Source organism: Anas acuta, unplaced genomic scaffold (assembly GCF_963932015.1).
Source record: "Anas acuta unplaced genomic scaffold, bAnaAcu1.1 SCAFFOLD_67, whole genome shotgun sequence".
NCBI lineage: Eukaryota > Metazoa > Chordata > Aves > Anseriformes > Anatidae > Anas > Anas acuta.
The window spans coordinates 211689-500046 of NW_027076252.1; the positions used below are offsets into that span (position 1 = coordinate 211689).

Here is a 288358-nt window from a genome sequence, read left to right on the forward strand (position 1 = left end):
GGTAGTCAACTGAAAACTCGAGCCCCAGAAAGTGCGTTACATGCCCCATTCGCCCATCCAGAAGTGCCCCTGAGGAAGGCTTTGGGTACAACTGGACTCCCCAGGCGAGCCTTTATGCACCCCCACATGCAACTGGACCATCCTTATTCGCTCTTTCACAGCAAGCCTACATATACCTCTAGCCAGCATTGGAGATGACTGAAAAAACGGGCCAAAGGAAATGCCATACAAGACACTTTCGACCATCCAAAAGTGCCCCCAGAGGAAGGCTTTGGGTACAACTGAACTCCCCAGGGGAGCCTTTACGCAGTCCCACATGAAACTGGACCCTCCGTATTCGCTCTTTCACAGCAACCCTAAATATAGCCCTAGCCCGCCTGGCAGGCGACTGAAAAATAGGGCCAAAGAAAACGCGTTACAAGCACCATTTGCCCATCCAAAAGTGCCCCCAAAAGAATGCTTTGGGTACAACTGTACTCTCCAGAGGAGCCTTTATGCAGCCTCACATGCAACTGGACCCTCTGGGTTCGCTGTTTCCGAGCAACACTAAATATAGCCCTAACCGGCATGGCAGAAGACTGAGAACTCGGGCCCCAGAAAACGCATTCCGAGTCCCTTTTGCCCATCTAAAACTGCCCCCATAGGAAGGCTTTGAGTACAAGTGAACTTCCCAGGGGAGCCTTTACGCAGACCCACATACAACTGGACCATCCGTGTTCGCTGTTTCCGAGCAACCCTAAATATAACCCTAGCCAGCATGGCAGAAGACTGAAAACTCGGGCCACAGAAAAAGCGTTTCAAGCCCCATTAGCCCGTCCAGAAGTGCCCCCAGAGGAAGGCTTTCGGTACAAGTGAACTCCCCAGGGGAGCCTTACTGCAGCCCCACATGCAACTGGACCCTCCGTATTTGCTCTTTCACAGCAACCCTAAATATATCCCTGGCTCGCCTGGCATTCGACTGAAAACTCATGCCTCAGATAATGTGTTACATGCCCCATTCGCCGATCCAGAAGTGCCCCAAAGGAAGGCTTTGGGTACAGCTGAACTCCCCACGGGAGCGTTTATGCAGCCCCACATGCAACTGGACCCTCCTTATTCGCTCTTTAACAGCAAGCCTAAATATAGCCCTAGCCGGCATCGGAGAAGACTGAAAAATCGGACCAAAGAAAACGCCTTACAAGACCCTTTCGCTTATCCAAAAGTGCCTCCAAAGGAAGACTTTGGGTACAGCTGAACTCCCCAGGGGAGCCTTTATGCAGCCCCACATGCAACTGGGCCCTCCGGGTTCACTCTTTCCGAGCAACACTAAACATAGCCCTAGCCGGCATGGGAGACGACTGCAAACTCGGGCCCCAGAAAACACTTTCCTAGCCCCTTCGCCCATCCAAAAGTGCCCCCAAAAGAAGTCTTTGAGTACAAGTGAACTCCCCAGGGGAACCTTCACGCAGCCCCACATGCAACTGGACCCTCCGGGTTAGCTATTTACGAGCAACCCTAAATATAACACTAGCCAGCATGGCAGAGGACTGAAAAATCGGGCAACAGAAAAAGCGTTTCAAGCCCCATTCGCCCATCCAGAAGTGCACCCAAAGAAAGACTTTGGGTACAACTGAACTCCCTAGGGGAGGCTTTATGCAGCCCCACGTGCAACTGGACCCTCCGGGTTCGCTCTTTTACTGCAACCCTAAATAAAACCCTAGCCCGCATGGAAGACGACTGAAAATTCGGGCCCCAGAAAACGCGTTCCGAGCCCCTTTTGCCCATCCAAAGGTGCCCCCAGAGGTAGGCTATGGGTACAACTGAACTCCCCAGGGGAGCCTTTATGCAGCCCCACATGCAACTGGATCCTCCGCCATCACTCTTTCACCGCAAGCCTAAATATAGCCCTCTGCGCAATGGGAATAGACTGAAAAAGCGGGCCTCAGAAAACGCATTGCGATTCCCATTTCGCCCATCCAAAAGTGCCCCCAAAGGAAGGCTTTGGGTACATCTGAACTCCCCAGTGGAGCCTTTATGCAGCCCCACATGCAACTGGACCTTCTGGGTTCGCTGTTTCCGAGCAACACTAAATATAGCCCTAGCCGGCATTGGAGACAACTGAAAAAGCTTCCCCCGTAATACTCAGTCCGATCCCCTTTCGCCTACCAAAAAGTGCCCCCAGAGGAAGGCTTTTAGTAGAAGTGAACTCCCCAGGGGAGCCATTATACAGTCCCACATGCAACTGGACCCTCTGGGTTCGCTTTTTCACAGAAAGCCTAAATATAGCCCTAGCAGGCATCGGAGATGACTGAAAAATCGGGCCAAAGAAAACGCCTTACAAGACCCGTTCGCCAATCCAAAAGTGCCCCCAAAGGAAGGCTTTGGGTACAAGTGAACTCCCCAGGGGAACCTTCACGCAGACCTACATGCAACTGGACCCTCCGTGTTAGCTGTTTACAAGCAACCCTAAATATAACATAACCCAGCATGGCAGAAGTCTGAAAGCTCTGGCCACAGAAAAGGCGTTTCAAGCCGCATTCGCATATCCAGAAGTGCCCCCAAAGGAAGGCTTTAGGTACAACTGAACTCCCCAGGGCAGCCTTTATGCAGCCCCACATGCAACTGGACCCTCCGTATTCGCTCTTTCACAGCAACCCTAAATATAACCCTGGCCCGCATGGCAGACAACTGAAAACACGGGCCCCAGAAAATGCGTTCCGAGCCCCTTTCGCCCATCCAAAAGTGCCCCCAGAGGAAGGCTTTGGGTACAAGTGAACTCCCCAGGGGAGACTTTATGCAGCCCCACATGCAATTGGACCCTCCGCGATCACTCTTTCACCGCAAGCCTAAATATAGCCCTCGGCGCAATGGGAGAAGACTGAAAAAGCCTAGCCTCAGAAAACGCAATGCGATTCCCCTTGGACCATCCAAAAGTGCCCCCAAAGGAAGGCTTTGGGTACAAGTGAACTCCCCAGGGGAGCCTTTATGCAGCCCCACATGCAACTGGACCCTCTGGGTTCGCTGTTTCCGAGCAACACTAAGTATACCGCTAGCCGGCATTGGAGACGACTGAAAATGCGTGCCCTAGAAAACGCCTTAAGAGACAATTTCGCCCATCCAAAAGTGACCCCAAAGGAAGGCTTTGGGTACAAGTGAACTCCCCAGGGGAGCCTTTATGCAGCCCCACATGCAACTGGACCCTCCGGGTTCACTCTTTCCAAGAAAACCTAAATATAACCCTAACCAGCATGGCAGAAGACTGAAAACTTGGACCCCAGAAAATGCCTTACAAGACGCTTTAGCCCATCCAAAAGTGCCCCCAGAGGAAGGCTTTGGGTACAAGTGAACTCCCCAGGGGAGCCTTTATGCAGCCCCACATGCAACTGGACCCTCCTTATTCGCTCTTTCACAGCAAGCCTATATATACCCCTAGCGGGCATTGGAGATGACTGAAAAATCGGGCCAAAGAAAACGCCTTACAAGCCCCATTCGCCTATTCAGAAGTGCTCCCAAAGGAAGACTTTGGGTACAAGTGAACTCCCCAGGAGAGCCTTTACGCAGCCCCACATGCAACTGGACCCTCCTTATTAGCTCTTTCACAGCAAGGCTATATATAGCCCTAGCTGTCATCAGAGATGACTGAAAAATCGGGCCGAAGATAAAGCCTTACAAGACCCTTTCGCCCATCCAAAAGTGCCCCCAAAGGAAGGATTTGAGTACAACTGAACTTCCCAGGGGAGCCTTTATGCAGCCCCACATGCAACTGGACCTTCCGTATTCACTGTTTTCGAGCAACCATAAATATAACCCTGGACAGCATGGCAGAAGACTGAAAACTCGGACCCCAGAAAATGCCTTACAAGACCCTTTCGCCCATCCAAAAGTGCCCCCAAAGGAAGGCTTTGGGTACAACTGAACTCCCCTGGGGATCCTTTATGCAGCCCCTCATGCAACTGGACCCTCCGGGCTCACTCTTTCCGAGAAACACTAAACATAGCCCTCGCCGGAATGGGAGACGACTGAAAACTCGAGCCCCAGAAAACTCATTCCAAGCCCCATTCGCCCATCCAAAGGTGCCCCCAGAGGAAAGCTTTTAGTACAAGTGAACTCCCCAGGGGAGACTTTATGCAGCCCCACATGCAACTGGACCCTCCGTTTTCACTCTTTCACCGCAAGCGTAAATATAGCCCTTGGCGCATTCGGAGAAGACAGAAAAAGCGGGCCTCAGAAAACGCATTGCGATTCCCCTTGGACCATCCGAAAGTGCCCCCAGAGAAAGTCTTTGGGTACATCTGAACTACCAAGGGGAGCCTTTATGCAGCCCCACATGCAACTGGACCCTCCGGGTTCGCTCTTTCCAAGCAACACTAAATATATCCCTAGCCGGCATTGGAGATCACTGAAAAATCGGGCCAAAAAATAATGCCTTACAAGACCTTTCGCCCATCCAAAAGTGCCCCCAAAGGAAAGCTTTGAGTACAAGTGAACTCCCCAGGGGAGCCTTTATACAGCCCCACATGCAACTGGACCCTCCGTATTCACTGTTTCCGAGAAACCCTAAATATAACTCTAGCCCGCATGGCAGAAGACTGAAAAGTCGGACCCCAGAAAATGCCTTACAAGACCCTTTCGCCCATCCAAAAGTGCCCCCAGAGGAAGGCTTTGGGTACAAGTGAACTCCGCAGGGGAGCCTTTACGCAGACCCACATGCAACTGGACCCTCCGTTTTTGCTGTTTAGGAGCAACCCTAAATATAACACTATCCAGCATGGCAGAAGACTGAAAGCTCTGGCCACAGAAAAAGCATTTCAAGCGCCATTCGCCCATCCAGAAGTGCACCCAAAGGAAGACTTTGGGTACAATTGAACTCCTCAGTGGAGCCTTAATACAGCCCGATATGCAACTGGACCCTCTGTATTCGCTCTTTCACAGCAAGACTAAATATAGCCCTAGCCGCAAACGGAAAAGACTGAAAAAGCGGGCCTCAGAAAACGCATTGCGATTCCCTTGGACCATCCAAAAGTGCCCCCAAAATAAGGCTTTGGGTACAAGAGAACTCCCCAGGGGAGCCTTTATGCAGCCCCACATGCAACTGGACCCTCCGTATTCGCTTTTTCCGAACAACCATAAATATAACCCTAGCCAGCATGGCAGAAGACTGAGAACTCGGACACCAGAAAATTCCTTACAAGACCCTTTCGCCCATCCAAAAGTGCCCCCAAAGGAAGGCTTTGAGTACAAGTGAACTCCCCAGGGGAGCCTTTATGCAGCCCCACATGCAGCTGGACCCTCCGGGTTCACTCTTTCTACGCAAGCCTATATATAGCCCTCGGCGCAATGGGAGGAGACTGAAAAAGTGGGCCTCAGAATATGCATTGCGATTCCCCTTCCACCATCCAAAAGTGCCAACAAAGGAAGGTTTAGTTAAAAGTGAACTCCCCAAGGGAGCCTTTATGCAGCCCCACATGCAACTGGACCCTCCGGGTTCGCTGTTTCCGAGCAACACTAAACAAAACCCAAGCCGGCATGGGATACGACTGAAAACTCGGGCCCCAGAAAACTCATTCCAAGCCCCATTCGCCCATCCAAAAGTGCCCCCAGAGGAAAGCTTTGGGTACAAGTGAACTCCCCAGGGGAGACTTTATGCAGCCCCACATGCAACTGGACCCTCCGTTTTCACTCTTTCACCGCAAGCGTAAATATATCCCTCGGCGCAATGGGAGAAGACTGAAAAAGCGGGCCTCAGAAAACGCATTGCGATTCCCCTTGGACCATCCGAAAGTGCCCCCAGAGAAAGTCTTTGGGTACATCTGAACTCCCCAGGGGAGCCTTTATGCAGCCCCACATGCAACTGGACCCTCCTTATTCGCTCTTTCACAGCAACACTAAATATATCCCTAGCCGGCATTGGAGATGACTGAAAAATCGGGCCAAAGAAAATGCCTTACAAGACCCTTTCGCCCATCCAAAAGTGCCCCCAAAGGAAAGCTTTGAGTACAAGTGAACTCCCCAGGGGAGCCTTTATACAGCCCCACATGCAACTGGACCCTCCGTATTCACTGTTTCCGAGAAACCCTAAATATAACCCTAGCCCGCATGGCAGAAGACTGAAAAGTCGGACCCCAGAAAATGCCTTACAAGACCCTTTCGCCCATCCAAAAGTGCCCCCAGAGGAAGGCTTTGAGTACAAGTGAACTCCCCAGGGGAGCCTTTATGCAGCCCCACATGCAACTGGACACCACTTATTCGCTGTTTCACAGCAAGCCTAAATATATCCCTAGCCGCCATTGGAGATGACTGAAAAATCGGGCCAAAGGAAACGCCTTACAAGACCCTTTCGTCCATCCAAAAGTACGCCCAGAGGAAGGCTTCGGGGATAAGTGAACTTCCCAGGGGAGCCTTTATACAGCCCCACATGTAACTGAACCCTCCGTATTCGCTCTTTCACAGCAACTCTAAATATACCCCTGGCCCGCCTGGCAGACGACTGAAAATTCAGGCCCAAGAAAACGCGTTACAAGCACCATTTGCCCATCCAAAAGTGCCCCCAAAGGAAGGCTTTGGGTACAAGTGAACTCCCCAGGGGAGCCTTTATGCAGCCCCACATGCAACTGGACCCTCCGTGTTCACTCTTTCACCGCAAGACTAAATATAGGCCTCGGCGCAATGGGAGCAGACTGAAAAATTGGGCCTCAGAAAACGCATTGCGATTCCCCTTGGACCACCCAAAACTGCCCCCAAAGAAAGGCTTTGAGTACAAGTGAACTCCCCAGGGGAGCCTTTATGCAGCCCCACATGCAACTGGACCCTCCGGGTTCGCTCTTTCCGAGCAACACTAAACACAGCCCTAGCCGGCATGGGAGACGACTGCAAACTCGGGCCCCAGAAAACGCGTTACAAGCCCCATTCGCCCATCCAAAAGTGCCCCCAAAATAAGGCTTTGGGTACAACTGAACTCCCCAGGGGAGCCTTTATGCAGCCCCACATGCAACTGGACCTTCCTTATTCGCTCTTTCACAGCAAGCCTAAATATAACCCTAGCAGTCAGCGGAGATGACTGAAAAATCGGGCCAAAGAAAACACCTTACAAGACCTTTTTGCACATCCAAAAGTGCCCCCAAAGGAAGCCTTTGGGTACAACTGAACACCCCAGGGGAGCCTTTATGCAGCCCCACATGCAACTGGACCTTCTGCGTTCACTCTTTCACCGCAAGACTAAATATATCCCTTGGCGCAGTGGGAGAAGCCTGAAAAAGTGGGCCTCAGAATACACATTGTGATTCCCCTTGGACGATCCAAAAGTACCCCCAAAGGAATGTTTAGTTACAGGTGAACTCCCCAGGGGAGCCTTTATGCAGCCCCACATGCAACTGGACCCACATTATTCGCTCTTTCACAGCAAGCCTAAATACAGCCCTAGCCGTCATCGGAGTTGACTGAAAAATCGGGCCAAAAAAAACGCCTTACAAGACCCTTTCGCCCATCCAAAAGTGCCCCCAGACGAACTCTTTGAGTACAAGTGAACTCCCCAGGGGAGCCTTTCTGCAGCCCCACATGCAACTGGACCTTCCGTATTCACTGTTTTCGAGCAACCATAAATATAACCCTTGCCAGCATGGCAGAAGTCTGAAATGTCGGACCCCAGAAAATGCCTTACAAGACCCTTTCGCCCATCCAAAAGTGCCCCCAGAGGAAGGCTTTGAGTACAAGTGAACTCCCCAGGGGAGCCTTTATGCAGCCCCACATGCAACTGGACACCACTTATTTGCTCTTTCACAGCAAGCCTAAATATAGCCCTAGCCGGCATCGGAGATGACTGAAAAATCGGGCCAAAGAAAATGCCTTACAAGACCCTTTCGCCCATCCAAAAGTGCCCCCAGAGGAAGGCTTTGAGTACAAATGAACTCCCCAGGGAAGCCTTTATGCAGCCCCACATGCAACTGGACCCTCCGTATTCACTGTTTCCGAGAAACCATAAATATAACCCTGGCCTGCCTGGCAGTCGACTGAAAATTCGGGCCCCAGAAAATGCGTTACAAGCCCCATTCGCCCATCCAAAAGTGCCCCCAAAGGAAGGCTTTGGGTACAAGTGATCTCCCCAGGGGAACCTTTACGCAGCCCCACATGCAACTGGACCCTCCGTGTTTGCTGTTTACGAGAAACCCTAAATATAAGACTAGCCAGCATGGCAGAAGACAGAAAGTTCTGGCCATAGAAAAAGCATTTCAAGCCCCATTAGCCCATCCAGAAGTGCACCCAAAGGAAGACTTTGGGTACAACTGAACTCCCCAGGGGAGCCTTTATGCAGGCCCATATGCAATTGGACCCTCCTTATTCACTCTTTCACCGTAAGCCTAAATATAGCCCTCGGCGCAATGTGAGAAGACTGAAGAAGCCTGGCCTCAGAAAACGCATTGCGATTCCCCTTGGACGATCCAAAAGTGCCCCCATAGGAAGGCTTTGTGTACATCTGTACTCCCCAGGGGAGCCTTTATGCAGCCCCACATGCAACTGGACCCTCGGGGTTCACTCTTTCACCGCAAGCCTAAATATAGCCCTAGCAGCCATCGGAGATGACTGAAAAATCGGGCCAAAGAAACGCCTTACAAGACCCTTTCGTCCATCCAAAAGTACCCCCAGCGGAAGGCTTTGGGTACAAGTGAACTTCCCAGGGGAGCCTTTATGCAGCCCCACATGTAACTGAACCCTCCGTATTCGCTCTTTCACAGCAACTCTAAATATACCCCTGGCCCGCCTGGCAGACGACTGAAAATTCGGGCCCCAGAAAACGCGTTACAAGCACCATTTGCCCATCCAAAATTGCCCCCAAATGAAGGCTTTGGGTACAACTGAACTCCCCAGGGGAGCCTTTATGCAGCCCCACATGCAACTGGACCCTCCTTATTCGCTCTTTCACAGCAAGCTTAAATAGATCCCTAGCCCGCATCGGAGATGACTGAAAAATCGGGCCAAAGAAAACACCTTACAAGACCCTTTCGCCCATCCAAAAGTGCACCCAGACGAACTCTTTGAGTACAAGTGAACTCCCCAGGGGAGCCTTTATGCAGCCCCACATGCAACTGGACCCTCCGGGTACACTCTTTCCGAGCAATACTAAACATAGCCCTAGCCGGCATGGGAGACGACTGTAAACTCGGGCCCCAGAAAAAGCGTTACAAGCCCCATTCGCCCATCCAAAAGTGCCCCCAAAATAAGGCTTTGGGTACAACTGAACTCCCCAGGGGAGCCTTTACGCAGCCCCACATGCAACTGGACCCTCCGTGTTAGCTTTTTACGAGCAACCCTAAATATAACACAAGCCAGCATGGCAGAAGACTGAAGAAGCCTGGCCTCAGAAAACGCATTGCGATTCCCCTTGGACGATCCAAAAGTGCCCCCATAGGAAGGCTTTGTGTACATCTGTACTCCCCAGGGGAGCCTTTATGCAGCCCCACATGCAACTGGACCCTCCGGGTTTGCTCTTTCCGAGCAACACTAAATATATCCCTAGCCAGCATTGGAGACGACTGAAAAGTCGGGCCCCAGAAAACTCATTCAAAGCCACTTTCGCCCATCCAAAAGTGACCCCAAAGGAAGGCTTTGAGTACAAATGAACTCTCCAGGGGAGCCTTTACGCAGCCCCACATGCAACTGGACGATCCGGGTTCGCTGTTTCCGAGCAACACTAAATATAGCCCTAGCTGGCATTGGAGACGACTGAAAACTCGGGCCCCAGAAAACACATTCCGAGCCCCATTCGCCCATCCAAAAGTGCCCCCGGAAGAAGGCTTTGAGTACAAGTGAACTCCCCAGGGGAGCCTTTATGCAGCCCCACATGCAACTGGACCCTCCTTATTCGCTCTTTCACAGCAAGCCTAAATATAGCCCTAGCTGTCATCGGAGATGACTGAAAAATCGGGCCGAAGAAAAAGCCTTACAAGATCCTTTCGCCCATCCAAAAGTGCCCCCAAAGGAAGGGTTTGAGTACAACTGAACTCCCCAGGGGAGCCTTTATGCAGCCCCACATGCAACTGGACCTTCCGTATTCACTGTTTTCGAGCAACCATAAATATAACCCTGGACAGCATGGCAGAAGACTGAAAACTCGGACCCCAGAAAATGCCTTACAAGACCCTTTCGCCCATCCAAAAGTGCCCCCAAAGGAAGGCTTTGGGTACAACTGAACTCCCCTGGGGATCCTTTATGCAGCCCCACATGCAACTGGACCCTCCGGGTTCACTCTTTCCGAGAAACACTAAACATAGCCCTCGCCGGAATGGGAGACGACTGAAAACTCGAGCCCCAGAAAACTCATTCCAAGCCCCATTCGCCCATCCAAAAGTGACCCCAAAGGAAGGCTTTAAGTACAAGTGAACTCCCCAGGGGAGCCTTTACGCAGCCCCACATGCAACTGGACCCTCCTTATTCGCTTTTTCCGAACAACCATAAATATAACCCTAGCCAGTATGGCAGAAGACTGAGAACTCGGACACCCGAAAATGCCTTACAAGACCCTTTCGCCCATCCAAAAGTGCCCCCAAAGGAAGGCTTTGAGTACAAGTGAACTCCCCAGGGGAGCCTTTATGCAGCCCCACATGCAGCTGGACCCTCCGGGTTCACTCTTTCTACGCAAGCCTATATATAGCCCTCGGCACAATGGGAGGAGACTGAAAAAGTGGGCCTCAGAATACGCATTGCGATTCCCCTTCGACCATCCAAAAGTGCCAACAAAGGAAGGTTTAGTTAAAAGTGAACTCCCCAGGGGAGCCTTTACGCAGCCCCACATGCAACTGGACCCTCCGGGTTCGCTGTTTCCGAGCAACACTAAACAAAACCCAAGCCGGCATGGGATACGACTGAAAACTCGGGCCCCAGAAAACTCATTCCAAGCCCCATTCGCCCATCCAAAAGTGCCCCCAGAGGAAAGCTTTTAGTACAAGTGAACTCCCCAGGGGAGCCTTTATGCAGCCCCACATGCAACTGGACCCTCCGTTTTCACTCTTTCACCGCAAGCCTAAATATATCCCTTGGCGCAATGGGAGAAGACTGAAAAAGCGGGCCTCAGAAAACGCATTGCGATTCCCCTTGGACCATCCGAAAGTGCCCCCAGAGAAAGTCTTTGGGTACATCTGAACTCCCAAGGGGAGCCTTTATGCAGCCCCACATGCAACTGGACCCTCCGGGTTCGCTCTTTCCAAGCAACACTAAATATATCCCTAGCCGGCATTGGAGATCACTGAAAAATCGGGCCAAAGAAAATGCCTTACAAGACCATTTCGCCCATCCAAAAGTGCCCCCAAAGGAAAGCTTTGAGTACAAGTGAACTCCCCAGGGGAGCCTTTATGCAGCCCCACATGCAACTGGACCTTCCGTATTCACTGTTTTCGAGCAACCATAAATATAACCCTGGACAGCATGGCAGAAGACTGAAAACTCGGACCCCAGAAAATGCCTTACAAGACCCTTTCGCCCATCCAAAAGTGCCCCCAGAGGAAGGCTCTGAGTACAAGTGAACTCCCCAGGAAAGCCTTTCCGCAGCCCCACATGCAACTGGACCCTCCTTATTCGCTCTTTCACAGCAAGCCTAAATATTGCCCTAGCCGGCATCGGAGATGACTGAAAAATCGGGCCAAAGAAAACGCCTTACAAGACCCTTTCGCCCATCCAAAAGTGACCCCAAATGAAGGCTTCGGGGATAAGTGAACTCCCCAGGGGAGGCTTTTCGCAGCACCACATGCAACTGGACCCTCCGTATTCGCTCTTTCACAGCAACCCTAAATATAACCCTGGCCTGCCTGGTAGTCGACTGAAAATTCGGGCCCCAGAAAACGCGTTACAAGCCCCATTCGCCCATCCAAAAGTGCCCCCAAAGGAAGGCTTTGGGTACAAGTGATCTTCCCAGGGGAGCCTTTACGCAGCCCCACATGCAACTGGACTCTCCGTGTTTGCTGTTTACGAGCAACCCTAAATATAGCACTAGCCAGCATGGCAGAAGACAGAAAGCTCTGGCCATAGAAAAAGCATTTCAAGCCCCATTCGCCCATCCAGAAGTGCACCCAAAGGAAGACTTTGGGTACAACTGAACTCCCCAGGGGAGCCTTTATGCAGCCCCATATGCAATTGGACCCTCCTTATTCACTCTTTCACCGTAAGCCTAAATATAGCCCTCGGCGCAATGTGAGAAGACTGAAGAAGCCTGGCCTCAGAAAACGCATTGCGATTCCCCTTGGACGATCCAAAAGTGCCCCCATAGGAAGGCTTTGTGTACATCTGTACTCCCCAGGGGAGCCTTTATGGAGCCCCACATGCAACTGGACCCTCCGGGTTTGCTCTTTCCGAGCAACACTAAATATAGCCCTAGCCGGCATTGGAGACGACTGAAAAGTCGGGCCCCAGAAAACTCATTCCAAGCCACTTTCGCCCATCCAAAAGTGACCCCAAAGGAAGGCTTTGAGTACAAATGAACTCTCCAGGGGAGCCTTTACGCAGCCCCACATGCAACTGGACGATCCGGGTTCGCTGTTTCCGAGCAACACTAAATATAGCCCTAGCTGGCATTGGAGACGACTGAAAACTCGGGCCCCAGAAAACACATTCCGAGCCCCATTCGCCCATCCAAAAGTGCCCCCGGAAGAAGGCTTTGAGTACAAGTGAACTCCCCAGGGGAGCCTTTATGCAGCCCCACATGCAACTGGACCCTCCTTATTCGCTCTTTCACAGCAAGCCTAAATATAGCCCTAGCTGTCATCGGAGATGACTGAAAAATCGGGCCGAAGAAAAAGCCTTACAAGATCCTTTCGCCCATCCAAAAGTGCCCCCAAAGGAAGGGTTTGAGTACAACTGAACTCCCCAGGGGAGCCTTTATGCAGCCCCACATGCAACTGGACCTTCCGTATTCACTGTTTTCGAGCAACCATAAATATAACCCTGGACAGCATGGCAGAAGACTGAAAACTCGGACCCCAGAAAATGCCTTACAAGACCCTTTCGCCCATCCAAAAGTGCCCCCAAAGGAAGGCTTTGGGTACAACTGAACTCCCCTGGGGATCCTTTATGCAGCCCCACATGCAACTGGACCCTCCGGGTTCACTCTTTCCGAGAAACACTAAACATAGCCCTCGCCGGAATGGGAGACGACTGAAAACTCGAGCCCCAGAAAACTCATTCCAAGCCCCATTCGCCCATCCAAAAGTGACCCCAAAGGAAGGCTTTAAGTACAAGTGAACTCCCCAGGGGAGCCTTTACGCAGCCCCACATGCAACTGGACCCTCCTTATTCGCTTTTTCCGAACAACCATAAATATAACCCTAGCCAGCATGGCAGAAGACTGAGAACTCGGACACCCGAAAATGCCTTACAAGACCCTTTCGCCCATCCAAAAGTGCCCCCAAAGGAAGGCTTTGAGTACAAGTGAACTCCCCAGGGGAGCCTTTATGCAGCCCCACATGCAGCTGGACCCTCCGGGTTCACTCTTTCTACGCAAGCCTATATATAGCCCTCGGCACAATGGGAGGAGACTGAAAAAGTGGGCCTCAGAATACGCATTGCGATTCCCCTTCGACCATCCAAAAGTGCCAACAAAGGAAGGTTTAGTTAAAAGTGAACTCCCCAGGGGAGCCTTTACGCAGCCCCACATGCAACTGGACCCTCCGGGTTCGCTGTTTCCGAGCAACACTAAACAAAACCCAAGCCGGCATGGGATACGACTGAAAACTCGGGCCCCAGAAAACTCATTCCAAGCCCCATTCGCCCATCCAAAAGTGCCCCCAGAGGAAAGCTTTTAGTACAAGTGAACTCCCCAGGGGAGCCTTTATGCAGCCCCACATGCAACTGGACCCTCCGTTTTCACTCTTTCACCGCAAGCCTAAATATATCCCTTGGCGCAATGGGAGAAGACTGAAAAAGCGGGCCTCAGAAAACGCATTGCGATTCCCCTTGGACCATCCGAAAGTGCCTCCAGAGAAAGTCTTTGGGTACATCTGAACTCCCAAGGGGAGCCTTTATGCAGCCCCACATGCAACTGGACCCTCCGGGTTCGCTCTTTCCAAGCAACACTAAATATATCCCTAGCCGGCATTGGAGATCACTGAAAAATCGGGCCAAAGAAAATGCCTTACAAGACCATTTCGCCCATCCAAAAGTGCCCCCAAAGGAAAGCTTTGAGTACAAGTGAACTCCTCAGGGGAGCCTTTATGCAGCCCCACATGCAACTGGACCCTCCTTATTCACTGTTTCCGAGAAACCCTAAATATAACTCTAGCCAGCATGGCAGAAGACTGAAAACTCGGACCCCAGAAAATGCCTTACAAGACCCTTTCGCCCATCCAAAAGTGCCCCCAGAGGAAGGCTCTGAGTACAAGTGAACTCCCCAGGAAAGCCTTTCCGCAGCCCCACATGCAACTGGACCCTCCTTATTCGCTCTTTCACAGCAAGCCTAAATATTGCCCTAGCCGGCATCGGAGATGACTGAAAAATCGGGCCAAAGAAAACGTCTTACAAGACCCTTTCGCCCATCCAAAAGTGACCCCAAATGAAGGCTTCGGGGATAAGTGAACTCCCCAGGGGAGGCTTTCCGCAGCACCACATGCAACTGGACCCTCCGTATTCGCTCTTTCACAGCAACCCTAAATATAACCCTGGCCTGCCTGGCAGACGACTGAAAATTCGGGCCCCAGAAAATGCGTTACAAGCCCCATTCACCCATCCAAAAGTGCCCCCAAAGGAAGGCTTTGGGTACAAGTGATCTCCCCAGGGGAGCCTTTACGCAGCCCCACATGCAACTGGACTCTCCGTGTTTGCTGTTTACGAGCAACCCTAAATATAGCACTAGCCAGCATGGCAGAAGACAGAAAGCTCTGGCCATAGAAAAAGCATTTCAAGCCCCATTCGCCCATCCAGAAGTGCACCCAAAGGAAGACTTTGGGTACAACTGAACTCCCCAGGGGAGCCTTTATGCAGCCCCATATGCAATTGGACCCTCCTTATTCACTCTTTCACCGTAAGCCTAAATATAGCCCTCGGCGCAATGTGAGAAGACTGAAGAAGCCTGGCCTCAGAAAACGCATTGCGATTCCCCTTGGACGATCCAAAAGTACCCCCATAGGAAGGCTTTGTGTACATCTGTACTCCCCAGGGGAGCCTTTATGCAGCCCCACATGCAACTGGACCCTCCGGGTTTGCTCTTTCCGAGCAACACTAAATATATCCCTAGCCGGCATTGGAGACGACTGAAAAGTCGGGCCCCAGAAAACTCATTCCAAGCCACTTTCGCCCATCCAAAAGTGACCCCAAAGGAAGGCTTTGAGTACAAATGAACTCTCCAGGGGAGCCTTTACGCAGCCCCACATGCAACTGGACGATCCGGGTTCGCTGTTTCCGAGCAACACTAAATATAGCCCTAGCTGGCATTGGAGACGACTGAAAACTCGGGCCCCAGAAAACACATTCCGAGCCCCATTCGCCCATCCAAAAGTGCCCCCGGAAGAAGGCTTTGAGAACAAGTGAACTCCCCAGGGGAGCCTTTATGCAGCCCCACATGCAACTGGACCCTCCTTATTCGCTCTTTCACAGCAAGCCTAAATATAGCCCTAGCTGTCATCGGAGATGACTGAAAAATCGGGCCGAAGAAAAAGCCTTACAAGATCCTTTCGCCCATCCAAAAGTGCCCCCAAAGGAAGGGTTTGAGTACAACTGAACTCCCCAGGGGAGCCTTTATGCAGCCCCACATGCAACTGGACCTTCCGTATTCACTGTTTTCGAGCAACCATAAATATAACCCTGGACAGCATGGCAGAAGACTGAAAACTCGGACCCCAGAAAATGCCTTACAAGACCCTTTCGCCCATCCAAAAGTGCCCCCAAAGGAAGGCTTTGGGTACAACTGAACTCCCCTGGGGATCCTTTATGCAGCCCCACATGCAACTGGACCCTCCGGGTTCACTCTTTCCGAGAAACACTAAACATAGCCCTCGCCGGAATGGGAGACGACTGAAAACTCGAGCCCCAGAAAACTCATTCCAAGCCCCATTCGCCCATCCAAAAGTGACCCCAAAGGAAGGCTTTAAGTACAAGTGAACTCCCCAGGGGAGCCTTTACGCAGCCCCACATGCAACTGGACCCTCCTTATTCGCTTTTTCCGAACAACCATAAATATAACCCTAGCCAGCATGGCAGAAGACTGAGAACTCGGACACCCGAAAATGCCTTACAAGACCCTTTCGCCCATCCAAAAGTGCCCCCAAAGGAAGGCTTTGAGTACAAGTGAACTCCCCAGGGGAGCCTTTATGCAGCCCCACATGCAGCTGGACCCTCCGGGTTCACTCTTTCTACGCAAGCCTATATATAGCCCTCGGCGCAATGGGAGGAGACTGAAAAAGTGGGCCTCAGAATATGCATTGCGATTCCCCTTCGACCATCCAAAAGTACCAACAAAGGAAGGTTTAGTTAAAAGTGAACTCCCCAGGGGAGCCTTTACGCAGCCCCACATGCAACTGGACCCTCCGGGTTCGCTGTTTCCGAGCAACACTAAACAAAACCCAAGCCAGCATGGGATACGACTGAAAACTCGGGCCCCAGAAAACTCATTCCAAGCCCCATTCGCCCATCCAAAAGTGCCCCCAGAGGAAAGCTTTTAGTACAAGTGAACTCCCCAGGGGAGCCTTTATGCAGCCCCACATGCAACTGGACCCTCCGTTTTCACTCTTTCACCGCAAGCCTAAATATATCCCTTGGCGCAATGGGAGAAGACTGAAAAAGCGGGCCTCAGAAAACGCATTGCGATTCCCCTTGGACCATCCGAAAGTGCCCCCAGAGAAAGTCTTTGGGTACATCTGAACTCCCAAGGGGAGCCTTTATGCAGCCCCACATGCAACTGGACCCTCCGGGTTCGCTCTTTCCAAGCAACACTAAATATATCCCTAGCCGGCATTGGAGATCACTGAAAAATCGGGCCAAAGAAAATGCCTTACAAGACCATTTCGCCCATCCAAAAGTGCCCCCAAAGGAAAGCTTTGAGTGCAAGTGAACTCCCCAGGGGAGCCTTTATGCAGCCCCACATGCAACTGGACCCTCCTTATTCACTGTTTCCGAGAAACCCTAAATATAACCCTAGCCCGCATGGCAGAAGACTGAAAAGTCGGACCCCAGAAAATGCATTACAAGACCCTTTCGCCCATCCAAAAGTGCCCCCAGAGGAAGGCTCTGAGTACAAGTAAACTCCCCAGGAAAGCCTTTCCGCAGCCCCACATGCAACTGGACCCTCCTTATTCGCTCTTTCACAGCAAGCCTAAATATTGCCCTAGCCGGCATCGGAGATGACTGAAAAATCGGGCCAAAGAAAACGCCTTACAAGACCCTTTCGCCCATCCAAAAGTGACCCCAAATGAAGGCTTCGGGGATAAGTGAACTCCCCAGGGGAGGCTTTCCGCAGCACCACATGCAACTGGACCCTCCGTATTCGCTCTTTCACAGCAACCCTAAATATTGCCCTAGCCGGCATCGGAGATGACTGAAAAATCGGGCCAAAGAAAACGCCTTACAAGACCCTTTCGCCCATCCAAAAGTGACCCCAAAGGAAGGCTTTGGGTACAAGTGAACTCCCCAGGGGAGCCTTTACGCAGCCCCACATGCAACTGGACTCTCCGTGTTTGCTGTTTACGAGCAACCCTAAATATAGCACTAGCCAGCATGGCAGAAGACAGAAAGCTCTGGCCATAGAAAAAGCATTTCAAGCCCCATTCGCCCATCCAGAAGTGCACCCAAAGGAAGACTTTGGGTACAAGTGAACTCCCCAGGGGAGCCTTTATGCAGCCCCATATGCAATTGGACCCTCCTTATTCACTCTTTCACCGTAAGCCTAAATATAGCCCTCGGCGCAATGTGAGAAGACTGAAGAAGCCTGGCCTCAGAAAACGCATTGCGATTCCCCTTGGACGATCCAAAAGTGCCCCCATAGGAAGGCTTTGTGTACATCTGTACTCCCCAGGGGAGCCTTTATGCAGCCCCACATGCAACTGGACCCTCCTTATTCGCTCTTTCAGAGCAAGCCTAAATATATCCCTAGCCGCCATCGGAGATGACTGAAAAATCGGGCCAAAGGAAACGCCTTACAAGACCCTTTCGTCCATCCAAAAGTACCCCCAGAGGAAGGCTTTGGGTACAAGTGAACTTCCCAGGGGAGCCTTTATGCAGCCCCACATGTAACTGAACCCTCCGTATTCGCTCTTTCACAGCAACTCTAAATATACCCCTGGCCCGCCTGGCAGACGACTGAAAATTCGGGCCCCAGAAAACGTGTTACAAGCACCATTCGCCCATCCAAAAGTGCCCCCACATGAAGGCTTTGGGTACAAGTGAACTCCCCAGGGGAGCCTTTATGCAGCCCCACATGCAACTGGACCCTCCTTATTCGCTCTTTCACAGCAAGCTTAAATAGATCCCTAGCCGGCATCGGAGATGACTGAAAAATCGGGCCAAAGAAAACACCTTACAAGACCCTTTCGCCCATCGAAAAGTGCACCAAGACCAACTCTTTGAGTACAAGTGAACTCCCCAGGGGAGCCTTTATGCAGCCCCACATGCAACTGGACCCTCCTTATTCGCTCTTTCACAGCAAGACTAAATATAGGCCTCGGCGCAATGGGAGCAGACTGAAAAAGAGGGCCTAAGAAAACGCATTGCGATTCCCCTTGGACCACCCAAAACTGCCCCCAAAGAAAGGCTTTGAGTACAAGTGAACTCCCCAGGGGAGCCTTTATGCAGCCCCATATGCAACTGGACCCTCCGGGTTCGCTCTTTCCGAGCAACACTTAACATAGCCCTAGCCGGCATGGGAGACGACTGCAAACTCGGGCCCCAGAAAACGCTTTACAAGCCCCATTCGCCCATCCAAAAGTGCAGCCAAAGGAAGACTTTGGGTACAACTGAACTCCCCAGGGGAGCCTTTATGCAGCCCCACATGCAACTGGACCTTCCTTATTCGCTCTTTCACAGCAAGCCTAAATATAACCCTAGCCGGCATCGGAGATCACTGAAAAATCGTGCCAAAGAAAACACATTACAAGACCTTTTCGCCCATCCAAAAGTGCCCCCAAAGGAAGCCTTTGGGTACAACTGAACACCCCAGGGGAGCCTTTATGCAGCCCCACATGCAACTGGACCCTCCGGGTTTGCTGTTTACGAGCAACCCTAAATATAACACTAGCCAGCATGGCAGAAGACTGAAAGCTCTGGCCACAGAAAAAGCATTTCAAGCCCCATTCGCCCATCCAGAAGTGCCCCCAAAGGAAGCCTTTGGGTAAAACTGAACACCCCAGGGGAGCCTTTATGCAGCCCCACATGCAACTGGACCCTCCGTGTTAGCTGTTTACGACCAACCCTAAATATAACACAAGCCAGCATGGCAGAAGTCTGAAATGTCGGACCCCAGAAAATGCCTTACAAGACCCTTTCGCCCATCCAAAAGTGCCCCCAAAGGAAGGCTTTGAGTACAAGTGAACTCCCCAGGGGAGCCTTTATGCAGTCCCACATGCAACTGGACACCCCTTATTCGCTCTTTCACAGCAAGCCTAAATATAGCCCTAGCCGGCATCGGAGATGACTGAAAAATCGGGCCAAAGAAAACGCCTTACAAGACCCTTTCGCCCATTCAAAAGTGCCCCCAAAGGAAGGCTTTGGGTACAACTGAACTCCCCAGGGGAGCCTTTATACAGCCCCACATGCAACTGGACCCTCCGTATTCGCTCTTTCACAGCAACCCTAAATATAACCCTGGCCCGCCTGGTAGTCGACTGAAAATTCGGGCCCCAGAAAATGCGTAACAACCCCCGTCGCCCATCCAAAAGTGCCCCCACATGAAGGCTTTGGGTACAAGTGAACTCCCCAGGGGAGCCTTTATGCAGCCCCACATGCAACTGGACCCTCCTTATTCGCTCTTTCACAGCAAGCTTAAATAGATCCCTAGCCGGCATCGGAGATGACTGAAAAATTGGGCCAAAGAAAACACCTTACAAGACCCTTTCGCCCATCCAAAAGTGCACCAAGACGAACTCTTTGAGTACAAGTGAACTCCCCAGGGGAGCCTTTATGCAGCCCCACATGCAACTGGACCCTCCGTGTTCACTCTTTCACCGCAAGACTAAATATAGGCCTCGGCTCAATGGGAGCAGACTGAAAAAGAGGGCCTCAGAAAACGCATTGCGATTCCCCTTGGACCACCCAAAACTGCCCCCAAAGAAAGGCTTTGAGTACAAGTGAACTCCCCAGGGGAGCCTTTATGCAGCCCCATATGCAACTGGACCCTCCGGGTTCGCTCTTTCCGAGCAACACTTAACATAGCCCTAGCCGGCATGGGAGACGACTGCAAACACGGGCCCCAGAAAACGCTTTACAAGCCCCATTCGCCCATCCAAAAGTGCAGCCAAAGGAAGACTTTGGGTACAAATGAACTCCCCAGGGGGGCCTTTATGCAGCCCCACATGCAACTGGACCTTCCTTATTCGCTCTTTCACAGCAAGCCTAAATATAACCCTAGCCGGCATCGGAGATCACTGAAAAATCGTGCCAAAGGAAACACATTACAAGACCTTTTCGCCCATCCAAAAGTGCCCCCAAAGGAAGCCTTTGGGTACAACTGAACACCCCAGGGGAGCCTTTATGCAGCCCCACATGCAACTGGACCCTCCGGGTTTGCTGTTTACGAGCAACCCTAAATATAACACTAGCCAGCATGGCAGAAGACTGAAAGCTCTGGCCACAGAAAAAGCATTTCAAGCCCCATTCGCCCATCCAGAAGTGCCCCCAAAGGAAGCCTTTGGGTAAAACTGAACACCCCAGGGGAGCCTTTATGCAGCCCCACATGCAACTGGACCCTCCGTGTTAGCTGTTTACGACCAACCCTAAATATAACACTAGCCAGCATGGCCGAAGACTGAAAGCTCTGGCCACAGAAAAAGCATTTCAAGCCCCATTCGCCCATCCAGAAGTGCCCCCAAAGGAAGGCTTTGGGTACAAGTGAACTCCCCAGGGGAGCCTTTACGCAGCCCCACATGCAACTGGACCCTCCGTGTTTGCTGTTTACGAGCAACCCTAAATATAACACTAGCCAGCATGGCAGAAGACTGAAAGCTCTGGCCACAGAAAAAGCATTCCAAGCCCCATTCGCCCATCCAGAAGTGCACCCAAAGGAAGACTTTGGGTACAACTGAACTCCTCAGTGGAGCCTTTATACAGCCCGATATGCTACTGGACCCTCCGTATTCGCTTTTCCACAGCAAGACTAAATATAGCCCTAGCCGCAAACGGAAAAGACTGAAAAAGCGGGCCTCAGAAAACGCATTGCGATTCCCTTGGACCATCCAAAAGTGCCCCCAAAATAAGGCTTTGGGTACAAGAGAACTCCCCAGGGGAGCCTTTATGCAGCCCCACATGCAACTGGACCCTCCGTATTCGCTTTTTCCGAACAACCATAAATATAACCCTAGCCAGCATGGCAGAAGACTGAGAACTCGGACACCAGAAAATGCCTTACAAGACCCTTTCGCCCATCCAAAAGTGCCCCCAAAGGAAGGCTTTGAGTACAAGTGAACTCCCCAGGGGAGCCTTTATGCAGCCCCACATGCAGCTGGACCCTCCGGGTTCACTCTTTCTACGCAAGCCTATATATAGCCCTCGGCGCAATGGGAGGAGACTGAAAAAGTGGGCCTCAGAATATGCATTGCGATTCCCCTTCGACCATCCAAAAGTACCAACAAAGGAAGGTTTAGTTAAAAGTGAACTCCCCAGGGGAGCCTTTACGCAGCCCCACATGCAACTGGACCCTCCGGGTTCGCTGTTTCCGAGCAACACTAAACAAAACCCAAGCCGGCATGGGATACGACTGAAAACTCGGGCCCCAGAAAACTCATTCCAAGCCCCATTCGCCCATCCAAAAGTCCCCCCAGAGGAAAGCTTTTAGTAGAAGAGAACTCCCCAGGGGAGCCTTTATGCAGCCCCACATGCAACTGGACCCTCCGTTTTCACTCTTTCACCGCAAGCGTAAATATATCCCTTGGCGCAATGGGAGAAGACTGAAAAAGCGGGCCTCAGAAAACGCATTGCGATTCCCCTTGGACCATCCGAAAGTGCCCCCAGAGAAAGTCTTTGGGTACATCTGAACTCCCCAGGGGAGGCTTTATGCAGCCCCACATGCAACTGGACCCTCCGGGTTCGCTCTTTCCAAGCAACACTAAATATATCCCTACCCGGCATTGGAGATCACTGAAAAATCGGGCTAAAGAAAATGCCTTACAAGACCATTTCGCCCATCCAAAAGTGCCCCCAAAGGAAAGCTTTGAGTACAAGTGAACTCCCCAGGGGAGCCTTTATGCAGCCCCACATGCAACTGGACGCTCCATATTCACTGTTTCCGAGAAACCATAAATATAACCCTAGCCAGCATGGCAGAAGTCTGAAATGTCAGACCCCAGAAAATGCCTTACAAGACCCTTTCGCCCATTCAAAAGTGCCCCCAAAGGAAGGCTTTGGGTACAACTGAACTCCCCAGGGGAGCCTTTCCGCAGCCCCACATGCAACTGGACCCTCCGTATTCGCTCTTTCACAGCAACCCTAAATATAACCCTGGCCCGCCTGGTAGTCGACTGAAAATTCGGGCCCCAGAAAATGCATTACAACCCCTGTCGCCCATCCAAAAGTGCCCCCAAAGGAAGGCTTTGGGTACAAGTGAACTCCCCAGGGGAGCCTTTACGCAGCCCCACATGCAACTGGACCCTCCGTGTTTGCTGTTTACGAGCAACCCTAAATATAACACTAGCCAGCATGGCAGAAGACTGAAAGCTCTGGCCACAGAAAAAGCGTTTCAAGCCCCATTCGCCCATCCAGAAGTGCCCCCAAAGGAAGGCTTTGGGTACAACTGAACACCCCAGGGGAGCCTTTATGCAGCCCCACATGCAACTGGACCCTCCGGGTTCGCTGTTTCCGAGCAACACTAAATATAGCCCTAGCTGGCATTGGAGACTACTGAAAACTCGGGCCCCAGAAAACTCATTCCGAGCCCCTTTCGCCCATCCAAAAGTGCCCCCGGAAGAAGGCTTTGAGTACAAGTGAACTCCCCAGGGGAGCCTTTATGCAGCCCCACATGCAACTGGACCCTCCGTATTCGCTCTTTCACAGCAAGCCTAAATATAGCCCTAGCAGCCATCGGAGATGACTGAAAAATCGGGCCAAAGAAACGCCTTACAAGACCCTTTCGTCCATCCAAAAGTACCCCCAGCGGAAGGCTTTGGGTACAAGTGAACTTCCCAGGGGAGCCTTTATGCAGCCCCACATGTAACTGAACCCTCCGTATTCGCTCTTTCACAGCAACTCTAAATATACCCCTGGCCCGCCTGGCAGACGACTGAAAATTCGGGCCCCAGAAAACGCGTTACAAGCACCATTTGCCCATCCAAAAGTGCCCCCAAATGAAGGCTTTGGGTACAACTGAACTCCCCAGGGGAGCCTTTATGCAGCCCCACATGCAACTGGACCCTCCTTATTCGCTCTTTCACAGCAAGCTTAAATAGATCCCTAGCCCGCATCGGAGATGACTGAAAAATCGGGCCAAAGAAAACACCTTACAAGACCCTTTCGCCCATCCAAAAGTGCACCCAGACGAACTCTTTGAGTACAAGTGAACTCCCCAGGGGAGCCTTTATGCAGCCCCACATGCAACTGGACCCTCCGGGTTCGCTCTTTCCGAGCAATACTAAACATAGCCCTAGCCGGCATGGGAGACGACTGTAAACTCGGGCCCCAGAAAAAGCGTTACAAGCCCCTTTCGCCCATCCAAAAGTGCCCCCAAAATAAGGCTTTGGGTACAACTGAACTCCCCAGGGGAGCCTTTACGCAGCCCCACATGCAACTGGACCCTCCGTGTTAGCTTTTTACGAGCAACCCTAAATATAACACAAGCCAGCATGGCAGAAGACTGAAAGCTCTGGCCACAGAAAAAGCGTTTCAAGCCCCATTCGCCCATCCAGAAGTGCCCCCAAAGGAAGGCTTTGGGTACAACTGAACACCCCAGGGGAGCCTTTATGCAGCCCCACATGCAACTGGACCCTCCTTATTCGCTCTTTCAGAGCAAGCCTAAATATATCCCTAGCCGCCATCGGAGATGACTGAAAAATCGGGCCAAAGGAAACGCCTTACAAGACCCTTTCGTCCATCCAAAAGTACCCCCAGAGGAAGGCTTTGGGTACAAGTGAACTTCCCAGGGGAGCCTTTATGCAGCCCCACATGTAACTGAACCCTCCGTATTCGCTCTTTCACAGCAACTCTAAATATACCCCTGGCCCGCCTGGCAGACGACTGAAAATTCGGGCCCCAGAAAACGTGTTACAAGCACCATTCGCCCATCCAAAAGTGCCCCCACATGAAGGCTTTGGGTACAAGTGAACTCCCCAGGGGAGCCTTTATGCAGCCCCACATGCAACTGGACCCTCCTTATTCGCTCTTTCACAGCAAGCTTAAATAGATCCCTAGCCGGCATCGGAGATGACTGAAAAATCGGGCCAAAGAAAACACCTTACAAGACCCTTTCGCCCATCGAAAAGTGCACCAAGACGAACTCTTTGAGTACAAGTGAACTCCCCAGGGGAGCCTTTATGCAGCCCCACATGCAACTGGACCCTCCGTGTTCACTCTTTCACCGCAAGACTAAATATAGGCCTCGGCGCAATGGGAGCAGACTGAAAAAGAGGGCCTCAGAAAACGCATTGCGATTCCCCTTGGACCACCAAAACTGCCCCCAAAGAAAGGCTTTGAGTACAAGTGAACTCCCCAGGGGAGCCTTTATGCAGCCCCATATGCAACTGGACCCTCCGGGTTTGCTGTTTACGAGCAACCCTAAATATAACACTAGCCAGCATGGCAGAAGACTGAAAGCTCTGGCCACAGAAAAAGCATTTCAAGCCCCATTCGCCCATCCAGAAGTGCCCCCAAAGGAAGCCTTTGGGTACAACTGAACACCCCAGGGGAGCCTTTATGCAGCCCCACATGCAACTGGACCCTCCGTGTTAGCTGTTTACGACCAACCCTAAATATAACACAAGCCAGCATGGCAGAAGTCTGAAATGTCGGACCCCAGAAAATGCCTTACAAGACCCTTTCGCCCATCCAAAAGTGCCCCCAAAGGAAGGCTTTGAGTACAAGTGAACTCCCCAGGGGAGCCTTTATGCAGTCCCACATGCAACTGGACACCCCTTATTCGCTCTTTCACAGCAAGCCTAAATATAGCCCTAGCCGGCATCGGAGATGACTGAAAAATCGGGCCAAAGAAAACGCCTTACAAGACCCTTTCGCCCATTCAAAAGTGCCCCCAAAGGAAGGCTTTGGGTACAACTGAACTCCCCAGGGGAGCCTTTATACAGCCCCACATGCAACTGGACCCTCCGTATTCGCTCTTTCACAGCAACCCTAAATATAACCCTGGCCCGCCTGGTAGTCGACTGAAAATTCGGGCCCCAGAAAATGCGTTACAACCCCCGTCGCCCATCCAAAATTGCCCCCACATGAAGGCTTTGGGTACAAGTGAACTCCCCAGGGGAGCCTTTATGCAGCCCCACATGCAACTGGACCCTCCGTATTCGCTCTTTCACAGCAAGCTTAAATAGATCCCTAGCCGGCATCGGAGATGACTGAAAAATTGGGCCAAAGAAAACACCTTACAAGACCCTTTCGCCCATCCAAAAGTGCACCAAGACGAACTCTTTGAGTACAAGTGAACTCCCCAGGGGAGCCTTTATGCAGCCCCACATGCAACTGGACCCTCCGTGTTCACTCTTTCACCGCAAGACTAAATATAGGCCTCGGCGCAATGGGAGCAGACTGAAAAAGAGGGCCTCAGAAAACGCATTGCGATTCCCCTTGGACCACCAAAACTGCCCCCAAAGAAAGGCTTTGAGTACAAGTGAACTCCCCAGGGGAGCCTTTATGCAGCCCCATATGCAACTGGACCCTCCGGGTTCGCTCTTTCCGAGCAACACTTAACATAGCCCTAGCCGGCATGGGAGACGACTGCAAACTCGGGCCCCAGAAAACGCATTCCGATCCCCATTCGCCCATCCAAAAGTGCAGCCAAAGGAAGACTTTGGGTACAACTGAACTCCCCAGGGGAGCCTTTATGCAGCCCCACATGCAACTGGACCTTCCTTATTCGCTCTTTCACAGCAAGCCTAAATATAACCCTAGCCGGCATCGGAGATCACTGAAAAATCGTGCCAAAGAAAACACATTACAAGACCTTTTCGCCCATCCAAAAGTGCCCCCAAAGGAAGCCTTTGGGTACAACTGAACACCCCAGGGGAGCCTTTATGCAGCCCCACATGCAACTGGACCCTCCGGGTTTGCTGTTTACGACCAACCCTAAATATAACACTAGCCAGCATGGCAGAAGACTGAAAGCTCTGGCCACAGAAAAAGCATTTCAAGCCCCATTCGCCCATCCAGAAGTGCCCCCAAAGGAAGCCTTTGGGTACAACTGAACACCCCAGGGGAGCCTTTATGCAGCCCCACATGCAACTGGACCCTCCGTGTTAGCTGTTTACGACCAACCCTAAATATAACACAAGCCAGCATGGCAGAAGTCTGAAATGTCGGACCCCAGAAAATGCCTTACAAGACCCTTTCGCCCATCCAAAAGTGCCCCCAAAGGAAGGCTTTGAGTACAAGTGAACTCCCCAGGGGAGCCTTTATGCAGTCCCACATGCAACTGGACACCCCTTATTCGCTCTTTCACAGCAAGCCTAAATATAGCCCTAGCCGGCATCGGAGATGACTGAAAAATCGGGCCAAAGAAAACGCCTTACAAGACCCTTTCGCCCATTCAAAAGTGCCCCCAAAGGAAGGCTTTGGGTACAACTGAACTCCCCAGGGGAGCCTTTATACAGCCCCACATGCAACTGGACCCTCCGTATTCGCTCTTTCACAGCAACCCTAAATATAACCCTGGCCCGCCTGGTAGTCGACTGAAAATTCGGGCCCCAGAAAATGCGTAACAACCCCCGTCGCCCATCCAAAAGTGCCCCCACATGAAGGCTTTGGGTACAAGTGAACTCCCCAGGGGAGCCTTTATGCAGCCCCACATGCAACTGGACCCTCCTTATTCGCTCTTTCACAGCAAGCTTAAATAGATCCCTAGCCGGCATCGGAGATGACTGAAAAATTGGGCCAAAGAAAACACCTTACAAGACCCTTTCGCCCATCCAAAAGTGCACCAAGACGAACTCTTTGAGTACAAGTGAACTCCCCAGGGGAGCCTTTATGCAGCCCCACATGCAACTGGACCCTCCGTTTTCACTCTTTCACCGCAAGACTAAATATAGGCCTCGGCGCAATGGGAGCAGACTGAAAAAGAGGGCCTCAGAAAACGCATTGCGATTCCCCTTGGACCACCCAAAACTGCCCCCAAAGAAAGGCTTTGAGTACAAGTGAACTCCCCAGGGGAGCCTTTATGCAGCCCCATATGCAACTGGACCCTCCGGGTTCGCTCTTTCCGAGCAACACTTAACATAGCCCTAGCCGGCATGGGAGACGACTGCAAACACGGGCCCAAGAAAACGCTTTACAAGCCCCATTCGCCCATCCAAAAGTGCAGCCAAAGGAAGACTTTGGGTACAAATGAACTCCCCAGGGGGGCCTTTATGCAGCCCCACATGCAACTGGACCTTCCTTATTCGCTCTTTCACAGCAAGCCTAAATATAACCCTAGCCGGCATCGGAGATCACTGAAAAATCGTGCCAAAGGAAACACATTACAAGACCTTTTCGCCCATCCAAAAGTGCCCCCAAAGGAAGCCTTTGGGTACAACTGAACACCCCAGGGGAGCCTTTATGCAGCCCCACATGCAACTGGACCCTCCGGGTTTGCTGTTTACGAGCAACCCTAAATATAACACTAGCCAGCATGGCAGAAGACTGAAAGCTCTGGCCACAGAAAAAGCATTTCAAGCCCCATTCGCCCATCCAGAAGTGCCCCCAAAGGAAGCCTTTGGGTACAACTGAACACCCCAGGGGAGCCTTTATGCAGCCCCACATGCAACTGGACCCTCCGTGTTAGCTGTTTACGACCAACCCTAAATATAACACTAGCCAGCATGGCAGAAGACTGAAAGCTCTGGCCACAGAAAAAGCATTTCAAGCCCCATTCGCCCATCCAGAAGTGCCCCCAAAGGAAGGCTTTGGGTACAAGTGAACTCCCCAGGGGAGCCTTTACGCAGCCCCACATGCAACTGGACCCTCCGTGTTTGCTGTTTACGAGCAACCCTAAATATAACACTAGCCAGCATGGCAGAAGACTGAAAGCTCTGGCCACAGAAAAAGCATTCCAAGCCCCATTCGCCCATCCAGAAGTGCACCCAAAGGAAGACTTTGGGTACAACTGAACTCCTCAGTGGAGCCTTTATACAGCCCGATATGCTACTGGACCCTCCGTATTCGCTTTTCCACAGCAAGACTAAATATAGCCCTAGCCGCAAACGGAAAAGACTGAAAAAGCGGGCCTCAGAAAACGCATTGCGATTCCCTTGGACCATCCAAAAGTGCCCCCAAAATAAGGCTTTGGGTACAAGAGAACTCCCCAGGGGAGCCTTTATGCAGCCCCACATGCAACTGGACCCTCCGTATTCGCTTTTTCCGAACAACCATAAATATAACCCTAGCCAGCATGGCAGAAGACTGAGAACTCGGACACCAGAAAATTCCTTACAAGACCCTTTCGCCCATCCAAAAGTGCCCCCAAAGGAAGGCTTTGAGTACAAGTGAACTCCCCAGGGGAGCCTTTATGCAGCCCCACATGCAGCTGGACCCTCCGGGTTCACTCTTTCTACGCAAGCCTATATATAGCCCTCGGCGCAATGGGAGGAGACTGAAAAAGTGGGCCTCAGAATATGCATTGCGATTCCCCTTCGACCATCCAAAAGTACCAACAAAGGAAGGTTTAGTTAAAAGTGAACTCCCCAGGGGAGCCTTTACGCAGCCCCACATGCAACTGGACCCTCCGGGTTCGCTGTTTCCGAGCAACACTAAACAAAACCCAAGCCGGCATGGGATACGACTGAAAACTCGGGCCCCAGAAAACTCATTCCAAGCCCCATTCGCCCATCCAAAAGTCCCCCCAGAGGAAAGCTTTTAGTACAAGTGAACTCCCCAGGGGAGCCTTTATGCAGCCCCACATGCAACTGGACCCTCCGTTTTCACTCTTTCACCGCAAGCGTAAATATATCCCTTGGCGCAATGGGAGAAGACTGAAAAAGCGGGCCTCAGAAAACGCATTGCGATTCCCCTTGGACCATCCGAAAGTGCCCCCAGAGAAAGTCTTTGGGTACATCTGAACTCCCCAGGGGAGGCTTTATGCAGCCCCACATGCAACTGGACCCTCCGGGTTCGCTCTTTCCAAGCAACACTAAATATATCCCTACCCGGCATTGGAGATCACTGAAAAATTGGGCTAAAGAAAATGCCTTACAAGACCATTTCGCCCATCCAAAAGTGCCCCCAAAGGAAAGCTTTGAGTACAAGTGAACTCCCCAGGGGAGCCTTTATGCAGCCCCACATGCAACTGGACGCTCCATATTCACTGTTTCCGAGAAACCATAAATATAACCCTAGCCAGCATGGCAGAAGTCTGAAATGTCAGACCCCAGAAAATGCCTTACAAGACCCTTTCGCCCATTCAAAAGTGCCCCCAAAGGAAGGCTTTGGGTACAACTGAACTCCCCAGGGGAGCCTTTCCGCAGCCCCACATGCAACTGGACCCTCCGTATTCGCTCTTTCACAGCAACCCTAAATATAACCCTGGCCCGCCTGGTAGTCGACTGAAAATTCGGGCCCCAGAAAATGCATTACAACCCCTGTCGCCCATCCAAAAGTGCCCCCAAAGGAAGGCTTTGGGTACAAGTGAACTCCCCAGGGGAGCCTTTACGCAGCCCCACATGCAACTGGACCCTCCGTGTTTGCTGTTTACGAGCAACCCTAAATATAACACTAGCCAGCATGGCAGAAGTCTGAAAGCTCTGGCCACAAAAAAAGTATTTCAAGCCCCATTAGCCCATCCAGAAGTGCCCCCAAAGGAAGACTTTGGGTACAACTAAACTCCTCAGTGGAGCCTTTATACAGCCCGATATGCAACTGGACCCTCCGTATTCGCTTTTTCACAGCAAGACTAAATATAGCCCTAGCCGCAAACGGAAAAGACTGAAAAAGCGGGCCTCAGAAAACGCATTGCGATTCCCTTGGACCATCCAAAAGTGCCCCCAAAATAAGGCTTTGGGTACAAGTGAACTCCCCAGGGGAGCCTTTATGCAGCCCCACATGCAACTGGACCCTCCGGGTTTGCTCTTTCCGAGCAACACTATATATAGCCCTAGCCATCATAGGAGACGACTGAAAACTCAGGCCCCAGAAAACTCATTCCAAGCCACTTTCGCCCATCCAAAAGTGACCCCAAAGGAAGGCTTTGAGTACAAATGAACTCTCCAGGGGAGCCTTTATGCAGCCCCACATGCAACTGGACCCTCCGGGTTCGCTGTTTCCGAGCAACACTAAATATAGCCCTAGCTGGCATTGGAGACTACTGAAAACTCGGGCCCCAGAAAACTCATTCCGAGCCCCTTTCGCCCATCCAAAAGTGCCCCCGGAAGAAGGCTTTGAGTACAAGTGAACTCCCCAGGGGAGCCTTTATGCAGCCCCACATGCAACTGGACCCTCCGTATTCGCTCTTTCACAGCAAGCCTAAATATAGCCCTAGCAGCCATCGGAGATGACTGAAAAATCGGGCCAAAGAAACGCCTTACAAGACCCTTTCGTCCATCCAAAAGTACCCCCAGCGGAAGGCTTTGGGTACAAGTGAACTTCCCAGGGGAGCCTTTATGCAGCCCCACATGTAACTGAACCCTCCGTATTCGCTCTTTCACAGCAACTCTAAATATACCCCTGGCCCGCCTGGCAGACGACTGAAAATTCGGGCCCCAGAAAACGCGTTACAAGCACCATTTGCCCATCCAAAAGTGCCCCCAAATGAAGGCTTTGGGTACAACTGAACTCCCCAGGGGAGCCTTTATGCAGCCCCACATGCAACTGGACCCTCCTTATTCGCTCTTTCACAGCAAGCTTAAATAGATCCCTAGCCCGCATCGGAGATGACTGAAAAATCGGGCCAAAGAAAACACCTTACAAGACCCTTTCGCCCATCCAAAAGTGCACCCAGACGAACTCTTTGAGTACAAGTGAACTCCCCAGGGGAGCCTTTATGCAGCCCCACATGCAACTGGACCCTCCGGGTTCGCTCTTTCCGAGCAATACTAAACATAGCCCTAGCCGGCATGGGAGACGACTGTAAACTCGGGCCCCAGAAAAAGCGTTACAAGCCCCATTCGCCCATCCAAAAGTGCCCCCAAAATAAGGCTTTGGGTACAACTGAACTCCCCAGGGGAGCCTTTACGCAGCCCCACATGCAACTGGACCCTCCGTGTTAGCTTTTTACGAGCAACCCTAAATATAACACAAGCCAGCATGGCAGAAGACTGAAAGCTCTGGCCACAGAAAAAGCGTTTCAAGCCCCATTCGCCCATCCAGAAGTGCCCCCAAAGGAAGGCTTTGGGTACAACTGAACACCCCAGGGGAGCCTTTATGCAGCCCCACATGCAACTGGACCCTCTGTATTCGCTTTTTCCGAACAACCATAAATATATCCCTAGCCAGCATGGCAGAAGACTGAAAAGTCGGACCCCAGAAAATGCCTTACAAGACCCTTTCGCCCATCCAAAAGTGCCCCCAAAGGAAAGCTTTGAGTACAAGTGAACTCCCCAGGGGAGCCTTTATACAGCCCCACATGCAACTGGACCCTCCGTATTCACTGTTTCCGAGAAACCCTAAATATAACCCTAGCCCGCATGGCAGAAGACTGAAAAGTCGGACCCCAGAAAATGCCTTACAAGACCCTTTCGTCCATCCAAAAGTGCCCCCAGAGGAAGGCTTTGAGTAAAAATGAACTCCCCAGGGAAGCCTTTATGCAGCCCCACATGCAACTGGACCCTCCGTATTCACTGTTTCCGAGAAACCATAAATATAACCCTAGCCAGCATGGCAGAAGTCTGAAATGTCGGACCCCAGAAAATGCCTTACAAAACCCTTTCGCCCATCCAAAAGTGGCCCCAAAGGAAAGCTCTGAGTACAATTGAACTCCCCAGGGGAGCCTTTATGCAGCCCCACATGCAACTGGACCCACCGTATTCACTGTTTCCGAGAAACCATAAATATAACCCTAGCCAGCATGGCAGAAGTCTGAAATGTCGGACCCCAGAAAATGCCTTACAAGACCCTTTCGCCCATCCAAAAGTGCCCCCAGAGGAAGGCTTTGTGTACATCTGTACTCCCCAGGGGAGCCTTTATGCAGCCCCACATGCAACTGGACCCTCCTTATTCGCTCTTTCACAGCAAGCCTAAATATAGCCCTAGCCGCCATCGGAGATGACTGAAAAATCGGGCCAAAGAAACGCCTTACAAGACCCTTTCGTCCATCCAAAAGTACCCCTAGCGGAAGGCTTTGGGTACAAGTGAACTTCCCAGGGGAGCCTTTATGCAGCCCCACATGTAACTAAACCCTCCGTATTCGCTCTTTCACAGCAACTCTAAATATACCCCTGGCCCGCCTGGCAGACGACTGAAAATTCGGGCCCCAGAAAACGCGTTACAAGCACCATTTGCCCATCCAAAAGTGCCCCCAAATGAAGGCTTTGGGTACAACTGAACTTCCCAGGGGAGCCTTTATGCAGCCCCACATGCAACTGGACACCCCTTATTCGCTCTTTCACAGCAAGCTTAAATAGATCCCTAGCCCGCATCGGAGATGACTGAAAAATTGGGCCAAAGAAAACACCTTACAAGACCCTTTCGCCCATCCAAAAGTGCACCCAGACGAACTCTTTGAGTACAAGTGAACTCCCCAGGGGAGCCTTTATGCAGCCCCACATGCAACTGGACCCTCCGTGTTCACTCTTTCACCGCAAGACTAAATATAGGCCTCGGCGCAATGGGAGCAGACTGAAAAAGTGGGCCTCAGAAATCGCATTGCGATTCCCCTTGGACCATTCTAAACTGCCCCCAAAGAAATGCTTTGAGTACAAGTGAACTCCCCAGGGGAGCCTTTATGCAGCCCCACATGCAACTGGACCCACCGTATTCACTGTTTCCGAGAAACCATAAATATAACCCTAGCCAGCATGGCAGAAGTCTGAAATGTCGGACCCCAGAATATGCCTTACAAGACCCTTTCGCCCATCCAAAAGTGCCCCCAGAGGAAGGTTTAGTTAAAAGTGAACTCCCCAGGGGAGCCTTTATGCAGCCCCACATGCAACTGGACACTCCTTATTCGCTCTTTCACAGCAAGCCTAAATATTGCCCTAGCCGGCATCGGAGATGACTGAAAAATCGGGCCAAAGAAAACGCCTTACAAGACCCTTTCGCCCATTCAAAAGTGCCCCCAGAGGAAGGCTTTGGGTACAACTGAACTCCCCAGGGGAGCCTTTCCACAGCCCCACATGCAACTGGACCCTCCGTATTCGCTCTTTCACAGCAACCCTAAATATAACCCTGGCCCGCATGGTAGTCGATTGAAAATTCGGGCCCCAGAAAATGCGTAACAACCCCCGTCGCCCATCCAAAAGTGCCTCCAAAGGAAGGCTTTGGGTACAAGTGAACTCCCCAGGGGAGCCTTTATGCAGCCCCACATGCAACTGGACCCTCCGGGTTCGCTCTTTCCGAGCAATACTAAACATAGCCCTAGCCGGCATGGGAGACGACTGTAAACTCGGGCCCCAGAAAAAGCGTTACAAGCCCCATTCGCCCATCCAAAAGTGCCCCCAAAATAAGGCTTTGGGTACAACTGAACTCCCCAGGGGAGCCTTTACGCAGCCCCACATGCAACTGGACCCTCCGTGTTAGCTTTTTACGAGCAACCCTAAATATAACACAAGCCAGCATGGCAGAAGACTGAAAGCTCTGGCCACAGAAAAAGCGTTTCAAGCCCCATTCGCCCATCCAGAAGTGCCCCCAAAGGAAGGCTTTGGGTACAACTGAACACCCCAGGGGAGCCTTTATGCAGCCCCACATGCAACTGGACCCTCTGTATTCGCTTTTTCCGAACAACCATAAATATATCCCTAGCCAGCATGGCAGAAGACTGAAAAGTCGGACCCCAGAAAATGCCTTACAAGACCCTTTCGCCCATCCAAAAGTGCCCCCAAAGGAAAGCTTTGAGTACAAGTGAACTCCCCAGGGGAGCCTTTATACAGCCCCACATGCAACTGGACCCTCCGTATTCACTGTTTCCGAGAAACCCTAAATATAACCCTAGCCCGCATGGCAGAAGACTGAAAAGTCGGACCCCAGAAAATGCCTTACAAGACCCTTTCGTCCATCCAAAAGTGCCCCCAGAGGAAAGCTTTTAGTACAAGTGAACTCCCCAGGGGAGCCTTTATGCAGCCCCACATGCAACTGGACCCTCCGTTTTCACTCTTTCACCGCAAGCCTAAATATATCCCTTGGCGCAATGGGAGAAGACTGAAAAAGCGGGCCTCAGAAAACGCATTGCGATTCCCCTTGGACCATCCGAAAGTGCCCCCAGAGAAAGTCTTTGGGTACATCTGAACTCCCAAGGGGAGCCTTTATGCAGCCCCACATGCAACTGGACCCTCCGGGTTCGCTCTTTCCAAGCAACACTAAATATATCCCTAGTCGGCATTGGAGATCACTGAAAAATCGGGCCAAAGAAAATGCCTTACAAGACCATTTCGCCCATCCAAAAGTGCCCCCAAAGGAAAGCTTTGAGTGCAAGTGAACTCCCCAGGGGAGCCTTTATGCAGCCCCACATGCAACTGGACCCTCCTTATTCACTGTTTCCGAGAAACCCTAAATATAACCCTAGCCCGCATGGCAGAAGACTGAAAAGTCGGACCCCAGAAAATGCATTACAAGACCCTTTCGCCCATCCAAAAGTGCCCCCAGAGGAAGGCTCTGAGTACAAGTGAACTCCCCAGGAAAGCCTTTCCGCAGCCCCACATGCAACTGGACCCTCCTTATTCGCTCTTTCACAGCAAGCCTAAATATTGCCCTAGCCGGCATCGGAGATGACTGAAAAATCGGGCCAAAGAAAACGCCTTACAAGACCCTTTCGCCCATCCAAAAGTGACCCCAAATGAAGGCTTCGGGGATAAGTGAACTCCCCAGGGGAGGCTTTCCGCAGCACCACATGCAACTGGACCCTCCGTATTCGCTCTTTCACAGCAACCCTAAATATTGCCCTAGCCGGCATCGGAGATGACTGAAAAATCGGGCCAAAGAAAACGCCTTACAAGACCCTTTCGCCCATCCAAAAGTGCCTCCAAAGGAAGGCTTTGGGTACAAGTGAACTCCCCAGGGGAGCCTTTACGCAGCCCCACATGCAACTGGACTCTCCGTGTTTGCTGTTTACGAGCAACCCTAAATATAGCACTAGCCAGCATGGCAGAAGACAGAAAGCTCTGGCCATAGAAAAAGCATTTCAAGCCCCATTCGCCCATCCAGAAGTGCACCCAAAGGAAGACTTTGGGTACAAGTGAACTCCCCAGGGGAGCCTTTATGCAGCCCCATATGCAATTGGACCCTCCTTATTCACTCTTTCACCGTAAGCCTAAATATAGCCCTCGGCGCAATGTGAGAAGACTGAAGAAGCCTGGCCTCAGAAAACGCAATGCGATTCCCCTTGGACGATCCAAAAGTACCCCCATAGGAAGGCTTTGTGTACATCTGTACTCCCCAGGGGAGCCTTTATGCAGCCCCACATGCAACTGGACCCTCCTTATTCGCTCTTTCAGAGCAAGCCTAAATATATCCCTAGCCGCCATCGGAGATGACTGAAAAATCGGGCCACAGGAAACGCCTTACAAGACCCTTTCGTCCATCCAAAAGTACCCCCAGAGGAAGGCTTTGGGTACAAGTGAACTTCCCAGGGGAGCCTTTATGCAGCCCCACATGTAACTGAACCCTCCGTATTCGCTCTTTCACAGCAACTCTAAATATACCCCTGGCCCGCCTGGCAGACGACTGAAAATTCGGGCCCCAGAAAACGCGTTACAAGCACCATTCGCCCATCCAAAAGTGCCCCCACATGAAGGCTTTGGGTACAAGTGAACTCCCCAGGGGAGCCTTTATGCAGCCCCACATGCAACTGGACCCTCCGGGTTCGCTCTTTCACAGCAAGCTTAAATAGATCCCTAGCCGGCATCGGAGATGACTGAAAAATCGGGCCAAAGAAAACACCTTACAAGACCCTTTCGCCCATCCAAAAGTGCACCAAGACGAACTCTTTGAGTACAAGTGAACTCCCCAGGGGAGCCTTTATGCAGCCCCACATGCAACTGGACCCTCCGTGTTCACTCTTTCACCGCAAGACTAAATATAGGCCTCGGCGCAATGGGAGCAGACTGAAAAAGAGGGCCTAAGAAAACGCATTGCGATTCCCCTTGGACCACCCAAAACTGCCCCCAAAGAAAGGCTTTGAGTACAAGTGAACTCCCCAGGGGAGCCTTTATGCAGCCCCATATGCAACTGGACCCTCCGGGTTCGCTCTTTCCGAGCAACACTTAACATAGCCCTAGCCGGCATGGGAGACGACTGCAAACTCGGGCCCCAGAAAACGCTTTACAAGCCCCATTCGCCCATCCAAAAGTGCAGCCAAAGGAAGACTTTGGGTACAACTGAACTCCCCAGGGGAGCCTTTATGCAGCCCCACATGCAACTGGACATTCCTTATTCGCTCTTTCACAGCAAGCCTAAATATAACCCTAGCCGGCATCGGAGATCACTGAAAAATCGTGCCAAAGAAAACACATTACAAGACCTTTTCGCCCATCCAAAAGTGCCCCCAAAGGAAGCCTTTGGGTACAACTGAACACCCCAGGGGAGCCTTTATGCAGCCCCACATGCAACTGGACCCTCCGGGTTTGCTGTTTACGAGCAACCCTAAATATAACACTAGCCAGCATGGCCGAAGACTGAAAGCTCTGGCCACAGAAAAAGCATTTCAAGCCCCATTCGCCCATCCAGAAGTGCCCCCAAAGGAAGCCTTTGGGTAAAACTGAACACCCCAGGGGAGCCTTTATGCAGCCCCACATGCAACTGGACCCTCCGTGTTAGCTGTTTACGACCAACCCTAAATATAACACAAGCCAGCATGGCAGAAGTCTGAAATGTCGGACCCCAGAAAATGCATTACAAGACCCTTTCGCCCATCCAAAAGTGCCCCCAAAGGAAGGCTTTGAGTACAAGTGAACTCCCCAGGGGAGCCTTTATGCAGTCCCACATGCAACTGGACACCCCTTATTCGCTCTTTCACAGCAAGCCTAAATATAGCCCTAGCCGGCATCGGAGATGACTGAAAAATCGGGCCAAAGAAAACGCCTTACAAGACCCTTTCGCCCATTCAAAAGTGCCCCCAAAGGAAGGCTTTGGGTACAACTGAACTCCCCAGGGGAGCCTTTATACAGCCCCACATGCAACTGGACCCTCCGTATTCGCTCTTTCACAGCAACCCTAAATATAACCCTGGCCCGCCTGGTAGTCGACTGAAAATTCGGGCCCCAGAAAATGCGTTACAACCTCCGTCGCCCATCCAAAAGTGCCCCCACATGAAGGCTTTGGGTACAAGTGAACTCCCCAGGGGAGCCTTTATGCAGCCCCACATGCAACTGGACCCTCCTTATTCGCTCTTTCACAGCAAGCTTAAATAGATCCCTAGCCGGCATCGGAGATGACTGAAAAATTGGGCCAAAGAAAACACCTTACAAGACCCTTTCGCCCATCCAAAAGTGCACCAAGACGAACTCTTTGAGTACAAGTGAACTCCCCAGGGGAGCCTTTATGCAGCCCCACATGCAACTGGACCCTCCGTGTTCACTCTTTCACCGCAAGACTAAATATAGGCCTCGGCGCAATGGGAGCAGACTGAAAAAGAGGGCCTCAGAAAACGCATTGCGATTCCCCTTGGACCACCCAAAACTGCCCCCAAAGAAAGGCTTTGAGTACAAGTGAACTCCCCAGGGGAGCCTTTATGCAGCCCCACATGCAACTGGACCCTCCGGGTTCGCTCTTTCCGAGCAACACTTAACATAGCCCTAGCCGGCATGGGAGACGACTGCAAACACGGGCCCCAGAAAACGCTTTACAAGCCCCATTCGCCCATCCAAAAGTGCAGCCAAAGGAAGACTTTGGGTACAAATGAACTCCCCAGGGGGGCCTTTATGCAGCCCCACATGCAACTGGACCTTCCTTATTCGCTCTTTCACAGCAAGCCTAAATATAACCCTAGCCGGCATCGGAAATCACTGAAAAATCGTGCCAAAGGAAACACATTACAAGACCTTTTCGCCCATCCAAAAGTGCCCCCAAAGGAAGCCTTTGGGTACAACTGAACACCCCAGGGGAGCCTTTATGCAGCCCCACATGCAACTGGACCCTCCGGGTTTGCTGTTTACGAGCAACCCTAAATATAACACTAGCCAGCATGGCAGAAGACTGAAAGCTCTGGCCACAGAAAAAGCATTTCAAGCCCCATTCGCCCATCCAGAAGTGCCCTCAAAGGAAGCCTTTGGGTACAACTGAACACCCCAGGGGAGCCTTTATGCAGCCCCACATGCAACTGGACCCTCCGTGTTAGCTGTTTACGACCAACCCTAAATATAACACTAGCCAGCATGGCAGAAGACTGAAAGCTCTGGCCACAGAAAAAGCATTTCAAGCCCCATTCGCCCATCCAGAAGTGCCCCCAAAGGAAGGCTTTGGGTACAAGTGAACTCCCCAGGGGAGCCTTTACGCAGCCCCACATGCAACTGGACCCTCCGTGTTTGCTGTTTACGAGCAACCCTAAATATAACACTAGCCAGCATGGCAGAAGACTGAAAGCTCTGGCCACAGAAAAAGCATTCCAAGCCCCATTCGCCCATCCAGAAGTGCACCCAAAGGAAGACTTTGGGTACAACTGAACTCCTCAGTGGAGCCTTTATACAGCCCGATATGCTACTGGACCCTCCGTATTCGCTTTTCCACAGCAAGACTAAATATAGCCCTAGCCGCAAACGGAAAAGACTGAAAAAGCGGGCCTCAGAAAACGCATTGCGATTCCCTTGTACCATCCAAAAGTGCCCCCAAAATAAGACTTTGGGTACAAGAGAACTCTCCAGGGGAGCCTTTATGCAGCCCCACATGCAACTGGACCCTCCGTATTCGCTTTTTCCGAACAACCATAAATATAACCCTAGCCAGCATGGCAGAAGACTGAGAACTCGGACACCAGAAAATGCCTTACAAGACCCTTTCGCCCATCCAAAAGTGCCCCCAAAGGAAGGCTTTGAGTACAAGTGAACTCCCCAGGGGAGCCTTTATGCAGCCCCACATGCAGCTGGACCCTCCGGGTTCACTCTTTCTACGCAAGCCTATATATAGCCCTCGGCGCAATGGGAGGAGACTGAAAAAGTGGGCCTCAGAATATGCATTGCGATTCCCCTTCGACCATCCAAAAGTACCAACAAAGGAAGGTTTAGTTAAAAGTGAACTCCCCAGGGGAGCCTTTACGCAGCCCCACATGCAACTGGACCCTCCGGGTTCGCTGTTTCCGAGCAACACTAAACAAAACCCAAGCCGGCATGGGATACGACTGAAAACTCGGGCCCCAGAAAACTCATTCCAAGCCCCATTCGCCCATCCAAAAGTCCCCCCAGAGGAAAGCTTTTAGTACAAGTGAACTCCCCAGGGGAGCCTTTATGCAGCCCCACATGCAACTGGACCCTCCGTTTTCACTCTTTCACCGCAAGCCTAAATATATCCCTTGGCGCAATGGGAGAAGACTGAAAAAGCGGGCCTCAGAAAACGCATTGCGATTCCCCTTGGACCATCCGAAAGTGCCCCCAGAGAAAGTCTTTGGGTACATCTGAACTCCCAAGGGGAGCCTTTATGCAGCCCCACATGCAACTGGACCCTACGGGTTCGCTCTTTCCAAGCAACACTAAATATATCCCTACCCGGCATTGGAGATCACTGAAAAATCGGGCTAAAGAAAATGCCTTACAAGACCATTTCGCCCATCCAAAAGTGCCCCCAAAGGAAAGCTTTGAGTACAAGTGAACTCCCCAGGGGAGCCTTTATGCAGCCCCATATGCAACTGGACCCTCCGGGTTCGCTCTTTCCGAGCAACACTTAACATAGCCCTAGCCGGCATGGGAGACGACTGCAAACTCGGGCCCCAGAAAACGCATTCCGATCCCCATTCGCCCATCCAAAAGTGCAGCCAAAGGAAGACTTTGGGTACAACTGAACTCCCCAGGGGAGCCTTTATGCAGCCCCACATGCAACTGGACCTTCCTTATTCGCTCTTTCACAGCAAGCCTAAATATAACCCTAGCCGGCATCGGAGATCACTGAAAAATCGTGCCAAAGAAAACACATTACAAGACCTTTTCGCCCATCCAAAAGTGCCCCCAGAGGAAGGCTTTGGGTACAACTGAACTCCCCAGGGGAGGCTTTATGCAGCCCCACATGCAACTGGACCCTCTGTGTTTGCTGTTTACGAGCAACCCTAAATATAACACTAGCCAGCATGGCAGAAGACTGAAAGCTCTGGCCACAGAAAAAGCATTTCAAGCCCCATTCGCCCATCCAGAAGTGCCCCCAAAGGAAGCCTTTGGGTAAAACTGAACACCCCAGGGGAGCCTTTATGCAGCCCCACATGCAACTGGACCCTCCGTGTTAGCTGTTTACGACCAACCCTAAATATAACACAAGCCAGCATGGCAGAAGTCTGAAATGTCGGACCCCAGAAAATGCATTACAAGACCCTTTCGCCCATCCAAAAGTGCCCCCAAAGGAAGGCTTTGAGTACAAGTGAACTCCCCAGGGGAGCCTTTATGCAGTCCCACATGCAACTGGACACCCCTTATTCGCTCTTTCACAGCAAGCCTAAATATAGCCCTAGCCGGCATCGGAGATGACTGAAAAATCGGGCCAAAGAAAACGCCTTACAAGACCCTTTCGCCCATTCAAAAGTGCCCCCAAAGGAAGGCTTTGGGTACAACTGAACTCCCCAGGGGAGCCTTTATACAGCCCCACATGCAACTGGACCCTCCGTATTCGCTCTTTCACAGCAACCCTAAATATAACCCTGGCCCGCCTGGTAGTCGACTGAAAATTCGGGCCCCAGAAAATGCGTTACAACCTCCGTCGCCCATCCAAAAGTGCCCCCACATGAAGGCTTTGGGTACAAGTGAACTCCCCAGGGGAGCCTTTATGCAGCCCCACATGCAACTGGACCCTCCTTATTCGCTCTTTCACAGCAAGCTTAAATAGATCCCTAGCCGGCATCGGAGATGACTGAAAAATTGGGCCAAAGAAAACACCTTACAAGACCCTTTCGCCCATCCAAAAGTGCACCAAGACGAACTCTTTGAGTACAAGTGAACTCCCCAGGGGAGCCTTTATGCAGCCCCACATGCAACTGGACCCTCCGTGTTCACTCTTTCACCGCAAGACTAAATATAGGCCTCGGCGCAATGGGAGCAGACTGAAAAAGAGGGCCTCAGAAAACGCATTGCGATTCCCCTTGGACCACCCAAAACTGCCCCCAAAGAAAGGCTTTGAGTACAAGTGAACTCCCCAGGGGAGCCTTTATGCAGCCCCACATGCAACTGGACCCTCCGGGTTCGCTCTTTCCGAGCAACACTTAACATAGCCCTAGCCGGCATGGGAGACGACTGCAAACACGGGCCCCAGAAAACGCTTTACAAGCCCCATTCGCCCATCCAAAAGTGCAGCCAAAGGAAGACTTTGGGTACAAATGAACTCCCCAGGGGGGCCTTTATGCAGCCCCACATGCAACTGGACCTTCCTTATTCGCTCTTTCACAGCAAGCCTAAATATAACCCTAGCCGGCATCGGAAATCACTGAAAAATCGTGCCAAAGGAAACACATTACAAGACCTTTTCGCCCATCCAAAAGTGCCCCCAAAGGAAGCCTTTGGGTACAACTGAACACCCCAGGGGAGCCTTTATGCAGCCCCACATGCAACTGGACCCTCTGTGTTTGCTGTTTACGAGCAACCCTAAATATAACACTAGCCAGCATGGCAGAAGACTGAAAGCTCTGGCCACAGAAAAAGCATTTCAAGCCCCATTCGCCCATCCAGAAGTGCCCCCAAAGGAAGCCTTTGGGTACAACTGAACACCCCAGGGGAGCCTTTATGCAGCCCCACATGCAACTGGACCCTCCGTGTTAGCTGTTTACGACCAACCCTAAATATAACACAAGCCAGCATGGCAGAAGTCTGAAATGTCGGACCCCAGAAAATGCATTACAAGACCCTTTCGCCCATCCAAAAGTGCCCCCAAAGGAAGGCTTTGAGTACAAGTGAACTCCCCAGGGGAGCCTTTATGCAGTCCCACATGCAACTGGACACCCCTTATTCGCTCTTTCACAGCAAGCCTAAATATAGCCCTAGCCGGCATCGGAGATGACTGAAAAATCGGGCCAAAGAAAACGCCTTACAAGACCCTTTCGCCCATTCAAAAGTGCCCCCAAAGGAAGGCTTTGGGTACAACTGAACTCCCCAGGGGAGCCTTTATACAGCCCCACATGCAACTGGACCCTCCGTATTCGCTCTTTCACAGCAACCCTAAATATAACCCTGGCCCGCCTGGTAGTCGACTGAAAATTCGGGCCCCAGAAAATGCGTTACAACCTCCGTCGCCCATCCAAAAGTGCCCCCACATGAAGGCTTTGGGTACAAGTGAACTCCCCAGGGGAGCCTTTATGCAGCCCCACATGCAACTGGACCCTCCTTATTCGCTCTTTCACAGCAAGCTTAAATAGATCCCTAGCCGGCATCGGAGATGACTGAAAAATTGGGCCAAAGAAAACACCTTACAAGACCCTTTCGCCCATCCAAAAGTGCACCAAGACGAACTCTTTGAGTACAAGTGAACTCCCCAGGGGAGCCTTTATGCAGCCCCACATGCAACTGGACCCTCCGTGTTCACTCTTTCACCGCAAGACTAAATATAGGCCTCGGCGCAATGGGAGCAGACTGAAAAAGAGGGCCTCAGAAAACGCATTGCGATTCCCCTTGGACCACCCAAAACTGCCCCCAAAGAAAGGCTTTGAGTACAAGTGAACTCCCCAGGGGAGCCTTTATGCAGCCCCACATGCAACTGGACCCTCCGGGTTCGCTCTTTCCGAGCAACACTTAACATAGCCCTAGCCGGCATGGGAGACGACTGCAAACACGGGCCCCAGAAAACGCTTTACAAGCCCCATTCGCCCATCCAAAAGTGCAGCCAAAGGAAGACTTTGGGTACAAATGAACTCCCCAGGGGGGCCTTTATGCAGCCCCACATGCAACTGGACCTTCCTTATTCGCTCTTTCACAGCAAGCCTAAATATAACCCTAGCCGGCATCGGAAATCACTGAAAAATCGTGCCAAAGGAAACACATTACAAGACCTTTTCGCCCATCCAAAAGTGCCCCCAAAGGAAGCCTTTGGGTACAACTGAACACCCCAGGGGAGCCTTTATGCAGCCCCACATGCAACTGGACCCTCCGGGTTTGCTGTTTACGAGCAACCCTAAATATAACACTAGCCAGCATGGCAGAAGACTGAAAGCTCTGGCCACAGAAAAAGCATTTCAAGCCCCATTCGCCCATCCAGAAGTGCCCTCAAAGGAAGCCTTTGGGTACAACTGAACACCCCAGGGGAGCCTTTATGCAGCCCCACATGCAACTGGACCCTCCGTGTTAGCTGTTTACGACCAACCCTAAATATAACACTAGCCAGCATGGCAGAAGACTGAAAGCTCTGGCCACAGAAAAAGCATTTCAAGCCCCATTCGCCCATCCAGAAGTGCCCCCAAAGGAAGGCTTTGGGTACAAGTGAACTCCCCAGGGGAGCCTTTACGCAGCCCCACATGCAACTGGACCCTCCGTGTTTGCTGTTTACGAGCAACCCTAAATATAACACTAGCCAGCATGGCAGAAGACTGAAAGCTCTGGCCACAGAAAAAGCATTCCAAGCCCCATTCGCCCATCCAGAAGTGCACCCAAAGGAAGACTTTGGGTACAACTGAACTCCTCAGTGGAGCCTTTATACAGCCCGATATGCTACTGGACCCTCCGTATTCGCTTTTCCACAGCAAGACTAAATATAGCCCTAGCCGCAAACGGAAAAGACTGAAAAAGCGGGCCTCAGAAAACGCATTGCGATTCCCTTGTACCATCCAAAAGTGCCCCCAAAATAAGACTTTGGGTACAAGAGAACTCTCCAGGGGAGCCTTTATGCAGCCCCACATGCAACTGGACCCTCCGTATTCGCTTTTTCCGAACAACCATAAATATAACCCTAGCCAGCATGGCAGAAGACTGAGAACTCGGACACCAGAAAATGCCTTACAAGACCCTTTCGCCCATCCAAAAGTGCCCCCAAAGGAAGGCTTTGAGTACAAGTGAACTCCCCAGGGGAGCCTTTATGCAGCCCCACATGCAGCTGGACCCTCCGGGTTCACTCTTTCTACGCAAGCCTATATATAGCCCTCGGCGCAATGGGAGGAGACTGAAAAAGTGGGCCTCAGAATATGCATTGCGATTCCCCTTCGACCATCCAAAAGTACCAACAAAGGAAGGTTTAGTTAAAAGTGAACTCCCCAGGGGAGCCTTTACGCAGCCCCACATGCAACTGGACCCTCCGGGTTCGCTGTTTCCGAGCAACACTAAACAAAACCCAAGCCGGCATGGGATACGACTGAAAACTCGGGCCCCAGAAAACTCATTCCAAGCCCCATTCGCCCATCCAAAAGTCCCCCCAGAGGAAAGCTTTTAGTACAAGTGAACTCCCCAGGGGAGCCTTTATGCAGCCCCACATGCAACTGGACCCTCCGTTTTCACTCTTTCACCGCAAGCCTAAATATATCCCTTGGCGCAATGGGAGAAGACTGAAAAAGCGGGCCTCAGAAAACGCATTGCGATTCCCCTTGGACCATCCGAAAGTGCCCCCAGAGAAAGTCTTTGGGTACATCTGAACTCCCAAGGGGAGCCTTTATGCAGCCCCACATGCAACTGGACCCTACGGGTTCGCTCTTTCCAAGCAACACTAAATATATCCCTACCCGGCATTGGAGATCACTGAAAAATCGGGCTAAAGAAAATGCCTTACAAGACCATTTCGCCCATCCAAAAGTGCCCCCAAAGGAAAGCTTTGAGTACAAGTGAACTCCCCAGGGGAGCCTTTATGCAGCCCCACATGCAACTGGACGCTCCATATTCACTGTTTCCGAGAAACCATAAATATAACCCTAGCCAGCATGGCAGAAGTCTGAAATGTCAGACCCCAGAAAATGCCTTACAAGACCCTTTCGCCCATTCAAAAGTGCCCCCAAAGGAAGGCTTTGGGTACAACTGAACTCCCCAGGGGAGCCTTTCCGCAGCCCCACATGCAACTGGACCCTCCGTATTCGCTCTTTCACAGCAACCCTAAATATAACCCTGGCCCGCCTGCTGGTCGACTGAAAATTCGGGCCCCAGAAAATGCGTTACAACCCCTGTCGCCCATCCAAAAGTGCCCCCAAAGGAAGGCTTTGGGTACAAGTGAACTCCCCAGGGGAGCCTTTACGCAGCCCCACATGCAACTGGACCCTCCGTGTTTGCTGTTTACGAGCAACCCTAAATATAACACTAGCCAGCATGGCAGAAGACTGAAAGCTCTGGCCACAAAAAAAGTATTTCAAGCCCCATTAGCTCATCCAGAAGTGCCCCCAAAGGAAGACTTTGGGTACAACTAAACTCCTCAGTGGAGCCTTTATACAGCCCGATATGCAACTGGACCCTCCGTATTCGCTTTTTCACAGCAAGACTAAATATAGCCCTAGCCGCAAACGGAAAAGACTGAAAAAGCGGGCCTCAGAAAACGCATTGCGATTCCCTTGGACCATCCAAAAGTGCCCCCAAAATAAGGCTTTGGGTACAAGTGAACTCCCCAGGGGAGCCTTTACGCAGCCCCACATCCAACTGGACCCTCCGTATTCGCTCTTTCACAGCAACCCTAAATATAACCCTGGCCCGCATGGCAGACGACTGAAAAATCGGGCCCCAAAAAACGTGCTACAAGCCCCATTCGACCATCCAAAAGTGCCCCCAAAGGAAGGCTTTGGGTACAACTGAACTCCCCAGGGGAGCCTTTATGCAGCCCCACATGCAACTGGACCCTCCGGGTTCACTCTTTCACCGCAAGCCTAAATATAGCCCTAGCACGCCTGGCAGTCGACTGAAAGCTCGGGCCACAGAAAATGCGTTAAAAGCCTAATTCGCCCATCCAAAAGTGCCCCCAGAGGAAGGCTTTGGGTACAACTGAACTCCCCAGGGGAGCCTTTATGCAGCCCCACATGCAACTGGACCCTCCGGGTTCACTCTTTCACCGCAAGCCTAAATATAGCCCTAGCACGCCTGGCAGTCGACTGAAAGCTCGGGCCACAGAAAATGTGTTACGAGCCCCATTCGCCCATCCAAAAGTGCCCCCAAAGGAAGGCGTTGGGTACATCTGAACTCCCCAGGGGAGCCTTTACACAGCCCCACATGCAACTGGACCCTCCGTGTTCGCTTTTTACAGCAACCCTAAATATAACCCTAGCCAGCATCGCAGAAGACTGAAAACTCGGGCCACAGAAAAAGCGTTTCAAGCCCCTTTCGCCCATCGAGAAGTGCCCCCAAAGGAAGGCTTTGGGTACAAGTGAACTCCCCAGGGGAGCCTTTACGCAGCCCCACATCCAACTGGACCCTCCGTATTCGCTCTTTCACAGCAACCCTAAATATAACCCTGGCCCGCATGGCAGACGACTGAAAAATCGGGCCCCAAAAAACGTGCTACAAGCCCCATTCGACCATCCAAAAGTGCCCCCAAAGGAAGGCTTTGGGTACAGCTGAACTCCCCAGGGGAGCCTTTATGCAGGCCCACATGCAACTGGACCCTCCGGGTTCACTCTTTCACAGCAACCCTAAATATAGCCCTCGGCGCAATGGGAGAAGACTGAAAAAGCGGGCCTAAGAAAACGCATTGCGATTCCCCTTGGACCATCCAAAAGTGCCCCCTAAGGAAGGCTTTGGGTACAACTGAACTCCCCAGGGGAGCCTTAACGCAGCCCCACATGCAACTGGACCCTCCGGGTTCACTCTTTCACCGCAAGCCTAAATATAGCCCTAGCACACCTGGCAGTCGACTGAAAGCTCGGGCCACAGAAAATGTGTTACGAGCCCCATTCGCCCATCCAAAAGTGCCCCCAAAGGAAGGCGTTGGGTACATCTGAACTCCCCAGGGGAGCCTTTACACAGCCCCACATGCAACTGGACCCTCCGTGTTCGCTCTTTACAGCAACCCTAAATATAACCCTAGCCAGCATGGCAGAAAACTGAAAACTCGGGCCACAGAAAAAGCGTTTCAAGCCCCTTTTGCCCATCCAGAAGTGCCCCCAAAGGAAGGCTTTGGGTACAAGTGAACTCCCCAGGGGAGCCTTTATGCAGCCCCACATGCAACTGGATCCTCAGTATTCGCTCTTTCACAGCAACCCTAAATATAACCCTGGCCAGCATGGCAGACGACTGAAAAATCGGGCCCCACAAAACGTGCTACAAGCCCCATTCGACCATCCAAAAGTGCCCCCAAAGGAAGGCTTTGGGTACAACTGAACTCCCCAGGGGAGCCTTTATGCAGGCCCATACGCAACTGGACCCCCCGTGTTCGCTGTTTACAAGCAACCCTAAATATAACACTAGCCAGCATGGCAGAAAACTGAAAACTCGGGCCACAGAAAAAGCGTTTCAAGCCCCATTCATCCATCCAGAAGTGCCCCCAAAGGAAGGCTTTGGGTACAACTGAACTCCCCAGGGTAGCCTTTATGCAGCCCCACATGCAACTGGACCCTCCGGGTTCACTCTTTCACAGCAACCCTAAATATAGCCCTGGCCCGCCTGGCAGTCGACTGAAAACTCGGGCCCCAGAAAATGCGTTAAAAGCCTAATTCGCCCATCCAAAAGTGCCCCCAGAGGAAGGCTTTGGGTACAACTGAACTCCCCAGGGGAGCCTTTAGGCAGCCCCACATGCAACTGGACCCTCCTTGTTCACTGTTTACGAGCAACCCTAAATATACCCCTAGCCACTATGGCAGAAGACTGAAAACTCGGGCTCCAGAAAATGCGTTTCAAGCCCCATTCACCCATCCAAAAGTGCCCCCAAAGGAAGGCTTTGGGTACAACTGAACTCCCCAGGGGAGCCTTAACGCAACCCCACATGCAACTGGACCCTCCGTATTTGCACTTTCACAGCAACCCTAAATATAGCCCTGGCCTGCCTGGCAGTCGACTGAAAACTCGGGCCCCAGAAAATGCGTTAAAAGCCTAATTCGCCCATCCAAAAGTGCCCCCAGAGGAAGGCTTTGGGTACAAGTGAACTCCCCAGGGGAGCCTTTATGCAGCCCCACATGCAACTGGACCCTCCGGGTTCACTCTTTCACCGCAAGCCTAAATATAGCCCTAGCACGCCTGGCAGTCGACTGAAAGCTCGGGCCACAGAAAATGTGTTACGAGCCCCATTCGCCCATCCAAAAGTGCCCCCAAAGGAAGGCGTTGGGTACATCTGAACTCCCCAGGGGAGCCTTTACACAGCCCCACATGCAACTGGACCCTCCGTGTTCGCTTTTTACAGCAACCCTAAATATAACCCTAGCCAGCATCGCAGAAGACTGAAAACTCGGGCCACAGAAAAAGCGTTTCAAGCCCCTTTGGCCCATCGAGAAGTGCCCCCAAAGGAAGGCTTTGGGTACAAGTGAACTCCCCAGGGGAGCCTTTATGCAGCCCCACATGTAACTGAACCCTCCGTATTCGCTCTTTCACAGCAACCCTAAATATAACCCTGGCCCGCATGGCAGACGACTGAAAAATCGGGCCCCAGAAAACGTGCTACAAGCCCCATTCGACCATCCAAAAGTGCCCCCAAAGGAAGGCTTTGGGTACAGCTGAACTCCCCAGGGGAGCCTTTATGCAGGCCCACATGCAACTGGACCCTCCGGGTTCACTCTTTCACAGCAACCCTAAATATAGCCCTCGGCGCAATGGGAGAAGACTGAAAAAGCGGGCCTAAGAAAACGCATTGCGATTCCCCTTGGACCATCCAATAGTGCCCCCTAAGGAAGGCTTTGGGTACAACTGAACTCCCCAGGGGAGCCTTAACGCAGCCCCACATGCAACTGGACCCTCCGTATTTGCTCTTACACAGCAACCCTAAATATAGCCCTAGCACGCCTAGCAGTCGACTGAAAGCTCGGGCCACAGAAAATGTGTTACGAGCCCCATTCGCCCATCCAAAAGTGCCCCCATAGGAAGGCTTTGGGTACATCTGAACTCCCCAGGGGAGCCTTTACACAGCCCCACATGCAACTGGACCCTCCGTGTTCGCTCTTAACAGCAACCCAAAATATAACACTAGCCAGCATCGCAGAAGACTGAAAACTCGGGACACAGAAAAAGCGTTTCAAGCCCATTTCGCCCATCGAGAAGTGCCCCCAAAGGAAGGCTTTGCGTACAAGTGAACTCCCCAGGGGAGACTTTATGCAGCCCCACATTCAACTGGACCCTCCGTATTCGCTCTTTTACAGCAACCCTAAATATAACCCTGGCCCCCATGGCAGACGACTGAAAAATCGGGCCCCAGAAAACGTGCTACAAGCCCCATTCGCCCATCCAAAAGTGCCCCCAACGGAAGGCTTTGGGTACAACTGAACTCCCCAGGGGAGCCTGTATGCAGGCCCATACGCAACTGGACCCCCCGTGTTCGCTGTTTACAAGCAACCCTAAATATAACCCTAGCCAGCATGGCAGAAAACTGAAAACTCGGGCCACAGAAAAACTGTTAAAAGCCTAATTCGCCCATCTAAAAGTGCCCCCAGAGGAAGGCTTTGGGTAACACTGAACTCCCCAGGGGAGCCTTTATGCAGCCCCACATGCAACTGGACCCTCCGTGTTGACTCTTTCACAGCAAGCCTAAATATAGCCCTAGCCGGCGTGGAAGAAGACTGAAAAACCAAGCCCGAGAAAACGCGTTGCGAGCCCCTTTCGCCCATCCAAAAGTGCCCCCAGAGGAAGGCTTTGAGTACAAGTGAACTCCCCAGGGGAGCCTTTATGCAGCCCCACATGCAGCTGGACCTTCCTTATTCGCTCTTTCACAGCAAGCCTATATATAGCCATAGCGGGCATTGGAGATGACTGAAAAATCGGGCCAAAGAAAACACCTTACAAGACCCTTTCGCTCATCCAAAAGTGCCCCCAGACGAACTCTTTGAGTACAAGTGAACTCCCCAGGGGAGCCTTTCTGCAGCCCCACATGCAACTGGACCTTCCGTATTCACTGTTTCCGAGAAACCCTAAATATAACCCTAGCCCGCATGGCAGAAGACTGAAAAGTCGGACCCCAGAAAATGCCTTACAAGACCCTTTCGCCCATCCAAAAGTGCTCCCAGAGGAAGGCTTTGAGTACAAATGAACTCCCCAGGGGAGCCTTTATGCAGCCCCACATGCAACTGGACGCTCCATATTCACTGTTTCCGAGAAACCATAAATATAACCCTAGCCAGCATGGCAGAAGTCTGAAATGTCAGACCCCAGAAAATGCCTTACAAGACCCTTTCGCCCATTCAAAAGTGCCCCCAAAGGAAGGCTTTGGGTACAACTGAACTCCCCAGGGGAGCCTTTCCGCAGCCCCACATGCAACTGGACCCTCCGGGTTTGCTCTTTCCGAGCAACACTATATATAGCCCTAGCCGTCATAGGAGACGACTGAAAACTCAGGCCCCAGAAAACTCATTCCAAGCCACTTTCGCCCATCCAAAAGTGACCCCAAAGGAAGGCTTTGAGTACAAATGAACTCTCCAGGGGAGCCTTTACGCAGCCCCACATGCAACTGGACCCTCCGGGTTCGCTGTTTCCGAGCAACACTAAATATAGCCCTAGCTGGCATTGGAGACTACTGAAAACTCGGGCCCCAGAAAACTCATTCCGAGCCCCTTTCGCCCATCCAAAAGTGCCCCCGGAAGAAGGCTTTGAGTACAAGTGAACTCCCCAGGGGAGCCTTTATGCAGCCCCACATGCAACTGGACCCTCCGTATTCGCTCTTTCACAGCAACCCTAAATATAACCCTGGCCTGCCTGGCTGTCGACTGAAAATTCGGGCCCCAGAAAATGCGTTACAAGCCCCATTCGCCCATCCAAAAGTGCCCCCAAAGGAAGGCTTTGGGTACAAGTGATCTGCCCAGGGGAGCCTTTACGCAGCCCCACATGCAACTGGACCCTCCGTGTTTGCTGTTTACGAGCAACCCTAAATATAACACTAGCCAGCATGGCAGAAGACAGAAAGCTCTGGCCACAGAAAAAGCATTTCAAGCCCCATTCGCCCATCCAGAAGTGCACCCAAAGGAAGACTTTGGGTACAACTGAACTCCCCAGGGGAGCCTTTATGCAGCCCCATATGCAATTGGACCCTCCTTATTCACTCTTTCACCGTAAGCATAAATATAACACTCGGCGCAATGTGAGAAGACTGAAGAAGCCTGGCCTCAGAAAACGCATTGCGATTCCCCTTGGACCATCCAAAAGTGCCCCCATAGGAAGGCTTTTTGTACATCTGTACTCCCCAGGGGAGCCTTTATGGAGCCCCACATGCAACTGGACCCTCCGGGTTTGCTCTTTCCGAGCAACACTAAATATAGCCCTAGCCGGCATTGGAGACGACTGAAAAGTCGGGCCCCAGAAAACGCATTCCGAACCCCATTCGCCCATCCAAAAGTGCCCCCGGAAGAAGGCTTTGAGTACAAGTGAACTCCCCAGGGGAGCCTTTATGCAGCCCCACATGCAACTGGACCCTCCTTATTCACTCTTTCACAGCAAGCCTAAATATATCCCTAGCCGCCATCAGAGATGACTGAAAAATCAGGCCAAAGGAAACGCCTTACAAGACCCTTTCGTCCATCCAAAAGTACCCCCAGAGGAAGGCTTTGGGTACAAGTGAACTTCCCAGGGGAGCCTTTATACAGCCCCACATGTAACTGAACCCTCCGTATTCGCCCTTTCACAGCAACTCTAAATATAGCCCTGGCCCGCCTGGCAGACGACTGAAAATTCGGGCCCCAGAAAATGCGTTACAACCCCTGTCGCCCATCCAAAAGTGCCCCCAAAGGAAGGCTTTGGGTACAAGTGAACTCCCCCGGGGAGCCTTTATGCAGCCCCACATGCAACTGGACCCTCCGGGTTCACTCTTTCACCGCAAGCCTAAATATAGCCCTAGTACGCCTGGCAGTCGACTGAAAGCTCGGGCCACAGAAAATGCGTTTCAAGCCGCATTCACCCATCCAGAAGTGCCCCCAAAGGAAGGCTTTGGGTACAACTGAACTCCCCAGGGGAGCCTTTATGCAGCCCCACATGCAACTGGACCCTCCGCGTTCACTCTTTCACCGCAAGCCTAAATATAACCCTCGGCGCAATGGGAGAAGACTGAAAAAGCGGGCCTAAGAAAACGCATTGCGATTCCCCTTGGACCATCCAAAAGTGCCCCCAAAGGAAGGCTTTGGGTACAACTGAACTCCCCAGGGGAGCCTTTACGCAGCCCCACATGCAACTGGACCCTCCGTATTCGCTCTTTCATAGCAACCCTAAATATAGCCCTGGCCCGCCTGGCAGTCGACTGAAAACTCGGGCCCCAGAAAATGCGTTAAAAGCCTAATTCGCCCATCCAAAAGTGCCCCCAGAGGAAGGCTTTGGGTACAACTGAACTCCCCAGGGGAGCCTTTATGCAGCCCCACATGCAACTGGACCCTCCGGGTTCACTCTTTCACCGCAAGCCTAAATATAGCCCTAGCACGCCTGGCAGTCGACTGAAAGCTTGGGCCCCAGAAAATGTGTTACGAGCCCTATTCGCCCATCCAAAAGTGCCCCCAAAGGAAGGCTTTGGGTACATCTGAACTCCCCAGGGGAGCCTTTACACAGCCCCACATGCAACTGGACCCTCCGTGTTCGCTCTTTACAGCAACCCTAAATATAACCCTTGCCAGCATCGCAGAAGACTGAAAACACGGGCCACAGAAAAAGCGTTTCAAGCCCATTTCGCCCATCGAGAAGTGCCCCCAAAGGAAGGCTTTGCGTACAAGTGAACTCCCCAGGGGAGCCTTTATGCAGGCCCACATGCAACTGGACCCTCCGGGTTCACTCTTTCACCGCAAGCCTAAATATATCCCTCGGCGCAATGGGAGAAGACTGAAAAAGCGGGCCTAAGAAAACGCATTGCGATTCCCCTTGGACCATCCAAAAGTGCCCCCAAAGGAAGGCTTTGGGTACAACTGAACTCCCCAGGGGAGCCTTAACGCAGCCCCACATGCAACTGGACCCTCCGGGTTCACTCTTTCACCGCAAGCCTAAATATAGCCCTAGCACGCCTGGCAGTCGACTGAAAGCTCGGGCCACAGAAAATGTGTTACGAGCCCCATTCGCCCATCCAAAAGTGCCCCCAAAGGAAGGCTTTGGGTACATCTGAACTCCCCAGGGGAGCCTTTACACAGCCCCACATGCAACTGGACCCTCCGTGTTCGCTCTTTACAGCAACCCTAAATATAACACTAGCCAGCATGGCAGAAAACTGAAACCTCGGGCCACAGAAAACGTGCTACAAGCCCCATTCGACCATCCAAAAGTGCCCCCAAAGGAAGGCTTTGGGTACAACTGAACTCCCCAGAGGAGCCTTTACGCAGCCCCACATGCAACTGGACCCTCCTTGTTCACTGTTTACGAGGAACCCTAAATATACCCCTAGCCACCATGGCAGAAGACTGAAAACTCGGGCTCCAGAAAATGCGTTTCAAGCCCCATTCGCCCATCCAGAAGTGCCCCCAAAGGAAGGCTTTGGGTACAAGTGAACTCCCCAGGGGAGACTTTATGCAGGCCCATACGCAACTGGACCCCCCGTGTTCGCTGTTTACAAGCAACCCTAAATATAACACTAGCCAGCATGGCAGAAAACTGAAAACTCGGGCCACAGAAAACGTGCTACAAGCACCATTCGCCCATCCAAAAGTGCCCCCAAAGGAAGGCTTTGGGTACAAGTGAACTCCCCAGGGGAGCCTTTACGCAGCCCCACATGCAACTGGACCCTCCTTGTTCACTGTTTACGAGCAACCCTAAATATACCCCTAGCCACCATGGCAGAAGACTGAAAACTCGGGCTCCAGAAAATGCGTTTCAAGCCCCATTCACCCATCCAGAAGTGCCCCCAAAGGAAGGCTTTGGGTACAACTGAACTCCCCAGGGGAGCCTTTATGCAGCCCCACATGCAACTGAACCCTCCGGGTTCACTCTTTCACCGCAAGACTAAATATAGCCCTAGCACGCCTGGCAGTCGACTGAAAACTCGGGCCCCAGAAAATGCGTTAAAAGCCTAATTCGCCCATCCAAAAGTGCCCCCAGAGAAAGGCTTTGGGTACAAGTGAACTCCCCAGGGGAGCCTTTATGCAGCCCCACATGCAACTGGACCCTCCTTGTTCACTGTTTACGAGCCACCCTAAATATACCCCTAGCCACCATGGCAGAAGACTGAAAACTCGGGCTCCAGAAAATGCGTTTCAAGCCCCATTCACCCATCCAGAAGTGCCCACAAAGGAAGGCTTTGGGTACAAGTGAACTCCCCAGGGGAGCCTTTATGCAGCCCCACATGCAACTGGACCCTCCGGGTTCACTCTTTCACCGCAAGCCTAAATATAGCCCTCGGCGCAATGGGAGAAGACTGATAAAGCGGGCCTAAGAAAACTTATTGCGATTCCCCTTGGACCATCCAAAAGTGCCCCCAAAGGAAGGCTTTGGGTACAACTGAACTCCCCAGGGGAGCCTTAACGCAGCCCCACATGCAACTGGACCCTCCATATTCGCTCTTTCACAGCAACCGTAAATATAGCCCTAGCACGCCTGGCAGTCGACTGAAAGCTCGGGCCACAGAAAATGTGTTACGAGCCCCATTCGCCCATACAAAAGTGCCCCCAAAGGAAGGCTTTGGGTACAAGTGAACTCCCCAGGGGAGCCTTTACACAGCCCCACATGCAACTGGATCCTCCGTGTTCGCTCTTTACAGCAACCCTAAATATAACCCTCGCCAGCATGGCAGAAAACTGAAAACTCGGGCCACAGAAAACGTGCTACAAGCCCCATTCGACCATCCAGAAGTGCCCCCAAAGGAAGGCTTTGGGTACAAGTGAACTCCCCAGGGGAGCCTTTATGCAGCCCCACATGCAACTGGACCCCCTGTGTTCGCTGTTTACAAGCAACCCTAAATATAACAATAGCCAGCATGGCAGTCGACTGTAAACTCGGGCCCCAGAAAAACTGTTAAAAGCCTAATTCGCCCATCCAAAAGTGCCCCCAAAGGAAGGTTTTGGGTACAACTGAACTCCCCAGGGGAGCCTTTATGCAGCCCCACATGCAACTGGACCCTCCTTGTTCACTGTTTACGAGCAACCCTAAATATACCCCTAGCCACCATGGCAGAAGACTGAAAACTCGGGCTCCAGAAAATGCGTTTTAAGCCCCATTTACCCATTCAGAAGTGCCCCCAAAGGAAGGCTTTGGGTACAACTGAACTCCCCAGGGGAGCCTTTATGCAGCCCCACATGCAACTGGACCCTCCGGGTTCACTCTTTCACCGCAAGCCTAAATATAGCCCTAGCACGCCTGGCAGTCGACTTAAAACTCGGGCTACAGAAAATGTGTTACGAGCCCCATTCACCCATCCAAAAGTGCCCCCAAAGGAAGGCTTTGGGTACATCTGAACTCCCCAGGGGAGCCTTTACACAGCCCCACATGCAACTGGACCCTCCGTGTTCGCTCTTTACAGCAACCCTAAATATAACCCTAGCCAGCATGGCAGAAGACTGAAAATTCGGGCCACAGAAAACGTGCTACAAGCCCCATTCGACCATCCAAAAGTGCCCCCAAAGGAAGGCTTTGGGTACAAGTGAACTCCCCAGGGGAGCCTTTATGCAGGCCCATACGCAACTGGACCCCCCATGTTCGCTGTTTACAAGCAACCCTAAATATAACAATAGCCAGCATGGCAGTCGACTGAAAACTCGGGCCCCAGAAAAACTGTGAAAAGCCTAATTCGCCCATCCAAAAGTGCCCCCAGAGGAAGGCTTTGGGTACAACTGAACTCCCCAGGGGAGCCTTTACGCAGCCCCACATGCAACTGGACCCTCCTTGTTCACTGTTTACGAGCAACCCTAAAAATACCCCTAGCCACCATGGCAGAAGACTGAAAACTCGGGCTCCAGAAAATGCGTTTTAAGCCCCATTCGCCCATCCAAAAGTGCCCCCAAAGGAAGGCTTTGGGTACAACTGAACTCCCCAGGGGAGCCTTTATGCAGCCCCACATGCAACTGGACCCTCCGGGTTCACTCTTTCACCGCAAGCCTAAATATAGCCCTAGAACGCCTGGCAGTCGACTGAAAACTCGGGCTACAGGAAATGTGTTACGAGCCCCATTCACCCATCCAAAAGTGCCCCCAAAGGAAGGCTTTGGGTACATCTGAACTCCCCAGGGGAGCCTTTACACAGCCCCACATGCAACTGGACCCTCCGTGTTCGCTCTTTACAGCAACCCTAAATATAACCCTAGCCAGCATGGCAGAAGACTGAAAACTCGGGCCACAGAAAACGTGCTACAAGCCCCATTCGACCATCCAAAAGTGCCCCCAAAGGAAGGCTTTGGGTACAAGTGAACTCCCCAGGAAAGCCTTTATGCAGCCCCACATGCAACTGGACCCCCTGTGTTCGCTGTTTACAAGCAACCCTAAATATAACAATAGCCAGCATGGCAGTCGACTGTAAACTCGGGCCCCAGAAAAACTGTTAAAAGCCTAATTCGCCCATCCAAAAGTGCCCCCAGAGGAAGGTTTTGGGTACAACTGAACTCCCCAGGGGAGCCTTTATGCAGCCCCACATGCAACTGGACCCTCCTTGTTCACTGTTTACGTGCAACCCTAAATATACCCCTAGCCACCATGGCAGAAGACTGAAAACTCGGGCCCCAGAAAAACTGTTAAAAGCCTAATTCGCCCATCCAAAAGTGCCCCCAGAGGAAGGCTTTGGGTACAAGTGAACTCCCCCGGGGAGCCTTTATGCAGCCCCACATGCAACTGGACCCTCCGGGTTCACTCTTTCACCGCAAGCCTAAATATAGCCCTCGGCGCAATGGGAGAAGACTGAAAAAGCGGGCCTCAGAAAACGCATTGCGATTCCCCTTGGACCATTCAAAAGTGCCCCCAAAGGAAGGCTTTGGGTACAACTGAACTCCCCAGGGGAGCCTTAACGCAGCTCCACATGCAACTGGACCCTCCGTATTCGCTCTTTCACAGCAACCCTAAATATAGCCCTGGCCCGCCTGGCAGTCGACTGAAAACTCGGGCCCCAGAAAATGCGTTAAAAGCCTAATTCGCCCATCCAAAAGTGCCCCCAGAGGAAGGCTTTGGGTACAACTGAACTCCCCAGGGGAGCCTTAACGCAGCCCCACATGCAACTGGACCCTCCTTGTTCACTGTTTACGAGCAACCCTAAATATACCCCTAGCCACCATGGCAGAAGACTGAAAACTCGGGCCACAGAAAAAGCGTTTCAAGCCCCTTTCGCCCATCCAGCCGCCCCCAAAGGACGGCTTTGGGTGCAACTGAACTCCCCAGGGGAGCCTTAACGCAGCCCCACATGCAACAGGACCCTCCTTGTTCACTGTTTACGAGCAACCCTAAATATCCCCCTAGCCACCATGGCAGAAGACTGAAAACTCGGGCTCCAGAAAATGCGTTTCAAGCCCCATTCACCCATCCAGAAGTGCCCCCAAAGGAAGGCTTTGGGTACAATTGAACTCCCCAGGGGAACCTTTACGCAGCCCCACATGCAACTGGACCCTCCGTGTTCGCTCTTTCACAGCAACCCTAAATATAACCCTTGCCAGCATGGCAGAAGACTGAAAGCTCGGGCTCCAGAAAATGCGTTTCAAGCCCCATTCACCCATCCAGAAGTGCCCCCAAAGGAAGGCTTTGGGTACAACTGAACTCCCCAGGGGAGCCTTTACGCAGCCCCACATGCAACTGGAACCTCCGTGTTCGCTCTTTACAGCAACCTTAAATATAACCCTAGCCAGCATGGCAGAAGACTGAAAACTCGGGCCACAGAAAAAGCGTTTCAAGCCCCTTTCGCCCATCCAGAAGTGCCCCTAAAAAACGGCTTTGGGTACAACTGAACTCCCCAGGGGAGCCTTAATGCAGGCCCACATGCAACTGGACCCTCCGTATTCGCTCTTTCACAGCAACCCTAAATATAACCCTGGCCCGCATGGCAGACGACTGAAAAATCGGGCCCCAGAAAACGTGCTACAAGCCCCATTCGACAATCCAAAAGTGCCCCCAAAGGAAGGCTTTGGGTACAAGTGAACTCCCCAGGGGAGCCTTTAGGCAGCACCACATGCAACTGGACCCTCCGGGTTCACTCTTTCACAGCAACCCTAACTATAGCCCTAGCCTCAAAGGGAGAAGACTGAAAAAGCGGGCCTCAGAAAAAGCAATGCGATTCTACTTGGTCCATCCAAAAGTGCCCCCAGAGGAGGACTTTGAGTACAAGTGAACTCCCCAGGGGAGCCTTTATGCAGCCCCACATGCAACTGGACACTCCTTATTCACTCTTTAACAGCAAGCCTAAATATAGCCCTAGCCGGCTTAGGAGATGACTGAAAAATCGGGCCAAAGAAAACGCCTTACAAGACCCTTTTGCCTATCTAAAAGTGCCCTCAAAAGAAGACTTTGGGTACAACTGAACTCCCCAGGGGAGCCTTTATGCAGCCCCACATGCAACTGGACCCTCCGTATTCGCTCTTTCACAGAAACCCTAAATATAGCCCTGGCCCGCCTGGAAGTCGACTGAAAACTTGGGCTCCAGAAAATGCGTTATGTGCCCCAGTCGCCCATCCAAAAGTGCCCCCAAAGGAAGGCTTTGGGTACAAGTGAACTCCCCAGGGGAGCCTTTACGCAGCCCCACATGCAACTGGACCCTCCGGGTTCGCTCTTTCACAGCAAGACTAAGGATAGCCCTAGCCGCAAAGGGAGAAGACTGAAAAAGCGGGCTTCAAAAAACCCATTGCAATTCCCCTTGGACCATCCAAAAGTGCCCCCAAAGGAAGGCTTTGGGTACATCTGAGCTCCCCAGGGGAGCCCTTATGCAGCCCCACATGCAACTGGACCCTCCGGGTTCGCTGTTTCCGAACAACACTAAATGTATCCCTGGCCCGCATGGCAGACGACGGAAAAATAGGTCCCCAAAATACGAGTTACAAGCCCCATTCCCCCATCCAAAAGTGCCCCCAGAAGAAGGCTTTGGGTACAAGTGAACTCCCCAGGGGAGCCTTTATGCAGCCCCACATGCAACTGGACCCTCCTTATTCGCTCTTTCACAGCAACCCTAAATATAGCCCTAGCCTGCATCGGAGATGACTGAAAAATCGGGCCAAATAAAACGCCTTACAAGACACTTTCGCCCATCCAGAAGTGCCCCCAAAGGAAGGCTTTGGGTACAAGTGAACTCTCCAGGGGAGCATTTATGCAGCCCCACATGCAACTGGACCCTCCTTACTCGCTCTTTCACAGTAACCCTAAATATAGCCCTGGCCCGCCTGGAAGTCGAGTGAAAACTCGGGCCCAAGAAAAGCGTTACAAGCCTCTTTCGCCCATCCAGAAGTGCTCCCAAAGGAAGGCTTTGGTACAAGTGAACTCCCCAGGGGAGCCTTTATGCAGCCCCACATGCAACTGGACCCTCCGGGTTCACTCTTTCACCGCAAGCCTAAATATATCCCTCGGCGCAATGGGAGAAGACTGAAAAAGCGGGCCTAAGAAAACGTATTGCGATTCCCCTTGGACCATCCAAAAGTGCCCCCAGAGGAAGGCTTTGGGTACAAGTGAACTCCCCCGGGGAGCCTTTATGCAGCCCCACATGCAACTGGACCCTCCGGGTTCACTCTTTCACCGCAAGCCTAAATATAGCCCTCGGCGCAATGGGAGAAGACTGAAAAAGCGGGCCTCAGAAAACGCATTGCGATTCCCCTTGGACCATTCAAAAGTGCCCCCAAAGGAAGGCTTTGGGTACAACTGAACTCCCCAGGGGAGCCTTAACGCAGCTCCACATGCAAATGGACCCTCCGTATTCGCTCTTTCACAGCAACCCTAAATATAGCCCTGGCCCGCCTGGCAGTCGACTGAAAACTCGGGCCCCAGAAAATGCGTTAAAAGCCTAATTCGCCCATCCAAAAGTGCCCCCAGAGGAAGGCTTTGGGTACAACTGAACTCCCCAGGGGAGCCTTAACGCAGCCCCACATGCAACTGGACCCTCCTTGTTCACTGTTTACGAGCAACCCTAAATATACCCCTAGCCACCATGGCAGAAGACTGAAAACTCGGGCCACAGAAAAAGCGTTTCAAGCCCCTTTCGCCCATCCAGCCGCCCCCAAAGGACGGCTTTGGGTGCAACTGAACTCCCCAGGGGAGCCTTAACGCAGCCCCACATGCAACAGGACCCTCCTTGTTCACTGTTTACGAGCAACCCTAAATATCCCCCTAGCCACCATGGCAGAAGACTGAAAACTCGGGCTCCAGAAAATGCGTTTCAAGCCCCATTCACCCATCCAGAAGTGCCCCCAAAGGAAGGCTTTGGGTACAATTGAACTCCCCAGGGGAACCTTTACGCAGCCCCACATGCAACTGGACCCTCCGTGTTCGCTCTTTCACAGCAACCCTAAATATAACCCTTGCCAGCATGGCAGAAGACTGAAAGCTCGGGCTCCAGAAAATGCGTTTCAAGCCCCATTCACCCATCCAGAAGTGCCCCCAAAGGAAGGCTTTGGGTACAACTGAACTCCCCAGGGGAGCCTTTACGCAGCCCCACATGCAACTGGAACCTCCGTGTTCGCTCTTTACAGCAACCTTAAATATAACCCTAGCCAGCATGGCAGAAGACTGAAAACTCGGGCCACAGAAAAAGCGTTTCAAGCCCCTTTCGCCCATCCAGAAGTGCCCCTAAAAAACGGCTTTGGGTACAACTGAACTCCCCAGGGGAGCCTTAATGCAGGCCCACATGCAACTGGACCCTCCGTATTCGCTCTTTCACAGCAACCCTAAATATAACCCTGGCCCGCATGGCAGACGACTGAAAAATCGGGCCCCAGAAAACGTGCTACAAGCCCCATTCGACAATCCAAAAGTGCCCCCAAAGGAAGGCTTTGGGTACAAGTGAACTCCCCAGGGGAGCCTTTAGGCAGCACCACATGCAACTGGACCCTCCGGGTTCACTCTTTCACAGCAACCCTAACTATAGCCCTAGCCTCAAAGGGAGAAGACTGAAAAAGCGGGCCTCAGAAAAAGCAATGCGATTCTACTTGGTCCATCCAAAAGTGCCCCCAGAGGAGGACTTTGAGTACAAGTGAACTCCCCAGGGGAGCCTTTATGCAGCCCCACATGCAACTGGACACTCCTTATTCACTCTTTAACAGCAAGCCTAAATATAGCCCTAGCCGGCTTAGGAGATGACTGAAAAATCGGGCCAAAGAAAACGCCTTACAAGACCCTTTTGCCTATCTAAAAGTGCCCTCAAAAGAAGACTTTGGGTACAACTGAACTCCCCAGGGGAGCCTTTATGCAGCCCCACATGCAACTGGACCCTCCGTATTCGCTCTTTCACAGAAACCCTAAATATAGCCCTGGCCCGCCTGGAAGTCGACTGAAAACTTGGGCTCCAGAAAATGCGTTATGTGCCCCAGTCGCCCATCCAAAAGTGCCCCCAAAGGAAGGCTTTGGGTACAAGTGAACTCCCCAGGGGAGCCTTTACGCAGCCCCACATGCAACTGGACCCTCCGGGTTCGCTCTTTCACAGCAAGACTAAGGATAGCCCTAGCCGCAAAGGGAGAAGACTGAAAAAGCGGGCTTCAAAAAACCCATTGCAATTCCCCTTGGACCATCCAAAAGTGCCCCCAAAGGAAGGCTTTGGGTACATCTGAGCTCCCCAGGGGAGCCCTTATGCAGCCCCACATGCAACTGGACCCTCCGGGTTCGCTGTTTCCGAACAACACTAAATGTATCCCTGGCCCGCATGGCAGACGACGGAAAAATAGGTCCCCAAAATACGAGTTACAAGCCCCATTCCCCCATCCAAAAGTGCCCCCAGAAGAAGGCTTTGGGTACAAGTGAACTCCCCAGGGGAGCCTTTATGCAGCCCCACATGCAACTGGACCCTCCTTATTCGCTCTTTCACAGCAACCCTAAATATAGCCCTAGCCTGCATCGGAGATGACTGAAAAATCGGGCCAAATAAAACGCCTTACAAGACACTTTCGCCCATCCAGAAGTGCCCCCAAAGGAAGGCTTTGGGTACAAGTGAACTCTCCAGGGGAGCATTTATGCAGCCCCACATGCAACTGGACCCTCCTTACTCGCTCTTTCACAGTAACCCTAAATATAGCCCTGGCCCGCCTGGAAGTCGAGTGAAAACTCGGGCCCAAGAAAAGCGTTACAAGCCTCTTTCGCCCATCCAGAAGTGCTCCCAAAGGAAGGCTTTGGTACAAGTGAACTCCCCAGGGGAGCCTTTATGCAGCCCCACATGCAACTGGACCCTCCGGGTTCACTCTTTCACCGCAAGCCTAAATATATCCCTCGGCGCAATGGGAGAAGACTGAAAAAGCGGGCCTAAGAAAACGTATTGCGATTCCCCTTGGACCATCCAAAAGTGCCCCCAGAGGAAGGCTTTGGGTACAAGTGAACTCCCCCGGGGAGCCTTTATGCAGCCCCACATGCAACTGGACCCTCCGGGTTCACTCTTTCACCGCAAGCCTAAATATAGCCCTCGGCGCAATGGGAGAAGACTGAAAAAGCGGGCCTCAGAAAACGCATTGCGATTCCCCTTGGACCATTCAAAAGTGCCCCCAAAGGAAGGCTTTGGGTACAACTGAACTCCCCAGGGGAGCCTTAACGCAGCTCCACATGCAACTGGACCCTCCGTATTCGCTCTTTCACAGCAACCCTAAATATAGCCCTGGCCCGCCTGGCAGTCGACTGAAAACTCGGGCCCCAGAAAATGCGTTAAAAGCCTAATTCGCCCATCCAAAAGTGCCCCCAGAGGAAGGCTTTGGGTACAAGTGAACTCCCCCGGGGAGCCTTTATGCAGCCCCACATGCAACTGGACCCTCCTTGTTCGCTGTTTACAAGCAACCCTAAATATAACACTAGCCAGCATGGCAGAAAACTGAAAACTCGGCCACAGAAAAAGCGTTTCAAGCCCCATTCACCCATCCAGAAGTGCCCCCAAAGGAAGGCTTTGGGTACAACTGAACTCCCCAGGGGAGCCTTTATGCAGCCCCACATGCAACTGGACCCTCCGGGTTCACTCTTTCACCGCAAGCCTAAATATAGCCCTAGCACGCCTCGCAGTCGACTGAAAACTCGGGCCACAGAAAATGTGCTACAAGCCCCATTCGACCATCCAAAAGTGCCCCCAAAGGAAGGCTTTGGGTACAACTGAACTCCCCAGGGGAGCCTTTACGCAGCCCCACATGCAACTGGACCCTCCGGGTTCACTCTTTCATAGCAACCCTAAATATAGCCCTGGCCCGCCTGGCAGTCGACTGAAAACTCGGGCCCCAGAAAATGCGTTAAAAGCCTAATTCGCCCATCCAAAAGTGCCCCCAGAGGAAGGCTTTGCGTACAAGTGAACTCCCCAGGGGAGCCTTTACGCAGCCCCACATGCAACTGGACCCTCCTTGTTCACTGTTTACGAGCAACCCTAAATATACCCCTAGCAACCATGGCAGAAGACTGAAAACTCGGGCTCCAGAAAATGCGTTTCACGCCCCATTCACCCATCCAGAAGTGCCCCCAAAGGAAGGCTTTGGGTACAACTGAACTCCCCAGGGAAGCCTTTATGCAGCCCCACATGCAACTGGACCCTCCGGGTTCACTCTTTCACCGCAAGCCTAAATATAGCCCTCGGCGCATTGGGAGAAGACTGATAAAGCGGGCCTAAGAAAACGTATTGCGATTCCCCTTGGACCATCCAAAAGTGCCCCCAAAGGAAGGCTTTGGGTACAACTGAACTCCCCAGGGGAGCCTTAACGCAGCCCCACATGCAACTGGACCCTCCATATTCGCTCTTTCACAGCAACCGTAAATATAGCCCTAGCACGCCTGGCAGTCGACTGAAAGCTCGGGCCACAGAAAATGTGTTACGAGCCCCATTCGCCCATCCAAAAGTGACCCAAAGGAAGGCTTTGGGTACATGTGAACTCCCCAGGGGAGCCTTTACGCAGCCCCACATGCAACTGGACGCTCCTTGTTCACTGTTTACGAGCAACCCTAAATATACCCCTAGCCACCATGGCAGAAGACTGAAAACTCGGGCTCCAGAAAATGCGTTTCAAGCCCCATTCACCCATCCAAAAGTGCCCCCAAAGGAAGGCTTTGGGTACAACTGAACTCCCCAGGGGAGCCTTTATGCAGCCCCACATGCAACTGGACCCTCCGTATTCGCTCTTTCACAGCAACCCTAAATATATCCCTGGCCCACCTGGCAGTCGACTGAAAACTCGGGCCCCAGAAAAAATGTTAAAAGCCTAATTCGCCCATCCAAAAGTGCCCCCAGAGGAAGGCTTTGGGTACAAGTGAACTCCCCAGGGGAGCCTTTATGCAGCCCCACATGCAACTGGACCCTCCTTGTTCACTGTTTACGAGCCACCCTAAATATACCCCTAGCCACCATGGCAGAAGACTGAAAACTCGGGCTCCAGAAAATGCGTTTCAAGCCCCATTCACCCATCCAGAAGTGCCCCTAAAGGAAGGCTTTGGGTACAACTGAACTCCCCAGGGGAGCCTTTATGCAGCCCCACATGCAACTGGACCCTCCGGGTTCACTCTTTCACCGCAAGCCTAAATATAGCCCTCGGCGCAATGGGAGAAAACTGATAAAGCGGGCCTAAGAAAACTTATTGCGATTCCCCTTGGACCATCCAAAAGTGCCCCCAGAGGAAGGCTTTGGGTACAACTGAACTCCCCAGGGGAGCCTTAACGCAGCCCCACATGCAACTGGACCCTCCATATTCGCTCTTTCACAGCAACCGTAAATATAGCCCTAGCACGCCTGGCAGTCGACTGAAAGCTCGGGCCACAGAAAATGTGTTACGAGCCCCATTCGCCCATCCAAAAGTGCCCCCAAAGGAAGGCTTTGGGTACATCTGAACTCCCCAGGGGAGCCTTTACACAGCCACACATGCAACTGGATCCTCCGTGTTCGCTCTTTACAGCAACCCTAAATATAACCCTAGCCAGCATGGCAGAAAACTGAAAACTCGGGCCATAGAAAACGTGCTACAAGCCCCATTCGCCCATCCAAAAGTGCCCCCAAAGGAAGGCTTTGGGAACCACTGAACTCCCCAGGGGAGCCTTTACGCAGCCCCACATGCAACTGGACCCTCCTTGTTCACTGTTTACGAGCAACCCTAAATATACCCCTAGCCACCATGGCAGAAGACTGAAAACTCGGGCTCCAGAAAATGCGTTTCAAGCCCCATTCACCCATCCAGAAGTGCCCCCAAAGGAAGACTTTCGGTACAAGTGAACTCCCCAGGGGAGACTTTATCCAGGCCCATACCCAACTGGACCCCCCGTGTTCGCTGTTTACAAGCAACCCTAAATATAACACTAGCCAGCATGGCAGAAAACTGAAAACTCGGGCCACAGAAAATCGTTTCAAGCCCCATTCACCCATCCAGAAGTGCCCCCAAAGAAAGGCTTTGGGTACAACTGAACTCCCCAGGGGAGCCTTTATGCAGCCCCACATGCAACTGGACCCTCCGGGTTCACTCTTTCACAGCAACCCTAAATATAGCCCTGGCCCGCCTGGCAGTCGACTGAAAACTCGGGCCCCAGAAAATGCGTTAAAAGCCTAATTCGCCCATCCAAAAGTGCCCCCAGAGGAAGGCTTTGGGTACAACTGAACTCCCCAGGGGAGCCTTTACACAGCCCCACATGCAAATGGACCCTCCGTAATTGCTCTTTCACAGCAACCCTAAATATAACCCTGGCCCGCCTGGCAGTCGACTGAAAACTCGGGCCCCAGAAAATGCGTTAAAAGCCTAATTCGCCCATCCAAAAGTGCCCCCAGAGGAAGGCTTTGGGTACAACTGAAGTCCCCAGGGGAGCCTTAACGCAGCCCCACATGCAACTGGACCCTCCTTGTTCACTGTTTACGAGCAACCCTAAATATACCCCTAGCCACCATGGCAGAAGACTGAAAACTCGGGCTCCAGAAAAAGCGTTTCAAGCCCCATTCACCCATCCAGAAGTGCCCCCAAAGGAAGGCTTTGGGTACAACTGAACTCCCCAGGGGAGCCTTTATGCAGCCCCACATGCAACTGGACCCTCCGGGTTCACTCTTTCACCGCAAGCCTAAATATAGCCCTAGCACGCCTGGCAGTCGACTGAAAGCTCGGTCCACAGAAAATGTGTTACGAGCCCCATTCGCCCATCCAAAAGTGCCCCCAAAGGAAGGCTTTGGGTACAAGTGAACTCCCCAGGGGAGCCTTTACGCAGCCCCACATGCAACTGGACCCTCCGTATTCGCTCTTTCGCAACAACCCTAAATATATCCCTGGCCCGCCTGGCAGTCGACTGAAAACTCGGGCCCCAGAAAAACTGTTAAAAGCCTAATTCGCCCATCCAAAAGTGCCCCCAGAGGAAGGCTTTGGGTACAACTGAACTCCCCAGGGGAGCCTTTACGCAGCCCCACATGCAACTGGACCCTCCTTGTTCACTGTTTACGAGCAACCCTAAATATACCCCTAGCCACCATGGCAGAAGACTGAAAACTCGGGCTCCAGAAAATGCGTTTCAAGCCCCATTCACCCATCCAGAAGTGCCCCCAAAGGAAGGCTTTGGGTACAACTGAACTCCCCAGGGGAGCCTTTATGCAGCCCCACATGCAACTGGACCCTCCGGGTTCACTCTTTCACCGCAAGCCTAAATATAGCCCTAGCACGCCTGGCAGTCGACTGAAAGCTCGGGCTACAGAAAATGTGTTACGAGCCCCATTCGCCCATCCAAAAGTGCCCCCAAAGGAAGGCTTTGGGTACATCTGAACTCCCCAGGGGAGCCTTTACGCAGCCCCACATGCAACTGGACCCTCCGTGTTTGCTGTTTAGGAGCAACCCTAAATATAACCCTAGCCAGCATGGCAGAAGACTGAAAACTCGGGCCACAGAAAAAGTGCTACAAGCCCCATTCGACCATCCAAAAGTGCCCCCAAAGGAAGGCTTTGGGTACAACTGAACTCCCCAGGGGAGCCTTTATGCAGGCCCATACGCAACTGGACCTCCCGTGTTCGCTGTTTACAAGCAACCCTAAATATAACCCTAGCCAGCATGGCAGAAGACTGAAATCTCGGGCCACAGAAAACGTGCTACAAGCCCCATTCACCCATCCAAAAGTGCCCCCAAAGGAAGGCTTTGGGTACAACTGAACTCCCCAGGGGAGCCTTTATGCAGCCCCACATGCAACTGGACCCTCCGTATTCGCTCTTTCACAGCAACCCTAAATATAGCCCTGGCCCGCCTGGCAGTCGACTGAAAACTCGGGCCCCAGAAAATGCATTAAAAGCCTAATTCGCCCATTCAAAAGTGCCCCCAGAGGAAGGCTTTGGGTACAACTGAACTCCCCAGGGGAGCCTTAAGGCAGCCCCACATGCAACTGGACCCTCCATATTCGCTCTTTCACAGCAACCGTAAATATAGCCCTAGCACGCCTGGCAGTCGACTGAAAGCTCGGGCCACAGAAAATGTGTTACGAGCCCCATTTGCCCATCCAAAAGTGCCCCCAAAGGAAGGCTTTGGGTACAAGTGAACTCCCCAGGGGAGCCTTTACGCAGCCCCACATGCAACTGGACCCTCCTTGTTCACTGTTTACGAGCAACCCTAAATATACCCCTAGCCACCATGGCAGAAGACTGAAAACTCGGGCTCCAGAAAATGCGTTTCAAGCCCCATTCACCCATCCAGAAGTGCCCCCAAAGGAAGGCTTTGGGTACAACTGAACTCCCCAGGGGAGCCTTTATGCAGCCCCACATGCAACTGGACCCTCCGGGTTCACTCTTTCACCGCAAGCCTAAATATAGCCCTAGCACGCCTGGCAGTCGACTGAAAGCTCGGGCTACAGAAAATGTGTTACGAGCCCCATTCGCCCATCCAAAAGTGCCCCCAAAGGAAGGCTTTGGGTACATCTGAACTCCCCAGGGGAGCCTTTACGCAGCCCCACATGCAACTGGACCCTCCGTGTTTGCTGTTTAGGAGCAACCCTAAATATAACCCTAGCCAGCATGGCAGAAGACTGAAAACTCGGGCCACAGAAAAAGTGCTACAAGCCCCATTCGACCATCCAAAAGTGCCCCCAAAGGAAGGCTTTGGGTACAACTGAACTCCCCAGGGGAGCCTTTATGCAGGCCCATACGCAACTGGACCCTCCTTGTTCACTGTTTACGAGCAACCCTAAATATATCGCTAGCCACCATGGCAGAAGACTGAAAACTCGGGCTCCAGAAAATGCGTTTCAAGCCCCATTCACCCATCCAGAAGTGCCCCCAAAGGAAGGCTTTGGGTACAAGTGAACTCCCCAGGGGAGCCTTTATGCAGCCCCACATGCAACTGGACCCTCCGTATTCGCTCTTTCGCAGCAACCCTAAATATAGCCCTGACCCGCCTGGCAGTCGACTGAAAACTCGGGCCCCAGAAAAACTGTTAAAAGCCTAACTCGCCCATCCAGAAGTGCCCCCAGAGGAAGGCTTTGGGTACAACTGAACTCCCCAGGGGAGCCTTTACGCAGCCCCACATGCAACTGGACCCTCCTTGTTCACTGTTTACGAGCAACCCTAAATATACCCCTAGCCACCATGGCAGAAGACTGAAAACTCGGGCTCCAGAAAATGCGTTTTAAGCCCCATTTACCCATTAGAAGTGCCCCCAAAGGAAGGCTTTGGGTACAACTGAACTCCCCAGGGGAGCCTTTATGCAGCCCCACATGCAACTGGACCCTCCGGGTTCACTCTTTCACCGCAAGCCTAAATATAGCCCTAGCACGCCTGGCAGTCGACTGAAAACTCGGGCTACAGGAAATGTGTTACGAGCCCCATTCACCCATCCAAAAGTGCCCCCAAAGGAAGGCTTTGGGTACATCTGAACTCCCCAGGGGAGCCTTTACACAGCCCCACATGCAACTGGACCCTCCGTGTTCGCTCTTTACAGCAACCCTAAATATAACCCTAGCCAGCATGGCAGAAGACTGAAAACTCGGGCCACAGAAAACGTGCTACAAGCCCCATTCGACCATCCAAAAGTGCCCCCAAAGGAAGGCTTTGGGTACAAGTGAACTCCCCAGGGGAGCCTTTATGCAGGCCCATACGCAACTGGACCCCCTGTGTTCGCTGTTTACAAGCAACCCTAAATATAACAATAGCCAGCATGGCAGTCGACTGAAAACTCGGGCCCCAGAAAAACTGTTAAAAGCCTAATTCGCCCATCCAAAAGTGCCCCCAGAGGAAGGTTTTGGGTACAACTGAACTCCCCAGGGGAGCCTTTACGCAGCCCCACATGCAACTGGACCCTCCTTGTTCACTGTTTACGAGCAACCCTAAATATACCCCTAGCCACCATGGCAGAATACTGAAAACTCGGGCTCCAGAAAATGCGTTTTAAGCCCCATTTACCCATTCAGAAGTGCCCCCAAAGGAAGGCTTTGGGTACAACTGAACTCCCCAGGGGAGCCTTTATGCAGCCCCACATGCAACTGGACCCTCTGGGTTCACTCTTTCACCGCAAGCCTAAATATATCCCTCGGCGCAATGGGAGAAGACTGAAATGCGGGCCTAAGAAAACGCATTGCGATTCCCCTTGGACCATCCAAAAGTGCCCCCAAAGGAAGGCTTTGGGTATAACAGAACTCCCCAGGGGAGCCTTTATGCAGCCCCACATGCAACTGGACCCTCCGGGTTCACTCTTTCACCGCAAGCCTAAATATATCCCTCGGCGCAATGGGAGAAGACTGAAATGCGGGCCTAAGAAAACGCATTGCGATTCCCCTTGGACCATCCAAAAGTGCCCCCAAAGGAAGGCTTTGGGTACATCTGAACTCCCCAGGGGAGCCTTTACACAGCCCCACATGCAACTGGACCCTCCGTGTTCGCTCTTTACAGCAACCCTAAATATAACCCTAGCCAGCATGGCAGAAGACTGAAAACTAGGGCCACAGAAAACGTGCTACAAGCCCCATTCGACCATCCAAAAGTGCCCCCAGAGGAAGGCTTTGGGTACAAGTGAACTCCCCAGGGGAGCCTTTATGCAGGCCCATACGCAACTGGACCCCCCGTGTTCGCTGTTTACAAGCAACCCTAAATATAACAATAGCCAGCATGGCAGTCGACTGAAAACTCGGGCCCCAGAAAAACTGTTAAAAGCCTAATTCGCCCATCCAAAAGTGCCCCCAGAGGAAGGCTTTGGGTACAAGTGAACTCCCCAGGGGAGCCTTTATGCAGCCCCACATGCAACTGGACCCTCCGGGTTCACTCTTTCACAGCAACCCTAAATATAGCCCTGGCCCGCCTGGCAGTCAACTGAAAACTCGGGCCCCAGAAAATGCGTTAAAAGCCTAATTCGCCCATCCAAAAGTGCCCCCAGAGGAAGGCTTTGGGTACAACTGAACTCCCCAGGGGAGCCTTAACGCAGCCCCACATGCAACTGGACCCTCCGTATTCGCTCTTTCACAGCAACCCTAAATATAGCCCTGGCCCGCCTGGCAGTCGACTGAAAACTCGGGCCCCAAAAAATGCGTTAAAAGCCTAATTCGCCCATCCAAAAGTGCCCCCAGAGGAAGGCTTTGGGTACAACTGAACTCCCCAGGGGAGCCTTAACGCAGCCCCACATGCAACTGGACCCTCCTTGTTCACTGTTTACGAGCAACCCTAAATATACCCCTAGCCACCATGGCAGAAGACTGAAAACTCGGGCCACAGAAAAAGGGTTTCAAGCCCCTTTCGCCCACCCAGCCGCCCCCAAAGGACGGCTTTGGGTGCAACTGAACTCCCCAGGGGAGCCTTAATGCAGGCCCACATGCAACTGGACCCTCTGTGTTCGCTCTTTCACAGCAACCCTAAATATAACCCTGGCCCGCATGGCAGACGACTGAAAAATCGGGCCCCAGAAAACGTGCTACAAGCCCCATTCGCCCATCCAAAAGTGCCCCCAAAGGAAGGCTTTGGGTACAAGTGAACTCCCCAGGGGAGCCTTTACGCAGCCCCACATGCAACTGGACCCTCCGTGTTCGCTCTTTCACAGCAAGACTAAAGATAGCCCTAGCCGCAAAGGGAGAAGACTGAAAAAGCGGGCTTCAAAAAACCCATTGCAATTCCCCTTGGACCATCCAAAAGTGCCCCCAAAGGAAGGCTTTGGGTACAAGTGAACTCCCCAGGGGAGCCTTTCTGCAGCCCCACATGCAACTGGACCCTCCGTATTCGCTCTTTCACAGCAAGCCTAAATATAGCCCTAGCCTGCATCGGAGATGACTGAAAAATCGGGCCAAATAAAACGCCTTACAAGACACTTTCGCCCATCCAGAAGTGCCCCCAAAGGAAGGCTTTGGGTACAACTGAACTCCCCAGGGGAGCCTTTATGCAGCCCCACATGCAACTGGACCCTCCTTATTCGCTCTTTCACAGTAACCCTAAATATAGCCCTGGCCCGCCTGGAAGTCGAGTGAAAACTCGGGCCCAAGAAAAGCGTTACAAGCCTCTTTCGCCCATCCAGAAGTGCTCCCAAAGGAAGGCTTTGGGTACAAGTGAACTCCCCAGGGGAGCCTTTATGCAGCCCCACATGCAACTGGACCCTCCGGGTTCACTCTTTCACCGCAAGCCTAAATATATCCCTCGGCGCAAAGGGAGAAGACTGAAAAGCGGGCCTCAGAAAATGCATTGCGATTCCCCTTGGACCGTCCAAAAGTGCCCCCAAAGGAAGGCTTTGGGTACAAGTGAACTCCCCAGGGGAGCCTTTATGCAGCCCCTACATGGAACTGGACCTTCCGGGTTCTCTGTTTCCGAGTAACACTAAATATATCCCTAGCCGGCATTGGAGACGACTGAAAACTCGGGCCCCAGAAAACGCATTCCGAGCCCCTTTCGCCCATCCAAAAGTGCCCCCAGAGGAAGACTTTGAGTACCAGTGAACTCCCCAGGGGAGCCTTAATGCAGACCCACATGCAACTGGACCCTCCTTTTTCCCTCTTTCACAGCAAGCCTAAATATAGCCCTAGCCGGCATCGGAGATGACTGAAAAATCGGGCCAAATAAAGGGCCTTGCAAGAACCTTTCGCCCATCCAAAAGTGCCCCCAAAGGAAGGCTTTGGGTACAACTGAACTCCCCAGGGGAGCCTTTACGCAGCCCCACATGCAAGTGGAACTTCTGCGTTCTCTCCTTCTACGCAAGCCGATATATAGCCCTAGCGGCAAAGGGAGAAGACTGAAAAAGCGGGCCTCAGAAAACGCATTGCGAGTCTCTTTCGCCCATCCAGAAGTGCCCCCAAAGGAAGGCTTTGGGTACAAGTGAACTCCCCAGGGGAGCCTTTGCAACTGGACCCTCCGTATTCGCTGTTTCCGAGCAACTATATATATAACCCTAGCCAGCATGGTAGAAGACTGAAAAATCGGGCCAAAGAAAACGCCTTACAAGACCCTTTCGCCTATCTAAAAGTGCCCTCAAAGGAAGACTTTGGGTACAACTGAACTCCCCAGGGGAGCCTTTATGCAGCCCCACATGCAACTGGACCCTCCGTATTCGCTCTTTCACATCAACCCTAAATATAGCCCTAGCCTGCCTGGAAGTCGACTGAAAACTTGGGCCCCAGAAAACGCATTCCGAGCCCCTTTCGCCCATCCAGAAGTGTCCCCAGAGGAAGGCTTTGAGTACAAGTGAACTCCTTACGTGAGCTTTTATGCAGCCCCACATGCAACTGGACCCTCCGCGTTCCCTGTTTACTAGCAACCCTAAATATAACGCTAGCCAGCATGGCAGAAGTCTGAAAACTCGGGCCCCAAAAAATGCGTTTCAAGCCCCATTGGCCCATCCAGAAGTGCCCCCAAAGGAAGACTTTGGGTACAACTGAACTCCCCAGGCGAGTCTTTATGTAGCCCCACATGCAACTGGACCCTCCGTATTCGCTCTCTCACAGCAAGCCTAAATATATCCATGGACTACATGGTAGACGACTAAAAATACGGCCCCAGAAAACGAGTTACAAGCCCGATTCGCACATCCAAATGTGCCCCCAGAGGAAGGCTTTGGGTACAAGTGAACTTCCCAGGGGAGCCTTTATGCAGCCCCACATGTAACTGGACCCTCTTTATTCGCTCTTCCAGAGCAAGCCTAAATACAGTCCTATCCGGCTTCAGAGATGACTGAAAAATCGGGCCAAGGAAAACGCCTTACAAGACCCTTTCGCCCATCCAAAAGTGCCCCCAAAGGAAGGCTTTGGGTACAACTGTACTCCCCAGGGGAGCCTTTACGCAGTCCCACATGCAACTGGACCCTTCGTGTTCGCTATTTACGAGCAACCCTAAATATAACCCTAGCCAGCATGGCAGAAGACTGAAAACTCGGGCCACAGAAAAAGCGTTTCAAGCCCCATTAGCCCATCCAGAAGTGCCCCCAGAGGAAGGATTTGGGTACAACTGAACTCCCCAGGGGAGCCTTTACGCAGACCCACATGCAACTGGACCCACCTTATTCGCTCTTTCACAGCAAGCCTAAATATAGCCCTAGCCAGCATCGGAGATGACTGAAAAATCGGGCCAAAGAAAACGCCTTACAAGGCCCTTTCGCCCATCCAAAAGTGCCCCCAAAGGAAGGCTTTGGGTACAAGTGAACTCCCCAGGGGAGACTTTATGCAGCCCCACATGACACTGGACCATCCGAGTTCACTCTTTCTACGGAAGCCTAAATATAGCCCAGGCCCGCATGGCAGACGACTGAAAACTCGGGCCCCAGAAAACGCGTTACATGCACCATTCACCCATCTAAAAGTGCCCCCAAAGGAAGGCTTTGGGTACAACTGAACTCCCCAGGGGAGCCCTTATGAAGCCCCACATACAAGTGGACCCTCCAGGTTCACTCTTTCACCGCAAGACTAAATATAATCCTCGGCGCAATCGGAGAAGAGTGAAAAAGCAGGCATCAGAAAACGCATTACGTTTCCCCTTGGACCATCCAAAAGTGCCCCCAAAGGAAGGCTTTGGGTACAACTGAACTCCCCAGGGGAGCCTTTATGCAGCCCCACATGTAACTGGACCCTCCTTATTCGCTCTTTCACAGCAAGTTTAAATATAGCCCTAGCCGGCATCGGAAATGACTGAAAAATCGGGCCAAAGAAAACGCCTTACAAGACCCATTCGCCCATCCAAAAGTGCCCCCAGAGGAAGGCTTTGGGTACAAGTGAACTCCCCAGCGGAGACTTTACGCAGCCCCACATGCAACTGGACCCTCCAAGTTCACTCTTTCTACTCAAGCCTAAATATAGCCCTAGCTGCAAAGGGAGAAGACTGAAAACTCGGGCCACAGAAAACGCATTCCGAGCCCCTTTCGCCCATCTAAAAGTGCCCCCAGAGGTAGGCGTTGAGTAGAAGTGAACTCCCCAGGGGAGCCTTGACGCAGCCCCACATGCAACTGGACCCTTCGTGTTCGCTGTTTACGAGCAACCCTAAATATAACCCCAACCAGCATGGCAGAAGACTGAAAACTCGGGCCATAGAAAAAGCGTTTCAAGCCCCATTAGGCCATCCAGAAGTGCCCCCACAGGAAGGCTTTGAGTACAAGTGAACTCCCCAGGGGAGCCTTTATGCAGCCCCACATGCAACTGGACCCTCCGTATTCGCTCTTTCACAGCAACCCTAAATATAACACTGGCCCGCATGGCAGACGACTGAAAACTAAGGCCCCAGAAAACGCGTTCTGAGCCCCTTTCACCCATCCAAAAGTGCCCCCAGAAGAAGGCTTTGGGTACAACTGAACTCCCCAGGGGAGCCTTTACGCAGTCCCACATGCAACTGGACCCTCCGTATTCGCTCTTTCATAGCAACCATAAATATAACTCTGGTCTGCCTGGCAGTCGACTGAAAAATAGGGCCAAAGAAAACGCATTAAGAGAACCTTTCGCCCATCCAAAAGTGCCCCCAAAGGAAGGCTTTGGGTACAACTGAACTCCCCAGGGGAGCCTTTATGTAGCCGCACATGCAACTGGACCCTCCTTATTCGCTCTTTCACCACAAGCTTAAATATATCCCTCGGCGCAATGGGAGAAGTCTGAAAAAGCGGGCCTCAGAAAACGCATTGCGATTCCACTTTGGCCAACGAAAAGTACCCCCAAAGGAAGACTTTGGGTACATCTGAACTCCCCAGGGGAGCCTTTATGCAGCCCCACATGCAACTGTACCCTCCGCGTTCACTCTTTCTAAGCAAGCCTTAACATAGCCCTAGCCGCAAAAGGAGAAGAATGAAAAAGCGGGCCTCAGAAAACGCATTCCGAGCCCCTTTCGCCCATCCAATATTGCCCCCAGAGGAAGGCTTTGAGTACAAGTGAACTCCCCAGGGGAGCCTTTACGCAGACCCACATGCAGCTGGACCATCCGTGTTTGCTGTTTACGAGCAACCCTAAATATAACACTAGCCAGCATGACAGAGGACTGAAAAATCGGGCCACAGAAAAAGCGTTTCAAGCCCCATTAGCCCATCCAGAAGTGCCCCCAAAGGAAGGCTTTGGGTACAAGTGAACTCCCCAGGGGAGCCTTTATGCAGCCCCACATGCAACTGGACCCTCCGTATTCGCTCTTTCACCGCAAGCCTAAATATAGCCCTGGCTCTCCTGGCATTAGACTAAAAACTCGAGCCCCAGAAAAAGCGTTTCAAGCACCATTTGCTGATCCAGAAGTGTCCCCAAAGGAAGGCTTTGGGTACAACTGAACTCCCCAGGGGAGCATTTACGCAGCCCCACATGCAACTGGACCCTCCGTGTTCGCTGTTTACGAGGAACCCTAAATATAACACTAGCCAGCATGGCAGAGGACTGAAAAATCGGGCCACAGAAAAAGCGTTTCAAGGCCCATTCGCCCATCCAGAAGTGCCCCCAAAGGAAGACTTTGGGTACAACTGAACTCCCCAGGGGAGCCTTTATGCAGACCCACATGCAACTGGACCCTCCGTATTCGCTCTTTCACATAAACCTAAATATAACCCTGGCCCGCATGGCAGACGACTGAAAACACGGGCTCAAGAAAACGCGTTCCGAGCCCCTTTCGCCCATCCAAACGTGCCCCCAAAGGAAGGCTTAGGGTACAATTGAACTCCCCAGGGGAGCCTTTATGCAGCCCCACATGCAACTGAACCCTCCGGGTTCACTCTTTCACCGCAAGCCTAAATATAGCCCTAGCACGCCTGGCAGTCGACTGAAAGCTCGGGCCACAGAAAATGTGTTACGAGCCCCATTTGCCCATCCAAAAGTGCCCCCAAAGGAAGGCTTTGGGTACATGTGAACTCCCCAGGGGAGCCTTTACGCAGCCCCACATGCAACTGGACCCTCCTTGTTCACTGTTTACGAGCAACCCGAAATATACCCCTAGCCACCATGGCAGAAGACTGAAAACTCGGGCTCAAGAAAATGCGTTTTAAGCCCCATTTACCCATTAGAAGTGCCCCCAAAGGAAGGCTTTGGGTACAACTGAACTCCCCAGGGGAGCCTTTATGCAGCCCCACATGCAACTGGACCCTCCGGGTTCACTCTTTCACCGGAAGCCTAAATATAGCCCTAGCACGCCTGGCAGTCGACTGAAAACTCGGGCTACAGGAAATGTGTTACGAGCCCCATTCACCCATCCAAAAGTGCCCCCAAAGGAAGGCTTTGGGTACATCTGAACTCCCCAGGGGAGCCTTTATGCAGCCCCACATGCAACTGGACCCTCTGGGTTCACTCTTTCACCGCAAGCCTAAATATATCCCTCGGCGCAATGGGAGAAGACTGAAATGCGGGCCTAAGAAAACGCATTGCGATTCCCCTTGGACCATCCAAAAGTGCCCCCAAAGGAAGGCTTTGGGTACAACAGAACTCCCCAGGGGAGCCTTTATGCAGCCCCACATGCAACTGGACCCTCCGGGTTCACTCTTTCACCGCAAGCCTAAATATATCCCTCGGCGCAATGGGAGAAGACTGAAATGCGGGCCTAAGAAAACGCATTGCGATTCCCCTTGGACCATCCAAAAGTGCCCCCAAAGGAAGGCTTTGGGTACATCTGAACTCCCCAGGGGAGCCATTACACAGCCCCACATGAAACTGGACCCTCCGTGTTCGCTCTTTACAGCAACCCTAAATATAACCCTAGCCAGCATGGCAGAAGACTGAAAACTCGGGCCACAGAAAACGTGCTACAAACCCCATTCGACCATCCAAAAGTGCCCCCAGAGGAAGGCTTTGGGTACAAGTGAACTCCCCCGGGGAGCCTTTATGCAGCCCCACATGCAACTGGACCCTCCGGGTTCACTCTTTCACAGCAACCCTAAATATAGCCCTGGCCCGCCTGGCAGTCAACTGAAAACTCGGGCCCCAGAAAATGCGTTAAAAGCCTAATTCGCCCATCCAAAAGTGCCCCCAAAGGAAGGCTTTGGGTACAAGTGAACTCCCCAGGGGAGCCTTTACGCAGCCCCACATGCAACTGGACCCTCCGGGTTCACTCTTTCACAGCAAGCCTAAATATATCCATAGCCGGCATAGAAGACGACTGAAAAATCTGTCCCCAGAAAAAGTTTTGCGAGCCCCTTTCGCCCATCAATAAATGTGCCCCCAAAGGAAGGCTTTGGGTACAAGTGAACTCCCCAGGGGAGCCTTCACGCAGCCCCACATGCAACTGGACCCTCCGGGTTCGCTCTTTCCGAGGAAGCCTAAATATAGCCCTAGCCGTCATCAGAGACGACTGAAAAATCAGGCCCCAGAAAACACGTTGCTAGCCCCTTTCGCCCATCCAAAAGTGACCCCAAAGGAAGGCTTTGGGTACAAGTGAACTCCCCAGGGGAGCCTTTACGCAGCCCCACATGCAACTGGACCCTCCGGGTTGACTCTTTCACAGCAAGCCTAAATATAGCCCTAGCCGGCGTGGGAGAAGACTGAAAAACCAAGCCCGAGAAAACGCGTTGCGAGCCCCTTTCGCCCATCCAAAAGTGCCCCCAAAGGAAGGCTTTGGGTACAAGTGAACTCCCCAGGGGAGCCTTTACGCAGCCCCACATGCAACTGGACCCTCCAGGTTCACTCTTTCACAGCAAGCCTAAATATATCCATAGCCGGCATCGGAGATGATTTTAATAGCGGGCCAAAGAAAACTCCTTACAAGACCCTTTCGCCCATCTAAAAGTGCCCCCAGAGGAAGGCTTTGGGTACCACTGAACTCCCCAGGGGAGCCTTTACGCAACCCCACATGCAACTGGACCCTCCGTATTTCCTCTTTCACCACAACTCTAAATATAACCCTGGCCCGCATGGCAGACGATTAAAAATTCGGGCCCCAGAAAACGCGTTACGAGCCCCGTTCGCCCATCCAAAAGTGTCCCCAAAGGAAGGCTTTGAGTACAACTGAACTCCCCAGGGGAGCCTTTACGCAGCCCCACATGCAACTGGACCCTCTTTATTCGCTCTTTCACAGCAACCCTAAATAAAGCCCTCGGCGCAATGGGAGAAGACTGAAAAAGCGGGTCTCAGAAAACGCATTGCGATTCTCCTTGGACCATCCAAAAGTGCCCCCAAAGGAAGGCTTTGGGTACAAGTGAACTCCCCAGGGGAGCCTTTATGCAGCCCCACATGCAACTGGACCCTCCGTGTTGACTCTTTCACAGCAAGCCTAAATATAGCCCTAGCCGGCGTGGAAGAAGACTGAAAAACCAAGCCCGAGAAAACGCGTTGCGAGCCCCTTTCGCCCATCCAAAAGTGCCCCCAAAGGAAGGCTTTGGGTACAAGTGATCTCCCCAGGGGAGCATTTACACAGCCCCACATTCAACTGCACCCTCCGGGTTCACTCTTTCACAGCAAGCCTAAATATATCCATAGCCGGCATAGAAGACGACTGAAAAATCTGGGCCCTAGGAAACGCATTCCTAGCCCCTTTCACCCATCCAAAAGTGCCCGCAAAGGAAGGCTTTGGGTACAAGTGAACTCCCCAGGGGAGCCTTCACGCAGCCCCACATGCAACTGGACCGTCCGGGTTCACTCTTTCACAGCAAGCCTAAATATATCCATAGCCAGCATAGAAGACGACTGAAAAATCTGGGCCCCAGGAAACGCATTGCGAGCCCCTTTCGCCCATCCAAAAGTGCCCCCAAAGGAAGGCTTTGGGTACAAGTGAACTCCCCAGGGGAGCCTTTACGCAGCCCCACATGCAACTGGACCCTCCAGGTTCACTCTTTCACAGCAAGCCTATATATATCCATAGCCGGCATAGAAGACGACTGAAAAATCTGTCCCCAGAAAAAGTTTTACGAGCCCCTTTCGCCCATCAATAAATGTGCCCCCAAAGGAAGGCTTTGGGTACAAGTGAACTCCCCAGGGGAGCCTTTACGCAGCCCCACATGCAACTGGACCCTCCGGGTTGACTCTTTCACAGCAAGCCTAAATATAGCCCTAGCCGGCGTGGGAGAAGACTGAAAAACCAAGCCCGAGAAAACGCGTTGCGAGCCCCTTTCGCCCATCCAAAAGTGCCCCCAAAGGAAGGCTTTGGGTACAAGTGAACTCCCCAGGGGAGCCTTTACGCAGCCCCACATGCAACTGGACCCTCCAGGTTCACTCTTTCACAGCAAGCCTAAATATATCCATAGCCGGCATCGGAGATGATTTTAATAGCGGGCCAAAGAAAACTCCTTACAAGACCCTTTCGCCCATCTAAAAGTGCCCCCAGAGGAAGGCTTTGGGTACAACTGAACTCCCCAGGGGAGCCTTTACGCAACCCCACATGCAACTGGACCCTCCGTATTTCCTCTTTCACCACAACTCTAAATATAACCATGGCCCGCATGGCATACGATTAAAAATTCGGGCCCCAGAAAACATGTTACGAGCCCCGTTCGCCCATCCAAAAGTGTCCCCAAAGGAAGGCTTTGAGTACAACTGAACTCCCCAGGGGAGCCTTTACGCAGCCCCACATGCAACTGGACCCTCCTTATTCGCTCTTTCACAGCAACCCTAAATAAAGCCCTCGGCGCAATGGGAGAAGACTGAAAAAGCGGGTCTCAGAAAACGCATTGCAATTCTCCTTGGACCATCCAAAAGTGCCCCCAAAGGAAGGCTTTGGGTACAAGTGAACTCCCCAGGGGAGCCTTTATGCAGCCCCACATGCAACTGGACCCTCCGTGTTGACTCTTTCACAGCAAGCCTAAATATAGCCCTAGCCGGCGTGGAAGAAGACTGAAAAACCAAGCCCGAGAAAACGCGTTGCGAGCCCCTTTCGCCCATCCAAAAGTGCCCCCAGAGGAAGGCTTTGAGTACAAGTGAACTCCCCAGGGGAGCCTTTATTCAGCCCCACATGCAACTGGACCCTCCTTATTCGCTCTTTCACAGCAAGCCTAAATATAGCCCTAGCCGGCATCAGAGATGATTTTAAAAGCGGGCCAAAGAAAACGCCTTACAAGACCCTTTCGTCCATCCAAAAGTGCCCCCAGAGGAAGGCTTTGGGTACAAGTGAACTCCCCAGGGGAGCCTTTACGCAGCCCTACATGCAACTGGACCCTCCGTATTTCCTCTTTCACAGCAACCCTAAATATATCCCTGGCCCGCCTGGCAGTCGACTGAAAACTCGGGCCCCAGAAAACGCGTTACGAGCCCCATTCGCCCATCCAAAAGTGCCCCAAGAGGAAAGCTTTGAGTACAAGTGAACTCCCCAGGGGAGCCTTTATGCAGCCCCACATGCAACTGGACCCTCCGTATTCGCTCTATCACAGTAACCCTAAATATATCCCTGGACCGCATGGCAGACGACTGATAAATCGGGCCCCAGAAAATACGCTACAAGCCTCATTAGCCCATCCAGAAGTGCCCCCAAAGGAAGGCTTTAGGTACAAGTGAACTCCCCAGGGGAGCCTTTATGCAGGCCCACATGCAACTGGACCCTCCGGGTTCACTCTTTCACCGCAAGACTAAATATAACCCTCAGCGCAATACGAGAAGACTGAAAAAGCGGGCCTCAGAAAACGCATTGCGATTCCCCTTGGACCATCCGAAAGTGTCCCCAAAGGAAGGCTTTGGGTACCTCTGAACTCCCCAGGGGAGCGTTTATGAAGCCCCACATGCAACTGGACCCTCCGGGTTCGCTCTTTCCGCGCAACACTAAATATAACCCTAGCTGGCATCGAAGACGACTTAAAATTCGGCCCCAGGAAACGCATTGCGAGCCCCTTTCGCCCATCCAAAAGTGCCCCCAAAGAAAGGCTTTGGGTACAACTGAACTCCCCAGGGGAGCCTTTACGCAGCCCCACATGCAACTGGACCCTCCGGGTTCACTCTTTCACAGCAAGCCTATATATATCCATAGCCGGCATAGAAGACGACTGAAAAATCTGTCCCCAGAAAAAGTTTTGCGAGCCCCTTTCGCCCATCAATAAATGTGCCCCCAAAGGAAGGCTTTGGGTACAAGTGAACTCCCCAGGGGAGCCTTCACGCAGCCCCACATGCAACTGGACCCTCCGGGTTCGCTCTTTCCGAGGAAGCCTAAATATAGCCCTAGCCGTCATCAGAGACGACTGAAAAATCAGGCCCCAGAAAACACGTTGCTAGCCCCTTTCACCCATCCAAAAGTGACCCCAAAGGAAGGCTTTGGGTACAAGTGAACTCCCCAGGGGAGGCTTTATGCAGCCCCACATGCAACTGGACCCTCCTTATTCGCTCTTTCACAGCAGGCCTAAATATAGCCCTAGCCGGCATCGGAGATGATTTTAAAAGCGGGCCAAAGAAAACGCCTTACAAGACCCTTACGTCCATCCAAAAGTGCCCCCAGAGGAAGGCTTTGGGTACAAGTGAACTCCCCAGGGGAGCCTTTACGCAGCCCCACATGCAACTGGACCCTCCGGGTTCACTCTTTCACAGCAAGCCTAAATATATCCATAGCCGGCATAGAAGACGACTGAAAAATCCGGGCCCTAGGAAACGCATTCCTAGCCCCTTTCACCCATCCAAAAGTGCCCGCAAAGGAAGGCTTTGGGTACAAGTGAACTCCCCAGGGGAGCCTTCACGCAGCCCCACATGCAACTGGACCCTCTGGGTTCACTCTTTCATAGCAAGCCTAAATATATCCATAGCCGGCATAGAAGACGACTGAAAAATCTGGGCCCTAGGAAACGCATTGCGAGCCCCTTTCACCCAACCTAAAGTGCCCCCAAAGGAAGGCTTTGGGTACAAGTGAACTCCCCAGGGGAGCCTTTACGCAGCCCCACATGCAACTGGACCCTCTGGGTTCCCTGTTTCCGAGCAACCCTAAATATAACCCTAGATGGCATCGAAGACTACTTAAAATTCGGCCACAGGAAACGCATTGCGAGCCCCTTTCGCCCATCCAAAAGTGCCCCCAAAGAAAGGCTTTGGGTACAAGTGAACTCCCCAGGGGAGCCTTCACGCAGCCCCACATGCAACTGGACCCTCCGGGTTCACTCTTTCACAGCAAGCCTATATATATCCATAGCCGGCATAGAAGACGACTGAAAAATCTGTCCCCAGAAAAAGTTTTGCGAGCGTCTTTCGCCCATCAATAAATGTGCCCCCATTTTATAAATAAATGTGCCCCAATTAATTCGCCCATTAATAAATGTGCCCCAAGCCTAAATATAGCCCTAGCCGGCATCAGAGACGACTGAAAAATCAGGCCCCAGAAAACACGTTGCTAGCCCCTTTCGCCCACCCAAAAGTGCCCCCAAAGGAAGGCTTTGGGTACAAGTGAACTCCCCAGGGGAGCCTTTACGCAGCCCCACATGCAACTGGACCCTCCGGGTTGACTCTTTCACAGGAAGCCTAAATATAGCCCTAGCCGGCGTGGGAGAAGACTGAAAAACCAAGCCCGAGAAAACGCGTTGCGAGCCCCTTTCGCCCATCCAAATATAGCCCTAGCCGGCATCAGAGACGACTGAAAAATCAGGCCCCAGAAAACACGTTGCTAGCCCCTTTCGCCCACCCAAAAGTGCCCCCAAAGGAAGGCTTTGGGTACAAGTGAACTCCCCAGGGGAGCCTTTACGCAGCCCCACATGCAACTGGACCCTCCGGGTTGACTCTTTCACAGCAAGCCTAAATATAGCCCTAGCCGGCGTGGGAGAAGACTGAAAAACCAAGCCCGAGAAAACGCGTTGCGAGCCCCTTTCGCCCATCCAAAAGTGCCCCCAAAGGAAGGCTTTGGGTACAAGTGAACTCCCCAGGGGAGCCTTTACGCAGCCCCACATGCAACTGGACCCTCCAGGTTCACTGTTTCCGAGCAACCCTAAATATAACACTAGCTGGCATCGAAGACGACTTAAAATTCGGCCCCAGGAAACGCGTTGCGATCCCCTTTTGCCAATCCAAAAGTGCCCCCAAAGGAAGGCTTTGGGTACAAGTGAACTCCCCAGGGGAGCCTTTACGCAGCCCCACATGCAACTGGACCCTCCGGGTTCGTTGTTTCCGAGCAACACTAAATATAGCCCTAGCTGGCGTGGGAGAAGACTGAAAATCTGGGCGCCAGGAAACGCATTCCGAGCCCCTTTCGCCCATCCAAAAGTGCTCCCAGAGGAACGCTTTGGGTACAAGTGATCTCCCCAGGGGAGCCTTTACGCAGCCCCACATGCAACGGGACACTCCGGGTTCACTCTTTCATAGCAAGCCTAAATATATCCCTTACCTGCACGTAAGACTGAAAATCCGGGCCCGAGGAAACGCATTCCGAGCCCCTTTCGCCCATCCAAAAGTGCCCCCAAAGGAAGGCTTTGGGTACAAGTGAACTCCCCAGGGGAGCCTTTACGCAGCCCCACATGCAACTGGACCCTCCGGGTTCACTCTTTCACAGCAAGCCTAAATATATCCATAGCCGGCATAGAAGACGTCTGAAAAATCTGTCCCCAGAAAACGTGTTGCGAACCCCTTTCACCCATCCAAAAGTGACCCCAAAGGAAGGCTTTGGGTACAAGTGAACTCCCCAGGGGAGCCTTTACGCAGCCCCACATGCAACTGGACCCTCCGTGTTGACTCTTTCACAGCAAGCCTAAATATAGCCCTAGCCGGCGTGGAAGAAGACTGAAAAACCAAGCCCGAGAAAACGCGTTGCGAGCCCCTTTCGCCCATCCAAAAGTGCCCCCAAAGGAAGGCTTTGGGTACAAGTGAACTCCCCAGGGGAGCCTTTACGCAGCCCCACATGCAACTGGACCCTCCAGATTCACTCTTTCACAGCAAGCCTAAATATATCCATAGCCGGCATAGAAGACGACTGAAAAATCCGGGCCCTAGGAAACGCATTCCTAGCCCCTTTCACCCATCCAAAAGTGCCCCCAAAGGAAGGCTTTGGGTACAAGTGAACTCCCCAGGGGAGCCTTTACGCAGCCCCACATGCAACTGGACCCTCTGGGTTCCCTGTTTCCGAGCAACCCTAAATATAACCCTAGCTGGCATCGAAGACGACTTAAAATTCGGCCCCAGGAAACGCATTGCGAGCCCCTTTCGCCCATCCAAAAGTGCCCCCAAAGGAAGGCTTTGGGTACAAGTGAACTCCCCAGGGGAGCCTTCACGCAGCCCCACATGCAACTGGACCCTCCGGGTTCGCTCTTTCCGAGGAAGCCTAAATAAAGCCCTAGCCGGCATCAGAGACGACTGAAAAATCAGGCCCCAGAAAACACGTTGCTAGCCCCTTTCGCCCATCCAAAAGTGCCCCCAAAGGAAGGCTTTGGGTACAAGTGAACTCCCCAGGGGAGCCTTTACGCAGCCCCACATGCAACTGGACCCTCCGGGTTGACTCTTTCACAGCAAGCCTAAATATAGCCCTAGCCGGCGTGGGAGAAGACTGAAAAACCAAGCCCGAGAAAACGCGTTGCGAGCCCCTTTCGCCCATCCAAAAGTGCCCCCAAAGGAAGGCTTTGGGTACAAGTGAACTCCCCAGGGGAGCCTTTACGCAGCCCCACATGCAACTGGACCCTCCAGGTTCACTCTTTCACAGCAAGCCTAAATATATCCATAGCCGGCATAGAAGACGACTAAATAATCCGGGCCCTAGGAAACGCGTTCCGAGCCCCTTTCACCCATCCAAAAGTGCCCGCAAAGGAAGGCTTTGGGTACAAGTGAACTCCCCAGGGGAGCCTTCACGCAGCCCCACATGCAACTGGACCCTCCGGTTTCACTGTTTCCGAGCAACCCTAAATATAACACTAGCTGGCATCGAAGACGACTTAAAATTCGGCCCCAGGAAACGCGTTGCGATCCCCTTTTGCCAATCCAAAAGTGCCCCCAAAGGAAGGCATTGGGTACAAGTGAACTCCCCAGGGGAGCCTTTACGCAGCCCCACATGCAACTGGACCCTCCGGGTTCGTTGTTTCCGAGCAACCCTAAATATAGCCCTAGCTGGCGTGGGAGAAGACTGAAAATCTGGGCGCCAGGAAACGCATTCCGAGCCCCTTTCGCCCATCCAAAAGTGCTCCCAGAGGAACGCTTTGGGTACAAGTGAACTCCCCAGGAGAGCCTTTACGCAGCCCCACATGCAACTGGACCCTCCGGGTTCGCTGTTTCCGAGCAAGCCTTAATATATCCCTAGCCGGCGTGGGAGAAGAATTAAAAACCTGGCCCCAGGAAAAGCATTCCGAGCCTCTTTTACCCATCCAAAAGTGCTCCCAGAGGAACGCTTTGGGTACAAGTGATCTCCCCAGGGGAGCCTTTACGCAGCCCCACATGCAACGGGACACTCCGGGTTCACTCTTTCATAGGAAGCCTAAATATATCCCTTACCTGCACGTAAGACTGAAAATCCAGGCCCGAGGAAACGCATTCCGAGCCTATTTCACCCATCCAAAAGTGCCCCCAAAGGAAGGCTTTGGGTACAAGTGAACTCCCCAGGGGAGCCTTCACGCAGCCCCACATGCAACTGGACCCTCCGGGTTCACTGTTTCCGAGCAACCCTAAATATAACCCTAGCTGTCATCGAAGACGACTTAAAATTGGGCCCCAGAAAACGCGTTGTGAGCCCCTTTCGCCCATCCAAAAGTGCCCCCAAAGGAAGGCTTTGGGTACAAGTGAACTCCCCAGGGGAGCCTTTACGCAGCCCCACATGCAACTGGACCCTCCGGGTTCACTCTCTCATAGCAAGCCTAAATATATCCCTTACCTGCACTTAAGACTGAAAATTCGGCCCCAGGAAACGCGTTGCGTGCCCCTTTCGCCCATCCAAAAGTGCCCGCAAAGGAAGGCTTTGGGTACAAGTGATCTCCCCAGGGGAGCCTTTACGCAGCCTCACATGCAACTGGACCCTCCGGGTTCGTTGTTTCCGAGCAACCCTAAATATAGCCCTAGCTGGCGTGGGAGAAGACTGAAAATCTGGGCGCCAGGAAATACATTCCGAGCCCCTTTCGCCCATCCAAAATTGCCCGCAAAGGAAGGCTTTGGGTACAAGTAAACTTCCCAGGGGAGCCTTCACGCAGTCCCACATGCAACTGGACCCTCCGTATTTCCTCTTTCACCACAACCCTAAATATAACCCTGGCCCGCATGGCAGACGACTGAAAAAGCGGGCCTCAGAAAACGCATTGCGATTCCCCTTGGACCATCTAAAAGTGCCCCCAAAGGAAGGCTTTGGGTACAAGTGAACTCCCCATGGGAGCCTTTATGCAGCCCCACATGCAACTGGACCCTCCGGGTTCGTTGTTTCCGAGCAAGCCTTAATGTAACACTAGCCGGCATAGAAGACGACTGAAAAATTGGGCCCCAGAAAACGCGTTGCGAGCCCCTTTCGCCCATCCAAAAGTGACCCCAAAGGAAGGCTTTGGGTACAAGTGAACTCCCCAGGGGAGCCTTCACGCAGCCCCACATGCAACTGGACCCTCCGGGTTCGTTGTTTCTCAGAAAGCCTTAATATAACACTAGCCGGCATAGAAGACGTCTGAAAAACTGGGCTCCAGAAAACCCGTTGCGAGCCCCCTTCGCCCGTCCAAAAGTGCTTCCAAAGGAAGGCATTGGGTACAAGTGAACTCCCCAGGGGAGCCTTTACGCAGCCCCACATGCAACTGGACCCTCCAGGTTCACTCTTTCACAGCAAGCCTATATATATCCCTAGCCTGCATCGAAGAAGACTGAAAAATAGGGCCCCAAAAAAAGCGTTGCGAGCCCCTTTCGCCCATCCAAAAGTGCCCCCAAAGGAAGGCTTTGGGTACAAGTGAACTCCCCAGGGGAGCCTCTACGCAGCCCCACATGCAGCTGGACCCTCCGGGTTCACTCACTCAGGGCAACCCGAAACATATCCGTAGGCGACATCAGAGACGACTGAAAAATCGGGCCCTAGGAAACGCGTTGCGAGCCGTTTTCGCCCATCCAAAAGTGCCCGCAAAGGAAGGCTTTGGGTACAAGTGAACTCCCCAGGGGAGCCTTTACACAGCCCCACATGCAACTGGACCCTCCGGGTTCGCTGTTTCCGAGCAAGCCTTAATATATCCCTAGCCGGCGTGGGAGAAGAATTAAAAACCTGTCCCCAGAAAATGCGTTGCGAGCCACTTTTGCCGATCCAAAAGTGCCTGCAAAGGAAGACTTTGGGTACAAGTGATCTCCCCAGGGGAGCCTTTACGCAGCCCCACATGCAACGGGACCCTCCGGGTTCACTCTTTCATAGCAAGCCTAAATATATCCCTTACCTGCACGTAAGACTGAAAATCCGGGCCCGAGGAAACGCATTCCGAGCCCCTTTCGCCCATCCAATAGTGCCCCCAAAGGAAGGCTTTGGGTACAAGTGAACTCCCCAGGGGAGCCTTTACACAGCCCCACATGCAACTGGACCCTCCGGGTTCGCTCTTTCCGAGCAAACCTAAACGTAGCCCTAGCCGGTGTAGGAGAAGACTGAAAAACCGGGCCTGTATGTATGACATCTGCTGTAATAATAATAACAAAAAAGAAATACGTTTAATATGCAACAAATTCAATGTAGATGATCAAGCTGGGGATTGGTCTGTATGTAAATGATACAGAGTCTGTGGTGGGTAGTTTAAAGAAAGTGTTAAAGAAGTCTCTGTTGTTGTGATATCATTGATGCTGTCTGAAGAATGTTCTTGACCAGGAAGTTTCTGAAGTTTTCCACAGGTGTCTGAATTCAAGGATTGCATTGCTTTGCCAGAGAAATGAACTTTAGAAGAAAAGTAAATCCGAGGGAAGTTAGAGCAGAAAGGCTTATACCATGTCAAAAAACTGGGTATCCTGGGATAAATGCTTAGCTCTACAGACAAAATGAGGTTTCCATGCAGGGAAATTGTTTGCCTGAATTTTCTGGAAGAGTTTCCCAATGACTAAGCAAATGAATGGGAAAGGCTCTTGAGAACGCCCTTTGTTCTTCCAGGTCCTATTTCAATACATACTCTGATACGTCCAGAGGGAAATCCGTTTCATCCTCATGTGGTTTACTTTGCTGTGAGTCTGATCAACAGAGACACAGGGCAGCCATGCACAGTAGTCCTCTCCGGTAAGAAAGTGTTCTCCTTCCAACAGGGATGTCAGGGTGAGCTGTGTAGTGAGACAGGGAACAAGATGAAGGCTGGTGATTCCTAGGTCTGAGCGAGCACCATTGTAGGTTACCGACCCGAAGATAAGGGAGTACAAGACTCTATGCAGAGATCACAGAAACAGCAAGAACTGGCTGACTGCGGAAGTCTGTCAAAGACACGAAAGGCTGAGAGGTGGAGAAAGAAAGCTCTTATTAAAATTCAGTCTGTTCCTTGGTAAGTTATGAAGGAAATTAAAAATATATAATAAGTAGGTCAGAATCCTTTTTTATTTTATTTTATTTTATTTTATTTTATTTTATTTTATTTTATTTTATTTTATTTTATTTTATTTTATTTTATTTTAATTTCTATACACAGCTCTGTTTTTTATGTATTTTTACCCTATAGTCAGCTTTCAATTTATCTTATTTTTGGACTGAAAATGTGTAACTATCACAAATTATAAAAAAGAAGTTGAAAAGTAAACTGCAGTTCCTGGCACCAAGATGAGTTACAAGTGCTTAAAAATGTTGAGTAAGAGCTAACCCAACAGACTGGTTTTTGCTACAGCCTTTCTCTGATTAGCCCACCTCTCTGGTAATTTCTCACTCATCTTCAGCCGTGTCTTAACCTTACTTCTTCTGTCCATAAGCAAACCTGATTGTTGAAGTGAATCTTGTCTTTATGTCCTTGGTCTTGCTTTCAAGCCATAGCCACTGGAAAAGAGTGGAGTCTGGGAAGAAGACCCGAAGAGAAACTTTCATAGGAAGAAAATGAACTGGTTTTACTGTCCATCAGTGTCACCATTTTACTGTGCTGGAGAGAGTGAAGCAATGCAACAACAAATCTGTAAAAATATGATCTTGTCCTTGTTCTTTCCCCTTTGAAAGAAAGTTTGTCTTGCAGTCTCCTGTTGGATGTCCTCTTTCATCCCAGGGTGTTAGTTGTCATGCCAGAATTTGCATTCCCATTTCCATCCAGTAGAACAGCCGGACTTGTCGAAGAATGCAGCCAAAGCTGGTTGCAATACCACCACCTCCAATCCCAGCAGTTTCTGTACTTCCTCGCAGGTGTTTGTCTTCCATGGGGGTGACAGCTGAATTGTGTGCAGAAGGATTGACTGAGGCTGGCACACATACAAAGGCAAGTCTCCTCTTGGCTTCCTGTCTTCCTCTGGCCAGATGTTGCCACTGTGGAGCAGAGGCTGCTGGAAACAAATTCTTGTTCAAGCAGTCATTTGCTCAGTTCGGACAACAGGCTTCCAGCACTAAGTCTTGAGCAATCTTCACTGGGAAAGCTATGTGTTTCTGCAGCAAGGCTCTTTTTTCTTTCAGGGGCTTCTGCTCTGAGACGATTTGGAGTAGAGAGAAGCATTTTCTGAAAGACTCTTCTGGGCAGAGGATCTTCATTGTTAGTCTTGTAGTAGCACATGCTCTGAGATTTCCATCAAATTAGGTTTTGGACATAGATGTAGATAAGATTGTCATTGGGTTTCTAGGTCTGTATTTCTTGATGTCAACTAGGTACGGAACAAATCAAAGAGGCACACTGTATTCTTGTGCCTCTTTCCTCCTAATGAATTAATCCTTCCCTTTTTCTACAAGAATGGGTGAAATAAATGTCATGCTTGTGTAAGGTGATCTACAGCTTATCTTCTGGCACAACCGCGATGTTGTCATCTGAAATCCAAGGTTACTCTGCACTGTAACCTAGTCATCAGCTGTCACCCAACTTGCGAGCATTTCTAACCAGTCCTACCTTACCAGTCAGGCGTTTTTGTTAAATGCTCCAGGGAATTCTATACATATTGTACAAGTGTGACTTTTGCTTCAATATGCACATTACAGACCCTTCACTTCAGAATGAGAACTACCAAGAATTCACGAGCTCCTTCCTCTAAGCCCAGAATGCACGTTGATGTGTTTGCGTTCTGCTCTGCAAAATGGCATGGCAACTTTACAACAGCTACAGACTTCTGCGTAGTAGCTTTTTACTTATTGTCAATCCCAGCTAAGATGCTTGCTTTTCCCATGAGTCTTGTTTTCCCCATTATTTTTCCACTTCAAGAAAGACATTTGGTTATCTCTTTTCCTTTATCCATACGTGACACTGCTACCTGTGTTTTTCTCAGATCTATTTCATGGCTGATCTTTGTCTCCACTTCCTCTGTTATAAATCCCTACATCTGTTAGATTTGGACTCCTGTTTTCAAACACCTTGGTAACTTTTTGCTTTTTGAGATGCTTCTACTTTCTTAAAGAAGAAAGACCTGGATGTACAAGTCAAGTATCTCCAAAGAAAGGAAGCATGCAGAATTCATGAGAAAAGCCACAAAGCAAATTGCCAGCTGATTCACAGCATACCTGATCATTTTGTTTTCCAAGATATTAAAAACACCACGGCTGTGCTGGCCAAGAGGAAATGTGGCAATTCCCTTCGGGCTTGGAGTACTTACGACACTCAAGATACTAATGCTTATCTGGTATCTTTTCAATATTGAGTACCTTGTGTTCTTTTGCCCAAGGTGAAGACAGGCAGTTTTGGAACCAACAGACTACACCTGGGTAGCCAGATAGCATACCATATAGGCATCCTTCTTCACTTCTATGAAATTCTGAAGTGGTTCACCTGGGAAATACAACAGCAGCATAGTTGTTAGACAGCCAGTCATGTGAAAGGCTTTGTTCAATTGACTGCTGCTTGTAAGCAATAATTACATCATGACAGAAAGTGACAGAGTGACATAATTTTTTAGTGCATAACTCTGGTCTGTATGTGAATAGCTGGATTAGTATGAATGGGAAAGAACCACATAAGTAAATCTACACAGGAAATAAAGATAGATAGAATCATTTTTGTCTGTTCTTCTAAAAGCTGTCTATTAATTATGAAGCCACAGCACTGCTTCAAATGCTGGAATTGACACTGTTCCTGTAAATTGACACTGTTCCTTTCATTTCATTAGACCAACTATACAGAGTTGTATAGAGAAGACTATTCTTGTGAAGAAGAGTTGTATAGCATAGCCTAAGTACCCTAAATCTAAGCAGGTAAAATCATACCTAGTAAAGAACATGTCTTTCTTTCATGAGGTAACTGTAAGAGCATTACCAAAATTCCGTCCTGACTTGGGGAACAAAAAAACAAAACTGTGCAAAAGAAATCATGAGCCACTGGGATGAGTGCTCTGGCAAGCAGACCCAGATTCTTCAGATTCTTTGCAGCAAATCTACCCAGGCTATCATTTGAACTTCCTATCTACTTCAGTGCAACCAACTTTTGATTTATCCTCGGAGTATTTCTCAAGTTTTTCAGTCCTTCCCCAGACCTCTCCCCTTCACACGGTCCATGAAGCCCACCTTCAGCCAGAGAGGAGGCATGGCCACCCTGAAGAAAGAAAATGAATGGGGACAGTCCCTGCCACCTCATCCTAGTACTACGTACTGGGACCAGGTTGCCATAGGCATCTGTCCCTGGAGTGGAGCAGGGTGGAGCATTAATCAGAAAGGAATTTGTCTCTATTGCCGAGAGCAAGCCACATTCCTCATGGATATCACAAGTCTTCTTTTCATTCCCTGTGGAGCTCTTGAAGCCCTCTGCTCAGGGAACCTCACTGCTGGAGACCCCTGTATGTTCTACAGGGACTCCTGGTACCTCAAGTGACCTGAGGCGTGGATTTCACAGCTCAACTGGAAGCTTGAGCGATGCATAAGCCTTAGGTATTTCAACCTGTTCCTTCCTTAGATCTCTCCTTACCTACGTATGGACAAGATTGTCAGGTGTTGTTTTTGAACCTTCCAGTACCCACTAATCACTGAATTGAAAAAGCCAATCTGCAAGCAAGGACTGGATTTCCAACAAAAAACGGAAAGAAGCACTGGAAAAGCTGTTGTGAACAATAGCCCCCTCTTGTGTGTTAAAGGAGCAGCAGGTCTGTGTCTGCATAGGCCTGAGCTTTGGAGCTTTACGCAAACTTGGTAAACTTGTGAGGAAAGCAACCAGTGCAAGTGGCTTCCCCAAGGGGCGACTGGACAGAAGCGAACGCCTGACAGTGGCTGCCCAAGCTGACGGCTTAGCTCTGGTCTGGATATATCATAAGCTTTGTTGTGCAGGGTAGAAGTGAATTTCCGTCATGAAAAACAGCCCGGTGCTGTATGATATCATGTTTATTTCATAAAGAAGCAAGGAGGGAGGAAAACTTGACTGTTTTCTAAGACTTGCACATCCTCAGCACATTGAGCACGTAGGTCCTAGCACTACACTAGTAAGGGAAGACCTCAATCAGGAGCAGATTATTATTGATTAATTTAAACTGGGGGAGCGGGAATCACACCAGACAAAGACGTCCTTTTCACCAACATAGTTTATTTTGCCTGTCACGGCTCTACACGAAGACAGTAAAAAGGTAACAAATAAGGCAATATTCCCTCCTTCCCCTTCCCTCTCCTCCCCTCCACTTCCTTCCCCGACTCTCTCCTCCCCTATACTCCCGTACATTCCCCCCACACACACTCCCCTACACTCTCCTCACCTACACTCCCCTACACACACCTCCCCTACACACTGCTCCCCTACACTCCTCTACACTCTGCTCCCCTACCCTCTTCTTCACCCAGTTCCCCTACACTCCCCTACACTCTGCTCCCCTACCCTCTTCTTCACTCAGTTCCCCTACACTCTCCTACACTCTGCTCCCCTACCCTCCCCTACATTCTGCTCCCCTACCCTCTTCTTCACTCAGTTCCCCTACACTCCCCTACACACACCTCCCCTACCTTCCCCTTCACTCAGTTCCCCTACATTCCCCTTCCCTACACTCCACTCCACTCTCCTCTCCTACACTCCCCTATACTCTCCTCCCCTACACTCCCCTACACTCTCCTCACCAAACAATCCCCTCCCCTACACTACCCTACACTACCATACACTACCCTACACTCCACTACACTCTGCTCCCCTGCCCTCCCCTGCCCTCCCCTGCCCTTCCCTCCCCTCCCATTCTCGTTTTTACCCTTCCCTCCCCTCCCTCCCGTTCTCTTCATTCCCTCCCCTTCCCTCCCGTCTTCTCCTTTCTTCTTCTCCTCTCTTCTCCTTTCTTTCACAAATTGCAATGGAGAACATGGAGAAGCATCACTTCCAGTCACTTCCGTCGTTCTCGTAGCTTGTGTCACTGCCTGATTCGTGGCAATCCATCAGCAGTATCCAGAAGCGTTCCAGCTGCTGTGCTACTAGGTGAGCAGCAGTCTCCAAGGGGCAATCACGGACTTCTTGCTGTGGCTCGGACACGGCACTTTCAAGTCCACCCTGGCTTGGCCATGTCCTCTTGCTACGTCCCCACCTACATTACAGTTCTGCTTAGAAGCCGAAGCGCGGTGCTGAAGTAGTTCCACTCCTTCCATTTGCAATGATTGAGTTTGTCTAGCCAAGTGGTTTCTGTCCATAGAACACAAGAAAGAGGTTTTGCTTAGAAACAACGCAAGGAGGACTTCTTTTCCACATGGGCAAGGAATAGTCACGCTTTTCTAATGGAGACTCCAGTGGAAGAGAGAATGACAGATCATTCCGAGAGCTTTGAAATATCCCTTGGGGATGCTTAGTGCAGAGGACCAGAGGAAAGCTGTCCAAAGGACACCAGAGAATCACTCTGAATTACTTCCTCACAGACACATGTCCTTACTATGTCTGATATGGCTTCATGTCTGATATGGCTTCAGCTGGTTTCAGGGTTCTTGTTCACCTAAAACCTAAATTCGGAGTTGTAAATGAAGATGGAAAGATTGACAAATGTATAAATCACTGATGGGGAAAAAAAAAAAGAAAAAAAAGTGCTTTGAGAACTTTGGCCATTAGCCCTGGAAAGCATCAAAGTACTGTCCTCTGAAGCAAATGCCTTCTTCTCTTGATACCTAAAGAGGTAAATCAATCCAATGTTGTAACATTAGAAAAGCAAACACTAAACACAAGCAAAGGAGAAGAACACAAGTAAGCAATTGCAATGCCTATGGGGCCATTGCAGGGTTAGGCAAAGAACTATTGTACCATGAAATCTTGGGATAGAAGAAATATTATGTGCATTTTTTACTGTTTCATTTGTTGAGCTAATTTAGAAGTGGATATAAAATTGTTTTCTTTTTTTTTTTTTTTCCTCTTGAGTTCACTCCTTTTTATAGGATTTCATAATAGAATAGATATATACTAAAAAAAAAAAAAAAAAAAAAAAAAAAGATTCCAAGCAGGTAATCATATTCACAATTATTTTTTCAATCCAGAAACAATAGCAAGGATGAGCTGAAAAGTATTTCTATGCCATTAGAGTGTCAAGGTGTGTCCCATACGTTAGTAACAGTCAGAGGATTCATTTTGGAGAACAAAAGATATCTTGAAAGAAGTAAAGACAGAAGTAAATATGTATGCATGTACATCTCTCTCTCTCTACAGAAACCTAAGAAACTCGTACATACGAGAGGTCAGTCTGCAGGTTGCGCAGGCCAAGAAACTGCTCTGGCTTGATGGGAAGAGCCAAGGCAGAAGTTGCTGTCAGAGAAAAGATGCTGTCAAAGCGTGTCACGTCCATGCTAGAGCCTCTCTCCCACCATCTAGCTCTACTGCATCTAGATGCATCTATACTAGAGTGTCGCTACTTAGCCAGCCTGGGGGATCTTAGGAGCCTTCTGAAGACCCAGAGGAGGGGCTCTTTGTCCTTTCTGTTTTAACAGCCAGTGAAAACTCTTACCGTTTGACACAGAGTGGCTGAAAAACACAAAGTGGACTTGCAGTCTTCACAGCTTCGAAGCAAGTGGAGATTGTGGAGGTTGTGGAGTAACCAAGGAAACTGTTGATCTAGAAGCAGCCTACAGATTGTGTTTAGCCAGGGCCTTGTATTGCCCTTCTGGCTGATCTGCCAGCAATTCAAGAAAGTCTCCCTGGCAAGCCAGCCCTGGAGTCACCCAAAACTTGGTGAAACCCATGAGATTAGAAAGGAGACAGTTGCACTCCATAAACTGCAGGTTTCTGTGATTTTTGATTGCTTGCTTGCTTGCTTGTTTTCCAGGCTGAATTGGATTAGCTGGACAAGTTGGCAGCTGCCTACAGACAAATACCTTATCAGGAGTACCCAAGGGTACTGAGAGAACTGGCAGAGGAGCTGGCCAAGCCCCTATCCATCATTTATCAGCAGTCCTGGCTATCAGGGGAGGTCCCAGCTGACTGGCGGCTAGCAAACGTGACGCCCATCTACAAGAAGGGCCGGAGGGCAGACCCAGGGAACTACAGGCCGGTCAGTTTGACCTCAGTACCAGGGAAGCTCATGGAGCAGATCCTCTTGGGAGTCATCATGCGGCACTTGAAGGGCAAGCAGGCGATCAGGCCCAGTCAGCATGGGTTTATGGAAGGCAGGTCCTGCTTGACGAACCTGATCTCCTTCTACGACAAAGTGACGCGCTGGGTGGACGAGGGAAAGGCTGTGGATGTGGTCTACCTTGACTTCAGCAAGGCTTTTGACACCGTCTCCCACAACATTCTCCTCAAGAAACTGGCTGCTCTTGGCTTGGACTGGCGCACGCTTCGTTGGGTTAGAAACTGGCTGGATAGCCGGGCCCAAAGAGTTGTGGTAAATGGAGCCAAGTCCAGTTGGAGGCCAGTCACTAGTGGCGTCCCCCAGGGCTCGGTGCTGGGGCCGGTCCTCTTTAACATCTTCATCAATGATCTGGATGACGGCATTGAGTGCACCCTCAGTAAGTTTCCAGATGACACCAAGCTAGGTGCGTGTGTCGATCTGCTCGAGGGTAGGAAGGTTCTGCAGGAGGATCTGGATAGGCTGCACCGATGGGCTGAGGTCAACTGCATGAAGTTCAACAAGGCCAAGTGCCGGGTCCTGCACCTGGGGCGCAATAACCCCAAGCAGAACTACAGGCTGGGAGAGGAATGGTTGGAGAGCTGCCAGGCAGAGAAGGACCTGGGAGTGATGGTGGACAGTCGGCTGAATATGAGCCAGAAGTGTGCTCAGGTGGCCAAGAAGGCCAACGGCATCCTGGCTTGTATCAGAAACACTGTGACCAGCGGGGCTAGGGAGGTGATCGTCCCCCTGTACTCGGCTCTGGTGAGGCCGCACCTCGAGTACTGTGTTCAGTTTTGGGCCCCTCGCTACAAGAAGGACATCGAGGTGCTTGAGCGGGTCCAAAGAAGGGCGACAAAGCTGGTGAGGGGCCTGGAGAGCAAGTCCTATGAGGAGCGGCTGAAGGAGCTGGGCTTGTTCAGCCTAGAGAAGAGGAGGCTCAGGGGTGACCTTATTGCTCTGTATAAGTACATTAAAGGAGGCTGCAGCGAGGTGGGGGTTGGCCTGTTCTCCCATGTGCCTGGTGACAGGACGAGGGGGAATGGGCTAAAGTTACGCCAGGGGAGTTTTAGGTTAGATGTTAGGAAGAATTTCTTTACTGAAAGGGTTGTTAGGCACTGGAACGGGCTGCCCAGGGAGGTGGTGGAGTCACCATCCCTGGAAGTCTTCAAAAGACGTTTAGATGTAGAACTTAGGGATATGGTTTAGTGGGTACTGTTAGTGTTAGGTTAGAGGTTGGACTCGATGATCTTGAGGTCTCTTCCAACCTAGAGATTCTGTGATTTTGTGAGTCTAAACTACGGGACTGCTCTAACTGAGAACAATGAATTGGACTTGACGTCCTTAGGAAGTCTTTCCAGCTACGCTTTCTACCACTACAGAAATACACCTGATTCTTTCACAAAGCTTACGGGTGCTGACTGCAAATAGTCCTCATCATTCTCCATTGCCTTCCTCATCTCCATTCTCTTTTGGCCTGTGAAGCTTTTCCGAGCAGAGATGAAGATTAGCTCTAATACGCAGTCTGGGATTCTGCAAAGGAAAAGAAGAATCCTCCTGAAAACTCTTTGCAACCTCACCCGCCATCCCCAAAGCAAAGAAGAGCAAAAGAACACCGCTTGATCACAGAAAGCATCAACTCGAGCATAGGTCTCCTGCAAGTATAGCGGGGTTCAACAGCTGCCAAACAAGCTTAAGGAGCACACCCAGAATCAAGTCCATCAAACCGTGTCTTCAAACAGGTGCTTGAAAGAGTTAGGTTTTCTTAGGCGTGAGGAATGAAAAAGAAAGCAAGAACTGACAACTTACCAGCACACAGTTTCCTTCGAGCTTGCTTGGCTTCATTCCGCACCTGAGGCTGGGCTCCCAAGCAGGATTGAGCAGCATTGTGCAGAAATGCCAAAGCCTCCCCAGCTGTGCTGGATCTTCAGCCCCAAGGGCTTTGGCTCTGTTGCCTCCTCAGCAACATGGACAATTGCCCAGGCAAGCCGGTGTCCAGCAGCTCGACTCAGGAAGCGCAGCCCCCCCTTGCCACCGCTTGCCGCTCACACCAGGAGCCCCCGCGGTGGTGGCAGCCATTGCGCGGCGCTTGGTGCAGTGCGGTGCGGGCAGAGGGCTGCGGGCTCCTTCTCCTCGGGGGCGGCTCTGCCATGGGGCGTCCGCCGCGGGGCTGCTGAGGCGGCGGGGGGCTCCATGGGGGAGCGGAGGGCGACGTGCGCTGGGGCTGGGACGGGCCTGGGGCTGGGGCACCGCGCCGCCGCCCCCATGCCAAGCGGCACTCCTGGCATCTGTGCTGCAGAGCCAGCCAGTGTGATGCCTTGGCGTTTGTGACTTCACAGAATCACAGAATGTCTACGTTGGAAGAGACCTCAAGACCATCGAGTGCCAAACAAAGGCAACTCTGCATTTCCTTCTTAAACACCCGGTTTCTTCAGAAAAACAAAACAAAACAAAACAAAAGAAAAACAAAACAAAAAACACAGAACTTCATCCCTCACATGGGATTCCCGAAGTGAGCCTGCAGGGGCTGCCAAAGGCAGCAGCTCCTCAAGCACTGCTCCCACACGGCTCCCTACCACGGGCTCCATCCATCCCCCAGGAGCAAACTTGGTCAAACTAAGCCCCTTTGGAGATATTGTATGGCAGGCCTTACCAAATGCCGGACAAAGGAGAAGATCTAACCCATTTAGGAAACCAATATTTGCAACAACATCTTACAGTTTGGTGCAAGCAACTAGAACAAATCAATGTTTTAGGCACTAGACCTTTTATTTGCCTCCCAAGGGGAAGGATGCACTTTAATCAATATTAGTTGCTGTATGTGTGTAAATGAGGCAGGAGGAATTGAGACTGAGCACGAAAACATTCGGGGAAAGACTACGGTAATAAGGTGATTAGTCTAAGGTGATTAGGTAAGGTAATTCAAGATGACACCTCCTGGGGTTTTCGAGAATTATGCAACAAAATAACCTTTTGGTTACCCAACTTTTCTTGGCTTAAGCAATCATTTAGAGGAATCCTGATCTTCTTTTTAAGAGTAGTAGTCTTGACTTGTGTAGTGGTACAATGTGCATTTTGGTGCTGTATGAAGGACTAGATTATGATACCTGGAAGTGTAACTGAAACAAGCACCAAGTCAAAACTGGTAAGAATTTAATGAAAACTTTTAATCAAGAAGGATTGTAATAAGCCAAAGAATTTGCTTAGGCTCAAGAAAAGGGGGGACTTGAGACAGGGAACAAGATAAAGACTGGTGATTCCTAGGTCTGAGCTAGCACCATTGTATGTTAAGGACCCGAAAGACGAGGAAGTAAAAGACTGTGTCTTTTACTTTCCGCTGGCTCTTTGCTTGTAATACAAGCTTCACCATTCTAACTTGCAATTTAGGCAATCTTAAAACAACTGAACCATGACAGTAAAATATGAAATTCTTCGTATTTTCAAAAGTAGTCTGCAATTTCATTAGCAGAACACACAAAACATAGTCTTTGAATGTGACTTTAATGTACACAGGGATTTTTGTTATTTTTAAAGCTCATCACTTTTTTATTACATTGTATTATGCCCCAAAATATATTCAGAGGAAAGATAACTAAAGGTAATTATACAAAAATACTGAGCGCTTCTTACAAACGTTACAAACATATGGATTTGAAAAAGTTAGAAATTCACAGGGACATTCACCCTTCTACATTTCGCTACAGTTTGGCTGCGATGGATGTTTCCTCACAGCAAAACATGTCCTGGACTACATGCTTCTTTGTGTTATTAGACACAGAATAATCTTCCCCATGCTCATTTACAGTCCAACCTGTGCAATATTCATGTTCACACCACCACAGCATGCTTTTGAGTAATGAACCTCTAGGCTTATTATCCTGCCTGGAGAGCTAAACCTCAATTCACTCTGGTAGCAACAGATGCATATGTGACCAGCATCTACATGTTACAAAGACATGGCACTACCTCAAGTGTGACGAAATAGAACCATCAGTTAAGAGGAAGAATGAGTCACGCTGAGCCTTAAGACGAAACACGGGGCCAAGAAGGCTGCACTGTGCATGTGAAGTGGTGGTGGTGGCAGTGTGAGGTGTAAGACAACCAAGATAATGACAATGATTAAACCATTTTTGCTTCTACACTAGAACTACTTCATTTTAAGTTTGAGTTGTGGTTAGTAGGACCTGGAACAATCAAAAAAACTTTTCATAGTTGTTTGTTGGTCCTTTTTTTTTTTTTTTTTTTTTTTTTTGGTCAAAGCATAGATCACATTGGGAAGCTTATCTTCTTACTACAAATATCTAGGTCTTTTAACCTTAATAAAGAATGATTTTAGTTAACTGGAAGTATGGACCTCCTCATTGACAATCTTCCAAGAAATAATTTCTATGAAATCAAGTGCTGGCAGCAAAATCAAGTTGATTGTTTAAAATACTGGCATCTAAAAGCATAGCATATTACACATTTGTTAATTATAATGCCATTCAGAGTCTTTCAGATCATAAAATACCGTTTTCTCAACCACAACAGTGTGAGACTGTAGCTTCTGAAATTATGCTCGAATCCACAGAAAACCAAACACGAATTTAGAACAGTGTTATACCACTGCCTCTATTACAAACTGATGTTGTCTCTCCTTTGCAAGTGTGGGGAGATGTAGTACCTTCCTGGATAAGAGTTAGTTCAGTAAAAATATGAGTTTTATGTCTATCTGATATACTTCTGTCTGTTTGCTACCCCTCAAATGATCTACTGACAAACACAAAAGCATTTTAAGATCATGTACTTACATTTAGTAGGTGCCATTAGTTGATGGGGTGACTCTCCAAAAAAGCCCTTCAATTTCTTCTTCAGCTCTCTGCTGGTTTTCTCTAGAATAAAAGAAGTCTTTTTCCAGTTGCTGGACTTTTACTTCATACTCTTTCAAGGTTTCTGCAATACCTTCACCATCTTGTTCTAGGGCAAGTAAAACTAGTATGAGAATCAAATCTTCACTTCACTTCTCTGTGCCAAAATCAAGATGCCCAGCTAGAGAATGTCCTGTATTTTGCTGACACTCTGCTTTCAGGGTGTACATTTAAACTAGTATGACAGAGGATCAAAAAGCCCATGCCAACCCCAATTCTCCATTTTAATAGGAGCATTTAGAGGATAAAGATCAATGGGATTGCTATCTTTCACCTTTCCAATGTCAACAAATTGAATATAAAAATGTGACAATTCTGACCGTTTTTTAAAAATGGTCAGCTTTTTTCTTTTATACAAGCACCTTGTGTCTGTTCATCAGCATCCTACACGACATCAGAATTAGTAACAGCCAAAATGTTATCTTTCTACCTCATATCTTCTTTTTTCTTTCATATGAAACACAGTATTTCTCAACAGTGACTAAAGATAATATCTGCTGTACAATTCCCCTTGGAAAACAAACAAGCACCCTTGAAATGATGCAGTATCAACTGTAGTTTTTTCTCATGTTCTCTGTGTTGTAGCGTCAGCTGCCTGTCACACTGCAACTTGATGTGCTCAAGTGCAGATTCCAATTCACGTATTATATTTTCCTGGTCTATGACCTTCATCTCCTGTTCTTCAGTCTGCAGTTGTAATTTACGTTCAGACTCTCGCAGGCCAACAATCTAAGACAATCTAATACACTTCTATCAAACCATTTCAACAAATGCTTTTACAGTTCTGCTTAATAGATGAATGGATGCAAAAGCAATTGTCTGTATAAGCTGTAAGCTTATACTGGAAACAGATTTGCCTGCTGACACAAGTTCACACTTCAGAATTGAGCTCTGTAGATTTTGATCACATGGACTAGTGGATTTTTTAATGCCCTGTGCAGAACTTAAACTGATACAAGAGTTTTTTTCCTGTTTCTGGAAAACTGCCAATTTGTGTACCACAGACAACTTGTTCACAAAATCACCCAAGGTTCACCCATGGGCAAAGAGAGACACCAAGTCCTAATGCATTTCTTTTTTATGTTTCCAGGTGTCATTACGATTCTTCAGTATATGGTGGTAAGCGCTTGTTTGCAGAAAGATTTTATAATGGATTTGGAAAAAATAAATACTATCCTGAGGTTAATAAAGACTGCAGGTGGGAAGAATTTCAATACGACACCACTGTTTAAATATGTTGCTACTTGAGAAGTTAGCAGCATAAAGCAGTGGAAAGGAGCAAGGAAATTTCCAGAGTTGCAACACCTTTTAAGCTAATGACACCAAAACAAGATACAAACAAGTAATAGAAAAGCATCCTTTTTTATGTTGATGTCAAGATGCAAAATATCCAAATTAACAACAGATGTGAGTAACCTAAGCAGGCTTTCAAGGAAAGTGGATTAAATTGACTTTACTTCTTGACACTATTTCATTTAACTATTTAGCGCAATAACAGGTAATAGGCTAAAATATTGATCATTAGCCAAAGCAAACCTTGTTAAAGTATTTGAAGAGGATAGCTCTGAGCTCATCAGCAGACAAGGAAACTAGTTTTCCTATTGCATTATCCTCACTCTGTGAAAGGATCTGTGAAGAGGATCTAAGCAAGTACTGGCGACTCTGAATACTTTCATTCTTGTAATTAATAGCAGCCTCCAGGGCTTCAATTCCTTCTTCCAGCTGCAAAAGGACATGTTCTTCCTACACAGAAACACAGGAGTGAGATTGTAAAAAAAGTACAAAACAAACCTTTGTGTGCATAAGACATTAACTTCATTCTCAAAGGTGAATCTAAATTGAAGAGCAAGACTAACTAGTAGTAGTACAGAGAATGGAATGGGAAAAATAAGAGGAAGAGTACAAATCTAGAACCTGCTTGGAGCAAGCAGGAAATGTCTTGATATCCCTTCCACAGACCAGAGTTCAAACAAATGGTTCATCACCACAAAAGCCTACATTCTATTCTTCCTCCATTTTCCCCTCCCCACAATTTGATGACTTCTATTACTTTTTCAGTTGAACTAGTTTTCTAATTAGCGATTAATGAACCAATCAGATCTGTAAGCAGTTTGGTGACCATTATCTGTGCAGGAAGGTGGCAGAAATTCATGCCCTGAAGTATTGCAGAAGATTCTGTGGAGTGAAGCAAATAGGATTCTTTCTGGCATGCTATCAGCTCAGTAATAGGCCCCGACTGCTGCTTCTCAAGACCTAAAACAAAACTGTGTATTTGACATCAATTTATTCAATCTTCAACTTAATTATACTGATCAATTCAAGTGTGTAACATCCACAATATGGCTTATTTTCATTGTAACTATATGGAGGCCTTCAGGTGAGGTTTGGTCTTTCACAAAAGCCTATGAAAAAAAAAATCAAGGGACATAACTATTAGAGTACTTCACCTTGTTCTATGTCCTGATAGGAAAATAGCTGCCTAAGATAAATTGATGGACATCCTGTTTCATTATTTCTAATTATAGAATTGTTAGGCCAGCGACATTTGTCCGGACTCTAGCTAAAGTAAGTTCCTCTGAAAGTATATGTTGTTCACTGTTATGGTAGTGCCATTATAGCAGTACTTTCATGTCGGCTGTTAACAAAAACACCCAACCTTAGTTCCTTGATTCTCTACTGTCTAATACTGGGAGACATTTTAGGTCATGATTGGAATACTTTATTATACAACATTGCCTAAAACTTTGATGTATCTCAGAGATAGTTACTTACTTCAGCTGACAACACTTTTCAGTTACCCTCTTCCAGTTTCTCATCCACACTATTTCTTCTTCTGAGTAGCTGATCCCTTTCCTTCTGAAGAACCTGAATTTTTTCCAGAATGTCTGTCTTATCTTCAGTAGTGCTGTCCTGAAGCTGCATACCTTTATCACACAATTCCTGGTCCAGCATACTTAAGCGAGTAGACAATTTCATACTATCTTTGTTTAAAGCCTTTAAAAAAAAAAGAAAAAGAGAGATAGAGAAAGAAATAAGAGGAAGAATGAAAGAAACCGTAAGTATAAAACTCCTTCCCCATAAACATGTACATGAGACTGTCGCATCCTAAAGTGGAAGACCTGTCTACTTCTTGTAAAGGGACGCCATTTAGGCTAAGTAGACAGCTACCATAAAATTTACTATTTAATCAAAAGATGAAAGAAAACAAAGAAAAGCAATGTGCAGTTTTCTACATATCTTACATGAGTTAGTCATTACGGTGACAATGACACTTCAATTTCTGTTTCTCAGTAGCCAAAGTAAATAATACAGAATGTTTCTCTGCCATGTTCTCTACTTTGCAGGCACTGAGCAATTTTTTAGATATCGTTATTTAATGTGCTGCAATAACAGAACTTTGGAAGTCAGATTTTGTTTTGTTGTTAGAATTTCGGGGATATCATGTAAATAAAGGTTATTACATTCTATTATTCATGTTTAAAATGTTCATTTGATCAAGCCACACAATAATGTAATGGCAGCTCTAGAGATACAAGTTGCATGGCTTAAACCTCTTCTGTTATCCGGCTGCCCTCCTCCCATAGTCTTTTCAGGCAGCTCTACAATTGTGTTAAATTTCTTTCTTTCTTTCTTTTTTTTATTTCTTAAATCACCTGGCTAGATCTCAGTTTCTTGATTTCTAGGAGGCTCTTCTCTTGCAATAATGCTTCTTTTTTAGCTACAATGGCTTCTCTTTTCTTTAAATCTTCTTCTAGTTCCGCTAACTGTTGGTGCTGTTGCAGAATTCTTTCCATTTCTTCATCCAGCCATTTCTTTTGCTCTTCTAACTTCTACAATTTAAACAGAGATCCAGAGAGCATTAACGAGGACTATTTGGGTCAGAATTTTATGACTATGTTTTTCCTCTTTTAGAGTAACTGATAAAACGTGAGAAATCAACATTTCAATTCTTAACATTAAGTGTTCAACAGAATCCTGATTCAGGATAATACAGAAATAGGACTGACTTAAGGAGAGGCTCAGCAATGTTATATTACTACATCTTATGCAAACAATTTTATCAGATGCTTTTAAGGAAATGTATTATTTTCCTAAAAACAGTTATAGAAATAGATGTCATATATAGAATGACAACAACTAAGTTTGAAAGGTACCACAAGAAATCAGCTAGCCCATCCTCATTGCATGATTCTTGCCCAAGACCAAGATTTGTGGAAAAACACATCGTGATGAGAAACTCTGATGCTGAAAGAAAGAAAAAATGGGAGTTCTGATCCTGCTAGCAGAGTCTATTATAAGTCTCTTCTGAAGCAATGGTTTATCAGTGGGCATATTGCTGGTATGGCTAAGAAGTTGCTTTTATTTCATTTTTTAAATTGATTTTCACCTCTAAAGACTTTGGTTAACTCATGAAACTCTCATGTTCCAATGTCTAGTTCTGAAATCATGCAGGTAGCACTGTTGCACAGGAAACCTACTATTCTAACACTGTCATGAACAACCAAAACCATAGCCATTTGTCATATTTGTCAGATGGGAAAAGAAATAAACAAACAAACCATGCAACATTTATAACAGAGCTCATCAGAATCACCTTCAAACCTACCAGACAACCAAACTCGTTGAATTTCCAGCTATCTGCATTACTACCTTTGACAAGTCATAGAAAAAACAAAGACATTACAGCCCTCTCCTTTCGTTCATTCAAAACCAGTTAAAGAGCTTCTTGACTTGTCTCAGTTTTTGCTACAACAAAAAAATAACAATTTAAAAAAAAAACAGGGGAGGGAGGACGGAATACTCTTCTTCCAAACGCTTTACAAAGATGACACGGGGTGAATAAAGACACCTTTCTTTTCAGTGTCCACACAGATTTGGAATAGATTAGCTACCTCTGATTTCTGTAAAGTCCACACCGAGTTATTTTTCTTCTTTTTAAATGCAGCAATCTCTCTGTCTTTAAGAATCTTCTGTTGCTGTTCCATCTTAAGCTGAAGTTCCTCTAAACAAAAACAAACAAACAAAACTCTTTCTGCCTCAGTCAGTGTGTTTTTCAAACACATTTAATGACAGAATCTACACAATCATGAAATCAGAAATATTGAACTAATTTACATGCAAAATTGCAACTCAGGGCTAGACATCACATAATAACATTCAAAAAAATAGCTGAAGAGAAAGGAAGAATGAAGATTTCTGTGAAAATACTTATACACAATTTCTTCAGTGTCAAGTAAGCAATTACTTAAAAGGACAAAATCTGGTAGTATAGTACATTGCCTTTGGGAAAACAAAGGTCAAACTGGTTGATCTTATTCTTTGTCATAAGGAAACAGAAAGAATCCTACTTTAATTTGTAGCTGGTCCCGCTGAAGCTCTGCTTCTAGTTGCTTCTTTTTTTTCACTCTCCTCACGCAGTCTTTTCTCTAGCAGGGTCTGCTGATGCTTCATCTGAGCCACGTTCTGCTCAAGTTCTATTGCTCGTTTTTCACTTTGGTTAGATAGAGAAGCCAGATTCTTAGTGTCTTGCTTCTTCTTCTGTAAGGCCTGAATGTTCATGGAAAATTTCAGCTTAACAACAGGAAAACTTAAAACTAAAACCCGACTCAGGTTAATTCTCTATTTCACTGAGTTAGGACAGTGAGCAAGACTTGCTACATTTTGCCACAACAATCACACATTATCTCTAAGGTCTCTGAGCCTTCGTAAAATCATCAAAGACAGAACTATCTAACTACTTAGTTGTTAAATAGTAGTGGGTATAACTGTGTGAAGGTTCTCATTGGCTACTTCAATCCAACTAGCTTCAATTGTGTGAAGCTGGTGAGAGTTTCACAATCAGAGTGTACGGATTTCAAAGGTGATGCTGAGACAGGAATTTGCAAATCCTAATGGTCATATTGGAAATACCTGCACTTTCAGCTTAGCTGCATCCATCTTCTTTCGGAACTCTCTTTGCAGCTTGGCTTTCTCAGCTCCTTATTCTCCAGCTCCTGAAGCTGCTTTTGAGTTTCGGCCAGTTCCATTTTGGCCTGCTCGGATTCTTGTTCCGGTTTAGTTATCTTCAAAGAATATTGCCTGCTTACACACTCTGCATCCTTACCTTAAAGACATCATATCCAAATAGTTTTAAAACAGCAAGCTAATAATTTGCAATGTATCACTTAAACCTGTAATTGAATCGTTACTTACTTCATCCTGATTAAACCAAAAATTTCTGAGACATTTTCCAAACCTAAACAAACAGCTCCCTTATAACACTGAAATATAGATGAACAAAGGAATCTTAAATCTGAACTCTTCATAAATCATCTGATGTCACCAAAGAAAGTAACACCTGAGTGCCACATCAAGTGAAAATTTTCTGCCTACTGCAGTCCTTGACAAAACAGCTTGCCTGTATTATTATGTTTTTTGTTGTTTGTTTGTATGTTTGTTTCTTTGTTCCCCAGAAGAATATGCTACATATTTCTCAGCTTTCAACTTGGTAATCAGCAAAAAACTCTCGATTGTGTTTCTACTGATTTGCCCTGTTCGGGCAATCTGATTTGCTCTGTTTGGGATTCCGTGAGTACTGTTACTGGGGGCGCACAATGTTTCTCAATGCCAAAAGACTGCCTCAGGAGAATATGTACACACTAGAAGAGTGTGATTGAAACAGGTAAGCACAGATCTTTAGGGTCATCACAATGATAAGTTTCTGGCAAGCATATATATATCAGGACAGGTGTGTAATGATATAGGCTAACAGGGACACTGACCTTTTCCCTCATCCACTTCTGACTCCTGCTTCTCTACTGCTATGATGGCAATGCAAGCATTCCCAGCACAGTGTCGTATCTTCTCTCCTATCCCAGACACTGGGTGACAAACACATGTCCATGAAGAGATCAGTTGCACTAAGCATACATGAAAAATTACACTATAGGTGGACAAACACAATAAGCTACAAAACACAAAAAAATATTTAACAAACAAATCTGCAGATCACAGCTGAGTAGGACACAATAAAAATTTGCAGCCTTCAATGCACTCATAGCAAGTAATTCATAGAAGTTAGGAAACTGTAAGTTACCAGAAGTATTCCCGCAGAAGAAAATTACCCAAAAACTAAGATATGCAGGTCTTCAGAAGTTTTGTGTCTTTCTTCTTGCTTATTTCTGAATGTCTTCATTTCAATTTTTCAGTCACTTACCTGTTCTTACTAATTCCTTAATAAGTTCTTCTTTCATTTTGATGTTAAGTGCAAGTTCTCCCATTTTTTGCTTGGCCTCAGTGAGTCTCAACTCTGAATTCTTTAACTTCTGCATGTTAAAAACATGACTTTTCTGGAGGCAGTCGATTTCTTCACCTTGAAAGAAAACAAAGCAATGTGGAAACCAAAAAAAAAAGGAATAAAAATGGAATAAAAGGAATACACTCTTTAGCCAAAAGACAGTGATCTGAAATATAGTATGTATAGAATTCTTACAGATGAAGCGAAAGAGCCAAAAGGAGAGAGTATTGCAAAGAGTCTTTTCCCTGCCATCTAAATACGGAAATGACAGCATGCATTAGCATTTAAAGAATGCTAATGAATGCTAATCTGAGAGAGAAAAAACATATTTAATTTAAGCATTTTCAGTGCATCTCTGATGAAATAATAGCATGTTTCCTTTTCTTGAACTAGTACTAGATTTGTAGGTCAAGTGCTTTCTCGCTAGTAAGTAGTACTCAAACATTAAGGTCACTGATGTCAATTTCAGAAAAGGGAAAAGGAAAATAATTAAAAAATAAATTTATGTTGAGCTATAATGAAAAAAGTATTTGTAGCAAATAAAGACATTTTGATGAGAAAAATAATTACATGTGATAAAGACATTATTGCATATTCTAGTACTATATCTAACACAATTTACTCTCATGACTTCCATTTTACCTGTGGCTGTATCAGTCTGTGGCACAGATTTGTCACATAAGCTGGACTTGTCAACTTGACATTTCATGTCACTTTGCTCAAAGGGAAAGCACAGAGAAGCCTGTTTTCGTGTCCATTTTTGGTTTATTGAATGCCTAAGAAAGAATGGAAAACATAATACATTCTAAACACAAAGGGATTTTTTTTTCTTTTAACTTTATATAAAGTACATGATATTAAAGAGAAGAGTGCCAAACTGAGAAAGCTTACATAAGCATTTGCACCTTCTTCTTCCCATGCTTGATCTTGTTGGATGATGTCCCCAAAACAAAGATCATGCAATCTTTATTGCATCAAAAAAACGTGGTTTTTAAACTAGTTTCATAATATGCCTAGTTGGTCCTGCAAATTTATTTTAAGTAGTATCACAAATGGCCTCACATTACAGTAGGATTAGGCAGTAATATTGTATTTGCTATATATTTATCTGTAACAAAAGTTAAAGAAAAAATTACCTAAATGAGAAAAAAAAAATAAATTACTTTTGACTGTCTGTATTTTCTTTCTCTTCATCACTCTGATAGAGAGGTGGCAGTGAAGGACTTCATCTTGATCTTCTATGTAGCTCAGTATCATCTGGCTACGAGCACGGAATCCTGCCATCATCCGAGCCAGGGAAAAAGCAGGGGGACTGGTATACACCTGCCAAAAAGCACCAAAAAAACACTTGGAATAGTTCAGTAATTCTTTATTGATATTCCAATAGTATTTCAGTTTAAAAGTCTTTCACTACCTGACCTTGTATGCAGAATTGCAGGTGTTTAAATAATATTTCTGAGTACCTGTGTACCAGAAGGTTTTGCAAGAGAAGGTTCTGCTTAGAACACTTGTCCCAAGTGCAAAAGAAGGTACTGTTACCAAGTTATTACCCAAAATGTTCAGTTTATCAGTACAGAATAATCATTCATTTTGGTAATGCTTCCTATCTGAACTGTTAAACATTGCACAAAAAGATCACTAAAGACTACAGCTTTATGACTGTGATAAATTCTGTGTTTTAAGTCAATTTGTATGGGGCTTTGAGCAACCTGATCTAGTGAAAGGTGTCTCTGTCCATGGCAGAGTTGGACTAGATGATTTTTAAAGGTCCCTTCAAACTCCAGCCATTCTGGGATTCAAAATGTAAGCCCATAGATTTTGGACAACTGGGACATAGCGTGTGTTGCAAGACATTCAAAAGTACTTTTTCAGTCTTCAATGCTAAAATGCTTCAAAGCTAAACAGCAGCTGACAAGAGGTCACCATAATTTGTCACGCCCAATAGAATTATTGAACAATAACTGTTAAAAAAAATGTAATGCTTAGGTAGACCTTACCTTTCGTGTCTCTGTCCCTGAAGATGGGTAAAGCGAGTGTAGCAGACTCTTTGTGAGTGGGACACTGTATGGTCTTCTTGCAGATGCCGTAACAGCAGGCCCATCTCCACAAGCACTTGAGAAGTCCCAAGTTTTCACAACCATAAACTTCTCTAATTTTTCTTTTAGCTGATCAATAAGGATTTGCTGTTCCACCATTTTTTCATTCTCATATGAAAAAAACAAAAACGGTTGCTGATCATCAGGTTTGCATCATACCTTTCTAAATTCATTATAAAGGTCAGTCTTCTTGTATATCATTCACTAACTCTAAATTCTTCTGCAGTGCACAGGCAAATTCTGCAACAAACTGAAAATTCTCTGGCATGACAGGTAGAATCTTACCTCTCCCCAAACTCCAATCATTTTTTTTGAGACATTTTTGTCTCTAAAGGACCTGTCCTATATAAATTATGTCAGCTAGATTTAGACATCTAGTGAGAAGTAGATGACATATTTATCAGCCCTTGCTTGCCTTATTTGTGTGTTCATGGATAAATAAAACGGTAATTCAAGAAAAATGTTCAAATGAAGCACATGGTCTGAGTTTAAAGAATGAAATGTACATACATGTAGGCTTCCTCTTCCTCTTGGAGTGGTCCAACTTGAAAGATTATTTTTATTAATTAACATTCATAAAATTGTACGTGACCCCAGGATCCCCTGTATCAACCGTTACTTTCTTTTCTACCCAGCCTCAAATTTGTCGGTAATGCTAGTTTGAAGAACTTACTTGCCTTTCCTACAGCAATCTCTGTGCATTGTTCAAAATTACATATCTTCACTGAACTGATTTATCCATAAGGCCAAGACCATACAATTTTCAGTCTTCTCTGTTCCTTTCAGAATACATCAAAAATCTTGCCTACCAACAGGAAATTTGAATAACAGCTAGAGATAGTTAACTAAAGTATGCATTCTCCTACTTTGAATCATATATTTTTTATTTATTCTTTTTTTCTCATCTTCTTAGACTGCAAGTCCTTTCCCCATACATAGACAATGCCCCACAAATTGACATTTTGTTGGAATACAATACATAATATTTCTGTGTCATAGCAAAAAGAATATATATGTCAATACCATACATTTTATGATTGTGGAAGTAGTAATGGGCAACTCCACCTTACAACTTTTTTATTTTTTTAATCCCTATAAGACTCTGTCCCTTATGCCCTTGTACATACAACCCCATAGTGCATAACCTGTTACATAAATACATGGGTACAAACATTTACATGCTACTTTTACAGTTCTTATTCTGTCATGTATCATTGAAATGACACTTTCCTGTGCATACAACTTTAAGCCATTTGACACAAGCATTTGATTTGATTATTATACCGATTTTTCTGTTTTTAAGTAAAAGTGAGAGCTGCGATCTTTTGCCTACAGTACAACTGTTTCTGTTCATAACATCTGCCTCGTATCCTCCATAGGATACAATTATAAGCATAATCGTATATAAGCATCTATGTGTATTAGAAGCATGGATTGTTTTAGTCTAATAAGCTGACAATATGCAGTATGGGTTAAAAAGGGAAAACACACAAAAAAAGCCTATCCAGAAATGACAGAACAGAAAAAAAGTTACAGAGGGAAGGAAAAGATGTGTACCAGTGTACTTACCTTTCATTCATTGACTCTCCCCAAGCCATCAGCAAAGAAGAGGAAAAAGGAGGAAAAGGAGGAAAAGGAGAATAAGGAGGAAAAGGAGAATAAGGAAAAAAAGGAGAAAAAGGAGAAGAGTACTAACTAGCCATGTTTATGCTGTTCCCTTTAAAAAAGGTCAGATCTATCATCCTATAAAGTCAGATCTATCAACTATCCTATATATGGTCTCCTGGATCTTGAAATGCTATTCACTTACTACCCATTACAATTTCATTAGCATATACAAGATCTAGAGAGGGAAGGAGGCAAGCAGTGTTTCCACTGTGTCACTCAGCTTCTTGTAATAGTAAACTCAGAATACTAGGATGAAATTCTGTCTTAAAAAGTCAAAAGTCAACAATACTTTACTCTCACACTGAATAAAGATATAACAAAGCATGTTTCTACACAGCCTTTCAATTAAAGCATTCTGTAGGAACTTGATGGTCTTTTTGAGATTCTAAACAATCTTTTAAAGCCTTTCAAGTCCTAAATCATGAATCGTCCTGAAACAACTTAGCAACAACACAGATCTGGAGGAAGGCAGGAAGCAAAGAGAGGGTGAATGAACCACTTAATATCATACAGGAAGGCTGTGGCACAGTTAGGCTGATACACAAACTTCAGGAATCACAGTACTGTGATTCACCCACTAGATGATCTCAGCTCATTAGGGAATACAGCTCTAATTCAAACAAGGTGCTTGTAAGACTGGTAGGTGTTTACATCCAAAAAAATTCTGAAGGATCTGTCTTGAAATCATGAGTACATTCCTATGGTGGACGGATGGTTTGATATAGATATATGTAATATATGCCAGAGGAAAAATACCTGTAATCTATGTCTTTCTTCAGCCTTCTTTAAAGATTCCAGTTGCTCTTCATTTTCCTGTATTAATGTCTTTATCTGATTCTGCAATATCTTCAATTCATGATCCTTCTGGCTGAATGCTTCTTCATCCATAGCTAGAGCCTGCTAGATAATAAAAGGAAAATTCAGCCAGTGGAAAAGCAGGCATTGTTATTCTTGACGTTGGAAAATTAAATACATACATATATTTATTTGTTGTTCAAAGATGTGAGTGGAACTGCAAAGTTGTGACGTATATATGGCAAATTCTCCCACCATGGAATCACAGAACAGCTGAGGCTGGAAAGGACCTCTGGAGGTCACCTGGTTTAACCCCTGGCTCAAGCAAGGCCACCTTGAGCAGGTTGCCCAGGACCATGTCCAGGTGGCTTTTGCAGGTCTCAGAGGATGACTCCACTTCTTTGGGCAACTTGTTCCAGTGCACAGCCACGGCCACCACACAGTACACAAGTGCTTCCAGATGTTTGCCTAGAAGCTCTTGTGTTCCAGTATATGCCCACTGCCTTTTGTCCTGGCTGCACGTTCACTGCACCTTCCCTTCAGGTATTTGTAAGACATTGCTAAAATCCCCCACTGAGCCTCCTCTTCTCCAAACTGAACAGTCCCATCTCTCTCAGCCTTTCCTCATTGGAGAGGTGCTCCAGTCCCTTAAGCATCTTTGTGGCCCTCTGCTGCACTTTTTCCATTATGTCCCTGAATCTCTTGCATGGGGGAGCCCGGAACTGAACAGAATCAAGCAGAATGCAGTAGAGAAGTTGGAAAGGACCTACAAAGATCATCAAGTCCAACTGGCTAACCACTTCAGGACTAACCTAAAGTTACAGCATGTTATTGCGGGCAGTGCCCAAACGCCTCCTGAATACTGACAGGCATGGGGCACCAAACAGCTCGCTAGGAAGCCGGTGCCAGTGTCTGACCATCCTCACGGTACAGAAATTTTCCCTGATGTCCAGCGTGAACTGGACATCCCCCACAGCTTTGTGCCATTCCCATGCATTCTTCCCTCAGTTACCAGCAGCACAGACCAGCACCTTCCCTCCTCAGCAAGTTGCTGAGAGCCATGAGGTCGCCTCTTGGCCTCCTATTCTTCAGACTGGACAACACAAGTGTTCTCAGTCTCTCCTCATAGGACCTGCCTTCCAGCCCTTCTACCAGCTTTGTTGCCTTCCTCTTCACACTTTCAATTATCTTCACATCCTTTTTTCAACTGGGGTGCCCCTGAGCACACGATACTCAAGGTGAGGCCACATCAATGCTAAATATGGTGGGAGAATCACCTCTTTTGACTGGCTGCCTATGCTGTGTATAACGCACCACAAAATACAGTTTGCAACTGCAACTGGACACACTACTCCAGCTGTGGCCTCACTGAGCGGAAGGATCACATCTGTTGACCTGTTAGTGACACTTTGCCTAGTGCAGCCAACAAAACCACTAGCCTTCTTAGGAGGAAGGGCACATGGCTGACTCATGTTCAACTTGGTGGCCACCAGGACGCCCAGCTCCTTTTCTGCAGGGCTGCTTTCCAGCAGGGTGGCCCCCGGCATGCACTAGTGCCTGCAGTTGTTCCTCTTCAGGTGCAGGACTCTGAACTTGCCCTTGCTGAACTTCATGAGGTTCTTGTCAGCCCACCTTTCTAGGCTGTCAAGGTCCCTGTGGCTATGGCAGCATGGCCCTCTGGGGAATCAGCTGCTCCCTTCAAAAGTGGTTTCCACCAGTCGTTTCTTTACTTCTGTTTCTCATCTATTGATTTTGTTTTGACAAGTTTCTTTCTCCCAAAGGAAATAATGGACCCATAACCAACACTACCTTACAAAGTGGGTATTTAAATCCAATTACTTTCTTCGGTGTGCTGTGAGATTTGGCTGTAAAATCTCAGCATCAATCATAATATTAATACACTTCTCAAACAAAAAAATAAGGATGGCCCTCCTCATTTTTCATCTCAAAGAAGAGCCTAAAGATTAAAGAAATTATAATGTTATTTTTTTTCAGATGTTTTTCTGGGTAAGTGATCCAATAGTGATTGAAGGTTACTTCCAAATGTAGTTGGCCTTCCAGAAAACCTTTAGGAGCCAAATGCAAAGTATAGACACACTATGTCTTACTATTCTAAAGACAGATACTTCTGTACAACTCTATCTTTTCTGTACAACCTATATCTTTCAAGTAAATACAACTCTTAAGAGCTGCTCAAGAGCCTTTATTGCCCTGTTTATTTTAGCATCTCCCTAACCATCTCCTCCGAGCTGTGGATGGCATGCTTACCTGGGTATCTTTCAGTTTAAACCCAGCTCTTACACTGTTTTGAACCTGGGAAGCAGAGCTTTACAATAAGCCAGAGAAAAAAAATGAAGAATAAATAACAGAGCTGTAATTTAGGATGATGAGAACCAAGAAAAGCCAGAATTTGTGTATGCGATTGCGAGGTAACAATCTACAGGCTTACCAGAATTCAGTGTGAAAAATGAAAATAGGTTGATTTTATAAAATTCTAGCTTGTTGGAACTCTATCTCCTCCTCCTACAAGACAGACACATTAGCTTTTCTGATTTGTTCATAGGTACCTAAACAATCAACTTAGAATGAAATACCTGGCAGTTCTTTAGTTCTCTCCTCAGCTGAAGAATTGTGATATGATGGGGCTCTTGCATGGTGCCAGTTCCAGTGTCAATTTGCTGCACGGTGAGAGCTTCCTGCTTTTTAAGCTAACATCATCATTCAAATCAACCAGGAATGGGAAGGCTTCGTCCAAACAGTTTCCGTAGCTGAAGCACTGAACTTGAAGCTGGGTGAGCTGTTCTTCTAGCAAACTGATTCAGGTTCTTTCTTGATTTAAGTCATGTCAACACTGATTACCAACTTGTTGGTTCTGCAAAGCTTCTCAGAGCAATCTGATTTCAAGTTCCATTTCATCAATCCGGTCTTGATCAGGGTTGTAGTTGACAACTGGTTTATTTCTAATGTTTTTGGCTCTGTTTGCATATTTGAGCGAATTTACAGATTCATCAAAGTCTGATGAGGATGGACTTATACATGTTATCATGACAGTCTTGGCGTTCCCTCCTAGGGAGTCTTTCAGAATGCGAGTGATTTTAGCATCCCTGTATGGAATATGTACGCTTTTCCTTTTTGGGTCTCCAAGAGCACTGATGACATTTCCCAAGGCCAACAAACCACTATTGATTTGAATTGATTCTTTGAATCCTTCACTGGTATTTCCAGTCTTTGTCACCCTCTCTGATCCTGCCAAATCCACAAAATGGAACTTTGAAGCAATCATCTGGACTGATTTCCAAGATGAATCCTGTGGATCACTATTTTTTTTGAGACTCTGCAGATTGTTTCTGACAAATACTGATAGTAAAAATGGCATGTGATCAACTAGAGTGTTCGTTCATTTGTGTTGTGCCTGCGTGACGAGCTGCATTGCCACTTTCCAACAGGCTCATCACTTCATCTGCACATTCTACTAGGAATTCCTTAGCACCAACAATCACTTCAAACACCAAAAGAAAATCAGAATAATTACATTAATTTTAAACTTTTCAGTAAAAGTTTACTGCAATTATGAAGAGTCAATCTATAAACACAAATCACAGAAGCATACCAGCCTGCATTATTATAAGGTCGTAGCACATAGCTAAATAAAATAAAACAGTATGTGGAAAGCATGAAGTACAACACATCTGAAACCTGCAGAAATAGAATATATGGGTGTATTTTGTCACACCATTTGAAACAGTATTGTAAACAGAATACACAGAATACACTTAGGTGTTTACACATCGTCTTATGCAATTTGCAACCTAGTGCTATCTAGAAAAAAAGTATGAGCAAACCTAGCTCAAAGCTTACTTTGTCAGTTAAAAAAAAAAAAAAAGACAGAAATTTTGAAAGTTTGTAGTAAAAGTGACTCCCAGCCTATGTTAAGAACATAGTTCTTAGTGGAATGGAAGCAGATATTTACAGCATAAGTAGCTTAACAAATATAACTTTGAAGTGAGAAGCAAAGGCTTAATCTTAAAGCATTCATTCAACTGAATAATCATGCACAATTGTGTTTCTATGCTGAATTTGCAGAAACAGTAACAGTACTACCTTACCACCTGATGCTGCTTCTGGAGGAACATTGATATTGTTCATAGGAATCTCAAATGAAGGCTGCTTCAGATCAGCTAAACTGAATTGATATTTTGAAAACGTGACTTCGTCTAGTATTAGTCATCGGTAAGCTCTCTTTTCAAGAGATGGAAACAATAATTTGTGCACACAACAGAAATCAAATGCACAAAGTTCTAGAGCTGAAATCCTACCTGTATTTCCCTTTTCATCTTCTCAGATATGTAAATCTTTCACAGAGGTCTCCAACTCCAATAAATCTCAAAGTTCTTCCTCGTAAACCTCTATATAAGATACCTTCACTCGGAAATTGATGTTATGGTTTTCAGAAATATGCTGAAATAACTCCTGAATAGCCCGTGGGATTATGCCTTTTTCATCCTCTGAAAATGATGCTAAAATATAAACACAGATGTCACAGATACTTGCAGTCATTCTGTCACACAAATTACAAAGACTAAAACTAAAGAGAAGTCTGCGAGGTTTATCACTCAATATAATAAGGAATAGGAAGAGCTCAGTTTTCCCAAGTTTTCATGTAAAGATTTGCTTTTCTGTTGATCAGAAATGCATGGAAATGATACAGAACTTTACTACTTTCTGCGGGTACGAGACTACAAGAAAATTAAATTAGTAAAAAATCACGCTAGAAGAAAAAAATATTTTGAACTTGCTAATGAATTAATGATAAAACTTCAAATCCTTTATGCAAAAAGAACGAATACATAATTTTCAGGGTTTCAAATTCAGAATCAAGGACCAAGAAAAATCCAGGTAGTCTTCTAATTCCTGCTACTCCACTTCTTCTCTCTTATTCAGCAGAACAGACAAACAAATTGTGACTTCTCGATACGGAAGGGAAGATAACCAGAGCTGGTGATACAGGATTTCAGGGAAAGTCAGAAAGCAAAATTGTATACATGCAGAAGCTGAAGAATTCTTCTGCAAACTAATACAGAAAAATAGTAGTTTCCAGTCTCAGGTGTTTGAGAAACACTGACTTGGAAATACCAAGTAAGTCGAATAGTAGAGTTTCAGATATCTGCCTTTAAAAAAGCAAAATTTGAATTCCACATAAAGTTCAACAAGGCCAATATGCAAGGTTCTGCACTTGTGCTGGAACAGTTCCAAGCACAACTACAGTCTGGACAGAAAACAGATTGAGAGCAGCCTTGAGGAGAAGGACCTGGCGGTGTTGGATGATGAGAATCTCCACCTGAGCCAGCAATGTGTGCTTCCAGCCCAGAAAGCCAACCATATCCTGGGCTGCATCAAAAGCAGCATGGCCAGCAGGGGGAGGGAAGTGATTGTCCCCCTCTGCTCTGCTGTCGTGAGACCCCACCTGGAGCTCTGGGTCCCCCAGCACGAGGACGTGGAAGTATTTGAGAGAGTCCAGGAGGGCCACAGGGATACTTAGAGAGATGGAGCACCTCTCTTACGAAGACAGGCTGAGGGAGTTGGAGTTGTGCAGCCTGGAGAAGAGGCTTTAGGCACAGCAGCCTGCCAGTGCCTAAAGGGGGCCTACAGGAAAGCTGGGGAGGGACTCTGGAGGGACTCTTTGGCAGGTGGTGTAATGATAGGACAAGGAGGAATGGCTTTCCAACTAAAAGAGGGTTGATTTGGATTAGATATTCAGAAGAAATTCTTTACTCAGAGGGTGGCAAGGCACTGGCACAGGTTGCCCAAAGAAGCAGTGGATGCCCCATCCCCGGGGGTGTTCAAGGCCAGGCTGGATGGGGCCCTGGGCAACCTGGTCTAGTGGGTGACATCTTTGCCCGTGGCGGGGGGTTGCAACTGGGTGATCTTTAAGGTCCCTTCCAACCCAAACCCTTCTAGGATTCTATTCCATGAAATTTATCTATGAAATCTCTTTGTCAGACTCTGAAAAAAGTCCAAGAGTGAGTTTGCTTCATACAATTACCTAAAGCAGATACTTTCTAAGTAGGATAAATGTAGCCAAAATTTCTAAAGCACTGTGTTTCAGAAAGTAGTGTAAGTTGCCTGTTAGAATAGAGAATGGGAAAGAGCACTTTAATTTTTTTTATTTTTTTTTTCTCTCATACTTTTGGTATAGCCTAACGGACACAGAATTTGTGTTTAGAACACAACCATCACATAAACTTTGGAATATATATGTCTTTTTTTGCTATACATTTTTTCATTATCTCTTAAAAATTCTCAAGCATCATCTGTTATGTATTAAATACTTAATTTGCAGAACTACATTGTTCACACACACACAAAAAAAGACTTTTTACAACGTACCAATGTGACCACCTCCAATGGTGTAAGTCTTCCCAGAACCTGTCTGTCCGTATGCAAATACTGTAGCATTATATCCCTCAGCCAAAGACACTAGAAGAGGTTTAATGCAAACTGGATAAACTTCTTCTTGGGTTGAGTTTTTGCCAAATACAACATCAAAAGTGAAGACACGGTCTTTCCCAATGATTATTTGTTGTGTATTTGGGACTAATCTCACGCATACTTGGTGGTTATGAAGTACTTCCTTGGAAAGCAGAGGTCTGACCCTTACTGCAACTTTAACCAGGATCTCCTCCATGCCGGCCTCCATCTCTGTGCTCCCCACTCGGTATTCAGGAAGTCATTACGAGATCTGTTACAATTCCTCTGTTCACCTCATTTGCAATTTTCTGCACCTAAGAAAAAATGTTCTCCGAGTTAAATAATAAAGAATTAACTCCCTGCTGAAACAGAATGTTGAAGAGTTTCCCAAAGAATACATAAGCATCATTACACCCTGGAAAGGAACTGTGATAAAAAAGCAGATATGTTAACTGTTAAACCAGTGCAGAAACTAATTTTGCTTCTATTACCTTCTAAGCTAGCAGACTTAACCTTTGGTCTGAAAGTGGTCAGACTTTCTGTTTGGATGTTATACTGCCGCATGAAGCAACAATATTGTAAGATCTTGTTAATGAACTGTTGATAAAGCATAGACTTACAATGAACCTTATTTTCTCACTGCTACAGTACCGATGCATAAGCAACAGAAATTATTCAAACAAAACCTTTTTATCCTGAATTTATACCTATAGACACACACGTGCTTGAAAGCCATCTTCTGCTTACAAGGGCCAAGTATTTAGAATTTCAGAAGCACAGAAAGCTGTCGTGTTGCTTACATGGTGGGTATGATTTTAAATAGTTGTGATTACTACACACCAAGCATTCCTCTGATTTTAATCCGTCTCTTTATGCCCATATGGAACTATTTTTTATTAGTTATATATTTCAGCAACCATGGTTCCTTATACTGCCCCCCATCTATTAATTCTGAAGCACAAGAAGAAGCATCGAATAGGATTTCTTTACAAATGTCTACCAGAAACACTCCAAAGTCTCGATGGGTATCAAATGCTGCCGGATCCCAAACACATCTTCTGCTCTTGCTGATTCTCAGTCAAGGAGGCTTTGCCATGCAAAGGAAAGTTTGCTGAACTTCCTTCTTGCTCAACTCCCACGCAGCCTTTTTGCTCTGTTACCCAACTGGCAGGACTCACCAGCTAAGCACATCAAATTCAGCCTGCATGAAAATGCAACCAGATTGAAACACAAGTCTTCTGTGGTTGCAAAGAGAAGAGTTTTGGCATTTCACTCACACCCATTTGCATTGAGGGCTTGTCCATTCAGAGCTGAGAAACATTGGAAGCTGACAAAAAGCCTTGTTGTACAGAACAGAGCAAAGGGAAACCAAGAAAGAGAAGCAAGAGCCTGAAATCCTGCTCATTTCAGAAAGGGCACGGCAATCACGAGCACATACTGAAAACTTACTGACTCCCCCCCCCCGCCCCCCCCTCCCAAAATGACACCCAAACTAGTCGCGGGAGGGGAGGGGCGGAGGAGGGGAGAGATCCCATTTCCTACTTCCTCAAACAAACACCAAGCAAAATGCCGGCTCAGCGGCGCTGTGGGGCGGCTCCCCCCAGCCCCAGCCCCGGCCCCGTCGCTCCCCGCTCCAAACCTGCTCCGGGCGGCGGGAGGCAGCTTCCGGGCGGGCTGAGGGGCCGGCGGGCCGCGCCTGGGCCGCCCGAGCTGCTGGTGACAGCGCCTCGCTAGGCAACGGCCGCAACCTTCGGCGGCGCCGCCCCGCCGCGCACAGCGGCCCCCCGCGGCAGGAGGGCGCGGGCGGAGCGGGGGTTGAGGGATGGGTGTGAGGGGACACCGGAGGGCAGCGGGGGGCAGCCCCCGGCCCCCAGGGACGCGCACAGCTCGCCCTCGAGTCCTGGGGAGGGTGGAGGGGGCCGTCTGCTTGTGGTCAAAGCAGGGGTGCGAAATGCGGCTTCCATCGCCGCGCTCGTCATGGAGGAGAGCGTCTCCTTACGGCTCCGGTGGAGCTCAGCGGTAAAGGCTGAGTTTTCCCTCAAACACAAGCGGTCTCCAAGTAGGCGAGCCACGCTCACAACTGCTCGCAGCTGCTGGCCCAGCAGCCGCCGGGAGTGCCCAGGCACACGTCCACACAGACACATCTGTAGACACAATGCCGACAGAGCTCAAGGAGCAAAACGCGAATGGATTCTGTCCGATTTGTATATGAAAAACAACAGGTAAGACCAAGTCGGTCCCATTCATGACATGGAACACTGCTTTAGCAATTTGTAAGTGCACAGAGCTTACTCCACCCTAAAGACTTGATAAACAAAGAGACATTTAGAAAGCTAAGCTGTGAAATGACTGAAACAAAAAGGTGTATTTCCAGCTTCAGTTCCCTAAAGCGTGTAAGTACTTCTCAGAAACATAAGACAGGACAATGTAAAGATGTAATCTGCGATTAAGTAGTTCTTCTTTCACAGGGAAAACCAAAACCAATGACTTTTCAGGGACAGCAAAAACTCTTGATGAGACAACAACCTTACTCACTGTTGAAAATACAATCCCTTTACATCATTGACCTCACTCTGCTGCTGTTCTCTCCTTTTTCTTCTTTTCTCTCTTTTCTTCACATTTATAGATCTACACCCTGAAGCTAGAGATTTACCAGCACGTCGGCCACTTCTGCCTTTTCCAGGCTCTGAATCAGTATCACTTTCCAGTTGTAGTAAGGCAAAACGAGATGCAGTGGTAGGGACTGAACTGATTAGAGCAGATTCCATTGCCATTGTCTGAAATTCTAGGGAGCTGGCTTCTTTTAATTATCAGTTTCCTGGGAAAGTAGCACAGAAGGTAGAATGAAAACATTGTTTGATCAAACAAGCAATAATTCATATCATTAAACCACAGAAGTGGTTTTTTTTTGGCTTAGAAAGCATAAGACAGGGCTGGAATTGGGGGAATGAGGGAGAAATCAAAAAGATACAGTATAATTTATTTATATTTTAACCGACTACACTGTATTACCTTAGGTAACTAAAGAAGAATTACATTAAAAAAAAAAAAAAAAAAAAAAAAAAAAAAAAAAAAAACTGTCTACCAAACACATTTTAGGCTAATACATTCGCTCTTGAGAGATTTCGTGGAAAAAAGGTGGCTCTACAAGAAGCTGGTCTTCATGTTCTGGGTGGAAATAGATAGAATAGAATAGAATAGAATAGAATAGAATAGAATAGAATAGAATAGAATAGAATAGAATAGAATAGAATAGAATAGAATAGAATAGAATAGAATAGAATAGAATAGAATAGAATAATTTAGTGCTTAAAAACTATTTCAGATGCCATCCCCAGAGCCTGACAAACACAATTTAAAAATGAAGTAGATAATACACATACGCAAGCTCCAGTTTGGGGTAAGGAGCCTTATCTCTTCTTTTACAAGAAGTTTAATTTTGTTTGCAATGCACTGGAGATTCAGCAAGCAGTTTTCTCCACAGGGAGGTGAACCCAGCATTTCAGCTGGTACCGTCCACAAACATCAAGTTCACCTGTTCTTACAGCAAGACACAGAGGATACGTTGGGAGGAGACAGAACTAAGTAACACTTATGCCTTCTGTTGTTGCCTGTAGCTAAAAGCAACATGTACATCCCTGGGGCACCATTCTAAAGATCAAATCATTTACCTAGCATTAAAGCTAGATCCTGGGTATATCTATGTTTGTCCAACTGCAGTTTTTCCATGCAGAGTTTGGTCAATTAGCAGAGTATTGAAAGTGATGATATCCATCTCTGATTACAAATTTCATAGAAAACAGACATCTAGATATGCTGACATATTATGACAGAGGTGTAGTGAGATGATACATACTTCTTGAAATTACTGTTCAAAAGGGATCTTTAGAGTTTGAAACAAGTTCTTGAGTTATCTGCTTAGATAACCTACAAATCTGTTCCTTATTAAGTACTATTACAAAAGAACATGAGACTCTGCAGAAGTTTCCACAGGCTCTCTTTACCACTTAACTCCAGAATTTCTCCAGTCCAAAATTGTATAGGTGCTCCATATATACTCAGGTATGTCAACATGCAACAATAGCATGGCAGAGACCATTCCCCAAAATAATGATTTAAAAGGAATATGTCATTTCACTTATCAGAGATGAAAGAACCATGCTCTACTCTTAAGTTTACAGGAGACAAAAAGGTTACAGAAAAGAGCATTCTCATCACACAAAGTTACTCAACTCCATTTCTCTCAAAAGAAGAGAAAATGAAGCTGGTCATTCTTAGGAGAAAACGGCCATTGAGCTGTGAATCTACTTGATGCTGATATTCAGATTAGCTGATCAGACCACAACTATGTATCTAGAAAATACAGGTCAATCATATCTACATCATAAGTAATTCATATTTGTCACTCTTTAAATGACAGAACAGGATACATTTGGATTTTTGTGCAGACAAGACTGTGCACATATGCACACGTGTGCATACATTGACAAATATTTTAATGCTAAATAACTATATAGTTAACCAGCTGAGGAAATTAGTTAAAGTTGAGAGACTTCATGCTCTTACTAGCTGGACACAAAATATGTTGAAACTTGAAGCTCAGAGAAAAGATTACAGGTGCATCTTTACAGCAAGAAAAAGCACCAGATAAAAGTGCTCAGTCATGTTCCACAAGAACTTATGATGCTGGATGTTGCTCTAAAGCAGACAACACTCAAAGTTTTGTCTGCAGACTCCCTGCTGTGCTTGGCTTAAGAAAAAAAAAAAAAAAAGAACTATAGTATGACTCTTCAGTAAAAGCTTGGAATTTCTAGTCTCTCTCTACTGTGGTGTATTTATAGTTAATGTAAACAGTACAACGGCACAACAGTCTTTATTTGTACAGTGGCAGCAGTGGCTAATGCTGCCAAATCCTTCTTTTTGCACATACAATCTGAAAACAATTACACGTAGCTGAACCTCTACACAGGTACATAAAGTGGCTGCAAACTCCCTTCTTTCGTCTATAAATACACCAATATAAATACACCAGTAAGTATACCTTTGCTGTCTTATCGTAGTTGGCATGCAATTAAGAGCCCAGCTGACAAGTACATTTAACAAGTACTACCCATGGAATTCTGCTGTTCCAATTCACTGAAATACTACAGTGACAACATGATATCAATTTACAAAACCTTATTCCTGAATTCGGTGTTTCTACATCATCATCATCATAATGGATGGCAATGAGTTTATAAAGTGAATTGCAAATACATGAGATTGCAGGTTATTTTCTAGTTGAGTCGCAGATAGTTGTTAACATTGCTAATTCAGTTGGTAGGACATTTCAATACTATTCATATTACAGCAGGATCAAATTATCCCACTTCTGCAACACCTAAAGATGGATCCAGTGATTCACCAAGGCCTACCACCATGCCAGGCTTCATATTTTAGCACCACACCTACAATTCTGGCAGACCCATTTTATTAAGCACCTAGCACTTCAGTTTCAAAGTATGGCTCCCATTCCCCCCTCCCTGAAAAAACAATGGGCTGATACCTCAAAAGCTTTCAGCTAATTAGAGGTGCTTGCTAGCACCCTTTCAGAGGCTGGTATAGTTCCCCCCACCTCAGGAATTATGAGCAGTGTTATTCTGTATTGCTATAGAAATAACCAGCCGTAGAAAATTAAAAACACACTGGTGTAATTGAGCTTGAGGCTGTGTTTAAGGAAGCTTTTTGATCACAGAAAGAAAGTGTTCAAATATGATTCAAAGATCAAAGCCGAAATTCCTTGAAGTGGTATATTCTTTATTGCAGCGCTGGATGATGCACAGGGGATCTCTCCACCTATCGTGCATACCCAAGGCGGAAAGCAGTCTTGAATTTATACAATCAGTCTATCAATATTCTACAAGCGCCTATACATATTCCTTACCTATCCCCGCCTTCCCTCGCTTCTCATGCTAATTAGCCTTTTGACACCTTGCGCCTGCGTAGAGCCTCCCAAGAATTGTGGGCAGGGGTCTTTGGGACGTGGGCAGGGGTCTTTGGGAGGAAGACCCCGAGTCTTCCTCACAGTGTACTTTTCACCTTTGGTCAGGAATCTGCTGAGCTGGCATGTTTCTTAATTGCAAGCGCTGGTTGTTGCTAATTCTTCCATTTGTTGTATCTTTATAATGAATTCCAATGTCCAGTTTTGAGATTTATAGTCCTTCCATTTGTTTCTCTGTCTGTCTGCCGCTTCCTTATCATGAGTTGCAGCATCTTGTTTCGAGATATACAGTCCTTGTCTGGGGATTGTCCTTGCCTCCCCAATGCCTCCCCACTGCCTCCTTAATCAAATACCACAAGGAGTTTCATAATTCCACAGATCAAACTATGACCTGAAGCATTATTTCAACTTCTACAGTAGTTTTCAAGGAAGAGTTTTGAAGTGCGGTAAAATATTGGAAGTAAATAACAGCCTGTTGCCCAAACCCTATTTATCTGAACACAATATTCCCTACTACATAGGCTACAGGAAAAATCTGCATGAAGGTAAAAGGAAGCAAAGCCTGCTGGCAAGTATTTGAAATTGTTTCCATTTGTGTTATATATTAGCAAGAGCCACAGTCTTGAGAGAAGACTTTCACTAATGTGTCAAGGAAGTAAGTAACCCCGTTACAAAAAGAGCCCTCAATAATCCAAGTTGCAACACTATCATGGCATGGATTGACAGCTCCCATAAATGACCCAGTTTCCCAACTTTCTGATCTGCATATCACTAGCAGGCTGTTAGTGCAACTCTCTGTGCAGTCTGCTCCAAGCAGTAAGAGTTGTGAACACAGCTCCTGCAGCCAAAAGTACCTGTTACTCAGATTCATGCATCACCAACAGAAGATGAGCATTATATACATGTACCATATAATTTTAAGGCAACATTATAGCAATGGTTATTTCTAGCAAGTAGTAATTTATTTATTTATTTATTTAGTGCTTTACTCATTTGTAGGTCATGCTTTTCTACAAACCATGTCAGCATACGTGAATGGATTATTTCAGATTTTTATATTAAAACAACAGATAAGACCAAGTCGGTCCCACTAATGACATGGAACACTGCTTTAGCATGTCTGATGCAGCAATTTGTAAGTACACAGAGCTTACTCCACCCTAAAGACTTGATAAACAAAGAGACGTTTAGAAAGCTAAACTGTGAAATGACTGAAACAAAAGGGTGTATTTCTAGCTTCAGTTCCCTAAAGCATTTAAGTACTTCTCAGAAACAGAAGACAGGACAATGCCCTGAAGAGCTTCAGTCTAGTTTTAGACATGATGTAACAAAGCTAACTATAATAAAAGTAACATATCCAGTGTTTCAGTAACACCGAATCCCTTTTCTATGTTACCCACCTTAACCCACACTGCAGGTCAAATAGCTCTACTGTAAGCACTGCTGTAAGCCCCCAACACACATGTTAAGAGGAGCGTAATGCACACCCAGAAACTCAGTTGGAGCATCAGCAGCTTCCTGGTCTGCGTACAGCTTTTTATACATGCATGAATTTACAGTTAACTGGCAAATGTTCAAACACCACAAAGAAATGAGCAGCACATCACAATTTAGGACTCTAGGCTGACGTTAGGAGCAGACTTTCAAGCATTTGTGGAATAACCACATAGCTTTAAATACGGTGATCTACTGTTTCAAGGAAAATACGCTGAATAGCCCAAAAACACAACTCAGTTCTTCTTGAACCACTTCCATCTTCAACTAAACTAATAAAGCCACAGATTTCCAAGAACTTTGAAAAGAGCATCTTCCCACACGCTGTCACCTTGTGTCTATTACTAACATGCTTATTTGCCACCATCTATCATCGAAACACGTGCTCAGCTAACACCTAAAGTACTGACTGTACTAACTCACCACTGTGTCTCTTATTTTTTTCCTTCATCTTCTGAGATTTGATTTCCTCAAGTGTTTTTATTCCAAAATTCAGATTGCCCTCTGAAAATAGGAAACAGTTCATGAGACTGGCTTAGAGGCACTCACTGAGGACCACAGGTCCTCAGGCTTCTTAGCGCTCAGCAACTTTCTGAAGTATTTAGAATAAAGCCTGGCAACACTCCTCACAAGTGAAAGAGCCAGAGAACCAAGGGCATTTTGCCCCTCCTTTCATCCTTCAGGCTTAAAAATGTAGTTTTAATTTTAATCCATTTACACGATATTAGATCCCTCTATCGTTAGATATGGCTTATCAACAGTGGTTGCAAGGCTGCACGTGCGGCCATTTCAACTCCATGCTGTGGCCCTGTTTTGTTCTCCAAAAGTAAAGAAAAGGAGTTCACCTTTCTGACCCAATGGGCACATGATGGTATTCATGGCAGAAATGAGATCATGGAAATAACCGAGTCCATTCAGCACCCCTACATTTTGTTGTGTTTTTACACCACACTGCTTTTGAGTTAACTGTCAAGTTCTTCTGATTTATCCTACTAAGGTGCTGGAATACCTTGTTTAGTAGCAGTAGAACTGCCTTTGCGAGTGGAAATCACCCGTAATCCATTTTTGCCTTCCGCAGCTGGTTGCTGGACGGGAGTTTTAGTTTCTTCTTCCTCAGAAAGTTGGTCTGAAGGGGAAAAATCTATTCAGTTATGCATAGACCAGATTGTTCATGATTACGTAGCTCATGCAGTGACACTTCAGCCCATGCTTCATATAAAAAACTTTGTTGCTCTTTTGTTTTGTTTTGTTTTTTAAAGAGCTACACTGACCTGATGAACTCCTAAGTAGAATACACTAGGACAAAACATCTAGGACTCTAGATTCTCTCTGCAGCTTTAACTACTACACAACACATTGCTCTTCAGACAGAAAAAAGAAATTTCCTTCCTAGTTTCACATAGAACTTTACACAACAGACCAGCTAAAGCCAGGAGTGGTTCCAAGCTTTCCTCCAACGTTTCAGGTTCTGTCCACTGACTGCCGGACAAAGCCACCAGTGACCTGGCCACACTGCCTGCCCTATCGCTAGTCAGACCTCAGGTCATCTGTGATTTCTACATTCCTTTACAGCACAGATTCCTTCAAGAAACAAAGATTTACACAATCATTTACAGCACAAATTCCTTCCAAGAACCAAAACATGCTCACCATCATCATCTTCATCATCATCTGCAGCATTGATTACAACTGGAGGGTGTGTAGGGCTTGGGACATTTTCAGAGTTTTCCACTTTCATCACCCCCTTAGCTGTGGAGAGGGATTTGACTGGACAGAAAGTTTGTTTTGCTGCAGTGACATCTGAGCCACTTTCAAAGCATCGTCCGTGGACTCAGGCGGACTTGGCAGTGTAGCTAGAGGAAGAGGAGGATCATCGGTAATATGACAGTTTAAAACTTTGACCACAATTTAGCAAAGAGGTGGTAGGAAAGGCAGATAACCCGCACAGACAACGAATTCAGCATCTCCTTTTGCCCATCCCATCACTGTTTACACCGTCAACAATGACTTCCCTTCGAACAACAACACATCTCCCTACCACCCAGCAAAAGATGAAACAACAGGAAGCAAACTGCAAGGCAAACATCACACAAAGCCAAGAGAAGCTGAGCACGAAAGCAGAAAACAAACACCAGCAGTACACTCGGTGCAGTACACCTATGACTGCAGACCTTTTCCTGTACTCACAAATGAACAGTTACCTGATGCCCCCTACAGGATTGGCACCCACTAAGTAATACTCCAAATTAAGTCTTCAGCGCTTAAAGAAAAAGGACCTAAACTCACTCTTGCTTGGTGGGAAGAATTGTCCATCGATGTAACATCCCTTTGCATGATGAAAAGCACAGTTGGCTTTCTGACAGCCTCCCGGCTGCTTCTCCCAGTAGCAAGGAATCTCACTGCACTTTTTCTGAAGACAGAAAGAAAGAAAAGCTCGTGATAACATGCACCTGAGGCTTGCAAAGAGATGCGCAGCTCCAGATCATGACAGCTGTCACAACACAGTGCTGAAACATCATTCCAAAGGTCAGTTTCTCAGTTCAGTGGAGTATTTCTGGGCATATTCACAAAGTTTGCATAAGCTGGAACCACTATGCACATTTAGATTTGTCATCATTCAGTTAGAGAAGACAGGCACTCTCAGACACCAGTTGAGGGTGGGTTAAACTAATACACCTAGGATTATACTAACATTATTCAGAGGGAAAAAGAACATCTGAAATTGCCTAGGTTAACCCTGTCTAGAACTACTTCTTGGAGACTTAGTTCTTCTGCACCTTTAACTTTCCCCACTTCCTACCCCAGGCAGCTAGAACAGCGTTATCAGAAGGACTGTGGGTCAGAAGAGACCTGAGAGTTCATTATCAAGCCTGCTCCCATGACGATAGAACAGCCTGTTTATTACCCCCCTGCTCCAGCAGGTTTTAGCAGTCTATTTAACAGCTATTCTGCATCTGTTGAGAAAACTGTCAGCATCTAATAAAAATATATATATATATTGCTAAGACATACCTAAGGCATTGATTTTATTTTCCTCTGCTTCCTCCCACCCCCTCTCTTGGTAACAGAAACCAGTATGATTTTGAAGCAAACAAATCTATCCTGCAAAAGCACAATCAGTACACCTACGGCACTGAAAAATGCTTTTGTTGATTGATTTTGAGAACACATCGTTAGGCACTCACGTCAATTTCCATGTGTCTGAATCGGCAGACGTTCCTGAAACAACGACCCTCCTGCCACAGCTTGCAGACCGTCTCATTGCCCAGAGCAGCTTCGCAGTGGCGGTAGGCACATTTGTCTCCCTGGAACCAAAAGGAAACCAACGAGGAAAATAGAGTACAGCCTCAAAAATGGCCATGCTGCTGCCTAATGTTGCTACAACTGAATTCAGAATCTATCTGGTTCTCAAGTTAACCAAAGACCAGCGTGCTTCCTCCTCCTAATCTACTCCTTCCTGAAAAAAAATGGGAAAAAAAAGCAAAGCAAAGGAAAGCCAGCCATACCTTGGTACAGGTAGAATAGAAATAGAAGTAGCAATCGTCTCCTTGTTTAGACATGCCGACGAGTTCTGCTAACAAGCTCGGCTTCTCTCCACAGGGCCTTCCTCTGCTCTTGGAGAGAGCTGTCTTCACCCTTGCTTGGGCTGAAAGTCTTCTACTGGCTTGTGAGCAGGGAAATCTTCTTTTGAAAAGTAACCCTAAAGAAAGTAACAAGTGAAAAATAATGAGGAACCAACATTTTTCCAGCTTTCTTCAGTTCATCAAATCAAGTTATCAGTCTCTCGAAGAGAGCAAAGCCTTGAAATCAGCTGTTACATGAACTAACTAAATATGAAAGTTCCGTAAAGCTGCCAGGAGCTTTGTCAGCAAGTGTTCTCTTCCACATCCTCAGTAAGATGACTTGGAGCACATCTGGAAGCCTGAAAACGGAGTCACTCCTTAAAAAACCACCTGATCATACATGCAAGTCAATAATCAACTCTGGCTACAAATAACTTCTCTAGAACACAGTTAGGACGCATTAAACAGTACGTTCCAGGCACTGTGGGTCTTCCATTTCACCTACCTGGACAACCTCAGCAAAGTTATCGATCTTCAAAGACTTCCAGTTAACTTCTCCTGTAGGCCAAACCAAGACTGAATCCGTGAATTAATAATAAAGGGGTAGGAAGAATTTTCCTCCTCACTTTGCCAAGGGAACCTCTCATCCACAATTCAAACATAGGATGTGCTTTTAAACAGCTTATAACTAATAGAGGAAGCAAGTCCATTTGAATGCTCTCTCAGACTGGAGACAGCCAGGGTTAGTTAGCTCTTCAAAAAAATAAAAACCAAAAAACAAAACAAAACAAAAACAAAAAACCCAGCGCATTTAGAGATGAACTCGTGATTCAAAGTGGCTGCAAAAATGAGGCTCCATCTTCCACAGCCGGACAATTTAACTTTTTTTTTTTTTTTTTTTAATTTAAAATTCGGTATGTTCCAATCTCTGGTCTTCAAGATTTCTTCACCTATTAAGAAAACACAAAAACCTTTCCCCGTCTTTATTACCTGTACAGCAAAAAACATACCAGTGCATATAAATCCACAGATGTGCATACGCATACACACATCTGTGTTTATACACACACGAGGAGGGAGTGAGAGAAAGTTAGCGAGAGCGACAGTGAAAATCAGAATTTTTGCCTTTTTGACACAGAGAGCGCGTAAAAATTCTCTCATTTTGAGGGAACTAGAAAAAAATGGAGGCTCTACAAAAGATTTTGATGAGTATGCCTTCGAGGCCGATGCTTTGTAACATGAGTGATCTGGGGGCCACCACACAAATATGCAGACGTATGTACATGCATACAGGATAAACAGATCTATACACACAAGCGTGCACAGTATATGTTGTATGATCTCCATAGCGAGAACAACTCGTAGCCCTGATCAGACACGTAGAGTTGCAATCAATTAACAGCAGGAAGACAGCAGATCAAGGGTACAGCAAGCTTTGAGAGGCAGGGGAATGCTCACTTTGCCAGTGGCATGACTGCATGATGCCAAGGATTTTGAATTAGTTGGATTTTTTGGAAGCAATTGGGTTTTTCTTTCTGCGCTGTAGCAAATACCACAGGTTTGCCACCAGGTGCTGTTCCCTAATCCATACATCCATCCTCATCCATTGCTTCAGGATCATGAAAGGTTAGAGAAGACGACTTAGGTCCAATTTAACAGCCAATGATTTTTCGATGAGCAGAGCTGCAACAGATTTTATTTAGCCACAAGCATTTTTTTTTCTTTTTTCTGAGATGAAGTCAGAAATTTTAATTATTATTATTTTTAAAGACACTAAACACAAAACCTGCAACCAGACCAGATAAAGTTCAAATTAGAGTGATTCTGAATCCTTTCATTAAAACGCTGCACATTTCTGTGCAAATTATTTCTGACTCTTCTGGACAAAAGTGGATGAAATAGTTCTTACAAATTAATAATCAAAGGTTGGAACCTTTTACTCACACAAACACTAGTGAATTTTCCAGGAAATATTTTTTTGGCAGGGAATTTTCCCAAATCTAAGATAAAGAGAGGAAAAGTTGGCTTCTCATATTAGTTACTGCTTTTGACTGCTGGGCAAAGGGAATAAAAACAGTAGTTAAGTGCAAGCTTTCCTTCTCTTCTTTACTATGGATAGGAATCGTCACTTCACACCTTTAGCACCTTCAGAAACACACCCAGTGCCATGCAGGTTCCTCTGCATCTACTTCTAACAATTACTGGTGCTCCTTAGCATGGAAGTTTGACTCAAAACACTCTCCAGATTTAGCTCTTTTGACTGCCCAAGGAGCTCATCATTTTGCTTGTTGCCTTCCAGTTTCCTGAACAGACCGGGAACACTGTTCAGAATCTGAATAGATCTGGTCTAAGGAATAGGAAGAAAGCAAAACCAAGCATACCTCGCAGCCCTAAATTCCAAAAAAGCAGTCTCATTTTAAAAAGGACCTCAAAAGCTTTTTTTTTTTTTAAACTGACACCTGCTAACACGGCAATCCGGGCGCTAAACCAGCTGAAGTTGTCCCTGAAATCCTGAATAAAAATGAGTAACTCTGGTGCATTCAGCAGGTCTGTAATAGAAGTTGGTAAGATTTTTAGATTTCTTTTTTTTTGCTCCAGGGTGCTGGAAAAATGTTTGCATTAAGAGATTTTGAACCTTTTCTACCAAACAATTAGAGATGCGCTACAGTGCCAGTAGCTGGGGGTCTGGAAATACACACCAACAAGTGTCATAAGCTTTGCCTTTGCTGAAGGAAGATGAATAGTACCAAGAAAATCTGTCTAGTTTGTTTTACAGGCTTGTCTTTCTCAGTATGGAACAAACTGACCTCCCTGGTCTAACTTTGCAGTTGCCTATTCTGCCTTTGTCCTGGAGAGAAGAGCAAGAACAAATCTATTTTTGCACTCCAAAAACGCATTAGAGGAGGATTATCACACCCACCTAAGGGTACTTCCTTGTTTGTTTATAAAGCACCAAGTATTTCTCTTGGACAGTCTCTGTAGCTGGTCTGTTTTGTGCCTTCCATTTATAATAAAGATATTAAGATGCTTACCCCTTGTTTTTTTTTTTGTTTGTTTGTTTTGTTTTGTTTTGTTTTGTTTTTGTTCTTTTTTCTAACGAACAGTGGAAGTGGAGAGTCAGATGACAAGCAAGAACAAACACTAGAAACTCCTTGTTCTGCCCCTGCTTTTTAATCACCCAGCATCACCCCGGCTGCAAAACAGCCTCTGCTGATTTACCTGTTTGTTAAAGCACCCCACAGGCTGCAAGTGCGGTGTCCTAGGTGTCAAGTTCTATTTAACGGTGCACGGGTAACCATTCATCTTCCCACAGTCGAAGCACAGAACAGCCTCTTGCTAACAGAACTCATCCCTGCTGCTGCAAGAAACCTCATGGCCTGCAGGAAAACCTCAAGCTAAGAGTTCCAAAGCAAAAGCAGAAAACGCATGATTTGTACTCTTTATATTGGAGTGAATTCTAGCTGCTAAACGCTGCCTACATCTGAGGGCACGTGCTGAGGCTGGGGGGAAGGACACTCAACACCCACTGACAGCAGGAGTGCAAAGATGACAGCCAAGAAGGCAAAGGTTAGAGCTGAACGCTGCCTCAGCTTCCTCCAGCAGCCAGCAGGGGGTCACCTTTCAGCACGCTCTCTGAGACTCTGAGCCCCGAGTTACCGCAGCCGCCAGGTACAGCTGCTCCTTGCTGGCCCAAACTATTGGAAGAGTCTTCAAACTTCAGGGACCTGTTTTATGACAGCCTCGAGATCCAATTAATCTGTTCCTGAAGGCGCTGATCGTCCTGGTGTTTCTGGAGCTGTCCAAGAACAATCCTGAACTGAGGCACTCGTCTGATCAGACAGTGCTTCGGCACAGATTTGTCTTTAGCTTGACACATCAAGGTGAAGAGGAATCGATTCTTGCAAGCAACCTCTCAAGCAGGGATCTAATAAGGTGACCAAAACGACAGATCTGTTGTGCAGATCTGAGCACGTCCCTCTGCAGGGAATCACTTTCAAGCCTAAGATGTTTCACCCATCTCCCTGCCCCAGAGCGACACAAGTAAAGCTCTTAAGCAATTGCTAACCTGTTCTCAGTGCTCACGAGTCCCAAATCACTCATTTTACAATCTATAAACCATGGCAGCTGGCACCTAGTTGGCACACGGTGACACTGCACACGTTGGCAGTGTCGTCAGGAGCTGCAAAGTCAGGGCTGAGGGGGTTAAGGGAAAACCACACATCAGTTTAGCAACTTGGCTCCCGTAGGATACTTCCTACGGCAGGAGTTTCAGCAAAGCCACTCAGAGGGACCTGCTGGCTAATTCAAACGGGACTTCTGCTGGAGCAGTCAGAAGGCAGCAGGAGATATCCAGTGGGCATCGCTGTCAGTCTGTGGCAGTTTGGGGTCCAGGTATCAGTGGTTAGGTGGGGTTTTCTCTGCTTCACTTTCTCCAAAGCTGTGAAAAAATATTTCTTTTACAGCACTGTACAGTCCCACGTTAAGGATGGAACCAGCTGCATCAACTTCCAGTACGACGGTGTTGGAAAAAGGTGCCTTTGGTGGTCAGGAGCACAACAGCTCTGCTGATGTGTTATTTAAGTGTGTTCTTACATCTGAGTTTCCTCATAGCAGTATGTAGCTGAGGGGGTCCAACTTTCCCAGGGAAGATTTATGGTTTTTCTCCTACCAAGCACCAGCTCAGTATACAAAGCTCTGTTAATAACACCCAAGCATGTAGATGTTAAACTGAAACTGCTTTTAAACCTAGTTGTTGTTACAAAAATAGCTTAATACACCATCTTCAGAGGGTAAAAATTCACATGGAAGTACAGAAAAACCCAGAAGCGCTTCCTGAGCTTCAGTTTACCAACAGCACCATCGGATTTAGATCCTGGCCTGGCAGCCAGGATGCAGGGTCTGTAAGCATTGCTGCGATGTGGAAGTGCCAAGACAGGTTTCTGGCCTGCCCTGACTAAAAGACCTTTTTTTTTCCATACAAACAGCGTGCCAGGGTACGCTGTAATGCCAATGTGCCAGGTCAATAGAGGATGTCAAACAACAGAGGCGTTTCTCCTAATTTCTGGCATGAAAACACTTTTAACAGCATTCTTTTCACCAAGAAACCCCTCTCTATCTTCTCCAATACTCCAGGATCTGCTGCAGCTGCAGCAGCCGCGCTGCTACAACCCACATCTTTGCCAAATCTTTTCAATAATTGTGCTTTACCTCGGCAACGTTGAGGTCACTCCTCTTCCTCCTCCAGCTGAGGAAGCAGCTCGCTGGCTCTGCCACACCGCAGGTGCGCAAGCAAAAGCTGGGAACACAGGAGTCAAACTCTCAGTGCTCACGAAGCCACCAGGGCACAGGCCTGACACAGAGGCACCCCGGATCCGCTCTCCCTCCCCGCTGCGAGGCTCGCAGCAGCCCCGACCCGAAGCGCACACAATGCTTCGCATGGTGATGTCACCGCTGATTCTGAGTCCCCAGGTGAGGATCTGCCTCACCACTCTCAACGCTGGGGTTGGGTTTTGGTTTTGTTTTTTTTTTTTTCTTTTAAACATTCACAGCTTATGGGAAACCATCAGGTAAACCACAGATCGCTAGGGAAGAAGTCCCACACGAGGGAAGAAGTCCGTGCTTTTCTTCCAGGCAGCGGCACGTGCTTTAACACGCCGCGTTCGACAAAGCAGCTCTCCCCGTTTTGCTCAGTGGCAACAGGCACGACTGCAACGCACACAGGTGTAGGCAGCACCTGCAGGTCCCAAACCCTTAACCGGTTTGTAGAGAGCACCAATTTTTGAAGTAGTGGCTCTCCCTTAATCCATGACCCCTTCTTTCCTTTATTTATAGCGGGTGGCTCTCCTCCATTTTCCTCCTCAGTGTCTGAGCAGACACTGGGAATCGTTTCTGGAGGAAGGGCACTGCTGAAGCTCCTACATCTACTCTCCGAGAAAAGAGAGTATGTCAAAGAATACAGATTTCCTTTCTTTTTCCCTTTTGAAATACAATTTCTGAAATCAACGCTGCCGCCTGGCAGCAAATACCTACGGGACTAAAGAGGATTCCTCATCCTCACTGTAACGTTGTAGTTAACCTCCCAACGAACCCATCTCCCCAGGAAGCGGCCATTTGAGATGGGAAGGGGTAGAGCAAGAGGAAGCTCTCCTTAGCCTAGCTCTTCTCCCAACACCACCTTGCCATCCAGCACCAAATTCAATTCACCCGCTCCGCCCGATCAGTCGAACGGGCGTCCGACGCTGGCACATGCCACAGCGGTGTTTCTGACGTGGCTTAAATCACCTATCCGCAGAATATCTCGGGTCCGTACGCTCCAATAACGCAGTAGTTGAGAAATAACGCCCAGAGCTCACACTCTGAGTGCAGCCCAACAGCACCGAAGCACCGGGAGGCTAAACATTCCCAACCTGGCAACAAGGCTGACCCAAGCAACAGCACGGAACCCTTCTGCACCTTCAGCGTGGACATCAGTGGAAGGAAACACAGATTTTTCTTTTCTCCTGGGGCTGCACCGCTCAGGGCCAGCAGAGCAGTGCTTCCCCTTCCCTTCTCTGTCTGTGCCAAGATCGTGCCTCGTCTCTCGAGTCCTGCCCGTGATGGTGCCTGGCCTCAGCCCCGTGAGGCGGCCATTCCTCCACCACCGCAGCTCTCTTGGCAAGCTGCGAGTCATTTTATGTCTTGTCACGGCTTTCCAGAGCCAGGCACACAGGTTCTGGAGAAGGCTGGGGCAGGACAAGCCTGCTTTAAGCCCCAAACCTGCCTCCTTTACTGTCTCCTCTCAGGCCAGGCCTACCCTCCGGGCCCAGCAGCACTCATCCTGCCTGCCCCAGGACCCGCAGGTTGCGCCCTGTGGTAGCAGCAAAGAGCCCCCCAAATGTCTGTCCTGGGGTACACAGGGGTGAGGCAGCCCCGTCACTGCACAGACACCCATGGGACACGTCACCAGAGCCGCTATCGGCTTGGCAATTAAGGACGTGGGAGAGGAGCCCACGTCACGCAAGCATTCGTGGCTGCCCTGGACAAAGAAAGAAACAGTGGCTGTTTTTCTCCCCATTTAAATAGCTAAAAGCACCGCTAGCAGTTTCTTTCTTTGCGTCCAGCCTGTACTACGTTTAAAGACAGAAGCAGCTTCTGCTGAGGAGGTGGAAGATGCTGTCAGCAGAAACACCATGCCTAGAATGCGAGCAGGGAAGACAGCGATGCTGTGAAATAAAGCTTTTACAGCCGCTTCAGATCAGTTGGCCCGGGCTCCAAGGGTCAGACACCCAGCTGGGAAGATTGAATTTCCTCCTCGATAGCCTTGCCCAGCTCAATCTTGCCATCCTGACTTGGCTCCAGAGAAAGCCTCTTATTAAAGGCACAGAGAAACAATAGCTTCTCGGCCAAAAACTAGGAGTTCAAGCAATCCAGTGAAAAAGCTGTGCTTGGGAACAAGAACGTTTCAGAGGCTAGTTGATTTTAGTTCTCATCGTCACTCGTGTCATGGCAAAGGGCCTCTACAGAGGCAAAAGAGTCTCAGCACTGAGGTAGGACATAGCTCAAACACCAGCCCCAGAAGGTGGAGATCATAGCCTTGACTCACCCTAAAGGCATCGCAGAAAGGGCACCAGGTAAGAGGACAAGGAGGGTTTTTGCTCTAGGGTTAGTTTGTCACATAGCCCAGGAGCCACTGGCTTTGGCTAGCATTTGACAACTGATTCTGGACCTTGAATGGACGAAGCCATACTCTGCCTCTGAATAATGAGGCTTGCATAGAGAGAAAACCCACACTGCCTATAGGGACTCTGTCATAGCAGTGGGCTTGCTTCTTGAGCCCCATCCCTCTTTCCACCCTGCAGGCCCTACTTGCACGCTCTGCCTTGCTCAGATGGGAAGCTCAGCCATTCATCCAGCACCACGAGAAGATATGGGATTGATTTCACAAGCTGGTGGACACACTGAGGACGTCACAGTTACATGTGGGCACATTTTATTCTCTGGATGCACTCGCGCATTGTTTCTGCTCAACAGCCAAAGCTTTATTGATTCAAAACCATTTCCCTTCTCCCCCACCCCCAGCATGTTTTATTTATTTATTTATTTATTTTTAAATTTTGTATATGTGTCCCTTTTCCCACCCCTCAACTGCTCGTCCACTTCTGATTTGAGTAATATCTCTGCTTGGAGTCTGTTTTCTCAGAAGAAGCTAACTGACAATTCATTCTTTTTTTTTTTTTTTTCTCCCAAGAACTATATAAATTACATGCAAAACATTGTACACAGAGATTAATATCAAAATGCAATACAGATCAGATGCACTTTAAGCTGGACTCTAGGATATGGCAAACACACCAGGGTACATATTGCTTTGAAACCACCATTTTTTTTTAATGTCATGCATACCACATAATATTCAGTCTTTTGTTTTGTATTTTTCTGTTTTTATACAAAAATACCAGTGCTTATTATACTAGTTACTGGAAAAGAAAAAAAAAAAATCAGATCTGTGTGCCCTCTTCAAATCAAAATTTTGTTGTGAGAGCACTGGATAAATATATATACACACACCAACAAGTGTCATAAGCTTTGCCTTTGCTGAAGGAAGATGAATAGTACCAAGAAAATCTGTCTAGTTTGTTTTACAGGCTTGTCTTTCTCAGTATGGAACAAACTGACCTCCCTGGTCTAACTTTGCAGTTGCCTATTCTGCCTTTGTCCTGGAGAGAAGAGCAAGAACAAATCTATTTTTGCACTCCAAAAACGCATTAGAGGAGGATTATCACACCCACCTAAGGGTACTTCCTTGTTTGTTTATAAAGCACCAAGTATTTCTCTTGGACAGTCTCTGTAGCTGGTCTGTTTTGTGCCTTCCATTTATAATAAAGATATTAAGATGCTTACCCCTTGTTTTTTTTTTTGTTTGTTTGTTTTGTTTTGTTTTGTTTTGTTTTTGTTCTTTTTTCTAACGAACAGTGGAAGTGGAGAGTCAGATGACAAGCAAGAACAAACACTAGAAACTCCTTGTTCTGCCCCTGCTTTTTAATCACCCAGCATCACCCCGGCTGCAAAACAGCCTCTGCTGATTTACCTGTTTGTTGAAGCACCCCACAGGCTGCAAGTGCGGTGTCCTAGGTGTCAAGTTCTATTTAACGGTGCACGGGTAACCATTCATCTTCCCACAGTCGAAGCACAGAACAGCCTCTTGCTAACAGAACTCATCCCTGCTGCTGCAAGAAACCTCATGGCCTGCAGGAAAACCTCAAGCTAAGAGTTCCAAAGCAAAAGCAGAAAACGCATGATTTGTACTCTTTATATTGGAGTGAATTCTAGCTGCTAAACGCTGCCTACATCTGAGGGCACGTGCTGAGGCTGGGGGGAAGGACACTCAACACCCACTGACAGCAGGAGTGCAAAGATGACAGCCAAGAAGGCAAAGGTTAGAGCTGAACGCTGCCTCAGCTTCCTCCAGCAGCCAGCGGGGGGTCACCTTTCAGCACGCTCTCTGAGACTCTGAGCCCCGAGTTACCGCAGCCGCCAGGTACAGCTGCTCCTTGCTGGCCCAAACTATTGGAAGAGTCTTCAAACTTCAGGGACCTGTTTTATGACAGCCTCGAGATCCAATTAATCTGTTCCTGAAGGCGCTGATCGTCCTGGTGTTTCTGGAGCTGTCCAAGAACAATCCTGAACTGAGGCACTCGTCTGATCAGACAGTGCTTCGGCACAGATTTGTCTTTAGCTTGACACATCAAGGTGAAGAGGAATCGATTCTTGCAAGCAACCTCTCAAGCAGGGATCTAATAAGGTGACCAAAACGACAGATCTGTTGTGCAGATCTGAGCACGTCCCTCTGCAGGGAATCACTTTCAAGCCTAAGATGTTTCACCCATCTCCCTGCCCCAGAGCGACACAAGTAAAGCTCTTAAGCAATTGCTAACCTGTTCTCAGTGCTCACGAGTCCCAAATCACTCATTTTACAATCTATAAACCATGGCAGCTGGCACCTAGTTGGCACACGGTGACACTGCACACGTTGGCAGTGTCGTCAGGAGCTGCAAAGTCAGGGCTGAGGGGGTTAAGGGAAAACCACACATCAGTTTAGCAACTTGGCTCCCGTAGGATACTTCCTACGGCAGGAGTTTCAGCAAAGCCACTCAGAGGGACCTGCTGGCTAATTCAAACGGGACTTCTGCTGGAGCAGTCAGAAGGCAGCAGGAGATATCCAGTGGGCATCGCTGTCAGTCTGTGGCAGTTTGGGGTCCAGGTATCAGTGGTTAGGTGGGGTTTTCTCTGCTTCACTTTCTCCAAAGCTGTGAAAAAATATTTCTTTTACAGCACTGTACAGTCCCACGTTAAGGATGGAACCAGCTGCATCAACTTCCAGTACGACGGTGTTGGAAAAAGGTGCCTTTGGTGGTCAGGAGCACAACAGCTCTGCTGATGTGTTATTTAAGTGTGTTCTTACATCTGAGTTTCCTCATAGCAGTATGTAGCTGAGGGGGTCCAACTTTCCCAGGGAAGATTTATGGTTTTTCTCCTACCAAGCACCAGCTCAGTATACAAAGCTCTGTTAATAACACCCAAGCATGTAGATGTTAAACTGAAACTGCTTTTAAACCTAGTTGTTGTTACAAAAATAGCTTAATACACCATCTTCAGAGGGTAAAAATTCACATGGAAGTACAGAAAAACCCAGAAGCGCTTCCTGAGCTTCAGTTTACCAACAGCACCATCGGATTTAGATCCTGGCCTGGCAGCCAGGATGCAGGGTCTGTAAGCATTGCTGCGATGTGGAAGTGCCAAGACAGGTTTCTGGCCTGCCCTGACTAAAAGACCTTTTTTTTCCATACAAACAGCGTGCCAGGGTACGCTGTAATGCCAATGTGCCAGGTCAATAGAGGATGTCAAACAACAGAGGCGTTTCTCCTAATTTCTGGCATGAAAACACTTTTAACAGCATTCTTTTCACCAAGAAACCCCTCTCTATCTTCTCCAATACTCCAGGATCTGCTGCAGCTGCAGCAGCCGCGCTGCTACAACCCACATCTTTGCCAAATCTTTTCAATAATTGTGCTTTACCTCGGCAACGTTGAGGTCACTCCTCTTCCTCCTCCAGCTGAGGAAGCAGCTCGCTGGCTCTGCCACACCGCAGGTGCGCAAGCAAAAGCTGGGAACACAGGAGTCAAACTCTCAGTGCTCACGAAGCCACCAGGGCACAGGCCTGACACAGAGGCACCCCGGATCCGCTCTCCCTCCCCGCTGCGAGGCTCGCAGCAGCCCCGACCCGAAGCGCACACAATGCTTCGCATGGTGATGTCACCGCTGATTCTGAGTCCCCAGGTGAGGATCTGCCTCACCACTCTCAACGCTGGGGTTGGGTTTTGGTTTTGTTTTTTTTTTTTTCTTTTAAACATTCACAGCTTATGGGAAACCATCAGGTAAACCACAGATCGCTAGGGAAGAAGTCCCACACGAGGGAAGAAGTCCGTGCTTTTCTTCCAGGCAGCGGCACGTGCTTTAACACGCCGCGTTTGACAAAGCAGCTCTCCCCGTTTTGCTCAGTGGCAACAGGCACGACTGCAACGCACACAGGTGTAGGCAGCACCTGCAGGTCCCAAACCCTTAACCGGTTTGTAGAGAGCACCAATTTTTGAAGTAGTGGCTCTCCCTTAATCCATGACCCCTTCTTTCCTTTATTTATAGCGGGTGGCTCTCCTCCATTTTCCTCCTCAGTGTCTGAGCAGACACTGGGAATCGTTTCTGGAGGAAGGGCACTGCTGAAGCTCCTACATCTACTCTCCGAGAAAAGAGAGTATGTCAAAGAATACAGATTTCCTTTCTTTTTCCCTTTTGAAATACAATTTCTGAAATCAACGCTGCCGCCTGGCAGCAAATACCTACGGGACTAAAGAGGATTCCTCATCCTCACTGTAACGTTGTAGTTAACCTCCCAACGAACCCATCTCCCCAGGAAGCGGCCATTTGAGATGGGAAGGGGTAGAGCAAGAGGAAGCTCTCCTTAGCCTAGCTCTTCTCCCAACACCACCTTGCCATCCAGCACCAAATTCAATTCACCCGCTCCGCCCGATCAGTCGAACGGGCGTCCGACGCTGGCACATGCCACAGCGGTGTTTCTGACGTGGCTTAAATCACCTATCCGCAGAATATCTCGGGTCCGTACGCTCCAATAACGCAGTAGTTGAGAAATAACGCCCAGAGCTCACACTCTGAGTGCAGCCCAACAGCACCGAAGCACCGGGAGGCTAAACATTCCCAACCTGGCAACAAGGCTGACCCAAGCAACAGCACGGAACCCTTCTGCACCTTCAGCGTGGACATCAGTGGAAGGAAACACAGATTTTTCTTTTCTCCTGGGGCTGCACCGCTCAGGGCCAGCAGAGCAGTGCTTCCCCTTCCCTTCTCTGTCTGTGCCAAGATCGTGCCTCGTCTCTCGAGTCCTGCCCGTGATGGTGCCTGGCCTCAGCCCCGTGAGGCGGCCATTCCTCCACCACCGCAGCTCTCTTGGCAAGCTGCGAGTCATTTTATGTCTTGTCACGGCTTTCCAGAGCCAGGCACACAGGTTCTGGAGAAGGCTGGGGCAGGACAAGCCTGCTTTAAGCCCCAAACCTGCCTCCTTTACTGTCTCCTCTCAGGCCAGGCCTACCCTCCGGGCCCAGCAGCACTCATCCTGCCTGCCCCAGGACCCGCAGGTTGCGCCCTGTGGTAGCAGCAAAGAGCCCCCCAAATGTCTGTCCTGGGGTACACAGGGGTGAGGCAGCCCCGTCACTGCGCAGACACCCATGGGACACGTCACCAGAGCCGCTATCGGCTTGGCAATTAAGGACGTGGGAGAGGAGCCCACGTCACGCAAGCATTCGTGGCTGCCCTGGACAAAGAAAGAAACAGTGGCTGTTTTTCTCCCCATTTAAATAGCTAAAAGCACCGCTAGCAGTTTCTTTCTTTGCGTCCAGCCTGTACTACGTTTAAAGACAGAAGCAGCTTCTGCTGAGGAGGTGGAAGATGCTGTCAGCAGAAACACCGTGCCTAGAATGCGAGCAGGGAAGACAGCGATGCTGTGAAATAAAGCTTTTACAGCCGCTTCAGATCAGTTGGCCCGGGCTCCAAGGGTCAGACACCCAGCTGGGAAGATTGAATTTCCTCCTCGATAGCCTTGCCCAGCTCAATCTTGCCATCCTGACTTGGCTCCAGAGAAAGCCTCTTATTAAAGGCACAGAGAAACAATAGCTTCTCGGCCAAAAACTAGGAGTTCAAGCAATCCAGTGAAAAAGCTGTGCTTGGGAACAAGAACGTTTCAGAGGCTAGTTGATTTTAGTTCTCATCGTCACTCGTGTCATGGCAAAGGGCCTCTACAGAGGCAAAAGAGTCTCAGCACTGAGGTAGGACATAGCTCAAACACCAGCCCCAGAAGGTGGAGATCATAGCCTTGACTCACCCTAAAGGCATCGCAGAAAGGGCACCAGGTAAGAGGACAAGGAGGGTTTTTGCTCTAGGGTTAGTTTGTCACATAGCCCAGGAGCCACTGGCTTTGGCTAGCATTTGACAACTGATTCTGGACCTTGAATGGACGAAGCCATACTCTGCCTCTGAATAATGAGGCTTGCATAGAGAGAAAACCCACACTGCCTATAGGGACTCTGTCATAGCAGTGGGCTTGCTTCTTGAGCCCCATCCCTCTTTCCACCCTGCAGGCCCTACTTGCACGCTCTGCCTTGCTCAGATGGGAAGCTCAGCCATTCATCCAGCACCACGAGAAGATATGGGATTGATTTCACAAGCTGGTGGACACACTGAGGACGTCACAGTTACATGTGGGCACATTTTATTCTCTGGATGCACTCGCGCATTGTTTCTGCTCAACAGCCAAAGCTTTATTGATTCAAAACCATTTCCCTTCTCCCCCACCCCCAGCATGTTTTATTTATTTATTTATTTATTTTTAAATTTTGTATATGTGTCCCTTTTCCCACCCCTCAACTGCTCGTCCACTTCTGATTTGAGTAATATCTCTGCTTGGAGTCTGTTTTCTCAGAAGAAGCTAACTGACAATTCATTCTTTTTTTTTTTTTTTTCTCCCAAGAACTATATAAATTACATGCAAAACATTGTACACAGAGATTAATATCAAAATGCAATACAGATCAGATGCACTTTAAGCTGGACTCTAGGATATGGCAAACACACCAGGGTACATATTGCTTTGAAACCACCATTTTTTTTTAATGTCATGCATACCACATAATATTCAGTCTTTTGTTTTGTATTTTTCTGTTTTTATACAAAAATACCAGTGCTTATTATACTAGTTACTGGAAAAGAAAAAAAAAAAATCAGATCTGTGTGCCCTCTTCAAATCAAAATTTTGTTGTGAGAGCACTGGATAAATATATATACACACACCAACAAGTGTCATAAGCTTTGCCTTTGCTGAAGGAAGATGAATAGTACCAAGAAAATCTGTCTAGTTTGTTTTACAGGCTTGTCTTTCTCAGTATGGAACAAACTGACCTCCCTGGTCTAACTTTGCAGTTGCCTATTCTGCCTTTGTCCTGGAGAGAAGAGCAAGAACAAATCTATTTTTGCACTCCAAAAACGCATTAGAGGAGGATTATCACACCCACCTAAGGGTACTTCCTTGTTTGTTTATAAAGCACCAAGTATTTCTCTTGGACAGTCTCTGTAGCTGGTCTGTTTTGTGCCTTCCATTTATAATAAAGATATTAAGATGCTTACCCCTTGTTTTTTTTTTTTTTTTGTTTTGTTTTGTTTTGTTTTGTTTTGTTTTTGTTCTTTTTTCTAACGAACAGTGGAAGTGGAGAGTCAGATGACAAGCAAGAACAAACACTAGAAACTCCTTGTTCTGCCCCTGCTTTTTAATCACCCAGCATCACCCCGGCTGCAAAACAGCCTCTGCTGATTTACCTGTTTGTTGAAGCACCCCACAGGCTGCAAGTGCGGTGTCCTAGGTGTCAAGTTCTATTTAACGGTGCACGGGTAACCATTCATCTTCCCACAGTCGAAGCACAGAACAGCCTCTTGCTAACAGAACTCATCCCTGCTGCTGCAAGAAACCTCATGGCCTGCAGGAAAACCTCAAGCTAAGAGTTCCAAAGCAAAAGCAGAAAACGCATGATTTGTACTCTTTATATTGGAGTGAATTCTAGCTGCTAAACGCTGCCTACATCTGAGGGCACGTGCTGAGGCTGGGGGGAAGGACACTCAACACCCACTGACAGCAGGAGTGCAAAGATGACAGCCAAGAAGGCAAAGGTTAGAGCTGAACGCTGCCTCAGCTTCCTCCAGCAGCCAGCGGGGGGTCACCTTTCAGCACGCTCTCTGAGACTCTGAGCCCCGAGTTACCGCAGCCGCCAGGTACAGCTGCTCCTTGCTGGCCCAAACTATTGGAAGAGTCTTCAAACTTCAGGGACCTGTTTTATGACAGCCTCGAGATCCAATTAATCTGTTCCTGAAGGCGCTGATCGTCCTGGTGTTTCTGGAGCTGTCCAAGAACAATCCTGAACTGAGGCACTCGTCTGATCAGACAGTGCTTCGGCACAGATTTGTCTTTAGCTTGACACATCAAGGTGAAGAGGAATCGATTCTTGCAAGCAACCTCTCAAGCAGGGATCTAATAAGGTGACCAAAACGACAGATCTGTTGTGCAGATCTGAGCACGTCCCTCTGCAGGGAATCACTTTCAAGCCTAAGATGTTTCACCCATCTCCCTGCCCCAGAGCGACACAAGTAAAGCTCTTAAGCAATTGCTAACCTGTTCTCAGTGCTCACGAGTCCCAAATCACTCATTTTACAATCTATAAACCATGGCAGCTGGCACCTAGTTGGCACACGGTGACACTGCACACGTTGGCAGTGTCGTCAGGAGCTGCAAAGTCAGGGCTGAGGGGGTTAAGGGAAAACCACACATCAGTTTAGCAACTTGGCTCCCGTAGGATACTTCCTACGGCAGGAGTTTCAGCAAAGCCACTCAGAGGGACCTGCTGGCTAATTCAAACGGGACTTCTGCTGGAGCAGTCAGAAGGCAGCAGGAGATATCCAGTGGGCATCGCTGTCAGTCTGTGGCAGTTTGGGGTCCAGGTATCAGTGGTTAGGTGGGGTTTTCTCTGCTTCACTTTCTCCAAAGCTGTGAAAAAATATTTCTTTTACAGCACTGTACAGTCCCACGTTAAGGATGGAACCAGCTGCATCAACTTCCAGTACGACGGTGTTGGAAAAAGGTGCCTTTGGTGGTCAGGAGCACAACAGCTCTGCTGATGTGTTATTTAAGTGTGTTCTTACATCTGAGTTTCCTCATAGCAGTATGTAGCTGAGGGGGTCCAACTTTCCCAGGGAAGATTTATGGTTTTTCTCCTACCAAGCACCAGCTCAGTATACAAAGCTCTGTTAATAACACCCAAGCATGTAGATGTTAAACTGAAACTGCTTTTAAACCTAGTTGTTGTTACAAAAATAGCTTAATACACCATCTTCAGAGGGTAAAAATTCACATGGAAGTACAGAAAAACCCAGAAGCGCTTCCTGAGCTTCAGTTTACCAACAGCACCATCGGATTTAGATCCTGGCCTGGCAGCCAGGATGCAGGGTCTGTAAGCATTGCTGCGATGTGGAAGTGCCAAGACAGGTTTCTGGCCTGCCCTGACTAAAAGACCTTTTTTTTCCATACAAACAGCGTGCCAGGGTACGCTGTAATGCCAATGTGCCAGGTCAATAGAGGATGTCAAACAACCGAGGCGTTTCTCCTAATTTCTGGCATGAAAACACTTTTAACAGCATTCTTTTCACCAAGAAACCCCTCTCTATCTTCTCCAATACTCCAGGATCTGCTGCAGCTGCAGCAGCCGCGCTGCTACAACCCACATCTTTGCCAAATCTTTTCAATAATTGTGCTTTACCTCGGCAACGTTGAGGTCACTCCTCTTCCTCCTCCAGCTGAGGAAGCAGCTCGCTGGCTCTGCCACACCGCAGGTGCGCAAGCAAAAGCTGGGAACACAGGAGTCAAACTCTCAGTGCTCACGAAGCCACCAGGGCACAGGCCTGACACAGAGGCACCCCGGATCCGCTCTCCCTCCCCGCTGCGAGGCTCGCAGCAGCCCCGACCCGAAGCGCACACAATGCTTCGCATGGTGATGTCACCGCTGATTCTGAGTCCCCAGGTGAGGATCTGCCTCACCACTCTCAACGCTGGGGTTGGGTTTTGGTTTTGTTTTTTTTTTTTTCTTTTAAACATTCACAGCTTATGGGAAACCATCAGGTAAACCACAGATCGCTAGGGAAGAAGTCCCACACGAGGGAAGAAGTCCGTGCTTTTCTTCCAGGCAGCGGCACGTGCTTTAACACGCCGCGTTCGACAAAGCAGCTCTCCCCGTTTTGCTCAGTGGCAACAGGCACGACTGCAACGCACACAGGTGTAGGCAGCACCTGCAGGTCCCAAACCCTTAACCGGTTTGTAGAGAGCACCAATTTTTGAAGTAGTGGCTCTCCCTTAATCCATGACCCCTTCTTTCCTTTATTTATAGCGGGTGGCTCTCCTCCATTTTCCTCCTCAGTGTCTGAGCAGACACTGGGAATCGTTTCTGGAGGAAGGGCACTGCTGAAGCTCCTACATCTACTCTCCGAGAAAAGAGAGTATGTCAAAGAATACAGATTTCCTTTCTTTTTCCCTTTTGAAATACAATTTCTGAAATCAACGCTGCCGCCTGGCAGCAAATACCTACGGGACTAAAGAGGATTCCTCATCCTCACTGTAACGTTGTAGTTAACCTCCCAACGAACCCATCTCCCCAGGAAGCGGCCATTTGAGATGGGAAGGGGTAGAGCAAGAGGAAGCTCTCCTTAGCCTAGCTCTTCTCCCAACACCACCTTGCCATCCAGCACCAAATTCAATTCACCTGCTCCGCCCGATCAGTCGAACGGGCGTCCGACGCTGGCACATGCCACAGCGGTGTTTCTGACGTGGCTTAAATCACCTATCCGCAGAATATCTCGGGTCCGTACGCTCCAATAACGCAGTAGTTGAGAAATAACGCCCAGAGCTCACACTCTGAGTGCAGCCCAACAGCACCGAAGCACCGGGAGGCTAAACATTCCCAACCTGGCAACAAGGCTGACCCAAGCAACAGCACGGAACCCTTCTGCACCTTCAGCGTGGACATCAGTGGAAGGAAACACAGATTTTTCTTTTCTCCTGGGGCTGCACCGCTCAGGGCCAGCAGAGCAGTGCTTCCCCTTCCCTTCTCTGTCTGTGCCAAGATCGTGCCTCGTCTCTCGAGTCCTGCCCGTGATGGTGCCTGGCCTCAGCCCCGTGAGGCGGCCATTCCTCCACCACCGCAGCTCTCTTGGCAAGCTGCGAGTCATTTTATGTCTTGTCACGGCTTTCCAGAGCCAGGCACACAGGTTCTGGAGAAGGCTGGGGCAGGACAAGCCTGCTTTAAGCCCCAAACCTGCCTCCTTTACTGTCTCCTCTCAGGCCAGGCCTACCCTCCGGGCCCAGCAGCACTCATCCTGCCTGCCCCAGGACCCGCAGGTTGCGCCCTGTGGTAGCAGCAAAGAGCCCCCCAAATGTCTGTCCTGGGGTACACAGGGGTGAGGCAGCCCCGTCACTGCACAGACACCCATGGGACACGTCACCAGAGCCGCTATCGGCTTGGCAATTAAGGACGTGGGAGAGGAGCCCACGTCACGCAAGCATTCGTGGCTGCCCTGGACAAAGAAAGAAACAGTGGCTGTTTTTCTCCCCATTTAAATAGCTAAAAGCACCGCTAGCAGTTTCTTTCTTTGCGTCCAGCCTGTACTACGTTTAAAGACAGAAGCAGCTTCTGCTGAGGAGGTGGAAGATGCTGTCAGCAGAAACACCGTGCCTAGAATGCGAGCAGGGAAGACAGCGATGCTGTGAAATAAAGCTTTTACAGCCGCTTCAGATCAGTTGGCCCGGGCTCCAAGGGTCAGACACCCAGCTGGGAAGATTGAATTTCCTCCTCGATAGCCTTGCCCAGCTCAATCTTGCCATCCTGACTTGGCTCCAGAGAAAGCCTCTTATTAAAGGCACAGAGAAACAATAGCTTCTCGGCCAAAAACTAGGAGTTCAAGCAATCCAGTGAAAAAGCTGTGCTTGGGAACAAGAACGTTTCAGAGGCTAGTTGATTTTAGTTCTCATCGTCACTCGTGTCATGGCAAAGGGCCTCTACAGAGGCAAAAGAGTCTCAGCACTGAGGTAGGACATAGCTCAAACACCAGCCCCAGAAGGTGGAGATCATAGCCTTGACTCACCCTAAAGGCATCGCAGAAAGGGCACCAGGTAAGAGGACAAGGAGGGTTTTTGCTCTAGGGTTAGTTTGTCACATAGCCCAGGAGCCACTGGCTTTGGCTAGCATTTGACAACTGATTCTGGACCTTGAATGGACGAAGCCATACTCTGCCTCTGAATAATGAGGCTTGCATAGAGAGAAAACCCACACTGCCTATAGGGACTCTGTCATAGCAGTGGGCTTGCTTCTTGAGCCCCATCCCTCTTTCCACCCTGCAGGCCCTACTTGCACGCTCTGCCTTGCTCAGATGGGAAGCTCAGCCATTCATCCAGCACCACGAGAAGATATGGGATTGATTTCACAAGCTGGTGGACACACTGAGGACGTCACAGTTACATGTGGGCACATTTTATTCTCTGGATGCACTCGCGCATTGTTTCTGCTCAACAGCCAAAGCTTTATTGATTCAAAACCATTTCCCTTCTCCCCCACCCCCAGCATGTTTTATTTATTTATTTATTTATTTTTAAATTTTGTATATGTGTCCCTTTTCCCACCCCTCAACTGCTCGTCCACTTCTGATTTGAGTAATATCTCTGCTTGGAGTCTGTTTTCTCAGAAGAAGCTAACTGACAATTCATTCTTTTTTTTTTTTTTTCTCCCAAGAACTATATAAATTACATGCAAAACATTGTACACAGAGATTAATATCAAAATGCAATACAGATCAGATGCACTTTAAGCTGGACTCTAGGATATGGCAAACACACCAGGGTACATATTGCTTTGAAACCACCATTTTTTTTTAATGTCATGCATACCACATAATATTCAGTCTTTTGTTTTGTATTTTTCTGTTTTTATACAAAAATACCAGTGCTTATTATACTAGTTACTGGAAAAGAAAAAAAAAAATCAGATCTGTGTGCCCTCTTCAAATCAAAATTTTGTTGTGAGAGCACTGGATAAATATATATACACACACCAACAAGTGTCATAAGCTTTGCCTTTGCTGAAGGAAGATGAATAGTACCAAGAAAATCTGTCTAGTTTGTTTTACAGGCTTGTCTTTCTCAGTATGGAACAAACTGACCTCCCTGGTCTAACTTTGCAGTTGCCTATTCTGCCTTTGTCCTGGAGAGAAGAGCAAGAACAAATCTATTTTTGCACTCCAAAAACGCATTAGAGGAGGATTATCACACCCACCTAAGGGTACTTCCTTGTTTGTTTATAAAGCACCAAGTATTTCTCTTGGACAGTCTCTGTAGCTGGTCTGTTTTGTGCCTTCCATTTATAATAAAGATATTAAGATGCTTACCCCTTGTTTTTTTTTTTTTTTTTTTTGTTTTGTTTTGTTTTGTTTTGTTTTTGTTCTTTTTTCTAACGAACAGTGGAAGTGGAGAGTCAGATGACAAGCAAGAACAAACACTAGAAACTCCTTGTTCTGCCCCTGCTTTTTAATCACCCAGCATCACCCCGGCTGCAAAACAGCCTCTGCTGATTTACCTGTTTGTTGAAGCACCCCACAGGCTGCAAGTGCGGTGTCCTAGGTGTCAAGTTCTATTTAACGGTGCACGGGTAACCATTCATCTTCCCACAGTCGAAGCACAGAACAGCCTCTTGCTAACAGAACTCATCCCTGCTGCTGCAAGAAACCTCATGGCCTGCAGGAAAACCTCAAGCTAAGAGTTCCAAAGCAAAAGCAGAAAACGCATGATTTGTACTCTTTATATTGGAGTGAATTCTAGCTGCTAAACGCTGCCTACATCTGAGGGCACGTGCTGAGGCTGGGGGGAAGGACACTCAACACCCACTGACAGCAGGAGTGCAAAGATGACAGCCAAGAAGGCAAAGGTTAGAGCTGAACGCTGCCTCAGCTTCCTCCAGCAGCCAGCGGGGGGTCACCTTTCAGCACGCTCTCTGAGACTCTGAGCCCCGAGTTACCGCAGCCGCCAGGTACAGCTGCTCCTTGCTGGCCCAAACTATTGGAAGAGTCTTCAAACTTCAGGGACCTGTTTTATGACAGCCTCGAGATCCAATTAATCTGTTCCTGAAGGCGCTGATCGTCCTGGTGTTTCTGGAGCTGTCCAAGAACAATCCTGAACTGAGGCACTCGTCTGATCAGACAGTGCTTCGGCACAGATTTGTCTTTAGCTTGACACATCAAGGTGAAGAGGAATCGATTCTTGCAAGCAACCTCTCAAGCAGGGATCTAATAAGGTGACCAAAACGACAGATCTGTTGTGCAGATCTGAGCACGTCCCTCTGCAGGGAATCACTTTCAAGCCTAAGATGTTTCACCCATCTCCCTGCCCCAGAGCGACACAAGTAAAGCTCTTAAGCAATTGCTAACCTGTTCTCAGTGCTCACGAGTCCCAAATCACTCATTTTACAATCTATAAACCATGGCAGCTGGCACCTAGTTGGCACACGGTGACACTGCACACGTTGGCAGTGTCGTCAGGAGCTGCAAAGTCAGGGCTGAGGGGGTTAAGGGAAAACCACACATCAGTTTAGCAACTTGGCTCCCGTAGGATACTTCCTACGGCAGGAGTTTCAGCAAAGCCACTCAGAGGGACCTGCTGGCTAATTCAAACGGGACTTCTGCTGGAGCAGTCAGAAGGCAGCAGGAGATATCCAGTGGGCATCGCTGTCAGTCTGTGGCAGTTTGGGGTCCAGGTATCAGTGGTTAGGTGGGGTTTTCTCTGCTTCACTTTCTCCAAAGCTGTGAAAAAATATTTCTTTTACAGCACTGTACAGTCCCACGTTAAGGATGGAACCAGCTGCATCAACTTCCAGTACGACGGTGTTGGAAAAAGGTGCCTTTGGTGGTCAGGAGCACAACAGCTCTGCTGATGTGTTATTTAAGTGTGTTCTTACATCTGAGTTTCCTCATAGCAGTATGTAGCTGAGGGGGTCCAACTTTCCCAGGGAAGATTTATGGTTTTTCTCCTACCAAGCACCAGCTCAGTATACAAAGCTCTGTTAATAACACCCAAGCATGTAGATGTTAAACTGAAACTGCTTTTAAACCTAGTTGTTGTTACAAAAATAGCTTAATACACCATCTTCAGAGGGTAAAAATTCACATGGAAGTACAGAAAAACCCAGAAGCGCTTCCTGAGCTTCAGTTTACCAACAGCACCATCGGATTTAGATCCTGGCCTGGCAGCCAGGATGCAGGGTCTGTAAGCATTGCTGCAATGTGGAAGTGCCAAGACAGGTTTCTGGCCTGCCCTGACTAAAAGACCTTTTTTTTTCCATACAAACAGCGTGCCAGGGTACGCTGTAATGCCAGTGTGCCAGGTCAATAGAGGATGTCAAACAACAGAGGCGTTTCTCCTAATTTCTGGCATGAAAACACTTTTAACAGCATTCTTTTCACCAAGAAACCCCTCTCTATCTTCTCCAATACTCCAGGATCTGCTGCAGCTGCAGCAGCCGCGCTGCTACAACCCACATCTTTGCCAAATCTTTTCAATAATTGTGCTTTACCTCGGCAACGTTGAGGTCACTCCTCTTCCTCCTCCAGCTGAGGAAGCAGCTCGCTGGCTCTGCCACACCGCAGGTGCGCAAGCAAAAGCTGGGAACACAGGAGTCAAACTCTCAGTGCTCACGAAGCCACCAGGGCACAGGCCTGACACAGAGGCACCCCGGATCCGCTCTCCCTCCCCGCTGCGAGGCTCGCAGCAGCCCCGACCCGAAGCGCACACAATGCTTCGCATGGTGATGTCACCGCTGATTCTGAGTCCCCAGGTGAGGATCTGCCTCACCACTCTCAATGCTGGGGTTGGGTTTTGGTTTTGTTTTTTTTTTTTCTTTTAAACATTCACAGCTTATGGGAAACCATCAGGTAAACCACAGATCGCTAGGGAAGAAGTCCCACACGAGGGAAGAAGTCCGTGCTTTTCTTCCAGGCAGCGGCACGTGCTTTAACACGCCGCGTTCGACAAAGCAGCTCTCCCCGTTTTGCTCAGTGGCAACAGGCACGACTGCAACGCACACAGGTGTAGGCAGCACCTGCAGGTCCCAAACCCTTAACCGGTTTGTAGAGAGCACCAATTTTTGAAGTAGTGGCTCTCCCTTAATCCATGACCCCTTCTTTCCTTTATTTATAGCGGGTGGCTCTCCTCCATTTTCCTCCTCAGTGTCTGAGCAGACACTGGGAATCGTTTCTGGAGGAAGGGCACTGCTGAAGCTCCTACATCTACTCTCCGAGAAAAGAGAGTATGTCAAAGAATACAGATTTCCTTTCTTTTTCCCTTTTGAAATACAATTTCTGAAATCAACGCTGCCGCCTGGCAGCAAATACCTACGGGACTAAAGAGGATTCCTCATCCTCACTGTAACGTTGTAGTTAACCTCCCAACGAACCCATCTCCCCAGGAAGCGGCCATTTGAGATGGGAAGGGGTAGAGCAAGAGGAAGCTCTCCTTAGCCTAGCTCTTCTCCCAACACCACCTTGCCATCCAGCACCAAATTCAATTCACCCGCTCCGCCCGATCAGTCGAACGGGCATCCGACGCTGGCACATGCCACAGCGGTGTTTCTGACGTGGCTTAAATCACCTATCCGCAGAATATCTCGGGTCTGTACGCTCCAATAACGCAGTAGTTGAGAAATAACGCCCAGAGCTCACACTCTGAGTGCAGCCCAACAGCACCGAAGCACCGGGAGGCTAAACATTCCCAACCTGGCAACAAGGCTGACCCAAGCAACAGCACGGAACCCTTCTGCACCTTCAGCGTGGACATCAGCGGAAGGAAACACAGATTTTTCTTTTCTCCTGGGGCTGCACCGCTCAGGGCCAGCAGAGCAGTGCTTCCCCTTCCCTTCTCTGTCTGTGCCAAGATCGTGCCTCGTCTCTCGAGTCCTGCCCGTGATGGTGCCTGGCCTCAGCCCCTTGAGGCGGCCATTCCTCCACCACCGCAGCTCTCTTGGCAAGCTGCGAGTCATTTTATGTCTTGTCACGGCTTTCCAGAGCCAGGCACACAGGTTCTGGAGAAGGCTGGGGCAGGACAAGCCTGCTTTAAGCCCCAAACCTGCCTCCTTTACTGTCTCCTCTCAGGCCAGGCCTACCCTCCGGGCCCAGCAGCACTCATCCTGCCTGCCCCAGGACCCGCAGGTTGCGCCCTGTGGTAGCAGCAAAGAGCCCCCCAAATGTCTGTCCTGGGGTACACAGGGGTGAGGCAGCCCCGTCACTGCGCAGACACCCATGGGACACGTCACCAGAGCCGCTATCGGCTTGGCAATTAAGGACGTGGGAGAGGAGCCCACGTCACACAAGCATTCGTGGCTGCCCTGGACAAAGAAAGAAACAGTGGCTGTTTTTCTCCCCATTTAAATAGCTAAAAGCACCGCTAGCAGTTTCTTTCTTTGCGTCCAGCCTGTACTACGTTTAAAGACAGAAGCAGCTTCTGCTGAGGAGGTGGAAGATGCTGTCAGCAGAAACACCGTGCCTAGAATGCGAGCAGGGAAGACAGCGATGCTGTGAAATAAAGCTTTTACAGCCGCTTCAGATCAGTTGGCCCGGGCTCCAAGGGTCAGACACCCAGCTGGGAAGATTGAATTTCCTCCTCGATAGCCTTGCCCAGCTCAATCTTGCCATCCTGACTTGGCTCCAGAGAAAGCCTCTTATTAAAGGCACAGAGAAACAATAGCTTCTCGGCCAAAAACTAGGAGTTCAAGCAATCCAGTGAAAAAGCTGTGCTTGGGAACAAGAACGTTTCAGAGGCTAGTTGATTTTAGTTCTCATCGTCACTCGTGTCATGGCAAAGGGCCTCTACAGAGGCAAAAGAGTCTCAGCACTGAGGTAGGACATAGCTCAAACACCAGCCCCAGAAGGTGGAGATCATAGCCTTGACTCACCCTAAAGGCATCGCAGAAAGGGCACCAGGTAAGAGGACAAGGAGGGTTTTTGCTCTAGGGTTAGTTTGTCACATAGCCCAGGAGCCACTGGCTTTGGCTAGCATTTGACAACTGATTCTGGACCTTGAATGGACGAAGCCATACTCTGCCTCTGAATAATGAGGCTTGCATAGAGAGAAAACCCACACTGCCTATAGGGACTCTGTCATAGCAGTGGGCTTGCTTCTTGAGCCCCATCCCTCTTTCCACCCTGCAGGCCCTACTTGCACGCTCTGCCTTGCTCAGATGGGAAGCTCAGCCATTCATCCAGCACCACGAGAAGATATGGGATTGATTTCACAAGCTGGTGGACACACTGAGGACGTCACAGTTACATGTGGGCACATTTTATTCTCTGGATGCACTCGCGCATTGTTTCTGCTCAACAGCCAAAGCTTTATTGATTCAAAACCATTTCCCTTCTCCCCCACCCCCAGCATGTTTTATTTATTTATTTATTTATTTTTAAATTTTGTATATGTGTCCCTTTTCCCACCCCTCAACTGCTCGTCCACTTCTGATTTGAGTAATATCTCTGCTTGGAGTCTGTTTTCTCAGAAGAAGCTAACTGACAATTCATTCTTTTTTTTTTTTTTTTCTCCCAAGAACTATATAAATTACATGCAAAACATTGTACACAGAGATTAATATCAAAATGCAATACAGATCAGATGCACTTTAAGCTGGACTCTAGGATATGGCAAACACACCAGGGTACATATTGCTTTGAAACCACCATTTTTTTTTAATGTCATGCATACCACATAATATTCAGTCTTTTGTTTTGTATTTTTCTGTTTTTATACAAAAATACCAGTGCTTATTATACTAGTTACTGGAAAAGAAAAAAAAAAATCAGATCTGTGTGCCCTCTTCAAATCAAAATTTTGTTGTGAGAGCACTGGATAAATATATATACACACACCAACAAGTGTCATAAGCTTTGCCTTTGCTGAAGGAAGATGAATAGTACCAAGAAAATCTGTCTAGTTTGTTTTACAGGCTTGCCTTTCTCAGTATGGAACAAACTGACCTCCCTGGTCTAACTTTGCAGTTGCCTATTCTGCCTTTGTCCTGGAGAGAAGAGCAAGAACAAATCTATTTTTGCACTCCAAAAACGCATTAGAGGAGGATTATCACACCCACCTAAGGGTACTTCCTTGTTTGTTTATAAAGCACCAAGTATTTCTCTTGGACAGTCTCTGTAGCTGGTCTGTTTTGTGCCTTCCATTTATAATAAAGATATTAAGATGCTTACCCCTTGTTTTTTTTTTTTTTTTTTTTGTTTTGTTTTGTTTTGTTTTGTTTTTGTTCTTTTTTCTAACGAACAGTGGAAGTGGAGAGTCAGATGACAAGCAAGAACAAACACTAGAAACTCCTTGTTCTGCCCCTGCTTTTTAATCACCCAGCATCACCCCGGCTGCAAAACAGCCTCTGCTGATTTACCTGTTTGTTGAAGCACCCCACAGGCTGCAAGTGCGGTGTCCTAGGTGTCAAGTTCTATTTAACGGTGCACGGGTAACCATTCATCTTCCCACAGTCGAAGCACAGAACAGCCTCTTGCTAACAGAACTCATCCCTGCTGCTGCAAGAAACCTCATGGCCTGCAGGAAAACCTCAAGCTAAGAGTTCCAAAGCAAAAGCAGAAAACGCATGATTTGTACTCTTTATATTGGAGTGAATTCTAGCTGCTAAACGCTGCCTACATCTGAGGGCACGTGCTGAGGCTGGGGGGAAGGACACTCAACACCCACTGACAGCAGGAGTGCAAAGATGACAGCCAAGAAGGCAAAGGTTAGAGCTGAACGCTGCCTCAGCTTCCTCCAGCAGCCAGCGGGGGGTCACCTTTCAGCACGCTCTCTGAGACTCTGAGCCCCGAGTTACCGCAGCCGCCAGGTACAGCTGCTCCTTGCTGGCCCAAACTATTGGAAGAGTCTTCAAACTTCAGGGACCTGTTTTATGACAGCCTCGAGATCCAATTAATCTGTTCCTGAAGGCGCTGATCGTCCTGGTGTTTCTGGAGCTGTCCAAGAACAATCCTGAACTGAGGCACTCGTCTGATCAGACAGTGCTTCGGCACAGATTTGTCTTTAGCTTGACACATCAAGGTGAAGAGGAATCGATTCTTGCAAGCAACCTCTCAAGCAGGGATCTAATAAGGTGACCAAAACGACAGATCTGTTGTGCAGATCTGAGCACGTCCCTCTGCAGGGAATCACTTTCAAGCCTAAGATGTTTCACCCATCTCCCTGCCCCAGAGCGACACAAGTAAAGCTCTTAAGCAATTGCTAACCTGTTCTCAGTGCTCACGAGTCCCAAATCACTCATTTTACAATCTATAAACCATGGCAGCTGGCACCTAGTTGGCACACGGTGACACTGCACACGTTGGCAGTGTCGTCAGGAGCTGCAAAGTCAGGGCTGAGGGGGTTAAGGGAAAACCACACATCAGTTTAGCAACTTGGCTCCCGTAGGATACTTCCTACGGCAGGAGTTTCAGCAAAGCCACTCAGAGGGACCTGCTGGCTAATTCAAACGGGACTTCTGCTGGAGCAGTCAGAAGGCAGCAGGAGATATCCAGTGGGCATCGCTGTCAGTCTGTGGCAGTTTGGGGTCCAGGTATCAGTGGTTAGGTGGGGTTTTCTCTGCTTCACTTTCTCCAAAGCTGTGAAAAAATATTTCTTTTACAGCACTGTACAGTCCCACGTTAAGGATGGAACCAGCTGCATCAACTTCCAGTACGACGGTGTTGGAAAAAGGTGCCTTTGGTGGTCAGGAGCACAACAGCTCTGCTGATGTGTTATTTAAGTGTGTTCTTACATCTGAGTTTCCTCATAGCAGTATGTAGCTGAGGGGGTCCAACTTTCCCAGGGAAGATTTATGGTTTTTCTCCTACCAAGCACCAGCTCAGTATACAAAGCTCTGTTAATAACACCCAAGCATGTAGATGTTAAACTGAAACTGCTTTTAAACCTAGTTGTTGTTACAAAAATAGCTTAATACACCATCTTCAGAGGGTAAAAATTCACATGGAAGTACAGAAAAACCCAGAAGCGCTTCCTGAGCTTCAGTTTACCAACAGCACCATCGGATTTAGATCCTGGCCTGGCAGCCAGGATGCAGGGTCTGTAAGCATTGCTGCGATGTGGAAGTGCCAAGACAGGTTTCTGGCCTGCCCTGACTAAAAGACCTTTTTTTTCCATACAAACAGCGTGCCAGGGTACGCTGTAATGCCAGTGTGCCAGGTCAATAGAGGATGTCAAACAACAGAGGCGTTTCTCCTAATTTCTGGCATGAAAACACTTTTAACAGCATTCTTTTCACCAAGAAACCCCTCTCTATCTTCTCCAATACTCCAGGATCTGCTGCAGCTGCAGCAGCCGCGCTGCTACAACCCACATCTTTGCCAAATCTTTTCAATAATTGTGCTTTACCTCGGCAACGTTGAGGTCACTCCTCTTCCTCCTCCAGCTGAGGAAGCAGCTCGCTGGCTCTGCCACACCGCAGGTGCGCAAGCAAAAGCTGGGAACACAGGAGTCAAACTCTCAGTGCTCACGAAGCCACCAGGGCACAGGCCTGACACAGAGGCACCCCGGATCCGCTCTCCCTCCCCGCTGCGAGGCTCGCAGCAGCCCCGACCCGAAGCGCACACAATGCTTCGCATGGTGATGTCACCGCTGATTCTGAGTCCCCAGGTGAGGATCTGCCTCACCACTCTCAACGCTGGGGTTGGGTTTTGGTTTTGTTTTTTTTTTTTTCTTTTAAACATTCACAGCTTATGGGAAACCATCAGGTAAACCACAGATCGCTAGGGAAGAAGTCCCACACGAGGGAAGAAGTCCGTGCTTTTCTTCCAGGCAGCGGCACGTGCTTTAACACGCCGCGTTCGACAAAGCAGCTCTCCCCGTTTTGCTCAGTGGCAACAGGCACGACTGCAACGCACACAGGTGTAGGCAGCACCTGCAGGTCCCAAACCCTTAACCGGTTTGTAGAGAGCACCAATTTTTGAAGTAGTGGCTCTCCCTTAATCCATGACCCCTTCTTTCCTTTATTTATAGCGGGTGGCTCTCCTCCATTTTCCTCCTCAGTGTCTGAGCAGACACTGGGAATCGTTTCTGGAGGAAGGGCACTGCTGAAGCTCCTACATCTACTCTCCGAGAAAAGAGAGTATGTCAAAGAATACAGATTTCCTTTCTTTTTCCCTTTTGAAATACAATTTCTGAAATCAACGCTGCCGCCTGGCAGCAAATACCTACGGGACTAAAGAGGATTCCTCATCCTCACTGTAACGTTGTAGTTAACCTCCCAACGAACCCATCTCCCCAGGAAGCGGCCATTTGAGATGGGAAGGGGTAGAGCAAGAGGAAGCTCTCCTTAGCCTAGCTCTTCTCCCAACACCACCTTGCCATCCAGCACCAAATTCAATTCACCCGCTCCGCCCGATCAGTCGAACGGGCGTCCGACGCTGGCACATGCCACAGCGGTGTTTCTGACGTGGCTTAAATCACCTATCCGCAGAATATCTCGGGTCCGTACGCTCCAATAACGCAGTAGTTGAGAAATAACGCCCAGAGCTCACACTCTGAGTGCAGCCCAACAGCACCGAAGCACCGGGAGGCTAAACATTCCCAACCTGGCAACAAGGCTGACCCAAGCAACAGCACGGAACCCTTCTGCACCTTCAGCGTGGACATCAGTGGAAGGAAACACAGATTTTTCTTTTCTCCTGGGGCTGCACCGCTCAGGGCCAGCAGAGCAGTGCTTCCCCTTCCCTTCTCTGTCTGTGCCAAGATCGTGCCTCGTCTCTCGAGTCCTGCCCGTGATGGTGCCTGGCCTCAGCCCCGTGAGGCGGCCATTCCTCCACCACCGCAGCTCTCTTGGCAAGCTGCGAGTCATTTTATGTCTTGTCACGGCTTTCCAGAGCCAGGCACACAGGTTCTGGAGAAGGCTGGGGCAGGACAAGCCTGCTTTAAGCCCCAAACCTGCCTCCTTTACTGTCTCCTCTCAGGCCAGGCCTACCCTCCGGGCCCAGCAGCACTCATCCTGCCTGCCCCAGGACCCGCAGGTTGCACCCTGTGGTAGCAGCAAAGAGCCCCCCAAATGTCTGTCCTGGGGTACACAGGGGTGAGGCAGCCCCGTCACTGCACAGACACCCATGGGACACGTCACCAGAGCCGCTATCGGCTTGGCAATTAAGGACGTGGGAGAGGAGCCCACGTCACGCAAGCATTCGTGGCTGCCCTGGACAAAGAAAGAAACAGTGGCTGTTTTTCTCCCCATTTAAATAGCTAAAAGCACCGCTAGCAGTTTCTTTCTTTGCGTCCAGCCTGTACTACGTTTAAAGACAGAAGCAGCTTCTGCTGAGGAGGTGGAAGATGCTGTCAGCAGAAACACCGTGCCTAGAATGCGAGCAGGGAAGACAGCGATGCTGTGAAATAAAGCTTTTACAGCCGCTTCAGATCAGTTGGCCCGGGCTCCAAGGGTCAGACACCCAGCTGGGAAGATTGAATTTCCTCCTCGATAGCCTTGCCCAGCTCAATCTTGCCATCCTGACTTGGCTCCAGAGAAAGCCTCTTATTAAAGGCACAGAGAAACAATAGCTTCTCGGCCAAAAACTAGGAGTTCAAGCAATCCAGTGAAAAAGCTGTGCTTGGGAACAAGAACGTTTCAGAGGCTAGTTGATTTTAGTTCTCATCGTCACTCGTGTCATGGCAAAGGGCCTCTACAGAGGCAAAAGAGTCTCAGCACTGAGGTAGGACATAGCTCAAACACCAGCCCCAGAAGGTGGAGATCATAGCCTTGACTCACCCTAAAGGCATCGCAGAAAGGGCACCAGGTAAGAGGACAAGGAGGGTTTTTGCTCTAGGGTTAGTTTGTCACATAGCCCAGGAGCCACTGGCTTTGGCTAGCATTTGACAACTGATTCTGGACCTTGAATGGACGAAGCCATACTCTGCCTCTGAATAATGAGGCTTGCATAGAGAGAAAACCCACACTGCCTATAGGGACTCTGTCATAGCAGTGGGCTTGCTTCTTGAGCCCCATCCCTCTTTCCACCCTGCAGGCCCTACTTGCACGCTCTGCCTTGCTCAGATGGGAAGCTCAGCCATTCATCCAGCACCACGAGAAGATATGGGATTGATTTCACAAGCTGGTGGACACACTGAGGACGTCACAGTTACATGTGGGCACATTTTATTCTCTGGATGCACTCGCGCATTGTTTCTGCTCAACAGCCAAAGCTTTATTGATTCAAAACCATTTCCCTTCTCCCCCACCCCCAGCATGTTTTATTTATTTATTTATTTATTTTTAAATTTTGTATATGTATCCCTTTTCCCACCCCTCAACTGCTCGTCCACTTCTGATTTGAGTAATATCTCTGCTTGGAGTCTGTTTTCTCAGAAGAAGCTAACTGACAATTCATTCTTTTTTTTTTTTTTCTCCCAAGAACTATATAAATTACATGCAAAACATTGTACACAGAGATTAATATCAAAATGCAATACAGATCAGATGCACTTTAAGCTGGACTCTAGGATATGGCAAACACACCAGGGTACATATTGCTTTGAAACCACCATTTTTTTTTAATGTCATGCATACCACATAATATTCAGTCTTTTGTTTTGTATTTTTCTGTTTTTATACAAAAATACCAGTGCTTATTATACTAGTTACTGGAAAAGAAAAAAAAAAAATCAGATCTGTGTGCCCTCTTCAAATCAAAATTTTGTTGTGAGAGCACTGGATAAATATATATACACACACCAACAAGTGTCATAAGCTTTGCCTTTGCTGAAGGAAGATGAATAGTACCAAGAAAATCTGTCTAGTTTGTTTTACAGGCTTGTCTTTCTCAGTATGGAACAAACTGACCTCCCTGGTCTAACTTTGCAGTTGCCTATTCTGCCTTTGTCCTGGAGAGAAGAGCAAGAACAAATCTATTTTTGCACTCCAAAAACGCATTAGAGGAGGATTATCACACCCACCTAAGGGTACTTCCTTGTTTGTTTATAAAGCACCAAGTATTTCTCTTGGACAGTCTCTGTAGCTGGTCTGTTTTGTGCCTTCCATTTATAATAAAGATATTAAGATGCTTACCCCTTGTTTTTTTTTTTTTTTTTTTTTTTTGTTTTGTTTTGTTTTGTTTTGTTTTTGTTCTTTTTTCTAACGAACAGTGGAAGTGGAGAGTCAGATGACAAGCAAGAACAAACACTAGAAACTCCTTGTTCTGCCCCTGCTTTTTAATCACCCAGCATCACCCCGGCTGCAAAACAGCCTCTGCTGATTTACCTGTTTGTTGAAGCACCCCACAGGCTGCAAGTGCGGTGTCCTAGGTGTCAAGTTCTATTTAACGGTGCACGGGTAACCATTCATCTTCCCACAGTCGAAGCACAGAACAGCCTCTTGCTAACAGAACTCATCCCTGCTGCTGCAAGAAACCTCATGGCCTGCAGGAAAACCTCAAGCTAAGAGTTCCAAAGCAAAAGCAGAAAACGCATGATTTGTACTCTTTATATTGGAGTGAATTCTAGCTGCTAAACGCTGCCTACATCTGAGGGCACGTGCTGAGGCTGGGGGGAAGGACACTCAACACCCACTGACAGCAGGAGTGCAAAGATGACAGCCAAGAAGGCAAAGGTTAGAGCTGAACGCTGCCTCAGCTTCCTCCAGCAGCCAGCGGGGGGTCACCTTTCAGCACGCTCTCTGAGACTCTGAGCCCCGAGTTACCGCAGCCGCCAGGTACAGCTGCTCCTTGCTGGCCCAAACTATTGGAAGAGTCTTCAAACTTCAGGGACCTGTTTTATGACAGCCTCGAGATCCAATTAATCTGTTCCTGAAGGCGCTGATCGTCCTGGTGTTTCTGGAGCTGTCCAAGAACAATCCTGAACTGAGGCACTCGTCTGATCAGACAGTGCTTCGGCACAGATTTGTCTTTAGCTTGACACATCAAGGTGAAGAGGAATCGATTCTTGCAAGCAACCTCTCAAGCAGGGATCTAATAAGGTGACCAAAACGACAGATCTGTTGTGCAGATCTGAGCACGTCCCTCTGCAGGGAATCACTTTCAAGCCTAAGATGTTTCACCCATCTCCCTGCCCCAGAGCGACACAAGTAAAGCTCTTAAGCAATTGCTAACCTGTTCTCAGTGCTCACGAGTCCCAAATCACTCATTTTACAATCTATAAACCATGGCAGCTGGCACCTAGTTGGCACACGGTGACACTGCACACGTTGGCAGTGTCGTCAGGAGCTGCAAAGTCAGGGCTGAGGGGGTTAAGGGAAAACCACACATCAGTTTAGCAACTTGGCTCCCGTAGGATACTTCCTACGGCAGGAGTTTCAGCAAAGCCACTCAGAGGGACCTGCTGGCTAATTCAAACGGGACTTCTGCTGGAGCAGTCAGAAGGCAGCAGGAGATATCCAGTGGGCATCGCTGTCAGTCTGTGGCAGTTTGGGGTCCAGGTATCAGTGGTTAGGTGGGGTTTTCTCTGCTTCACTTTCTCCAAAGCTGTGAAAAAATATTTCTTTTACAGCACTGTACAGTCCCACGTTAAGGATGGAACCAGCTGCATCAACTTCCAGTACGACGGTGTTGGAAAAAGGTGCCTTTGGTGGTCAGGAGCACAACAGCTCTGCTGATGTGTTATTTAAGTGTGTTCTTACATCTGAGTTTCCTCATAGCAGTATGTAGCTGAGGGGGTCCAACTTTCCCAGGGAAGATTTATGGTTTTTCTCCTACCAAGCACCAGCTCAGTATACAAAGCTCTGTTAATAACACCCAAGCATGTAGATGTTAAACTGAAACTGCTTTTAAACCTAGTTGTTGTTACAAAAATAGCTTAATACACCATCTTCAGAGGGTAAAAATTCACATGGAAGTACAGAAAAACCCAGAAGCGCTTCCTGAGCTTCAGTTTACCAACAGCACCATCGGATTTAGATCCTGGCCTGGCAGCCAGGATGCAGGGTCTGTAAGCATTGCTGCGATGTGGAAGTGCCAAGACAGGTTTCTGGCCTGCCCTGACTAAAAGACCTTTTTTTTCCATACAAACAGCGTGCCAGGGTACGCTGTAATGCCAGTGTGCCAGGTCAATAGAGGATGTCAAACAACAGAGGCGTTTCTCCTAATTTCTGGCATGAAAACACTTTTAACAGCATTCTTTTCACCAAGAAACCCCTCTCTATCTTCTCCAATACTCCAGGATCTGCTGCAGCTGCAGCAGCCGCGCTGCTACAACCCACATCTTTGCCAAATCTTTTCAATAATTGTGCTTTACCTCGGCAACGTTGAGGTCACTCCTCTTCCTCCTCCAGCTGAGGAAGCAGCTCGCTGGCTCTGCCACACCGCAGGTGCGCAAGCAAAAGCTGGGAACACAGGAGTCAAACTCTCAGTGCTCACGAAGCCACCAGGGCACAGGCCTGACACAGAGGCACCCCGGATCCGCTCTCCCTCCCCGCTGCGAGGCTCGCAGCAGCCCCGACCCGAAGCGCACACAATGCTTCGCATGGTGATGTCACCGCTGATTCTGAGTCCCCAGGTGAGGATCTGCCTCACCACTCTCAACGCTGGGGTTGGGTTTTGGTTTTGTTTTTTTTTTTTTCTTTTAAACATTCACAGCTTATGGGAAACCATCAGGTAAACCACAGATCGCTAGGGAAGAAGTCCCACACGAGGGAAGAAGTCCGTGCTTTTCTTCCAGGCAGCGGCACGTGCTTTAACACGCCGCGTTCGACAAAGCAGCTCTCCCCGTTTTGCTCAGTGGCAACAGGCACGACTGCAACGCACACAGGTGTAGGCAGCACCTGCAGGTCCCAAACCCTTAACCGGTTTGTAGAGAGCACCAATTTTTGAAGTAGTGGCTCTCCCTTAATCCATGACCCCTTCTTTCCTTTATTTATAGCGGGTGGCTCTCCTCCATTTTCCTCCTCAGTGTCTGAGCAGACACTGGGAATCGTTTCTGGAGGAAGGGCACTGCTGAAGCTCCTACATCTACTCTCCGAGAAAAGAGAGTATGTCAAAGAATACAGATTTCCTTTCTTTTTCCCTTTTGAAATACAATTTCTGAAATCAACGCTGCCGCCTGGCAGCAAATACCTACGGGACTAAAGAGGATTCCTCATCCTCACTGTAACGTTGTAGTTAACCTCCCAACGAACCCATCTCCCCAGGAAGCGGCCATTTGAGATGGGAAGGGGTAGAGCAAGAGGAAGCTCTCCTTAGCCTAGCTCTTCTCCCAACACCACCTTGCCATCCAGCACCAAATTCAATTCACCCGCTCCGCCCGATCAGTCGAACGGGCGTCCGACGCTGGCACATGCCACAGCGGTGTTTCTGACGTGGCTTAAATCACCTATCCGCAGAATATCTCGGGTCCGTACGCTCCAATAACGCAGTAGTTGAGAAATAACGCCCAGAGCTCACACTCTGAGTGCAGCCCAACAGCACCGAAGCACCGGGAGGCTAAACATTCCCAACCTGGCAACAAGGCTGACCCAAGCAACAGCACGGAACCCTTCTGCACCTTCAGCGTGGACATCAGTGGAAGGAAACACAGATTTTTCTTTTCTCCTGGGGCTGCACCGCTCAGGGCCAGCAGAGCAGTGCTTCCCCTTCCCTTCTCTGTCTGTGCCAAGATCGTGCCTCGTCTCTCGAGTCCTGCCCGTGATGGTGCCTGGCCTCAGCCCCGTGAGGCGGCCATTCCTCCACCACCGCAGCTCTCTTGGCAAGCTGCGAGTCATTTTATGTCTTGTCACGGCTTTCCAGAGCCAGGCACACAGGTTCTGGAGAAGGCTGGGGCAGGACAAGCCTGCTTTAAGCCCCAAACCTGCCTCCTTTACTGTCTCCTCTCAGGCCAGGCCTACCCTCCGGGCCCAGCAGCACTCATCCTGCCTGCCCCAGGACCCGCAGGTTGCACCCTGTGGTAGCAGCAAAGAGCCCCCCAAATGTCTGTCCTGGGGTACACAGGGGTGAGGCAGCCCCGTCACTGCACAGACACCCATGGGACACGTCACCAGAGCCGCTATCGGCTTGGCAATTAAGGACGTGGGAGAGGAGCCCACGTCACGCAAGCATTCGTGGCTGCCCTGGACAAAGAAAGAAACAGTGGCTGTTTTTCTCCCCATTTAAATAGCTAAAAGCACCGCTAGCAGTTTCTTTCTTTGCGTCCAGCCTGTACTACGTTTAAAGACAGAAGCAGCTTCTGCTGAGGAGGTGGAAGATGCTGTCAGCAGAAACACCGTGCCTAGAATGCGAGCAGGGAAGACAGCGATGCTGTGAAATAAAGCTTTTACAGCCGCTTCAGATCAGTTGGCCCGGGCTCCAAGGGTCAGACACCCAGCTGGGAAGATTGAATTTCCTCCTCGATAGCCTTGCCCAGCTCAATCTTGCCATCCTGACTTGGCTCCAGAGAAAGCCTCTTATTAAAGGCACAGAGAAACAATAGCTTCTCGGCCAAAAACTAGGAGTTCAAGCAATCCAGTGAAAAAGCTGTGCTTGGGAACAAGAACGTTTCAGAGGCTAGTTGATTTTAGTTCTCATCGTCACTCGTGTCATGGCAAAGGGCCTCTACAGAGGCAAAAGAGTCTCAGCACTGAGGTAGGACATAGCTCAAACACCAGCCCCAGAAGGTGGAGATCATAGCCTTGACTCACCCTAAAGGCATCGCAGAAAGGGCACCAGGTAAGAGGACAAGGAGGGTTTTTGCTCTAGGGTTAGTTTGTCACATAGCCCAGGAGCCACTGGCTTTGGCTAGCATTTGACAACTGATTCTGGACCTTGAATGGACGAAGCCATACTCTGCCTCTGAATAATGAGGCTTGCATAGAGAGAAAACCCACACTGCCTATAGGGACTCTGTCATAGCAGTGGGCTTGCTTCTTGAGCCCCATCCCTCTTTCCACCCTGCAGGCCCTACTTGCACGCTCTGCCTTGCTCAGATGGGAAGCTCAGCCATTCATCCAGCACCACGAGAAGATATGGGATTGATTTCACAAGCTGGTGGACACACTGAGGACGTCACAGTTACATGTGGGCACATTTTATTCTCTGGATGCACTCGCGCATTGTTTCTGCTCAACAGCCAAAGCTTTATTGATTCAAAACCATTTCCCTTCTCCCCCACCCCCAGCATGTTTTATTTATTTATTTATTTATTTTTAAATTTTGTATATGTATCCCTTTTCCCACCCCTCAACTGCTCGTCCACTTCTGATTTGAGTAATATCTCTGCTTGGAGTCTGTTTTCTCAGAAGAAGCTAACTGACAATTCATTCTTTTTTTTTTTTTTCTCCCAAGAACTATATAAATTACATGCAAAACATTGTACACAGAGATTAATATCAAAATGCAATACAGATCAGATGCACTTTAAGCTGGACTCTAGGATATGGCAAACACACCAGGGTACATATTGCTTTGAAACCACCATTTTTTTTTAATGTCATGCATACCACATAATATTCAGTCTTTTGTTTTGTATTTTTCTGTTTTTATACAAAAATACCAGTGCTTATTATACTAGTTACTGGAAAAGAAAAAAAAAAAATCAGATCTGTGTGCCCTCTTCAAATCAAAATTTTGTTGTGAGAGCACTGGATAAATATATATACACACACCAACAAGTGTCATAAGCTTTGCCTTTGCTGAAGGAAGATGAATAGTACCAAGAAAATCTGTCTAGTTTGTTTTACAGGCTTGTCTTTCTCAGTATGGAACAAACTGACCTCCCTGGTCTAACTTTGCAGTTGCCTATTCTGCCTTTGTCCTGGAGAGAAGAGCAAGAACAAATCTATTTTTGCACTCCAAAAACGCATTAGAGGAGGATTATCACACCCACCTAAGGGTACTTCCTTGTTTGTTTATAAAGCACCAAGTATTTCTCTTGGACAGTCTCTGTAGCTGGTCTGTTTTGTGCCTTCCATTTATAATAAAGATATTAAGATGCTTACCCCTTGTTTTTTTTTTTTTTTTTTTTTTTTTTGTTTTGTTTTGTTTTGTTTTGTTTTTGTTCTTTTTTCTAACGAACAGTGGAAGTGGAGAGTCAGATGACAAGCAAGAACAAACACTAGAAACTCCTTGTTCTGCCCCTGCTTTTTAATCACCCAGCATCACCCCGGCTGCAAAACAGCCTCTGCTGATTTACCTGTTTGTTAAAGCACCCCACAGGCTGCAAGTGCGGTGTCCTAGGTGTCAAGTTCTATTTAACGGTGCACGGGTAACCATTCATCTTCCCACAGTCGAAGCACAGAACAGCCTCTTGCTAACAGAACTCATCCCTGCTGCTGCAAGAAACCTCATGGCCTGCAGGAAAACCTCAAGCTAAGAGTTCCAAAGCAAAAGCAGAAAACGCATGATTTGTACTCTTTATATTGGAGTGAATTCTAGCTGCTAAACGCTGCCTACATCTGAGGGCACGTGCTGAGGCTGGGGGGAAGGACACTCAACACCCACTGACAGCAGGAGTGCAAAGATGACAGCCAAGAAGGCAAAGGTTAGAGCTGAACGCTGCCTCAGCTTCCTCCAGCAGCCAGCGGGGGGTCACCTTTCAGCACGCTCTCTGAGACTCTGAGCCCCGAGTTACCGCAGCCGCCAGGTACAGCTGCTCCTTGCTGGCCCAAACTATTGGAAGAGTCTTCAAACTTCAGGGACCTGTTTTATGACAGCCTCGAGATCCAATTAATCTGTTCCTGAAGGCGCTGATCGTCCTGGTGTTTCTGGAGCTGTCCAAGAACAATCCTGAACTGAGGCACTCGTCTGATCAGACAGTGCTTCGGCACAGATTTGTCTTTAGCTTGACACATCAAGGTGAAGAGGAATCGATTCTTGCAAGCAACCTCTCAAGCAGGGATCTAATAAGGTGACCAAAACGACAGATCTGTTGTGCAGATCTGAGCACGTCCCTCTGCAGGGAATCACTTTCAAGCCTAAGATGTTTCACCCATCTCCCTGCCCCAGAGCGACACAAGTAAAGCTCTTAAGCAATTGCTAACCTGTTCTCAGTGCTCACGAGTCCCAAATCACTCATTTTACAATCTATAAACCATGGCAGCTGGCACCTAGTTGGCACACGGTGACACTGCACACGTTGGCAGTGTCGTCAGGAGCTGCAAAGTCAGGGCTGAGGGGGTTAAGGGAAAACCACACATCAGTTTAGCAACTTGGCTCCCGTAGGATACTTCCTACGGCAGGAGTTTCAGCAAAGCCACTCAGAGGGACCTGCTGGCTAATTCAAACGGGACTTCTGCTGGAGCAGTCAGAAGGCAGCAGGAGATATCCAGTGGGCATCGCTGTCAGTCTGTGGCAGTTTGGGGTCCAGGTATCAGTGGTTAGGTGGGGTTTTCTCTGCTTCACTTTCTCCAAAGCTGTGAAAAAATATTTCTTTTACAGCACTGTACAGTCCCACGTTAAGGATGGAACCAGCTGCATCAACTTCCAGTACGACGGTGTTGGAAAAAGGTGCCTTTGGTGGTCAGGAGCACAACAGCTCTGCTGATGTGTTATTTAAGTGTGTTCTTACATCTGAGTTTCCTCATAGCAGTATGTAGCTGAGGGGGTCCAACTTTCCCAGGGAAGATTTATGGTTTTTCTCCTACCAAGCACCAGCTCAGTATACAAAGCTCTGTTAATAACACCCAAGCATGTAGATGTTAAACTGAAACTGCTTTTAAACCTAGTTGTTGTTACAAAAATAGCTTAATACACCATCTTCAGAGGGTAAAAATTCACATGGAAGTACAGAAAAACCCAGAAGCGCTTCCTGAGCTTCAGTTTACCAACAGCACCATCGGATTTAGATCCTGGCCTGGCAGCCAGGATGCAGGGTCTGTAAGCATTGCTGCGATGTGGAAGTGCCAAGACAGGTTTCTGGCCTGCCCTGACTAAAAGACCTTTTTTTTCCATACAAACAGCGTGCCAGGGTACGCTGTAATGCCAGTGTGCCAGGTCAATAGAGGATGTCAAACAACAGAGGCGTTTCTCCTAATTTCTGGCATGAAAACACTTTTAACAGCATTCTTTTCACCAAGAAACCCCTCTCTATCTTCTCCAATACTCCAGGATCTGCTGCAGCTGCAGCAGCCGCGCTGCTACAACCCACATCTTTGCCAAATCTTTTCAATAATTGTGCTTTACCTCGGCAACGTTGAGGTCACTCCTCTTCCTCCTCCAGCTGAGGAAGCAGCTCGCTGGCTCTGCCATACCGCAGGTGCGCAAGCAAAAGCTGGGAACACAGGAGTCAAACTCTCAGTGCTCACGAAGCCACCAGGGCACAGGCCTGACACAGAGGCACCCCGGATCCGCTCTCCCTCCCCGCTGCGAGGCTCGCAGCAGCCCCGACCCGAAGCGCACACAATGCTTCGCATGGTGATGTCACCGCTGATTCTGAGTCCCCAGGTGAGGATCTGCCTCACCACTCTCAACGCTGGGGTTGGGTTTTGGTTTTGTTTTTTTTTTTTTCTTTTAAACATTCACAGCTTATGGGAAACCATCAGGTAAACCACAGATCGCTAGGGAAGAAGTCCCACACGAGGGAAGAAGTCCGTGCTTTTCTTCCAGGCAGCGGCACGTGCTTTAACACGCCACGTTCGACAAAGCAGCTCTCCCCGTTTTGCTCAGTGGCAACAGGCACGACTGCAACGCACACAGGTGTAGGCAGCACCTGCAGGTCCCAAACCCTTAACCGGTTTGTAGAGAGCACCAATTTTTGAAGTATGTTCTTACATCTGAATTTGCTCATAGCAGTATGTAGCTGAGAGGGTCCAACTTTCCCAGGGAAGATTTATGGTTTTTCTCCTACCAAGCACCAGCTCAGTATACAAAGCTCTGTTAATAACACCCAAGCCTGTAGATGGAATACAATTGTTTTCCTTACAACCCCCCAGTTATTTCCATGTCTGTTCTGGACCTTGGGATCTCTTTTGGGAGCTACATTACGCAGAGCAATACAATAAGGCTGAGATCACCGCTGCCTCAATGTAATGCAAAGGTGAAGGCCTTTATGACAGACAGTTTGGAAATGAATGCAGCCCCATCTTGTCAGCATCAGAGCAGAGCCAGCTCCAGATGGCTCCAAAAAGGAGCTGCTGCTGGCCAGAGCCGAGGCAGGGAGTGCTGCTGGGTGGGCTTCGGGGGAGCAGATTTAAGGAAGGGGGGAAAATACTGCTGTGCAACAGCAGCTGGGAGAGAGGATTGTGAAAGCGTGAGAGAAGCAGCCCTGCAGCCCCCCAGGTGAGCGCCGCAGGAGGGCAGGAGGTGCTGCAGGCAGGCAGCAGCAGTTCCCCTGCGGGCTGTGCAGGGAGAGGCCCCCGGTGGAGCAGGCTGTCCCCCTGCAGCCCATGGGTCCCCCATGGAGCAGATCTCCACGCTGCAGCCCCCCCATGGGTGGAGGAGCCCCCGGTGGAGCAGGTGGGTGTGGCCTGGAGGAGGCTGCGGCCCATGGAGAGCCCCCGCAGGAGCAGGCCCCGGGCCGGAGCTGCAGCCCGTGGAGAGGAGCCCACGTGGAGCAGGGGCAGAGAGGGACCGAGAAGGAGTGGTGGAGATGAAGTGCTACAGACTGACCACAACCCCCAGTCCAGTCCCCCTGTTCCCCTGCGCTGCATGGGGGGAGGAGCTGGAAGAGCTCAGATGGGGGGAAGGAAGGTGTTTTTGGTTTCTTTCCTTTGGTTCTCACTTGTCTAGCCTGGTAGCAGTAGTAGTTAGGCAGGAAATCTTACTGTCTCCCTATGCTGAGTCTGCTTTGCCCATCACGATCCTTGTTGAGCGATCTCCCTGTCCTTGTCTCAACCCTTGAGCCCTTTGCATCGTATTTTCTCTCCCTTTCTCTTTGAGGAGGGGGAGGGAGAGAGTGGCCGTGATGGAGCTCGGCTGCCCACCCACCGAAAAGCACTGCAGCTGCAAAGTACTGGAAAAGTTTTCAGAAGCAACAAGGTGTTTAACAAGGAAATGTATAGTTTCCTTTTTCAGGCTTCCTAAATAATTGGGCTTATTTCATATTCCCAACTCGGAGGAGGAGAATTGTTGATTTCACTTTCTTTTTTCTTCCTTGGAAATCAAAGGTGAACAGCTCTAAAAGGAAGGGGAACGTATCAGAAGCAAGCTTTTTTTGGCTTGTAATCCTTTCTTAAGGAAAAGATTTCTCACACACCTTCCCCAGATGTAGGGGGGCAGAGAATAATTTTGGAACTACTCCAATTAAAGTCAGCTTGGGGAGAGTGGTACTTCTCTACTTGTTTCTGAGACATTCGCATTAGCAACAGAGAGTGTTGTGTTGCCGCTGCCAGGGGCCTACGGTGATGACTTCAGAAACAGAATTGAATGATGTCACTGTGACACCTTGGTAACAGCTGCCTCTGAGCAAGTTTAGCGAGGAGGGACAGAGAAGTGTGCTGGATGAAACCACGTGAGGACTTGTGGATCCCACGTTGAGGTGCATAGAGAGGGCCCACCCTTCTGTAAGTGTTTGGATGCTTCATTTTAGATTTCTGTAGTTTGTGTAAAGTCCTTTCACAAGCATGAAGTTTGGTACTTTGGCTCAGGGATGTAGCTGCACAGAGTGACAGGTGCAACATGTGGCTGAGGGCCTCTGCACGTTCTCTCTTTCCCACACACGATCAAGAAAGAAGGGTAGACAAATAAGAGTGTGCTGTGGTCCTGCCATAGACCTCAAGTACTACAGCATAAACAAGAGACTTAAAAGTAGCCCATCACATTAAACTTCAGGACAGCAATGCACTTCATCAGCTGGTCTGGCCTGTTGAGTGGAGTGTCTCAGGATGGACTGTATGAAGATGCACTCCATCTGCTTTCAGATTAGCACTTGCAGTGAGCAAGCTGCCTGGCCTTAACATTTTTCATTTCATTTTTCACCCGACTTTTGCTGGTTCTTCTTGGTCTAGAAAAAAAAAAAAAAAAAAAAAAAAAAGTGAACTCAGATCAAAATAGAAGGATTTCCTTTTCATTAATTCCATGTTCTTAACTTGACAGGTTTGGTTATTGACGTGGAAGGGACATATCTGGCCTGACTGCAACACCCATGCTCGCAGTGTGGGACAGTTCTCCTAAAGGTGATTCCGTGTAGTTTCTGGAAACGAAGACATCAGATGGCAAAGGTAATCTCCCAAATTTTTTTATTTTTTTATTTTTTTTTGTGCTAATGCAGGAAAGGCAAGTAAGAGTAAAAGTAAGAGTCCAGATAGTGTAAGAAGCAGCAGCTGTGAAGGAAACTTCCTTCTGGCTGATATGGCTCCATATCTAGTTGTGGAGGTCATAGTGCAGGTGGAAGCATGTTCTCGTCCAAATACTTAGCTCTCTGTTTTCACAACAGGTCGAGCAGCAGAATGTCTTTGAAACAACTGTGCCTATGACCAAGTTCATGCATCGTGCTAGACAAGGTAAAAGCTCTGGACAAGCAAAGGGGAGGGATGGATGGGCATGCAATACGATCACTTCAATCTTCTCTCTCTAAGAAACCTTACTGAGAAAACAAAACAGAACAGAACAAATGAAACAAAACTCTCCAGACAGCTCTGGTGTTGCTGTAGGATGGAATACAATTGTTTTCCTTACAACCCCCCAGTTATTTCCATGTCTGTTCTGGACCTTGGGATCTCTTTTGGGAGCTACATTACGCAGAGCAATACAATAAGGCTGAGATCACCGCTGCCTCAATGTAATGCAAAGGTGAAGGCCTTTATGACAGACAGTTTGGAAATGAATGCAGCCCCATCTTGTCAGCATCAGAGCAGAGCCAGCTCCAGATGGCTCCAAAAAGGAGCTGCTGCTGGCCAGAGCCGAGGCAGGGAGTGCTGCTGGGTGGGCTTCGGGGGAGCAGATTTAAGGAAGGGGGGAAAATACTGCTGTGCAACAGCAGCTGGGAGAGAGGATTGTGAAAGCGTGAGAGAAGCAGCCCTGCAGCCCCCCAGGTGAGCGCCGCAGGAGGGCAGGAGGTGCTGCAGGCAGGCAGCAGCAGTTCCCCTGCGGGCTGTGCAGGGAGAGGCCCCTGGTGGAGCAGGCTGTCCCCCTGCAGCCCATGGGTCCCCCATGGAGCAGATCTCCACGCTGCAGCCCCCCCATGGGTGGAGGAGCCCCCAGTGGAGCAGGTGGATGTGGCCTGGAGGAGGCTGCGGCCCATGGAGAGCATTGCTTGTTGAAAAAGCTAAGAATTGTTCATAACTTATTACAAAAACAGAAATTTAACACGAGCTGGAGCTTCTGAAGGTTAGACTTACATGTAATTGGTGAGTAGCCCCCTGTAAGCTGTGCAAGGACAGCAGCTACCAGCAGCTGGTAGCACAAGCAACTGCCAGCTTAAGCAGCTCTGCAGCCAGGTGGAATGAACAACAGTGGGTGACAACCTTGTTTCAAGTTGTCCTTTCCAGTGGTCAAACCTCACCAAAATTCCTCACAGTATATTTGGTTTAAAAGAAACGAAGCACAGAACCAGGAAGAAATTCAGTGTCATTCTACTTTACGGATCGCAAATCAGACCCTTGTTTTGAAGGAAAACATAATAAAATAAAATTAAAATAAAATAAAATAAAATAAAATAAAATAAAATAAAATAAAATAAAATAAAATAAAATAAAATAAAATAAAATAAAATAAAATAAAATAAAATAAAATAAAATAAAATAAAATACTAAGCTATTTCTCCACCATAAAATATATTATTGTTTTCTGAAAGAAAGAAACTACAAACACCTTGGTCTTAGATTCAACTGACAGAAATGCTTGAGTTACTCATAATGTTTCACTTCATTGTAGATATGACTGGAAACCAGAGACAAGACTGGTAAAATCATTCCTAGAACTCTGTGTTGTTTTCCTTCAGGTACCTTGTCTCTCAAGTCGGTGAGGGCTGGGACAGAATGAGATTGGAAAAGTCAAGTGTAGTATTCATTGTTACAGAAGTAGTTGTCCTGTATCTTCTATGGCAAAAGAATTTTCCTGAATAAATATATAAATAAATAGATAAAATTCCCCTGGCAAAGATTGGAAGCTGACACTTACCTGAAAGTTACCAAAGCAACTTCCTCCCGGCAAGGTAACATAGCTCACAAATGGTGGGCCCAGGGAGCTCAGTGATTCATACACAATGATGCCTTCGCTTGGGAATATGGCCTTCTGCTTCTGTTTGCTTTCCCAGAACTCCTGCAATATTGCTACGACATTCACTGTCAAAGACATAAAAATGCTGAATGTAGGATGCATACATGTCCTTGATCTTAGTGTTTTCTGTGTTACACAAGAAATGCAGACATATGAGCTTGATACATTTATTATTGATAATAAAATGTCTGTGATTATCTCTGCTGGTGTGAAAAATATGATTTTGTGGCAATTTTGGACTTTCTGGGATTGCAGGCTACTGTAGTACATAAATTGCAGGTCAGCAATATTGTACTATTAAGTCAATGTGTTGGAACTTTGATATCACAGCAGCCATTAAGCTGCTCACTTTCAAACATGAGAAAATGTTATACTCAGATTCCTCTTTTCCATTCTCAAAAAAAAACAAAACAAAAACAAAAACAAAAACACATGGTCATGCAAGGAAAGCAGCTGACTTTTAATGCAAAACTTTATGAAGTAGCTGGAAAAAAAGGTGTTGTATATTATGATGATAATAGTTGCAGGCTAATGTGAAAATAGAAATGTGAAAACCAGAAATCCAATTGACATCATGACTATTGAGCCAGTACTCCAAAGTTTTACGTTCTGTGTTGGGGTTTTCTCAACACTTTTCAGCTTGGACTCAAAAAGAATTTTAGTATAGTTTATCTAGACTCCTTTTACAGAGCCATGTGTAGCTTAGAGATAATTTTCTTTCTTTCTGGGCATCGTTCAGCAGGTGGTGAGCAATTGCATTGTGCATCACTTGTTTTGTACACATTAGTGGTATTAATACTCTTATCATCATTATTATTATTTTCCTTTTTTTTCTTCTTCTTTTTTTTTTTTTTTTTCCTCTCTCCAAATAAACTGTCTTTATCTCAACCTACAGGCTTTCTTTCCTTTTTTTTTTTTTTTTTTTTTTCTTTTTCCTGATTCTCTCCCCCATCCCACAGAGGGAGGGAGGAGGGTAAGCAAATGGCTGCATGGTGCTTAGCTGCCTGATAGGTTAAACCACAACACTATGCAAAAACAAACAAATGAACAAACAAACAAAAAAAAAACAGCTGTGTATGATGTTCATCATTTCTCACTTGAAAATTTAAATTCAGAAGGTAAGAAGTATGTTTCTTAATTTGGACCTTCCAGTGGAAGTATGGAAGCCCTAGGCAGCAGTATGGGTCCTTCAGAGTACTGATACCGGTTCAGTATCAAGTATTAGTGCATACAGGAATCAGTGGCAGAGATAATTTTCCTCATACATGTATAATTTTCCTCTTTCTTCATCTCGTCTGACCTTGTTAGTAGTGGAATAATGTAGAAGTGATCCATTTTGAGACAGTGTCACCCTGGTGGTAGCTCACATGCAATCTATGGACAGGGCATTGCTCTGTTTGCTGCAGGGTGAGCAATGTGAGCTCCAACATTGTCACCGCCTGTTTCCTGACTTCTGGCAGCTGCACTGCTCTCACAGACAACAGCTTTTCTTGGCATTTAGCCATGACAAGGGGAGACACACAGAGTGTGGTCATCACCAGTTCCCTTTTTGCTGTGCTCAAGCCATGAGGAAGTGCGGGTGGCGTGGTCTGAGCTCTGGGGAGGCGAGGCAGGGTGTTTGGAGCACACTGCTGTCTGCCACTGGATGGTGTCACGGATGCAGCAGCAGTGTTGGCTCCTACCAGTTCTGGCATTGTGGGCATTTAAAGCTGCAGAACTCTCATGGCATTGGAATATTGCTTCACCATAAAGAAGAAAGCTATCTGAATAAATTTTGTATTTGTAACAGGAAACATGTTGGGATAACCACTGTCTCAGTGCAGCTGTGAGAAAAAACTGAAATATTGAGGAACTCTTAACCACAGAAACTGACTTCTGCTTTTCTAAATGATGATGAATGTGGGAGAAAAACTGGTCTACTAGCCAGGGAAACTGCTACCAGTATGGACTCCAAATGGTAATCCACCTTCAGAAACTGGTCTCTGGCTGAATACCTCACTGATGTAAACATCTGAGTGTTTTTTTTTTTTCTTCTTTTTTTTCTTTTTTATGAGACCTTCTGCTCCACAGAGCATGCACACATTGGGTAACAATCTAATTTTAAACCCATTAAGTGAAAACTGATATTTGAACATAAAATTCATGAATGTAAAATTTCCAAGTTTAAACATGACAATTCAGTAGGAGCTGTTGCTTCAGTGTGAGAATGGTATTGGTGACATTCAGTCCTTTACTGGTATTGAAATAGATAGCAACAGAAAGTATCAGCTTTAAGAATATCACTGATTTAGGATGTTTCCATAAAGTGCTTTGGTTTTTGAAACAACTGTTGTCCAAGAGTGCAGTCCTTAAAAACAATAATGCAAAGTCCACAGGAATAATGAATTTGGTGGTGTAGGTAACCCACAGTACTCTTTCTGGTCTCATCATTCAGCCTGTATGATACAACTTTTGGTAAAACAATAAATAAATAAATTTTAATAAAGCTTGATTTCTCCCACATCATGATGAGATCGATTATTCTGTAGGTAATAAACTGCTGAGTCTTCTAAGAAGATGTACAATGCAATTGGCAAAGCTGCACAGGGAAATCCCAAGCATGATCATTTTTTGTCCAGTCCAAGTCCCTAGATTTTAGTATCCTATGCCCCTCATTGATGGAGGGGAAACTACCCATAAATATCATGCGTGCTTTTGCTTACCAAGAGGAAATTATACTGGTATAGTGGTCTATAAAAGAAACAGGTATTTAAACTGTTTAGTACCAATGATAGCAATAAGTGACCTAAATTGCTGTGTGTCTGATCCTTGCTTCTCTTCTGTTGTTAGTTTTACAGAAATTAAGAGTTCAGAGTGTAAAATTTCTGTTTTAATTTCCATTCTTGTTCATGAGTCCTTTCGATGGTAATTCAGCATTTAGACAGCCTGCATCTCTCACTTGGCTGAAAGTTTCCACTCTGAAAACTAATATTCAAAAGACTTTTTAGAGCTATAGAGAGGTATCTACTTTCATTGCAATACACCAACAGAAATATATTTCCCTTCTTTTCCTGAAATCCTGAAACATGCTTTAAGCTGTCTCAAATTTTACAGATAAAGCAATATTTTACCAGAGGACTAGTAAGCAGTGAGTAGCTGCTACAGATTAAACTAATACGTGTATGACTAACACAGAAACAGTAGCTGAGCAGCATCATTTTTATTCTGTTTAGAATTTCTGTCAAATGAAAGCTATGTGCCTATCCCACAGTGCAGCTGGATATCTCTGTAATTAAGTAATTAAAAGTGCCTGGGTTTGTACTGAATTGGATAAACATAAAACCTGGCTTAGCTGTGAGGATGGTAGCAGGAAATACTTGGTGGTATGTATGTAGTGGCAGCATCAAATTATCACTGCAGTTTTTGCTGTGATTTTTTCAATCCTAGCCAAAACTAGCACCTCAAAACAGTGATGAACATGAAGATGAATCAGGTTAAACTACAGAATGCAGCCATGATATCAAAGCCTCAAACTTTTTTTTCCCCAAGAATTCTTTATGTTTTGATTTAATTAATTTTATTTTACTCAACTGTTTAGCTTGAATCAGTATGTTTATCATCATTAAATTAAAACAGCATATCAATCTCAAATATATAATTAAAACAATTTCAGCTAAACTTGTAAAAATTCGGTGTGTGTGAAAACAGTTCTCTACTAAAAAAAAAAAAAAAAAAGATTTTATTTATGCCTAACAGCCACTACAGCCACTATTATTTTTTTTTTCCTTCATTATGTATCACATGGATTTGTAGTAGTTTAGGAAGATGTGAAAAATGTATACATATGATCAGATGCACAATCAAATATACTAAGTTACTATTCTAAGGTAGTAACTAATGATTACTAATATGATGATTACTAATGTTGTATTAAGATCTCTCAATATTCATTTTTCCTGCAATCACATGCATTGTTTGCCTTCATTTCTAAACATTCTAGGCAGAATGTTGTTCAGTCTCTATGCTGTATATCAGTATTTGGCATCCAACTGGCTTAAGTCTAAAAATGCAGTATGGAAAACAATGAGAATTTTCAGAAGTACATAAATGAAACAACAAGATTCATGGTTTAATGCAGCAAAATACTGTAATTTACGTCTCATTTTGAAAGGACATTCTCATTGTAATTGACTTTCGTATTTTGAAAGATGCCTATGATGTGGTTGAGTTTTTAAGATAATGCTTATAGTATTTGTATGCAACGACAAACAATTTTCTTCAGGATTAAATCATCCATGCTTTAAAACAATTTATTTTGTACACTGTCAGTTGCTGAATTAGTTAACAGTATTGATTTTGTTGTAGGCAATGCCAAGACCCCATTCAGACAATATTTTATCCACTTTATACCTCAGATCTTTCTCAGTTAGAGTTTCATAGTAGTACGTGCATCACCAAGTTCAAGAGCAAGAATTCCATATACCCTCCTTTAGTACTCTCCCATCTGTGAATATTAATGGTTCCACAACAGTCTATTTGATGCTGGCTGTAATGCCTAGTTACGAGGTGAGAAGATGATTTTTCTTCTCTACTTTGCTTCTTACTCAGCTGGAAAAGCCTCTTGCCCAGGGGCTGAGCATTGTACCAAATGAAGCTGTCCCCAAGTGCAAATCCTGGTAGAGTTCTTGAAGTTTTCCTAGACTCTAAGGACTTTTTATTATTTATTTATTTATATATATATATATTTGAATTTAGGACAGGCTGCGAGTTCTGTGGAACAACAAATATGTGGGTTATACAGCTGCATTTACCCTAAATGAACCCTGAGCTCTTTTGAGAGTTCAGAAATACAGTTTGATGTGAACTGTGTTTGAAAGAGGATTAAATGATAACACATTTATTATAACACAACATTGTTTTCCAGACAATTTCTCACCTTTCAGTAGCAACTGTCTTGCCTCTGCTCAAGGAAGTCTGTGAGTCAAATTAAATATCATTCTAAGTGGGAAACAGAACTCTCCAACTTGGATTATGTCAGTAAGTTTGCACTGCATTGATGCCAGAAGAAAAATAGCACCAGGTTTCTGTGAATTACTGCTAAAAATACTGGCTAGGCATTCACCTCAGCCAAGGCAAACAAACAATGCCATAAACAGGAGGCTGGCCAACTGGGAGGGGGGTGTTTTGGCCAAGACTGGAAGGGCAAATCGGAGTGGGAGCCAAGTGACTCTGCCACTGAAGTGGAATGGAGTCATATACTTGACAACGTCTCACTGCCGAGAGAGTGGAGTATAAAGAACACACACACAAGATAACCACCTACTTTGTCATTTTAAAACTTAAAACAGCTGTTTCTAAAAGTCCTTTTAACTGCCTTCGTGGATTTAATTTAATACGTGAATGCAGAAGAAAAATACAAGCTTTTTGAATGAAAGAAATATGTAATATGAAATCTATTAAAGAAGATTCTTCAGTGAGAGGCTAGTAAAGTTCCCTTACATGTCTTAAATCAAGCCATGGCACATAATCAGTAAAACTATATCGTTTAAACAAAGTTCATAAGTTACAAGTGCACCCTTCCCCAGCTGCAGCCTATTAAGGCTTGTAACTTAATGCATACATCTTAGGGAAGCTGTTAAATTGGGCTCAGGCTAGCAAAGAGATACTGTTTAAATCTCTAGAAAAAAAAAAAAAAAAAAGGCAGCAACTGGAGTGGGATCCAGCTGTTTTGAGGGAAGGTTTTATTGCTTCTCTTTTGATTTATTTTGCATATTTTTAAACATATAAATAATAGCTTTAGGAAAAAAAAGGTACAAATGTGAGTAGGCAATATCAATTAATTTTCCCATGATCTTACTATGCATTTATCATATATATTATGTTATGTATTAGCATGTTAGCAGTGATTTTGTTAGGATATTCTGGTCCATATGCTATACTATTCTGTTCTCCATGTTTATGTACAAAAATAAAAAGCCCCATATCCTTACTAAACCTAATGAAATTAGGTATATTGTTAAATATATATAAAAACATTATTAAGTATCATGTACTGGGACACCAACAATATGCTGAGAGGACTTCAGGGGCATTTTTCCTTCTCCATGATGGATTTGGATGCTATATGAGTGAGCTGATCTAGCAGTGGACTACTAGGTGATTCTGTCTAAAACCCTTAAAAAGCACAAAAAGTAGCAAGATGTTGTTTCAGGAAAAGAAGATCTGATTGTGGGGTGAGATTCCACTTGTGAGAAGCAACATCTTTAATTGGCAATGACTACCTTAAATCCAGCACTGACTGACAGTTCCTAGACTTCAAGGATTTGGAAAAAGAACAAAATAAAATTAAATAAATGAACTGGATGGCCTCCTCAAGAGCCATTCTGAACGTGTTACCAAGTAAAGGAAGAAAGAAGAAGATGTTGGAGGCAAGCAGCTCAGAGAATGGTGTAGGCTTTGTGAACCATTGGTATGTTTGTAGTCACAGCAGATTTAGATGCAGCTAGGGAAAGGAAGGGTAGAGACTGGGAGGGTTTCACTGACACCACCGTTGGACTGAGGCAAAAAGTCGATCCCTGCAGCGTTATGAATTGAGTAAGCAGGTTATCACTTGGAACAGAATGAGTAAACATACTAAAGTCAGGTGTTTTTAAGCTGATAGTCTGAAGACAACTGTTAATCATTGCCGAACAGCTTGGCTTGGTCTACATTCTTATGTAGCATTACATGGGAAAATGATAAGAACTTTGGTATAATTTCAGCATCTGAATATAGCAATAAAGAATTATAAATTGGTCAATCTCTTGTGATAATCAGAAGTATAACTGATTCGCACAGGAATAGTATAGTAATAATAACATTAATCTAGAAAGGAAAAGACTGTTTGTTTGATAAAACTTTTAATCTTGTAATATTTCTCCAAGGCAACTGACTTACTCTGGCTATAGTGCACTTCAATTTAACAGCTTGTATCAGAGAGCTAGTATGGTACCCACTGACAAATCTATTTCAATGTTAAATGAAGAAAAGTGAGCTGGGCTGATTCTACCAAAAATTATGGGCAGATCCCCATAAGTTAACATACTTTCTTATTAAAAACTCTACAGTCTAACCTGTCCATCTATTGCTGACCTGAAATCTTTGCTGGCAAAACGTGCAAAGGAAAATGTGCGATTTGTTGCTACCAGTAAAAAGAAATGGAGACACAGTGCTGTTCAGCTGATGTAAAATCACTTTGCTAAATGTTCACAAACCAACCAAGTAGCAATCCAGCTAGGAACCATAAATTCAAGTCAGGGCTTAAAAAGACTTTCTGGAAGTACTTAGCTTTTTTCCAAGCTTTATCGTAACTCCTACCTGATACCATAATATTTTTTGATATGAAAACGAAGTCGTAATAAGGTCAGCATATGGATTAGACCAGTGCTGGGGTTAATTAGGTCTGCATGGTAGAAAGCATTATCTTTTTATCATGTTATCTGGGATGGAAGCTACATACAGCACACAGTTCAGGCAAACACACACACCAAAAAGCAAACACTCTTGCAGTAGCATGAGTTGAGCACTGGGCTCCTTCTTCTTGCCTTCCTCCTCCATGTCTTTGCCTGTCCCATTCTTGCTGGAGCTGCCAGCCCCTCTGCAGCCCACTGTTCCCCGTCCCCCATCGGTGGGCTGGTGACAGGCCTGCACCACGGGGCCTTGCTCAGACCCCTGCTCTCTGCCAAAGATTGTCTACCACTATAAGGATAAAGCATTCTCATGGCAGGGAGGAACTTGTGAGAAACAGATTATCCCTGCTGTCTTGTTGCCAGGGCACCTAGCCATGATCTTGCATCTTTCCCAAATCCCATCATCTCTGCCTCTGCTGGGCAGATGCTAGCCCAGAAGGAGCACTGCTGCAGCAGGCACAGCACCACTCACTGTATTTGCTCCTGCAAGCTGCACCCAGGAGGGCAGGGACTTTTGAACATCTTGTCTCTCCCTGCTGCTGTTGAAGAAAGCCCTCTGTGAGACATTCCCAACAGAACAAAGTGTTGGGACAGTGCAAGCCAAGACCTCTAGGTTGGAATGGGAACAAAAAGTGTATGTGGTGCTGAGCAGTGATGAGCAGACTTGCTCTGACATCTTGCCCTAGCAAAACTCAGTCCTGTTGACATACTGAGTCACACCACATTGTGAAAAGGGTAGATGCTGCTGCAACAAAGTAGATCCTGAATGGACTTCATTCTTACTTTGTTCTTTCCAATAAGGTCTGAAAGTAATGCGTTTGTAAGAGATGTGGACGTGGTCCCATGGGGAAACATGAGACACTATGTTCTTTCTAGTCTAATACTTGCTTGCTGTATTTAAATCTGATTAAAAGTCAGAGATGGACACCACCTAGATCTAAAGATGACTTTTTGCTGAAGATAAAAAGAATGCATGTAAATTCTCATCTGACTTACAGACAAAGCACTATGAATGTCTGTCACCAGTCAGAATTAGTGGCACACACTCACAGCAACTTCAAGCCTGTATAGGTTAAATTTATATTAGAATGCCTTCAAAATTCTTTTCATACCTCAGAAAATCTAAAGTAGAAAAAAAAAAAAAACTACTCGAATCCACTCGCACTTTTGTTTCTATTTAATCATCTCTCCCTCCCTTAGATCTGTGGGTGGTCACAAATGCATTGTCCAAGCAGCTTGTACATACACTTTCAATAAAAGCCTTGTCAGTAGACCTGCAGGAACTGGTTACCAGTGGAAACTTATGAAAGGGAATGCCCCTCTCCTTGAGCCCACCCCCCACACTGCACCCCGATCAAATTCTTTGTTCCTGTGATGTGTGTACATTCACAGACTGCTCCACGAGGTCCCAAGACTGCAACAGTAATACAAACCTACCCAGCAGCATACAAACCTCCTGCAGGATGGCCTGAGAAACAGATGTCAGACTCCTAAGCTCTGGGACAGATCCTTATGCTACATTCACACAAGAGTAGCATCCTTCTACAAGAGTAAATCCAACTTAGTTCCAGGGAACTACTGGGTCAGCCTCTGACTTTTCAGTGTGGCTATGAGCATAAGAATCTGGCAAGTGGAGTTGTTTAATGCAGATGTACACGGGTTTTTCCCCTAGGTCCATCACTAGCCATGTCTTTAAGTCTTTATTCCTTTTACAGCAAGTTTAGAAGGCAACAGTTGACTGTATGAGACTGATTTTATTAACTCTAACAGCTGTTGACAAAAGAATGAAGTGGAGATTAAATAAATGTCTCTGCAGTGTGCCTCAGGTCACACGGGAGATTACAATTAGAAGTGAATGTTAAATAAATAAATAAATAAAACTCCCTTCTAAAAATCTAACATTGTTCCAGCATTGTTTGCATGTTAAATGATTGACTAGGTGATTCAGACTGAAATGACACCCAGCAAAATACTAATTTTACAATCAAATTGTTTATGTAGGACCGGATTTGGGGGCATGACATCAAGAGATCTCATTCACCTGTGAAGAAAACTGAGAACAATGGAATTTAACTATTGTTTCATTTGATCTGTTGAAGAGGGTTTTTTCCATTGTATGAAATCTGTGGATGTATTTTCTAAGAAATTACTAATTAAATAGCACTTTGTTCCATGCATAGCCCCACTCAAATCATAAATTCAAATTTAAATACTCTTATTTCCGTGATGTGAGTTGCATTGAACTCTGTTTCAAGGGATGCATCAGGCCAGTTTATTATGTGCCATCTACTGAAAGGTACTTCAGAACATTTCACAAGGGATAGTTTGTAAAATGAGAGAGAAAGAGAGAATAAATAAGTGTTTTGGCCAGGTTTAAAAAGTGCATCCATAGTCAAGTCTGATATGGGGGGGGGAGAGGGAAATCACATTCCATATACTTGCAGGAAAACATCTTATGTTTTAAGATTGCAATATTTGATATTTTGCAGTACTACAGTCAAGAAAGGTAATTTATAGGACAAACTAACCACAGAAAGAGAGTTGGCATAAAGTTTTCCAAAATTGTCAAGCAGTAAAGTTTTTACCATGTTATTAGAATGTAATTAAATATCCTAGGTAAAAGTTGTGAATCAGTTTTCTGAAATGCAAACTTAAAAAATAAGCAGCAACACTGCCTTCAAATAGGCAAGATAAAATAATGATAGTTTGTGGTATGCACACGAATACATGTACAAGCATGTTAATTACTTCTCTCTCTTAATTTGTTGGGTACGACAGACATTTGAATTAAATACACTCACTATCAGGGAAATAAAATCATTATCTTTGGTACTTACAGTCTTTAAAAACCAGGGCAGGGTCTCGATGAGGCAGAACTTGGGCAATTAAAAGTTGCAGAGACTCCAAGGTTCTGTCCATCTCTGCTCTGCTTTTCCAGAAAGCAGCCACAAGCTGCCCTCATGCCTGAGTCAGGCAAGTCCTGTACCAACTTTCCGCAGCTCATTGATGCGCTGGATTCCTGAGGAATCTCCCCACGTCTCCCAATCAGGCATTGCCTCAAACCCCACGACCCTCCACAGGGTCCACCTCCCCGGACTGCTTATCTTTGCTGTATGCTGAGCTAATTAGCTGCAAAGGCAGGCTGACAGGCGCATTCCTACTCCTTCCTTCTGTTAAACACACCCACCTACAGGCCAGGGAGAGAAGCTAATCACCAGAAAGAAGTTTGTTTCATCGGTTTATTGGCGATGTGCTGAGGCAAAGACCTCTCTGGTTCATACCAAATGAATAAAGAGACTCTCTTGCTCACCCAAACCCTCAAATTATGGAAAAGATTGCAAATATAAGGAAATACTTATGTAAAGCTATACTAAACGTGATAGCCTGAAAGCAGCATGCAGGCTCTTGTTTAAAAACAACAAATTCGATAAAAAGTATGGTGTTTTTTTTTTTTTTTTCTTCCTGTAACTATGTAACTGGAGAAGAAGGATATTAATGGCAAATAGAAAATTAATCCGATTAGCAAAATTAAACTTGTGATATATTAGGTTAACCCAATTTGAATCTGGTTTCCTGAAAAGCAGTTTCCTTACTCCCTATACAATAAATGTATTAAAATACCAGTGAATTAAACTGTTTACATCTAAAAGGACCTGTGGGATATGCAGAGGTCTGAAGAGGCACTCCAATCAAGGCAAACACAGATGCAGTGGCAAAAGCTTGAAGCACGAATGTAAATACATTGCTGTCACACACATTTGTGTAAGAGTCATAAACTGTACAAAATAGTTGCTTTGCTCAGCTTACTTTTATTTCAATTCCAGTAAAGTCTTCTTTTTGATTTGGAAAAAATCCCAAAGTAAGGATGTGTGTTCTTTAATTACTGTACAGTCTTTCCCAAAGAAAAATTATTTTTTTCTTTTTTTCTTTTTAAAGATGCAGCAGTGGAAAACTGCTGGTCTCCATCACTTGCAAGTTTCAGTACATACTGTTTCATTTATAGAGTGTGCATTGCACAAGGTGTATCTACTCTTTATCTTCATGTTTTGTTTACAAATTAATGAAATAACATTGTGTTTGTTTACTAAAACATTTAAAACCCATTTTGTTATTACCCGCACATTCCTTGCTAGGTGAATTCGCTAAGATAATCAATAATGCTATTGTCTTAACCTCTGCATTTTCCCAAGTTCACTCTAAGAGAACTCTAAACTTCATCCCATGTGTAAACTTTGTGGCGACCTTTGATGACTTCAGATATTTCAGGAATTCTGCTGCTTTGAAAAAAAAAAAAAAAGGCTTAATAAAGATATATTAAGCTGTAACTCCCTCACTTACTCTACTCTCTGAAAAGTCTCGTCTGGCAGAGTAAATGAAAATGATAACTTACAGCCATCCATTAGAATACCTTTAAAAGAGTTAATGGATGCTTTAAAGGAACATTTTGAAAATAAACAGCATGGATTTCCATCATTCCATCCTTTCTATTCTCATGGAGCACAATCAAACGGGACAGGCTTTGTATATTTTTGGAACCCATTACCAAGACAGACTTAAGGTCATGCACCAGAAAGAACTCACCCACTGTGAAAAGCTCTAAATTAGAAGCCAAAAAGTGTGTGCACATCTTATGCAAAGAGCTTCAACTGAAATCTTATTAAGCAGTCACTGAAACAACCCCTTAACAGATAAGAGTGTAGAAACATAAAAATATGTTTTTTCCCTTTACATTTAAAATGGAAATAAAATTAAATTCAATTAGGCTGCTTTTCTGCCCGTGCTAAAAAGAGCTATTTGCATCAGGAAACAGCCCTACATACCTTGATAACAATCACATTTAAGATTTAATTGGACTTCCTTACTTCTGTCACCAGACCTTCCTGCAGCTTTGATGCTAAAAGAAACACTTATCTATTACATCTCTGCTCCGGCCTGCCATGCTTTTAAGAATGTATACCGCTGCTAGCTAAGACTAGGTTTTTTATTGTAAGAGCAAAAAGACAGAAGTTGAAAACTTTCAAAGCAGAGCATGCTGCAAGACAGGACAGAGGCTGTAATTCTCAATAGACTAAAAGCTGATTTTCAGTTAGGGTAAAGTAGAATATAGATAGTATCAGGTGTGAGTAAAAAATCAACCTCAAATCCAAACTTCCTCATTTCCCCAGCCAAGTAAAAGATTTAAAACGTTGCAAACTATGGGTTGATGACAAACTTTACCATGTCATACGTCTCTAGGAAGGCTCTTCACCTAAATCACAGATACATCAAGATACTTGTTTTTCTAGGTCTTCAGAGACCCAAAATAACATAAAAAAAAAAAAAACATGGTAATATTTTTTAAAAAGAGAAGTTCAGAATGCTCACCACTTTATGTAAATTGTTAAATGAATTAGATTTATTGGTAACTGCACAGCCAAATTCAAAACCTGAGTGACTGCCAGATCTCTACAGCACTGATTTATTCCTTTTCTCTTATCTATAGATCTTTTCAAGATCTATACAAGATCCTGGAGTGAAAGGAAAAACAAGTAAGAATTGCTTGGTTCAAAGAATGTACATTATCATGTTGTTTGATGATCCTTGTACAGGTTCAAAAGAAAGTTTAGAGTGTTAAAAGCTATCAGTTTTTATTTCCTTTTGATTTTTAATTAAATCAAACAAATATCTGTTTGTAACCTGAGGGCAGAATTTCACATTTAAATTTTATGTTGTAGGAACAAAGGAAAATTTTTAAAGAGGAATCCTCTGCACATCAGAAGATTCTTAATCTATACAAAAACAGTAAAATTGACCTAAAACAAGATACTGTTGGAAATACTGTACTTAAATGATCGTACCTAGTACTACTAATTTATTTTAAATCACAGTCAATATTTTTAACTAGGAACACAAAATAAAATCATGCAAACAAAACCAGAGGAACCAGCATGATGTTTATTAGTTTCCAAAAATACACGGTATTGTTAAGAACTTTTTCCTCCACTGTATAAAAGGATGCTTGGTTATTAGGTAACTGTTTTAGCTGTATGTACTGTGAGTTTTCTCATGTTCGGTGGCAGCTATGATAAATTATCCCCAGAAACTAGCTGCATCCAAGCTTGACTTAATGTTGTGCATATTTTCTCGACGTTGTTTGGTATAAACGTTTGCCTCTCCTTTCTGTAGTCGTCGCCTCAGAGCAGACTTCTGCTGTTTTGTCAGCTGACGTTTTATCTTCCTTTTCACCAGTTCCTACAAATAAATAAACAATTCAGTATCAAAAGTTTTTGAACATCATTTAGTACTAACATTACCATAATGATACTGTATTCTCAGTACTAACATGAACATGTGGTAGTGAACCTGTCGAGAAAACCACCATGCGCTGAGCAGCTGGTGATCCACACCAGGGTTAACTCGAGTTTGCCCAGGCCTGCCCTGGCAATTGACCTAAATAAATAATTAAATAAATAATTAAATAAATAAATAATTTGACCTGGCAATTATTGCCACTGCCCATACTGTGTGGCCCCAGAACCCCCTGTGGGGCTGCACAAATCCCTTGGCCTGGGGCAAACTCAGCCAGCTTCTTGGGACAGAGGAGCCTGCAGGCAGCTTCCGCCTGGTTCCAGTGATTACCACTGCTCTGTGGTCTTGCCTTTATCTAACAGAGCAGAAAGAAGTTATAATAAGAACTTCACCTCTTCTCAACAGCAGAAATTGAGCAAGCAGAGTTGTTTTTTGTAAGAAAATCATGTAATTATCTCAACTGAGTGAAAGGGGAGAACCTCTGCTACAGACAAGGTCTACAGTATAGCTATGTGGTTTGGAGTCAGGGTCAGGGCTCTAGCATTTGAAGGGGTGTACGATCACCTGTGCTATTTTTTTTTTCTTTTAGCGTTAGCTCTAATAAAAAGCATCTTAGGTGATATCTTGCAGAGTTTAGGTGCCTTTCATTCAGGAATCATAATGAACCAGTACTTTTCAGTGCAAAACATATGCCTTCAGCAAAAATGATAATGTCCTGTGCTTGGAGATTTGACAAACATCTTGTAAGTAGAAAAAGGACCAAGAGAGTTTGCTCCAGCACAAGGAGAGATCTCCTTGTCCTTATCACAACCCATGAATATTTTTTACGTCATCATGTTTTCTCCCCCTTTTTCCACCTGAGGACAGGGCTAAGAGAAGCATGGAGGAGCTGAGGTACCTGCTGGTGCAAAATTACCCCACAATCTAGTAACATTTCTTTTGCATTTACCCCAATTTCTCTTGCCTTGTTTTTTGTTTATGATACTGTCAGCACATTAAGTAGTAAGTTGGTAGTTAAGTCAGGAACCAGAAAGAATTCTTTTGGCACTGTTTAAAAACTGCTGTGACTAATACAACTAAATTATGCAAATACAAGGTAGTAAATAAATCCAGGTACCCAATCCTGATTTCAGTAAGAATGCTGTAGTAATTACATAGTATTCACCTGAATAGTAGTTTCCTAAGCTTTACCACATGCAGGTTGACTATCAAAAATGTGAATAAAAAGAGTAGTATAAGATCTGTCTTTCTTTCCTCGGAAGCTTAGCAGAACTCAGTATTTAAACAAGAGCATTTTGGAAATTAAATCTGTGAATGCTCTTTAAAAATATTCCAGAAGAAATTCCTGAGGAAAGCTGGTAAGAACTAGTTTAAACTGGGCCACTGATGTTTTTCTTCTGTCAGTAAGACAATTGTCATCCTCTGCTTTTTATAGGCAGAGCTCTGAAAGAAGGCTTCTCTACTTCTCCCACTTCAGTGGACAGATGACTTCCTTCACAGTTCATACAAGGCTCGCTAGAAGAAACTTTGCAATACAAATACCAGATATTTTCACTATGCAAAAAATGTAAATTCACAAAATACTACTGCTCAACCACAGCATGCAAGTCTCACTAGTCTCTCCATCATCCTAAGCCTGACTGTAAGCAAAATGAATAAACAAATCTATCATTTATTATTTAAATTTTTGCATAGTTTGCATTATTTCCTATAATTAAATTGCAGCAGTCCCTACAAAGATTTGTACAAGCACAACAAGACATTTTATTTTGTCTGGAATAGCTTATTGTCTGTAACTCATAAGGCTTTCTTTTTGGCACAGTCACCCAGCTATGACTGCACCTACTGCTATTACTGCTATTGTTTATACATGCCCATATGAATTCCTTCTGTGTGTTTAATCTGGAAACCTGCTTATGTTTTAATGTGTTTCTTCATTGAGAAAGCTATATAAACAACAGAGAAGTGCTAGAAGCAGTAACAGGCATTGGCTCTAAGCAGCTCAGTGGGTCTTACTGCAGTGCCTTTTGTGTTTTTAGTTTTGCAATCACGTTCTGATGTTACAAATAGCTCATCATGCATATCCTTTCTTTAGTTCTAGTATTCAAAAGTTCAAATAAGATTTAACAATGGGCAGAAACATTTTACTTAGCGTAAGAGCATATAAATGGAAAGATTACACAAAGTAAATTGACACAGGATGTTTATGTGGCTGAATCTCTTGAAAGCTGCTTCTGCTTTTATCTTTCTTTTAGAACAGAATATTAGGTACTTAAATGCCATTTGAATATTTTAACAAGTTTGATGTGTCTGCCTACAGAAAAAACATGTGTTCGCTAAACAATCAGGAAGGTTTCTACAGTGAGTGACCACTGCTACCACCTACTGGTGTACAGAAATATAATTTCAAATAGGGATCTATAGGCGATTTCAAAAGAAATCCTACACATTTAGGTTAGCAAACTGAAAGGGAAAAAATATGTATCGCATGGATCAGAAGCCAGGCGATTCCTAGCATTTATCCTAGCTCTTCTTTACTTCATTTCATAATTCAATTCTTTTTCTCCTTAATAAGGCACAAGGCCATGTCCTACAGTAAGAACAGGGATGACTAACAAAAGTCTCTCTTTCCTTCACACGAAGTCCTGTAAAAGTCTTACACAACTTGCAAACATGCTGTTCCCTAACACATTTATTTATGCATAAAACTGGCCTTTCTTCCATTTAAAATTTAGACACACTCTTTAAAATGTGATAGAGGTAGCCATACTGGATAGTATACTGAGTAGGGATGAAGAAAGATGTAAAATTCTGCCACAAAGTATTGATTTATGTAATGCTGAAAGTCAAATTCATATTGCCAAAGACACCATGACTACAATGAATTCATATCTATGTTTCAGAAATGTGGTAAGAGATGTGTTAAAAAGACAGATGAAAAAAGGCCAAGTTAAATCTTTACTCACGCATGCAAATTTAAAATACAAAAACATTAATTATGGGCAACAGAATTGATTTCTAGCAACAGAAATGAAATTAAAGTTGCTAATGCCGGAGTAGAGCTTTTGTGAAAGAGCAAAGAACAACACATGAAGTACAGCACTGGATATAATTCACTTGTAAACATGTAGAAAGCATCAGACCTATTTTCTGTGAACATGGAACTACAAACCAAAGATGTACATAGTAGTAATCAATTAAAGACAGTTACTGCTAACTAGGTATTTGTAAAAATATCTTCAACAGCTACGTCCTAAGATGGTATCAGAGTAAACTAGACAGTAGCAGTAATAATTACCGGTGGAATGGTTGAACAGCTCCCAACACTGCTGGCTGACGTACTTTTAGTTCTTGTTCTGTGCTCCGCAATATGAACCATACTGTCTTCATTTCTAAAATATGTAAATTAATGTTTTATTCCATTCAGTGAGCATCATGTTTCAGTCATTTTTTTTGATATACAATCAAAAGTGCTAGCAGAACATTTGAGTACTACAGAAAGAACATTTACATTTGAAATATTAACACTAGTTCAAAAAACACATTTTATGACAGGAAGGATTATAGTGCAATAGCCACATACATACTACACAAAGTAGTGTAAGAAAAAGAAGCTTCAGAACACTAAAAAGATTAATTCAGATTCTGTACATTGCCTAGGCGTAGAATTTCATGAAAAAGGAAAAATTCAAAAAGAAAACAGGGTATATGAACTTTATATATGCATTCAGGTACATGGGGAGCTTGCAAACTAATAGTTTGAATTTTATATAAGAAGGGGTTAGCTTAAAGGTAAGAAGGAATTTCCAAGTGTGTCAGTAAAGGCATTAAAAGCCACATGGTATGACGTTCAGTAAAATATATTTGAATAATATATTCCAAAGAGCTTGTTCTTGCTAATTTCAGCCGAATGAGGGGCAGAGGCTGAGAAAGAGCACTCTAATTATAAACTCACTTGTCAAAGCTACTTAGCAGCAGCAGCGTTTTAATATAAAAAAAAAAACTTTTACTCACATTATTACTAGAAATAAAGAAAAAAGAAGAAAATTTCACCACACCACTAGACAGTAAATATAAGTATTTACCTGTAAGGTCTCAATTCCTTATTTAAAGTTGACAAGTCAACCAGATCAGGGCATTCATCGTTGTCCTTATCACTGCTGCCCTCTGTCTGATTTTCAGCAGCATTGTCAGGTATTCTTTTGTGCTCAGAAAAACCAAGTGCACAACTCTCTGCATCTTCACTGGACTTCGAAAGCACAGGCTGCCCTTCAACCTTTTCTAAGGCTGAACTCAACTCTGACATACTCAGTCCTTGTGAATTTTCACTACTTTCTGTGGCTTCAGCATCTTCACTGTGATAACAAGTCTTCAGAGGTTCTGCTTTCAGAAACCACTTCATATATGAAGTCTGCATTGTTTTCTTTATCTTGGCTGAGGAAGTTGGCGTTACTTTCAGCATCTTCTACAAATTCCCTCTCCTCTGTTGTATGATCATCCTCATCAGAGCACTCTGGGAAAAGCAGCTCATCATCTTCCTGCATTTCCTTTGTATAACCACTGGCAGCAATCTCTATGTCAAGAGAACTCTCTCTCCTGAAAGAAATAGAAGTGAGCTTTCTTTTAATATATCAAATCATTATGCTGTATTTTGGATTAAAAATACTATCAAGTTAGACTATAATTACCATGCTATTAACAAAAAGAGTATACTCCATTGGAACATAGGTAACATATTACAGTGCAGGGCTTTGGGTAGTTAGCAGAATGTAGCCTGACAGAACCAGACTTTCATACAAGATGATTCCATCTTCATAATCAGCACTTACTGAAAGCAAACAATTTGATTTTAACAAATATAATACTTAAATTATGCTTGTGCAAACAGAACGATGAAGGACATGTTGACACACACACAGACAATTCCCCTTTGAGAAAGGGCTCAGAGTGATATAAAACCCTTTTAACTGAATCAGCTTTGCTCTTAAAATATGTGAGAAAATTGTTTGCTTTTCAAAAGGGACAAACTACAGTAGAAAAATTTTGAAGATAATATTTGAAGAGGCGGTCACCACATGTACTAGCGTTTTGAAAATTAAATTTAAAATTAAAAACTAAGTTAATACTTGATCCCCCAGGACTGTTAAATATGGTTTTAAGAGTCAGAGAAACTAATTCTGCGTCACCGTAACATTTACGGCATTTGGATGTATCTCTTTCCCCTAGCTGCAAGAGGTAAGACAAAGGAGACAGCAGATTTTAAGACGTGCTTCAGTTTTTGGAAACCACTTTTAGTAACTGCCAGTGAAGACAGTATGGATCCTTTTTACTGTAAGAATGACAAAAATATTTCAAATTGGCTCTTTTTCCCCCTGTTCACTTCTAAAATCATCTCTCAGAGGCATCCATTTTTCTCAGAAAACCAACGTAACTACCATAACATGGGGGAATTACGAGTCAGATGGCATTTTTTACCTGATATCTTGGAATGATGGGAAGAGCTCACTCTCATAGTTGAAGCGTTTCTTAAAAAACTCCTTCATGCAGTTAACATCCCTGTCAAAATACCTGTTTAAAAAATACAGAATTGTAAAAATGCAATAATCAAGGAAATTAAGTCTACTGGTATGACAAACTTTTACTCTACTTTCTTGCCTTCTATTTGAATATTAATAACCATCAGTGACTCGAAGTGAGAAAGTACACGTGTAGGTATACATACATAAATGCAGATTATTTCTATTCATTTCTTAATTGAAAGAAATAATATTAACTGAGAAGCAATTAATTACACATTTATCCTAAGGAGATTTCTACTCATTTATGAAACAAATTGCATTTGTAATGTATGGTGAAAACAGTAGAAAAAGAATTTGAAGCAGGCTTATGAAAACAAATCATGGTTGACTATTTGTTGTTATCAGCACTTAACTGGTTTATTTTGCATACATCATTTGTACGTACCATTCAGCATTTGGATGTGATGTTGATATCATCTGAGGGAAATCAATCATAGTGACATGATCACCATTATCCAGTATGAGATTAAATTCATTGAAATCCCCATGAATCAAACCATGATTGCCAAGTTTTACAATTAGATCCATTAATTCACTGTAGACAGCAGCAGGGTCTTCGATGTGGTGTACTTGGCATCTGTAAAGTTAAATAAAAAAGAAAATATCCTGAACCCTGAAGGAATTAATTTAAAAATATAGACAAGGCATATGAGTTACATCTGAGAGAATGACAGGGTCACAATTTGAGTCGTAAGGGATCTCCAGAGGTTACTAGTCCAATACTCTGCTCACAGCTATGTCAATTCTGAGATTAGATGAGACTAATCAGAGCTCTACCAATGCGGGCTTGAAAGTTTCCAGGGATGGAAACATACTGTGCAATCTCCACCACACTGCCTTCATGGGGAGAAAGCTTCTCCTATCTCCAGGTTAAATCCCTCATTTTAACTAAAGCCCTTTGTCTCTTGTACTCCTATCAAACACGATGGTTATGCTGCCTAATTTAAACAATGGATCAGCAAATTTTTATGTCTGGATTGTTTTAGGTAACTTAGGTCTTCTTGTATTCAAATGCCATTCAAATGTCTCACAAAAAAGTGTTTTCAAGACTAAGCTGGGGATAAGGCAAAGCCAAAAAAAAAAAAAAAAAAAGCTTAAAGCACTCCAGAATATACTCCAGCATAAACTCCAGAATAAAAGCAAAGTATATGTTTTGCCCCAAAAGTGCGCACAATAGACATCACCTTATTTTTACAAGCAGAATAAATAGGCAGCTGTCTTATTATACCAGGAGCTGTCAAGAAGCCGTCATTTACAGCTAATTTGTGATATATTTTGGCCTGAATGCAACACTGTAGTGTTATGAGAACATATCAGTTGCACATACAAACAAAACACAATGGAATTCAAGCAGCTCTGTAATAGGCTGCTGTTGAATATTTTCATATTAACAGCAAAATTAATTGGTGACATTTCTTATAGCCAGAGGTCTGTATCATAAAATATATCATTTGTTCTTTGAATTTGGAAGTCATCTAAACTGGTATCTTCTGAGATGCTGATCACCTGAAATAATTTCTCATCTAGTACAGCATCTCCTTCAGGAAATGCTTAGTTAAAATTGCAGAACTGGGATAGCATGGTAAGCCTCACCTGCAATGCCCACATGTAACTTTAAAGCTTTCTGTCTACAGGACAGATGTGGAACTATTTAACAAAGGCGGGGAAACGGGATAGAATAAAGTCTTAAAAGGCACTTCTTCAATTTAACTCTTCAACTGTATACTTTGGGATTAATTACACTGAACCTTTGTTACTGTACATTATATAGAGTATCAAATAGTGCGGTGTCAAGAGTTGGACTTGATGATCCTTAAGGGTCCCTTCCAACTCAGGATATTCTATGATTCTATGATTCTATGAAATAGCTATTTTGCATTCTGCTATGGAAACAAAACAAGCCATTCATTCACATACAAAATTCAACATTTTTTCATGTTTCTGGATGTTGAAAAACTGAAGAAAAGTAATCTTCCTTGAGCAAAAAACAGCGTTCAATGCACACAAATACATAAAATAAAAAATAAAACAAACAAAAAACAAACACCCCCCAAAAAAATCAACACAGAAGTTCTACAATGGCAACTGTACAAGTTGTAATCCTACCTGAATCTTTACCACAACATGGATCATGAACTGGAGCTCAGAACGTGGAGGATACACAACTCAATACTGAATATTTGATATACTGAATATATCAATATTGAATATCATTGAATAGATAACATATAGAACATAAAATTTCTGTGTAGAAAATGGTTGTAGCACTAACCTCTGTATCACATTGCTCCTCTGATGTATTCCGTACTTAAAAAAAAAAAAAAAAGTCTATTTCCACCAGTCTTTTTGGACAAAGAGAGTATGTTTTTAGTTTTCCTTCTCTCACCAATTTCTCCAAATATAATGAAGCAGAACCCTAGCCGTTCTGGGCCTGACTTTATTCATGCTTTATTCAGCATGATCAGAACTGACTCACACGATAAGGAAAAACGTCATCCCTGCTGTCTTACTGAACCTATCGTTGTTAGGGTTTCTGTAAAACAGACTTCAAGCTTCCAAACTTACAAAGGGTAGCCATCAAGGAGTTCCATAATAACTGCATGCCTGTTGTAGTCTACAGGTTTTGGAACAGGAAATCCTCTGTCATACAAAGCCTGGAAAGAGATAACATATTGAAAAAATAAAAGATAACCATTAAGAAAACATTACATACATGACAAACTACAAATATAAGATAAGCAGTTAAGCACCATTGCGGAAGCAGCATCCTACACATTATTCAACTGCTAACTGTAAAAGTCAAATCATGTGCTTAAGGAGGAAGAGCAATCTGAACTTTCACTACTAACTATGCTTCTGTATTTTCCAGAGTTTAGTTATCCTGCAGGTGGCAGGAAAACACAACGGGATAGAAAAACAGCAGAATCGTATCTGGTCTGTTAGCTTAAGAAACCACCAGCAGATAATTGGGAATAGGGTGTTAGAAAAAGGTTCAACAGTTCTTGTAAATACAGTTTGGCCTGGTCAGGTAATCCACACTCAGTCTCAGTAAGGCAAAAGTTACTTCTTAAATATTAATATCCAGTATTACACTACATTAAAGATTAACTAAAGGTAGGCCATAGTATTTTGTAGCTCTGTTAGCTTGCTCTAACCATATTTACCAAATCATTCACTTGATTCACAGAATGGCTCAGGTTGGAAGGAACCTTAAAGACCACCTGGTTCCACCCCTTCTGCCATGGGCATGGACACCTCCACTAGACCAGGCTGCTGAAAGCCCCATCCATCCTGGCCTTGAACACCTCCAGGGATGGGGCATCCACAGCTTCTCTGGGCAGCCTATGCCAGTGCCTCACCATCTTGAGCACAGAATTTCCTCCTAGTATCTAATCTCAATCTACCATTATTTTAATTTAAAACTGTTACTCCTTGTCCTATCACAACACTCCCTGAAAGAGTCCCTCCACAGCTTACCAGTAGGCCCCCTTAAGTACTGCAGGCTGCTATTAGCATTCCCTTAAGCCTTCTCTTCTCCAAGCTAAATAACCCTGACTCTCAGCTTTTCTTCACAGGAGAAATGCTTCACCCCTCTGATCACCTTTGTGGTCCTCCTCTGGGCCCACTCTAACAGCTCCACATACTTCTTGTGCTGGGGGCCCCAAACCTGGATGCAGCACTCCAAGTGGGGCCTCACAAGGGCAGAGCAGAGGGTGACAATCACCTCTCTCCACCTGCTGGCCACTCCTCTGTTGATGCAGCTCAGGAGGCTGCTGGCCTTCAGGGATGCAAACAAATACTTCTGGCTTATGTCAAGCTTTTCATCCACCAGAACATCCAAGTCCTTCTCTGCAGGGCTGCTCTCAGTGTGCTCTCCCCCCAGTTTGAAACTCATCGCTTACAGACCTAACAAATACTCTGTAATTATGTTTGTGGAAGTGATCCAAATTGACAAGACTAAAATACTAGTAGATACTTCACGAATTTTCCCTAGCATATAGTCTTTCCTAAGACAAGGTTAAGTGAAATGGCGATAGTTTATTCACTGCCTTTATTAAGACTCAGATGACTGGACAGCTTCACCTGAAATTTTATGGAAATTGCTTCAGTTCCATACGACTTCCATGGCAAAGTTTGATTTTGTCACTTGAAAGTATACAAAATGCATCAGCACTGTCATTCTCTGAAATGTATACTTTAAGTCCACTAAAAAAAAACAAATAAAAAGCATACATCCTAACATATACTGCAAATATGAAGTGATGAGAAGATAATCTGAGAAGTACATTCCAGACTATTACATCGTTGTTAATATGGTGCAAACAACCACCTACCTTCATGTAGGCAAACTCTTTCATTGCTGCTAGCCGGGATAAATACAGCCATGACATTTTGTGCCTGTGCTTATGGTAGTCACGCTTATTTTTCAGGCTGCGAAAGGAAGTTCTTCCAAGCCTGTGCAATTTCATTGCAAACTGCTGCTCGTCTTCATTTGCAACAATATAAATATCTAGGAGAAAAAACAGCAGCACAGATCTGAGAAATAAATGGTATCTGACAGGTATATAATGCAACAGTGCAGTGAGAAATCGGTTACTTGACTTCATGTAACTGCTATTTCTGGAATAGCAAAGTCTACTACACTTCTTTTAACAGAAAAGACAACCAAATTTGTATATTATGTATTACAAATCTGAACAAGAAGAAGTCATTGGTGAAGAGATTATGCTGCTCCACTAGTAGAATATCATAGAATCATTACGGTTGGAAAAGACCTCCAAGATCATCTGGTTGAACAATCCATCTGATCTGAAACATATTTCAGACTAGGGGATAAGAAGTAACTTAATTGCACACTAGAAAAGACTTCTCTTGACTGGACAGAAAACTCAAGGTACCTCTTACTTTAAAACAGTGTTAGCAATTGGCTATGTTTCATTTTTACCATTTGTCCCCAATAATCCTCTTTTTTTTTTTTTCGTCGTTTTTTAATGTCAAAAGACATGCTGTGCCAAATTACAATCAACATATGAGCATGAGAAACCAAGATAGCACTCCAATAGTTTGGACTGTATATTACTTTTTTTTTTTTTTTAGGTGGGATGAAACATTTGATGTTATTTTTTTTTGACAGAAGGCTTCAAAATTCTTTGCAAGTCACAAGACAACTGTCACCTGTTTGCAAAATACCTTTTAAGGAACCATCCAAGAATTGTACAAAATGGTCAAAGTGGAACAACACTTGTGAAAAAAATCAGATGTAGTCAAGACTCACACAGAACTTGAAGTGACCATAAATTTTGGTGTTTGACAGATTAACTGATATGACTATCCAAAGGTAAATTCACCAAGTTTCCAACAAATTAACAAAAATACAGACCCATTTCTTCTAAAAAAAAAAAATTATATACTGAAAACACTTTTTTAAGTTACCTGATTCTTTGCCAACACCCATCTGGTTTCCAACAGAACTGATGACTTGCCGGGAAGACAGAGTTCTCAAGGCAAAGTAATCATATCCTGCATTAGTTAACCGATAGCCCTGGACAGCTAGGAAAAAATAAATTACACAACATTTCATTCCATATTATGCATGTATTTCTTTTAAAAGAAGTTTCATTTTGGTCTCTCTTTTTTTTTTTCCTGCTTATGGTACACAACACTCAAATAGTATTTTCACTGTTGGCTAGTATCAACCCAACTTGACAGTAAGTTTAAATTCGTGCAAGCCTTTTGAAAACTAACTGGATAAAAAGTAGACATTTTGTTAGCCCCTTGGTAACGCAGGCAGTGACAATGGTTCAAATTGCATAGGATTACTTTGAAAGATGATTACTTAGGAGACACGGCAAGGATTCAGGATTGTTTCAAAGACCTAAACCAAACCTTAATGGTCTGAAAAATGGAGACAAAAAGGAGATGAATTTCATGAAGACTCCCACGTTGTGCTTGCAAAGCCAGATGCAAGTGCAAGACTAAAGGAAATCCAACGCTACTAACAGAATGGGACAGAATAAATACTACTTTAGTGATCGTTCCTGACTGGCTGAAGGTATAAGGTTTTTGCAGTCCGCTCCAGTTTGTCTGCTGTAAGACTGTAACACATTTGGGCTGATCCCTATGTGAACTTAAATACTACCTTAGCTAACAATTATTTATTTTATCCACGAATTTGGACAAACGAATCCATGAATTTCAGAAATCACCAACACCATTTGTTGCTGAAGGAGTTCACATTCCCCAGCTAGCCCCAAGGCGAGACGGGGCTCACAAACGCCCCGGATACCCGAATGACCAAGCTACCGCACTTCTGTGGCGCTGAAGAACCGGGAGGGCCGGGAGGAGGCTCCCAGCGCAGGCCCCACACTCACTTTTGGTCCACTCGTAGGCCAGGAGCTTGTGCTTGGCCAGCTCCCGCAGCACCTTGTTGCAGCCGCCGTGCTTCAGGCTGGCGATGGGCGCCACCAGGCTGCCAGGCACGATCTCGTGGTTCTTCATGCCCATCTCCACCTGCCGGGGGGCGAGAGGGAACGGTCGGCGGCATCAGCGGGGAGGGGACGGGAGGGGACGGGAGGGGAGGGGGGGGAGCTGCGCCTTCCCTTCCCTTCCCTTCCCTTCCCTTCCCTTCCCTTCCCTTCCCTTCCCTTCCCTTCCCTTTTCCCTTCCCCTGTCCCCGTCCCGTCCCGTCCCGTCTCACCGCGGTGAGCACCCTGAAGTGCTGCCCGCTGAGGTACCGCAGCACGGCCACGTTCAGCTTCCCCATGGCGGCCGCGCCCGCACCCCCCTCACAGGGCTGGCCGGCCTCACGCGGACGCACCGCGCATGCGCACGCCCCCCTCTCCCCTACCTCGCCCTACCGGCGGAGCCTGTTTTGGGTCCTGGCAGCTACATAGAGACGCGTGTCCTCCGATGTATCTTCGCATACCGAGCCGGTAGCAAAGTCACTTACAACTCAAAATAGAGACAAAACAAGCCTCTACGAATCGAGACAGAATAAGCCTTAAGGTGATGGCTTAACCCCTCGCTCTACTCTAAAAGAGTTAATGGGGTTGCATGTGTATCTGCCCAGACCGATCCAGTGGGAACACCACCCACGGCACCAGACACCCAGAGCGCTGCCCCCGGCTGCAACTGCGCATGCGCGGCCACCGCCCACGGCCATGAGGGTGTGGGGGGGGGTGGAGGCTCCCAGTGCGCATGCGCCTGGCAGCCCCGCTCGGTGCGCACGCAGAGGGCAGAGGGCAGTGGGGCGGGGCGGGGCGGTTCCAGACCCAGGGGTTGCGGGTTCGAGTCCCGGGGCGGACACGTTTCTTCGCCGTGACACCCCGTTATTGCCATAACTAATACCGGGGCCCAAAGAGGCAGAAATACAGCTGCAGCCATCCCATCCGTGTGTGGTTAGGTAGCAATACCTGGGAACAAATCATGTCTAACCTGCGGTGTGATGTTGCTCACGGAGGCTGGTTTTCCATTATATGTTATCACGGTTACCTCTGTCTGCACCGGTTAACACGAAAACGCCCAGCAATGTTTCTCAGGCGCTCAAATTTTGCTCGAATTTTGCAAATTTTAGCTGACAGAGCTGCAGCTCGCAAACCGCTGCCTCTGGGGGGCGGCAGTGTTTTAGAAAACAGGAGATGAAACTGAAGTGTTTTTTGGTGGTGGTTCCTTCCCCCTCCGTCCTGCAAGATGGCATGGCAGAGAAATTATTTTCTGGTTTCTCATGTAGGTCCTCGTGTAGTCCTTCTTATAGGCTGCCTATATGGACTAGTCTATAAAGTATTTCTGCTAGAAACATGAGGAATATGTGACTGCAACGTGAGTATCCAAATGAGGTAACTCCATGCAAAAAAAGGGGATGTTAACTCCCTGTATAATCAGCTAATTAAGAGGCTGTCTGTTTCAATATATGCATAATATAGTGGACAGTAAGGCTATCCAGAATTTAATTCTTGGCTCTTAAGGCATCTGGAAAGTTGAATTTGTGAAATCAGATCTTAAATTTCAGCATGAACAGACGAACAGTTCAAACAAACAAACAAGCAAAAAACAAAATGTGATCTTAAAGTCAGAAGTTTAACCATGAAACTTCTCTAGAAGTCTGTACTGATGTAACTGTTAATAAGCACTGTAAAAAATACTGTTATTTTTGACTGGTCAGTATACTTCTAAGGACCTGGCTGACAAAATGAAGAATACACATAAGTACATTCAATTTTTTGTATTTTTAAGCATTATAGGTTTCACCCATTTTATATGCATGCATGTATATGTGTATGTACATGAATGATCATTGTGGTGTCAGAAAAAACTCAGTGTTTATAAAGTTTTTCTAATGAACAGCAGAATCCATGCCAAGTGTACAAATGCTGCACATTCTCTTCTGCAAGGAGTTTTATAAATCCCCAAAAGCTGTAGGTTAGTGTAAGGTTTGAACAGTGCAGTTCATATAGTGGGCTCTTTCATAGTAGTTTTAGGAAACTACTGTTCTCAAGATAGATATGAATGCTTAGCAGTTTTATTGCTTCTGGTGTTCTGTTTCAAATGAAAATTTGTAATAAACCTAAAGGGAATAGATTGTGGGAGCGTTAAAGTTTATAGTTTAGGTAATTGCTAAGGTGTCTGAATTAGTAAAAAAAAAAAAAAAAAAAAAAAAAAAGTAATTGCTGTATGTATAAAGAGCCCACAGTGGTGGCTCTATGTTACCTACATGTTTATATCTGGAATTTTAGATCAGCATTTGGCACTTGTCAAGGAAGTGTTTAGTCACTTCATAAGCCTTAGTTGGTGGTCAGACAGCTCCGTTTGCATTGGAGTTGAGGCTTGTCTGATACGTGTGAGGTCTAGCTGGGGTCTATTCCCCCATCGTAGCTGAAAACAGCCTCCAAAAGGCTGTAAAGCAGGGTAGTGGATATTTTTAGAGTGGATAACATGGGAACCTTTCAGCTTTAATTCAGTGATACAGAATATTTAACACTTAAGTCTTTCCTAAAATACTTACTAATTCAGCTTTTCAGATTCTTTTATTTGTTAAAAACTATAGGGCTTGCAAAGCACACCATTATTTTAATGCTCATGTTGAGCAGTATGTAAAGCTTAGTGCTCGTGCAGTACATTAGTGAGGTTTCTTTCCACACATGCAGGCTTCTCAGCTCTGCCTCATCGTGGTGGTACTGCTCTCAGTAGTAGGGATAAACATAAAGTCTGAAAGGTTGGCTCGTTTTCTAAGCTAGTTAAGTTTCTTATGTTTGGTGAGAGACTTCCAACAAGTTCTATACACAGTAGTGTGTTTTTTAGACATTAAACATTTAACATTAAAGGCAGGTAACAGCCCCTTCCTGCAGACTGAGTGGTGCTAACTTAAGGTGTGTGGCAGTCAGAGGTGGGTACAAGTTGATGCCATGTGGTAAAATTGTATACATGTATATGCCATTGGCAGTTCTTCTGACTGGTTACTAAGGTTCTGTAAGCCAAATTCTATAATCATCAATCATCTGTTGTTTGCATATGTCTTAAGGAGGGCAGTCATTTTTCTTTGTCATTGTGATAACTGCTTAGTTTTCAAAAAAGGAAGGAAAGACAGAGAGCTTTATTATTATTATTATTATTATTATTATTTGAATTTGAATTGCTGTCCAGCCAGAGACATGGGTGCAGAGGGAGTTTGTCTGTCAGATGCCATTTAGAGAGCTCTGGTACATAAATTAGAGTGGAGAGATCAGAATGAGCCTCGATACTACTTCATTTATTTGATCACAGTGTGGGGAGAATTGAGACTTTGAAGCCAGTTTCTATGTGTTCAGATGGAGAATAAAACCATGAGAAGAAAAAGAGTAGAGCTCTCTCCTGGGCATAGAAAACTGGCAGGCTGTGACAAAGCGAGAGCTCTCAAAACCTTCCTATCAAACCTCAAACTTGGACCTGTCATTTTCTGGATGGCCAGTTTCCTGCCAGCCCACCTATTAGGTCATTAGAGATTGGAGGTATGTCCCTTCTAGGCCCTGGGTAGACTACCAGAGGGGCAGTGTCTAGCATCAAATGAACCTAGCTGCTCATTTTTGAAGCAGTAAGGACCTAGTGTCAGAAACTGGTTTTGTTATTTGAGCCAGGTTCTACTGACTGCATATGATTGACTCCAAGCCTGGACAGATATTCTCTCCACTTGAATACGTCTTTTACCAGAGCATAACAATCAATTAACAATCAATTAACAATCGCCCTCATCGCAGTCTACAACTTCCTAGTAAGGGGGTGTCGAGAGGCAGGAGACCTTTTCTCCATTAACACCAGCGACAGGACCCACGGGAACGGGGTTAAGCTGAGGCAGGGGAAGTTTAGGCTTGACATCAGGAGGGGGTTCTTCACAGAGAGGGTGGTTGCACACTGGAACAGGCTCCCCAGGGAAGTGGTCACTGCACCGAGCCTGATTGAATTTAAGAAGAGATTGGACTGTGCACTTAGTCACATGCTCTGAACTTTTGGGTAGACCTGTGCGGTGTCAAGAGTTGGACTTGATGATCCTTAAGGGTCCCTTCCAACTCAGGATATTCTATGATTCTATGATTCTATGAATTTACGCTGACATACTTCTCAATTTTTATGTTTTTCCACCTGTAGATTGCATCTCACTGTAGGTTGCATTTTAGTCTCCTAATTTATTCCCTGATTTTTATTTTTATTTTTGTACCACCTCATTAGTGAATGTAGAAGAAAATGCATAGTAGCTGGGCTGCATCCGGAAGTGCAAACCAAAGTGCTATAGATAGCATGAATGTAGGAAAAACACACTTTATTGTCTTAATGAAGAAAAATAAGCTTTAAACTGACTTTAAATATGTCATAAGACTTCATGGTATTAGAAAACATGCTAAAACAGGCTGAAAAAACTATTATGAATCTCTCGTTTTCAATACATTCTTAGACCAAATCCTTTGAGATTCAGAGCTATTGTCCTCACTTTAATGTGACCTTCTTTAATGCAACCTTATAATACCTTGAATATACATCTCTATGAGCCTGTGATAATATTAAACAATCATAAAGTCAATTGTTTTATAACTATTACATTATGGATTCTTTGTGTTTGTGGTACACTGAAAATTTGTTCATTGATCTTTTGCTTAATTCTACAGATACTTTTCTTACTACAGCCTGCATACAGAATGTTCTCTAAATGAGCACAGAATGTGCTTCAGGTAATTTAAAGGCTTCCTGGCTATCTTAAAAATTATATTGATTTTCACCTTGAATATTCACCTGTCCTTTATTTTTAGAGATATACAGGGAATGTGGGAGGGGAAGTGCGCCTTTTCCCCTTTTTTTTTTTGTCACTCAGCACAAGGACAGTTATTGCCCAGCAATAACAGTATGTTCCATTTAGAGTCCAAAGCACTAATATCATTACTTTTTCTCTAGCTTTGATGTAAAAAAGATCCTGATTGTGGTTACAGAATCATAATCCTTCAGTATTTATTTTGAGGAGCTGTGAAGCCAACTTGTAACTGCCTTTGTATTCTACAGCTTTTTGTTTACAGCCTTTCTTCCTCTCTTTTTTCAATCTTATTTTTAGAAAAAATATAATAATGTTGCTGATAAGAGAAATGTAGCAGTCTTTCAGGCAAGTAAGAATAACCAGTATTAAACAAAAGGTAGAAAATCAGAAAACTATTGGCTAAAAGCTGCTATCTTGAAATGAGACTTGTTTGTTTTCAATAAGTAATTTTCTTATTTGTCTTCAAGAATGAAAGATTCTCAGTGAAAGCTAGTAGTTAAAATTAATATCCACTTGATGTGAAAATGGAACAAACATCAGAAGGACCAAGCATTTTGCTTGGCTAAAGAAACTGCAGTTCTCAAGGTAGGATAATAATTCTAAGTGAAAAATTTTCATTTTTAAATACTTTTAATATTTCACTTTTAGAATTTGCATTTGCTTTCAAAAAGCAAATGTGGTTGGATTAGAAGGGTGTAAACTTGTACGTTCTAGTTTATTTTTGAAAGTGTTAACTTATGATTTTTTTATTTTTATTTTTTAACAGAGGAGGAATTTATCTACATTGGGAATTTGTTAATAGATAATTGATGTATACAATGGATATGCATATACCATTTGGATTTTTTTTCTACTGTAGCTTCACGCAATTTTTGGCATTGTAATCTTTCAAGATGTCAATGCTTCTTTATACATTTCATGCGCTTATATGTAAAGTATGTTTAAATAAGCCACTGTTTTCAGTAGATCCTGCTTTTTCAGTGAAACTCTCGTTTTGAATATTGTGGTTGTCAGAATTCTGAAGCAGCAATGCAATAAAAGAAGTTGTATAAGATCTTTTATATACAGAAACCTAGATGTACACTTTGCATATATGTACAAGTGCTTTTCTCTGGTTACAGTGTTTGCAGTCTAGTGCTAGTAATCTTTACTATGAAAGGACTTTCTATTTTTAATCCTTTAGATAATTTTTCTTTATAAAGAAATATAATTAAAAGTGACTTTATTGCAAACAGTTTTGAAGTGCTGAAATTACACATGCTGCCTATTTTTCAAAGCCTGTTACTGCTAATGAGTTTTTTATCATTATTCTGCAAAGAATGGTGATGTTATGAATTGGTATGTTATATTGTCAACAAGCATTGTTTTTGAAGAAAAGGTTTGAAGATATTCAAAACTATCACTGTTGCAACAAATCTATTGCTTTCTTTTAAATAGTTGCGCCATCCATTACAGTCCTTTGAATTCTGACAGTAATTCAGGCAAACAGGAGGAACCAAAGACCAGATGATGCTTGTGTAGCAGGCATTTTTCTGTTCATTGCCAAGTGCACAGTTCACTGTTCGGTCACCTGTGTCGGCTGGTTTAGTGCCTTTAATGCAGTTCTCTGCATGCTCCCTATTCTATAAAGCTTACTTGGGGACTTCAGACATTGCCTGTCTTATTATTCCCTAAGGAAGGGTAAGGCCTTTACTGTCCAGCTGGAAGGATCACTAATTAGAGCCCTTGCTTTGGCACAGAGTGTGTCAAGCCTGCAAGCCTTCCTGCTGGGATCAATGGCATTCATGTTTGCTTTCATGAATGCACAATGGACAGGGATCTTGGCAAAGAACTGCCTATTTAGCTTGTGCTGAGAAGCTGAGTCTTCACAACATTTTAAAGTAATTGTAGAGGTAGAAAGGGAGCTATAAGAATACACCCTTATTATTCTGCTCAAAAAAAAAAAAAAAAAAAAAGAAGAAAAGTATTCTCTCTAACAAGAATCCAATCCGCAGTCAAAACCCAGCATATATTTTTGCCCACGTAATGCTCATAAAGAAATTTAGAGTCATTACTCCTCTATGCTTGCAACTTTCTGAGAATTTAGGATACATTTATATTTTAACCATCTATAAAAATTTAAAACTTACCTTGCAGTAAATGCAAACTCTGTAAGCAATATGATTAATTCATACTATGTGTGAGGTGTTGCCATTAATAAATAATGGTTATTGGCAGGGCAAATGCTTCATTTAATTCTTTCTTTTTTTCCTCTTTCCCTTTAGAGACAGGTATGTTTCTGCAAAGGGGGTAAGATTTTTAAAATGAGCTTGTTTTGGCATGTATTTTTCATGGAAATACAGACCTGGGTCTGTATTCTGGAGTGTCTCTTCAGGGGTCACCCAAATACACCATGAATATTATTTACCAGTAAAACAGCTTGACCGTGGCAACTGCCAGGTGCCCACCTAGCCTCCTCCAGCCTCCCACACCCTGTCCTTGACAGGGCAGGGTGGAAAAGCTCCTAACCTGTGATAAGAACATGTAAATCACCAGTTACCATCATGGCCAAAAAACCCTTGACTAGGGGAAATTTATTATAGTTTATTGTCAAGTAAAAATAGAGAAGCGTGGTGAGAAACAAAACAAAAACAGCTGCCCCTCACCTGCTCCTTCTTCCCAGCCTCAACTTCACTCCCAACTCTTCCACCTCAGCACCCTGAGCCCTGAATGGTGTGAGAGGCTGGCAGTGGAGGTTGTGGTCTCTTCGTAACAGGTAGCCTCTGTCACTCCTTCCTCCTAACAAGTTCCCCTTTCTCCCTGGCTGCCATTCTTCAAGAACGCTCCAGTGGGGTGCAGTCCTCCAGCAGCAGACTGCTCAGGCATGGTCCCAACTTGGGCCACAGTTCTGCCAAAAAAACACCTGTGTGGGCTCTCCATGGGCAGCAGCATTTTTCAGAGCACAACCAACGTGGTCTGCAGGAGGACTGCTTCACTGTGGTCTTCTCCACAGTCTGGAGAGCAATCTCTGCCAAAACCTTGCCTCATAAACCCAACACAGTGTGGTAGATACTGGATGCCTTCACTTTATGTTCTTTTATCATTAGAAATAATGGATTTTTTAAAATAAACTTTAGAATAAAAATTTGAGCATGATGTTAATATAATAAAGTATGCTAGCCCCAGTAAATGAAATGTTATCTAATTGTATTTATTTGATTTCACAGTGGAGAAGATTTTAAAAATGACTAATCTAAAGATTAAGAAGAACAAAAGGCAGGCTGCAGCAGGGAAAAGGTAAAGTTGCTTTTGTACTTTGCAAGATGTGGTAAAGTATCAGCCTTTTAAGGCCAATAATAATTCAATTCTCTGATTAAAAAATGAAAGAGGTGAGAGGAAATATGTGAATGAAAGGATTATGGATAATGTTGAGTTCTGCTGTGCTTCTGTTTTTAAAAGGCAACCAAAGTGCAATATCTTGTTACATTTCATGTGTGCTGGAAATGAAACAATACATTCTGGGATAGCTCAAGTTTCATATGAGAGAGAGATTTTTAATTTTAATTTTTATTATTATTATATATTTTTTGAGATAAAGGGGCTACATGAAACATTGTCAGGTTGTCAGGACTTGCATTTTAAAACAGAAGTGCATCAAGATTCTGTTCTGGGTCTTCTATGTTTTCTCTGAACTGTGAAGCGATAGACTAAGCAGTTCTCTTAATGCAGTAAAATTTAGTTTTGCATTGCATTTTGCGGATGCAAATGTAGTACTTTAGCACTGGCAGGTAATTGGTGAAAGAGACAGCTGCTGTCTTTCTCCTAACTTTGCTCTCCAATTTAAAATGCACTAGGTGAGTGGGTGAGTCATTTTTTTTTAAATAATTACTAACTTTTGACTCTGTTTTTAAAACCTTAAATATTCTCTCCTGTCTTTGGTAAGATTGTGGTTTTATTGTTGATATTGCTGATCATAGGACACCTGTGCTATTGCTACTATATGTTTTTGCTCCACTGTGATGAAATTCTTGTTTGTACACGAAAGTAGCTTGTGAAGAGTTCCTCTTTCACTTGTGTGTGTGTTAGCTCGCTGTCAGATTTAACCCCCCCACCTTCCAAACCAGTAATTTGCCTTTCATGCCAAATGCTATGCGAAGTTACAGTGTTTGAGTGGTGATCACTCATGTGGGTAACATTGCCTGATTTTTCCTAATATGAGAAAATATCTGGATGCTATAATGCGCTGATTTTTAAAAGAGATACCAGAGAAGAGACCTTGTGCTCTGTATCTCTGTTGTGCTCTCATGCCATCATTGGGTGTGCACCCCTTCCCCTGTGTGCCCTCTGTTACGCCCTCTCTTCATTTTACCTCTGGCTCACTTGCTGTCTCTCATTGTCTTGGCTCTTGCCCTTTCACTTGCTGTTCGTCAGTCTTCTGTATGCTCCTTTGTGTTCAGTCATGGGCACGTGCTCTCTTGCTCTGTCTTTCTCACACGTGCTTCTTCATGCTTAGTCTTGTGTGCTTGCCCAAGTCTTTTTCTTACACAGTCACATTGTCCCTCTTCATCTCTCATACCGTCTTGTGCTCTGGCTCACTCTACTTTATTGCTTCTTCCAAATTTCTCATTCACTTATACACTACGTACATCAGGTACAGAAGCATACACTACATCAGTTGTTTATTCTAAATAGTGGATATGTTGAACCCTTCTTTGTAACATGTTGCATGTTTTATGGCTAATCTGATGATCCATCAGTGAATGACAAACTGCTCCATTAATTGGATCATTAATATTAATCCAATATTAATGCTTGGTTTTGTTTACTTCCACTACTTTATTAATATTATTCTCATTTTGTTTCAGAAACTCCAAGTGGAAAATAAAAAAACAAGTATTAGAGAATTTAAGGTCTTTGGGATTTGCTAAATTCAGTTAAGAACTGATTTCATTATTAATTCCAATGTCCAATAAAAATTGAATCTCACTGGGCAGGGTTTAAAATTCTGGCAAGGGTATTATCCATACAACAGCCTAGTCTGTCAGTGGCTAAGCATGTTGCAGTGGAAAAACTGAAGTCATAGCTTCAGGTAGTACTGTAGTCCAGCAGAAGGAATTTAAAAAAAAATAAAAATTAGGACTGTAGGCCTACTGCTAGCTAATATTTATCTACCCTAGCCTTGGTTAAATGATGCAAACACTAAGCAAATGTTTTCAGTAATATGGTCTATCAGAATTCATTGGAACTTAGAACTGAAACGTAATTAAAGTCAAATATAAATTATTGAGAGCAAATAGTTTCAGGTTAAGGAGTTGAACAAAGATAAGTTAGTAACTACTTTCCTCCATGAGAAGGGATGATGTATGAAGAAATTACATATTTCCATTAACTTTTTGTGTGTTGCCTGCAGTCTGCTTTGGAGAACATACCAGTTCCTCAACCTGAACTTATATATCAAATTCCAGGTGTCAAACCAACAAGTAGATGTGTCAAAATGTTTGATTCCTGGGTTCTCAGTTAGAGGTTCTGAACCCTCTACAAATTAAAATGGGCAGAAATAAATGGGTCATCTTGAAGTTGGGGACTAATAATGATGGAGAAGAAAAAGAAATTTAAGTAAGCAGAAAATGTGACAAAAAGAAGTGGCTATCTCTGAGAGAAAAACAAAACAAAACAAACAAAAAAAAAACAGGAATCTGTAGGTGCTGCTAAAAGACTTCATGTAGACCTTCACTCAGCTTGATGCAGAAAGTGGGCTTGTCCTACACATGTATGGAAGACTGGTGACACTGACTGTGTAGCTTTGTGTCAAGGAAGCTGCAGCATAGTCCTGACTGTACGTGATCGTCTCTAGCACAGAACACAATTATCAGATTCAGTTCAAAGAGAAATTCCAGACTTTGGTCAAACATACATTGAAGGTCAGCTTATGATTTTTTAATTATGTATTTTGTTTCCTAGAGATCATTATCATTATAGATGAAATGGCAAAAATTTTTATCAGTTTACTGAAAGCACAAGTAATACAGTTGTAGAGGCTAGTAATAACGTGAAAGAATGCAAAATTATTACACAAGTTTATATTTCAAAGAATCATTCCTGATTCTGTTTCTTATACAGGAATATCAAAGAATGGCATTCATTCAATTGAAATGAGAGTGCACTATAGCAGTTTCCAAATATTAAGATTGCTGGAGGGAACTCCTGTAACAATAAGTATATATCTTCCAACATACTTAGGTATGCACAGCAGAAACCGATGCCATTTACAACAAAGTGTATTGGTTCTTTTCTTTGTAATCGTCTGTCACTTCTTGTCTGGTAGTAACATGCATTATTCATTGATAATAATTTATATTTGTTATAGTTTTTGAATTTTATAGAGGTTTTCCTCATTATTGAAACATTATGTACACAGATTTTGTTAAACTTGGAACTTAGAAAATGGAAAGAAGTGGTTTCAAGTAGAGTATTTGGAAGATCATAAGAATGTGGATGAAGAACTTCATGCTTCTTGTCATCTTAAATGAATTTTATTATTTAAGTTCCTCTTTGGCTGTATATAATTGCTTTATAAATATTAAAGTGTCTAATAATCACTAATATTGAAACTGTGAAGGTTTACGGATATCTTCAAGGCAAAAATGGCAGGGAGAGTAACATTTTTAGCTAGACCAATACAGTTAAAAAAAACAGGCAAGCTTTTGGATATGAAGCCATTTTCTGGCACCTACGCAAAAAGACACTTAAATAAGGCATGAAATAAATTCTCTTATGTTCCTGCAAGATTGAGAACTGTTGCAAAACTTTCATAACGAGTTATAATGTAGTTCAGAAACATCTGTCAGTGCTGTTGGTCTAAATTTCTTGATACTTTTAACATCCATTAATAACTTTTTTTCCATTTAATAACTTTTTTTTTTCTCTCTAGATTTATAGTTTAAAGAAAAAAAATAGCCTATCACACAGAAATATTTTCCCATTAAAACTTTATTAACAATATATCTTCTTATTAACAGTCTCTTATTTAAAGAAAAGCAAACAGACACTATATATATATATATATATATGTTTATATATATCACAGAATCACAGAATCTCTAGGTTGGAAGAGACCTCTAGATCATCGAGTCCAACCTCTAACCTAACACTAACAGTCCCCACTAAACCATATCCCTAAGCTCTACATCTAAACGTCTTTTAAAGACTTCCAGGGATGGTGACTCCACCACCTCCCTGGGCAGCCCATTCCAGTGCCTAACAACCCTTTCAGTAAAGAAATTCTTCCTAACATCTAACCTGGCGCAACTTAAGCCCATTCCCCCTCGTCCTGTCACCAGGCACATGGGAGAACAGGCCAACCCCCACCTCACTACAGCCTCCTTTAAGGTATCTGTAGAGTGCGATAAGGTCGCCCCTGAGCCTCCTCTTCTCCAGGCTGAACAAGCCCAGCTCCCTCAGCCGCTCCTCGTAGGACTTGTTCTCCAGGCCCCTCACCAGCTTCGTCGCCCTTCTTTGGACTCGCTCAAGCACCTCGATGTCCTTCTTGTAGCGAGGGGCCCAAAACTGAACACAGTACTCGAGGTGCGGCCTCACCAGAGCCGAGTACAGGGGGACGATCACTTCCCTAGCCCTGCTGGTCACGCTGTTTCTGATACAAGCCAGGATGCCGTTGGCCTTCTTGGCCACCTGAGCACACTGCTGGCTCATATTCAGCCGACTGTCCACCATCACTCCCAGGTCCTTCTCTGCCTGGCAGCTCTCCAACCACTCATCTCCCAGCCTGTAGCTCTGCTTGGGGTTATTGCGCCCCAGGTGCAGGACCTGGCACTTGGCCTTGTTAAACTTCATGCAGTTGACCTCAGCCCATTGGTGCAGCCTATCCAGATCCTCCTGCAGAGCCTTCCTACCCTCGAGCATATCGACACATATATATATAAACAGTAATGACAAAAGAGCCTCACAACATTTACATCCATATCTTTGTTTTTTTCTTCTTCCTCTTCTTCTGAATGTTTGTGTAGAGTCTGCTTCCAAAGAAAAAATGTTGATGGCTTTATTTCCTCTTTCACATAAAAGGACTATTTAATGCAAGAGGCTATCACTGAAAATTGCAGGTTCTGACCATCTCCTAAATTCCTGGTTTTATGCGTGTCTGAGTATTAAAAAGAGTAGCCACTGGGTGGCTGCTGTGGTTGAGAGAATAATGAAATTCTTTGTAATGGTTATAGCATGACATTCTCTTTCAGAGTAAAGAGTGCTGTAGTGGATGAAGATCTTCATTTTCTTCTGTTATGGATTGTCCTATCATATAAAAGAATGTGTTTTATGTGATATAAAAGTATCTTTAAAAATGTATTGGAACTCTGAGAACCCACTTGCAAGAATCTAAATGATTTTCACTTCATTCTTGAACACGGCTAAGTGCTTTAGTTGTTATTACTGAATATGATTTCATCCTGTAATTAAGTAATTCAGTGTGAGGCTAATAAAAGTTGTGTTTTGCAATTTGTGCATAAGAACAACAGAAAATATCATGAGAATCACCTTGACTAATTTTAAATTAATGAAATAACATTATCTTTAATGCTTTGCTGAAAGCAATTTGCAAATTATGTTAAAAAACAAACAAACAAACAAAAACATAATGGGAAAGAGTAGTTTGGGGGTTAAATAGTAATTAGTAAGATTAGAATAGTAAGACGGAAATAAAGGATCAGTGCCTTAAAAGATGTCAGGGTAAAAACTTCCATTCTCTAGAAGGACATTCTTTCACTTAAAAAGAAAATTTTGGGTGTCTAGTATGGAGGGGGACGGTAAGCTGGTAACAATGTCACTACTAGCAAAGACTGGTACTTGGAACAAATGACAATTATTTGCTCTAACGAGTAATTGCCCAAGATTAGGAAAGGTGCTGGGGCTATATGGGTGAAATTATTTTAATCCCCTTAATAAATAAATAAATAAAAGTTAAAAAAGAAACAAAAATCACTTCAAGATTCATTTAGAATACTTGACTACAAGGTAACATTCAACGAAATCAAGCTCTTCATGGTGGATAGATTCCACTGCAATAGTGTAATCTTCAAATTGAGAGTGGAAAAATAGTAAAAGAAAGTGTCAAAAATGAGACTTCGGAAGAAGTAATGAATTCTTTTAAACTAACTTAGTACTTAAGAAGAATTAAAAAAAGAAAATGGCAAATGTAGTAAAAATAGCAAAAGAGTAATAGGAGAAATGGCAAGGGAAAAAGGAAGATATAAATACTGATAATAGGGATAACCAGATATGTAACTCCATTGAAGAATGGATTTGATTATTAATTAGTTGTGGTCAGCATGCCACTATAGAGGTGTTCGTGTGGAATGGGGGAAGTCTCATAGACATAGGAACATATGTCTAGACATAGGAACTTGATCTGCTTGAACCCCAGCTCTATAGGTTAACTAACGAAAGTAATTACAAAAATTAAGATGATGTTCAGAGAAAATAGAAAGGAAGCTAAGATGTGTGGTCAATAACATTGTTTCTTGAGTCAGTGAAGTCTGGAAGAGATACTAAGGAATTTCTGATGAGGTAGTTTTTGGAAACTGTAGATCTCTCTAACAGTATTAAAGGGAAAAAAGTAGATAGGAGTGTTCACTCTAGTCATATATGATATTTTAGCTTTCTAAATATGGATTATGGGGAAAAAAATGGTAGTAATAATCCAAGAGCCTAGGTACTGACATTCAACCAGTATCTTCATTGATTTCTTTGCCATGACAAATCTGATATTGAGGATTAAGAAAAATTTTAGGAAAAAACAAAAGAACTTTAGATCCTATGAATCTTCATTGATTTGCTTTAACTTAAATGGGTAAACAGGTAGAGATCTTTAATGCCCTTGGTTTTTAAAGGGCAAACTCAGAGAAATGAAATATTTACAAATACAACACTAAGGAGCCCAAATACTCAAAAGTGAGACATAAATTCAACATGAAAATTTGTTTTTGTTCCCAGAAATGTAAGTTGAAAGAGGGCCTGCAGCTGTCTGAAGAGTACTGACTTCCAAAAGGGTAGTAAGGAAAGAGGATGTGAGAATCCCAGAATCATAGAATGGTTTGGTTTGGAAGGTACCTTAAAGATAATTGAGTTCCAAGCCCCCTGACAAGGGCAGGGACACCTCCCTGGTGCCCAAGGACCAGGTTGCCCAAGGACCCATCCAGCCTGGCCTTGAATACTTCCAGGGGTGGGGAAGTGTTCCACATCTTCTCTGTGGGTAAGTGCATCCACAGCTTCTCTGGGCAACCTGTTGCTGTACCTCTCCACCCTCAGAGCAAATAATTTCTTCTTTATATCTAAACTAAGCCTCCCCTCTTCAGGTTACTCCTTGCCTGTAAAGCAATTCCGTGTTTCTCTTAGATAAACATGATTTTACCTAAAGTTACTTAGTAATGCACCAGGAATTTATTCAAAATAGTATATTGCTTTTTGTGTGTACTAATATTTCTAACTAATTTAAAATTTATGTACTTCCTTGCAGTAAACTTACGTTTTGTCTTCTAATCTTTTCTAAATGAAACATATTTGGTAAGGTGTCACTCTCAGCTCTGTTTCCAAGCAAGTGTTGGAAATAGGTGGAGAATTCATTCAAAATTTTAGTAAACTGCACCAATTTTGTGATTCTGGAGATGAATGAGGTTAACATTATTTAAGAGAGAACATGGTGAAAGCAGTATTGGACCATTTGCATGGAATTGCTGAAGTGCCTAAATTCTCCATACAGATAAGAATGTTTGAAATTGAATGGTTTTCACACATGCCAAATAGTGTATGCATGACTTCCCTGCTTAAATGCTTTATGCTTCCTGAAATTTGGTGACTTGTTGCCTCTTCAGGTGTAGGTAGAATATGTGTTGTTCTAAGACATTAGAAAACAAGAAGAGAAATTATTTTTGTGCCCTTATTTCCTTTGTTGGGGAAAGGGGCATAGGCCAGTAAGATTCTGAACAACTGAAATGTTAAAGCTTGTGGGCATTGCAAAAAAATGACTACATATATAAGTCTTTGCAACTGTTTGGAGCTGCTTTTATGAAAATGGTAATATACAATGAGAAGTAGTCCATGGAAACTAGTGCCTAGAACAAAAAGCCAATGTATTTTTTCTTTATTATATAATGTTCAATTATATGTGCCCGATAGCCATCCTGTGCAAAGAACATATCAAGAGCTTTAAACAAAATCTGATTATAGTTATATTCAAAGCTATTAGAATTGATTTCAGAAAAGCTCTCCATAACATTTACAGAGCCATTTGCAATTCTGGCTATAGCGGTGGGGGGGGGGGGAGGGGACAAAGAGATTGTGGTCTCCTAGAGTACACAAACCTTTACAAAATCTTTTCTTACTCTTTGCTCCTATGAATCTCTGTGGTCAGTAATTCTGAGAAATTCCTTTGTTACCATTAAGATGGCCAATCCTTTCAGTTCTCTGAAGTACACTTGTCTAAAGCTAAACCCGTAAGTATAGACTATGTTAGAGGGAGGACTGCCATTTGTCTGGAAAATAGGAATTAAACCTGTGTTATCCTCATTGCGTTCTGTTAGGGTTTCTAGAAAAGATAGAAACTGCAAACAATTCAGCTTGATTTCCATATCTGTGTGGACATACAACAGGTCAGGTGCTTGGTAATTCCTTATTTTGTAGCTCAACCGTGCATACGAGAGAAACTGACTTCATACCAAGAGACACAAATGCATGATGTATCTAACTTCAAAACTGCTCACTCAGAATTAATTTGCTGTTTGCTAAGAAATGTGCAGATGCATATGGAGTTCTTTGTCTTTTTTTTTCCTTTCAGTGCCATGAGCACTAGGTTAATTGAGGTGCTGGGTACTATCATTTAAATGTTAAAATTGCATTGTGGTTATCTTCTTCAACAAAGATATGTGCCTTGATGTAATAAACTTGGCATGATATTTAATTGTTTGTAATAAGTGTGGTAAAATCACGGTCATTCATATTTTACAAAATCACAGAATCATCTAGGTTGGAAGAGGACTCCAGTATCACCTATTCCAACCTCTGACCTAACACTAACAAGTCCTCCACTAAACCATATCACTAAGCTCTACATCTAAACATCATTTAAAGATTTGTTACAGAAAATGTCCAGTGCCAATCCATTAAAAAAAAAAAAAGTAATAAAAAGGTGTGCTTGTATGTATATGTATTTAATAGTGGAATTTTAATTTGCAAGTGTAATTATGCAAATACCCAAAATATATTTGAAGGCTTTAAACTTATGCTGGCTTCGTATTTTTATAGCAAACTTTAATCTGAAAATAGACACAGCTCACAGCCTGTTAATACAAATATATCTTCATCAGTATTAATTTATCTTCAATCCATCCATGATTCTTTTTAATTTTATTGTCCACTTCCCATCCCACAGTTAGAAAGACATAGTCTAGAAATTAAAAATTGAAAACAAGTGGTCTGGAAATTAAAAGTTGTGCTTAGATTGATCATAGCAACTATTAAAGAAGTTTCCTATTATTGTTTTTAAGACGTTCATGAAAATTTTAACTTCCATGTTTCAGGTTTCCATGATTTGTCTACTGTAGCATGCAGTAGGCAAGCAAGCATATTGTCCTTATCATTCTGCTTTCTCCTGAATAGGCAGAAGGCACGGTACAAAAACATACCTGGTACAAAAGGCTTGACAAGCAGAGATAAAACAAGGCACTTACAAAGTTATAAGTTGAGAAAAGTAGTATTGCAGTAAACTGACTGCTCCACCTGATCCTCCTGTGCACATTGGATTACTTGCAAACTAGCTGGATGCAGACGTTCTGTGTCTGAAGAAACAGATTGTTCTACCATTTTCTGAATTTGTATTGACCATGTCTTTCATCTTCATTTTATGACGAGATCAGTTGACTGGACTTAAAAAGGTCTAGGAGCTAATGATTTGCCTTGAAGGCTTTCCATCATAGCTGTTTTTTTCCTGGTGGCTACAGCCTGTGCCTTTTTTTTTTTTTTTTTTTTACTGCTTATAATGAATTGAGCGTCCTGCCCTAGAAGTGAAGAATGGGAGATAGTTAGAGAAAGAATGAAGTGATAAATTGTTCCCTCCTTGTCACATTCATCCTGGTTTCCTAATAAGGGACTTTTTAAAATTGAGCCTTGCGCTACTGTGCATCAGGAAGAGATCTAAGCAACCAACAGGTGACATACATAGAAGTTTGCTGTGGTAAGTGGAAAGTTTAAATTCGTGATTTAAACTTTCTGGCTCAGCTCTGGCCAGCAGCCAGAACCTTTTGGAGCCGGCCGGAGCTAGCTCTGCTCTGACATGAGGCAGCTGCTGGGCTCTGCTCACCCCTGCAGCCAAACCCTTACCATGTGTACCCAGTACACAAAGCTTGGCTGGAATGCTACAGTACAGTTCCAACAATTCATAGAATCACAGAATGGTTTGGATTGGAAGGGCCCTTAAAACCACCTGGTTCCACCCCTTCTGCCATGGGCAGGGACACCTCCCACCAGACCAGGTTGCTCAAAGTCCCATCCAGCCTGGCCTTGGGCACTGCCAGGGATGGGGCACCCACAGCTCCTCTGGGCAGCCTGTGCCACTGCCTCACCACCCTCATAGTGGGTGAAATTTGTTTAATGCACTTCTTCACAGATTTAGTCTTAATTTCTGACTCTGGGATTAAAGCTACAGCTGCCTAGAGGAGCCTGCTAAAAATTGATCAAGGGGACTGTCATCATCTTTCTTTTTCTCTTATGAAGTATGTATTTCTGTATGGACACCATTGGCACACAGAGATGAGGTAGGAATGGAGCACAGATGTGTTAAAACTTCAATTAAAAGCAAATTTCAAGCCTTAGGAGAGGTGATACTTTGGGATAGGGTGCGTGTGTTTTTCTTTCTTTGTTTTTCATGAAAAGCAGATAAAAACACTCATATCCTTATGGACAGTACTTAATAAGTTTATCTTTTTATTTGACGTGAGGGTATGGAACTGGATTTAATTTTTTTTTTGACCCATACAAGTGAATGGAAATTTTGGTACAGTTGCCAGAGACAACATCTGATTTTTTCACTGGTCTCTATTGCAAATTATATTTCCATCAGAGTACTTTTCATGACGAATTGTTCATGAAAATGATTTCAGGAGGTAGAGCACCTGCTGAAGTCCTGCATTGCATATTAATGTAAAGGCGACAGGTCTTGCAATTCTTGTGTGATGTTCAACTCTGGCAACATGCAAACTGCTTTTTGTTAATGAATTGTGCTAAGTAATGCTTTACTCTTTTATGTATGTAATTATTAATATGTAAATTACCAATGCAGGTTGGCAGTTTGGCAGAGCAAGACCTTTTTATAGTTTGTCTTGTTTAGACTGAAGAAAATCAGAGGCAGTTATGGAAAAAAAAGGAAAATGGCTGAAATATATAGTTGCAATAGTTGTAAGCTGTGAGTAGGCATGAAACATTAGTTAAAATACATTAAATGTTTACTTAGTCAAATAGTGACTTCAGTCATGCAACAGAATGGTTCCCTGCTAGTTCAATAAATCTAATGAGGCAAAGCAGTACCTTTCCTGATGTTACTGGTTTACAGCCATTCAAAGGATACTACAGTGAGCAAATGGCTACTTCATTTCTTGATGCCAAGGACATTTAGCATAGCTAATGAGGGACCAAGACAAAAAAGGCTGTAAATTATTTTTGACGATTGGAGCTCCTGGATTAGTGAAAAACTAAGAGTTAAATCTCGGTGTCTGTTGCAGGAAATCTGTGCTTTTGGGTCTGTTCTTGTTTTAAATATTTATTGCCATATGAAAGCAGGCTATGTCTAGCAAAAACATTGGAAGACTTGCAGAGAAGCAGGATCCAGAAAGATTAAAAATTTGGGCAAGTGCTTGGGTTATTGAAAGACCAAAGCAAATTTTGTCTGTAGACTTTCAGACTTTGGAAAGAGTTCAGTTACTTTTTGTTTGTGATTGCTATTTTCTGTCTCTTAATGAAATAAAATAGAAATCCATGTGTTCATATGAGATGTTAATTTGCATGTAATTATGAGAAATAATGATTCAGAACACTTCGAATCAAAAACAGTGATAGGATTCAAGTTTCCATAAAAATATCATCTTTAAGTGGTAGTTTTAATTCCAGGTTCTTTGCATTTCAATATGAAATATAAGACTTTACATCAGAGATTTTACATTACTTTACAAGCTATGTAATAAGTTGTAATAAAAACTTCCCATTTAAAAAAAAAAAAAAAAGAAAGAAAAAAAAGAAAAAATAAAGATAACCAGCTGATGCATTGCCTGAGTACATATTTTCTCAGCCATTTGCCTCATTTTATGTACAGCTTAATATGTATTTTCTCTCTACTTTGTCTATAAATATATATTTTCATATCCATAAGAATATACTCATGTTCTTAGTAAATGAAGGCATGCTTTCAATAAATTGAATGTCCAGCTGGCTGAAGATTTAAACAGAAAAAGGATACAAGAAGATATTTGGTAGATAAACATGTTCTTGTTTAGTCTTTTTTGATACTGATTGTTTAGAACTCTGAATGCTTGCTTATGCTAGCTTTGGGCTGTTCTTCAAAAAGGCAATCAGCACAGTCTAGATGGTGGCTTTGATCTTTGTTTATATATTTGTTTTAAGAGACTAAAAGACACGAAATTTGTGATTACATGGTTTGTGAGATCATCCCCCCCTCCACACATTATCCACAGATGGTTTAAGGGGACTAAAGAAAGGCTGCCCGCCTGAGGTTTTGACATCTTCATTATAGTCCCAGCAGGCTACTTTATAAACATCAGCATTTTTGCAGTTGTTCTTGCAGGTGCTTAAAGGAGATTGTGGCCTTTCACCTAGCATAATCAGCTTCCTTTTATTTCACAACATTTACTATTCCTTTGCATAGCCTTATTGTTTTTACACAGTGCTCTTAAAGGAAAACTTAACGAATTATTCCAACACCTGCTTGCCACAAGGCAAACACTGATCTTCATGTTAGTCCTATGAGAGCTTACCACAGCCTCCCTAAGGCACATTTATCATGCAACTAGACGTCATCAGTCTCTGAAGGAATGTGATAGTGACTTGCTTACTTTCACATCGTGTGTCATCTGCACTGTGCAAAATTTACATTTCTGAACTTTGTATTTTATAGTTCAGTAAATAATAAAACCAAATTTTACAGACTTTTGGCAGAATATTTCTTAGGTCCAAATCCTTACATTTTAAATCACCTAAATTATGCTTGCTGCATTTGTCTGTTGCTTTTATGCATATAATTTTCCCGTGTTTCTAGTTATGCTTCTCTATGCTTTGGATAAGTGGATAAGTATGATAATCAAAGTTTGTTTGTAATTTAAAATATTTATCAGCATGAAGAGTGATGCAATCCATTTTTTCCAGATGTGCCAACCTATGCAAAATAATTCTGTTGATCAGTGAGGATTCCTGATTATGTTCAGTGAAGGAAGATAAATGAGAAAATGCTGATTCTTGGATCACTTCTGATTCAGAGATAATAAAAGACTTCTGAAACTTTTTTGTCTGTATAGCGACTGATTCATAGGCAGCCCTGTAATAAAACAGCAAGACCTTACCATCTCATGGGTGGGTTTTTTTTAGCTGTATAGATGAAATATGCTTATGTGGTTTCAAATGAATAGGCAATTGTCTCCACTAGAACTTGCAATGACTTGAACCTCTCTGTAGAGTCTCAGTAGGGAAGACAGATTTTGAAACGTAAATAATCAAGCAGGAGATCGGGTTTGATTTCACAAGCCAGTATTGTGGTCTCTGTGTTTGTAAGTAGTGTATTTGTTAAATGGTAAAATTAAATGTTTGGTTAGTTTGTTTTGTTGTATTAGAGAGCATGAACAGAACAACTGAGGCAGGTTTTGCTCTGTTTCTGCGTATGAGACAATTATAGCAATTTGTAAGAAATGTCAAGCTTGAAAGTGTTTGCTTACTTGTTAATAGCAGGTGATGCTCGTAAGTTATGCATCCTAGAAAAGGTGGATAACACTGTTGCACACTGTATTGGGGGGGTGGGGTGAGAGAGCGGTTGTGGTGTTTGGCTGCCTAGCACAGTAGAACCACCACACACACACAGATTTAAGGTTGCATGATAAAGTGGGCTTCTTTATCTAGCTGTCTCTGAGCATACATATTTTAACACATAAACATGCTTTTCCATGAGAGTCATCAGGGGTTACAGGTGATTTCAAGGAACTCAGAAATGTGCTGTATGAGAATAACACCAGAGGGATCATTCTCTTCAGAGAAAATTTAAGAGCAGGAGGTCTAGAATTTAATCCCTAACTAGAAAGTAGAAAATAAAACATTAGATACTGCAGACTGTAGGTCAACTTTTGTACAGCAAGAACAAGAAAGGTGGATGGCTTGAGAACTTCATTTTTAGCGACAGACTTGTCTAATCAAGAAGTCAACAAAGTGACAAAAATAGGAAAAATAGAACAAATGGAATGTACTTAAAATAACATGATTTTGAGAACAGCAACAACAACAACAAAAAAAAAAAAACACAAAACAAAACACAAAAATGTGAAAGAAATTATTTAATTGCCAGTGCTAGAATAATATACAAGAATTAGATTTGTTTATTTATCTGCTTAATAACAAACTAACTAGAGAAAAAAACTAACTGAGAGAAGGAATGTTTAGCAAATTTGTTTCTCTGATGAATGAACAGGGCTATAGCCCTGGTAATGGAAGTGCTCAGCGTTGCTTTTTTTCAAAGTTCAGCTTTGAATTTTAACTGAATTACTCTGGCCAAGCCCCCAGATAGTTGATCCCCAGTGTCTCAAAAGCTACAAATGAACATGATCAGAGATCTAGAAATCTTTATCTGCTAGGTACAAGTGAATGAATTGCAGCTGCTTAGTCCAAGAAGTTTAGAAAAACTCTGAATATTTAGAAACATAGATATTTGACCATAAAAAAAGTCTGCTACACAGAGAAAGGTGTCCATTTCAGATTTGGGCAATGTATTTTAAGATATGTAACAGATATAAACTGAAAGAAAGAACTTCAGACAACACTTCAGGAGAAAAGATATATATATATAAAAGTAATGGAATCATACAGGAATGGGCTACATGTGTCTATGAGTTTTTAGAGTTTTTCCTACCAGAATTCTAGAAATATCATTGTCAGGACTATCTAGAGATACAGCTTTTCCTGTCATAGTGCTGAGAAATGAAGCATGTGAAATGCTGAGGTCCCTTTTAGTGTAATGTGAATAAGTAAGTGGCCTAAACCAGAATGTTTTCTAACTAGAAAAACTTCTTTTTTTCCCTTGAAACAAAATTGTTTCCATCTTTGTGAAGCCATAGGAATAATAATAATAATAATAATAAACGAAAAAAAATCAAAAATTCAAAAAATTCAAAAGTTCAAATTGTAGTATACCAATATTGGATGTGTAATTCCCCAAACTCAGTCATATCATTTGAACCCAGGACAGTGTAGCAAACTAAGTGAGTTGATTCTTGTGAATTGTTTGTTCATTGTTTGATTTGTTGGTTATTTTTTAAAATGACTTCAAGCTTTGGAAGTCAAGATTAGAGTCTTGGTTAAGTTATGAAAACAGGTTTCAAAAGTGATTTGAGAGGAAGTGCAAGCGTGGTCATGACAAGTTGCAAATTTTATTTTTATTTTTATTTTTATTTTTATTTTTATTTTTATTTATTTTTATTTTTATTTTTATTTTTATTTTTATTTTTATTTTTATTTTTATTTTTATTTTTATTTTTATTTTTATTCATCTTGCTTTATTAAATGTTTCATTTTCTTGCTTGAATTCATGTCTGTGTGCAATAATATCACAACATAATTCAGTTGTAAATTTAAGTAGTTTCATGTTACTGCTGTCCTTGTATTTTATGTAACAACTCCCTCTTTGCTAAGAAGGTTGTTGAATTAAAAATATTAACAACAGAGAAATGACACACCTCCACATTGCAAAAAGTAAAGAATATCTGTAGAAATCCTGAACTTGAGTTGTTTGTCCTGTACCCATACCATGAGTGACAAAAGAAAATATGCCATTCAATATGCAGAATTCAAGAATGGCTGACCCTTTGTGTAAATAGGACCTCTTTATTCAGGCCTCCAGAAATGTAAATACACTTAACCATGAGCAGAAAATAGATTTGCTATTCTGAAGTTTGAAGTGGCCTTTAGCATATCCCTCACATTGTTGAATTTTAGTTATTAGCTATAAAATTTAAGCTTTGTAGCATGATTAACACAAAAGGTGCCATCTACTGCAAGGCATAAAACTAATTCCTAGTTGCTGCCATGATAGAATAAGGGATGATAGAATAAGGGATTGATCAGTGAGATTCTTGAAGACAAGTACTGTGGGAAGAATTATTTTTTCATGCATTTACGTGTTTGTACATGCACACACACACAAATTTATCATGAAAGGATGCTTATATTTTCTGAAGCAAAGGATTGTTTGGAAGTATTTATTTTCTCTTAAAAAAAAAAAAGCTCAATATGAATTTGAAATGGCTGTATAACTGGCATAATTCAGCAGTAGTCTCAGTTTTAAGAGAATATAATTCTTGCCTTTAAGAATATAATTACATTTTCAGTCAAAATAAAACTGAGTGCATGTGTAGAGTTTAGAAACAAACAATTTTGTTTTAAAATCTTTATTATGAAAGCTTTGTTAGCAGCTTCCTGGCTGAAATTGTAGCAATATTTTCAATTAAAACAGGATTCAAATCTTACTGTTTCATGCTTCAATGACATTTGACAGGAAATCCAAAGTTCCAACATGCTAGATCTTCAGAAGTGTTTTTCAGTTAAATTTATTTTTAGTAAACTATTTTCTCTATTAGAAGAAAAAAAATTCTTCTGTAGAAGTTCACAGTGAAGTCATTTGTGGATTTGTGGAGGTCTGGCATAAAATCTCATGCATATCCGTATTCATGTATTTCAGGTAATCACAAAACAAGCTATAACCACATTAATAAGCCAGTAGCCATTACTTTGCATGTGCAGAACCTTTTAGAAAGGTCTTTGGAGAAAGGTGTTGCTAAGGCCTTCCCTTCTGCCCACTGCCAGGACCACAGCTGCAGAGATGTCTCAAATGGTTTCCAGGAGGCTGGCCCTGGAACAGTGCTCTCCTGCTTTTGCAGGATGCTCTTTTCTAAGCCAATTTAAAATGTGGCTACAACCTTTTCTGCTGAGAGTTCGAGACATCATCCTCTTTTGCTTCTTAGTCTCTTATACCAGGTAGCCTATAATTCCCTGGATATGGGAGTAATAACTCTCTTCATGGCAGACTAGCTGAGATTTACTCAGACCCTGCTGTTTGAACAGCTACTGAGGCCTCCCACAGCGTGAAAAGTGCATCTCTGCTTGCACAGTGTGTGACTGCCATTTGTGTTTCCATCCATGTTTTATCCTCTTCTTCCTTCACTTATGGCCTCTGTTGCTTTACAGACTTGGGAGAAGATGGCAAGAATAGTTAAAAGAAGGGAATTTCAGGCAAGGTAAGTTGTATTTATTAACTCAGAGGAATGCTGCGTTTCTTAAAAGAAGAGCATTAGTTACTGCTTTCACAAGGGATGGCCTAGCAATTGCACCAGCGTCCTATGCCAGGCAATAAGACCTTCAGAAAGGATAGTTTCTGAGACAAATTGGGAGGTGTAGGAAGACACTAGCTCAGTATTTGTAAATCGTTGTACTCAGACTAGTTGTTCACTGGGGAAAATACTGAGTAGAACCGAAAGACAAGGATTAGATTGCCTTCTGCTTCCAAGACTGCAAGTAATAATGTCATTAAATGGACTTCTGAGGAAAAGTTGATGTTAAGTTACATAACAAGGTTCAGGTAAAGCTTTCCACAAGAAGTTTATAGAAAAGAATATGCTAAGCAGATGCTGTTAGTATGAAGTATTAGTTGTGGTGGTGATGGGTGAAGATTCGTGAAGAATGACTGAGAGAAATGAAGCAGAAACAAAGCTTATTTTTATATTGATGACTACAAATATTTAATGATTGTTATTCCATTCCTTCCCCAAAATGTTTTCAAAAAACTAAAGCAAGCTATGGTTCTCAGTTTCTTCTAGATGATGATGATGATTTGATGAGGAGAGCCAAAACTTTTAAGATTTTGACTTTAAATCAAAGATCAAGAAACTTCCTGGAAATGAAGAAAAAGGAGGAGGAAAACTAAGAGATATTAAGAGACACAAAATGCAACAGGGAAAGATATATTGAATTTTCTGTGCAAGCATAAATTCCTCCTAATTAATGTAAATGTATTAGAAAACGCACTAAGCAACAGTATTTGTATAATAAATACTGCTATTCTTAAGCATTTTTGTTAATAACAGAAGTAAAACAAAATTCTGTGGTAACAGAGTAGAAGAAATGAAGCTACAGAAATAATAAATTTCCCTTTTAATTAGTTATACATGTATTGGTGTGGAGTAAAGAAGAGAGCATTGCAAGTTGGATTTTTTTTTCCCATAACTTTATCATTTCGGTTTATAACTGAAGGCATATGTCCTTTACGCACCGGCTTCCTCTTTTGTGTGTTCTGTGTTACTATGTTGCTGTTTTTAAAATGAAGGTATGTTTATCTGGAAATGCTTGAAAAGTAACAGTACATTTGAATAAAATTGAGTAGTATATTCCAGGGGAATTTTCTTCAACAGTACAAAGAGACTGTTTCCAGCAAAAAAAGTTGAGAAATGAGATTGAACTATAATGTCAGTTGATGTCTGTGCAGAGTGAATCTGCTTATTCTGTGTAAATGACTGCAGAGGTAAGGTTTTCCAAGTTAGGACAGCATGATAGAATCAAACTCTTTTCAGCTGATGGGGTAATATAAAAACAAAAGCCTACCTCATTCAGATTAGTTTTAAAAGATAAAGCTTGAAGTGCACAATTGTAGAGCAGATTCTCACTGTCTAATTCAGTGGTGAAATCACAAGACTAGCATGTTGGGACTTCCCAATTATCTTTCCACATGCACCTTGTCATGGCCAGCCTAGGTGGCAGTTCCATGAGCAACTCTGCCTTTGGAGCCAGCTGGGGAAGTGTCCTGAGAAGGGACTGTGCAGATAAGATGCTTCATCTTCTGGCATGCTGTGGTACAGAGTTTCCTGTTACACATTCACCATACATGCTCAGTGCATACTGTTAACAAGATTTAGAGATTTCAGTACCTACAAACTGCCTACACTTTATTTTATGTAATAAATTTATCTAGCAATAGCTCTGATTTGGTAAAGTGTTTATATTTAATTAGTATTAATTAATATAAACTAGATTATTTTTAAAATGTACATTATAATTGAAGTAGATGGGAAAGTATGTAACAGTGAAATCTTGTGACATTCTCTTGACAGAGCAGTGAACTTTTTCATGATTTGCTGAATCATCGTATTTTCAGTTCTGTCCTGACACAGCAATATTCTGAGGCTGATTATCATTACAGCTACTGCTGGTAAGCACAGACTTGGAACTTGTGGTTCTGTGGCATAGATGACTCTGGGAGTGATATGAAGGACCTGTTCCCTTTTTGTTGCTCATTTCTAGTAATTATGGCTCAAAAAAAATTCTGTTCTTTCCAACAGGAAAAAAGACAGATGTACCCTTCATTCCTTTTCATTCCTTTTCAGTGATATCTAAAAAGAAATTCAGTACTCTGCAGTAAAGTGACTGTGGACTGTTACTGTTTTGTCAAGTTCTAGTAATTCTTTGGCTTGACCCTTTCAAATATTCATAATAAGTGTTTTTGTTTGTTTGTTTGGTAGTTATTATTTTGCATATACATGTATGTTGATGTTTTATTTTTTAAATATCAGGAAAGCATATAAGTTTTTGGTCGTATTCCTGTTTCAGCTTTTTGCATTTTACAAGGTGAAGGTGAAACTTTAGTAAGGTAGAACACACTTTGATTTAGAAGATATCTAGGTTCTACAAAATGCATAGTGTCTGTTTATTGAAAGATGGAGTGTAAGCCTTCATTTTGCTTCCAGCTGTCTTATGATGAGACTGTCTTCAAAACAGTGATTTGCTGGCTGAGCTGACAGGAGACATAAACATGCATAATTATTAATGAATAATTAATAGAGATAAATGCACACTTAATTATCTGTAATCTGTTCTTTGAACATGGATCCTGCTTATAACTGAAAATAACCACCCACCTTCCCTAGAGTGTCATAATCAGTTATTTATGGTGCTAGTAGAGAAGGACATACAGTGCCTTGGGTTATAGTAACACTTATAGTGGGTGGCTGTGATATAATATTTATTAGTACCTTGTGATTTTCACTGTGACAGAGAGGAAATTCAAATGGGTCTCTTAATACTTTCTGGATTACCCAATATTCCAGAGGTAGTGGGGATGGAGAGGTGTCATAAAATATGATTATTCCTATCCAGGTTACTCTACAAGCTGTATCATATAGCTCTGTTGTTAACATTTTATCAGCTACTGTGGCCTTAAAACTAAAAATTCTCATCAAAGCACTGGTTGCATATATTATCTCCTGTGAATTTTTATTTAACTTTTTTTGTTGCTATTGGCTTGATGGCTTATGTTTATACCAAAGTGTTACTGCTATAGGTGTCAAACAGCACACTGCAGTTGGCCCTTTCTAACACAAGAGAGTATGCTGGCTTCTTCTTCAGAAGAAGCGTTTCCATGAAGCAAGTCAGTAAATGTCCATATCAGAACTTTGCCCTCTTGCTAATTGTGCATACAGACTTATCCATCCAGACCAGTTTATGTAGCAATTTTCAAAGATTTCTGCTGGTTTCTTTTAGTTACAGATTTTATTTTCATTGTAGCTGATTATTCTAATCATAAAAACTTCCTATTGCTTTTTCTCCATACACATATTCAGTCTGAAACATAATGCTTTTTCCATATTAACGCATTAATTTCTATATTAATGCATAAATGTCTCGAACAGCTGAATATATAAATAAAAAAAAAACATTTTTTTTTTCTCCCTAAGAATGACTTTGGAAATGAAAAAGTGACTAATACTCAGATTCAAGATTGCCAGCTAAAGAAAGCTCAATTATCTCTACCTCTCTGACAGAAGCCATTTTAAACTGATCAGTGTGAATGCCGACATCCAAATGTACTCATTTAAAACATCTACTTGTTCATCCTAAAACTACATTTAAACTTTTTGTTTTGTGTATTATACTAGTAGTTCTAGTGATCTTACAGATTTTTGTTTGTTTATTTACTTTTTTGCTCCTCAGCTGTATGTGTATTAAATATCTGGAATTGTCAGACAAAATTTTCCGATTAAATTCAATGCAAAGACTAAGCAAGTAGGATCACAATTTAGTGTTTTTATCTCTAAAACAAAGAAACTTTCTCCTCTGTAAATATGTAAGTATAATGATTCATATGGGAATGACATCCATTATCTTAGTCAACATTTCACATATGACAGAAGAACAAAATTATTATCAAGGCTAATTGCTTTTTATTTAAAGAGATACACCTAAATATTTATATCAGTACTTACCTCCTGATTCTCTGCTGTTGTTTTATAAATGTATGTAGTTATGAAAACAACAAATAAAGCTGTTTTCTAGAATATATACAATCATAAGTGCGTAATTCCCAGTATACTATAAGGTCTTTTAATTTTGTTTTATTGTTGTCAAATACCACATATGTTTTGAAATCCAATAGCAGAAATGTCAAATTCTAAAGCAACTTTGCAAATTCATGGTTTCACTTTTGGTTTGTTTTACTGGGGTACCCTAATATTTCTTTTAACTAAATGAAGAATCTATTTATCAAAATACATACACTAGCTGAAGGATACCTTACATAAATACTAATGGCATCTGAGAGGGCTTTTTTTTTTGCCTATGTTATTGTTGCTTTGTTTAAATTAGTCAGAGCTATTTAAATTATTTTGAACTGGTAGTAGCATAAAATAGGCCATAATTTGAACGAGTGTGTGCTATGGCAAAATCACAGCCTTTGAAGACTGTGACACATTTTTTCAGCATATACATCCATCTGGAAAACTGGGGTCAATCCTTTATGAATTATAAATGAAAGCAGCTTTAAGTTTGTACAAGATCTACAGCTGTACTGAACGGAAGTTAAATCACTCTCACTGATCTGAAGGAGCCTTGCAGATGGTTTATGCCATCCTGCTATAAACAAAATCTTGTTTTTCATCCAGGAGGAAAAAAGTCAAGCTGTTTTCTTTGTAAACAGATGGAATCAGTTCAGTAAGGTTGGAAGCAACCAACCACTTAGTTCCACCTCTGCAACAGAAGATTGGAAAAGAAAAAAATTGTAATCTAGGCTTCTCAACAAATAGGCATGTATTTAAACTTTTTCTTTAAAACAAATCTGCTAAATTTAGGTGTAAATGTAAGGAGAAAATAGTTTCTAATGTGCAGTATTCAAAATCTTCTGTGCCTGCCATAGCTGTCGATAATATGTCTTAGAACCTTTTAAGCTTATGTACAGGTCACACACAATTAATTATAACAGTGCAAAATGAATCCTGAGTAAAGGATATTAAACTTTTGAAATGTGCTTCTTTGAAACTGTACCTGAAGCAGGTGCTGCTTGTAAAGCTATGTGTAGTATCACAGGTGAATGATCAGTTGTGGGACTGAAATTTACCAATTTCAGCATTAGTTTGAGCAGCCAGGCCTTTTGTAAATTCTACTTTCCAATGTTTTGGGGTACTTTGTGCCGCTTAAAAATCAGAACCATCTGTCATTTAGTTCCTTTGTCTGTGATCTCTGTAAATTGTTAGTGGTTTCTTTCTTAATGATGAAGATGAAAACCAAAAAAATCCTCTTTCATATAGTCATGCAAATGCTTATTCTGGTCATAGACAGTGATAGGAGAAAGCCACAAAAACACCTACAAAGCCAACACCTACAAGCTATTGTCTGTTGCCTTAGTGCACAGTTGATCACTTATAGTAAACAGTTACTTTGATCTCTCTCACAGATAGAAGATTATCCAAAATTCCTGCCAAATTGAACTTATTTTTTTCTTCTCTACTTTATCTCACATCTCATAGAGTTGCAGACTATTTTAGTTTGGAAGTGACCTCTAGCAGTCATCTTGTCCAACCTGCTGTTCAAGCAGTGCCGGCCACAGCAGGCTGCCCAGGACCATGCCCAGTCAGCTTTTGAAGATCTCCAAGGAAGGAGACCCCACAACCTCTCAGGACAACCTGTGCCAGTGCTCTGTCACCTGTACAGCAGAGGGGGAATATTACTTTTGGCCTGCACCAGCCTTGTCCCTAAGTTTGACTGTTTTGCTCTGAAAATTAGTGTGTCATTCAAAAATATATAACTTGCTTCATTTACAGTGACAGTCAGTAGATAGAGAACATGTGATGCTGAACAGAAAGTAAAGAAGCAACAGCATGTAGGTGTTATGTCAGTCTCACAAGGGAGCAGATAATGCAGGAAACTGGGAGGACAGTGTACAAAGAATTTTCCATGCAGATTTTTTTCTGTATACCTGGGCAGCTGGTTTGAGGACCCTTCCAAAAAATTGGCTAGGTCCATGCAAAATGGAACCTCAAAACAGTAATCAATACACAGGTTGTCCATGTTTTCTAAAATGTGTATGAAGGTTTGAAAGCTTGCAGTAAAATAGCCATCTTGATGGGATTATTTATGGTTTTAAGCACAGCTTCAGATGTAGCTGAGGGAAGGAGATAAGGTGGTGTGAATTTTATATCCACCCTGAAGCTGAGTGCAAACCTTTGCAGAGAAAATTTTGTAGAAAATAGAGGGAGAACAGCGGCATAAATTTTAAAGCCCTTTTAAAATCAACTGGATAATCCATTATGTTTGTATGGGTACTAAGCCAGGACATGGCCTTTCTGTTTCAGAATAATTGGCTCTATTTTTCCGTAGTGTTTTGAGAGATATATAAATACATTTTTGGAAGTGAATGCAGCTGAGGGGAACCTTCATCTTCTCTACTCAAACTATAGCAGGAACTTGGCAGCGCATGCTCCAGATGCTGTGCATCAGTATCACTTGTAACATCAAGGAATAACTGAACCCTTGATGCCCATCACTTCTATTTTCTGACAGTGTCTGTTCTTTTTTGTTTTTTTATGCATGTGTAGCACTTGATTTTATTTTGTTTTACAATTGTTATGGCTGCTCTGCAATGTACTGTAGCTGGCTAGTAATCAATCATATACATGTAATCTTGTGTTTTCCTTCCAGCAGCAGTTCAGCAGGGTTTTTTTTGTTGTTGTTGTTTTGATTTTTTTTTTTTAACTATTTCCTTTCAACTACGTGTGCAGTTTCTGTTAGCAAAAATAAATCAAAGTAGGCCTCAACACTTCTAACTTCAAAGGCAAGAACTATATTTATTAGACTGGCTTTCTGATCTCTGTCTATGAACCCCTGGAAATGTGTTTGATATGCAAGCTAATAGGGTAGTGTTGGTTGCCGAGTTCAAAGCTCATGTTTATGATTGTCAAGGGTTGGCTCATATATTTTGTCTTTCCAGCTGAAGGAAGAGTGTATATTTAGTTGTAGTTTGTACCACTGGAAGATCATCTGAGTTGCTTCTCGAACAGATCTTTTTTTATCTTGTCATTGGCTTCTCATTGTGCTGAGCTGAGACAAGTATCAACAGCCAGTGCTTATCAGTTGTGATCAGATAGAATAGGCTGGCTTCAAAACGGAGTTTGTGGTAGTAAGAGGAAGAGTTGTGGGCGTGGTAGAGGCTAGAGATGGACATAATAGGAAAGAAGTGATGAAGATGGCTTTGTGAAATATAGTCATAACATTTTTGGTGAGCACAAGCTGAAAGGCTCTTTTGTATCCAGTCTCACCTGCTATTCTGTGATTCAAGGATCATTGTTCCATTGAGATTACATGGACATTTTTGAGAACTGAAGATAGATGCTATGATACATCTGAGGCTAAGACCATTGATGACAGAATGATTCCATCTGAAGAAAATTCCTATTGCATCATTTTGAAATATTACATGATGCAGGGCAAAGTCAAGTGCTTTAGGCCAATGTCATCTCCTTCCTTCTCTACCCATGGAAAAGAATAAATTAATTTTTGTTTGGGATACAGCAGATAAAATATCTTAAAATCCATGTTGTATCAAATTCTGTGCAGGAGTAGAGAAAAATGATGCATTTTGAAAATGAAGAGAGGAAATAATATCTATCCAAACATCATATGTTAGAATACAAAAGCACTGAGAACTGCCTTTATATACTGTTAGAAGTCTTCAACTCTTCAGAGTCTGTCCCTGTGGTCTTGCTGTAACACCAATTCAAGGCACAATACAGGAACTTCTATATTTCCATCACATCAATATGTGTGCTCCTACAGTCCATTTCTATAGTACCAAACCTGTAAGTGGAAAAAATTATGTCTTTGCTGGGAATGTTTGCTTGGACTTGTACAAAACAGAAATCAGAATTATATAATTTGGTCTCTGAAAGACATCTTGTTAACTGTCATATTCAAAGCCAGATCAGTTTAGATTGGCTTGTTAAGTGAATTGTCCAGTCAAGTTTTAATATCTCCAGGGATGGACATATCATGAATATATGGTTGCTCAGAGCGGTTGACTCTTTTTCCAGTTCTTGTTATCTGAGTTGAAAATGATGATTACCAAATATACATATAGCCAGTGGAAGCTGCTATTGTGACTGTCCCAAATTAAAATACTAATTTGTCACATTCCATAGCAGGGCTAGTAGTATAGAAGTATACAGTTGTATTAGCAGAGATTAAGACAGCTAGCAGGCAAGAATCCGTGAAGACTTCAAGTATTTTAACGTAGTTTCCACAATTTGGAAAGGGTTTTCAGTTATCTGAAAGGTTAGTGACTGCAGCATAAGTGCACTGATAATTTTCAATAAAATTTATTTATTTTTTCTGTATTCTGCCCCAAACCAAAGATTGCACTAGCCCCTTTAGAAGGTTAGCTGGGAAGTTCAGATGCAATCATTTGATCATGTTAAATACCATTATTTTGACCACCTTCTGCTGTCAGTCTTTTGAGAAGAGGAAAAATTGAAACAGAACATGAGTTTATGACGTTTCATATTCTGCTGTTTAAGTCTAGCCTGGCAAATATCCACACAGTCCATATTGGACATTGAGAGTCAGCAAACAATCTACTTTGGTTGTGAAGGTGAGGCTGAATTCTTATGTGCTTCATCTTTTTTTATTCCTGTTATACAAAGGATGAACTTACACAAGAAATCAGTAGAAGAATCAATCAAGTCATTGGTTCTGTATCCAAAAGATTTCAACAGGTAAAAAGTCTGTAAAATGAAATCTTTGTCAAAGGCTGAGGGTGGAAAAACTTGTTAGATGCTCTAAAATGATATGGGGCTGCTTATTGTTGAATGTAACAAAACTGCACTCCAATCTGTTCTTCTGTACTCTGAAGATTTAGAACAGTAATTTATTTCTGTAGGATAAAATACCTCATAATCTGCATAGACCAATATGAAACCTGGTGCCATAGGCCTGTATCTTAGCCAAGTTTGCTCTTCTACAGTGGAGGTCTAGGGTAGATACTGTCCTCAATCTACTTGCATAGATTATCTATCAGAAAACAATCCAGGTCACTTCATTGCACACATTACATTTTGTTTTGTTTTGTTTTGCTTCTTAATAAAAGTAGTTGGTAACTAATTACTCATGAAATAGACAGGCAGGTAGATTAATTTTTGAAGTCAGAATGACTTCAGTGTGCTGAAGTGCACTAGAAAATCGAGGTACCAGCTTGTTTAAATGAAGCAAACACTGACAAATAGAAAAACCTTTTTAAGTATGGGTAGGACTAAGGGAAGATTCTTTCAAGAAACATGCTTAAAAATGATTGCAAAAACAAACAAACAACAACAAAAAAGCAAACAACAAAAAACCCATCCTGTTCACAATTTTATGTTTGACTTTTAAACATCATTAAAAATTTTCCACTTGAAAGATGAGAAGTGTCAAATTAAACCATAGCAGTCTGCAAGTACATAAATACTGAATCCGTATGTGCAGATACAACAAATACATTAAAAAATACACAACTTCAGAAACTTGTAAAATCTGTGGTTGTTTTTGTTTTTATGGCCCAGGCTTAGTTTGTATGGGAAAGGAGAAGCCATTTTTCTCTGTCCATTATTTACCTCCTAAAATAAAGAGAAGAGATACATGGTTTGGGGGTACTGTAAATACGGTAAGAAATTACTACATTCTAAACAAATCAACAAATTCTAAACAAATCTGTGCAGAACTAACTCACTAATCTGACTAGTCCTGTGAGGTGCCTCAAAATAGCAAAGCCTTTTCAGCCTGTTTCATTTTCATGACAGATTTTGTGCTTCAAATACCTTCCTATACTTCACACTTCACAGATTTTGCAGAACTTTGCACCCTCTTCAGGCATTGAAGAAGCAGGTACAATTCGTTCCCTTTTAGATATTTCTTGGCTTTAACTAGCTATTGAAGAAAGATTCTGTAAACAGTGTGGGCATGAAGAAGGAAAGGGCTTAAAGAAGGCAGGGCAGGGAGGAAGAGAGTAATGGTTCTGGAAATGCTTCCTTGTATGATGACAGCAGCTTCCTTTCTGTAACTGCCATATTAATCATAAGATTTAATTTAATAAAGCCTTGATAGTATATGTGGAAAAATAAGGATTACATCATAACTTTTATTGCGGCACAAGAAGAAAGAACCTTAGCTTAGCTGGAAGGAGGGAGAGCAAAGTCTTGCTCTTCTTCTTTTGAAAGAGGAAAAAAAAAAGATTCTGGAGGTGAAAAGCCCTACTCTGTTTTAAGATAACACCTAAATTTGGAACTTTTCACATAGTATAATAGTGGTAGATTCAGATCCTGAACAGAGGAAGATTTAGGAACAGCTTAAAAACCAGCTTGTTAGAATGTTCTGATGCACACCACAGACTGCTTTTCTGACAGGGTTGCAGACTGTTACTTCACTACCAGCAGTTTTCTAAAGCTGCAAAAAAAATTTGGCTTTTGAATTGGCCAAATTCCATTTAATGTGAGTAACTCACACAGAAAATGGAATACCAGCCATTTTTATTCATTAATTAAATGAAAGACTTAATCAAAAAAATCTTATGTTATCTGCCTTGAAACATCGGAACTGTAGCAAGACGGTTAATACCAGTACTGGTGACAGTGTGATGTGTCACTGGTTCCTTTTTAGGGTAATTTTGACAAAATAAAGAAATCAGAATTATTAGAAGATTGGAAATTATTTTTTCTCTCCCTTCAGGGGGAATAAATTGAATCACTCTGCCAGCAGTTCTCATTTAATTTCTAAAAAGATTTGATGCCCTAAATTTTGTTGGTGAGCTGTGAATAATTTATGAACCTTATTTATCCTGTGCTTTCTCATGTAAATGGCCATCCGCCCACAGTTTCCTCTGAATTGGATTCTAACCAGATTATCCTTGTTCTTTCTAATTTATTGAGCTAGCATGTAATGTATTTATATAAAATTAGCAATTTAACTACTTCCTTGATGAAAAACATAGCTGCTGTAATTTAATTATGAGTTTTAATCAGGGGAAAAAAGAACGACCTTCCTAAATGCTAAGGAGCTAGTTTTATTCCTTAGTATCTTTGTAAGATTACAAATCAATTTGATTTAATTAAGCCATATGTTGGAAATATGTTGTTGATCACTAAGTATTTATTTTCTAAAACCTTAAAAGAGCATTTAATAAATTAATTTTCAAAACAAAAAGGTTGTTTTCTTTGAGTAAATTTTGTTGGAAAGCTTAGCATCTGTTTCTGTCTGAGAAAGTCCTCAGTAGATTGTTGTATGGCTTAGTGTGTCTGCCACTACATTTTACTGTTTCTCAAATGTTTTAGCAGATCTAGGGGGAATGGTGTATGAAATAAAATAACCAATGAAATAAACACTTCATTTGAAGTGCTTGTTAAATCATATACTGCACTACTTTGGCACTAATCCGAAGATATTTGAAGCACCACTATAGCTAGGCAGACACTGCTCGAGTTTTTTACTAAACAGATTTTTATATTTTGTTGCTTACTTTGCAGCATTCATGAAATATTGTGCTTGTACTCAAGCTTTGTGTTGGTGCTGTGGCTTGTAATAAAATAAAACCAGAAACATGTGACAAAAGCATGTGTGCTGAGGATTGAATTTCCATTTCTTAAAGGATTTCAGGGCACTAACGTTTGGCTTTGTGCTTATTAAGAACAAAAGAAACAAAAATTTAAGGGGAAGAATACTGGAGGAGATAAAGTATTTTTGACAGACTACGTTTAATCAAATTGGAAGCAAATGTACTTTTTCAGTATAATGTTATTCCATCCTTCATGTAATATATTATTAAAACAGGAAAAATGTCTAATCATAATCTATGTGAAGATTAAAACTCTATTAATGGATCAATACCCGTATCTTGTTCTCAAATAGCTGTCTTTGCCTTTACTTCTATTAAAACTTTGGATGCATGCTGTATAAGCTGTCCTTGGAGAACTCTATTTTAAAAGGTGCTTGCAAATGGCACATGTCCGGTGCTTCAGAAAATAGCAAAAATTAGAAGATATGCCTCAACTCTCAAGGAATGTGTTGGAGATAGCAACTGGCAAGCTGATTTTTAAAAGGTGGATGTAGGGGTGGGAGGCGGAGAGTAGTTTTTGTGTACAATATGCAACTGTAACTAAACTTTGCCTGGATTAATTTTTCTTTTTCTGTTTTTTTTTTTTTTTTTTTTTTTCTTTTCTTTAGCCTTTGAGAAATGAAATTTCACTGAAGCTGACCTTTTATGGAAATAATATAAACTTGGTATATTTTCTTTACCAAGGAACACCTGAGATAAAAAATGTGCAACCTGTTTGATATGGCTCTTGGTTCTTTAAAGTTATATGGGACACAAAAGGCTTTTATTTATTTTGGTGGTTCATTCTCCGAAAGTTGTTTCTGACTACTTAAATCAGTCTACTGAAAGGGAGTGTTTTGCAGTGAAGCTATCTGAGGTCATCTTGCAATATCGGTTAATTTACTAGTTTCACCGTGTGAAACTTCTGTCTTCTGGACCAGACATACTGCAACATGCATTTGTGTTCCAAATGACAAGTTGTATGCCATGAGATGTCATGTTCTTAAATCTGGCATGGTCCTTTAACACAAGCAAAAAAGATCATTGCAATATGCTTCACAGACTTAAAGCTTAATGGTAAAGTGCTCTGCAATGCATTTTATTATAATAGCATAGTCAAAGTCAAACAGAAGATAAGTGCTAGACGATGAGGAGGCTGTGAGGAATATTATCTGGGAAACCGCCGTTGTGCTTAAGGAAGGCCACCAAAAACAGTGTTTTGTTTGTGACTTTCATCAGCTCGATAGGAGTTTGAAAATTTATTAGCTAACGAAACTTAGTGATAGAAGGATGCTCCTTGTTTCAATCAAATATCTGGCTGGAATCTACAGTCCTCTTACGAAACTCAGGTCTTATCCTGAGTGTTTGTTATATTTACAATTTCCTTTCAAGTTGGTAGCCAGGACTGCCAAAATCCAAGAAATCTTTCTGCTTCTTAGTTAAAGTTATTTTGTATGTTAAGATATACTATCTTAGCTGATAGTATTTCTCAACAGCTATTGTCTAGCCATCTCAAACTGAAAGCTAAGGCATAGAACAGTGATGTCAGTGTTCTGTAGTTGATATCAGACAGAGGTCATCATTGTTGTACCCTTAATCAGTGTGAATTACAGACCAAATCCAGGCTACTGTCTGTTGGCTGGCTGCCCTTTCCTTTGTGGAATATTGCAAATGACTGTTGGATAGCACTGGATATCCCTTTCTCTGGCTGCGACCTAGATGGCCCATGGGTCTGAACTATTGCTGCTACTTGATTAAGAGGAAGAAGGCGTAGGATGTACTGGGATTTTGAGGCGGTTCCAGGACAGTGAATCAGTCCTTATGGATAAGGGACTGAATTGCTCTTGTTCAACCCCTAAGCTGCAGATTTCACTTCAATATTTCAATTTTTCTTATTTGTATAAATAATTGCTTTAAAAAACAAACACATCAAAAAATAGATCTTTGGCACGTTTGTTGCACAAAAGGACGTAGTCGTGCAGTACTTTGTGCTTTCTTTCAATCTTAAAATAGAAATACTTATTTTTAGACACTCCCGTAGTAGCATTTCCTAGTAGATTCTCTTCCATTTGCCTGTCATTCTGCAAGCTCCCCTCTGTTAAAACATTTTTTTTCTTTTCTCTCTCTTTGTTATAGAATGCAGTTGATAAGGAAGCTTCTGGTTTCCCTATTTGCTTTAGTGCTGAAACTGCATCTCAGAGAGTCTGTCAGGAGTTTACCAGCTTGGATATTATACTAAAACAGTATCTTCATTTAAAATGAATGATAAACCTGACACAGATGTTTACAGGATCCTTCTTCAATATGTTATCCACAGCTGGGAAAAAAAATGGAAAGACTAGGGAATGTGCAGAGACCAACAGGAAAAGCTTGGGCTGATGACAGCTTCTCAGGGCAGCACAGGGCAGCAGAATGAAGGATTGATGACTTGTTAAGAAGATGAATTTGGTAATAATTCAATGGTGGGAAAGAGTGTAAGGTGCACTGGAGCCAAGCCAGCTGCTTGCAGCTGACTTCAGCTGGCTCTTAGCCCAGAGCAGAGCAAAGTAGTGCTTGTCACTGTTAGCTTATATATGGTAAATAGAGTTCTACAGGTGTGACAAAAGAGATTCATAGTCAATCTGCTCATGCACAGAAGACTTTAAAAAGTAGCATTTTTTAGATAAAATATTTTCAGATTGAAGACTTCATAAAGAAATTTCCAAAGACTTATTTTCTCAGAATAGCTAGCACCTCAAGAGCTTGGATTTATGAAACCATGTGCTTAACTAGATACACCTTGGTCACTGAGCACACTGAAAAAGTTTCTTATTTCCCTGCAAGAAAGGAATAGAAGTTGATCACGTTTTAAAGACTCACGCAGTTTAGAATTTCTCATCACATGGCCAGGTAGATTTTTCAGATTTTTCTGGAAGCTTCTTTGTTGTAGCTGCATTCTCCTAAACAATTTGCTGCACAACAGTATATTTGGAGGAACTGCCTAATTATGTCTGAATTTCTAAACAATTGCTAAGCATCAGACTACTCCTTGCAACATGGTCAACTACTTAAAAACCCTAATGCTACTGGTCTCTCAAATGCACTCAGTGATTGTGCATGGAAAGGTGTTAAAAGTAAAGCTACAAAACCACCATGAAGGTAGACTGAATTTCCTTTTAGTGTTGATGCTGAAATTTGGGCTTTCTCTAGTTCATGTGGTAGTCTCATGCCCTTAGTTTCTTATTTTGCATGAGCCCAGGGAGATCTCCATCTGCACTTGCTAAGTGCAGCTTGCAGTGTTGCATGTTATTTCCACCGTTCCCGTTGCATTTCAGTGCAGTTGGAAATGCTTCAGCCATAAAGGGGAATGTGCTGCTCAGCCAAGCTGCTGGTAGGTGGCAATGTGCTGCCCAGAAAAGCATCTCCTGTGCAGAAAGCTAAGCAGCATTATCATCTGTCTGCCAATATTCTCCTCCTCACCTGCTATTCCACCTGATGATTTATTCCACCCCAAACCTGAGGGATGTAAACACACAAGGACAAAAAATAAGAATAATGAAGACTGCAAGTTTGTAGCAAAACAATAACTTCAATTACAAAAACAATGAAAAAATGTCATTTTCCTTCAGATTTTTACTATGAGTACTCCTCTTCTATGAAATAATAAACATGTTGGTCAAAACAACAGTGAGAAAGCAGAGTAATAGAATTAGGTTTGCAAGGAAGTGACATACTTTTATCCTGTGCTTTTCTATTCTTTGTTTAAATCAAATATCAGCAAGAACCTGCTTATAAAAAACAAATGATGTTGTTATCATCTGGAGGAAGAATGGACTTTATGGGTTTGGGCTTCAGTACTGAGCACTTGATACCACTTAGGGGAACATAGAATTTCCCTTTCCTTTAATCAGAAATTCACCTATGATTGCCCATGGTCTGATAATGGGACAATGCCATAAAGGTTATACAGCACCTCAATTCTCCCCAGGATCCTTGTGCAGTCAGTGGAGACAGAGGGCTGTCTAGAAACTAAACTAGAGCAGAAACTGTTTTCAGATACAATGCCAAAGGAGGATCTGCCCCCTCTCCTCTCTACTGTCATCGATGTACTCAGCCTCACCTCCTCTTTCAATACCATTTGATTAAAAATGGGAAGTATTCTCCTGTTGTTTTTCTCCCTATATATATAAATTATGCACTGTCTTAAAGTTGTATCTATTAAGTTTAGTTATTTAGGTGTACTGAAGTTTTTAACTCTTGTGTTTTCATTTCTTTTTAAAAATTTAATGAGAAGTAATTTAATTGATAAGTGCTGCTGTATCACTGATGCACTGCTATGACACAAAGAGATTTGTTCAAATTAAGCTTAATGAGTTGGCATATTGAAAACTATTTATATATTTATTTAAAAGCTTCCTACAGTGTAACTCTGCAATTTATTGAGGAATCAATATTTTATTAATTTCAATACAGACCATCTTTTTGGTATGCTAGGGCACGTATAACATCTTTTTTTTTTTTTTTTTAAGACCATAGTTGAAATTTTTGTAGTTTTGTTCAAAGAGTGATTACATTTGAAGTTTACAGAGTAACACCTGGCACTACAACTGTTCTCATATCCATAAGGTTAGGTAAGGTTATTCTCTATTTGGCTAACTGAGATTAAGAGGACAGACTTATTTAAAGATTAACAGAAAAAAAGTTCTTTAGTCATTGTTTACTAAGGCAGATGCTGACCATATGTACCAGAAAGCAGTTAGACTGCAATCAACCTTTCAGAAACCAGGGTGTGGTTTTCACTAAAAGAATGAGAATTTTGCTTTTCAAGAGAACTAAGCTGGAGATGTAACAGGACAGAGCTCCTTTTTATTGTTAGGGTTGTTTTTGCTTTGTTGTTTGCTTTTAGTATTATTTGTGCTTTCCCTGGATAGTTTTCAGTGAACATGCTTCTTGACAATAAGCTACTTCATAGTCCAAGGAAGTATAAAAATATAGTCAAGTGAAATAGAAATCCATTCATTTCTACTAGTGGGCAGCATTAGAACTCACCTTTGTTAGTGTAATTCTGTTCATCTTTACTGCATGACTAAGGTCTGTCTTCTTTCGTAACCCCAGTTGTCAGCTGAGAATCAAGAAAATCATATTACTTTCCCTGAAATTCTCCAGAATCCTTGACAAAGAAAAGATTCTACAGTTTTAATGTTGCATTTGCTTTTCTCAATGTAATGCCACTTTATATTGGGTGTCAGAGAAGGGAATCTACACGTGTGTATCTGCTTTCACTTGTGATATGGCATGATGTAAGCTTATCAATACTGAATTAGCTTAAATACTGTTGTTTTAGAAGAAGAAAAAAAAAAGACCATTCTAGTAATTTTATTTGTTTATTAAATGCTACTCTTGCATAAAATGATGTAATGGATCTCAATAGAAAGTTTTTCTAAAATGGGTCAAATGGCAAAATTTTTTGTCATGTGATTTTGTCATTGATGTGATTAGAGCTAGTTAACACTGTGGTCTCTAATAAAAAGAGAGAGATTACATTCGAAAGTGCCTCAACACTTGAATTTTTTCTTTTTATTATTAAAACAAACAAACAAACAAAAAACCACCATTACCAAAGACTTTGGCAACAGTAATGATTAAATATTTGCTTCCTTCTTTGCTGTATCAAGACTCTATGGTCACATATTACTGTTGTTGTATTTATGGAAGAAGAGCGATGAGATATCTACATAGAAAACATACGGGGCAAGTTACTGAAGCAGATCATTGCAGCTTACTTTGGGTATCAGATAAACTTGTGAACAGGCCAGTGTGGACTTACAGATTGTGAAACTAAGAACTACATGGGAATGTCCACATAGAGACTACAGAGTAGGTATCAAACCCAAACCACAAGCAAACTACTCTAGAAAAAATGCCAAGTCTCCATACAGAGAAATGAAATTGGGCCTATATATCACCCTACCACTCAGACATTGGTTCACTCCCTGGAGATGTAGCATAAATGTAGTCTTATTGCATGATTTCTGTTGGGTACTTTAATGGTACTGGGATTTATTAGATGTTGGGGTAGTTAATGTCAGACCCAACAGATTGCTTTGTGGTTGGATTATCATCAACTGTCTCTGACTGGCTTCCAAAGTATCCTAACCACTGTCTCCCTTTCTTTAGAGCTGTGTCATGTCTCTAAGTATTCTAAGCAGAGGGTTAACTCTGGCAATGTTCTATTTCATTGTGGTAATAATGAAATTTAAGCCCAGGTATTCTGTTTGATTTAATTTAATTTCTATGACATACATACGGGTTTCATGAGGTTACTGGATATAGCTAGTATACATATGCAAAATGGTAACACAAGATTTTAAGAATGAAGACTAAGCAAACACTATTTTAAAAAATGTATTTCGAATGGGACAAACTCTATTAAAAAAAAAAAAAAAGTATTCAGAATGGATTTTGCAGCTCCAGAGATACAGCATGTACAGTTGAAGAACAGCTATCCTTCTGTCATACAGCCCCTGAAAGCACCACAATGCTGTCCTCATGTTTCTATTCAGACATGAGAATACAGGAATACTCTTCTGGAGGAACATCTCCATAGATAAAGTAACAGTTCATTGTGCTCAGGAATATGCAGCATTGTCCATGAAAAACTTAATGGGCACAATCAGCTTCTATAGTGTTTTCCAAGACCTGTTCATTTGGCTCTGAAAACTAGTTCAAAAGGATGAAGCTCAGGATATTCTGCTTCGGATTAATTTCTTGCATACATAAGCAGCTGGAATCTTAAAAATAGTTTTCATAATCTTCAGTGGATTTCTGGCTACACCAGCCAAATTCTACAAACTAACATTAAGTATGTGTAGAAAATAGGCTCATTTCATATGGAATAAATTGAATTTTAAGTCTTCACAATTATTACACTGATAAAAATTATGAAAGTGGCAGACTTTTCCTCACTTGGAGTAGTTGTTCTCTTTTTGACCAGCTTTTCTCTGTTTTACTTAAAAATTTCAGTTCTTCAAACTAGCCTTCTCTCTGTTCCCAAGCTACTCTTGCTCTATCTTCTTTTTTTGTAACTTAGTTTGAAACAATAGCTTCTTCTCTACTTAGTCATAACAGAATATTGCTGATGCATCATTATGGATGCATATCGTGTACCATGTGAACCTTAAAGAAGGTGTAGTTGGTGCACAGTGGCATGTCCTTCTGTGGGAAAGAACAGGTTCAGGGGAAGGTTTGTCAAGTTCCAGTTCTTGCTTACACCTAGATACTTAATGTAATTGGACTTTTCGTTATTGGCCAACACAGAACATCCACCTGTTTTTATGAACCAACAACAAATATGCCTTGTTTTTGTATTGGTGTTTGTTTTCACAGCTCTTCTAGATGCTTTTGTTATCTCTGATGTCTGGGCTTGTGCATCTACTACTGCTTAGCAAGTAAGTGCAGATATTGTACTTTATCTTGAGAAGCTGGGAACATCTAAGAATTTAGGGCTTTGTATCAAAGCCTCTGTCAGAAACACTCTTTTTCTCCTCTTTTTAGTCTGATCTCTTAGTAATAAGTATTGAAGACAAGAAGAACTACTGTGAACCTAAGAGAAATTACTTTGTGTGCCATGAGGGAAAAAATTAAAGTCAGGGCATGTAATCTGCTCTACTTTTAAAAATGACTAAGGGAGATGAGTGCTTCTTGACTTGAAATGAGCCGTCATGACACCTGGAAGGTAACAGAGATGTTAGGAATTCTGCTGACAACTTGGATAAATGTGCCAGAAACATTTTTTTATTTTTTTTTTTAACTCAGAATGAATACTAATGATGGATGAATGGGAGAAGTGGGGACACAGTTCCTCTGGCTACTGTCAGCCTGTGCTTCAGTGAAACGTACAATAAGGCAGCACTTGAACTGGTGACAAGATAATTAAATCTGTCAACTGCTTGTGATTGAGTTTATCAACAGGTCATTCACCTTTAGTTTCACCTCTCAGAAATGTTGGTGCATGATGTCACTTAGTTTGGTATATCCCCAGGATTTCAGCAAAAAGACATGCCCAAGTGACTGTTTTTCTTACCTTTCTGTTTCTTCAAATTCTTCCATGTCAGTGTGAGTAGAATAGATGTGATTGGAGGGACTCTGAGGTCAACAGGTTGAATCTGAGAAGAAAGAAAAAAGATGAAGGAAAGAAGGAAAAATGACTTTAAGTGTAATATTTGAAACAATAATGCAGTTTCATTATGTTCTTTTTCAAGACCAGTTCCTTTCAGTTTGGGACCACAGGATGCGCTTCTGGGAAGTATGTTAACAACTTAAAAAGCTGTCAGCATAGTTGTCAGCAGAATTTGCACACTGATTAAGTAAGCAGATTTTTCTACCATGATGGTAGGGGTGCTGTAGTTATAAGTATTCCTTCCATTCCTCAGAAGCACACATTCTGACTTCTATATAATCAGACTAACTGATTTTTTGATACTTGCCTAAGGAAAAAGACCCAAGCAGAAAACCAACCACAAAAACAGTTCTCTTTTGAGAACTTTTAAAAAGTGATTTTGTTCTATATAAGTATTATATTCATTCCTACCAAAAGGTCCATTGCCATGATCTAATATTTTTCCTTGTTTATTCTCATAGCAGGGAAATTAAATTATTGTATAAATCAAAATGAACCAATGCTGAAACTCATACACAAACATAAGTTACCTCAGTGCAGGGAAAACTGTTGTTCTCTCGTACTGGAAGAAATTTAGTACTGTAGAAATGACTGTAAAATTATTTTGCCAAGACTTGATGAAATGTTCTTTTTCCTAGCTCGATCAACTTGTCACTTGCAGCAGAGCTTGGTAAACCATTCTCTACAGATCTGGAAAAAAAAGGAAAAAAAAAGAACAAATGTTGCATACCTTCAAACACAGCTAATTCTTCCATTAATGAAATCATCAATGAAAAAAAGATAATAATTGAAAGGACTCCCAGAGAGTCTTTTCAGGGTTTTCTGTCCTTTCATGAAAGTTCCTTATCCTCTTCAAAAATCTCTGAAAAATGGAAAAAATGGGGGTTGTTTTTTCATTGCCTTTTGTTTGTATTTTTTGTTGTTGTTGTTGGTTTGGTTTCATTTTTTGTTTGTTTGTTTTTATTTTTGTTATCTTTAAATTTGTTTTTAGTTGTAGAATGCATGGAATTTTATTGCATTCAGGCTGCTTTGGATGAAGAGGAAATAAAGAATGGTTGTCAGTTAATGAAGTAAATGAGGTCTAAGAATTTTAACAGGATTTATTTATTGCTAAACTATTTCTTGGACTCTGCAATTTCTGAGCCAACTACCTTAGATAAAAGCAAAAACCAAAAAGGTTGGATACCCATAAAACACTGACTGAGGTTAAATACCATAAACTCATAAAGATATTTTAATCTTCTCATAACTCCTTACCTTTTACTGCTGGTGATATCATCCAGATTTTTTAGTTCCACATGGAAGTTCTCTACTAGTCAGTATATTCACATTTTAGGGAACTGGAGAAAAGCCACAATGCTTCGTTGAAAATGTGCTACCACTCATGGAACACACTGCAGACCAAAACCTCATGATGGCTGAAGGTCTCTATCATGTGTGCGACTGTTCTGATTTTTGTCTGTACTTCATGATGTACTGGGTGGTTTGTTTTAAACCAAGCACTCATTCTAGATAGCTCTATGAAATCAAGTACATTTAGGAAGTATATTAAAACAAAGAACATGTCTTGAAGCACACTACATGATTGTTAGAATAGAGGAACTCAGTGAGAATCATTCATCACAAGAGTCATCAGGCCATCATTACAAACTGTGATTCAAAGGCTTTCGTGAGAGAGAGATTAAGACTACACGTTAATAAAAGTGATATCAAAATCACAGGAGACAATGATTTATTTTCCTCCTTCTAATATATATACATTCTATTCTCTGAGATCCTACAGACAGTAGGCAAGAGGACTAATTAAAAAATATTTTTAGAAAGTATAATGCTTTAAGATGTCAAAGAAACATTTAGCCCTCAGAAGAGAAACTGCTGTCACCTTAAAAAAATAAAAGATTACTCTTTCTAAGTGCGTCTACAATACTTTACAATAAATACTTTACAGTATTTCATCCTGGTCTCGTCGTATTGTCTATTTAAGTTGCCCAAGAGTTTCTGCAATAAAATCCTATTTGTGACAGTTAGGAGCTTTTATCTTTTTTAGACTAAAGTTTTTCATGCTGTAGATCTGACTTGGAGATCTGAAGTATTTCAGCGAAAATAGTAAAGGATTTAAAAAAAGTTCTAAAGAAAAAAAAAATGTACTCCTGCAATATAAACTTACAGTAAGACTAGGAGTCAGATACAAGGTCAGCAGGAAACCAAGTGCACCCATGACACTGGGATAATATTAAGAATTGAATTGAAATGTGATGACATTCAAAGAGGAGTTTCGGAAAAGGGGACTGGAACTTTTACTGGAAACCTGAATCAGAACTGTGAGGGGTTTTCTCATTTTTGTCTTACTCCATTGCCTAGAGACACTAAAGATTTTAAACTGTCCTATACAATATAGCACATGGTTAATTCAAATTCATCTGTATATCAGGTAACACAGTAATGTAGTCCAATAAAGAACCAGAAATCACTTCTTTAACTGATTACCCAACTGTGCTGGGTGTGAACTGGGGCTGTGGTCTGATAAAAAGGAGGCAAGAGCATCATACTGTTAGTTGTTGCATCTCAACTGTAAGAAAGTGTCTTACAACAGGAAAGCTTCAGATTCATAAATTTCTTCTGCTTAGGTTCTGAGGTAGTGTGAATGATGCAGAACAACTTAAGTCAAATCAGACGAGTTTTAAGCCACTATTTGTGACAAGTTCTTTGTCATGTGTGGCTCGTCTCAAGAAAGAGATTAGTTAATGTTGAAAAACAATATAGAATAATATTTTAAATTTCCATTTATTTCCATTTCATTTTTCTAATCAGATTCTTGTCTCTAATTAGATTCTAATTGTATTATTCCCAGAGCCTGGAACAGAACTTATATTTCTCTCAAAATTACATGTTTTCACCAATGAAGGCACAAAATCACTGGGCAAAGTGTCTCATTTTTATCTCACAAAATCACTGAATGGCTGAGGTTGGAAGGGACCTCTAGAAGTGATCTGGTCTAAACCTCTGCTCAAGATGGTTGCTTAGGACCACATCCAGAAGGCTTTTGAAGGTCTCCAAGGAAAGAGACCCCCCAACCTCTGTGGAGAACCTATGCCAGTGCTTTATCACCCTCACAGTAGAGAAGTGCTTCCTGATGCTCAGAGAGAAGCCCCTGTGTTCCTGTGTTCCCGTTTGTGCCCATTACCTCTTTTTCTGGTGATGTGCCCATCACCTCTTTTTGTTTTTCATCACTTCTTTTTTTTTATTTCTTAAATCTGTTCTCACAGAAATGCAAATGACATCGCTTATTGTCTTGGCTCTGGCCAGCGGTTGGCCCCTTATCTAACATGGGGCAGCTTCAGGATTCTTCTCACAGAAGCCACCCCTATGCCCCCCACTACAAAAGCCTTGCCACTACACATACCTGGGACAGTTGATTTAAACCTGTAGAGCGACAGTGACAGCAAAAACCCAGTTAAGGAGCTGAAAATTGAAGCAGTAAATAAAAGGAACCAAGGTACACATAAATTTGTCTTTTTTTTTTTTTTTTTTTCCATTTTTTTAACATATACAGAAAATATTAAAAATCTGGGTAGGCAAACATTCTGCCCTTGCATTAAGAAGCTTAAAAAAGCATGAGTTGTTCTGCTAGCTATCATTCTGCAGCACCAATAGACTATAATTCAATTTATTGGACAAATGATGTATTTGAATTTGGAATTTCCACGTATTATAAATCCTGTTAGGATCTGCTATGTAACTATCAACGGATAGACTTGTGACACTATAAGAATGACTTGTAGAGTACCATGCTAAGACTTAATCCATCATTCTTTCTTCTGAATGTGTTCCACTGCAGCTTCCCCAGCCTGTTTACTATCTGCCTCTCATTTCCTCTTCTTTCTCACATAAGTGCTGAAGTCTTGGCTGAGCAAGAGAAAATTTCCAAATTCTCTGTCTATTCCTGTTGTCTTTATTCATTATAAGGAAAAACATGAGGAAAGACAGGATTTAGAGTGTAGGAAAAGACAAATAATGGAGAATTTGGTTCTGCATGAAGACCTCATGACTGCAGTCTAATGCTGCCACATAAAGGTGCTAGGAATCAGGTCCTACCTGACCTAGTGGTTGTATGTCTGACAGGGTCACAACATCCTCCTCTGAGCCACTTGTATTTTGAAGACCAGCCCTATCCAGAGAGAACTGCTACACAGAAATGCTACTTTACTTTAGTACTTTTTCAGACTGCATTTCAAATTCCTGCTCCTGGCAGTGGTTCTATTCTAATTGTACGGAACGGTTCACAGAAGCAGCTAAAAACCTTGACAAGGCACAAGTAGAAAAGAAACACACACCTAGAGCCAGATTTCTGATAGTGGCTGTCAGAAGAGCTTCAGCACTCAAGCAAGAGGCATCAGTTCTTTGTTTTCGTTTCAATTAGTTTTTAGGGATGGATGAAAGCAGTCCAAGTTCATGGAAAGGAAGGAGGAGAAAGCATATTTAATATCTAGCTGTTACCTCTCTCAGTACTGGTCTGTTTCAGAGGTAATCCCAGCCTGTCCTTCAGAGACTTGGCAACTTGAACTGCAAAACAGTTCAATTCAAGAACAAATTAGGGAGGCTGCAGAATGTCAACTTCAGGTTCACATTGCAAAACAAGACAGGAAAGGGAACTTTGAATCCCAGTGATTACCACCTCAGCCAACATGCAAAAAGAAACATCACTGGAAAAGGACAAACAGAAAGACTAAATACAAAACCCAGGAATCCAATCTAGATGCCTGTTTAGTACCTGGATCTCTCTTGGGTGCTTTGTCAGCATTTCCCGGAGCCTCTACCTTCTTCCCCAGCCTTTCAGCAAGGTGGCGCTTCACTGGAAGGGTGCTTACATCGTCTTCAGAGAAAACAAGGAATATTGTAAGAACTTTTCTTTGCAGGAAGCTTTGAGAACAGTCAACAATAAGCTTCTATTTTTCAAGCATATTTTCATAGTATTGCCTTTCAGCTGATAAATGATTTTTTTTTTTGGCCATTTCTGCAGTCAACACAGATCTCCACTGCAACGTATTTTCCTTTCATACATCAAAAATACTCTTTAATGCAGTCATATATAGAAGGCAGCACCTACGTAACAGCTCATAAAAAGTTCTTACCCGTGGAGGCTTTCCGTTTTCCTTGTCTAGCAGCAAGATCTAGTCGAACCACAGGTTCCTCCCCTAAAACAAAAGGGATTTTTTTTTTCTATTTCACAGAAACCAGTAGCCAACAGAAATATTATCCTGTTAGCCCATCTCCACCATGTCAGACGCTGTTTTGACAGCTAAACCACATAAACTCATATTTTAACTATAATTAACATAGAAAAAAAAATATTAATAGTCTCAGTGCTTGCTTCAAATTCCAGCTGAGATAGTAGAGAGTGAATCTGAGTCTGCTTGACAGCTATACTTTGTGCAGAACAAAGCTGCATAAGCAAGCAGAATATTATTAGGTACAAATGCTGAGAAATAGTCCTTTCTAAGGTGAATGTCTACGAGTAAAAGTACTTCCACACTTTTTTCCCTTTCAAAGGCATTTGCACAGCTCTAAACAATGTATACACAAGCTCCTGTCATACTGTGTCCACACCTGCCACTGTCAGCCTCTTTAATGCTTCAGAAATTGCTTCTTATATAGCACTGTCTTCTACAGCTCTTTCTTCTCCTTACTCTTCTGTTTTTCAGTTACCCCCCTATTTGCATACTGACACTTTTTTTTTTCTCCTGCCATTGCACTTAACCTGAGCACCAAATCTTGCCAGTACAACCAGGGACTTTAAGCATAAAAGCACGTTTTGAACAGAAGGCAGCACCAGAAGGCTAACATGGGTGAATTGTTTTAATTATTGCTTAACCCTCCAGTTTGGGAGTAATGAAATCAAAACAAAAGCATTCACTATTACCTTTCCTGGAAGACAGTGTCACAGTTCTCACCACTGTCCGGACGTTTTCCTTTTCTGGAGCAGGAAAAATCATAGAATCAACGGGACGAAGAGAAGATCTTGAAGAACCTTCTGTTCAGAGCAACCAAAACATAAGGAAGTTTACCCAACATAAAAAACTATCACAAAAAAACAAAAAACTTTAAATTATTTGTTACTGTCCAAAATACAGCAAGCAGAGCATGTAAATAAGAGAGGTGACTAATTTGCCTCTGGTTGCCCTTTGAACTCCCATTTAGAATACCATCAATCAGGTTGCTTGATGCCCCCAGCTAAAAATGGAAGTCTGTCCCTCAAGCAGCTCCCAGGCACCATCACCTGCCGTGAACAGGATAAGAAAGTAGGGAATATTAACTCACCACCGTGTCTCTTATTTTTTTCCTTCATCTTCTGAGATTTGATTTCCTCAAGTGTTTTTATTCCAAAATTCAGATTGCCCTCTGAAAACAGGAAACAGTTCATGAGACTGGCTTAGAGGCACTAACTGAGGGACCACAGGTCCTCAGGCTTCTTAGCGCTCAGCAACTTTCTGAAGTATTTAGAATAAAGCCTGGCAACACTCCTCACAAGTGAAAGACCCCTAGAACCAAGGGCATTTTGCCCCCCCTATCATCCTTCAGGCTTAAAAATGTAGTTTTAATTTTAATCCATTTACACGATATTAGATCCCTCTATCGTTAGATATGGTTTATCAACAGTGGTTGCAAGGCTGCACGTGCGGCCATTTCAACTCCATGCTGTGGCCCTGTTTTGTTCTCCAAAAGTAAAGAAAAGGAGTTCACCTTTCTGACCCAATGGGCACGTGATGGTATGAATGGCAGAAATGAGATCATGGAAATAACCGAGTCCATTCAGCACCCCTACATTTTGTTGTGTTTTTACACCACACTGCTTTTGAGTTAACTGTCAAGTTCTTCTGATTTATCCTACTAAGGTGCTGGAATACCTTGTTTTGTAGCAGTAGAACTGCCTTTGCGAGTGGAAATCACCCGTAATCCATTTTTGCCTTCCACAGCTGGTTGCTGGACGGGAGTTCTAGTTTCTTCTTCCTCAGAAAGTTGGTCTGAAGGGGAAAAATCTATTCAGTTATGCATAGACCAGATTGTTCATGATTACGTAGCTCATGCAGTGACACTTCAGCCCATGCTTCATATAAAAAACTTTGTTGCTCTTTTGTTTTGTTTTGTTTTTTAAAGAGCTACACTGACCTGATGAACTCCTAAGTAGAATACACTAGGACAAAACATCTAGGACTCTAGATTCTCTCTGCAGCTTTAACTACTACACAACACATTGCTCTTCAGACAGAAAAAAGAAATTTCCTTCCTAGTTTCACATAGAACTTTACACAACAGACCAGCTAAAGCCAGGAGTGGTTCCAAGCTTTCCTCCAACGTTTCAGGTTCTGTCCACTGACTGCCGGACAAAGCCACCAGTGACCTGGCCACACTGCCTGCCCTATCGCTAGTCAGACCTCAGGTCATCTGTGATTTCTACATTCCTTTACAGCACAGATTCCTTCAAGAAACAAAGATTTACACAATCATTTACAGCACAAATTCCTTCCAAGAACCAAAACATGCTCACCATCATCATCTTCATCATCATCTGCAGCATTGATTACAACTGGAGGGTGTGTAGGGCTTGGGACATTTTCAGAGTTTTCCACTTTCATCACCCCCTTAGCTGTGGAGAGGGATTTGACTGGACAGAAAGTTTCTTTTGCTGCAGTGACATCTGAGCCACTTTCAAAGCATCGTCCGTGGACTCAGGCGGACTTGGCAGTGTAGCTAGAGGAAGAGGAGGATCATCGGTAATATGACAGTTTAAAACTTTGACCACAATTTAGCAAAGAGGTGGTAGGAAAGGCAGATAACCCGCACAGACAACGAATTCAGCATCTCCTTTTGCCCATCCCATCACTGTTTACACCGTCAACAATGACTTCCCTTCGAACAACAACACATCTCCCTACCACCCAGCAAAAGATGAAACAACAGGAAGCAAACTGCAAGGCAAACATCACACAAAGCCAAGAGAAGCTGAGCACGAAAGCAGAAAACAAACACCAGCAGTACACTCGGTGCAGTACACCTATGACTGCAGACCTTTTCCTGTACTCACAAATGAACAGTTACCTGATGCCCCCTACAGGATTGGCACCCACTAAGTAATACTCCAAATTAAGTCTTCAGCGCTTAAAGAAAAAGGACCTAAACTCACTCTTGCTTGGTGGGAAGAATTGTCCATCGATGTAACATCCCTTTGCATGATGAAAAGCACAGTTGGCTTTCTGACAGCCTCCCGGCTGCTTCTCCCAGTAGCAAGGAATCTCACTGCACTTTTTCTGAAGACAGAAAGAAAGAAAAGCTCGTGATAACATGCACCTGAGGCTTGCAAAGAGATGCGCAGCTCCAGATCATGACAGCTGTCACAACACAGTGCTGAAACATCATTCCAAAGGTCAGTTTCTCAGTTCAGTGGAGTATTTCTGGGCATATTCACAAAGTTTGCATAAGCTGGAACCACTATGCACATTTAGATTTGTCATCATTCAGTTAGAGAAGACAGGCACTCTCAGACACCAGTTGAGGGTGGGTTAAACTAATACACCTAGGATTATACTAACATTATTCAGAGGGAAAAAGAACATCTGAAATTGCCTAGGTTAACCCTGTCTAGAACTACTTCTTGGAGACTTAGTTCTTCTGCACCTTTAACTTTCCCCACTTCCTACCCCAGGCAGCTAGAACAGCGTTATCAGAAGGACTGTGGGTCAGAAGAGACCTGAGAGTTCATTATCAAGCCTGCTCCCATGACGATAGAACAGCCTGTTTATTACCCCCCTGCTCCAGCAGGTTTTAGCAGTCTATTTAACAGCTATTCTGCATCTGTTGAGAAAACTGTCAGCATCTAATAAAAATATATATATATATTGCTAAGACATACCTAAGGCATTGATTTTATTTTCCTCTGCTTCCTCCCACCCCCTCTCTTGGTAACAGAAACCAGTATGATTTTGAAGCAAACAAATCTATCCTGCAAAAGCACAATCAGTACACCTACGGCACTGAAAAATGCTTTTGTTGATTGATTTTGAGAACACATCGTTAGGCACTCACGTCAATTTCCATGTGTCTGAATCGGCAGACGTTCCTGAAACAACGACCCTCCTGCCACAGCTTGCAGACCGTCTCATTGCCCAGAGCAGCTTCGCAGTGGCGGTAGGCACATTTGTCTCCCTGGAACCAAAAGGAAACCAACGAGGAAAATAGAGTACAGCCTCAAAAATGGCCATGCTGCTGCCTAATGTTGCTACAACTGAATTCAGAATCTATCTGGTTCTCAAGTTAACCGAAGACCAGCGTGCTTCCTCCTCCTAATCTACTCCTTCCTGAAAAAAAATGGGAAAAAAAAAGCAAAGCAAAGGAAAGCCAGCCATACCTTGGTACAGGTAGAATAGAAATAGAAGTAGCAATCGTCTCCTTGTTTAGACATGCCGACGAGTTCTGCTAACAAGCTCGGCTTCTCTCCACAGGGCCTTCCTCTGCTCTTGGAGAGAGCTGTCTTCACCCTTGCTTGGGCTGAAAGTCTTCTACTGGCTTGTGAGCAGGGAAATCTTCTTTTGAAAAGTAACCCTAAAGAAAGTAACAAGTGAAAAATAATGAGGAACGAACAGTTTTCCAGCTTTCTTCAGTTCATCAAATCAAGTTATCAGTCTCTCAAAGAGAGCAAAGCCTTTTTCCCAAATTCTGGAAATGCACACCAACAAGTGGCATAAGCTTTGCCTTTGCTGAAGGAAGACAAATAACACAAAGAAAATCTGTCTAGTTTGTTTTACAGGGTTGTCTTTCTCAGTATGGAACAAACTGACCTCCCTGGTCTAACTTTGCAGTTGGCTATTCTGCCTTTGTCCTGGAGAGAAGAGCAAGAAAGGAACAAATCTATTTTTGCACTCCAAAAACGCGTTAGAGGAGGATTATCACACCCACCTAAGGGTACTTCCTTGTTTGTTTATAAAGCACCAAGTATTTCTCTTGGACAGTCTCTGTTGCTGGTCTGTTTTGTGCCTTCCATTTACAATAAAGATATTAAGATGCTTACCCCTTGTTTTTTGTTTTTTTGTTTTTTTTTTTTTTTTCTAACGAACAGTGGAAGTGGAGAGTCGGATGACAAGCAAGAACAAACACCAGAAACTCCTTGTTCTGCCCCTGCTTTTTAATCACCCAGCATCACCCCGGCTGCAAAACAGCCTCTGCTGATTTACCTGCTTGTTAAAGCACCCCACAGGCTGCAAGTGCGGTGTCCTAGGTGTCAAGTTCTATTTCACGGTGCACAGGTAACCATTCATCTTCCCACAGTCGAAGCACAGAACAACCTCTTGCTAACAGAACTCATCCCTGCTGCTGCAAGAAACCTCATGGCCTGCAGGAAAACCTCAAGCTAAGAGTTCCAAAGCAAAAGCAGAAAACGCATGATTTGTACTCTTTATATTGGAGTGAATTCTAGCTGCTAAACACTGCCTACATCTGAGGGCACGTGCTGAGGCTGGGGGGAAGGACACTCAACACCCACTGACAGCAGGAGTGCAAAGATGCCAGCCAAGAAGGCAAAGGTTAGAGCTGAAAGCTGCCTCAGCTTCCTCCAGCAGCCAGCTGGGGGTCACCTTTCACCACGCGCTCTGAGACTCTGAGCCCTGAATTGGCAACATGACTATTTTTTTCCACTATTAAGCTTTTCATTAGTGCTTTTGGTTTGTTTGTGGGTATTTTTGTTTGCTTTTTTTGTCTTAGTTTCTAATTTTTGTGGAGCAGTGACTTTAGCTGGAAAGAAGGGAGAAGCCAAGTATTTCTCAGTGAAGACGATAACAATTCTGTCTCTGTATTTGCAGAAAGAGACTGTTTGGCAGGTACAGGATACTTCACTGAGACTGTATTCTAGATAAACAGAAAACCTGACTGAAGAAATCTGTGTCCTTCCAGATTCCTGGGCATTTCAAGCGGTGACTCCTGAACGTTCTTGGGAAGAAGACCAACAACAGATAAGTGATGAGAACACTGTACAAGTCCCTACGGAGACAGACTACATAGTTATTGTGGATCGCTATGAGCTCAAAGTATGTCTAATTTCAGCTTTTTTTTAATGCTCAAATAGGACATATTCCTGTGTCATGTAAAATTGCAAATTAAGCCCATTGTTAACCAATGCCAATTAAAACAATTAATTGGAAGGACATACAGATAGTGAAATAATTCAGCCTGTAATGCACTGTGACTGTTTAGTTTCCACACCTCATGGAGATTTCTGTAGGCTACCATTTGCTTCTGGTCATCTGTAGTTTAGGAGACAGATTCTTTGCCTAATTTTTAAGACAAAAGGCCTTGCTGAATTTTAAAATACCACACTGACAACCTGCTAGTACAATTATGGATATCATTTTAATGATTCATAATTCTTATGATGGGTTTGAGGGCTTTTATTTGGGGATTTTTTTTCATGCTTTGATGTATTAAGAACCTGAAAAGGATCTTTATTTCTTGCAGTGATGATATTAAACCTGAAGTTAGCAGGTTGATGTAAACTAGCTAGCCATGGAGAAGTGACTACTTTTCTGAAATTCCTTGAAAGTGCAGTATTAGAATTTCTTATATTGTGTGTGTGTGTATATATATATATATATATACATGAAGGAGGCAGAGTTTGCTGATAAGATGATAAGCAGCATTATTTCCAGGGGGCAGTAGTATTTCCATTTGGTATGGCTGCTCCCTAAAGCTACATGCTTGCAGGCTCACACAGGTAATGGACAGCTGTGGCAGTGGAAGAAGGTGCTGCCACTAGCTTGTCACTGTTGCTGTGCCAGAGATTATCATCTCTGCATCTTTGGTAATAGAAATGACTGTGTGAGAGAGAGGTGATTGCTACAAGCAGTCGCTTTGCTATTTACCCACCCCTGAATTTAAAGGTAGGATTGAGCAAACTAATCCACCTTTGCTCTGGGCGTTTGAGCAATCTGTTCTGCCAGCAGAGTTGTAGGCATGGCACACGTGGGTAAAGGTAATCACCTAAGGGTGCTTCCTTTTCCAGCTGGCACAGCTGTATCTACAAGATCTGCAGCCTTTTTACAGTGCCCCGCGCTGCTGCAACGCTTCTCTAATGAAATGCAACAGTGGCTTTGCTGTGGCAGCAGCTGTCCTACAAAGAGGATCGTGTCATTCCCTGCTGCTTTGGGAGCAGTCGACTTGCAATTACAACCATTGATGTGATAGATTGGTTAGTAGTAAAAGATTGTCCGAAATTTCAGCCTTTCCTTTCTCTGAAATATGAAAAATTAACTCATTTTCCCTGCTGAAATCTCATGGGATATTTAATCTGTTCTCTGAAGTGTCACATTTTATTTAATAGCATAAGAAAAAGTAGGCTCTCACTTGTATTGTTACTGTTCAACCTCCGAAAACATATAGAGCGTATTCAAAGGATCTGGTACTATTCTAAAGTTGTTGTTTTGCTCCATTGTTGTCTTCAGAAATTGTTATGCTTTGTCACTGAGATAACGAAGGGATTTGACATTTATCACCTGGAAAAAGTATATGGCGTCATTAATCAGTGTATTTACAACCAGAGAGAAGACTACGACAAAACCGATTTGGTGGAGGTAATTTTTGTTTTGAATTCTAGCACTTTCTGTCACTGTTACGCAGTATTTGTGTGTTCTGGGGTATCGTGGTTGTTTAGCATTGCTCTTCACTGCTTAGCTGTCTGTGCACAGACAACAACAGTACGACTTCTCCCTTTCAGTCTGGAAGACGTTTATCCACCTTGCAAAACAATTGTTATATTTGGCATAACTGTTGGCAGTTTCTGCAGGAAAAAGCTTGAACTTGAAGACAATGGGTCCACCCACACAGCCCTTTCAAAGCAGTTAACCTTAGTCTGTCAGTAGTTTTCCTTGGGAACCATTTTGGGAGCGGGAGGACTACGAAGGGAAGGTGCTTTTCTAAGTCTTTCACTCGCTCTCTCCCTCTACAGCCAGTCATGCACGGTGATAGCAGTTGTTCCATCCTTGGAGAGAAATTTAAGTATATAACAAGAGTTTGAGACTTCTCTCTAGTCACACTCTAATCTCTTTTTAACTAATGCGCTTGAGCATCTGTAATTGGGGAGATTTCTGCCTGTGCCAGTTTTACACTGAGTCAAATTCTCTGGTCTCTTCCTGTAAAAGATGATTTCGGAGTTGTCCGAACTCCTCAGAAATCTGTGTGAGGCGTCCGTGGTCCAAGTCAGGTGTTCCCAGTATACGCTTGGATATTCACTCTTCACATTGAAGATCCTTGAACCCATTTATCTTAGAGTTGCTTGTGCTTGAGAACAGATGAAATTTGTTGTGCCGATCAGTCTGCCTCGAAAAGAGAGTGCCTCTTTTTTTTAGGCACTGGTCATCTCGATCTCTTCTTCCACATCTGATAAAGAGTTAGAACGGACACTCTGTTCTGCCTGTGAGAGGATTATTTAGATTCAGGGAGGCTGCTCCTGAAAAAAAAAATGAGATCTTTTAGCTCGAGAAGGGATTTATTTATGTTATCTCATGGCCTGTGAACTTTTGTAACTTAACATTTAATTTAAGTGTTAAAAGTTAAGTAGCTTTCTTGGTTTTCTATTTCTTCCTTTAGCTTAGGCAAACAAATCTCTCCTATTCAGAGTGCACTGTACAAGTTAGTCAGGAGCGTGCTCTACTGTATGGAGAGAGAGAGAACTTAAGGAGTAATTATTCAAAGTCCAGAAATTAACTTGAGCTTGTTGTGGCTTCTCAGCAACTGTTTCTTCCTTCTAATTGTTGTGAAACCACTGCTGAGAGAGATCCATATAGTTTATATCCTCCTCTCTATTTTGGATGTATAAGGATGCCTCTGAAGCTAGACGGGGTAATAGGCCGTTGTGATGGTGGTAGCACACTGTTTGCTAAATATTACTAACCATGTATTACAAATTATTTATTTTTATAGTAATAGAAAGTGTTCTTAAGCTTTCATTTGTGCTTACTGCTATTTTAGTAATAGGTAGTAATGGTAATAGAAGGATGGTTGGACTAGATGATCTTGTGGGTCCTTTCCAACCTTGTGTTTCTATGATTCTTTCATGAGGAAGCTATAGACCGCGATGAGGTCTCCCCTCAGCCTGCTCCTTTCCAGGCCGCACGGGCCCAGTGCCCTCAGCCGCTCCTCATATGTCTTCCCCTCAAGGCCCTTCACCATCTTCGTAGCTCTTCTCTGGACACTCTCCAACAGTTTAATGTTCTTTTTGTACTGTGGTGCCCAGAACTGCACACAGTGCTCGCGGTGAGGCCGCACAGCGCGGAGCAGTGCAGGACAATCACCTCCCTCAACCGATTAGCAGTGCTGTCCTTGATGCACCCCAGGGTATGGTTGGCCCTCCTGGCTGCCAGGGCACACTGCTGGCTCATACTCAACTTGCTGTCAACCACGACCCCCCTAGATCCGTCTCTGCAGAGCTGCTCTCCAGCATCTCATCGCCCAGTCTGTACATATAACCAGGGTTGCCCCGTCCCCGGTGCAGGACCCGGCACTTGCTCTTGTAAAACTTCATGCGGTTGGTGATCGCCCAGCTCTCCAATCTGTCCAGATCTCTCTGCAAGGCCTTTCCACCCTCAACAGTCAACAACTTCAAGTTTAGTGTCATCAGCAAATTTGCTCAAAACACCTTCTAGTCCTACATCCAAATTGTTTATAAAAGCATTGAAAAGAACTGGCCCTAAAACGGAGCCCTGGGGGACCCCACTGGTGACCAGCCACCAGCCTGATGTAGCTCCATTTACCATAAGCCTCTGAGCCCTACCCGTCAGACATTGCTCACCCATCGTATGATGTTTTTTATCTATGCTTGACATTTTTAATGGGATTGTGTATATGGTTTGCTTTTCTTGTTCTCTAAAATGACTTTTTGAGAAATCCTTTATATAATGAACATGAAGTTGAGGAATCACAGACAAGACAGGTGACAAGAACTTCTGAGGTGCTCAAAAGAGTACACCATAAAAATATCCATTTCTGCTTCCTAGCTTTTTTCCTAATCTGTTGTAAGTGCATTGTCATCTTTCTCCCGTGACTGCATTCTACAGGGCTGAGTTTTTGGGATACTAGCTAGCACTCCTGAGCACATTACTTCAGGTTTCTAGGCCAGTCTAATAAGCGTCTTCCACCACTGTGGCACCAGTATGAATATGAACCAGTCCTTTTTGTTAGAATTGTAGGGGTTGGAAGGGACCTCCAGAGATCATCGGGTCCAACTCCCCTGCCAAAGCAGGTTCCTTAGAGCAGGTTGCCCAGGTAGGCATCCAGATGGGCCTTGAATATCTCCAGAGAAGGAGACTCCACAACCTCCCTGGGCTGCCTGTCCCAGTGCTCCGTCACCCTCACCGTGAAGAAGTTCTTTCACATGTTGGTGCGGAGCTTCCTGGGCTCCATTTTGTGGCCATTGCCCCTTGTCCTGTCCCCACAAACCACTGAAAAGAGGTTGGCCAAATCCCTCTGTCCACCACATCTCAGATATTTATACACATTGAGGAGATCCCCTCTCAGTCTTTTCTCCAGGCTGAACAGCCCCGGGTCTCTCAGCCTTTCCTCACAGGGGAGATGCTCCAGGCCCCATTATCGTCTTTGTTGCCCTCCGCTGGACTCTTTCCAGGAGACCCCTGTCTTTTTTGTACTGGGGAGCCCAGAACTGCTGGACACAGTGCTCCAAGTCTAACTTTTCTCAATTGTTTCAGGATCTATCTATGCTATATAAACCATGGAGCTTTCTAGGCAAACACTGGCAAATCGTGAGCCAGGTGCAACTCAATGCCGACGTTTCCGTCAGTGTGTTAGGGGTGGCAGCTTTTTCCAAGACTGACCTACGCCTGGCACCTAATCTGCGTTTCAGTAGATGTACAGAAGGGAGCAAAGAGCTGTGTTGTTAGCACTGTATTTAAAAAGCTACCGTGAAGAAGATGCCTGTATTGAGCGGACAACAGGAAGCTTTCATTGCATCTCCAGGCAAAGGAGAGGAAAAAAACATATCACTGAGGCAAAAATGTGTTTCTTCTTATCCACTTCAAGACGATGTTGAAAACCTGGTATCCTAAATGCATCTTTACCTATGGAACCACAGTCAGCTCATTGCATTGCAACTGGAAAATTTCATACTTAAAAGGGAATGACAGGCAACGAGGAAGCAGGAGCATTCCTGGCATCAAAACTTTTGCTCTTCGAAGTTTTGGGCAAACTTCTCCCCGTTATTAGTCTGGAGAGAAGAAGACCTTCACAGTTAAATATATATAAAGGCGTAAATCTCGGTTGTACATGAACAGCTGTCACAGCTAAGGGTTCCCAGAAGCCCCATTCTGTTTTTTCTGACTTGGGGAAAAGATCAACTTTTAGCGTCTGAGGTAAAAACATTGCTAAAAGCAGCGGTATGTGGAAACACAGCGTATTGAAGAGAAGTACGTAGTGGGAGTTAAAGCAAAACGTAGACTAAGATATCTGGACACGTACTGAAGGAAGAGCTCCTCTTTATTCAACTTGGAGGTGGAAAAAAAGGGGGTTGGGGGTGGGTTTTTTGTTTGTTCGTTGTTTGTTTGTTTTTTCTCCAAAGGTTTTGGGGGTGTCCCAGCCAGCCCCGGAGGGCATTCCTCCCTCAGCAGCGGGCACCTGAGGGGAACTCGGGGCTGGAGAAGAAGCCGAGGTCGGGGAGCCGGGCGCCCTCAGCGCCTTTATGCCCTGAGCCGAGGCGAGCCGAGCCGGGCCGGGCCGGCCGCCGCCTGCCGGGCGGAGCGGCTCCGCCCCGCTCCCTGCCGGGGGAGGCTGAGGCACCGCGGCCCGCCGCTGCCTGGCCCTGCCCGGCTCTCAAACCCTCCCGGGGACGGGGGGGGGAGGCTGCGAGGCGCCGGGAGGATGCGAGTGGGCGCCGCGTGCTGCGAGGCGAGGGCCCGGGCGGTCGGCGGAGCTGGGACTCGGCGACGGCTCAGCGCCCACCCCGCCGGCAGCGGATGACTCCCGGAGACGCAAAACGGCGGCGGCGGAGGAGGAGGCAGGCGGCGGGGCTGAGAGGAGAGGGGGGCGAGGTGGCTGCGGGAGGCGACCCCAAGCGGCCACGGGAGACCCCCGGGGAGAAGGCGAGGCGCTCCCCCGGCCAGCCCTGAGGAGAGGGGCGGCTGCGAGCACCCCTTCCCCGGCTCTGTGAGGGGGGAACGGGGCGCGGTTGGGCTGTGACAGAGCCGGGGGTATGGGGGGCACATGGGCAGGGCGAGCAACTTCGCTTTCCGTGCCTTGAAACGGGACGGAGCCAGCCGAGACCGGGCTCCCCCCCCTCTATATATACACACACGCGCTCGGTGTGGCGGTGGGAGGGGAGCGGGGCCATGTCCTCAGCCCTGCCAGGGGTTTTTGCGGTGCCGGGGGCCGCCCTGACGCCCGGCTGTCCCCCAGGTGCTGCGCGGCACTGGAGATCGGCAGCTGGCGGGGCGAGGCGCCTAATGGAGGCGGCGGCGGGGCGCTGAGGGAGCGGAGAGGCTGCGGCTGTCAGCGCTGCCCAGTAGGTGCTGGGGCTCCCCGTCAGGCTTGACGGAGGAGTTTGGCTTCGTTGAAGGGTGAGTCAAGGCTGAGGTGGCGGTCCCAGCCGGGACAGGCGCCCCAGAGAGCGCCTTGGGGCTGTCAAAGTGCACGGCGATCCGTGCAAAGGGGGCTTTGTTGTGGAAGGCCTGAGGTGAACACGAGCAGCCCGCTGGAGGGGGAAAGGAGAGGGGAGTTTGGAAAGCTGCGCTGCTGGTGTTAAGCAGCAGCCTGTGCTGCGTTGGTGTTTGCTCAGAGGGGTTTCACGCACCAGGAGCTGGTGGGTGCTCTGAGGAACCTGGTCCAGCTGTGGAGAACAACCTGTATGAGGCAAACCCCAGGACCCAAATGCCATAGGCTGTAAGTCCAAACCTCCCCGAACAAGCAGACATTAAGTAGAAAACCCATTTGTTACCGTCTTGAAACATTGCCGGCAAGGCAGCCTCTTCCAGTTACGCTGTTAATTGGGTTCCCCGGAGCTCGTTAGAAGGAGGTGCCATTTTTTCTAAACGAGGTGACTGCTAACTTCAGGCTGGCAGTCCTACTAGCTTTCCTCAGCCAAAAAGCCCTCTGCATTTCCGTAAAGCACCTGTGCACTGTGCTTGTTTAAAAAAGACAAGTTTGAGACATAACACTTGGAGGTAGGGCACGCATTCTCTTTGTGAGGCTTTCCTACTCCTTGAATGCTTCTTGTGGCTCTCCTGGGCTCTCTCTTCTCTTGCCAAGCCCTCGATGACCTGTGCCTGCTTCAGCTGCATCCAGCGCTCCGTTTGCTAGCCGTAATTGTCGTCATTTATCTCTGCTGGTTATTACTGGGAAAACTGATGTTTATCGCTGCGTGTCCACGCGTCCCTGGAGCCTGTTAGAGCTGGCTTTTGAATGGTTCTGCCTTTTGTAAATTTCTCTACGCTGAAGAATTTCTGTCGAGTGATGGACTTTGTGCTGTTGTTAGGATTCTTTTTGTTCCTAATGTACCAAAAAGGCTGTTTCCTTGGGTCTTTTGCTTCCCTTAGCAGTTTGTGGTGTTTCACTTATGCTTATTACTATCCTTGCGCTGTTTTTCCCCAGTCACTTACAAAGCCTGAGGGACAGGATTAATTTTTTTTTAATCTAGTTACCATTAATATAAATGATCTTTTTGTTTGGATGTGACTCCTGAATTCATAACAGTCTTACTTCAAAGATCTACGACTGGTTTTGAAGTCTGATGCTTTCTTCAAGTTTGAGTTGAGAATTTCTTCCATCTTTATGGAACTAACTTCTAAAGCAGCAAGTCAGTGTAAACTGTTTTTCTAGTTCTGTTTGCACATAATAAATATAACCGAGGCATACTCGCTTGTGGCTGAGCTCTGGCCAATCTCTATTTCTATGGTCAGTTTTGCTTTGTGTCTCAAGGCTGAAGTCTAGCTGAGAATTCCCCTGTGCCAGATGCAGTATTTTTGTATATTATGAAATTAGCCTCTCTAATTCTGAGAAATGCTGAGCCTGTTGCAAAATTGACAGAACGAGCTCTTTGGGGTCTGTTTAATAGAAGTCCTACGTGATAAGTTTTGGGGTGATGAGGGGAGGGGACATTCTGACCACATTTGGCGCAGTGCAGGAGGGCCTGGACACGCTGTTCCCTTCTGTGAACTCACAGTCGGTATTCCCTCTCCGTCCTGTACCAGAGACGTGAGGTCACTGATCCATAAATGCCCGAGATGGTTTGCCTCGGAGTTGCCGGTGACTTGTAAACAAGTGATGCAATTTTCAGGATAGCATGGTTTCCCCTCCTCCCTTTGTTTCCTCGCTATTTCCCAGTCAGGTACCAGTATCAGTGTTCAAGTCCGGCTGTCGGTTGTATCACCTTTGCCGAGTGTGTGCTCACAGGAATCCAGTTTTGTGGTGTTATTAATTAACTTTCTGACACTGTCACATCAGGCACTAAAGGTGCTTCCTCCTGCAGTCTACACAAGGGATGTGATGACTCAAGTTTTCAACATCTTTATTGTCATTGGTAGTATTAATTCTGATGTTCATCTTTTATTGCAGTCCATCATGTTAGTTTGGTTTGGTTTCGGTTTGGTTTGTGGTTTCATTGTTGGTTTTTGGGGTAGCTCAGGACCTCCTGAAATACTCCAACCACTCTGCTGCATAAATAGTTGTTTCTTTTTCTGTGGAGATGGGAGCCACCAAAAATGCCTCCTTTCCTTATCCTGTAGCAGCCAGATGGCATTTCGTAAGGCTGCGCCGTGCCTCCCTTTGGCTGATGGTTCATTTCCAGTTCTCTTGCCTTTCTGAGAGCTGGAAGGAACCACACCAGGACCACTCACCTCTTTTCGTGTACCCTTCAGAGTGCAGTGAGCTGCAAGGTGTTGCATAAAGCAGCATCTCTGCTTCCAGGGGATCCTTTCTACCCAGCTCTGGAAGTCAGCCCAAAGGGAGCACACGGCTGCTGACGTGGGAGAACGTGAAGGGAAAAACAGGCAAGAACTCTGACCACGTTGCTACTAGCTCTTAGAAGACCTTGGAGATGGATCATGGAGAGCTTAACGATGCAAACATGCTTTGAAAGTTTGACTTCTGCTTGCACCTAACAGGTCCAGAAGAGCTCACTTCCAAAAAAACCAACAGGCTTCCAGTTGTGTTTGGAGCCGTTCCAGAAAGCCACTTGGTGTTGCAGGTTCTCGTTGGGTGTCTTGGCCTTCTTGACCCACAGCTTGAAGCCGCTGCCCCTTGCATCTGACAAATGTTTTACAACTTCAACTTCTTTGCAGGTTCTACTTAAATTTGGTGGAGGAGGCTGTGGCTGAGCAGAGAACTAATTTGTTATTTCACTAACTGGAATAATTTACAATGGAAAGAAGCTTTTTTTAGTTCAAAGTTGTGTTTCTGATTACAGCTTCCGGTATTTTACCTCGCAGTCCACAAACACTCTTCTTAAACTTGATTCCTGACAAGTCGCTTTTCTCAATTCTCGCATTCTTGGACTCCACCAGGGGAAAAGGAAGGCCCTGCTAATATTGCTTGGCTGTTTCCTTCCGGAGGAAGGAGGGGAGAGTTGAGAAAAAGAGGAACGAAGTAAAATGAATTTACTCTTTGCACACGTGCTGAAAGAATAGGCAGGTGTTCTTGGGAATATCTCATTTAAATCTCTGTGTATGTGTTTCGAGAGGATGCGTCCTCACTTAGAGGAGCCAACATCCCATTGCTGGACCTAATCCTGATGGGGCTGGCATCTGAGGGTTAAGCGGGCTGCTCCCGGCAGAGCTCTTCCCACGCGGGGAGGCCGAGGGAGTCGGTCGAGCACTGCTCCGCTGCCTGGAAAGATTCAGTCATTTCCACCCAAAGCGAGGAAATAAAAAGCTCGGTCAGCCATTTCATCTGGAGATACCCCGCCCTCCTCCAACAAATACGAAAAAGGGAAAATGTAGGCTTGGGCCCTCACATATCCCAGCAGTTTGCACCCATTCGGGCGATGTGATTGGGGTCGGGGCAGGCAAAATAGAAGTTACCTTTATTTTTTTTTTAATTTCGGCAGAGGAAATTATAAGGTTGATGTTGCCCCTTTGATATTTGATTTAACCCACTGACTGCCCGGGAAGGAAGGAGTCTGTTTAGTTTACCTTTGTCCTAGATTCAGTTTTAATATCTCATGTTTAAATGGGGGGGGATCTTTATTCTTAATGATTCATGCCGCCTCAAAGCACAGTGGTTTCTACTTGTGTGCTGCCTTTCCCACTGGGGGAGGCAAACAAAAGAACAATAATTTCAGACTCCTCCTTCAGTTTCCAAGAGAACCTTAGCTGCTCAGGGATAGCTCTGAATTTTAAAAGCATTTTTTCTTCCAAATTATGTATTGATTGCACATAAAATAGAAGCACCGTAATATGCAATTTCAAACAAATGCACGGGGGTGCTTGGTTGCTTTTAATGCTCCTCCTTTATTTTTATTTTATTTTTTTTCCTCCAGCAGAAAACAAAAAGTGGATTCTGTTCCCATAAGCCGCTCTTGCAAAATCTGCACAAACATTTATTAGTCTAGACACAAAATATTCTCAGCCGGCCTCAGCCTGACGATGGCAAAAAGAAATAAAAATAATAATAATAATAATAAAAAAAAGAAAAGGCAAGCTAATATTGTACTTGGCTGTGAAAAGGGAAGGGGGGAATCATGCCCCAGGCTAGTGAAGCTGTAACATTTTGCTGGGGCTGCCTACAACAACAGATGCATCTCGTTCCCCTGGGCTTCCAGTCCTGCCTATTCTCTTCTGCTGAACTTGGCCGCTCGCAAACATTCCCTGTGAGTACCACACCCCGGGCTTCTCCTGGACGCTTTTGATTTGATTGAATGATGGCACCAGGCATGCTCCTCTTCACCAGGCCTGCTCTTGTGCCCCAGAAATCATGTAGTGAATTCATTGATTGGAAAACGTGCAGAATAGGTGGGATCTGGGGTGACTGGTAGAAATCAAAAGGGTTTGAAATAGGCGATGTGACCGCAGCTTAAACCTGCAGGAAGGGAGCATCGACCCGAATGGTTTATCTGAATCTTCAGCTGCAACTTCTGTAAATACCAGCTCCTTCTCCTCATTTGCTACCATGGCAGTTTGCAGACTTTTGCTGAGTTAAAAGGACAAATCATAGTTGTGCGCGTTTGTTTGATCAGGCCTTTACCTAAGTGCTCACGTTCTCAGACTGCTGGGGTTTTATATTTTTGTCATTTTCTTAGAAAATGGCGAATAATGCATATCCCGGCTTCCAGATGATTAGTTCCTTTTGCTCCCAATTTGTGTCAGGCTGCGTTTGGTTGGAAATGAAAATGTAATTGCAAATTCCCCTCAACAGCACAACATGTCTGTGGTATTAATTAAAGCACTGTAAATACGTAGAATATCTGAGAATGCATTCCTTCAAGCATGGCCGTGTTTTTTTAAACCTACAGAGGAGGCAAAATACGGTATTTAGGCTTAGTAGATGAAATGTATTGCTTCTGTGGTGGCAGATCCGTGTCTTGAGATTTTAAACCTGGTGTATCTCATGCTCGAGCCTTCAAAGGAGATGTTACATAGACAATAAAACGTCCTGCTTTTCGGGGAGGGCTCTCCTTAGGTCACTCAGAAAACGCCTTCAGTCTTCACTCACTGCAGCATTCACAAAGTGAATGCCTTCCTGTAAGGTTAGTCACGGATGGCCACTCATTCCATGCTTTCACTAAGAAAAACCTTCGCAGCTTTGAATCTGAATTTCCTGCCCCGCGTTTAGGTGAGCCCGGAGCGGCGTCAGGCATTGCTGGGCTCCTCGTCCGGCGGCGCTGGTGAAGTGAAAGATGCCAAAAGTGAAGTTTGACAGTGAGCTCGGGGGCTTGTGCTGGCCCGGTGGCTCTCTAAGCCCCCGTGTCTGAGCAGCGGGAGCATCCGAGCAGCACAGGACGGAGCTCAGCAAGAGGCTGGGGTCAGGACACTGCTGCAAATAGAAATGCTTTGGTGGCTGCAGAGGTTAACCAGGTACGCAGCGCTGTTTTACTACATGGTGGAGACCTACGGAGAGTGTTTCTGCCCTCCTTTTTAGCTGAAACAACCCCAGATTCTAAGGGGAAAAGGAATAGAAGGGACTTGCGGAGTAATGTTCTAGTGAAACCCAGCCTTCCTAAAGAAGCCTGCCTGAATAATTCCTGTGAATAACAGACTCTGTTCAGCTATTTCCTAACATAGAAACGGTGCTGACTGCTTCTTCAGAGTAATATAATTTAGTGATGCTACTGAAATAGTTGTGGTTCAGACGTAGATCTGATATCTCCTAAGCACGCTGAATTCACAGCTGTTGATCCTCCAGAGGAGGCTTTGCAATTGAACACCTAGAGAATAGGTAAATTTCCCGCTGTTGTTCTCCTCTCCTCTTGTTTTGTTTTGTTTTGTTTTGTTTTGTTTTGTTTTGTTTTGTTTTGTTTTCTTAGTAGCATAGGCTTAAGACTCTGAAGAAAGAGGCTGCTTTTTTTCATTTCCAACACTGGCTGTTCCTTTTGAGCCCCGCCTTCTATTTTTGCAGTCACAGGATATGTGAATGTAAATTTGTGGGAGAGAGGTAGAAAACTCTGTTTCAACTGGTGTTTTTTTCGGCTATGTTGGGAGACCAAATCGAGTGGTTTTGAATCTTCTGGCTCTTACTCAGAGCAGCAGCATGTGGAGGGAGACAGATGCGTTTGCTTTTTTAGTGCAATGGCTTCAGAAGCAAGAGGGGAAAAAACACTTTCTCTGGGAGCTGGAGAAGGTGTCCTAATCGCAGGAGAGGTTTCTAAATGGTATATCTTTGCGAGTGTTCCTGTAGTCCGGAGGTTTTTGTTTGTTTGTTTGCCTTTGGAAGGTTTTACTCTTAATCTTAACGTCCTTCAGCAGAAGTGAGAAATGTGATTTTATTTTGTGCAGTGTCGCGGACCCTCCGAAATCTACTGGGAATGATGAATACCTCGCAGAGTACCGATTTGATGACAGTGGAGACAAGGAGAAACCAAGAAGATCAAAAGAATGTGACCTCATTTCAAAAGAAAACGTTTTGTACGGCAAAGAGTCTTCTGAGCCTGGTGAGAACTTGCGGCAAACTTCCTCTCTCAAGTGTGACACTGAATGTAGCTCTAAAAAGCTTTCCTCCTCATCTATTGCAGAGAGATGCCAAGGTAGAAAGGACAAGACTATAAACACTGAGAAAGAGCATTACCAAAGCAAGAGGGAACATGCTCCTAGTGAAGAGAAGGAGGGTCAAAAAGCAGGTCCTTCCAGCGGCCAGGTTCAAAAGGCGTCACGCTGGAGCTCCGAGTTCGGCGGCGTTCCGAGGCCGTTGTGGCGGTTGTGGAGACGGCCCTGGCTGAGGTGGCTGCTGCTGTCGCTGCTGTCCCCTCTGTCCCCGCTGTTGCCGCTGTTGCTGCTGTTCCCGGACCTTGGAGACCCCCAGCGGCTCCCTGTGACAGGCCCTGTGGCCCCGGGGAGCTGCCCGCCGCCTCGTCGGCCAGCCCGGCAGCAATCCTGCCAGCACAAAATAGCTCACTGCGTTTCAGGGTAAAGTGACAATTAATTTCTATTTCCTGGCCTGGGTGCTGCTTCCTTCTTTAAGGAAGCTTCAAGGTTAAAGGTTAAGCTCAGTTATGTCAGGGCCCAAGTCCGTTTCGTGAAGGGGCTCTTGTACGACAGCTTAAGGTGGGATTGACTCTCCGCTAAGCGGAGGCCAAACGTGTACCTACTGAGAAGCAGGTCCTAAGTGATAACGTTTTCTAAAGAGACTGCTAAACACATCTGAACAGTGCTGCTGCAGAACTCTGAATGGGGGGATAGCAACTGTCTTAACTGATCTGGAATCTTGAGTTTACTTTTCAGTGGACAAGAGGTGTGTCTCTCAAGGCAAACAAAGAGAGGAGTAACACCCGATACTCATGTCAACATAAATTTATGCTCAGAGCGTAGGTGTAGGAACAGCATCGGTATGTATATGGAACATCGGGAGAGGAAGCTCTGTCGGTATTTACAGTTTTTCTACTACCTTGTCAGAGAGACGTTATCTCCATGTTAGAAATGGATGTATTTTGAAAAAGTGGTGGTGGATCGGATTTCTTCTTTCTAGTGTTAATATTTGCTCTTGAATCGTACTTAATACCTGGTAACGCCTCAATCAGTTGTCAAAAATAAACTTAAAAATGTGTAAGGCTTATCTCATTGGTCAGTATAAAGATCAAGGCCTTTCCTTTTTTCCTTTTCCTTTTCCTTTTCCTTTTCCTTTTCCTTTTCCTTTTCCTTTTCCTTTTCCTTTTCCTTTTCCTTTTCCTTTTCCTTTTCCTTTTCCTTTTCCTTTTCCTTTTCCTTTTCCTTTTCCTTTTCCTTTTCCTTTCTTCTTCCCCAGTATTGTTTTTCTGTTCTCCTTCTCACTGCAGTCTTGATTTTGTTTCTTGTCCCTTAAATGTGTTTTCAATGTGTTGCTGAAACATTTTCTCTTTCAATCCGAAAAAAGGAGCTGTCACTGGTGAAGATCAGAGCTTATCTGAAAATCCCTGAGCCCAGGAGCTGTCACCTTAGTCTTCCAATCGGACAAGGACGACTTCATTTCTCGTGTAAATGCATTTTTCAGGTTTGCGTATTGTTTTTTCAGGAACGGAAAGTGTGTATAGAATGGATTTAAAATCAATCTTAAATGTAAAATGTCAAGGGAAAAAAGTTCTAGTTACAACCTCTGCACATAATTTGCCAGCTGTGGGACTAGGAGTTTTCTTATTTACTGTGTTTTGTTTAACGTGTCTGAAGTTTAATGGATAGCAATCAAGGCGTGCTAGAAATCTGAAAGCACTTTATGCTTTGTTCTCTCAGTCATTTTGGTATAACAAACTAGCTTATGTTTTAAACGCTCCATTAGGTTAGTGGTTTCCCTATAGGTAACAAGTCCCTGTGTGCTACAGTAAGACAGTAACAAAACATGAAGTATAGAAGTTCATCCTGTCATTATTCAGCTTCTGCCTACGGACACACAATTATGCTTATTTAAAGCGGTATCACCTTGAAACCTAATCAGCATTTTAAAAAGGACTTTGTAGCAGTTATTGGCTTTTGTCCTGGAGGGCTGAGGTTTGTTTTGTTTTGTTTTACATTCAGCATTTCCGTTTCTAGCTTACATTGCCCTGTTGTTTTGCATGAGGAAAACGTGCAACTTTACAAAGCAGAACGGAAAGAGCTGCTTTTTAGTCTAACGTTTCAGTTTTTTGTAGGAGTTTTAAATGTGGTAGGAGTAAAACACCAGAAGTACTGCTGCCAAAGTTCTATTCAAACTCGTATTTCTTGGAGAAGCAGAAGAAGCCCAGGGAGAAATAAATTTGCAAACGTGCTCTTCATGCTCTCCTTTCCCAAGATTTCTCTGAGATATAGGCCATCCTCTGTGGGTTTTGAGGTATATGGTTCCCAGGAGTGAGAAGGAGGGCCAAACATCTCTCTTCTTGGATCTCAACATGCCAGGGCTTTAGTGTACTGCCACTTACGGCTCCGCTTTTTCACCTGGAAAAAGCGACCACATGATGTAGACTGAGGAGCCCTCACAAATTAATTTGCTATCACAAAGTGACGCCCAGAAAAGGTGTATTTAAAAGCTAGGCTCATTATAGAATAACAACAACCCCCTCATGATTGGTGCAGTAGACAGTGAGGTAGAGGACGATCCCTGGAAAGACAGAAGAAAAGGAGCAGTGACTTCTGGGTACCTTTGTGCACACGAAACAGAAAAACGCAGGCAGTGAAGTAATAGTGTTCCATTACTAACGCCAGCAATAGATAATTGCAACAATTATCTATTAGATCATAGGTAATAATTAACAGATAATTGTGCAACTCTGGAAATCAATAAATAACTGATTCCCCTCAGAGAATGTCTTCTACATTTTTATATTAAAAAGACTCCAGAGTTGGAATGGATTAAAATCCTACGGAAGTGAAAGAAATGGCATCAGCCACTAGTTCTGCAGAAGCTAAAAGTAATACCGATAGAGTTTAGATGGAAATTTTCACTTTGTGTGTTTAGTTTGGGGATTCTTTTTAAATCATTCATACCAGCGATTTAGTTCTTAAGGCTGTTTCTTTGAGATTAAGTGACAGGACTTCTGCTACTCTTTTCTTCTTGGAATGCTTCTTGATATTCTTACGTCAACCAGAACTTCTGTCTCTGTCGCAGATGTCAACGATGACCGTAGTTAAGAAGCCCAAATCTTCAAAGTCTAAAAAGCCCTCTTCAAGGCGGTCTGGCAAATCCAAGAAACCAAGTACTAAAATACTGATGTCACGCACCGCAAACTGGGGCCAGATACCGCCTGCAGAAGATTCAAGCCAAGTCTCTGTGGCCCAAGGACGTGGAGGTGCTATTTACTGTAGATCATCTGAAAAATCTAAGGCTTTTGCCCCAAGAGATCTAAGTAAGTGTGAGCTTTATCCCGACTCCATTTTCTTCAAAGCAAAAGTAGAAAATGCAGTTCTTACTTGTTGCACTGATAGAGAAGGGGACTAGTGTGAACAAAGACTTCAAAAGCGAATCCCCTAAGGCAACTGAAGTGACTGATGTTACAGAAATTAATTTTGATATATTTACAGTCAACAGAGAAATATGGGGAGCTTTTTGTAATGCACAGATTTATCCGTGTCTTTTCCGTTTTGCAAAGAAAAGTGTTTGATTGTTGCTATTCACAGCTTCCATTTTTCACACGTTTTTTGAATGATAACATTGCTCAGGAAAAGATCTGGTATCTGTAGGGATACCGTCATTCCTCGTTACTACTTTTTACCTTTTTTCCGTATAATTTCAAGTCTAAGCTTGTGGTTTAAGTTATAATAAGGAAAAAAACAGTAGTTGAGTTAATCAGGTTAAAGATTATAGATGGAGAGGAACTTGGCATTAGGTACTACAAACAGAATGGCAGTTAGCCTTGCCTTAGAAAAATTAAAATGGTTGACGAAAGTTTTTTTTTTTTTTTTTTTTTCCCCCAAAACATTGTGTTGACCAGCCAATTTGAATTTGGCGGTATTAAAGCTGTCTGCAATAAGTTTTTCTGGCTGCGATTGTAGCTAGCTCCTCTAGGTGCTCCTGCAGAATAGTATTTTTTTAAATACCTTCCTTAGAAACAAACAAACAAAATCTCTTTTTAAATTTAACTTTCTTGCAGTCGTTAATGATGGAATTGCTCCACCACAGAGCATTCTTTTTCCACCTGAGAAGATTTGTATGGATTGGCAAGAAACACAAAGTGTTGGAGTTGGCCTGTACAATCTTGGCAACACATGTTTTCTTAATGCTACTTTACAGTGTTTGACCTACACACCCCCACTTGCCAATTACATGCTTTCTCTCGAGCACGGCCAGTCATGTGAGTACTTTCTAAGAGTATTTCGAATCTGTTGGACAGCTCTGAAGGTGAAAGAACAGCAGTGATTCTGAGACAAGCTTATTTGCCTGATTTTACCTGTAGAAGCTGGCTTTGAGCACTGTATTAGCAGTGGGCTCCGAATAGCATATGGAGTGCAATTAATGCACTATGTTTGTTTAATGAAATTATTTATTTATTTATTTATTTATTTATTTATTTATTTATGTATTTATTAAAGGATCATTTATTGCTTCGTGGGAATAATGAAGTGCATTGGACAGTAATGCATTTAGTAGTAATTTTAGAGAGTAATACGTTTTTCAGCCTGTGGAGTTCACATTCCTGTCAGCCTTTACAAATGTGACTTTGCAGTAGTCTTTTAGATTTCTCATCACAAAATGCATTTGAATACAGGCTTAGTGGATATTTTTATTCTGTAAAGTTGTGTGAAATGAAATGTTACAAGACTGTTGGGACATTGGCATCTTGGGAGAATAGAATGTAGCAAGGAGAGTGGATATCGTATCTATAGTTTAAATTTTACTTAGATGTTTGTTTGTAGTTATGGATATTTTGCTGGACTGGGATGCTTTCTTCTTTCACTCTTCAGGTCGTGAACAAGATTTTTGCATGATGTGCACAATGGAGACTCACATTAACCAGGCCCTGTGTTGCACTGTTGATGCCATCGAGCCTACGCATGTTATCAGTAATCTCAGTCGTAAGTGGCTTCAGATGTGTTTCTTTTCGATAGCTTGTAATCTTCAAATACTTATTTGATGTGTATAAGTGGTTTTAACACTAGAAAGAAGAGAGATTTTAGAAATAGAAGAATGATTTCATTTTTAAATGAGGTGAATACTATCATCTTCTTCTTTAGGAATAGGACAACATTTCCGTTTTGGCAGTCAAGAAGACGCACACGAGTTCTTGCGCTATACTGTTGATGCTATACAGGAAGCGTGCTTGAATGGAAGCACCGAGTAAGCATAAACAAGTTCACTTTCATACATTCTCTAGCACCTTCTAGTCCTTTATTTACTATCAAAAATGATCTCTAGCACCTTTTAGTGCCTTATTTACTATCAGCAACGAAAGTCTACATCATCCTTAGTTTTCATAAAACTCTTTGAAGAGTTAACTGTGCGCCTTAAATCTTCTGAGGTCTGATTATAATTTATTTCCAGATTGGACAGATCTTCTCAAGCTACCACCATCATTCATCAAATATTTGGAGGATTTCTAAGATCGAGAGGTACTTTAAAAAATATTCCTGTCCTTAGAACTGATCTGTGTCTTTTGTCGGTAGTAAAGCAGTCTGTAGTTTGTCTAAAGTAGTATCTGTCAACAACTTGAATTTGGACAGTTAGTCTCCTTCACATAAGGTTAAGCATTTATATTTTGCTTCCAGTGAAGTGCTTGAATTGCAAAGCAGTTTCGGATACGTATGAGGCATTTCTTGATATCGCTTTGGATATAAAGGTAAGATGTTTTCTAAATATAATTCATGATGTTTAAGTACATGCATAACTTTCTAAATTAAACTTGTTTACCTTAAAAAACCAAACCACATATAATGTTAAAACGTAAGAGCTTGGTGGTGCTAAGGAAGTGGATTGGACTTTGTCCGTCTGTGGAACCCATGTAAATAGTCTCCACATTTGCATTGGGTTTAAGGGGAAAGAATTCTCTTTCTGCAAAAATTATAATGCTGTCATACTTCTCTGTTGTTCTACCCCAATGTACATCTAATTGTTAGACTGATGAATTTGTCCCCAGTATTGATGACAAAGCACACTATAGATGCTGTCTAGGCTACTGGAAAAGTATTTGTTCCGAAGTCAAATGACTTCCAGGTGAGGTCAATGCTGAGCATGCTCTTTCTGCCTCCTTCTTCACAGTGCTCATAGTAGATCGCTTGAGTATGTTAGTAAGATTCTCTTATAAACCACTAGTACGTCTCTGGAATTTCGAATTTACGGTGACTTTACGCTCTTCTTTCTCGCTCCTCTAGGCGGTTTCATCTGTTACCAGAGCTCTGGAACTCTTTGTGAAACCTGAAGAGCTGGGTGGAGAGAATTGCTATAAATGTAGCGAGTAAGATTTTGACGAATTAGGTCTTAATCCTAGATGTCAGTTTTATATGTTGCATGACTCTGTTGGACTACCTCTAAACTTTGGATCTACTTACGAGTTTTGTGGAAGTTTATAAAACACTTGGATTTTTGTTTCTTTGGAGGGGGGAAGTCTTGTTCAGAGGCATTCCCTATGGGTTTGCAATTCTCTGGCTCGTATTTTGCCATCAGAATTCAAAAAGAGATACTTTTGTTCTTTCTATTTATTAGCTCTCGACAGTACTTTTCTTGATGTAAACTGCCCAGTTTCCGTTGTTCTCTGGGCTAGTGGCTAATTTTCACTGCTTACGCTGTAGGTCCTACCTTGGAGCGGGCAATGTATCAAACTGAACTATTGTGTTTCAAAGGATGGCAGACAGTTTCAGTGTCTTTCCAGACAAGCTCAGTACATGAAGACTTCCTACTGTTAAATGTCTCCCTCCTGTAGAATGACCATGTGCTTCTGTTGTATTTTTGATGTTGATAGACGACCCATGTTGGAGATTATTTGCAATTTCTAGTCCTGGGGACCAAGGCTTTCTTGTTCCACTTTCATTATTTGTATTTCCCTTGAAAGCTGAAAGAATGTATTCAGGATTGGAGTTCAAATAGCCACTTTTGTAGACCAAGAAATGGTACCTTGCCATCCAACCTGGTAATACCCTTTCGTGAGAGATTCCTGTTCCTGCTATGCCCGGGGTTTTGGGAGAATTTACCTTCTTCACTGTATTAACAAACCTGACACGCAGTGCATGGGTTTATGAAAAGAAAAAAGACCAACCTATTATGCAAGTAAATGTCATTCAAATAGCATAGGCATGCGTGAGACATTAAAACGAGTTTGTTTTGGGGGCGAAAAAAGAAGATGCCTTCAAACACTTATCTCTGCTTGTTTTTAAGGTGTAAAAAGATGGTTCCTGCATCCAAGAGATTTACCATACACCGTTCTTCCAAGGTTCTCACAATATCACTGAAAAGATTTGCAGATTTCACAGGTGGAAAGATCAACAAGGTATATTTACCACTGTAATGCAACTATATCATCGTGTAATGGGACATCCCCCAAAGCTGAAAGTTGTTAATATTTTCAGACAATAATTGTAGACTAACGACTATGGCTTATTCTTTCTCTTAATATCAATAAAGTTCCCGCTTGACAAGAAGCATATGCTTTCCTCTGAGAAGGCTGATTCATCAGGAAACAGTTCTCTGCAACTTCTAGTCTTAAACATTGTTTATGGGAAGACTTATTTGTAGTGAATCAAGAAATATCTTCTAGAAATATATTCTAGAAATAAATTCTAGTCTGTGTTTTTTGGAAGTGTTTTTCTCTGGCTAGTCCACGAAGTACTCTGGGATAATTTTTCTATCTTCTTGGTCTCTCTTTAGGAGGTGAAATATCCAGAGTATTTGGACCTGAGAGCCTACATGTCACAGTCAATGGGAGAACCACTGCTCTATGCCTTATACGCGGTGCTGGTACATCACGGTGTCAGCTGTCACTCAGGACACTATATATGCTATGTAAAGGTAGAAGTCAACAGCATTTCTAACAGGGTAAAGGTTGTGCTGGCAAACCAATGAAAGCGTGACTAGCAGCTACTGTTTCTAGGGAAAAAGATTTCATTATATTTTTATTTGACACGTGTGTATTTTGTTCCTATCCGTGATTTCATTTGGAACACGTGCAATTCACCTAAAGAAATGGTTGTCTTTATTTGCAGGCTGGTAATGGACTTTGGTATCAGATGAATGATGCTAAAGTAGTCCGTACTGACATTAAGAGAGTTCTTGGTCAGCAAGCTTACATACTTTTTTATATCAGGTAATAACAAATCTTAACATGTGTTCAGAAGAGATTTACTTTCTTGTTATTGATATTTTTCTGTTTTGCAAGTGTTTTTCTTGCTATCCCAGGGAAAGATTATTATTTGTCTAATTCAGTTCTGTCTAACCTGAAATTCTCTGTGTCATTTATTATCTTTTGTTGCTTGGCCTGAAACTGCAGCACTTGTGTAAATTGCTATCTATGTGTTACCTGTAGCTGGCTAATTTAGAGAAGGAGAGAAATGAAGGTCATCTGTGGTGTAAGAATGAATTATTGCTCTGAAAGTGATAGTCTTAGTAGGAAGACTGTTCTCTCCTTTTCAGTTTGTAGTCTTGGCGAAGCCTTCTGTAGAGAAGGCTTCCATATCGTATGAACTGTTCCTCTAAAATTATAGGATGGGATTTAATCCAAGAGTAGGCTGAAAGAAAAACTAAACTACGATCACTGCTCTTTTCTGAAGGCGCTATGATTTGACACTTGGAGAACGTGCGTTTTACTTGGCAGCACCATCTTATCCCTGTTCATTCCCTCCTGGTCAGCAGGGGGCTAATAGTAAGCAGGCTGGATTTATGGGACCACGACTTCTTTCTCATATGATTAAGGTAATTCAGGGAAGTGGGAGGGCAGGTAACGGCACCAAACTGCTAGTGGGTTTGGGGTTTGGTGTGGGGTTTTTAGTTTGGTTTTCGGCATCTTAGTTTTGTTTTCCTTCCCATGCTGCAGCTTTCTCCACAGCCCTCATGCTACAGCCAGAGTCATTCAAACAGTGGTTACTGCTAAATTGTGCAGCCATGCGACTCCATTACTTTATACCTCCAAGACAGCTTTCTAAAGCACAGAGAGCTACGCTCTGACAATTTAAGCAGAGTGTACTAATCCTCGAATCATTTAAAAGAGGACTTGTTTTTCCTATCGTCGTCACTTTAGCTAAGACAGGGAAAACTAAGTGTCTTATTCCTGAGCACCAGAACAATTACTTCAGGCTTTTCAGGGTATGTTTAAAGGGGAAAATAAATATATTTGGGAACAGCAGCAGGTAATGTTAAGTTGTTTGGCTGGTTTTCAAAGATGATGTTAATTTGATTCCAATCGACTGTAAACCAAAAGCAGGAATTGAATACGCTTATTGGACTTGCATTTATCTTTAAAGGGCAGTGTGTTTTTCTTTGTAGGTGTTAAGACCATTTGTAGAAATACTCAGTAGGAGAGTTTTGTGTTTCAAAATGTTAAATGCAGTGTTTGCGTTAATCCATCTTGCCATTTCTTCTTTATAAATACAGAATTCAAGCCGTTTAAATGGAAATGGATCCATAAAAGAGGACGCAAAGACCACTGGTGTCACCCTAAAAAGGCCATCTTCAGCGCCACCGATGGCCTGTGTTCAAAACCAGACAATTACCAGGCCTTCAATTACTGATCCGTCAAGAAAACAGAAGATCACCACCAGTATTCACAATAAATTGCCTGCTCGTCGGACTGTGTCACAGCCTGACTGTCTTAGCAGTGCTGCGGAGGATGAAGATCTCTACCAGGCTGTTTCTTCATCCACAATTACAAATTCGGTAATGCAAATGAAGCAAATGCAAACAAGCAAAAAAGTTTCTGATGAGATTTTTGTGGAGCCAACAGTGAATGAAAATCCTAAACTCAGCTCTGATAACACAGTCCCTTACGGTGCAGAATCTTCAGGAAAATCTGAGGAGGAGTCAAAGGGCTTATTTAAAAGGAATTGCAATGCAATGTCCTCTAATGGAATTTTGGTTGGAAAGGTAGTCCGTACATTGCAGCATTCCGGTTCTTCCTGTCAGAATGCTGACGAAGGAAGATCCCAGCATGAGCTGCCAAAAACCAATTCACTAAATGGTGCTATTAGGTTAGGTAATGAATCGAAAGAAAACGCACTGAAACTTGATGATTCCACTTGCCGAGTTGAACCTGTTAAACCTTCTGAGATGTTCTTTTCTAAAACAAATGGATTGCTTGAAACATAGATTCGCTCCATCGAGAATTTCTCACCTATGATGTATTCGGGAGTGTTTATTGTGTTCCTAATTCAGGTGAAATACTGAGAAAACACAGCACAAATGTGATTGTAAGACTTTGTGGTATTATCCCATTAGAATTTGCAGACCTGAGCTTACATTAGAACTTGTCAACTTAAGCTCAGCTGAGATAAAAATTCCTAAGTTTCATAAAGTAGATTTTGGGAGGTGAGTTGGGGTTATCTTTGAAGTGTAGATAATGCATACAACTCAAAACGGTCTTGCTTACCATTTAATGGAGAAATTCTGACAAGACTAGTCCTCAGTACTACTACAAATAGTATTGTTTTGTCTGCTGACTTGTGCGTTTTGATTGCAGATGCCTGGAGCTATGCCTTCAGTCAATCGAGAAGTCATCACGGAGTCCCTCACAGCCAGCCAGCTGAACAGCTTGTCAGAGGAAACGAGGTAAAATGAGCACAGTCTGATTAAGACAAGACATTTTGGAAGTTCGTTACGGTTTTATCTGTCTACTAATAGTATTTAATGGAAGGATTTAAATTAGTACAATTCCATACTGTATGTCCAGCGTTACGAACAGAACTAATGATCAGCACTGAGCATATCACTCTAATGCAGGTTGGTGCCTCAAGGAGAACTTGTGTTCCTTCATAGAATGTTTTTCCATTTTTCTCCACTGTCTGGAGAAACACTGGCTGTTCCCCGCTCGCCCCTATGCCTTTTTTCTCAGAGCAGCAGGTGGAAGGAGACGGATGCATTTGCTTTTTTAGTGCAATGGCTTCAGAAGCAAGAGGGGAAAAAGCACTTTCTCTGGGAGCTGGAGAAGGTGTCCTAATCGCAGGAGAGGTTTCTAAATGGCATATCTTTGCGAGGGCTTAAGACTCTCAAGAAAGAGGCTGCTTTTTTTCATTTCCAACACTGGCTGTTCTTCCGGAGCTCCGCCTTCTATTTTTGCAGTCATAGGATATGTGAATGTAAATAATTCCTGTGAATAACAGACTCTGTTCAGCTATTTCCTAACATAGAAACGGTGCTGACTGCTTCTTCAGAGTAACATAAGTTAGTGATACTACTGAAATAGTTGTGGTTCAGACGTAGATCTGATTTCTCCTAAGCACGCTCAATTCACAGCTGTTGATCCTCCAGCGGAGGCTTTGCAATTGAACACCTGGAGAATAGGTAAATTTCCCGCTGTTGTTCTCCTCTCCTCTTGTTTTGTTTTGTTTTTCTTAGTAGCATAGGCTTAAGACTCTGAAGAAAGAGGCTGCTTTTTTTCATTTCCAACACTGGCTGTTCCTCCTGAGCCCTGCCTTCTATTTTTGCAGTCATAGGATATGTGAATGTAAATCTGTGGGAGAGAGGTAGAAAACTCTGTTTCAACTGGTGTCTTTTTCGGCTATGTTGGGAGACCAAATCGAGTGGTTTTGAACCTTCTGGCTCTTATTCAGAGCAGCAGCATGTGGAGGGAGACAGATGCGTTTGCTTTTTTAGTGCAATGGCTTCAGAAGCACGAGGGGAAAAAACACTTTCTCTGGGAGCTGGAGAAGGTGTCCTAATCGCAGGAGAGGTTTCTAAATGGCATATCTTTACGAGTGTTCCTGTAGTCCGGAGGTTTCTGTTTGTTTGTTTGCCTTTGGAAGGTTTTACTCTTAATCTTCACGTCCTTCAGCAGAAGTGAGAAATGTGATTTTATTTTGTGCAGTGTCGCGGACCCTACGAAATCTGCTGGGAAGGATGAATACCTCGCACAGTACCAATGTGATGACGGTGGAGACAAGGAGAAACCAAGAAGATCAAAAGAACGTGACCTCATTTCAAAAGAAAACGTTTTGTACGGCAAAGAGCATGGTGAGAAATTGCGGCAAACTTCCTCTCTCAAGTGTGACACTGAATGTAGCTCTAAAAAGCTTTCCTCCTCATCTATTGCAGAGAGATGCCAAGGTAGAAAGGACAAGACTATAAACACTGAGAAAGAGCATTACCAAAGCAAGAGGGAACATGCTCCTAGTGAAGAGAAGGAGAGTCAAAAAGCAGGTCCTTCCAGCAAGAGGAGGTGTTCTCAGAGCGTGGAAGTTGTTGAGCAAAAGTGTCACAAGCAGGAGCACTGGGAGGGAAGCAGGTGCAGATCTTTCCCTGGTGAAAGAAGCAGCCCTGAGAATGGCAGAAGAGCAGTCAAATATTCAAAGTACAGATCTGGCAGCGGAGGAAGATCAGAACAAGGTAGCAATAGATATTACCGATCCAAAGGGGAAAGAAGTTGGAGCAGAGAAAGATACTATCGAGATGAAGCACGGAGATGGGAAAAATGTAGCTATTCCAATGATTACTATTCACCTCATGCGACAGGAGACAGTAGAGAGAGAAAGTTCTCTCACGGCGATGCAGCCTTTGACAAATGGACTGCAACTTACTACGGCAGGTCACATAAGCATTATCATTACAAAAGTGGATGGCCTCACGGTTCCCTCTTGAGAGATGAAGATGGACGTCGCTTTAGCACACCCGGAGCAGACTTGCATCGTTGCTCGGTATCTCAGCAACATTCTGGAAGACATTCTCGTGAAAGACATGCGCTTCCACCTGTGTCAGCTCATTTGGAGAACTGTCGCCAGAAAAATGAAACAGAAGGAAACAGAAAAAGAAAATCTACCCGTGCAGAAGGTAGTGAAAGTGAAATAGAAAGGAAAGACAGAAAGATAGAAAAGGAGCTTTTAGGTGGTGAAAAAAATGCAAAAATATCACAAGTTCTAGAAGAAAAAGAAGTCTAAGGATAAACATGGAGAGAAGGATTCCAAGTAAGCAAGGATTCCAGCATACTCCGCATTTTTTATCCTAATTCTTTTCTGGGTGCTTCTCATGTATTCCTTTTTTTTTTCTCCTTTATTTTTTTTCTCCTTTTTTTTTTTTCTCCTTTTTTTTTCTTCTCTATTTTCTTCTTTTTTTTTTTTTTTTTTTTTTTTTTTGTTCTGGTAGTTTCTAAGTTACTTAGATAGCATCAGCTGGCTGGGGATCATGTTGTTAGGTTGATCGGTGAAGATAGGAAAGCTATTGCTGAATTGTGTCAGAGCACTAGCTTTGGACCACATAGTTGGAAACACATCCGTACACCATTCTGGATTAGGTTAAAAGTTTTTTTCTGCTTGCACGTATTCCAGAGCTAGCCATTGTTAATGATCTGTGTACAAACCAGGACCTATGGTCCTTCAATCTGAGGGCTTAAGTTTGCTACATCTAAAGTAAGTTGCGTGTGCACAAAGCACCACAAAATAGCTGACATGCTGCAAATCATCACCTGTGGTAAAATAAATAAAGTTTCATATAGGCAACAAGTGCCACATCTTTTTTTCTCTTTTAAACTTGCATGTTTCTTTCAGACTTCATGATTTGTGTTTCTGTGCACTCCACTTTGACAATGCCAATCGCAAGCGTAAAAAAAAACAGAAAAAGGAGAAGAAAAAGAAGAAAAAAGAGAAACACCAGGAAAGTGAAGGGCTCCTTGGAACACTTAGATCCTCGTTTCCAGAAGATAACGCGGGAGAAGAAGGAAGAATCCCATCCTCCAGATGGCTCTTCATGTGAGCAATGCAGAAGTGAGAGCAGTAAACAACCTTACAAGGAAGGGAAGCCTTCCAGTGCAGGCGAAAGCAAGAAATACAGCTCCGTCTCATCCAACGAGTGTATTAAAGGTAAGCGGCCGCAGTGTGTCTGAGGAATTCCTTTTCTATTAACGTAGAGATTATTTCAAACAGTCTTGAAGTGCTTGATGACTTAAGAGTCTGCTGAATATTAAAAAAAAAAGTTGATGGACTTTTTCTTTCCGTTTTTAAATGACCACTAGGAAAGAAGGCCTGAAATAAAGAGGTGAAAGGCAAATAGTTTTCATTTGGTGTGATGATTAAGTGGCAAACAAGAGGAAGAGTTGCAAGATCCCTTCTTAAATTCAGTCCAGCCAAGTAGGAAAAGTAAACGTGGACAGCTGTATCTTGGCAAAGAAGATAGTAGGGAGCAAGGAGGTTTAGCAGTCAAGATGGAAGGTGATGCCATGAGGCTTACAGGCTAGTAATGTTCTAGTGAAACCCAGCCTTCCTAAAGAAACCTGCCTGAATAATTCCTGTGAATAACAGACTCTGTTCAGCTATTTCCTAACATAGAAACGGTGCTGACTGCTTCTTCAGAGTAACATAAGTTAGTGATACTACTGAAATAGTTGTGGTTCAGACGTAGATCTGATTTCTCCTAAGCACGCTCAATTCACAGCTGTTGATCCTCCAGCGGAGGCTTTGCAATTGAACACCTGGAGAATAGGTAAATTTCCCGCTGTTGTTCTCCTCTCCTCTTGTTTTGTTTTGTTTTTCTTAGTAGCATAGGCTTAAGACTCTGAAGAAAGAGGCTGCTTTTTTTCATTTCCAACACTGGCTGTTCCTCCTGAGCCCTGCCTTCTATTTTTGCAGTCATAGGATATGTGAATGTAAATCTGTGGGAGAGAGGTAGAAAACTCTGTTTCAACTGGTGTCTTTTTCGGCTATGTTGGGAGACCAAATCGAGTGGTTTTGAACCTTCTGGCTCTTATTCAGAGCAGCAGCATGTGGAGGGAGACAGATGCGTTTGCTTTTTTAGTGCAATGGCTTCAGAAGCACGAGGGGAAAAAACACTTTCTCTGGGAGCTGGAGAAGGTGTCCTAATCGCAGGAGAGGTTTCTAAATGGCATATCTTTACGAGTGTTCCTGTAGTCCGGAGGTTTCTGTTTGTTTGTTTGCCTTTGGAAGGTTTTACTCTTAATCTTCACGTCCTTCAGCAGAAGTGAGAAATGTGATTTTATTTTGTGCAGTGTCACGGACCCTCCGAAATCTACTGGGAAGGATGAATACCTCGCAGAGTACCGATTTGATGACAGTGGAGACATGGCGAAACCAAGAAGATCAAAAGAACGTGACCTCATTTCAAAAGAAAACGTTTTGTACGGCAAAGAGCGTGGTGAGAAATTGCGGCAAACTTCCTCTCTCAAGTGTGACACTGAATGTAGCTCTAAAAAGCTTTCCTCCTCATCTATTGCAGAGAGATGCCAAGGTAGAAAGGACAAGACTAAAAACACTGAGAAAGAGCATTACCAAAGCAAGAGGGAACATGCTCCTAGTGAAGAGAAGGAGAGTCAAAAAGCAGGTCCTTCCATCAAGAGAAGGATCAACTTGAATACAAAGAATACAAACTTGAGCTCCTGATGGGCTTCATGCTGAACTCTGTGCTGTTCTTGTCCTACTCTTGGTCTGTCCATACATACTATGGTTTAAATCCAAATAGAATCATGCGATGAGGAAGATCTCACTGCAACAAATTCAACATCTAAAATCAAAGTTTACATTTTCCGTGATTTTCTTCCCGAGCAGAAGTTTGGAGTACTCCTTTTCCATTAATGTAGAGATTATTTCAAACAGTCTTGAAGTGCTTGATGACTTAACAGTCTGCAGGTTTATCATCAAATCCAAAAAAAACCCGACTTGGTAGACTATTTTTTTCCCGGTTTTACATGACCACTAGGAAAGAAGGCCTGAAATAAAGAGGTGAAAGGCAAATAGTTTTCATTTGGTGTGATGATTAAGTGTCCAACAAGAGGAAGAGTTGCAAGATAGCTTCTTAAATTCAGTCCAGCCAAGTAGGAAAAGTAAACGTGGACAGCTGTATCTTGGCAAAGAAGATAGTAGGGAGCAAGGAGTTTTAGCAGTCAAGATGGAAGGTGATGCCATGAGGCTTACAGGCTAGTAATGTTCTAGTGAAACCCAGCCTTCCTAAAGAAAAAAGAGCTTTTCTCCCAGAGAAAGAGAGACAGACAGACAGACAGACAGAACAAAAGGAATGAAGGAAGGAAGGGCGGGAGGGAGGGAGGGCGGGAGGGAGGAAGGTAAAGGGAGAAAGAAGGAATACCCCACACTCATAAAACTGAGAAAGATCCAGGTGTAAAAGTATGTAAAAGAAAGACAACTGTCATGTTGTGGTCTGATAGGATGTAGGAGAAAGCAGAAACCCAGCAATTCTGTCTTTCCTACTCCTCCAAACCAATTCCGTTGACAACTCTGAATGCTTCCAGCTAGAAAAAAAAGGAAGAATGAAGTGGAGGGCTCCTTGCCATCACTGTATTTCTGGAGCGGATTTCTGGATAGTCCCCGCAGCCAGCTGTAGGGCCTGTGCCAGGCTTGGAGTGGCTGCAGGGAACATGCCAGGGGCTCGAGGTGCTGCAGGGAACATGCCAGGGGCTGGAGGGGCTGCAGGGCGAGTGACACGGGTTTGAGGGGCCTCAGGTCCCACCGCAGTGGTTGAAGTCGATGCAGGGAACATCAGAGTTGTTGGAGGGGCTGCAGGTAAAATGCCAGGGGTTGCGGGGGCTGCAGGGTGCTGAGTCACAGCTTTGCATCAGGTCAAGACGCATTTTCCTAGAACCATCAATTTCCCCCTGAAGGGGCTGAATAGCATGGAACGGTCTTCAAAATGCACAGAGCAGACCCCAGCAAAGGTAGGGATGCTGCTGGCAAGTAGGGAACTTTTTTGTTGATGTTGTTAACATTGTTTCACGACAACAGATGCAAACATGTATCTTGAGTTGAGGGCAAAGGTGACCTTGGATCTGAAGCACACAGGCGTTCGCTAATGTCCCCCCATCTGGAGTGAATCCACAACGACTCGGAAGGAAAACTAAAGTCCAAAGCAGTGCACTGGGATAAAGAGAGTTTAATAGGGTAGAAAAGGAATAAAAACAATACAATAAATATTAATATTTATAATTTATAATATAATAACGTATAAAAATTGTTTAATTAATAAGATTAAATAATAATCATCATAATTTTATAGTAATAAAACAACGCCATACTGTACAACACAGTCAATAAAGTGGATTGAATGCAATAAAAATAAAACCCATTTTTCCCATCCCAATGAGTTCCTATCCCCATCATCACTTCCCATCCCACTGATCATTTCCTATCCCAACAACGTCCCAGTTCTGATCCCAAGGCTGAATTCCCAACTCCCACCCACCCATCCAGCCAGCCATGCACCCATTTTCTGCATTTTCAGGTCACAAGACTCTGATGAAGGCCACCTCAGCCTTTTCCCCGAAAAAAAAGCTGCCCTTTATTGTGAAAAACTTCACTTTTGCACAACACTGCAGACCCAGCCAAGATGGTCCTGCAAGACAAGGTGAAACAAACATACAAAGCCCATATGGATGTAAATTGGTTCATCTAAACAAATTCCTACCACGAAATCCTGATCCTCAATCTCAGCACCGATGAA

General features: G+C 44.8%; 1 protein-coding gene, 1 long non-coding RNA gene and 4 pseudogenes across 10 annotated transcripts; 2 read left to right on the forward strand and 4 right to left on the reverse strand.

Moving 5' to 3' along the window:
• Positions 1 to 100489: 100489 nt before the first annotated feature.
• Positions 100490 to 186357, reverse strand: LOC137849153 (kinesin-like protein KIF27; annotated as a pseudogene).
• Positions 127293 to 132124, reverse strand: LOC137849152 (zinc finger CCCH domain-containing protein 11A-like). The gene is given in 8 exon segments (XM_068668649.1): positions 127293 to 127474; positions 127980 to 128096; positions 128621 to 128713; positions 128716 to 128823; positions 129257 to 129380; positions 130156 to 130275; positions 130477 to 130670; positions 131039 to 132124. Coding segments are annotated over 7 exon segments (723 nt in total). The 5' UTR covers positions 130531 to 130670; positions 131039 to 132124; the 3' UTR covers positions 127293 to 127367.
• A 2789-nt stretch (positions 186358 to 189146) lies between the features above and the next one.
• On the reverse strand, positions 189147 to 201938 carry LOC137849148 (serine/threonine-protein kinase RIO2-like; annotated as a pseudogene).
• Positions 199927 to 230999, forward strand: LOC137849150 (uncharacterized). Of its 9 annotated transcripts, none has more exons than XR_011091745.1 (8): positions 199927 to 200438; positions 202830 to 202918; positions 206233 to 206295; positions 206840 to 206957; positions 209579 to 209648; positions 226860 to 226909; positions 228776 to 228873; positions 230396 to 230999. It is a non-coding gene; the product is annotated as an uncharacterized lncRNA (long non-coding RNA). The 9 variants fall into 9 exon arrangements; XR_011091746.1 differs by lacking the exon at positions 199927 to 200438 and adding an exon at positions 201949 to 202266; XR_011091744.1 differs by lacking the exon at positions 199927 to 200438 and adding an exon at positions 202265 to 202319.
• A 20175-nt stretch (positions 231000 to 251174) lies between these two features.
• LOC137849149 (zinc finger CCCH domain-containing protein 11A-like) lies at positions 251175 to 259893 on the reverse strand (annotated as a pseudogene).
• A 10783-nt stretch (positions 259894 to 270676) lies between these two features.
• Positions 270677 to 288358, forward strand: part of LOC137849151 (ubiquitin carboxyl-terminal hydrolase 42-like) — a 19964-nt pseudogene continuing 2282 nt past the window's right edge.